Genomic DNA, 211,724 nt, shown 5'->3' with positions numbered 1-211,724 from the left:
TTGATAGCTTCCTGGCAGAGGGGTGATGAGCTGGCACCTCCTTGCTTGTTTACATATTACATTACAGATGTGTTGTCTGGGAGGATCTGCACTATTGGATTTTATAGAACAGCTAGGGAAGCCATATAAGGTAACCGTATGACTCTGATTTCCAGGATGTTTATGCAAAGTCCCATGTCCCTTATATCTGAAGATGGTCAGGTGGGCTCCCCAACCTATTCCTGATGCGTCCGCAATCAAAGTCATCGTTCGGGAAGGGGAAGAATGGTAACCACCGTCTCATGTTATTGGGGTTTAGCCACCAAATGTTGACTGTTGTCTGAAACTTGGAGCCCAAGCACAATGGAAAGGGGCAAGGCAGCTTCCGAAGGTCATGGTAGGCTCAAACATGGCTCTGGTGTGGCTCCTAACATTCCCATCAAACCAGCTGCCGCTAGGAGGATGCTAGGTGTACGACGGAGGAGGATGGATGCCTCCTGAAGCAACAGGGTCTCTTTCTAAGTGGGCAATCAGCTCTTACCACTTGTTAGCTCTGCAGGTAGAAAGGTGTTCTCTGCCTCTGTTGAGGCTAGTACTTGTAAGGGCTTATGTCAGAAAAGGAATTTATTCAAATACAATGAATCATCTCAGATAATACAAGTGTTACTGTGTGTGCGCATATCTAATATTAGCAACACTGCATTTAACCTTTCACCCAAGAATCTCAAGGCATGTTGCAAACATAAATTAATATAGATATTGATATATTTTCTTCATAATGCCAAAGCGTTTTCTAGTGCACAGAGTCCAGCCGCTTTAATGGGGAGGCTGCACGTTTCTGAAACAAGGTGCCAAGCTGAGATAGACTCTACATCACAGCTTCCTCTGGATTTGAAAAATGTCCTGAAGCCAAGGCTAAATGGTGTGGGTGTGGCATTAAGGATCGATAAGTTTCCACAAAAAGATGCATGGTATCGGACAGACACACCGGGAAATCCAGACTGAGGAGGCAGCAGGGGAAACACAGGCAGACACACATGGAGAACAAACCAACACACAAGGAGAGGGGATGATCAGATAGAGGCTAACAGGACTAACTCCTGCTCTCTTCACTCACAGAGTCAATTCCATTGATTCTGATTCCAATGGGACTAGCTCTGGGAGTAAGGGGAATAAGATTTGCCCCCCAGTGAGACACAGATACATTGAGATGGCCAAAGAGAGAGTCACATGCAAAGATCAACAGAAAGGAAGAACACTATATAAACAGGAGAAAGAAAAGGGAGAAGGCAGGTGACTGAATTGTAGCACTTTTACACTGGAATCCTGTCTCACTCCTGTGTGGGATGATGATTTCATACCCAGGCAGGGGAGTGCTGCTTTTATCTCCACTAGCAATGCACTACTCCACTGAGGTGGGGAACAGTATTATAAAAGGGGTCCACTTCTGCTCCTTGGCTGGAGAATTCTAATTACAGCCAGGCCGATGCTGCAGGGAAGGACGAGGATGCTCCTGCTTAAACATGAAGTTTTAGGGCAGGTCAGGTAGGAAGGCCAGACACAAGAAAGGGGACGATCTTTCCACAGGAGGCCATGTTCTGTCAATTTGACCAAATCCTTGGCAGGGATAAACAGGAGAAAAGGCCAACCCAAATCGGAAGATTAAAGTCTCACTATGTAAGCCCTGGATTCCAAATCCTAACCTGTTCAAGCTACTCCTGAAGAGCTCCACTGTTGAGAAGTCATAGGAGGAGGTATGACAAGCAGCTGAGTAGAGGCCTCGTGGTGGAAAAAATGTGACCCCAACTCACACAAAAAAAATCAGAGAGAAAAAAAACCCTAGAACTGAAATAGTTACCGAAAAATAAACAGAAGGGAGCAAATTCATCCCTTTTAACTCTACCAACTTCAATTCAGCTCCACCAGGTAGAAATCTGACACAAGGAGACAGATGAAATTTAAAAAAAGATGGCTTTCTAATGATATTTCTCTGTGTTGGTGTCATGATGGTTGGGTTCAGGAACACTTGGTGCACTCTCTCTCTCTCTCTCTCCTCATTGGCTTCAGAGATAGGAGACTGAGAAACAAAGACTGGCAATGTGCCTTGAGCTATTGGAACTTTTCAGCTCTCTTCCATAGGCAGAATTTCTCCAGCTTCTTTTAGTCTCAACCATTTCTGAGTCTGTGACACCCCCATGCACTCAACTCTCCCTATTCAATATTTTTTGGCGAAATAACAGATGACCTAGGAATGTCCCCCAGGATGGATCTCCAATAGCAAAATGTGAGAAGAGGGCCATCCTGGTCAGGTTTTTTTTCGCCACTTTTGCCAGATTCATACAGAAAAGGAGACTACACTGGATCTGTAGAAACATGAATATTTATTTCTTTAAAAAGAACAGCAACAATGTATTTTTAGACAGAAAATGCTTCACGCTCCCGCTCTTGGGCATCCCTCTTTAGCTCTTCAAATAGAAAAACCATATTGTCCACCATTGACTCCAGAAGGCCATAGACCTAGAACAGAAAACAATACAAAGCCCCTTTTAATGAAAACACGATAACAAATGTTGGTGAAATGGATTGATTTAAGCAAAAGCATCTTGCTTATATACACCCCCGCCCCCAACAAGGTGCTTGTAATGCTCAAAGAAATATCTGGATTTTACATATTTTTATCCCTAACAAGAGCTGTCTGAACTAAAGGAAAGTATGTTTAACATTATCTGACATAGAATTAAGTATGATGATCCCTCAAGAATCTGTAAGCATGCTGAAGAAATTCCAGGTCAGAACTGGGGCATGCAGCTGAAAACATGATGGAATCATTCCAGCTTGGGGATCTGTTGACACAGCAGCCCATGCTAACATTTGCTGACAATTTGTTCATTAGGTTTTCTTAATCTGATAAAATGCTCAGCTGTGCACCTAGCTTCATGCTAAGCTTAAAGGCAAAGAAGAGGAGACAGCACAGAACAAAAGCAACTGAGAAAAGGTGACACAAAACACAGGAGAACGAGAAACATGGGAAGATAAGACCAGACTTACTTCAACATAAAGTTTTTCACGGTATTTCTCAAGTACAATGGGATCTACTTGTTCCTGGCGAGATTCTACTTGGTCTGAATCTATGCCTTCCAGCGGTGTCAATTCTTTCACCTCCCGTGTGAAACTTGGAGTTCTTACTCTTTTCTCATCTTTCCCTTTTGTCTTCCTGCTGTTTGAACGTTCCTGATCGTACACAGAAAGACAGACGAAGGTAGGACCATAGCATCCTTCAAATTGCAGAGCACGCTGCACATCAGAGACAGCAATTCATTCAAAAGAGAGGAAATAAACTCTTCCACAGGAAGATGGAGGTTTACAAGCCCAATATACACACCCTTGTTATCTGTCACATACTCTCTCAGAAACCAGTTAATCACTTTCCATCTTCTAGATTTCCACCACATACCTCTCTATCTTTTCCTGTTGACTTTGTTGCTCCTTTTTTGTCCTCTTTTTCCTTCCCCCCAGCTGTCTTCTTCTCTTCTTTCTGCAAGGCTTTCCGGTCCTCCTTTCCCCCTTTTACAATCTGCTTCAGATCCACTGCAAACAAAAAATTCCAGTGATCCCAGAGCATTCTTTCAAGATCCAGTACAGAGCTGCAACTCCAATGCCTCTGTGCATTATAAATACATTATGTTACAATGTATTTTCCTCTTTCTATAATATATGGAGATATACCTATCTCCTACAGCTGAAAGGGACCCTGAAAGGTCATCAAGTCCAGCCCCCTGCCTTCACTAGCAGGACCAATTTTGCCCCAGATCCCTAAGTGGCCCCCTCAAGGACTGAAGTCACAAGCCTGGGTTTAGCAGGCCAATGCTCAAACCACTGAGCTATCCCTCCCTCCCTATCTATCTGATGTTTATGGAAGCATACTGCAAATTAGCATTCGTACAATACACTGACTTCTCAGGTATAGTCTTATTTAAGGACGGACATAAAAAGCAATAAATATGCAGTAGGGCTAGCATGTAAAGGAACAATAATGGTAATGTTTTTATTAGTATGGGTGAGAAAAAGGCCTAAATCCTAATAGAAATACAAATACTAATGCTAAGCCAACAGGTTTCTGTTCCTTTAAGAAACCACACTACAAATCAGGGTGAGTACTATACTCTGGACTACTTTTTCTGATACATTGCCTCACAAAGGGCTCAGTGGGGGAAGTGCTCAAGCCATCATTTCAGTTGAAGCTCAGTAAATTACCTGAAATTAAATGGAACTGAAATCCACTTAAAAGGCCCAGGAAAACCTGCTTAAATGGCTGGTGTGCTCCGACTCTAAATTTACCTATTTCTTCTGGAACAATTTCTACGGAAGTGTCCTTCTCAGGCATGCCGAGCAGGGATCTCAGCATTAGGGAGCGGCTCACCAGACCATCAACTGCTTCACGCCACAGCTGGAAACTGAGAAACAAAACCGTCAGTATTTGCCATGGCCAGAAGTTGTCCAGGAGAGGATTCTTATGCACATTGCCAGGACAAGGCAGGGTTTTTGCTTCTCCCAGCATCTCGTTCTACCCTGTGCCCATGAACAAAAACACCTTAACCAGTAAGAGCTATTGCTGCTTCCAACTAACTCAATGTGCTAACATCCAAAGTCTGACAATTGTGCATAGATGGCTTCAGGAGAACTTATTTTATGAAGTTATACCCCCATGGCTCTCAATAGTTTGGGAAACAGAGGTCAGCTGGATCCATAAATATTGTAAAATAAGGTTTCTTCCTCTTCAACATGAGTCAATGTGGATCAGACTCCCATCTGCATCTTGGAGTTCCTGTGTCCTTCTGATTTACAGGTGAACAGAAACTTTCAGTGTGTTTACAGCCCTAAAGTAAGAGTAAATGACAGAATATGGGATACAACAACCTTTTCAAGTACAATGTTAGAGAAAACTGCCTGCCAGGTGAGGCCCTCATAAAGGTAACACAGAATATTCTGCCAGATAACAATCTCGGAGAATGAAAAGATCTCAAGTATTCTCCAAAGCAGCAAGAGATCAATATTCTGACTTATCTCCAGAGTAAAATGGGATCTACGACTTGGACAGCTGCTATCCCTAAGCTGTAGAAAACCTTGCATATAGAGGACTGATAGAACTCATATTGCTGGACACACTTGCCCGCTCTCTGCTGGAGTTTGCCAGTGCTACTAAGCAAAGGTATTTGCAGGAAAGGGCTTTTCTCTGCAATGGTAACATACCATGTTTGGTACAGGAGGTCTGACTGAGTTGGCCTCTGTTCCACACAAAGTGCCAATGCTGCCTTATTGAGCTGGGTCAGGGCTGCTTCTCGTTTTTCCTCCTCAGGGATTAACTGCAAAGCCTGATGGGATAGAAACCCTAGTGAGCAACTCCTCAGCTTCAGAGCTAGAATGAGGACCCTGGGGATCCAAAACGGCAGGGAATGGGGAATAAAGCTATACAAGCAACAGACAGGTTTCCAACAGTGCGCTGCAGCAAAACTTGCACTGATAAGCTAGGCCAGTCTGGACTCTTAAGTCCAAACTAACATTGCAGTGAGGGAGAGAATTGGAAAATATCTTGTCTGCACCCTGTTGTGAGCACTAGGCCCCCAAATCCTCTGATGGATAAAGAGAACTTTTCAAGCACAAGGATCTGTAAGGAAAACAGAGGGGGCTGGACCATGATCCCACCCCTCACATTCTAAATTCTGGGATGAACAAGCGTTTCTCCGCCATACTAAAAGCTTTAGCTTTCCAACAGCTAAATACTACTAAACACAGTTACCCAATTCTTTTTCCTTCATTACACAGGAGCCGCAAAGTCTCCCTCAGGAATCTCTTCACAAGAGCACCCAGGACATGGTCAGCAGGGCTGAAGGATGATTCATTCCCTGCTAGGCTTTCGCTGACACACTCAGTGACTCACCTCATTGCAGTGATTTATTCAAGCTTCTGATACACACACAACTTCATTCGTTTGGGAGCTGGAACATACCAGACTATTCCCAAGCAAGCAAATCTCAAAATGGTTACATCTCCATTCCTTGCCAACCCATCACAATTTGAACAAGGACAGAGGGGTAGAACCTGTTTAAAATCCTCAAAGGAAAGGTTCCACTCTGGCTGGCTCACTTCCTCCTCCTCCACATTAATCATCTGGCTTAGGATCGCTTCCACAATACTCTTCTGGCGTGGAATCTCCCCGGGAATGCTCTTCTGAAATGCAATGTCCATAGCACTCTTCCGGCACCAAATTTCCTGTACAGTGCTCTTCTGGCCGGAGACTGACTGCACTACGCTCTTCTGGCGTGAAATCTCCTCTTCCTCTGAAGTTGAGGGAAAATTCATGTGTTGCCTCCACAATTCATGGAGCTCCTTCACCACTTGGTGCTGATAGTGCAACTGTGATAACAGAAAAGGAAAAGATAAATAGAGAGGTGAGACAAGTCTTACTTTGCAACTATCTAGAACACCATCTAGCAATTAAACCGACAAGCTAGACTATTCTATCTTCCTGCTTAGAAACCCTGGGATGCACCACATAGGCCACGGCATCATAATTCCCAAGTACTTATGCTCAGTTCAGTGTAGAATATCAAGTGGCAAGCTGTACCTCTGGATTCTTTCTGTGGAATAACTCTTCCTCTGTGATGTAAGCATCCACCGGAGATGGGACTCGCTCCGGTGTCCGAATTCGATCAAGCAGCTCCTTCAGATTCTCCTTCACTATGACAGCAACTTCTCGTGCAGCCAGCTCACTCTGGGGCACCACAGTAACCAAAAGAGATTTGATTCCTTGATCCACATATACACACACACACACTACTATAGGCATACATTAACATATATGCTCAGTCGCATGGACACATAAATCCACAGATGTATTTACATCCAATACGGTGGTCATTAAAATGATCACACAAACATCTATATTTTACAGATGTTGGTATAATTTTAAAATTATTATTTAATTTGACTTTACTTAGTAGGTCATTAAAACTCCAGACATACCAGTAACTAAAACTTAAAGGAAAAAGGGTAGAAGGATTTTTTTTTAAAGGGACAAAGTAACTATTTTAGGACAGACATCATTCGATTTTATACAAGAGGAATGAAAATAGATTGAGGTGATGTGGAGTGCTGATGCCACTTCATTTGGAAAACCTGTATAATTACCTAATTAACTAAAACTAGAAAAGACAAACAAAAAACAAAACACCTTTGAGTGCTATATAAGTAACTGATAATCTTACCCTTAGTCCCAATTTTATGGCAATAAGAACATTGCAGCACCCACATCATACTATATTCTATATTTACACATTGAGTCTGAAGCTTATAGTCACACAGCTAACCACTTGGTTACCTCCAATTCATCTCTGAGGCCAGCCAACTTATCCTCATACACAGCAATACCCCACAGGGATACCTGCAGGACAGCCCCTCCTAATAACATGGGGTGAGTACCAAACTCCCAGGACTCACTGAAGATTCCTGCCTTCCCCGACTTGAAAAAGAAGGAAAAGTTTCTAGTTTCTCCAGGCAGAATGACACCTAAGAATTACAGAGAGAGCACATCAGTTACCTGAGTACAAGAGTTCTCTTGTCCCGTTGAATCCTCTTCCAAATACTTCACAAATCTGCTTATTTTCTGGTGTCAATGTCTGTTTTTCAGCCAGATATCACAGCTAATATCGCCATCCATCTTCCAGGTTTACTCCCATCCATCAGATGGCTGAATGGATTTTTTTCTCTTCACCCTTCCAATCCCTAATTTTACCTTGATCTCAACACTCTCAGTACACATTCTGCCCCAATTTTTCAATAGAAAATCAGGTGGTTTTAGATATTCTACCCATACAAATTCTGGCTAGGACTCATCCTCTTTCCTCCAACCACCCTTGAAAGGGATCTTTCTCATACATCTCCTCTGGCATTAGTCTGCTCTGGGAACCCCAAGTAGCTTCTTAAGGAGAATCACCACATGTGTTTGCTTTAGCAGTGGCCTGACTCAGGTAACCCCCTGAACATGTCCACCTCACATGTTTGCTTTGGCATGGGTATTAAGCCTATACGGTAATCTTTAAGAGATCCAATTCTCACCTGGTCTGGTGTTAAAGTAAAAATACTGCATCCCTTTCTCCTTAGTTTCTTCAAAGGTAACCGACTGGGCTTGCCTCCGCCAATCATACCATATGGCAGCTGTGCCATCATTGCTTACTGTCAGGCAGGATTCAGCTTTCTCACCCGCCAAAACTTCAAAGGTGACCCGGGCAGCAATGCCAATTTCATCCTGTGGGGGAGAAAGAAAGAAAGAAAAAGGTAACCACAGGATTTGCCTTCCCATGACCAAATGAAGTGATACTACAGCTGGCTGTTTAAACTATTAGATCCAGCTTGACAGAAAGTGCTACAAGGCACCCACCAAGTTGCCACCCTCAGGAGGTGGACTGAGGCTGAACAGAAACACAAACAAAACTCCCTGTCTCTGTTTCTAGATCCCTCCAAAACAAGTACAAGTTTAGCAACCACTCTATGATGTCCAGAATAACCCTGCTGGTTACACTCAATATATAGCTATGACTTGGGAAAGAAAAAAAACTTAGCTTTATCATATTTCAAAACAATTGCAATTTTACCCTATGAGAAGTGGTGCTGTTGATCCAACGAGCTGGCTGTCCACAAAACTGCAAAGATGGACCCAATACTGGTTCTGGAACCACATCTGGATAATCTTCTAAGGGATCACTGCTGAACAAAGCAATGGCCAATATTGTCTTGGGACTGTTCAAGCAAGTTATTATCAAGCACTGAGGAACAGAGTGGTTGTTTAGAACACACGCATTAACCAAGAAACAGAGGATTCATTTCTGATTAACCATTTCATCTTTAGGGTTCAACTGAAGCCAACAGACTGAAAACTCATCAAATCACAGAGTCCTCTGATTACAGACAGTGCCATTGGACTGCAGCTTCGAGGGTCCAAACTTGAAGGAACTCCAAACATAGACTGATATTGTCACCACCAAGAATGGGCAGGATGGAACTCATGCTTGATGAAATGGACAAAGACATCTGTCTAAGGAAGGCTGGGGACAGATTACTAAATGAAGAGGCAGTACCCACCAAAGAATGGACCAAAGGTAATGCCCACCGTGGGCAGAAAAAGATATCTGAGGAAGATGGAAGACTGAACACACCTGAAGGAGATGCACAGTCTGGAATAACTAGGGGCAGATTCTCCACCCTGCCTAACCTAGGGCACAGTGAGTGGAAAGGGGGTGGGCCACAAGAAGTTGGTTTCAGCTCCTTGATCCTCAGCCATGAGGGCCCAGTGCTAGTTCAGAGTCACACAGGAGCACCTCTAACTTTGCCAATGGAGAACTGACCATAGCAGTGCTTCACTCCACCATACCTCCACCTTTTTCCACCTATGCTGCACCCTGGAGCACTCTCAACATGGCCCCTTATGTAGGGATGAGGAGGGCAGTTGGTATTGGAGGCAGTGGAGCTACCTCCATCAGGTTTCCACCAATGGAGAATTCCCCCTGCACAGGGGGAGTTCTCTACTAGCTATTTCTGGCTTTCTTAAGGCCACTTCCCTATCCTCTGTGGAGAACCTGGCCCATTCTGGATAAGGACAAGTGAGAAATCCTCATGGACTGTTGGTCAGTATCCACAATTCCTTATCACTATCATCAAGCATAACTTACAGGCTCACTCTCTCTTCAGTGGTGCCTTCCTTATTTTCCTTGCACAGCGGGAAATACTGTGCTGAGACAGAAGTGAAAGGTTGCCCTTTACCAATCACTTCCAGGCCATCTAGGTCCTTGACAAAAGGTAATAGACATAAAAAAAGAAAAAGGACATCTGTTAGTTTTTCTCCTTACACAGAAGTCAGACATAGTCAAGATAGGCTATAGTATATCCTTTGATAAGGAAGGAGAGAAGCACAGTATGCTGCCTTAAAAAACAGTGCCTTGTGCTTAGGAGAGAGTCCACTGGTCTTACAGGGTGATTAAAATCCAGCTCCTCTAGGACGGATTTTAGCTCCTGTCGTCGATACGTCAGGAAGAGACTCTTATCCCAGGTGAGACGGAAAGGGGACTCCTTTGCGGATCTGGAACCTGTGGAATTAATCACATGTGAGTTCAGTGTTTACACACCACACACCTATTGGTTTCACTTTCTCCCTGACAGTTGATCTTGCAACAGTCCAAATATCCCCATCTGTATCTCTGAGAAACACAGTTCCATCAGTGTGAACTTAATCTTAGGAGTGCCCTGGCAGTGTCACCTAGGGCTACAGCAGTGCAGCCTTCAACTTGGCAGGTCCCTCCATGTGATGACTAGATGCCCGACAGTGTAAGCTGCTTCACATCAATGCCCTTCCACTGCCAGAAGGGATCCTAGCAATACGAGCCTCCTCACAGCAATTTAAAACTACTGGATAGTTAATCTTTGCTGTTCCACACGCCTCCCCATTAATGTTGTGCCTCCACCCATTTCCTCACCCATCTCCATCCTGACACTCTGAGGTTTCCCTACATGACTGATAGGCTCTGGGTAGCCTCGCTCCCTCTGGGTCAATGTCATCATCAGACCAGTGAGTTCATCTCCGATGCACTCAGGCTGGCTCCAGAACTCACTTCCTACATGGTAACCCTAGGGAGGAAAAAGAAGGTCACCACCATGCAATGATAACCTGTCTCTCTGTCTCACAGGAACTAAGCAGAAGGCATCACACATTGTTTATAAGAAGATTTAACCAATTATGACCTGTCCTCAATCCAAATGGACACTCTGACTGAATGAAAGATCAAATGATATTAACACAATATATTCCCATTGATGTGAATCCTTTTTTAGTGCTGTAAATACACAGCAAATGACTCCCTTGTTTTAGCCAAGGAACATTTCCCTTCAGAGCACCTTCCAAATGGGAACCTCTGCCATCTAGCCCTGATGCCATTAGATCTTTGTTGTCTGGTAATAGTAATTTCTGGCACACGACCATGCCATCTCCCTAGCCTGTGCTGGTCCTTAGTAGGAGGCTCACTGCATGGCAGTGCCCCATGCACTAAAGCTCTTTAACAAGGAGCCCACAAGAGCAGCATCAGTTAGATCTAACCAATACTTGTTATATCACCACCATTTTTAAATCAAATGATGTTTCTCTTTGAAATAACTGAAAGCTCCGTAATTCATTTTGGACCTGCAGTGGATGTGGTAGATGCCTAAAGATGGCTCCCCAATGCCAGTCCCAACAGTATTATTCATGACACTAACATCCTAGCCCAAATGACCCCCTTCCACAAGACCAGAATAATCAGGACTCTGAAGAAGTGGGGCTCTCACCTTCCCATAGTGCAGAGCAGGGAGGCTCCGGTCGATAAGATACCGTTCTTCCTGGACTCGTCTGTAATCCTCTGAGAGATTCATCAGCAGTTCATTTTCTGGTTTCCGAAGAAACTCTAAAACCAAGCAAAACAGAATCACCTCTTTTACCAACCAGAATCTCCAGAAAATCAGCCTCACTCCTTCCAGCTACCTCCCTCTCCAGCACGGTAACTCTCTTCCAGTCTCCTTCCCCCACCCCCACCCAAAAAAATCTGCCTCACTGCTACTTCCAGCCACAGCCGTACAAGCCACCAAGGCCATCCTCACAGCCTGAATGTGCTGAACCACCTGACCAAGCACAACTGGAGTCTGGGGAGCCCTGAAAATGTGTGGATAATTGCACAGCAATACAATTTCCCAAATCAGCCAGGCCTTGGTTTGCCTGAGGCAGTAATAACTTACTGTGATGGTGTTTGGTTCACACAGTCTTACATGGTGTTCCACACAATTAAGTTGTCCCAGCTTTACTTACTACTCAGAACTCTCTGCTGCTTCTTCCTGAGTGCCGCATTATGATGCCAGTTCTGGAGGGCCCTGTGCTGTGATGGTGGGGCCCAGAGAGACTTTCTCCTCTTCCCTTCCCCTTGTTTCTCTGTGTACTTCTCTAAAGCTGCCACTGTACCATCCGGATGTGAGTCTGCAATCAGCTGAGCTAACTGAACAGAAATTAAAATGTTTCAGAGTGGTAGCCGTGTTAGTCTGTATCAGCAAAAAGAACGAGGAGTATTTGTGGCACCTTAGAGACTAACAAATTTATTTGGGCATAAGCTTTCGTGGGCTAAAACCCACTTCATCAGATGCATGGAGTGAAAAATACAGTAGGAAGATATATATACACAGAGAACATGAAAAAATGGGTGTTGCCATACCAACTCTAACAAGACTAATCAATTAAGGTGGGCTATTATTATTAAATTAAAATGTTAGATTAGCCTATCCATCCATGCATAGGCACCACAAAAACAAATGGGGCAAAGGGGTAAAGAAAAGAACGTTCTGGATTGGCACTGTCTCTATGCAACCACTTCTGGATCAACAGAGTTTCTGGCATTCACAGCATCACTCGCAGACTGTTTAAGACTATACTACATTGAGTAGTCAGACATAAGGAAAGGCACTGTCTCATCACCTCGCTTCTGCTTGTACTACTCAGTAATGGTGCTCTCAGCAAAACTGCTGATGGAACTGGAACCTGGAACTGTCCAATTTCTCTTACTATGGGACTCTTCTCCAGACACGACTTAATAGGCCTGGCATTGCAGCTACTCTGCAAGCAATTTCCTCCCATATGAGCAAACCATGTCTCAGGCCAGAGAATTTTCGGAAGCATTTTCAATTAAACCTACTGCACTCATCACTAGAACTGTGTGAATTAGATTTTTCGGTTCACTAGCCAAACAAAAAAAAACACATTTTGGACTGACCCAAAACTATTTTCCCCCCAGTTTCCATGCTGGTGGTTCCCCCAATAACCCCATGGCAGTACTCACCTGGGATGCAGGAAACCCAGATTCCAATCCCTCCTCTGGACTAGGGACCTGAACCAAGGAGTTCCCACTCCTAGGTGAGTGCCCTAACCACTAGGCTACAGAATCTTACTTCTCTCTCTTTGAGACCCAATGAATATTTCAATATTTCATGAAAAGTAGGAAGCTTCAACAGAAAAGACTTAGGCTTCCCCAGAATACCCAATAGCTTGGTGGTTAGAGCACTCACCTGGGAGGGCAGACACCTGAGTTCAAGTTTCTGCACCAAAGGAGGAATTTGAACCTGAGTCTTCCACATCCATACTGAGTGCCCCAACCAGTGGACTATTGGGCATAAGGGGGGCACCATTACCACCTCCTCCTCAGTTTTGTGAATGCCACACAAATCCCCTTGTGAATCTAGCCAGAAAGAAATTTGGGGTTGAAAATGACAAGTTTGCAAATAGCTTTGGCTCAACTGGAAGTCCGTTTTTCAGTGAATAAACTATTCTTGCAAAAAATTCATCCAACTCTACTCACACTCTACTTCTAGGACAGCATTTGATGGCAGCCATTTCACAACTTTATAAACCAACCTCAGCATTTCCTCTAGCTAAGGCTTCTCTCTTAAATTCCTGGAGACTTCCTAAGATACTGTGGGGGAGAATCTGTTCACAGTTATCAACAAATGGTCCTTCTGGCCCTGCAATAAAGCAAGACAGACTATGAGATCACAGAGCACCCCTCATCAAACACAGAGGACAGAAACAGTAACAGACTACAAGAATTTCAGGTTCATTTCTGGACTCTGAAAGGTCTAGCCACAGGTAGTTCTAGCAAAACCAAGAGTAACAGGTAAGAGCTGAAGTTTAACCCTACCAGAATAACTCAGTGGTCTCTTGGATGCATCAGTATCAGCAGGATATGCTACCAGGAGCTGTGCCTTCTTCCCAGCCTCTTGGGGTTTGTGTCTTCGAATGAGGAACTTCCTGGTAATAGGAATTTTCTCCCCTTCTTGGGGAAGGCGTGGAGTATGGAGCTACAGAAACAGAATACAAAGTCCCAATGAGGTTAGGTACAGCACTGCTTCATCTCCACCCTTCTGATCTTGCTGGGGAGGGCCTGGAAGTAAAGAACTCACCAAGGTCTGTCTCCACACTTCTGGTCCTCCTCAGGAAGGTGTGGTGTATGGAGCTACAGTTATCAGATTAAGTAACATCCTGACTACTTTGACTCTGCTGCTGTGATGGGGCAGGGGAATGATCTCTGAATGGCCTCCCCCAAGAATTTTCTGCACCACAGCTTAGTGGCGGGTGCTACCTCTTAAGTAGTTTAGTTTGGGTTTTATAAAGGTGCTATATTTTTTTCAAAACCATAGAAATCTTAAAAGAAACAAAAAAGTTGGAAGTGTGATTCTGAACGCACCAGATGGTTCATCCTGACATTTAAGATCTTAGTATAAAATTAATCTTCCACTTTCAGCAGCTTTTTTACAAAGACTAGCTAAAAATTCTGATGATTTGACAGGCCATCAGAAGTAGGACAGCGACAAGTGGAACAAGAGCAAAGCTCCTATAGTTTGTTTTGATGAGACCCACCGAAACCCCCATTCAGGATAAACGGAAAGTTTCAGTCAAGGCAGCTACTCCCTGTGACAAGGGACGCAAGATTTTATACCCACCTTCTCTAGATCTTCCACTTTGATTGCCAGAGCCTGGATTTCATCTCCTTGCAGAACAGAGCTGACAGGCTCGGGCTCCTCTTGAATTGGCGGGGAGGGTTGCTCAAATGTCTTCACTCTCTTCTTATCTGAAACACAAGTGAAGTAAAAACACTTTGTCTTCCTCTCCCAGGCAGGACCGGCGCAACTCATTAGGCGACCTAGGCAGTCGCCTAGAGCGCTACAATTTGGGGGGCGGCGACCGCGGCGGTATTTCGGGGGCGGGACCTTCCGCCACCTCTGTCGGGGGCGGTATTTCGGGGGCGAGACCTTCTGCCGTCTCTGTCAGGGGTGGCATTTCGGGGCGGGACCTTCTGCCGCCTAGGACAGCAGAAAAGTTGGCGGCGCTCCTGCTCCCAGGGAAACCTCTTCTTTCTTTTGGACAACTGAGAAAGCCTTAAAGGCAGTACTAGTCTTCAAGGTGTATGGAAAACTAGAACAAGGTATCGTCCGTGCTCAGCACATCATGGTATCCACATGATTTGAACATGGACAGTGGGTTTCATCTGCCCCATTCCCTTCACCCTGGTCTAGACACAATGCTATACATTTTCAAGTAGTACATTTCCAGCAGGCAACAACCCAGAATGGAAACAAAGAACTTTTACAAAAGTTTCCTATTTCAAATGTAAATGGAAATAGAGAACTTTAACACAGTTACACACTCAACTGCATGATAGTCCTTAAACAAAAACTCTATCATGTGTGCAAAAATATCAGATTTGTAAATTCAGGGAGACATTTTTGCTGCTCATAAATGCATATTGATCATCACGGCTTTGATAATTTGATCTGCTTATGTCCTGAGTTGTGGCATTCTCCTCATTACCTTGTGATGTTATGATGTTATATCTTCCTTGTCTCTCCTTTTGGTCTTAGATTGTAAATTTTTCAGGGTAAGCACTATCTTTTTGTTAGGTGCTTGACAGCACCTAAAACAATAGACCCTGGTTGGGGCCCCTCAGTGTTACCACTATTCAATAAGAAATAATCCTAGCTTTAAAAGGCTTTCCCCACCTTTCACTCAAAGCAACAAAAGTTTCTCCAACCAGAAAGAAAATCAGTAGTAAGAGTCAGTCCATTTTTTTTTTATTTTTGAGACAGGTATGTTAACATAATTAGGAATATGCAGTGTTATATTTCAATCCCTTTCAAGCGTTAAAAAGAATATCAGGGTGAAACCTCCTTCTAATTTTATGTAATACGTATTTTGAAAACCTATGAGATCACTGCACTTCTCAGAAGCAGATTTAGCAGTCTTCTCACTGACTATAATTGGTATTTGGAAATCATTCTCCCTAGGACTCCAATATTTATCTGGGTAAGTGGATTAGATATGGATATAATGTGCGTCTGTGATAAATCACTTGCATGTATACTGAGGGTAGGGCTAGCCAAGCCATCCAGACCTGCCCAGTTATTTCTGCAATCTCATTGGAGGCATATATGTTCCTTTTCTGTCACCTGCTGAAAATATTAAAGCACGTCTTACCACGCACCCAGTTAGATATACTGGAGCTGCTGCTACCTCTCCAACATAGGTGCAGCTTTTGGAAAACTTAACCTGCTGGGTCCTGCCTCCCTCTAAAAAAACACCACCTGGTAAAAGTCTAGATAAGGGCAGGCGGAGATGAGATTTTCTCTTCTAAAGTTAACGCACAGTAGGTAGCTGGTAACAGTATCAGAACCACTGACTATCCCTGTTCAGCGTGTGGCCCTCACAGTGCTGTTAAAGCAAGGTCAGTTTCACTTGGATACTCCCAGCCCTTTGGCCCATCAGGTCCAAGGCAGGATTGTCAAGGCAATGCAAGGTCCACTCAGACACTCTATCACCATTTCATGCATGGCTGGCGGTGGTGACAGCGGGCAATGGGAACATTGCCAGGGCTCCCAGATCGTCCCAGTGGATCTCTGGCTACACTACCTGGGCGATGCCAGGATGTGCAACCTCCCAATGTGTTAGGGACCCCGAGGTGGTGCCAGAGCTGTGCCTCAGTGACTGCCTGGCAGTGATACCAATGCCTCTTAGCTGTATGACAGCACAGCAGAGCTCTGGAGCTGGTGCCAGTGCTGTGCCCTGTCAGGGCCTTCCCCCGTCACTGTGCCTAGGCGGGTGGGGTCCCTGCAGAGGTGCCTGGACTGTGTCTCTGTGCCTGGGGGATGTCCCCGGGCCCTCCACTGTGCCCAGAGGGGGGGGAATCTCTGTGCCTGGGGGAGTCCACAGACCCCCACACTGTGCCCGGAGGAGGGGGTCTCTGTGTTTGGGGGAGTCCCCGGGCCCCCACACTGTGCCCGGAGGGGGGGGTCTCTGTGTTTGGGGGAGTCCCCGGGCCCCCACACTGTGCCCGGAGGGGGGGTGTCTCTGTGTTTGGGGGAGTCCCCGGGCCCCCACACTGTGCCCGGAGGGGGGGTCTCTGTGCTTGGGGGGACTCCCCGGGCCCCCACACTGTGCCCGGAGGGGGGTCTCTGTGCTTGGGGGGAGTCCCCAGACCTCCACACTGTGCCCGGAGGGGGGGTCTCTGTGCTTGGGGGGACTCCCCGGGCCCCCACACTGTGCCCGGAGGGGGGGGTCTCTGTGCTTGGGGGGACTCCACGGGCCCCCACACTGTGCCCGGAGGGGGGGTCCCTGCAGCAGTGCCGGGGGGGGCGGTGCTGCCGGTCCCAGCGCCCCGCCCCTACCCTGGGGGGTTTTGGTCCGGGCGTCCTTCTTGCTCGACTTGTTCATGGTCTCGGACACGGCGATGAGCGAGGGGACCCTGCGGCCGCCCCGAGGCTCCTTCTTCAAGCTCTGAGGCGGCGCCGCTGCCGGCGTCTGCATCCCTGACGGCCCGAGCAGGCAACAGGCTTGGGCCGGTCCCCCTGGCAACCTCCAGCACCGCCCCCTCCACCACAGCCATAGCGCCTGCGCACACTCCTCGGGAGACAAGCTCCGCCTCCCGTCCTCTATGATCCGGGGAAGCGCAGGGGAGTGACGGCTCCCTGGAATCGTCACCGCACGCTGGGCTGCGTTTGTGCGCATGCGCGATCCATTCTGGTGGGAGCGCGCGCATGCCTTGGAAAGCAGGTTCGCCCTGCGCATGCGCAGTCTCAGTCTCAGACGTGCTTGCAGCTGGCCAAGCCCTGTGTTGCCCATAGGTCACAAGGGCAATGAGGATGCTGGGGGAAAAGGGGACGTTGCTCCGAGGACTGGGGCAATTAAAGAGGCAGCGTGGCACTGTGAGGGGTAATGCCCGTGCTTTGCCCCTATGTCCTTCAGCAGCCACCAGCGGTGCCTGCATCTTCCTCCTCCCCTGCCCTCTTGCTGGGCTCGGGGGCTTGCCCATCCACGCCTCCTCTGGGGCTGCTCTCCTGATCCTCCCGCTGGCACCTCCAGCCCACTGGGCCTTTGTGCAGCGTTGTGATACCTTCCCTCCAGGGCAAATGCCTCTCAGCAAGGCGGCTTCCCCGCCCTACACCAGGCTGAACCTCCCCTCACAGGGGGTTATTAGCGTGATGGAAAAGCAGCACAAAACGGAGACAGGTCTAAACCAGCCCCAGTCACTGGGGAGATCGGGCCCACAACCCTGGTGCCTGTCAATCTTTGCATCCCCTTTGACTCTGCAGTAGCTTCCCAGCCCCTAGACAGTCCATTCAAGGTTTCTTCTGGGGCACAAAGGAATGTTCCGGTCTTGGCAGTCCATCCACGTGTGTGCGCTCCAAAAGCATTTTGCTCGCTCCCATTTCAAAAGGAACTTCCCTCTCCTCTCGCCTTAGTTGCCCTTCAAACAGGAAGGCAGTGTCTGGTCACAGGAACTCCCAGCACAGAATGCTATGTCCCCGCTTGGCAAGCTCTATGTGGAGGCCTTCTCTGCAGACACTTTCTTACCAGGGTTACCCACGTCCTTTCTTATAGCAGCAACGTGATGCAGCCGCCACTCTTCAGGTCAATAGCATTCCCTCTCTCCACACCTCAGCTATCGGAACCGTGACTACTACTCTGGCCTTAGGCCTACTATCACACATCTGAGGACAAGCTAATAAACTAGAGAAAAAACATGCAACACATCTGATTTCTACGGGAGGGAGGGACAAAAAAATGTCCAGGGAGGGGGCAGTCCACCTCATGTCCCGCCTTAGCTATGGGGCTGGATCCCAACATGCAATGCTTTTTGCTTTCCTCAAGATGGTGCAGTGCATGCTGGGACTTATCCTTTCTGTGGGCTGCCCTCCCAAAGCCTACCGCTTCCCCCCACATTAAAGATGGGGCATTGTATTCTGGGACCTGTCATCTCCCTGGTTTTAAAGTGCTGCTTGGCTCATAAGTGATCATTGCATGCTGAGATCTTCCAGAACTGTGGGATGCATAGCACCCTCCATAATAAAGTGCCACCTGGCTCACATTGAAGCATTGCGTGCTTGGTTCTGTGATTTCCCTGGGCCTGACCCTATATTTAAAGATGAGGGCTACCAGAAGAGCAGATTGCAGAATTCCTGTGAGTGGATTTGATTCACCTCTTCTTCATAGCAGCACAGTTCTTGACCATACAAAAGGATGTCGCTCTTTTGTGCTCATTTTCATCCGTTTTAGGCCATGCTTTAGCTCCAAATTTACCTCTTCTCAACCCAAGACAACAAGGCGCTATTAGTGCTTTATGTTAAGAGATAAGAAATACTGATTTTTCAAACCAAGGTGATATCAAACTTTACACCAATTAAATGAATGGCACATTGTTTCTTTTTCTGCTTCCTCCACCGCTATTTATTGCTGGGCCTTTTTAATATTTCCATCTTCTTCATCATACATTTTAAAGGCCTATGTCACAGATTCGGCTTTTGAGAGCTTTGTATTATACCTTACTTCCAGCACCATTTGGTGACCAAAAATATAATTGCTTTAGTTTGTCTCATCGCAGTGTCTTGCAATGTGGTGCTTTCCAATATTGATTTAAGATAAAGCAAGACGATTACAGCAAATTCTTGGCAGGTATTGATCATGTGTCCTGGGGTTCTCTGACTAATTAGTTTGGCAATGAGCATCCCATCAATAGGCATAATTTCTGACAAATTAAAGGAGAATACAAAGCCCAATCCTGTAAGCTGTTGAACACTATAGTCTCCCCAATTCCCATTGAAGTCAACAACATAAGGTGCTTAGCAACCCACGTGAGCCAGGCCTTAGTTCATAAAACCTTTCCTGTTGAAAAACCTGTCTTCGCCACGGCAGATTTTGACACTGTCACCCCCTGTTAATTTCATTTGAGAGGATGTGAGTAATAAAGAGGCGTTCCTAGACTGAATGCCTTCAGGATATTGGCAAAAAGAACGAGGAGTACTTGTGGCACCTTAGAGACTAACAAATTAATTTGGGCATAAGCTTTCGTGGGCTAAAACCCACTTCATTGGATGCATGCAGTGGAAAATACAGTTGGAAGATATATATACACAGAGATCATGAAAAAAGGGTGTTGCCATACCAATTCTAATGAGAGTAATCAACTAAGGTGGGCTATTATCAGCAGGAGAAAAAAAACTTTTGTTGTGATAATCAGGACGGCCCATTTCAAACAGTTGACAAGAAGGTGTGAGTAACAGTAGGGGAAAAATTATCATGGGGAAATAATTTTTACTTTGTGTAATGACCCATCCACTCCCAGTCTTTATTCAAGCCTAATTTAATGGTGTCCAGTTTGCAAATTAATTCCAGTTCTGCAGTTTCTTGCTGGAGTTTGTTTTTGAAGTTTTTTTGTTGGAGAATTGCGACTTTTAGGTCTGTAATTGAGTGACCAGGGATGTTGAAGTGTTCTCCGACTGGTTTTTGAATGTTATAATTCTTGATGTCTGATTTGTGTCCATTTATTCTGTTCCGTAGAGACTGTCCGGTTTGGCCAATGTACATGGCAGAGGGGCATTGCTGGCACATGATGGCATATATCTATACAGATGTGCAGGTGAACGAGACTCTGATGGTGTGGCTGATGTGATTAGGTCCTATGATGGTGTCCCTTGAATAGATATTTGGACAGAGTTGGCAACGGGCTTTATTGCAAGGACAGGTTCCTGGATTAGTGTTTTTGTTGTGTGGTTGCTGGTGAGTATTTGCTTCAGGTTGGGGGGCTGTCTGTAAGCGAGGACTGGCCTGTCTCCCAAGATCTGTGAGAGTGAGGGATCATCCTTCAGGATAGGTTGTAGATCCTTGATGATGCGCTGGAGAGGTTTTAGTTGGGGGCTGAAGGTGACGGCCAGTGGCGTTCTGTTACTTTCTTTGTTGGGCCTGTCCTGGAGTAGGTGACGGGAGTAGGATATTTGGATCTTCTGCTTCTCCTCAAAGAAATCCCAATTCTAATGCAAATGGACACACTGTCTGGCTACTTGGCTGATGAGCAGGAACAGAAGACCAAATACTCAATATTCTCAAAATGGTGGGTACAAAACCCCACCTCATGACAACAGCTCAAGAACATGGTTGGAGGAAGTCTCCCCTTCTGAATATTTATTTGCAATTTATTGCATGAAACAGAGCTGCTGGTGTGGATTACTCCACCATCTACAAAGCAGGGAATGCTGCCAGAGCTACTAGGTCATGGCCAAAGCAAGTTACAACAGGAAGCTTGCTGCTCATTCCAAAGATATTTGTTTTCTGCCCAAGGCACCTAAACTGCCCAAAGAGGGGCTACGTTGGCAGCTTGCTAGAAGCCCAAGGGCCCACCAATGAAGCAGATGGCATCGACCCTTCTTTATAATGTAGCGGTGCAACCGAGAGTGATTAAAGGTCCCAGCATGCACTACGTGCTTGTCAGACAGAAGGTTCCTCTCACCTGCACTGCTCAGCATCATCATGATAGACAGTTATTGTATAAGATTCTCCAGGCAAGTACATTCATCTGGCTCAAGGGCCCATCCCTGTTTTGCTCATGGCACAGCCATCTGATCAGACAGGGCATCCGGATGTGGAGCAAACACCTGGAGGAAAAGAGCCGGCCGAGGCTTAGGCTCAATTTCCAGTGATGAGCACTGTGTGGTTGTGATCGACCTTATATGACTGATCTTCTTGGTCAAGTGAAGCTGTCGTCAACTAAGAATGATGGGACAAATGTGGCCTGTATGCCTTCCAATAGGTACCGATGCTAATTTCTGCTCTGTTCAAAATTTCCTAAGGTAACAGCTGTAGTGCACCAGTTACAGCCCTTGAATGAAGCTAGGAATGTCTTCAGGGGATTCATGCCTCTCAGTGCCATCACTACCACACACTTGTATGTGCAAATTGAGGCCTTGCATCTCCCTACACCCAGAGCTTCCTCATGTCAAAGGCACAGAGCACTGCAAAACTATTTCTTTGTAGCCCAGGCTGAGGGAGAGTCCATGTTCCTGCTTCAAAAATGTCCAGTAACAAATCTTCAGCAACTAACCCAAATGGAAATTTCCCGGATTAGGCTAAAAAGGGAAAGGGAAGATTTATATTAGGAAAACAGAAGCAAGTCCCCCTATATTTACCTTAGAAACCTTGTACTGGCTCAGGCTAGAAAAGCTCAAGACACCTGGGTTTATGTAGCATTTGAAGGCCTTGGGTGACATGAGTTCGGGTGGCCTTATCTTAGTCCCAGATATGCACTGTGGGTTGGGAAACCACTTCCTCTGACACTCTCTCCCTCAAAAAGAGTTGGGGCTGACAGACTCGGGTTTTTTACTCTTTCTAGCAAAGCACCCACCCTTTAATTCCGGCATACGTCACCCTCTACTGTCACCTTGGTTGTTCCCAGAACCACAGAGAGCACATACTGAAGGACAAATTCAAGGATTGCTCTTATCAGCACTGATGGAAGCTTGCCAGCCCCGAGCACATTCCTTACCACTTCACAGAGCAGCGCATAGGTAACTGGCCCGTTTGCCTAAAGCAAAGACCAAATGGCATCCAGCAGGCTGATAATGAGGGGAACGTGTCAGAGACTGTTAGCATGAGTCATTGCTTCTTAGGCTCAGTGAGACTGACTCAGGGAAGGCTTACGCATGTATTTCACCTGGGTGACAAACTCCTCCTTACTTCAGGAAGCAACAGTGGGGATTTATTCTAATCAGTGGAAGTGGGTGAAATTACTAGTTCAACCTGTTAGGCCACTAATTGACAATCAAGGTGTCAATGAGGAATAATTGGGCCCTTGCACCTCATCATCTCACTGCATTCCTTTCAGGTGTCTTATTTCCCCTTCCTTAGTGAGACTGTGCTAATGCTATGTGCTTCCACTGCACCTGTCAGTTGGGGATCTCAAAGCACTTTGGGTATTAGCCCCATTGTACAGCTGGTAAAACTGAGGCACACCATGGTTAAGTGTCTTACTCAAGGTCAAGCAATGCATCAGTGACAGCACCTGCAACAGAACCCAGCTCTCTTGGTTTCCAGTTTCCTTCTCTGTCAAGCAGATGACGCCACCTCCCATAACAACAACTGTAATGATCTGAAACATGTTTGACTGATTGTGAATTATATTAAAAGACTTTAAAAATAATGTGCCCTCATGTCAACTTCTTCTTCTTCTGTGCCATCTCCATTACTGGAGGTTTGCAACAATGGTAGTCCGTTCTGTATGGTCCTCTTCTAACCTCTTTGTGGATGAGCAGTCCTTTTAATCCACCCAGGATATCATCTCACCACCCAAAATCTTCTTTTTCTGCCTCATGTTCTGCCATCAACTTTCCCTTCCAGTGCCCATAAACATGCACTGCCACTTGAACCTCTTAAAATATGCTCTGCAAATCAAATCTTCCTTTTAATAAGATCTCTAACTAGCATTTGTGGAGTTCCAGTCATCTCCAAATACTTTTTCATTGGTTACAGTCTATCTGTGATAGTTTCAGAATTCCATAACCATAATGTGAAGGATTGTAGTTTCTTTATTATCAACTGTTTGAATGTCCATATTTCACAGCTGTAATTTAACATAGACCAAATGTAAGTTTTTAAGAGCTGGAATTTAGTCTTCATATTTATGTCCCTTCTCATCAAATGTTTATTCTTCTGCAGTTCTGCTCTCACTTACTGTGGTGTAAATCAGGAATAACTCCAAATCAATGGTATATACTGGAATGAGTGTAGGGTGACCAGATGTCCCGATTTTATAGGGACAGTCCCGATTTATGGGTCTTTTTCTTCTATAGGCTCCTACTACCCCCCACCCCGTCCTGATTTTTCACACTTGCTGTCTGGTCACCCTAGATGAGTGAGAACAGCATCACTCAATGCATGCTTTTGTTTTTCATCTGCCAAAAAAGAGCTCTCTTGCCCTTTTCAATCCTGACCTACAACCCACTGACATCGATGAGTCTTTCTATTGTCTTCTTCGGGCTTTGGATCAGGCCCTGAATGTGGATGTAGAATAGTTATTGGTAACAGGAATTTTCTGTGTCCATAGTATAGTAGATCTGAATGTGAATATATTGAAATTGGCTATGATGGATTTCACAAAAACAATAATAGCAATCCATACAGTGTGGTTTCCTCAAAGGGACACGGTTCAAATATTGGTGTACTGATTTTAGTACTCCTTTGCATATACACCTCTACTCCGATATAACGCGACCCGATATAACACAAATTCGGATATAATGCGGTAAAGCAGTGCTCCGGGGGGGCGGGGCTGCTCACTCCGGTGGATCAAAGCAAGTTCGATATAACGCGGTTTCACCTATAACGCGGTTAGATTTTTTGGCTCCCGAGGACAGCGTTATATCGGGGTAGAGGTGTGGTTTCTTCTCAAAGGCTCAACATTTCTTTCCCTACCAATTTTGGACGCATCTGGATTCATTTACGCCCATTAAAGTCAAGAGGATGGTGGAGGTGTAACTTAATGCACAATATTTGTCCAGTTGCATCCGGCAAACTTTGTTCCCATTTCTCCCACCCATACTCCTAATGGAGGGGAGGGGAGCTTGCCTGATTTTGGTAATGTCCTTATTTGTTCATTAGCATAATCAATTACATCAACAGCCTTGGAAATCACCAGGAAGAACACTATTTTCTCTGGATCCCACCGCCATCGTAGGGCTAAATGTTAACTAAATGTTAACTAGCCAACTGATTGTTCTTTTAAAAAACCCTTTTTGCCTCCTACAGAATCCATTCAGAGGTGCCATACACCAGCTGATCAGCAAATGTGAAAAATGGCATTGGTTTTCCAAATCCGTCAAAGCGAGGCCATCTGACAAGACCAATAGGCCATGCAGATTTCTTATGGGGGAGAAAGTTTAATTTTGCCTAACTCACATGTGCAGGAGACGCCTCAGCAAAAGCCACAGATGGCAGCAAGTGGAATTTCCTATTAATTACACCGGACCCTCACTAGAACGCGGGAGTTGGGATCCATTCACGGTACCACGTTAACACAGGGACCCCGTTAAAATGAATTGCAATTAAAGTAAATTTGGGATCCATGGCCGCGACCGCGTTATATGCAAATTCACGCTATACAGACGCGCGTTCTAGCGAGGGTCCGGTGTATTTCACTTCCTATCTCCCACCCTTTATCTGTCACATCTATTTAGCTTATAAGTTCTTTGAGGCAGGGTCCATTTCTTACTCTGTGTCTAGACAGCATCTAGCATAATGGGGCTCTGATGCCACGCATGCCTCTAAGCACTTGTGTAATAAAAACAAAGAAATAATAATAAATTCCTTATTTCTGCAGTATCACTCAGAATTTTACTTTCTCGGCTATGTCTACACGACGCACCTTTTAGCAACACAGCTGTGCTGCTACAGCCGTGCCACTAAAAGGTGCGCAGTGTAGCTGCTGTTTGTCGGCGGGAGAGAGCTCTCCCGCCAACAAAAAACTTCCACCCCCCCAATGGGCGGCCGTAGCTTTGTCGGCAGAGAGCAATCCTGTCGACAAAGCGTTGTTCAAACCGGCGCTTTTCGTCGGTAAAACTTTTGATGTTTGGCAGTGGTGGGAGGGGAGGGTGTTGTTTCACACCCCTGAACGACAAAAGTTTTACCGACGAAAGTCCAGTGTAGCCAAAGCCTTAGTCACTCTGAGCTAAGAATAGCAGTGGAAGATGGGAAAAGGCAAAACAAAAACATCTGAAACATAGACCTAGAATTTGCAATGCAAAATAATTACAGCTGTTCTGGCACATGGCTTACTCATAATCCCTGACACAGGACAGGCCCTCAGCTTGTATGGATACAGAGAGATTTTCCCCATCGATTATAACAACGAAGGAGTCAGGCAACCTCTGGACTTAAATTTCTTTAGAATCTTTAATAACACCTATAAAAAATCTAAATACAGTTCATGCAACCACATATCTAGGGCAGAGCCCCAGGATTCAATCTGGTTTTGGAATCGCTGAATACACAACATAAACTTTTGTTGACACTGTAGCATTCTTGTCTTTGAGCCAGAAGGTCATTCAAAATGTTCCACGGCCACACAAGGACTTCTCCTTCCAAAGGCTGACTATAGCCCTACACTGCAGAATGAAAGGGGCGGTAAATTCAAGCTGTATAAGCTTTCTATTAGAAGTTAAAACTACGATCCCTTCTACCCATCTCTGGTGGCCCTGAACGATCACATTTAACCTGAGCCTCTCAGCTTTCACATCCTCTCTATCGGAAGCAGGTTCTATGCTCCGGGATTACGTATGAACTATTGCTCATTGCAGAACGGCTGGTGCTTCTGTCCACAGAGTTGCTGCCCAAGCAGTATGGCATTGATTCCATTATAAAGCACTCAGAGAACCCTTGTTTGGTCTTGATTCTTGTCTGCAAGGAAATCTGCTTTTCTGCTGACCTCTTCATCTTCCAGGAGTTCATGACAAATTGCAAATTAAAATGATTATTCTCTGTTTGAACAACCGCCGCCATGTTTTGAAAACGGTATGAGTAATCTATCACGGGATCCAAATATTGATCTTACAGCTAAACGGCAATTACCAGACTAAGTCAGAGCCAAACTATTGCAGGCTGGTTTATTCAAAACAAAACTTCTTCCTCATGAATGCAGCAATCACAACACCCGATTAGATCAGCAAGTGTGCCCGAGCTCTTCACTCTGCATTCGACAGAGACCAGAGGAACGTCCAATGGCGGCACAGCTCTCCACCAAAGCTAGGCATAATATAATGGGCCTGAATCTGATCCAAGATATGTGGCACTCACCTCTGGGTCTCCTCCGCACGGGGAAGGCAAGGATCACAATGAAGCATAAGTTTCTGTGCAGTAATATCTGCATTTGTTTTGGTTTAAAAGGGAAGTGATGTCTGGGCTGGACACTGTCCTGTAGCCTGGACTATAGAGCACTGGACTAAGACTCGGCAGACTCAGGTTCTACTCTTGGCTCTGCCACTGACCTGCTGGGTGACCTCTGTTTCCCCTCCCACTTTTTGTCTGTCTGGTCTGATTAGACTGTAAGCTCTTCAGGGCAGGCACTGTCTCTTATTATGTGTATGTACAGCACCTGGCACAATGGGGCCTTGATCCTGAGGGGGGCCTTTAGGTGCTACTGTCATATGAACTGCCGTCTAAAGACAAGTCTCTAAACCTTCGTTCCATTCAGCAGTGAGGCCAAGGGGTGAAAGGGCCACTGAAGACAAACTCTCCTCTTAGCACGAAGTCAGGGCTATGGTGTGTTAGCGGGATGGGGTAGGAGAGCCTTGGCCTGCCAGTGCCTATGCTGTAACTGTCAGTGGGCAAAAAGCACTTCATTCCCCAGCGCTGTCACGGCAGCACTGAATTCCCTCCAGAAGTAAATTGATACCCCAGGCGCTAATGCACCTGGTAGAAAATGGAGCTCAATAATGTATTATTCTTGGCTGCATAATCTGCACCTTCCCAGCTCTCTGGCATTGGGGGATGTGTATCTCTGTGATATCCCCTCTGCTTGTGGCTCCGGTCTCCAGGACAGTAAGGGAAAGACGGAGTTAGACTTGGGGTGTCCTGCTTCTGTACTGAGTGGCGGCTGCTGAGACCAGCAAGCTACTCTACAGAGTCCAAAGGAAAGGCAAAGAGAATAACCAACAGCCTTTGCAAGGTAGCCCTTAGCTCACCTGTCCATCTTACTAAAGAGCTACAGAGCCAGGCCAGGGGGACAGGGAGCAAGGCGCACCCACATGCTTTATTAGTGGGCACGAGACGGAGGGATTCCGAAAACTCGGCCAGAATGAGAGGTAGCTCTAGCCGGTCCTGGTCGCCCGCGCTGACCGTGGGGAGTTCAGTCCAGCGCCTCGGGCAGGAAATGATCTGCTCGCCCTTCCACGGGGTTTGACATTGCAGTATTTTTGCTTCACTCATCTCCATCTGCTGCACGGAGATAGTATCGCATGCTGGCTGCAGAGAAGAGACTGACTTTCCTCACTGAAGTAGTTTAAGTCACTGAATCCCACACTATTATGTATCTTTCCAGTCAATCTAAAACGAAAATGCTTTTACCCTATTTTCTGCAGCAGCCACTGAGCAAATATTGTGCACATAAAAAAAAAGACCAGCTTCCTCTCTGCTATAAGCAGATGCAAATTCCACCGATGTACTCCAAGCCTGGATCCGGCCCTCATCCTGGATTTTGCAAACTGAGAGCTCCAAACTGATTCCAGCCAAGAGCCAAGTTGTTCCTTTGGAGACTTAGGATCGGCCTCCCCTTCTGAAATGCTTTCCAGATTGGATGCAAGATCTGTCCATTTTCAGGTCTGCCCTGTCCATCCAGGACTGCTGGAGTTTGCTGGGAAAGGCTGCTGCTTCCTGGTTGACAGCTGTCTAGCTTCAGGTCCCAGGGGCTGTTCTGTCTGCCCAGGACTGCTGGAGCTGGTTGAGAAGGGTCAGCAGGAGAGAGTCCAGCAGCGCCAAACCTTTCCAAGAACACCTGAGCCCCCTGGAAAAAAAGCAGGACATGGATCACCCCGCCCCTTAGAGAACAGGGCCCTTCCCACAGCCACAGTCCGTCCCTTACCTATTGTCCAAAAGCAGCAAGCCCTGATCCTCTAGCTCTTTCACTTCCTCTGAACTTCCAAACATGTCCCACAGGCTCAGGCTGGTGGCAAACTGCTCCCAGTGCTGGTAGGGAAGCGAGGGAGAGACTCATCGTAAATACTGACTTGACAGAGTTTATTGGGGCTTTGATCTTTTATTTTGTGGGTTCGTTTCACCTGCCTAATAACAAATTCCACACAAAGCTCTAGAGGGAAGGGTGTGAGCCTCTCGGAGAGGACTAGCCTTTCTCAGGGCTGCCTGCCTTTCTGCTCCTGCAAAAATGGCTCTCACATGGCTTTGCACCCTTCATTTAGATGGTTCAGTCCCTGATGCTGCAGTGATGGGGGCCGTGTGAAAGCTACGATCACACAGAGAGAAATCAGGTGCTCAGCTGCGTAAATGACAAGATTTGCATCTCCAGGCGAGGGTGCTCGAAGTACAGGAGCAGTTTCTATGGGTGGAAATTAAAAAAGGAGTCTGGACAGCAGCCCCTTTAAATCTCTGGCTGTGGCATGCAGTCCAAGGAGCCGTTCGCATGGCCCTGTGGGTAATACACCTGCCTCTACTGGATCAGGGCTGACTGGTCAGTAGAAACTGAACTCCTCTCTCACCCCTCGACGTCAGGGCTAAAGGGTGGGAGAACCTGTCTGCCAAGTCCCACGCACGGGGACTCAGGCTCCTAGCCAGGGCAGATGCTGCACTCCCTGGTGGTAGGGATGCAGTATTGAATGCACTGCCCTTTTGGGAGGGATGTTAAACAGAGATACCGTCTGTCTGTCTTTGCTGGGAGTTCAAGAGCTCAGGATATTTCATGACAAAGACTAGAGAAAGGGACAACTCATGAGTCCTGGCCAGTGAACAGTTTCTATCATCCAACCGTGCGAGAGCAGCTGCTAAACACACGACGGTTCACAGTCACGGCACTATTATTGTAAACTGCATTTCCAGTCGACCCTCAGACTTACGAACCCCTCCGGAATGGAGGTTGTTCATAGCTCGGAAATGTTCATAACTGAACAAAATGTTCTGGTTGTTCTTTCAAAAGTTTACAACTGAACATTGACTTAATACAGCTTTGACACTTTACTATCCGGAAGAAAAATGCTGCTTTCCCTTATTTTGTTAGTAGTTTATGTTTAACCACAGTGCTGTACTGTTTTTTGTCCCTGCTGCTGCCTGGTTGCATACTTCCGGTTCCAAATGCGGTGTGTGGTTGACCGGTCAGTTCGTAACTGGTGTTCGTAACTCTGAGGTTCTACTGGACTTTGTATACTGGGCCCAGCAGTGTGTGATCCAAGCATGAGATTGCAATATCAAAGGTGCCACATACAATCAAATCCTGTCCTACCGCATGTGACTGGGACCGGGACCTGTATCCTGACTGTAAAGGTTTGTGGAATTACTGAATTCACCATTTGGACTTGATGACCTTGGGCCAAACTTTCAAAGGCATTTAGGCACTTAGTGGGATTTTCAAAAGCTACCAGGTGCATAACTCCCTTTGATTTCAAATGCCTATCTGCATCTGTAGGCACCTAAATACCTTTAAACATCTGCCCCTTGGGGCCTTCAGCCGACAGCAGCAGTACTGGGCCAGGGGGGTGACACCTTGGCAATTCAGACTAAGGGAATCCCTGGGAGAGTTCCAGAGCTGCTCAGAATCCCAACGGAGAACAGACCACTCCTTGCTGAGCCAGTCCACACGCAGCACTTGACCAGAGCTCTCCTTGGAAATGGTTCCTCTTGGTGGCCCTGTCTGCTGCCAGCTGCGAACGCCATGCTCTGAGAGTTCAAACCCCCCCAGGGCAGGCTGCTACAACCGAGAGCCAGCTCTCACCTGGTGTGTGATTCCAATGTCCGTGCGGAGCCCGAGGACCAACACCTCCTCCAACCTACAACACAAAGAGCGATGCTGGAGGGCTGCGGGGTCTCTATAGGGCTCCAGAAGGCATCCTGCATCTGGGGCTGAAGGTGCAAGGAAGGCAAAGGGGAGCACCTGAGTGCAGGTGGGAAACGGCTGTCCACATTGTTCTCCTTCAAGGGAGACTGCAGCTCTGCTGACAAAGCTCCCACCATCTTTCATACTTTAGCCAGCAGGAGAACGGCAGGATCGGGCTCCCGCTCGGTTAGAATCTTAGAGTTTAAGGCCAGAAGGGAGCACCAGATCATTTAGCCTGACCTCCTGCATGTCACAGGCCACCACCAGCACCCAGCAGCCGCACACTAAACCCAACAACCAAAACTAGCCCAATGTCTCACAGTCCACAGGAGACCCAATATGTGCCACAGGCAGAGAACGGGCAGGACCGAGGTGCATCAATGCTTGAGGCCCCGCAAAGGCAGGGAAGTGATGGTGAGATATACCCAGACAGTCCCGGCAAGTGACCCGCACCCAGGTTATTGTATCTCAGTAGCTTGCAGGAAAGGCCACATGCACCAAGATACTGAGGAGGAGGCGTCAGACACCACCTGGGGTGAGCTGACTGTTGGCCCTGCCCCAATACTCACACCTCCAGCTGGCTCAGCACAGTCCGCTTCCGGGTCCCGTGTCCGCAGGCCAGCACCTCCTTCATCCAGCTGTCCGGCTCCAGGGTCTGTATCCTGGCTTCCCGGAGGCTCTCGCCATGTGCTCGCGGCACAAACCTCCCATGAGCTCCTAGAATAAAGACAGGCATTTCTGCAGCATCCCTTCCCCGCTGGAGTTCATCACCCCCAGAGCAGCACTGCCCCTTGGGTCAGAGCCATGGGGCTGCTGGGGGGCGTAACGTGGTGCCTGCAAGGGTCAGTCACCACCCAGGGCCCTGCAACAGAACCCTGGGAGGATGAGCTTCCTCACAGCAGCTCCTTGTAGAGGTCAACTGGACCCCAGCAGAGAGGCTGCTTTGTAGCCCTGTACACAGGCCCATCTGGTGAGATCCCATGTGCCTCTCACTTTCCCAGGGAACTCACCTGGCCCGATCCCTATGTACTGGCTGCCTTGCCAATAGGACAGGTTGTGGGTACTGAGCGCCCCCTGCAGGAGAAAACAACACACAGTAAGCCAGGAAAAGGAATCGAATCTCTTTGGACCCATTCCTGCAAGATGCTCAAGGCTTCCGGCAAGGTGACTCCCTATTGGTCTCAACGGGACTCGCAGGTGCTCAGCACCTAGCAGGATCAGGCCCATCATATGAGGTTCTGGGTTTATCTTCCTCACAGCGTGCAGAGCAAGCAGGGCTTCCTCTTTCAGTGCTTGGCTTCCCATCTCTCTCCTGGGCTGAGAAGACAGTCCAGTTTCCTTGCCCACCCCGGCTCCCTGCTGAGAGGGAATCTCAGCACACATTGCTAGCAGAGGGCATGCTCAACACTCGTCCCCACTCCCGACATCCAGAGAGAGTTCCCCCGGGCCCACGTCTGCTCCCCCACATCTCACCCCGGCACATGTCCCCTGCTTGGGGAGCTCAGATCCTCTCACCAGTTGAATTCTGAATTATTTGGGTTTTTTCTCCCCCCCCCCTTAGATCCGGGACACACCGGACAGGCCAAGGGGAGGGACTCACATTCCTGGCAAAATTGGAGACCTCGTACTGCCGGAATCCCACGTCCCGCAGCATCTCCCGGGCAGATTCATACATCTCCGCCACCACCTCCTGCTTGGGCATGGGCAGAGAGCCCTGCTGGACCTGCTTGAAGAGGGAGGTGCCCCTCTCCAGCGTCAGCTGGTACAGAGACACATGGTCATCACACAGCTGAAGCAGCTCTTCTAACCCCCCGGCCCACGAGGAAACACTCTGGCCGGGGAGGCCAAAGATGAGGTCAACGGACGTGCGGCCGGGAAACAGCTTCTTTGCCTCTTCCAAGGTCCCCAGAGCCTCAGCAGCTGTGTGGTTCCTCCCAAGGAGCCTCAGCTCCGCATTGTCCAGGGACTGCAAAGAACAAGAATGACCATCGGCGAGGTGCTTTAGGCTGCCTGGTATAGAGAGGATTGGGGGTGGGAGCACAGGGAAGCCCCAGAGAGGGATGAGAAGGGCACGTGAGGAGACAGCGAGAGGGAGAAAGAGAGTGAAGGAGGGAGCGAGATAGAGCAGGAGCCTGTGGGAGAAGGTAGAGAGTGTCCCTGAGAGAGAAGCATGGGGGGCAGGAGGGGAAACGTGCCTGAGGGATAAGGAGGAAATCTCCTGCTCTCTCACCTGAATGCCGATGGAGAGGCGATTGACGCCCGACGCCCGGAATCCCGCCAGCCGCGAGGCACCTGCCGAGGTGGGATTGGCTTCCAGAGTGATCTCAGCGTCCGCCGCCAAGTGGGCGCAGCGGGAGACGGTCTCCAGGACAGTAGCGATGGTGAACGGGCTGGCCAGGCTCGGGGTGCCCCCGCCGAAGAACACCGAGCTGATCCTGCCGAGCAGAGGGGAGAGAGGCCCGGAGTCTCACAGGGTGAATGGGCTGCTGGGCAGGCGACCTCCAGACTCACTGCAGTGGAGGAATCCTCCTCCCACGCCCCAGGGGACACCTGCTTTCAGGCAGGACGTCCCCACCCTCGTACCTCAATGGACCCCTAGTGCAATGCCCCAGCTTCAGCTCCTGCCACAGCAGGAAAGGGGAACAGTGTCAAAGAAGCCACGCCCAGCCCCCCAGCAGCTCCACGTCGGGTTCAAAGCTAGGGGCCAGCGCAGCCTTTGTGGAATATACCAGGGCAGATTTCACAACCTTTTCACATGCCTTTCCCTGGTTGCTGTTAGGGCTCTGGTGTAAAGCCACAAGGAACCACACTACCTCCCCTTCCCCCAACCGCCACTCTCCCCTTTCTTGCCACAGGACCCACCTCTGGACCCGGCTGAGACGGATCAGGGTCTGGGCTTCCCGAGTGAGACAGCTCCTCATGGACTCCTCGTCTAGGCCCCGGGGGATGTACTTGTTGAAGTTGCAGTAGCTGCAGCGTTTCTGGCAGTACGGCCACTAAGAGACACGGGGAGCAGGATTCATAGACTCTAAGGCCAGAAGGGACCACTGTGATCATCTAGTCCAGTGGTCCCCAACGCGGTGTCCGTGGGTGCCATGGTGCCCGCCAGGGCATTTATGTGTGCCCGCCTACTGACAAGGGAGCGCTTCTGCTGGACAACCCGCCGCCGAGGAGCGCAGCCGCCGGACAACCAGCCGCCAAAATGCCGCCGAGAAGCGGCAACGCCGAGAAGCATCGCCACTGAAATGCCGCCGAGAAGCAGCGGCATTTTGGCGGCGACGCTTCTCGGTGACGCTGCTTCTCGGCGGCATTTCGGCAGCTGGTCGTCCAGCGCCCGCCACACTCTTCTGGGAACATGAATATGCTATTGCAACAGAAAGGTTGGGGACCACTGATCTAGTCTGACCGCCTGCATGACACTGGTCACTCACAAGGCTCCTTGAATTCATTCATTGTGAGGGGCTATCCCTCGCCCCTGCCCTGTGCCTCAGCTCCCGTCCACACACATCCCGCCACGCACATGGGGATAGGAGCCCCCCCGGCCCTACGGGGCACCAGCCAGAGGCGCACACACGGGCACACGCTGCACGGGCACGGCATGCACCCGAGCGAGCGCACACGTGTGCCAGGGGCACGGGCACGCGCACTCACACGCGATAGAGCGCGCGCACGTGGCCCGCCCCCCGCGGGCTCGGGCATCCCCGGCCCGCACTCACATGCACGTAGAGGGCCGCCTGGACCGGCTCCGCGCGGGGCGGCCGCTGCGCCCGATGCTTCCAGTTCCGCGCCGCTCGGACGCAGCGCAGGGCCGCGGCCAGCCGGGCCCGAGGGCGCCGCCAGCCCGGCGCCGCCATGAGCCGCCCCGCCCGCCAGAGGGAGGGACCGGCCGGCTCCGCGGCTGCCCCCAAGCGGGTGTAGCCGGGCGGGAACCGCCCAGTACCGTACTCAGGCCGCTCTACCCCCGCACAACCCGAACCAGCCCCCCCCTTGTCCCCCCTGCTCCTATCTTCCCGTTCCCCACTCAGTTCCTACCAACCCAGCCCCATCTCAGCCCTAACCAGCTCCCCGTCCCACTGTTCCTACCACCGCTCCCCCACCAGTCCCCCCTGTTCCTACGCCACAGCTCCCCCACTAGCCCCATCTTCGTCCCCCTCCAACCCGAACCAGCCACCCCTTCGTCCCCCCTGCTCCTATCTTCCCGTTCCCCACTCAGTTCCTACCACCCCATCCCCATCTCAGCCCTAACCAGCCCCCCGCCCCCTGTTCCTACCACCGCTCCCCCACCAGCCCCCTGTTCCTACGCCACAGCTCCCCCACTAGCCCCATCTTCGTCCCCCTCCAACCCGAATCAGCCCCCCCTTGTCCCCCCTGCTCCTATCTTCTCGTTCCCCACTCAGTTCCTACCAACCCATCCCCATCTCAGCCCTAACCAGCCCCCCGCCCCCTGTTCCTACCACCGCTCCCCCACCAGCTCCCTTGGTCCCCCTGTTATTATCCCACCGCTCCCCCACCAGTCCCCCCTGTTCCTACCCCACAGCTCCCCCCACCCCCTGTTCCTATGCCACAGTTCCCCACCAGCCCCATCTTTGTCCCCCTCCAACCTGAACCAGCCACCCCTTCGTCCCCCCTGCTCCTACCACCCCATCCCCATCTCAGCCCTAACCAGCCCCCCCGTCCCCCTGTTCCTACCACCACTCCCCCACCAGCCCCCTTGGTCCCCCTGTTATTATCCCACCGCTCCCCCACCAGTCTCCCCTGGTCCTACCCCACAACTCCCCCACCAGCCCCATCTTTGTCCCCCTCCAACCCGAACCAGCCACCCCTTTGTTCCCCCTACTCCTACCTCCCCATTCCCCACCACCCCATCCCGATCTCAGCCCTAACCAGCCCCCCTTGGTCCCCCTGTGCCTACCCCACCGCTCCCTCACCAGTCCCCCTGTTCCTACCCCACAGCTCCCCCACCAGCCCCCCCTTGGTCCCCCTGTTCCTACCCTACAGCTCCTCCCAGCCCCTCCACCCCCCCTTCCTATGCCACAACTCCCCCACCAGCCCCATCTTCATCCCCCTCCAACCCAAACCAGCCACCCCTTTGTCCCCCCTGCTCCTACCTCCCCATTCCCCACTCTTCCTACCACCCCATCCCCATCTCAGACCTAACCAACCCCCCTCCTTGGTCCCCCTGTTCCTACCCCATCACTCCCCCGCCAGCCCCCCCTTGGATCCCCTGTTCCTTAGTCTCCTGTTCCTAACCCACAGCTCCCCCCCGCCACCACTTCCTCCCCCTATTCCTGCCCCCCCAGCCACCCCTTCCTCCCACCGTTCTTACCCCACATCTCCCCCATTCCTGACCAATCCTTTCACCCCATTCCCAGCCCCACTCCAGTCTTAACCTCAGCCACACACACCCTCCCCTGTTCCTACCCCCACTCTTGTAGCCTTCCCCATTCACACACAGCGAAAATGGACAAATAACTGAAAGAGGCTTTTTACAGTGTGAAGGCTGAGGCAGGTTGGGGAGCAGGAGAGCTGGGTGCTGGGCTGAGCTTTAGAAGGGGGCTTTGGGACAGAATTAAGTCCCAATCTCTGAAACAACCCTGCTGGAGGTGTCTGTTCCCACGCGCTCTGTGTGTAGCACAGACTCTGTTGAACGGCAGCACAAAGGCAGCAGGCTCATAGCTAGTATTGCATGGTGCCCATAATTCTGTGTGTGACATTGGTCAGGGTGTGGTAAAGTTCCTGATTGAAAACACACAGCTCAGTCTAGAGAAGGCAACTGCATTTTGTCCCAGGCACGTGGGATGGACTTTCCACTCTCCTGTTTTTCAGGCAACTCTCACTTCCCCAACATTCAGTACTAAAACCCAAGCCGTTTCCTTAACAATAAGTGTTTCCAGGTATAATTAAATGACTGGAACATTCCCAAGAGGATATTGTGTCTCATTAATTTATACCCTCTAGGCCTGGACTTTCTAGTCAGGAAACCATCAAAGAATATGGTACTTATAAAGTATGTACGCAGGCCCTTATCCTGGTAGCTTAATTACCAGGGCAACTTTCCCTCTTGGCAGCAGCGAGTCAGTGAGTGCATTTTTCAAGCTCTGTTGGGAGGCCTGGCTGGTCACGTCCTTTTTATTAACTCCTCAGGTGGTATTCCTCTGGTATGCACAGTGTGTTTAATTAGTAATATCTACCTCTTAGTCCGTGCCTTTCAACCACAGATTTCAAAGTATTCCCCCAAGTTACAGATGGAGAAACTGAGGCACGGGGGGGGGGGGGCGGGGAATGACTTGGCTGAGGTCAAAGCTTGTCTCCCTCACCCACAGAAGCTGGTCCAATAAAAGATATTGCCTCACCCACCTTGTCTCGCTACTATCCTGGGACCAACATGGCTACACCACCACTGTACAGCTCTTATACAGTGCTTTTCATTGGTAGAGCTCAAAGCACGTTACAAAGGAGGTCAGTACCATTGTCCGTATGGGAAAACTGAGGCATGGGCAGGTGATGTGACTTGCCCAAGGTTACCCCAGTGGACCAGTGGCAGAGCCAGGAACAGACTCTACGTCTCGTACGTCCCAGTCAGTTGCTATGCATTAGGCCACACTGCCTCCCCACATAGCCCTGCTAAGCCCATGGAGCGTGTTATATCTGCTCTCCAAAGCTCACCTTAGCTTCCAGCTGCAGTTCGAGGAGGGGACGTTGAGCTCCATATAGCTCACCATGGTTTGGGGCCTGTCTGGTTCCTCACAGACTCTTTGCCATGGCTGGGATCTGCTGGGCTGCTTTTGCCAACAGCACCAGGAGTGACAGAGCCTGATTTTCTTGACCTTCGGAGCAAAGCTCAACTGTTTACTCAGAATGTTGCCTGTTGCGGGGGACTGCCTAGGAGAACTAAGGCAGCGCTGTGGGGACCGGTGTTTGTGTAGACAGGGTACCGAGCTTTTCATCATGGGCGCACTTTGATAAATCTATAAATAACGGTAAAAGGCCAATCCTACCAGGCCCGCTAGTAATTCCCACAGCCAAACAGCAGGTGGCACATTTGTAGCAACCGGCTAAACTAATGACATGTAATTATGCACTAGTGAAGAGGGAGAGATGGGCCTGCCTTGCTGAGCTCTTAATTCCCACCTCTAGGGGGTTTTCTCAGCGCTCTTTTGGGCTCACACGTCTCCTGCTTGGCCTTGGGCCAAAGGTGAAGTTGGAAAGTCTCACCTGCCAGGAAAGTGCATTAATAGCTGCCAGGTGTGCACAGCAAAGTGAAGGCAGCAGCTGCTTCTTTTGGTACCCGGAAGAACAAGGAGCTGGAGCGTCCATTGTGAGGCGCTGCGGGGAGGCAGCACCTGCTGCGTTGTCCTGGGTTTCATTTGCCAGTGAAGTCTCTTCTGCTTTCAAGTGAATTTAGCACTGGAGCCGCTCCAGCTTGTCAGCATTAAGAACAAGGTACATTTGTACCAGATCTTTCAGCTCAGTGGATCCCAGCTCCAGCTTGTCATCAGTAAGAACAGATTTAAAAGTTTTATTAAAGTTGTTTAAAATTAAATACACACAAGTTAAGAGGGAAGGTCCTGTACATCTGGGGTCAGGCTCGAGTTATGAGGGGTTACAGGTATCGGTTACAAGGTTCACGAGATACATACATATCACATAACCAGCACAGACTGAGATTGGAGTGAGGGAGTTTTTAAAGCGTCAGTGGATAAGCGGGCTCGGGTACGCTACCCATGGAATGTATTAAGAGTCCAAGTCAGTATCGGTGTAGCAAATAAGTCCATGGGTGGGGTGCGTCAGGGAAGGAAGTGGGTTATTTCCCTGATCAGTGGTCTCGGTCACTCGAGGTGGTACTGGCGGTGTCCCGTGATGTGTGCCATGTAGATGTCTCTGGACCACCTGATGGTGTCGGACACCATGAGCTGTCTCATGAAGGTACATTTATAGCGGGTCTTTCAGCTCGATGGATCCCAGCTCCAGCTTGTCAGCAGTAAGAACAAGGTACATTTATACCAGGTCTTTCAGCTCGGTGGATTCCAAAGTGCTTTGCAAGCGTCTGAACCACTCCACCCACCATTGAAAACCTGCTCTCCACGGGCAGCTGCATTAACAGAGCACTAAATGAAGAATAGGGGAGCCAGCTAAAATAGCAGAGGGAGTTGGCTCGGGCAGAAGGAAAGACCCCAAACCTGGACACTGGAGCTAATTCCCTTTCTCTTACTTAAAGTGCCATGTGATCTTTAATGCCCACGGTCTCTACGACTACAGCTGCTAGTAGCTCCCTTTTACATCTCATTTGAAAGATGGCACCAGCTGCAGCATACCACTGCCGCAGCCCATGCTGGGAATCCGGTTTAGCGTTGTCTGAGAGAGACCAGCGCCACCAGCCCAGTTGCCAACGCCAGTTCCTGCAGCAGCCTGGTCTTACTAATCGTGTTTATTGCACTAGTGCCTACGGGCCGGCTAAGCTATTGTGCTAGGCACTCTACAGGGTACTAGCCAGTCCCTGCCCCAGTGAGCTCGCAATCAAAGAGACCAGACAGACACGGAGGGAGAGGTATCGCATCCAAGCGGAGTGACCAATGGGATGGCAGTAAACATTGTGGTTTTTGTTTGTTTGTTTTTGGTGGGGTTAGTTGGGAGGGAACGAGCTACATGGAAAGAAAAGGGAAGGGTGAGGGGAGCGAGGGCAGGGGTGGAGAAGGGTCGAGGGGTAGCGGTGGAATAAAGCAGAGGGGAAGAGATTGATTGGAGCAATCGGCAGAGAAAGTCCAGTCGAAAGGTCTCTGGATGTCGGAAGGTCCCTCCCTGCTCTGCCTGGTTCTGCAGCTGCTCCTAGTGGGGCTGGGGCCTGGATGGCTCCTTTCTGCAGTTTTTCCAAGGCCAAGTGGGGTGGGAGGTATCACATGGGTCCTAATGCCCCCAGAGTACATGGGTGAGTCTCCCCTGCAGAGTCCCAGGGATGCTGGGGTGAAGAGTGGCCCCATCTGGGCCTTATTTGATGCCCTGTTCCCAGTGCAGCAGGTCCCTACTCTGGCTGGTTCTGGCTCCTACCATCCCTCTCATCCCAGAGCTGACCAGAACCAAACACACTTTGCTGATGCAAGTTGATGAAAGCAAGGCTGCGGCCCTCTCTCCCCTGAATTCATGCACATAGCACAGGCAATAGCAGTGAAGGCTTCCCCTAGTTACTCTGCCAAGGTCCACACCCTTCTTGTGGGAGAAGATAAGTCACTCAATGCCCATTCAGTCCTAGCCCTCTTTGCTAGCGCAGCCAACAAAGGTAGCAAACGTACTAGCGATTTTAGTGACGTGGCCACTTCTCCCATTGGATCGCACCTGGGCCCACCTGGTCACAGTGTAGGACAACAGACAGATGTCGTCTAGTAATGAATTTTGGTCATGGCTGATCTTGGTTGCACGCCCAGGAGTGACAGCAAGTCATCTAGCTAGTGCAATCATACAGAAAAGCCCTGTGTGTTGGAATAGTAGGTGGAACGCTGCTGGAGCACCAGGGCTTGTTCCTGAACCTTTAGGAAACTTACCTGGCTTTGGGTTTGTTGCTCCTGCTCTTCCCAGCTCGCTCCATACCTAGAGCAGCAGCACAGCCTTTGCTATGGCTGAGAGTCCCCCAATGCCACTGCCTTCTGTCCACCCTATCCTCCCACTTCTAACGGCTACAGCCCCAAGCTGTGTGTGATCACATCGCTGAGCCCGTCCCCGAGAGCGGCTGTGTGCTCATCTATGCCTCAAGACCGATCAGGATGTTGTGCAACACTGGGCCAGGGCCGGAAGGCAGGGCTTTCCCCACCTCCGCCCCAGCAGAGGCCTTTTCCGGCCCTGGTTTCTAGAGACACACAAAGGATGAAATTCCAGTCTTTCAGTAGATGGGATTCTGTGCTGTGTCCTGCCCAGTGCCTGAGGGTCACAGGATTAGGAGGAACGTGTCTTGGTGAAGAGGAGTGTGATGCTGGAAGGTGTCAATGGCAGCCATCAAGCTAGTCTTTGATTTATAAACATCACAGACATGGTTAAAGCCAATGGGGGCATCAACCAGCTAGCTCAGGCTCAATGGAATGAGCAATTAAGTCCTGGCTGGGGTGAGAGAGTGGGAGACACTTGAAGCTCCTGCAAGACAATTGTCTGCACCACGAAGCTTGAGTGGGGCTAAGAGTGTCCTGAGAGATGTCCCTGGGACTGGGTGCAAAGGCAGGAGCACGGGTGTTAGAGGAGAAACCCAGCAGAAAGGAAGAGGAAGGCATGAGAGAGCCCCAAGGGACAGAGCTCCTTGGGCACAGGACTGGCTGGCGGGAGGGGCGGACTTAGAAACTGAGAGCAAGAAAACTGCCGGCTGCTGTTTGTTCCCACTGTGCTCAGGCAAACGGGGCTCTGGGCACCTTCTTGGGACATGACCAAGATTGGATCAGAGAAATACTGGCTTTGTGTTAATATAATCCATGTCTCCTGATGGAAACCAGCCGGCAAGGCTTGGATACGGGCTAAGCACGTGGGCCGAAGTGGCAAGAGCAGATCCTGTTTGCTGGAGGAGAAGGGAGTAGGATGGGCAGACACAGGGCCGGCTCCAGGCACCAGTGAAGGAAGCAGGTGCCTGGGGCGGCCAGTAGAAAGGGGCGGCACGCCGTCCGTTATTGGGGCGGCACGTCCGGGTCTGCAGCGGCAATTCGGCGGTGGGTCCTTCACTCCCTCTCTTCCACTTCGGCGGCAGCTCAATCGCGTTTTTCTTTTTTCTTTTCCTTCACCGCTTGGGGCGGCAAAAAAGCTGGAGCCAGCCCTGGGCAGACACACACAACACCCCACCCCTCACACTCTGTCTCTAAAGGAGTCACGCACAGGAGCTCCTGCCCTCTGCACACCCTCAGCTCGTGTGTGCCTTCAGCTCCAATGGCAGAGCTGGGGCAGGGGTTAAGAGACATGAATTCAGGCCGTGCCATCTTGGGCACATGTGCATTCTTAAGCACTGCCTAGCACTTGGGGTTGGTGCTCTCACCACCAGCAGGATCGGTGCCCTGCATTGCCCAGCCTCCTCGGGGGCTCCGGGCAGCATCTCTGGAGACACATAGGGCTGGTGTGTGCGGCACCGGAGGTGGCTCTTGGCAGTGGAGGCAGCTGCAGCTTTCGTTCGCTGAGGCACTCCCCTGGGCAGCTGGTCAAGGCACAGGGAGCCTGGGACTTTGCAGGTGGGCGATGAGTTCCCGACCCACCTTCCCCGGGGCGGGCTCTGGCTGGAGGCCCATGGCACTTAGGGACAGAGAGACGGGTTTGTCAGAGCAGCCGCCAGCAAGAGTTGTTAGCCACATGGAGAGGCCACCAAAAAATGTGTTGTGAGAACCCCTGCCTCAGCTCCTGTTGTGCCATGCCTACCCCAGCCCTTCTTTTGGCCAGGGCTGGCCTCCCTACGGTCAGTTAACAGGGCATCACCTCTTCCTCTGTCTCCTTTCCCTCGCCCCCACTTCCACCATCACCCACTGATAACGCCTCCATCTAGGGTGACCAGACATCCCGATATTATCGGGACAGTCCCGATTTTAGGGGACTTGTCCCGCGTCCCGACCTTACGTTGGTCGGGACGTCTGGTCACCCTATATGAGGGGGACCGCGGCAAGCCGGCGCCACCGGCGCCACTCACCTTTTCTCCCCCTGGGCCCTGGGGCAGCGCGCAGCTGAGCTCTCGGCGCGGAGGCGCCAGCCCACGGGGCCCCCGCCCGGCCGGCAGGAGCCTGCAGAACACAGCCCTGCCCCTGCCCCGGCAAACAGAGCGGCAGCGAGGAGGTCTCGCTCTGCTGTGTGCTGCAGCGGGGTGGGGCTTGTAGACTCCGCAGAGAGCCCCCCCCCACCCCTGCCCCCCTCTACCCGACCCGACCCGACCCTAGGAAGGAGCCAGAGGGACTGGGAGGGACCTGCCTGCTTGATGCTTCCTGGGAGCCGCTCCAGGTAAGCACTGCTGGGCTCACCTGGCCCCCTGGCAGGTCCCTCTGGGGGGGCTCCCCTCAGCCCCACTGCCCTCAGCTCCCACCCTGACCCTGTTCCCTCTGCCTCCCCCACAGTCCCCCCTGTGTCCCCCACCCTCAATCCACTGCCCTCAGCCCCCACCCCGACCCTGTTCCCGCAGCCTCCCCCGCAGTCCCCCCTGTACCCCCACCCTCAATCCACTGCCCTCAGCCCCCACCACGACCCTGTTCCCTCAGCCTCCCCCACAGTCCCCCCTGTACCCCCACCCTCAATCCACTGCCCTCAGCCCCCCTGAACCTGTTCCCTCTGCCTCCCCCACAGTCCCTCCCCTCCCCCGATCATCTCACCCAACCCACTGCCCTCAGGTCCCACCCTGACCCTGTTCCCTCAGCCTCCCTCGCAGTCCCCCCTGTGCCCCCCACCCTCAATCCACTGCCCTCAGCCCCCCTGACCCTGTTCCCTCTGCCTCCCCCTCAGTGTCCCTCCTGTGCCCCCCACCCTCAATCCACTGCCCTCAGCCCCTCTGACCCTGTTCCCTCTGCCTCCCCCACAGCTCCCCCCCCCCCCCCCCCAATCATCTCACCCTGCATGGATGTGGAAATCTGTCCCGGATTCCAGGCTGTCGTTAGCCCCTGGGGCAAAAGATCAGCAGAGGTTTCCAAAGGGAAGTTTGCAGCCTTTGCTCAGACCCAAACATTTTCACTTAAATAAATAAATAAATAAATACCCAAACCCATCCTGACACCCATCTGCTCTGTCCAGATTTGCTGTTATCCCTGTTGAGGCCAAAGTGGTTTGAAAAATTAAAAATCCTTGACACCATTGTGTTGCTTCCCCCTGTGTTGCTCATTAATCTGATGGACCTGCCGATAATGAATAAAGATGAATGCCCTGGGAGCAATGTGTCAAGCAGACAGTTTGTCAAGTAGGAAAGTAAATGCTGAAGCCCCCACAAAATGCAGAGGCTTTTCTTAACCTGAGAACTAAAAAAGAGCCAGATACCCTGCATGGGTTTGAAAGTGATAAGAGCCTAGCGACTGACCAGAGCAGCACCAGGTTTGAAGTGACGAGGAGGGTCTGTGTCATGAAATCTGCATTTCCACTGAGGACTCTTCCATCACCAGGGTAGCGCTGGTGCAGGTCTGCCATCCTGCACAGCAATGCTGAGAGGTGCCAGTGTAGACCTGACCCACTGCCCTCAGCCCCCACCCTGACCCTGTTCCCTCAGCCTCCCCCGCAGTCCCCCCTGTACCTCCCACCCTGAACCCACTGCCCTCAGTCCCTGCCCCTGTTCCAACAGCCTCCCCCACACTCCCCCTGCTCCCCCCAACCCACTGCCCTCAGCCTTGCCCTACCCCAAATCTCTTCTTCAGCCTCTCCCGTCATCCCACCCCCATCGCTCCCCCTGCTGTCCCACCCCCTCAACTTCCCCCCATTCCCGTACTGCTCCCCTCTGTCTCATCCCCTCCAGACCCTGTCCCTCTCCCCAACCCCCCGATCCTCCCCAGCCCAGACCCATTGTCTCCCCCGCCCCGCCCCACTCTACCCAGCTCTCTCTACCCTGTCCCATTCATGCTCCCCTCAACCCCTACCCTACTCCCCCCATCCCAGTCCTGTCCCATCCCCCTCAGCCCCCCGGGCTCCCCCAGTCCCAATCCTGTCCCCCTGAGTTCCTCCACCCTACTTCCCCTGGTCCATCCCCCCACGCCCACTGACTTCCTCGACCTCCCTCCCCCCAATCTCACTGCCTGGACCCACCCCCGTCCCACTCAGGACATACAGGAAAAAGAAGCAATGGGCTTAAATTGTAGCAAGGGAGATTTAGGTTAGACATTAGGAAAAACTTCCTAACTGCAAAGGTAGTTAAGCACTGGACAAATTACCTAGAGAGGTTATGGAATAGCAGTCGTTGGAGTTTTTTAAGAGGTTAGACAAACACCTGTCAAGGATGGTCTAGTGTTGTTATTACTCAGTCCTGCCTCAGTGCAGGGGTTTGACTAGATGACCTGTTGATGTCCCTTCCAGTCCTACATTTCTGTGATTCACACTGAATTGCCTTGTGCCACTGTCTAGTAATAGTGGCACACAGTTCTCGGACATGCAGGTTTATAAAATTGTAGTTAATATACAGTTTAGAGCACAGCAGTTTTAAAGCTCTGCATGTTCAGACCAACTGAGCTGAAAATTGTGATCTACAGTATTCAAAACTATTAAGATGTGGGCTGAAATAAAATTAGCATGAATTGCTCAACAATATCAATGGAATCAGCATTGCGCTGCTATATATTGTAAAACATTACAGTGAAATCTTGCAAGTATTACATAGCACGCCGCCTTGCCCAAGTGGTAACTAAGCAGAACATCTTCCTGTTTCAACATTCTTAACTTGTATCCCAGAGCTCCTAGAAGTTGTTTTTTTTTCTGAACACTGAATACTGCTAAGTTATGAGTTTTAACAAGGTTTTTTTCTTTTAAACCACAGCACTGAATGTTATTCTAAAATTGTTTTCCAAATATTCTTAAACTCCCAGTTTATCCCCCGCTGATGTTCATTGTGAAAAGTATTGCAGGTCTAATCATAATATTTGGCACTTTTGTAATTCACTGTCCAACATGTGTTTTGTGCCCTCCTCTGGTGGATTTTTAGAGGATAACTGTATAGGTACCAGCTAAGGGAGTTATATCTTGAACTCAAGTAGTAGAAGCTCATGCTTTTAAGACTGGATGGCTCGGGTTCAATCTTTGGTGACTAGCTATGATGGAGGTTGCTACACTTATAATCCCTTTAATCAGAGGTTCTGAATATGCTTTGTTGTAGGCAGAGCTAGCCTATAGTTAAGCAACCGAAAATTTAGAATGGGAAGTGTTGAAATGTTGGGAAGCCTTATAATTTTGCCAGTCTGGAACGAACATCCCATCTGAGGGATGGGGGCGGGGAGAGAAGAGAGTGAGACAGGACCAGGAAACTGGGACAAGGAATCGAGAGTGGTAGTGGGGGGCAGTTGAAATCAAATGAGGAGCTGGGGCTGGTTAGACAGCAATAGGATAGACATAGACTGGAGGGGATGGGGAAGAAGGGTCTTTGACTACTAGAGACCACTCTGTTCAGGAGCCTGGAATAGACCCAGGATTCCTGAGTTTCACAGTTCCTCTTCTGTCAGCAGATATCTGTGAAACCCAGTGGAGTGTCTCATCCCCCTATAAAGCTGATCTATCACATATAGGATGACAACCTACTGCCTCTGCCATCACTTACTCCATTAACTCAAGTGGCAGAAGTCTGTGCAGTGGATCTAAAGGTTCATTGGTAGGGTTGGAGCCATGCCAGTTTCATGATGATTCCACATGACAGAATTTCTGGGGCAGTTCAGTTTTGATTTTTACAAAAAAACCTGGGGAAATGCATACAGAAACAGGGTGACCAGATGCCTAAATAGGGGAATCTCAAGCAGGAGTAGAGAGGTTATTTTATCTCTGTATTTGGCACTGGTGCAACCACTGCTGGAATCCTGTGTCCAGTTCTGGTGTGCACAATTTAAGAAGGATATTGATAAATTGGAGTGTGTTCAGAGAAGAGTCACAAGACTGATTAAAGGATTATAAAACATGCCTTATAGTGATCGACTCAAGGACCTCAATCTATTTAGCTTAACAAAAAGAAGGTTAAGAAGTGACTTGGTTATAGACTGTAAGTATCTACATGGGGAACAAATAGTTAATAATGGGCACTGCAGTCTACCAGAGAAAGGTAGAGCATGAGCCAACAGTTGGAAGTTGCAGCTAGACAAATTCAGACTGGATATAAGGCATACCTTTTCAATGGTGAGAATAATTAACGATTAACAATATACTTAGGGTCACGGTGTTTTTCTAAAAGCTTTTTCTAAAAGCTATCCTCTAGGCATTATTTTGGGAAAGTTCTATGTCTGTGCTACACAGGCAGTGAGACCAGGTGATCACCGGATCCCTTCTGGCTTTAGGTACATCAATTCACATGCAAAATTCTCATTGAATTCAATAGGTGTCCTTGCCCTGTGGCTTGTGGTGCGGGCTGCAGCAGGGGCCGTACAACCCCTCTTGCAGCTTCCTAGGGCCCCCTCTTGCAGGGCCCCCTGTCATGGCTCTGTGCACCTGTGTCTGTCATTGTCGTCCTCTCCCCTCCCCCCGCCCCGCTTGTCCAATGTGTCCTGATATTTCACTCTTGCAATCTGGTCACCCTACCTCCATCAGGCAGTGGAGTATCCCACTGGTGCCCATCCATGGGGTGCTGCTAATCCCGTTAGCTCACCTCCCACCCTTCACCAGCCACCGAGGTAGCCCTAGTGTGACCAGATGTCCCAAATCCGATATTGGGGGCTGTGTGTTACAGACGCAACTATACCCCCTCCCATGAAAAAAAGGGTCCAGAATTTTCACACTTGCTATCTGGTGACTCCAGGTAGCCCCAGCCCCTGACCCCTGCTCCCCTAGTCACTGAGTATCTCTGCTTCTGCCCTCAGTTGCACCCAGGACATTTCACCCTGACTCAAGGGAGCCTGGTGTGAGGAAGTTTCCCAGCCCCCAAGGCAGCTGTGTCATATCCTTTCCTCAGCACCAGCTCAAGGAGTTGTGCGGTTGTTTTTAGGGCTTGTTCTCTTCATAGCTCTGGAGAAATTAATTATTGCTGCGGAAGAGGGGAAAAAACACTTGAAAAAGAGAAGTTGCAGCAGGATCAGCTCCGGATGCCTTCCAGCCTCTCTGTGATGTGACACGTCCGTCTTTGACTCAGCCTGAAACTGCTGAGGCCAGCTTGGAATTTCCTCCTGCGGGGATAGCTCTATAAAAAGAAAAGATGCACCAAACAGCTGGAGAGGGCGAGAGAGAGGAGACAGCAGCACTTCAGCCTGAGAGCTTTGTTGCTTCCCGCCAGGTGAGTGTATGCTGAGAACTGGGCTCTGACCCCCGGCGGGAGAGGGAGACGGTGCAGGGAGGACAGGAACCAGTGCACTCTCCTGGCGTTTGGTAGTCTCGGTGTGCTCACACAGGGGGGAAGCTGCTGGATGGGGAGGGGATCTGGAGATGGGTAACGGCACACACAGCCTTCCGCTCTAGGCCCTGGGTTCAGATCCAGCTCAGAGGATTAGTGACAAAACGCTACTCCCGTATGGTGGCTGGCGGGAGGCCTATGTGGAAGGAGCGAGTGGGCTCTGTCCGGTGTCCACTTCAAAGGAAACAGCTTCACAACTGGCAATGACGGCTGCTGTTGAATTGCTGATGGCGTGAGGATCTGGGTCCCGAACCCAGGCGGCTGCTGCATCCGCCCCACTGCTCAATAGCTCTGCTAGTGACTGGAGAACTGGGAGGCCTAAGGCCTTATGCTCCACTAACGATCCCCCCATCCCCAGAAGCTGAGTGGAGGATTGGGTCGGGTGCGCTAGTTATGCCAGAAAGAGACAGAGCAAGTTGTCTGCAACTGGGAGAATTCCTAGCTGGCTGCTCCATCAGCCCCTGCCTACGGTGCCTGACTCCTGAGCTCTGCCTTCCCAACTTGTCCCTGGTTCTCTGCCACGCTCCTGGTTCTTGCCTTCCCGGTCCCTGGACTCTGAATAGCCGAGCCCACCTCTGACCTTTGCCTTGCCTCCCGCCTCTGGCTCCTGCTCTGACTGTCCCAGTCGTGGTCAAGGGCCAGGGACTAGGACCTAGAGGTGGGCAGAGAGCGGCCCATTGGGAAGATGCTATGGGAGGGCAGGCATTGCTGCTGCCCACTCTGTAGCTGGTCTGTAGGTAAAGAGAACTTCCATGTCTGGGTCTACCAGGCTGGCACTACAGCCACATAAACCCTGAGGTCCCCTTGCTGGAATACCTGAGCACAGCTCACATGGCTCCATCTCGTGGGAGAAGAACAGTGTGCCAGTGAGGGGGGGGTTGCTAGATGTTGGCTTCAGATAGAACTCACGCAAACTGGCACCATGTTACTGAGGCTCCTGGCAATGCCGCTCTGCTGCATAGATATGAAGGCCTGTTTGAGATGTCCCAGGCTACGGGGAGAGAAGTGTGTGTGGGGTGGGTAGCAGGTTTTACAGGTAGCTGGTTTGCCGATTGTAATCAATTATTGATGTATTTATTGCAGGGTAACACAATGGTTCCTCGTATTCCTTCTTATCAATGCCTGGACGATCTTTCCTACCGTTTTGTTCCATCAATCACCAGGGGGTGCACTAGCCTAGTGAGTATACAGCGCGCTTCCATCAAACACGAGAACTGTGCCAAATGCACTGCGATGAAAGGGGTACTGGGGAGCATTCCTCTCATGAGCTACCTCCTTCCCCACCACCGCGTTCACACTGTGAGAAGTGTGATTTCCTTTGATTGTTTGCACTGTTGGTGTCATCGTGTTGGGCCCGGGATATTCAAGAGACAAGGTGGGTGAGGGAATATCTTTTACTGGACCAACTTCTCAACAGTTGGCCTCTTTCACCAACAGCAATTGGTCCAGTGAAAGATTAAATTAGCTCACCTCCCTTCTCTCTGTTTCCTTTGATGGCAGGACTGTAGATCTGCCCTATCTTTGCTAGGATGTTATTGATTCTGAGTCATTACCATCCTGGGTTATACTCAGCCCCCTCTGTGTAACACACACCCAGGGCAATGAATTCTGTGCGCCTACCACGGGAACGGTCTGACTTAGGAACTAGGAATAAAGGAGAAGTGCATCTCCGCAACCAACACCACTGTCAGAGGTTCAGTGGGGGAGACTATTCAAAGCGCCTTGCCCCACAGGTGAAGGGAGTGCATGCTGCACGTCAGCGCTCCCTGCTGGCCAAGGAATGCAGCAACAAGAGCAGGCTGGAAATGGCACATGTTCCACCTCCAGTTAAATGGGTGGAAACCAGGGCCGGCTCCAGGCACCAGCCGACCAAGCACGTGCTTGGGGCGGCACCTTATAAGGGGCGGCCAATGTTGGGGTGGTGGGGGGCGCTCGCGGTGTTTTTGTTTTTGTTCGCGGGGGGGGCGCTCGAGGTTTTTTTTGTTTTGTTTTGGTGGTGCGGCGCTGGGGAGGGCGGGGGCTTCGGCAGCGCGGCGCAGCGCTGGGGGGGGGGGCGGGGGTTTGGACGGCCTGGCTCGGCGCGGGGCTCCGGGGGTTTGGGCAGCCCGGTGCGGCGCGGTGCTCCGGGGGTTTGGGCGGCCCAGCGAGGTGCTCCGAGGGTTTGGGCGGCCCGGCGAGGCGCTTGGGTGGGGGCAGGGGTTTCGGCGGCCCGGCGCAGCACTGGGGAGGGTGGGGGGGTCGGTGACACGGCACTCGGGGGGGGGGAGGGTGTTAGGGCAGGGCGGTGCTCTTCTTTTTTGCCTGGGGCGGCAAAAAAGTTAGAGCTGTCCCTGGTGGAAACACCCACCAATAAATAGTGTTTATTTATTGGTGGGTGTCTCCACCCATCTCTCACCCATATACATATCACACACTCACATGCACCGCTAGACCCACAGCACTGCCAGTCCAAAGCTTCTGGGTTTGAAACAAAGTGTCATATTTGTTTTCTTTCAGATGAAAAGCAGGAACCTCAGATATTTCATTCTGGGGATCTGCTTCCATGGGTAGAGCCCACTTTACAGCTGTGAGACTTAAGACCCCTGGGAAACAAATGAAGGATCCACTGACCCATCTCCCTTCTCCTGCTCTCGCTGCTCCTCCCTGCGTGTGTGTCTCTGACATTGGACTGGGGAGAAAGAAGAGGTTAGACTATCCTTGCCCCCTAGCAGAGTGCTTGGGCATTGGGTAGGCCAGTTCCAACAGGCATTAGCTTTGCCCCATCCATCCCTGCAGTCGGAGCAAGAGACTGCACCTTACAACCAGCAGCGACTCCGGACTTCTACACATTCCGTAAGAAACGGGAACTGCGAGGGGCTGGCCCAGAGGCTCCCTCCTGTGACCGAATCCAGCAGTTCTGCAGTGGAAAAGCGAGCGGAAATGCCTCAACTTTAACAGCAAAGAGAACTCGGGGTCCTTTCTGGAGCATGGTTTTCTCCACTCTACGATTCAGTGTGCTCCAGGTCCTGGGAGGAGTTCAAGGATGGCCCTAGCAGAGCTCTTTAGAAAGTGTTATGAATCCATACGGCTCTGCCACAGCACACGCCCAGCAAGCAGCAGGGAGAAGGGAAGGCCAGTGGTGCAGGATCATCGTCATCGGTCGTCTATCTGATCTCCAGCTGGAGTGGGACATTGTGCACGGAGCGGAAGAAGAGCTTCGGCCCGCTGCCCCTCTGCTCAGTGTTTCATGGTTGGGAGGCGCCAAATAACTCCCGTAAAACCACCGTCCCGGGCACGCTCTGTCTCGTGCTTCCGACGGGATGGATCTTTTGGCATTTCTGTACAGTGTCTAATGAGCTTCTTTTCCAGGCAGAAATAAACGGTTGTGAGATCGAATTGAGTTTCATGTCACTTCAAAACACCCAGGGGAGGGCTGGGAACAGAAACAGTCCTCTGACTCCATCCCTTCCATTCAGCTGCAGGGAACGGGGCCCTAATCCTCCAACGTAGGTCAGCTCCTAACCCACACTGAGTTCAATGGAGGTTAGGAGTCTAAATACCTGGGAGGCTCGGGCCCCGTTTGCTGTTCACGAGGACATCCCCTGAGCGCCGAGGAAGGGCAGAAGGAGGCAGAACTTGGCTGGCTCTTCCTAAAGCCCTTTCTCCTGATTCAGATCCTCACTCTTTGGACAGCAGCAGGTCCAGGGCAGCATCATATCACCCAGGAAATCTAGTCTCACCTTCCTTCCGAGTGACGCAGCTACCCTGGGTTTTTTTTTTTGCCAGGGAATTGAAGCATAGGTGGCCTACAACAGCCTCAGGCCCTTATGGGGCAGAACCTTTTAAATATTTAAACATGAATCATTTGTATTTCTCTAGCCTCGCCCACCGCGGGATCTCAAAGCACTTTGCAGCCCCCTGGAAGGTAGGGAAGACTCATCATGAGACATACACAGATTAGAGAGTCCTGCAGAGGCCATATCAAAGGAGTGGCTGTCAGGAGTAGAACCTAGTTGTCTGGATGCCCCCTCCTTTGGTCTCCATCCTTCCTCCCCCCACTGTTCTGATTCTTTATGAAAAACTCTCAGTTAGAAAAAGAAGGGTTTTCTTTGTTTTAATTGACAGCATCACCAGGCTGACTTCAGGTAGCCAGCCGTATAACGGGGTGGTGGGGGCAGGGAACCAGCTCCCAGCTGCTGTTCTTGGCTTGGTGTGGATGCAGAGACACCAGACTGGCCGAGGTGGATCCATTCGTGCTTCTCTTCGATCCTCCACCTTTGTGTTCAGAACAGAAGTTGCTTCTCCATCTGCTCTCTCAACTTGTATTTCTGAATCTGGAGTTGGAGCATGGAGGAGAGAGAGTCAGAGGAGAGACAGCCAGGGGAAGCTAGTCCCCAGCGCCCCAGCACCCTGGTCCATGGGCTGTCCCTTACCTTCCCTGAGACGGTGAGTGGATATTTCTTCATGAACACTATGTACCGAGGGATCTTGAAGTGAGAGATCTGAAACGAGAGAGCCAACAGCTACAGCCTGAAAGTAACAGCAGACAGGGCATCGTCTATCACCCCTGGTTACAAAGGGCAGCGTTATGGCAGTCACTGCTCATGTCAGGAATACATGGGACCGGTTTCAGGCCCGATCCCCAGTGGGTGTAGAGGACTTCACTGACTTCCATGGAACTGAGGCGATTTACGCCAACTGGGGATCAGGCCCTTAATATGCGGAGTTACTGAGAAAAGCAAAGCAAACGTGGGCACGGCCTGGGAATGGATGGGGAGATCCTACCTTCCCTTTGCAGAAGGCTTTAATTTCCTCCGCCGTGCACTCCTGCCCGGCCTTCACTCTGATGCAGGCACAGATCTCTTCTCCCATTCGCGGGTCCTTCACGCCAATCACCTGGTTTGGAGGGAGGGAGGAACACATCAGTTCTAGGAAGTGCTCTTCTCCCAAGAGTCATCTGGTCCCTTCCCTTCCCTAATGGATGCTCCTTATCCCTCCCTCGGGTCCGTGCTCTGTCCCCACCCTCGGCTCTCACTTTGTTTTCCTGGCTGAGGCACTGTGCTCCAGTCATTAGAAAAGTGGACTCAGAGCAAGGCCTTCTGGGTTCTATTCCCAGGCCTGGCAACCTTCTCTGTACCTCCATTTCCCCATGTGTAAATGGGTTCCCTGCCTCAGAGGGACAGCTGTGAGGCTTAATTAATTGGAGTGCTTTGAGATCCTCAGATAAAAGGGGTCACAGAAGGGCAAAGCTTATTAGCTCTGTTCCCTACCCCCGTACACACTCCCCAACAAAACCCTATCATGGCTAAGGTTACAGGCCCACTCCGTACCGAGCTAGGAAGGTCAGATCATTCCACATAGGAGCTGGATTTCCCCTAAGTGATTCCCCTCGAGTTTGGTTGCACAATTTCCCTGTCTCCCCTCCCACCATTCACCATCCCAAGCCAACATCCTGAAATTCCAGACACACAGAGATTGTGCCGACTCCCAAGGCAGTGACCCAAAGCCCCGGAAAGTGCAGCCCTTCCGTATTGGGGTTACTGCACTGAGATGCTGGAGCAAACGCAGCAGTAATTAAAGAACTGGATTATTTATGGGTTAAACAACAACCGGTCGTGCAGCGAGCACACCCAGGTGTGGTTTGTCATGAGAACTGGATGATGTTCCCAGCAGTTTGGGAGCAGCTGGCCAGAGCTGCATCCTACTTCTTACTGGCTAGACAATGGAACCCTCCGTGCAACTCCTCCCCGCAGTGACTCAGCACAGGAAGTGAGTCCATTCTGATTTCTAGGTTCATAATTTGTGGTTAATGATAACGTGCCCTTCTGTAAGGCCTTCCCTCGGCGGATTTTACAGCACTTTCCAGATGGCTGTGAGCTTAGAATGTGAGGAAAGGAAGAGTTACTCTCCTGCTTGGCAGACAGGGAATTGGAGCGCAGGGATTTTGCCCAAGCTTCCAATGAGGAGGTGACAAAGACAGGAACCAAACTCAGGAGCTCTACTCTCACTCTTGGATTTTAAGCACAAAGTCATCCTCCCCCTGTATTCGAGATCGCCAGCTAGGTGAAAAGTTGAGCATGGATGAAAGCAAACAGGCTCCTGACAAATGTCCTGGATGGCAGCATGCCCGTTACCCCCACCCCACCATGCTCACCTGCACCTCCTCAATCTTGGGGTGGGTGTGTAGAAACTGCTCGAGTTCTGCTGGGTAAATGTTCTCCCCTCCACGGATAATCATGTCCTTGCAACGACCTACAATTTTGCAGTAGCCGTGCTTGTCCAGGACAGCAATGTCCCTGAAACAACACCCGAGTCAACTCCATAGCCCTCGGTCCAGATCTCCCAGCTGGCTGGAGAATGGCTCATCCATCCAATCAGACCAGAGGGAGTCTTCCCACTGGCATGTTCAGAGCCTACAGCTCTTAATCCTGACCAGCAGGAGGTTAGACTTTCCAACCATCCAGTTCGTAGAGGATGCACCAAGAGGAGATTCTCATGCAGGGATCAAAGGGTTCCCAATAACTCTTACTTCCAGGAACCTGCATCAGAACTCAGTCTAAACTGGAATTCCTTTCATTCCCCTCCCTTTCTCTACGTTCCCCACCCCCATCCGCACCTGGTTATTTCATGGGGACCGTGCAAAGATCCATCTAGTGCAGGGTCCTGTCTCCAGTAGTGGTTTGTACTAAACGCTATGGGCCAAATTCTGCCCAGGTGTAAACTGGTCTGACTCCACTGAAGTTCATGGATTTGGCCATGCTGCCACTAGGGCGGATTCTGGCCTGTTACTAGAAGTTCTTGCTTCCCACTCAGACACATCCATTCTCAGCCAATGCCATATACCTGCGCCCTCCCTCCAGAACAGAGGTAAAAGGGGAAAGAGCGGATTCTATATAGTTCCCAAACTCACCCAGTCTTGTACCATCTGTCATCAGTGATCACTTCGTTGGTTCTGGCGGGGTCTTCCCAGTAGCCCAGCATGACGCAGTAGCCTCGAATCTGGAGTTCCCCGGGGCTGTTCAGAGCGGCAATCTCCCCGGTTTCAGGATCCTCAATCTTTGCCTGCGACACAAGAGAGCCAGGCTCTTCAGGCACAGTGCAAGCCCCATGCTGGCTGCAGCTCAAGGAGTGAGGAAGGGCAACAGCAGCGGTGCTCTGCTGGGGACTGTAAAGCTAGGGTAGGTGGGGAAGATAAAGTTCACCTCTGTGTGGGGGAAGATGCACCCCACCGTCTCAGTTCTCTGGGAGATGTTGTCCTGTGGGAATCCCATGAAGGTGACAGGGCTGTTCTCTGTGGTCCCATAGGCAACCTGCAAACACACAGGTGGGGGGGATATGCATCAGGGACTCTGCTGGGAAACAGAAACAACCAAGTTCTACTGCGAAGGTGGAGGAAACTAGCAGTCAGTACAGGGGAAGACATTGGGGATGCAGGAGTTCTTCACAAGTCATGGGTCACCAGGCGAATGCTCCCATCTTCAGGTGTACGTCAGGGTAGCTCCAGATATTACTACCACCGAAGACAGTACTGAAAAGCTCCCCCCAAGGGACAAGAGGACAAAGAACAATGAGACTGGACCCACCTGCCATGGTCCTGCTTCTGCTCCCCCACAGCAACCCTACCAATGTTCAAAACCTCCCTATCTCCCAAGACCTGCTGGAATGACAGTGACTCTCACAACTCACTTGCCTTTCATGCAGGATCACAGATGCTGCCTCCCCACCCTCTGGTCTCACATGGTCTTTCCTGCCTCTGCTACTTCTCACAAAGCCCTGTTCTGTGTGCTCCCTGCTATCCCTGTCTGACCTGAGACTCCTGTCCCCAAGCTTCTCTCTCTGGTTGTGTCCCCATGACCATCCACTCTCGCTGTGCAGGATTCACCTTGAATCTGCCATGCAAAATAGTACACTTTGGACACCACTCCCTGGCACCTGGGAAGAGTTTGCCCTGAAAGAGTCCCAGGCCAGGCCCCTGTTGGTGACAACCACACTCTCAATCTGTGAGCACAAAGGTTTACTTCAATCCTTTTTGCATGGACATCAGCATCCCTGGCCCCCTAATCAAGGCATCAGGAGACAGCCTGGAACTCTCAGTGCAGCTGCATTTGCAAACATAAAGCATCCCAGTGGGGCAGACCCACCGTGCTATGACAAGGGCCCCTGGAAAGCTAACTTAGCTGTGGGTTCTGACACCCTTGTTGATCCCTTTCCTTCCATCAAGGAAAATTCCAGCTTTATTGTTCATCTCAACAGTTTGTACATTTGCAAGGTCAGAAGCTCCTATCACCAGGAATAAACTGTGAAAGGTACATCTGTGAAGCTTTGAATAACATTTGGCATTTCAGATCTTGTGGGTGGCTCTTGTGTCTCCGGCTACAGAGACCCCCTTAAATTATAGCATTGAGATGCGACAATGAGCTCCATATTGGAGCTTTACTGATTTCCTTTGGTGCTGTGCTCCTCTAATGGTGGGTGGGCTACATATAGCAATTGATAAGCCTGCTACAGCCTTTGTGAACAGACCCAGTCCTGGCAGTGGCGTTCGATCCAGCGGTCCCAGATTTGATAGCCGCTGTTGACACCCCTCCCAAGGGCACGGTGTAGCTTCTGCACTGCATGGGTCTCCACACAGCACTCGCTCACCTTCCAGGCCACCATTTGCACAAGGAATTTGAGATGCCTTGTTTTGGGGCGGTCCAACTGGAGATGCCTTAAATGGGCCTGTGTTTTGGAGGGTAAGCGCTCAGCCCTTTCTGAAAATCAAGAGTTTTTAAGGTGACTCAGGTTGGGCACCCGACCACTAGTCGTTTTTGAACACTGGGTGCAGAGGTCAGTGTAACATCTGGGATGGATTCTCCAGGGGAAGCCTCTTCTTTAGGTGCAATGTGGAGGGGATTGTCTCCCGGACATTGCAGTGGCCATCCTGCTGAAAAGTGCAGCCCAGAAACACAATGGGAGCGACTGTGAACATCCCCTTTCCTGCCAGACCTAACCATGGTTTAACAGCCAGGAGGAAACCTGCAATGCTGAATGGTTAACAAGGACTTCTCTCCCACCCACTAGATGAGAGAGCTCTTTGGCTGGACCTGTGCCCCATTTTACTAATAAGACATAAAACCAAGGTCTTCAACGCTTATTGAAAGCCCCACTGCACTCTCTGGTAAGGGCTGGGGTATTAGTCCAAGAGTTCCGGCCAAATTCTGGGACACTACTTTCTGCCTCCCTAACCCCCCTGCAATTTCAATTGGATACAACAGAGCACCTGGCCCCAGTGCCAGGTGTCACCAGGAGTGGAGTGCTGCCCCATTCCCTTCTACGTGTCTGGGAACCCGCTCTGTGTTCGAGCTCAGAGGCGTGCACGCTCCAAGCGCTCGGCTCGCCAGGCTCTAGCCCAGGGGTTCTCAAAGTGGGGGGTCGGGACCCCTCGGGGGTCACAAGGTTATTACATGGGGGGCTGCGAGCTGTCAGCCTCCACCCCAACCCTGCTTTGCCTCCAGCATTTATAATGGTGTTAAATATAGTTAAAAGTGTTTTTAATGTATAAGGGGGGGTTGGACTCAGAGCCTTGCTACGTGAAAGGGGTCACAAGTACAAAAGTTTGAGAACCACTGCTCTAGCCTACAGGCTTCAGAGCCTGCCTGAATGTCCACACGACTGATTTTAGCACTGTTGCGTGAGCCCCCAAGCCCCGGAGTCTGTAGACTCACTGCTGTGGGTTACTGCTCACTGCGGGGGTGCTGCCCGTGAGTCAGAGAGGTCGCTTTATTACCGCTGCTAGAAACCCAAGGTGTAAATCCCCTGGTCACAGTGCTTAAAGCTACCAAAGATAAACCAGCAGTTCTCAACTCAGCCCCTCGGGGCAATCAAGTGCCAGGGTACTAGGAGTCTCGGAGACCCCGCACACTGTCCCTCCGCCTTTAGGCTGCTGCCCTCTAACCTCCTGCTGTGGCTGCTGGCCAGGTACAGAGGTGTTTCTGTCCAGCTCTCAGCCTTCCCATCCCACCTGCCCGGCTGCCTGAGGCCAGGCCTTGTCCCCACAGCCAGCTACCAGGCTGGTGTTCAGGGCCTGCTGCTTCTGTTCTCACCCAGCTTCCAGCTTCCCCAGAACTTGGTCCCCTCTGACCCCAGGTAGCTCTTTCCTTGCCTGTACTCTGGGGATTATGGAGCCTTCTGCTGCAGACCAAGTAGGGAATAACACAGTGCCTGTTAATGAGCCAGCAGGTTCATTGCAATATCCTTTACTTTCTTTCCCAAACTGTTGTGGCGTGGGTGCTGTATGCAGTCAAACAGCTGCTGTGTTCCACCCCAGAGGTGGCTGCATGTCATTGGTGGAAAAAAATGATACTTGTATAAAAGACATATGTCAATTTAGGTTTGAAGACGTCCTTGGGGATTTATAGATTTTTCAATGCTAGAAGAGACTCCTAGGATAATCTAGTCTGACCTCCTGCATAACCCAGGCCAGAGAACCTCACCCAGTAATGTCTGCATCAAGCCCATAACTTCTGTTTGAGCTAGAGCATCTCTAATCTTGACTGAAAGTCTTCAAGCGATAGAGAAGTCACCTTGTCCCTGGGATTCTCTGCCTTGAAGGGAGCTATAGCGAATACAATAATATAGCTGATCGTAAACCCTGGTAGGGCTGCACGGGACCCTGAATCACTCACAGAAGTCACAGAATATCAGGTTGGAAGGGACCTCAGGAGGTCATCTAGTCCAACCCCCTGCTCAAAGCAGGACCAATCCCCAACGGCCCCCTCAAGGATTGAACTCGCATCAGCCTTCAGCAACCTGATCACCCCCTGGATTAGCTCAGAAATGCTAAGTGTCATTTTAAAATGACAGCTTCTCTGTGAATTCTGAGTCTTTGCCTAAACTGGGAATGAAAACTACTGTATCTTAGCAGAACGGTGTTTTGTTTTAAACAGGGTTTTCAAACATTTCCAGCTAACACTGTATAAATATTGGCCAGTGTGGATCAGGCAACACTGTTTAAAAAATAATAAACCCTGCTCCAGTCTCAGCAGTGAACATTTGAGAGGCAGAGTGGTCCAGTGCATAGAACTGGGAGTCAGGATGCCTGGGTTCTTTTCCCGGCTGGGCAACATTGGGCACATCAAGTCACCTATTTGTGCCTCAGTTTGCCCATCTGTACAATGGGGATAAAAACACTCACTCCCTTTTGCCATCAAATGATGCTGATAGGTTGCAAGTACAGGGCCTGATTCATCATTGTGTTACTCAAAATGGAGTTCCATTGGGGTAGGACTGGAGTAGAGATCAGGGCCCTAGAGCACCAGGGGGGTCCTCAGATAACAGTACTCTGTAATTGCAACCTATTATTCTATTGGTTGGGGGCAAGTGGAGGGACAAAACCATTGTGCTCCCCCAGCTGGCTCTGCAGCAGTTACACAATAGTGCTGGGGCTGCATGATGATATCGGGACACCAACAGAACGCCAAAGACATGCTCGTTTCAGTTCCCTTAGCAACACAGGGAGAAACCACCACCTTGGCCCCAGAGAGAAGGGAGGAATTGGCTGAGAAAAGTAGTGATTTTCAGGCGGCAAAGAGGGTGTAACAAACAACAGAAAGTCAAACAACAAACCAAAGGAAGTGCTGAGGGCTCTCATGCTGGCTCTGCCAGTCCAGCCCCCCGTGACCCAGAGGATGGATTTCATTATCCTAAATCAATGCCGGATGTTTTGTCTAGCTCTGAAGATCTCAACTGAAGTCGATTCCAGACCCTCCCTTGGCAGCTAGCTCCAAACGGTCCTTAACTCATCATCCTTCTTGTCTCATTCAAATGTTCACTGGGGAGATGGAACCTAGCTCTGCTGGCCTTGGCACTGGGCATAGCCGAGTTCTGCGGAGTTGCCCCTCCATCCCAAATTTTAAATCCAGGTTGATTTTACTGCCCCACAACGACTTCGGGATATGTTCCAACTTGCATTTCACTGTGATGTCGTTAGCTGCCAGAGCGACCCTGGCATCTCTATGCCGCAACATCAGGGAGCAAACAAGTTTGCCTTGTAGGACAATTCTCCAAAGGTGTCCATATTCCCGGAGATCCCACCCATCCAGATAGTCACAAGACAGTCCCAGTCTGAGCCGGCGCAAAGAATCCCCCAAATAGCCAATGCAACGTCCTCACTGTGGCATAACCGCGTTGCCCCAGAGCAGCCATTTCAAAACCAGCAACCAAACCAGCCTGGCAGACTCAACATAGGCGATTGCTGCTTTCCTGCATTGCTGAAAATCAACCTCCTGTTATTTTACAGTCAGGACAAACTGCTCCTGGTGGTTTGGAGTTCAAGCTGTTTCTCTTCTTTCCAGGCCAATTAGCATTCTTGAGGCTCGTAAGAATTTCTCCAGCCTGGCAAGAGTTTCAGAAAGTCCCGCTCACTGGCCAGCAATGAGGCATATGACAGTTACTTGGTATTTTATCCACACCTTGAAAAATGCCTTCACTATGCAACTAACCCATTGACCTGCCAGGGGGAGAGGACAACCCGGGGTGGGGGGAATACAACGCACAGTGAGGGAGAGAAAGCACAGAGAGACTGAGGGGGACAGAAAAGCCCAAGAGAACCCCCTTGGCTTGGAAGGTATCTGAAGGCTGCCTGTATAACCTAAAGGCCACCCACCATTCGGATCCATCTCTCCTTCCCGCTTCTGCACAGCTCAGCGAAGAGGGCTGGGGGCGGGGAAGAGGAGACTTTGGTCCAGGACACCCAGTTAGATCCCTGCTCTCGAGAGCTTTAACCCCACTCCCATTCCTGGGGGCTTGTGGGTCACATTCAGGAATGGAAAGGGGAGGATTTTGGCCATCAGAGGCTAGAGGAGGTTGAGGGTTGTGGCAAGGGGACAATGGGGCACTCAGGGTGGGGAGAGCAGCACGGGAGAAGATATTCTATTCAGAAGTGGGAGACCCCCCCACAACATCTCTGAGGTCCAGGCTGACTAGCACGCAGGTGCATGGTGGGGTGAAGGATGGAGCGAGAGCTGGGTGGGGGGCTTCAGTGGGCCAGGCAGGGAGCATCAGGGAGCTGTGGAGAAGAGAAGCCAGGGATCAGAGAGGAAGGCAGCTGGGCGGGTGGAAGATGCCAGCAGGAAGCTGAGCTGGCAGAGTGTGGGTGGATGGGATGTGGGAAGGATGCTGCTTTGCCTACAGCCACCAGAAAGGAGCAGTCTCGTGGTGGCTGGCCACTAAGTGCAGGGCGGGGAGCTCTCTGATAGGGAGCAGGCATTTGAGGGTGCCCGACACAGGCCCAGAGCCCTAGGCACTGCAGTGAGGGGTGCCCGACACAGGCCCAGAGCCCTAGGCACTGCAGTGAGGGGTGCCCGACGCAGGCCCAGAGCCCTAGGCACTGCAGTGAGGAATGCCCGACGCAGGCCCCGATCCCTAGGCACTGCAGTGAGGGGTGCCCAACACAAGCCCTAGGCACTGCAGTGAGGGGTGCCCGGCTTTGGGTTCTAGATACGGTCGTGGCGGGCGCCCACAAATACCCCAGACAAACACCCTGCTGGATTCTGAACCTGTGAGTGCTGAAGGCCCCTGGAGCCGAAGCTCAATCATCACTAAGGGCGAGGTTCTTCCCCAGGCTGGCGGAGGGCTCCGCAGCACCGGGGTCACTAAGCAGAATTCTGGCTGATGGAGCCAGAACTGCCCCAAGGAGCTCCCAGACAGCACACTCTGTACTGCTCTGCCGCAGGTGCACCATACGCCCTGCTCCATCGCTTGCCCATTCTCCTGGCCTTTGCAGAGGGGAGGGGAAGCCATAGCCCTGCTCTCTCTCGCCACTGTGCAGGGGTGTAAAGTGGGGGAGGAACCCCCTGTGCATCAACACAGAGGCTGGCAAGAATCTGGCCCTATGCTATTCCCTCCAGCTAAGACAGAGGGCCTTGCCTCACATCCCTCTTACACCAGAGTAATCCTACTGGGGTCAGCAGTTATTCCTGATTTACACCAGCGTGAACGCAGACTCAGAGCCGAACTCACACAGGGGACACTGGCTTATGGGACAATGAGCTCTTTTAGTGTGGGATGTTTCAAGTGCATCAAGTTCTACGCAGGAAGACACGCTAATAAAAATAAAGCATGGGCGGGGAGGGGACACAACTGTCTCCTTGAGCTAAAACAAGACACCAGAACAGCCCTGCCCTGAGACACCAGAGAAAAACCTTAAATCTATATTTACCCTGTTTTTAAAAGCTGTGTATTTACTGGCTTAGCCCACAAAGGCCTCTGCGGAGAAGCAGAGGAGAGTCAGACATTCGTCAATTACTAGGCACCGGATTCACGCTCTTTGTAGAACAGCAAATGTTTGCAGAACTGTTAAGCAATTAAGCAAGAGGGGAGTGCGGGTTCTGAGTTGTCCCAGCAGTGCCAGTCCTGGGGGATCTCCGAGGGCCAGGGGCGAACAGGGACCCCAGCAAAAGGAACACTAAACACTAGACCCGTTGTCACCACCACACCGCATGCCACCCATGAGACACTGGCATGCACCAGGCAAGCTGTGAACTTCTAGGGCTCATTGCCCGTTTGCTGCTCAGTCCTTACTCATCCCTGGTCAAGGGCTGTGAAATTCAATGAGTAAATCCCAGCTCCTGCCTGCCGGGCTGCAAGACACTCAAATACAAACAGCTGGGAGCCCATGGGCCCCTCCCAGCAGCTGGGCGCGGTGCCAGCTTGTGCAGGACGCCAACCTGCTCCCAGGCTCCCGCAGGAATCTGCTCACTGAAGCAGGGGAGTCAAAAACATTAGCAGAAAGAATTTTCCTTTTATTAAACTTTTATATGCATTGGAGTGGAACGTGAGACCAGACTCCGTTCCCCTGACGGCAGTGGCCAGGCCCTGTCCCGCAGTAGGTGTGTTCCGACTGGAAGGCGCACGGCATAGATTTAACCTCTGCTGGGCCAAATGGGCTGTATGAGGTGTGCCCAGCACCGCGAGACCCTCTCTGGGGAGGAAATAAACCCTGCCAGCCAGTCCCCTTGCATCTGCATTACTGCCTGGCCCATTGCATTCAGGGCCCCACTGTGCTAGGCCAGTGCCAAGCCTCGAGTGCGACCCCCCTTATACATTTAAAACACTTTTTTATATATTTAACACCATTATAAATGCTGGAGGCAAAGCGGGGTTTGGGGTGACGGCTGACAGCTCGCGACCCCCTGAGGGGTCCTGACCCCCAGTTTGAGAACCCCTGTGCTAGGTGCTGTACACATACAGAAGGAGAGGCAGTCCTTGCCTCAAAGTGCGTCCAATCTAAAGAGACAAGATGGACACTGGGTATGTCTACACTGCAATGAGAAGTGGGTGTTCTTAACTCGGGTTAAAACAGCCGCGAAGACACAGTGACTCGGCCCTGAACTCAGGTTAGCAGCTCGAGTTCAAACCCACAGAGCTACTAACCTGAGTTAGACGACGAGCTGCCAGGTCTTCGCTGCTATTTTAACCCAAGTTAACTAACCTGAGTTAAGAACACGCCTTGGTTTGCAGTGCACACACCCACGGGGTGGGAGAAAGGACGGACTAGCCCAATGGTACAGATGGGGAACTGAGGCACAGGAAGAATGAATGTCTTGCCCGAGGTCACACAGGGAGTCTGTGGCAGAGCCAGGAACCAAACCCGGGTCTCCTGAGACCCAGTCCAGTGCCTGAACCCCATAATTATTTATTTCCATCGATGCATTCCACCCCTGCTCTGGGCGCCTCTCACGAGACATTAAAAAAATATAAAGCACATAAATAGCCTACTGGATTTGCAGCTATCCCCATCCCATCCAAAGTACCCCATCCCCCCCCAACACTGTCATCACCCCCTCCCAGAAGACAGTGGAAACAGATGGCGCTTTGCAGTGTCCCCTAGACTGGGCAACAGAGATTCAGGTTCACTGGGACAGGGATGTGAGCACATTCCAAAGCAGGGGCCCCACATGAAGAACACCCCCCTCCCCCCGCGGCTCAAAAGCAGCACCTCAAACTCCCCTGGAAGTGAGTGCAGGAGGGGTGTGGCGGGGGTTGGGGCGCAGGGAGGGGTGAAAGAGCAGGGAGCACAGCTACTGCAGTTGTGCTCGTGATAAGCTAGAGCCTCTCAGTAAGCAGGGGGCTGCACTCCGTGCTCGTGGCTGACGGTGCAGCTCCATGCACTGCGGGAATCTAATCTCGCCGCGACCACGGCCTGGATGATGGTAGCAGAGCGAGCGTCCAAAGAACAGCTGCAATCTCTTGGCCAGATGGAGATGGAAAAACGCTATTCTGGCAACTGCTGCTACCTGGTCATCTAACAGCAGCTGGAGGTCTGATCAGACTCCAGCTGGCGAACCTGAGATGCGCACTCTTTGCCCAAGGGGCATATATACGCGCTTGGCTCTAGCGTCTCAGCCCGTGCTCTTTCACTCTCCTAGTTAACTAATTCCTTGCCTAGTGGTGTCAGACAGATGTCTGGCCAATGGGTACCCATTGGCCTTCATCCGGGGACAAAGGTTCCCATCAGCACATGCAGCGAATTTTGGAATTTCTTCCTGTTCCTTCACACCATCGTATAGGGCTGGGTCAGAGTCACGCAACACGTGCATCATTTCAACTGGGGTTTGCGATGGGGCTATTGACGCTTTGGATGACTATCCTCGTGAACAGTCATACTCACTGGCAGGAAAAGCTCGAAAGCAGCCAGTCCATCCCAATACGCCGAGCTGGCACCGCTCTGAGCCTACTGCCTCATTCTATAAACCCTCAGCTTTCATCTGAAAACATCTCTAGCTGTTGTGGGTGTGAAGAGACCCTCCAAAATGTTAGGGATGCAGGGACACGGCGGCAGGGAGCCTGGAGCAACAGTTCCGAAAGGTGTGAGCTGCCCCATTCATCTCAGGGAGGGGTTAACCCAGAGGTCCAGTGATGATCATTTAAGTGTCACCACTGTTAACTATTTTATTGCTGGTGTGAGAAAGGAGAGGGAGAGTGACAGCTGCATGATTTCACTGTGGGCAACGCCTCATTTTGGTGCAGATAGCACCATTTGGGAGGTAGCATCCCTTTATTTCTTCCCAGCTAGGGAGCAACCAGGCTCCAGGAGCCTAGCCGAACCCAGGGGATATGCTCAAACCCCACTGAGGGGGAGTCATACTCAGTGAGCCCACTGGAGCCCACAGAGCTGCTGGAGCCAGAACATTTCAAAGAAACAAGCCTGAGTGGTCTAACAAAGCCACCCAAAAGCGGAGGGGGGGGTTAGAGAGCAGCGTGGGGGCAGCGTTTGCATCATCATGGTGGGCAAGGGGGCAAGGTTTGCATCTTTGCATCATCACGCATGGTCTCCCCCAAAAAATGCACGGGAAAAATAGCAGCCCCAGAGCTAAGCAGAAAAACCACAGGCCACAAGTGGGTAAAACACCCCACCCCATCTTTAAAGGGTAAACCCAAGACTCCCTTACTTTGAACCACTTGGCAACCCACAGATGACACATATGGGAGGAGCTTATTTTATGGGTGGAGTTTGGAAGAATATCACAATCTTTATTCTCAGTCTGACCCCTGCTGGCAGGCATGTCCATGGAAACCAAACTGTTAGTTAATATTGTTTATGGGGAAGTGGGGGAAAGTGAATGTTGAAAGGTATAATGCCAACTATTTACACAGGAAACCTAACTCTGAGAGCTACGTTTATCCAACCAAGGAACAGAGATATACCATGTGACCTAGGTGTCCAAACAAAACAGCTGCATTTCAAATACTGACAATGAACTGTTCACACACAAGATACAGCTCAGGTATTATTTACAGAAATTCTTCAGTAAATAACTTGGAGTAAGTCTGAGAAAGCCACAATCTGTTCACAGGTTTCAGAGTAGCAGCTGTGTTAGTCTGTATCCGCAAAAAGAACAGGAGTACTTGTGGCACCTTAGAGACTAACAAATTTATTAGAGCATAAGCTTCCTTGTAAGTATTCTCACACTTCTTATCAAACTGTCTGTACTGGGCTATCTTGATTATCACTTCAAAAGTTTTTTTTCTCTTACTTAATTGGCCTCTCAGAGTTGGTAAGACAACTCCCACCTGTTCATGCTCTCTGTATGTGTGTATATATATCTTCTCAATATTTATTCCACTCTATATGCATCTGAAGAAGTGGGCTGTAGCCCACGAAAGCTTATGCTCTAATAAATTTGTTAGTCTCTAAGGTGCCACAAGTAATCTGTTCACAGATAGAGAAATATGAAATTTTTGGAATTGCTTTACTAATCATTCCCGTGCTGTATGAGGGTTCTCACAGCACGATGGAGCTCCCAGCCTGCACTGGGCCAGCTCAGTGGAAAGCCCGGGAAAGAATTTCTGGGGTGCCACTTCTTTAGTTGCTCCAGAGTCCTGATCAGCAATCTCAGAGAGACATTAAATCCGGTGGACAAGGTGGGTGAGGTAATATCTTTTATTGGACCAACATCTGTTGCCTCACCCATCTTGTCTCGCTAATATCCTGGGACCACCCTGGCTACAACAACACTGCATTAAACTAGGTGTCAGAGTGGTCAATGCACTCGCCTTTCAGTTCTGGAGACCCTGGTTCCAGTTCTTATTAGGCCGCAAACAAACATGTTTTGTGGCATCCATTTCACAGATGTTTGACCACAGAACAGCTAGCTCGAAAACCCAGGGTTCCTCTATTGTTCCATCTCAGGAGGCAAGTCAGTGAGAACTCCTCACGTACCGAGGATGGAGAAGAGGATCCAGACTTTGAATGGCAGCATGTCAGGACTGAGGAATACTGGAAGAGCTGCATGGCAAGGTTTGAACCAGATTGTCTATATTACATCTCCATTCAGCCAATGTTAGCTGTCTCTAAGGTTCAAGAAAAACAAAGTTCACCCCCAAAATGAAAACATAAAGTAAACAGCCTCATTAAAATGTACATCTGCAAAACAGCGGCTTGAATGCTGTCAGCCAGTTTGCATAACACCCTCTGGAGCATGCTCAGGAGGGATGGCTAATTCCACATCTCAACAATGGAAAAACCCAGAGATCCCTGTGAATAAGCCAGTCTCTGTGTCCTAAGTCAGCCCTTGGATTTCCTCCCTTTCTTGAGACTGTCTCGCCTCCATAAACACTCCGTCGGGGCTTTGTAGCCAGCTTCAGAGGTGGAAGCCTCAACAAGCTCCCAGTTATGTGCTCGGCTCTCAGTTGTTTGCTACAGCCAGGAACTGGCTAGAAACCAGCTCAAAATGTTCCATTTACCACCTCCACACCACAATTCCTCCCCTGATCTCTCCCTCTCACACTCAGAAAGGGAGAGAAACCTAGAGATCCTACCTTCCTCCCTTAATTCCCCGCCAAGGAGACAAGGGGCACCCTCCGGATCTTTAATTCACCTCCTTGTTGCTATTCTTTGTAACCCCTTAACCTGACCAAAGCACCCAGCCCCACTTCCTGTGATGCCATTAGCCTGATGGGACATGAGCCCCTTCACCAAAGTCCGAGCCATCATGTCTTCCTCTCTCTCCCATCCTCTGTCTCAGAAGCCCCTGGTGCTACCTGAAAACCACACCGCACCTTAGCCACTGATCCCCAGGGTATCACATCAGCGGGGTCACAACCTCATTATTCTATTCTGGCTACAGTTCTCCCTACCAGGGCATCAGCCAGTCTCTGCCCCCACTACATCATGGAGGTCTCAACCGTTGCCCCATCACCAAACGGCAGGGTGTGGTAGTGCCCCAGCCACTGTCCCCCGCAGCTCACTCAGACAGAGTCTTTCCCCATTACGATATCACCATGGGACTAGCTCCCCTTCAGTCCCAGGCTGGTCAGACTGCGACTAGCTCAGGAGGAACTAGGCTTCTCCCCACCTCATCTTTCTCTGACCATGACCCATTCTGAAGTCCTCATCCATTATTAGCATTACAGTAGCACCCACAATACACTCAGTGCTGTCCACACACTGAACCTACCCCCAACTGCTCCCAATCTCACTCAATCCTCGCCCAGGAAATAAGTGGGAGATGGACAGAATAAGGATGCCAGGGTTTGTCCCTATATAACAACAGGGAAAGGTGCTGCCCTGTCTTTAAAGCCTCTGAAAATAGTTCAAGATTCCACCCACGTTAAAATGTCACCAATAAACACTTGGAAAACATCAGTACAGGAGAGGTGGGCCCTGTACCAGTTCGCCTGGCACTGAAGGGGGACAGGTTCTGTGTTCCTGTCGATGGCATTGTGCACTCCTATCCCTGGACTTGGTTCTCCACCTCTGAGTCACCAAGGGTTTTATCGGGGAGCGAAGAGATCCCCCCAAAAGGCAGATGCGCGCACTGTTTTCTCTGCCCATCTACTTCCCTGTCCCGTGGGGAAAACTGCTCCAGCCTGCTGTCTGCAGCAGAGCAGTGGAGGTTTGAAGAAGCCCAAAGGGGTTAAAGTCACACTGAGCTCTCAAAGTCAGTCGCTTCCAAGTCAGAGTCTGGCTGCTGCCTGCGGTTTGTGGGAAGGGATTTCGTTTTTTAATAACAGCATTATAAATAGGGCTGTGTTCAGTTTGCTGCAGACTCTCACTCGCTCGTCTCCCTCCTCCTCCTGCCACTGCTGCTGCTCTTCCCTCCCACACGGATCCCAGTGCTGGCCATGGACCGGTCAGCCTTCTTCCTCAGCCTCCTCAGCTTGCTGGTGTGCCTCCTCCCCATCCTCCAGGCATGCCCCTCGAACTGCCACTGCCACGGGGGAGAGCTCCAGCACGTCATCTGCGACAACGTCGGGCTGAGGAAGATCCCCAAGGTGTCCGAGCAAACACGGCTCCTCAACCTGCAGAGGAACAACTTCCCCGTCCTGCCGACCAACGCCTTCAGGGAGATGAAAGGGCTTGTGTCCCTCCACCTCCAGCATTCCCAGATCAAGGAGATCTCCAGCGGCGCCTTCCGGGGGCTGAAGCAGCTCGTCTACCTTTACCTGTCCAATAACGATATCAGCGTCATCAAGATGGGCGCCTTCGACGACCTGTCGGAGCTCACTTACCTATACATGGACCACAACAAGATCTCGGACCTGCCCAAGGGGCTCCTCTCCCCGCTCATTAACCTCTTCATCCTGCAGCTGGGCAGCAACAAGATCCGAGAGCTGAGATCGGGGGCCTTCAGCGGTGCTAAGGACCTGCGCTGGCTCTACCTCTCTGACAACTCCCTCTCCTCTGTCCAGCCCGGGGCCCTGGACGACGTGGAAAACCTCGCTGTCTTCCATTTGGATAAGAACCAGCTAAGCACTTACCCAGTGGCTGCCATGAGCAAGCTGAGGGTAGTGGAGGACCTGAAGCTTTCTCACAACCCCATGAAGGTTATTCCTGACTATGCCTTCCAGTCCTTTGGGCGCTACATGGAGACACTCAGTCTGGACAACATGGGCCTGGAAAAGGTAGGCTCCTCTCCACCCTCCCTCCCCTTTCAAATCGAAACGTAGGGCCTGGTTCTCTTCTCACTTACAGTGCTGTCACGCTTCTGTCCTGATCCGCGCGGGTGTGAGGGAAAAGGAGAATCAGGGTCACAGTTTCGGCAGAAGGGCGAAGGGTTCACTAGCAATAAAAAAAGGCACCTGAATCTTTGAACATCCAGGTGATGAATTAAAACGAGAGGACCCCCTCCTCTTGTGCTATGGGACGCGAAGCTCTCCTGGGCTCATGCGCCCATCGGAAGGGTGGTGGGGTCCAGCTCCAGCAGTTGGTTGCTCCGCTCCAATGGGAAATGTATTCTGGGGCTCTAAAATAAATGAGTGAAGAGCTCCCAGCCTTGGGAGGTGGGGTGGGGGAAAGGAGAGGCAAGGGGCTGCTCCGGGCGCAAACGGGCAGGGCACAGCGGATTGGTAGAACTTAACTGCCCTGTCTCCTGAGCTGCAGCCTGGATACCTGCTGTCAGTTCGAAGTGTGTGTGGGGGGGAGATTCCTCCACAGGCATTATGAAAAGCAGCAGTTTCTTCCTAGTGCAGTGCAGACAGGGACCCAGCGCACACATGTCCATCTTCTACCCCCCCCTTTTTTTTTTTTTAACTTCCAACTTTACACTCTATAAAGAAAGGTTTGTCTATTGATGAGCTCTCAAGAGAAACTCTTGCAGCCTTTTACAAAGAAGCCCTGTTTCTACCCAGAGAGCAGGAGGGACATTCAAGTAACCCAGCAAAATACCCCTCTTCTTCTCATGGAAAAAGTCAGGCCCACGGGTAGGAGCATCACGCTGGGGAGCTACTTGCAACAGGACCCCTGGAATACCAGGCAGGGGTGCGAGTAAAGGAACACACCCAGCACAGGAAGGACAGCACCTCAAAGCAGCAGTGTCCCACAGTGCTTTGTTGGGATGCAACGGGATGATGAAAGAGCAGCTCACAGCATCCCAGGATGCCATGCCAAGAAGCACAGGGATGGAGCATATCCAGGGAAATAGGATAGCACCTCACAGCAAGGTAGTACCCCATCATGTGGTGCAGAGGGATGGAGAACATCCCAGTGAAAACGATGAGTGCCTTGTAGCAACACAGAGCCAGCATCATACTGTGCTGGGGGTGTGCAGAGCATCTGCGTTCAGAAGGACACAACCCAACAGCAGCAGAGAGCTGTCAAATGGTGGTGGGAGTTAGAGCACATCCACGTTTCAAAGGCAATACAGCATCCCAGAATGCCAGGCTAGGAAGCTGGAATTTATCCAGGTTGAGAATGACAGTATCGATAGCAGCACAGCGTCCCTTCGGCAATATCTCAGCTCGAGATTACAGTCCCCATAAGGATTGGTGAATTCAAGCTCATTCACCTGGAAATTATCTGCTGACACATCTATGGAAGGACTCCATAGATGACGAGCATGTCATCCTTCAGTGATGCTGCCATGTCACTACTGGGGGCATCAACTCAGATTCTATCTGGTCTCGTGGTGCCTCAATCAAAAGATACAGGTTACATGTCATACTAGATGGGGAGACACCAGAGACAAGATGAGATTTAACTAGTCCAAGATGTTGGGATGCTCTACAGATGCAAGTGCTCTTTATACCATCAAGGATTAGCTGAACAAACTGGAAGTCTATGAATTCAGTCTAGCTATGCAGTGACCTTGTTAATCTGGAGAACAGTATTTTGGGCATAAGAATGGAATTTGACAACAAACAGATGTGGAGTCAGTTCTTTCATGTGTTTGATCAATAGGTTGCTAGCTAGAGATGAAGGGTTTAGTCACTGCTGACTTACGTGCGTGCGTTGCCTGAAGTCCGTAGAGTTATGTTCATTCTCACCAGTGGTGAACTTGCTCAATGGATCGATGGTAGTTCTTTGTTATGTATATTATCTCGTGCTGCACTGCTGTTTTAATATGGTTGTCTCGGTATAATTCTGCACACTGACTGTCCGTCATCTTTCATACTTTTTGACATCATTTTAACAACATTCCAATATAAAAAACTACCTCTGAGATCATCTCACATCTCCTGTAGCTTCTTTCAGATTGGAGGGATCCAACCACATGTTACTGGTAGACAAGCTACACAGAGGAACCGTTTCATCCACCAATGCAGTCCCTTCTGGGGTAGAACACAGCAGCTCTTCAACAGTGCACACGCCACTTCCTTTGTATGCAAAAGTGGAAAAGTATACCAGATCCAACCTAAACTGCAGGAGTTTAGCTAGGCAGAGCAGAATTATACAAATTAGCCAAGACACGAGGGTTAACACTCTTAGCTTTGCAAAAAAGTGCTCTGGACTCTTTAATGACCTACTAGTGGTCAGTTATAGACAGGAACTTTATTTGAGGTCTCATATGAAATATGGCACTTCCTGCAGCCAAGTGCCTTTATAACAAAGTCTGGACCATTTGATTAGTACAACCGAGAGAGGCGTGCCACCAGATGATCATTCCTATTTCTCTATGAACACGGTCCGCCATGGTTGCTCCAGGGTTTTCATTTTTTTCACTCTAAAGGTATGTCTACACTGCAGTCAGAGGAGCGACTGCACCCATGTGTAGACACACCCGAGCTAGCTTTGATCTAGCTAACTTGAATAACAGTAGCAGGGAAGCCGTAGCAACACATGCTGTAGGAGCCCACCTGGGACCCTGGGTAATGATTTGAGCAGCTAGCCCACGCTGCTATGGCTTGATTGCTATTGGTTTTTGAGCTAGCTAGATCAAAGCTAGCTTGGGTATGTCTACACGGGCCTAGACGCACCCAAACTAGTTTTTGCCTCATACTTGCCAGAAGCCTTGTATCCATGTGATCCATATGTATGTATGTGAGTCTCCCTAGACACAACGGCCATCTGATGGCAGTATTTAAAGTATACAATACTTTATTCTCACAGGGCACTGCCAAAATAAATAATATCTTGGTTGCAGCCAGACACACCCCCAAAAACCATTCTCAGCTCCTCTTCTCTGATAGGGTTGGATTCTTCTGTGTGGTTTCACAATTCTATAGCCATTAGCCACTCAGATGTGCGAAACTGTTCCAGATGAGAATCCCTGTCACTGTTGCAATTAACATCACCATTGTCACACCAGAAAAGAAGGAGATCTTAAACAATTTTGCAACTCTAGTATTGGAAAGTCCTCTCTCACGCAAGGAAACAAAGAGACCGGACTCTTCTCCGAAGCTTTAACCAAAGATATTACGATAGCCATTTCTAACAGGGCTCAGGACCATATTAGCTACGTGCCACACAAAAAATGAAGAATAAACATCTTGCATCTACATAATAACCTTCATCTTGGAGGACCCCAAAGTGCTTGAAGCTCGGGGATAAAGCACAGCAGCTGTTTAACAGCACACAAACAATTGGAACAGGAAGTGAAATAGAATGTCGTATTAGATTGAAACCGCAGGGGGAATTTAGGTGGTCAGAACAAAATTACCCAAACTGGAATTTGGCCAGGACACTGGCGTCAAACACCCCTGCTGCACAAAGCACCAGAAGTGGTCAGGACCTTGGTTTCACATCTCATCAGAGAGACAGCACGGGCAGCAGCATAGCAGAACCCGCTGGGATTTATTCAGTGCTGAACCATAGGGGACTGTTCCCTGCTGACTTCCCAACACTACTTGCTGCAGGACTTGGAGGTCTCGTATACAAGCACTAATCCAACCCGACACTGCTTGGCTTGTGAGATCTCACAGGTTTGCAGCCCGAGATGGCATAGCTGCAGGAGCTGGGACTCACGCTGAGGGGACGTGTCTGGGGAGTGATCAGTGAGACATGAAAATACAGCTGGGTATTTGATACAGGGCTTTCTGGTGGACCCATGGAGATAACAAATCTGTTTTCTCCCCTCCTCAGGGTTCTGAAAAGAACCGGAAAGTGGGAAGAAAATAGGTTTGTTGTTGCTAAGAGAAGCATCCATGCAGTCAACAGTTTCCTCTGTAACTAATGGGATCCAGGGAAGTTTGCGCGGATGGGTTTGCATTTTACACAAATCCTTCCAAACTAAGTAGGATTGGGGTGGGGAGAAGGGGAGACGGCTAACAGGAGGTGCACAATTGCCAGTTTTATCTCTCCAGCATTTTATTCTCAGGTGCGTGAAGGGGGCTATATTTTAAAGCCTGCCCATAGGCCATGAACACACAGACTTGCAAACAACCCATCAGGGAGGGGAGGGAGAGAGAGAGAGGTGAGGAGACCAAAGCACTGGACGCTTGCCCTGCTGCATCTACAGTGCTCTGAAGCCAAGTGTAACTTTCCACTCAGAGTCCACAGGGCTCTGCCAAAGCCTACAGGCCCTTCAGACTCCACAAACACTCCCTTCAGCAACAGTTCCATGAGCGGGAACGCAACAGGCCCTGGAAAGGTTTGTACCCAGGAAATGTCTCGGCTCATTTAGAGAGGAGGAGCATGCTTTAGAAACAAATGGTACTGGCCAGACCTCAGCTTTTCTTTGGGCTATATGGAGGCGCCTGGGGAAGGCAAGGAGCAAATGGGGAGGGGCTAGGGCTTTAACCACCCTGAGGTGGGAGGAACTAAAATTGATCACTCAAGAAGGAAAACACCTTCCATGCTTCTGCCTCCTGAATCCCTCCAGGGGGCCATGGAGGAGATTCCTTGCTCCTTACCCTCTCCCACTCTCTCCAGCCCCACTGCTGTCACTAAGAGCCATGAACACAGGCGGCCTGGAAAAGAAGGGAACGGAGAACATCCCACACTTGCCCGAGACACAGCAATCAGCATCTCCCCTTGTGCTTTAGTTTTCAGATAAAGCATTTGCTGGAGTGACCACACTGAAGACTGTTCACATCGAGAACAACAGACTTAACCAGCTACCTGGGAACTTCCCGTTCAGCAGCCTGGAGAACCTCACCCTATCCAACAACCCTTGGCTCTGCTCCTGTCAGCTAGCAGCTCTGCGCAAGTAAGAGACACTCACTTCTGCCTCTCTCCTACCCAATCTGGTGCCCACTGACCAGGCACAGGGGAAGGTCCCCGTTAGTTGTGCCAGGGGGCCTCACTGACCAGGCACAGGGGAAGGTCCCTGTTAGTTGTGCCAGGGGGCCCCACTGACCAGGCACAGGGGAAGGTCCCAGTTAGTTGTGCATGGTAAAGAGGAAGAGGCGACCAATAACCTGACACTTGGTCAGTAATGCAGTTTCCGGTCTCCCCTGGCAACTCTGCCCAGGTGAGCAGTCATCTGTCCTCTTCTGAAGTTTAGGGGTTTTCTGTTTGCCCTTCCCCAGGTGGTTGGAGTCCAGCCGCTCCCGCCCAGATGCGGTTTGTGCCTCACCATCTCAGTACCGAGGGCAGCAGATAAGAGACACCGCCGCGCTCCGCAGCTGCAAATTCCCCACCAGGAGGCCCAGGAAAGGAAACCGCCATTAAACAGGTAAGAAACTTTTCACAACCACACCCTGTTGTTCTTCGTTCTCCTTCCGTCTCACACAGACTGAAGCCAAGTCCTGGCCCCGCTGAAGTCAACGGGAGTTTTACCATGGACTTCACTGAGACTAAGGATGGCTTCCAAAACAGTTAATCCATTTACCTGCCCTGACCTAAATGTATAGGTCATAAAGCCAGATGGGATCATTTTAATCATCTAGTCTGACCTGCTGTATAACAGGCCAGAGAACTCTCCTGGGCTAATTCCTGATGGAACTAGAGAAAATCTTTTAGAAAAACGTCCAACCTTGATTTAAAACATTTCCAGTGATGGAGAATCTCCCACAACTATGTTCCAATGATTAATTACCAACATTGTTAACAAATTGGGCCTCATTTCTAGTCTGAATTTGACAAGCTTCAACTTCCAGCCATAGGATCTTGTTGTATCTTTCAGAGTAGCAGCTGTGTTAGTCTGTATCCTCAAAAAGAACAGGAGTACTTGTGGCACCTTAGAGACTAACGAATTTATTTGAGCACGAAAGCTTATGCTCAAATAAATTCGTTAGTCTCCAAGGTGCCACAAGTACTCCTGTTCTTGTTGTATCTTTGTGAGCTAGATTGAAGAGCCCTTTACTGCCAAAGTTTTGTCCCCCATGTAGGTACTTACAGACAGATCAAGTCACCCCTTAATCTTCCCTCTGGTAAGATAAATAGAATACATGCCTTAGTCTATCGCTACAGTAGAATCTTAGAGTTACGAACACCTCAGGAATGGAGATTGTTCATAACCACTGGAGTTGCATAGTGTAGGTCGACTTACCGCGGTAGTGTAGACATAGCCACAGACTTACTATAACCTCCTTCCTCCCATTCCATATTCCTTTTATACATACAAAGATCACTGTAGCTCTTTCGGCTACAGCATCACACTGGCTTTTGGCTACAGCATCACATGTTCAGCTGATTATCCACCATAACCCCCAAGTTCTTTTCAGAGACACTGCTCCCCAGGATAGAGTCCCCCATCCTGTAAGTGTGGCCTACATTCTTTGTTCCTAGATGTATGACCTTATGTTTGGCCATGATAAAACACGTATTGTTTGCTTGCACCCCGCTTACCAATCAATGCAGAGTGCTCTGTATCAGTGACCTGTCCTTCATTATTTACCACTCCCCCAATCTGTGTGCAATCATCCGCAAACATAAAATTATTGCTGATGACGTTTTCTTCCAGCTCATTGATAAAAACGTTAGCATAGGGCCAAGAACTGATCCCTGCAGAATCCCACTACAAACACACCCTCTTGAAAATTATTTCCCCATTTATACTTACATTTTGAGATCTATTATTTGGCCAGTTTTTAATCTATTGTGTGCCATATTAATTTTGTATCCTTCTAGGGTTTTTTTAATCAAATTTCATGCGGTACACCAATTCACATGCCTTACAAAAGTTTTAAGTCTATTACATCAATACCATGACTTCTATCAACCAAACTTGTGATCTCAAAAAAGGTATCAAGTTAGTTTGATGGGATCTATTTTCCATAAATCCATAATTCCATTGATTGGCATTAATTACCCTCCTTTAATTCTTTATTGATCAAGTCCCATACTGCCATTCCATTACTTTGCTTTGGATTGATGTCAAACTGACGGGCCTAGAATTACCCAGGTCATCCCGTTTACCCTTTTTAAATATTGGCACAACTTTAGTTTTCTTCCAATCCTCTGGAACTTCCCCTGTGTTCCAAGACTTACTGTTAATCAACATACATGGTCTAGAGAGCACCACAACCAGCTGTCTGAGAACTCTTGGATGAAAGTTATCTGGACCAGCTGATTCCAAAATGTCTAGTTTTAGTAGCTGCTTTTTAACATTCTCCCAAATTACTGTTGGAATGGAAATTGTTTCATCATCTATATCATCTAGCTTTCCCCCAAATGTGGAACGAATATTTGTTGAACACTTCTGTCTTTTCTGCATTATCACCGACAATTTATCATTTCCATTTAGTAACAGGCCAATCTCTCTGCTAGGATTCTTTTGCTCCTAATATACTTAAATTCCTTAACTCTGCTGGTCATAGAGTTTGCCTTCCATCCTTTTGCTTGCCTTATCAATTTTCTACAATTCCTATCTTTTAATTTATATTCATAACTATCAACTTCAGTTTTCTTCCATTTGGCTTGGGTGTACAGAATTATTTTATAGCTGCTTTCATTTCCCCTCTAAGCCAGGCTAGTTTTTTAACCAGTGTAGACTTCTTTATTGAATGTGGCTTTTGGGGTATCTTGTAAAATGGTCTCAAACAATTCCTAATCATCATTCACATTTTTCTGTTCAAATTCTCTCTCTCAGCTGATTTGGCTCATAATTGTTTTATGAAACTGGTCCTTTTGAAGAACCAAGTATACGGGTTTGGACTTTATTCTATGTGCATATAACAAATCATAATCATTTGTGCCTAAGCTACCATTAATTTTTAGTTACATGATCAAGTCCTCTTCGTCTGTCAAGACGAGGTCGAATATAGAACTCACCCCGGTTGGATGCAACCCTTTTTGAGGCAGAAAATTGTCAACTGTAATATTTAGAAATTCTGAGGACATTTTAGTTCTGTCAGATCTCCAACAGGTCATCAGATTGAGGATCCCCTCGATAATGCAGTTTCCCCACCATATACAATACAGATAAGTGCTTAAGGAGCCTTTGTTTTTTTCATCCATGGATAAAGAGATGGCGAAAACAAAGTTGTACGCCCTGAGTGCCAGAGGAGATACCAGCTCTTCTACCCCTTCCCAGAGTGATGCTATTTCTCCTGGATGGCTGGCAGATGTTATTGATTACAGATGGAAATACCAGCCGTTCCAGGCAGGGCTGGTAGACTTCCGCACTGGACGTGGAAACTTTACTTTTCTAAACCACAGTGCTTAATTTAGTGTATGTAGGAGACTCTCCCTTCTCGGGCAGAAAGAAGAGAAAGCCAAACCCCCATTCCACAGCCCTCCTCTAGGAGGGAGGCATAACAAAACAATGACAACGATGATAATACTTTGCCTTGAGATCCTCACATGGACGGTGCTCTAGAAAAGCGATTTCCAAACATCAGTGAACTGATTCTCACAACTCATGAGTCGGAGAATTTATCCCTGTTGTACAGATGTGAAAACTAAATACCTTCAAACTAGGCACGTAGATCCATTCTAAGGCACCTAAGTAAGTGACCTGATCTTTACAAGTGTCAAATACCTTCAGCTTCCCCTGCTTGCACTGAGAGTTGTGGGTGCTCAGCACCTCTGAGAGGCAAGTCACTTATTGAGATGCCCATATATGCTGATTTAGGTGTAATCTCTATGAATGACTTGTGCCTTTTAGGTGCCCAACTTGAAACATTTTAAGGGGGTCTGATTTTCAGAGGGAAGGTGCTCTGAGAATCAGGCGTCTTTGCGGTGTCTCAGCCCGGGCACCCAAAATCACTTGTTGCTTTTGAAAATCTAGGCCTCAGGTGTCTGTGTTCAGGCAGCCAAGTTTAAAATGTTAGGTAAGTTACTTAAGAGTCGCACAGCAAAATAGTGGAAGAGTCAAGATTACAGAACCCATCAGCCTGGTGTCCAGTGGAAACTGGGGTTTTTTGGCACCTCTGAAAAGGAGATCAGGTGTCTCCTGACTCACAGTTGTGTATGCCATTCATGAGACCATGAAAAAGCCTCAAGTCCCTGGTTCTGCTTGAAAAACCTTTAAACGTAGATTTCTTTTCTCCCTCCCCAACCCTAACAGGCCCTGGTATGGCTTGTCCAGGTGACTGGCCGCTTCAACCAATCAGAAAACTACTGACTCCATCCAAGTCCACCCGTAAGCTTCTACCATCTGTCAAGAGACATTTCTGATGTATCTGATCACCTCCAGCCTCCTCACAATCCTCGCCTATCTGCTGACTGCAGGATGGAATCCAACTTTTCAATCTTTTCCAACGTCTATGTATTTTAAAAGAGGCATTTTTTTTAAACTAAACTATGCATGACAATGCTAAGACAAGCTAACCTAGATCCTGCCAGTAAAACACAGTCATCTTCCCAGAGGCAATCTAAATGTTCCCTGGTGTTTGTTTCCATCCTTCTCCTTCCAGTGGGATGCAAGTGAATAGAAAGCCATAAGGGTTCCTCCCTCCCCCAGCTCCCGATTGCTCCAGCAGGAAAGCCATCCCATCTCAACTCACGCAGACAGAAACCTCCTCCTACCTGAGGAGGTGATCCCTGCAGGTCAGGGCAGAGGACCACAGGTGAAGCAAAGTCCAGGGTTCAGTGGACCTGGAGAGTGAGTTTCCCTTACAGTCCGGCAGGGAGTGATCTCTCTAGGTCAGGCTGAGGTCTGCTAGTGTTGGGGAACCTCAACACTGAAATAGCTTGGAGATTGGATTATCTTCTCACCTCGCAGGAAGGTGGTCTCACAAAGTACCTACACATGCAGGGGAGAGGTTTGCACCATATCGCCTATATCTGGGGAGCGATCTTGCTCTCCAGTCCTCCTCCTCCTCCTCTCCCCGCCCCTAACCCAGAAAGCCTAGTGGGAGAACAAGATGACTGTGGTTTATCGTCATGGATTTTACAATACCACAATTTCAACTTAACTGCATTTTTTTATCTAAAGATTTATATAAATATATATAAATATATATATATTTATTCCTCTGTAACTGAGTGTAAATGACTCTTAGGAGGATGAAAACTCCTCTTACTCTTATATAGAAAACAAATTGTATATTTTCTTATGTACATCTTCTGTATAAAGCTCTCGCTGCAAAGATGAATTCAGCAGGTTTCCAAGTTTCTGCCTGAGGCCTGGTGACTCATGCTGCAAACTGGGTGTGAGTCCAGCTACACAGCTCAATCCAGACCCTAGCCCCCCCTTATCCTGCTTGCAGGTTCAGAACAAAGTTGTTTTGAAGAAAAGGGTTTTATTATTAGCCCTACCACTGTGCAGGAAGAGGTGACTCACACGTTCCAAGTATTGCCCACCTTGTAATAATGGTGGGGAACATCTTGGGAAGGCCAAATATAGGGCTGCTGTAAAGTAAATGGCTGCCACCCCATTGAAGTTCATGGAGTTAGGCCCCAGCTGAGTTTGTCCCCTGGTGTTTTAAACTCAGCCCTAACAGCTTCACACAAGAAGCAAAGCCGCAGAGCTCCCTTGAGACATGGCCCCATTCCAGAGCAGTTGTCCCACACTCCCTTCGTGCTGCTCCGTTCCAGAGCATACAGCAGGGCCTACAAAACTCTTGGTGCCGGCACGTTCTGAAGCTGCCAGCAATAAGAGCAGAAATCTGACGCCTAGTCCCATGTGGTTAACCCACCACATCGGTGTGTTTCCTTGGCCTTCACAGGCAGCTTGTTACTTCCTTTAAAGCAAAACAAGCAGGCTGTGCACACTCGCTCACCTTCAAGTACTCCCAGATCTGTTTTTCAAAAAGATAACGAGGGTGGGATCTGGGGCCGACTACACAGAAAGAGACAGTGCTCCACTATGCTAAACATACTGCAAAATGCATCAGCTAAAGCCCACGGGACCCACTGAATGACAGATGGGACCAGGCTGGACGCACAGGAATGAGGGTACACATGCATGCTTAGTGAAAGCGCCCCAGCCCCAGCTTACCTGCTGCCTCCCTGTTTCAGGCTTCCTGCGAACTTTTGATTCGCGGGAAGCAGGGGAGGGGGAGGAGCAGGGGGCGGAGCGTTCAGGGGAGGGGGCAGAGTTGGGGTGGGGACTTTGGGGAAGGGGCGGGGGCAGGGCCGCGGCCCCGTGGAGTGTCCTCCTTTTTTTAAATTAAATGATTGTAACCCTAGGCACTGTGTGTGTGTGAGAATACATAAGAAGGGCTGCAGTGCGCATGGTGCTGGATCTGACCCTCCACACGCTGAGGTGCAGGGCGTGTGCGCGAATCATGCAGGAGATTGAACATGTGAGCGCCATCCGTGCTGGTGAAGGGAATGAGCTGATTCAGCAGCAAAACACAACACCGTTCTGAGTCAGCCAGGTGTCTTCCTCAGTGTTTATACTTGAGGATTCAGAGACAGCACGTGCAATACGGGAAAGAGAATTGGTTGCTGCAACCAGAAAATAAACAGAGACATGTCCCAGCCTGGGGTACGACCCAATGTGGCCACGCTGGGTGCAATGCTCTCCCTTCTCACCGTAGCTGTCCTTGTAGTTTCCTGTGTCCCTCCCAAGATGGGTTGGGCCTCTGATCCCCAGCCCCGTTACTCTACCCTGTACCTCCTTGGAAGACCGGAAGGCATGAGGCCTCTGCATCCCATCACACATGGACACATTCATTCAGGGAACCTCCAGTTCCGTCGCTCTGTACACATGCTCAGGTTCCCGGTTCCCAATGGACGGTGGGGGAGGGGGACAACCCAGGCAGCCCAGGCCCAAGCATGGAAAGCGACTCACCACAATATCCCGCATATTCATCTTGGTCATAATCTTCTTCATGATCTCAGGGGGCACAGGGGACCCTGCAATGACTCCTGGAAGAGAGAAGGCAAGAGGACTACGTTGGAGACTCTCCTTCCCCATGAAATCCCACCGAAAGGGGTCGGTACAGTTAGATCTAACGGCTGACAAAACCTTTGGGAGGCACTAGGTCCTGTCTACATGCTTTACCATTTCCCTAGCTATGGGTACTAATTATTCCCAAAGCAGAGACCCAACCTGGCAACAAGAGCTGTGCATTTCCCGGCCTGGGTTGGGGGGTTGGCCTCGTTTACTAGTTAGGAGAGTTAATTCTACAGCGCAGATTCACTCCAGGCTGAAGCCCGGCAAAAAGATTCATTCAGCTCAGGAACAAACACACCATGGCAGGGTGAGCTTCCCCATGCAACCCCAGCCCTGTCAACATGCCTCTGTCCTGACCTGGAGGGACCACCTCCATGTGGGAGAGGGAAGGTCAACAGAACCTATTTCAATGGTGGGACAGCGAAGGGTAGAACACACCCTTCAGGATCAGACTGACATTGCACAAACTGAGACATTACAATGGCAATTTTCAGTGTAATCAACAGACTTGACAGGGTCAGGCCCCTTCCTCAGATAACAGGGAGTTTCAGATGCGCTACCCAGGTACTTCTAATTCACTCCATGCTAACGCCGCCCACAAACTCTACACCACTCCTTGCTTCAGCTGTTGCTATAGGACATTTCTATTATTGATGCTTTGGGAGGGAAAGGAAAATTCCAATACAAATGAGCTGCACATCAGCTACCTAAAAACACAGGTTGCAATTCTAAACAAGCAGGGAATTTTACATGTAGGAAATTCACACTCCCATTGCAGCATTGCCCATTGCACCCCGGGGAACGTGTACAAAGTACAGTACACCAGATGGCTGCTGCCACATGTTGGTGGATGGAGGTATGGAAGTCCAGCAAGTACAATCCTTCCAGCATACCCCATCCCCTCTCTGCTTCCATAAGACAACAGCTGGATAACTTCCCCCTAAATCTTCAAGTCATCAGGCCATTGCTCTGAAGAGAGGAGAAGGGTGCTAGAAACATGGAAATCACGAGCAGAAGATCGTCAAGTAGGAAAGCACACCATCAAATTAACAGGTCGACGGAAAGAGCTTGCAACACGAATGTTTCTTCCTCACTAGTGATTTGCTTGCACAGCCTAGCCCATGAGCATCTGCCTGTCCAGCTGGCTTCCTCGAGGAGACCCAGGGGAGGCCAGTTACCGTGGGTCCTGCTGTACTTACCTCCCCGGAGAGACGAGAGGTCATAGCTGTCGAAGTCGGGCTGGGAGAGCATGTCTATGAACATGGTCGGAGTGCCGTGTAAAAGGGAGCATCTTGAAGGGACGGGAGAGAAAAAGCCAAGCAGCAGAATCAGAGCCTGTGGCAGTAAAGCCTATGTACCCCGCTCCCCACTGTGCCTGGGTCAGGCCTTTGGGCCTGCCGGGCAGGCCTGGGAATAATGGATTTATCATGCAGCAGCAGCACCTTTGCTTTACAGACTACACCCAGACAGCACCTTGGAAATGCAGCCAGCGCTGGGGTGGAGGGAGAAGGCGGCTGGTTATGTATAGACACACACCAGTCACTAACCCAAACAAGGAGAGGCCATGCCTTCCAGCCAAGAATCAGCAGTGACCAGGGCAACTTGGGATGGGCAGTGGGGCATTTCACAAGTTCCTGGGCACGACAGGGCCAGGACTCCGGCAAACAAGAGACTATGCCTCTGCCACAGTGGGGAGGCCAGGGGCAGGAGCTGCCTGCCAGCAGAGCTGAACTAAGTGACCCCTCCAGGTGACATTCAAGGGCCCGTGAGCCTCACTTCTCTTGAGCCACGGCTTCCAGCGCAGCTTTCCCCTCGAAGCTCAAGGACGAGAAGATAGCGGGGGAGCCATGCACAGCCATCACCATACTGCCTCCAACGGAGCCCAGGCAGTGGTAGAGGGGTACGGGGAGGGCAGTCCGGGATTCCTAGGATCAAGCCAGCAATGAGGAGATAGCCCTTCTGGTCTATCTGAACCATTCTAATGCCTGGAGTACATGGGCCTACCCAGGGTTCTCCCTGAACCACTTACACCTCTAGGGTATGAATATGAGATATGGGGGCTGGATAGCAGGGGGAAGGAACTGCCTGAATTGTCATTGTGCCTCAAACCCAGCCTTGTGGGAGTGCCCTCTGCTGGCACCACGGCAGCACAACATTGCTTCATACCCTGTCCTTAGGGCTCCTCATAACAGCACTCTCAGCTCCCCTCACCCACAACTTGGGGGGTCTTTCGCTGCGTCTTGCTGGGGAGTCATCCGCCTTCTCCACATGCTCAGTCCCACTACGGCTGGAGCACAGCCCATCCCCCGCCGACTGAGGAGACTCACCTGCTGATCAATTCCCAGCCTCAGCCCAATCAGGTTTGCATTATTCACAATGTTTCTATGAGAGAGGGTGGCCCCTTTGGGGCTTCCAGTCGTGCCCTAAAAGACAGAGAGCGTTTCGAGATCCTCTGGTACGACCGTCCTTTCAGAGGGGCAGGTGCACAGATTCTCTGTGGTGATCCCTCCCCTCCCCACCCCGCAGATTTCTGCTCTGCTCTTGTCCTCTAGTCTCCCTCCAGACACGGCAGCCTCTGATCCGACAGCCCCACAAATGATATGACACAGACCAACTGCTGCTGGGATCAGAGCTCCATGGCACACAGGCCCCCACATCTCATCCCTGCTGTCAGCTCCTGGGAAGGGGCAAGCCATGGAAGTGGTGGAGAAAAGGGGAAAATCCTAGATGACCTCCTAAATCCTATTCTGAAAGGGCCAGGGAAGATGGGACAGTATCCACCCCAAGTGACCAGGTGTCAAAGGGAGTAGCCTGCTTAGCACTGGCCACAGGGGTCGCCGGATCTGGTGTCCGGTGCAAGGCAGAGCAGCGTGCGGTACCTACAGAAGTGAACTGGATGTTGATGGGCTCGTTGCAGGACAGAGTCTGTTGGACCTCTCGTAACTGCTTCATATGGCTGCTGTCCCCAGCCTGCATCACCTCGCTCATCTGGAACGCACCAGGCAGCTTGGAGTCTAACGTGATTACAACTGCTAGGTCTGGCAGCCTGAGACAAAGAAAAATACTGTCAGCAACAGCAGAGTCAGGAGGACAGACTGCCTTGGTGCTTGTGTGCTGCTAGGGGTTAACGCCTGGGATGAGCCCAAGGGGATAATGCCATACTAGACTCTTCTTCCTTTCTCCTCTTTGGAACGCAGGTTACATGGGAGGAGCTGTGTGTAACACAGGGCACTCAGCTCCAGCCCAGGTCGGTCTAAGCGAGATCTCCTCTGTTTGCTGGGGAAGGATAATGGCTGATTCCTAACTGGAACAGGGTGCGGGTCCCAGTTGTTATCAGCCAGTGATCTGCGGTCTATTTGGTGCTCAGATAACAGGGTGATGGGTGCCACAGCGTATAAAAGCCTACACAGAGATATTTGCTTTGGACCTCTTTTCCCCTGGGATCATCCACCAGGTTCAGTAGTAGGTTTGTCACCCTGCAAGCGTGAGGGCCCAGTGCAGGGCACAGCCCTGGGGGACCACAAGAGGATCTCTGGTGTTTCTCACTCACCTCTTGCTCTTTATTCCCCCTGGACTGGATTTCTCTAGCTCAGGACAAGTTTGCTTCAGGATCTCATAGTATCTCTGGGATTTAAACTGAGTGGGGAACACCAGGGCCTTACAGCCAACCTGTGTGGGGAGAGAGAGGGAAGTCAGGCTGGGGTGACACCCGCTGCCCAGGGAGTAATGAACAGTCCCTGGAAACCTGACAGCAGGGCACTTGCATTCTCTGCTGATGGAAAACCACCACACACACCCCGAGAAACCAAAAGGCAGGAGTTAAACCCTAACACTACTTATTCGGCTATGAGTATGTGTTACAACGGCCCCTGTCTAGACTGAGCTTTCAAACCATGTTAGCCCCGTCCTAGAAGGAACCTCCTGTAAGACAGCTTCGAAGCTGGGGCTGGGGACAACTCCTCACCACACCTGGAGACATTTAAAGACTCCAACCCTCCTTGTGCCTTGCTGCCCCCATGAGCAACCCCGTTTCCCAGCAGAATGGTGCCCCCGAGATCCCAGGCTCACACCCACCTGCAGCGTTGGGTTTAATGTTCAGCATTCTAACACCTCTCTGCCCAGAGCAGACATCCCTGGTGTAGGCAGGTGCAACTCCACAGACTTCAGCAGGGTTGCAACTGTTTACACCAGGCCTGAATTTGGCCCAGAGCACATAAATTGAATGTTCCATTTCAGATACCATTTCTGACTCTGATGCTGGCAAGAACAGCCTTCCTGAAGGCGACACTGCCACTGAGGGAGCCAGCGTCAGATTGAAAGCCAGTTTACATCCTGTTTTAGTATTGGGTTGACAGAGCTTAGAAATGGTACTGTTTACCCACCCGGGACCTGATTCCCCTCTCACTTCCACGGCTTTTACTCTCCTGTAGCTGCACTGACGGCAGCGGTGCTACTCTTGATTGACACAGATGTACATGCGAGAGGCGGCTCAAACCTGTACAGCCACATTGTCAAAGCAGGGAGCAGCGGATGTGCCCAGGAGAATGCAGCTGCACTGCTGTCGCACACCGATTTGCATGTGCAGCTGTGGGTTTCTGTTGCTTCCTGGGCCCTTCGCATTTTGCTGAAACTCTGCCGTTCCTTTTCCGATTAGCACGAAAACAGGACAAATGCTACCTGTCGCCCCAACCCCAACCTCACCACATCAAGAGGAGGCCAAGACATGCCAGTTTTAACCAAGACGTTATTTGCAAGGACTCTGTGATTTGCAATGGGAGAGAGCAACAATTGCTTTCACTTTCAGAAAGGTCACGTCAAATCCACCGGAGACCTCATCTGTACAAGGAAGTTTGGGGCTTTGTATGTCTACACAGCAAAGCAAAACCCAGGGCTGGCCCACGCTAGCTGACTCAGGCTGTTTCATTGTGGTGTAGACTGCCTGAGCTCTGGGAGCCCCCCTCTCCACAGGGTCCTAGAGCCTGGGCTCCAGCCTAGTCCTGGAAGTCTACAAAGCAATGAAACATCCCCACAGCCTGAGCAGGCCAGCCATGGGTGTCTAGTTGCTGTGTAGACATAGCTTTTAACTCCAGGGACACCATGATCAGGGTCCATTTATCAGGGCAAGACAGTTCAAGCCACAATACTAATCTGAAAACTCCAAAGCACCTTGTCTGTAAAGGTAGCTACGTGAGGAGAGGAGATGCTGCAGGAGGGTCCCTCTTAACAGACATGGCAATGGTTAGTAGTAGATCTTTCTGTAAAGGACCTGCACTGGGAAGGCCATGATCAGTTTGTATTTACAAAGCTCTGGAAACCTGGTGCAGGGAAATGATCGAAGGGAGGAGCAGGTTGGAAAATGGCTATTTATTATTGTGTGCTGGAAGGAATTATTCTGCAGTGGCAGAAAAAGGATGAGGCTGTTGGTGGGTTCTGTGGTGAATCTAGTTTGATAGTCCAAGCCCATGAGGGAAGGGTTTTTGTTTTGCAGACTTCCATTAACAAACAATAGCAATCTAAGGAGAGACAAGGCGCTGGCAGGAGATGAGGACAGGCAGATAGCCTTCATGTCAAAGCTACAATCCCATAAATACCAGGAAACCCTTTCTCCTGCCACAGATACAAGCGACTCCCACTGAAATCAAGAGGGCATGTTCTGCTCCTGGCCACCCCTTTGTAAATCCAGACAGATTCCACTGACCTTAATGGAGTCGTTCTGAATTTACACCAGTGTAAATGAAAGCAGAATCTGACCCAAAGAGACCAAGAAAAAAACCACAATCAAGTCCTCGAGGAGGAAAGGGAAGCTACTGTTGTCCCTACAGAGCTAATCAGAATGGAAAGCACAAAGCAAGTCAGGAGTGGCGCAGACACATGATACAAACAAAAGCTGCAGTGGCGCTATGAAAACCCTCCGGTGCCAACATTCAGAGTTGACACAGGCCCCAGAATCCAAGCTCTAGAGATGACCACCTTTCATTTCTCCCTAAAGGCAGCCATCTGTTCCCACCCCTCTGCTCAGGGTGGGCACTAAGGAAACTTCGGGGCAGGAACAGACAGCCGTTTGCTAGGGAAAGTTCTGTCTGACTCTGAAAAGGGGAAGCCACATTGGTGAGTTTAAACACACCAGATTTAACAGGATGACAACTTGGGCAATCAAACTGCAGCGCAGGGGCTGACCGTCCAGGGACTGAGGTGGGAGAAAGATCGCCCAGTGCTGCTGTAAATTCTCCATTTCAATCTCCTGATGGCATAGGGAGTGAGCTGGGAAAATCCAGACTGGCATTTTGGTTCCGCCTCCTATTGTACTTGGGTTATAGATTCCCAAACTGAACAAGTTAAAACAGGAGCACAAGTGGCCCCTTAATCCAGGAAGGATTAATTTTATTCATAAAAGATTCAATAACTTTAATCCCTCATTATTGGGGATTAGAAACCAGACCTTCCCTGCATGCTATCACACAGAGCTGAGGCAGGGTCCCGTGCAGCTCTGGAACCAAGGCCGGCATGTGGGGCTTGAAACACAGCAGCATGTGTCGTGTGGGAACAGAACATGAAAAAAATAGGATATCTCCATTAATATTATTATCTCCTAGAACTGGAAGGGACCTTGAAAGGTCATAGAGTCCAGCCCCCTGCCTTCACTAGCAGGACCAAGTACTGATTTTGCTCCAGCTCCCTAAGTGGCCCCCTCAAGGATTGAACTCACAACGGACACATATGTAAGAGCCAAGCCAGACTGAGCAGAGCACTGGAAAATACATGGTTGGGGGCAAACCTGCAGTGATGGAGGAGGCTGGCACCTCCAGAGGATTTTCCCCTCTCTGGTTTCAAGGGGTTAAATCCTGGCCCCACTGCAGTCAATGGGAGTTCTGCCATTGACTTCAATGGAGCCAGGATTTCACCCTATGATTCTATCATACCTAACCACTGCCACCGTACACACAGAACTAATGGCCCAGCAAGGCTCAAACAAGGGAAATTATTAACTGCTCCTGCAGTTATTGACAGGGGCCTACTGACGGGGGCAGAGTCAGTGGGATCAGCAGCTGCTCTGTGGTTTTGCACTGGCAGCAGCCCAAGAGCGCAGACTGGTGGTGTTAGCTCCTGAATTAGAACTGGCTTTCGGAGGACTGCTGCCCGGTCAGCCTGAAGTCACCCCAGCACACAGCTTCTGAATGATCTGTAGCTCCCAATGCTCTGCTGTCCAAGGTGAGTAGAACCGATCCTATGCTGGACCCTCGGCACCTGAGTGGTTTCCTCAGCACCTAGTCTAGAACTGACAGCTGGAGACAGAGGAGAGGGGACGCAGGAGTCTCTTTATGATAATGGAGGAGATTTACTTCTAGGCATTCACACTCCATAGGGCCAATTGCTGTACTGTGGGCCCCCTGCATACGTGGCCACGTGGCCCCCACCAGCCCTGTTCACACAGGCTGCCCCAGAAAGCCGTTTTTCTGCTGCCTGCATTTCCCAAGTGCCCTCCGTGATCAGAAGTTCTTTTGCCGGTGCAGTTCCCATGGTTACCCTCTGCCTTTAACATCTCCATGTTTCAAAGTGTTTGTGGGCAGAATCAAATGGCGTTACCCGTAAGTGGCCTACAGTACCTTCTTGATCACAAACTCCAGCTCCTGGGCCTGATATGCAGGGTTCACAGACACCTAGAATGGGGAAGAGACAGGAGAATTAATCAAGGCTCTGAAAAAGCCTCAAAGACCCCATCTTCTAACTATTTACTCGAAGAAAAAGGTGCTTTGGAAGAAAAAAAAACCTCAATGAAAACACACTTGCAGCTTCTTCCTTGTATAGGACAACCAGGATTAGGATAACAACCTAAATTTCATGTTAACCCGGGAAACCCATTTTTACATATAGGGCCTGGAAGTAAAATGACTTGCACAAGGTCAAATGACAAGTCAATAGCAAAACTGGAAATAAAATCCAGGCCCCCTGATTCCTAGCCCGTGCTCAGCCCACTACACCATAGTAATTCACATTTCTAGGGACAATCAGAATCCTTTCTGGGTAACACGAAGAGTGAAAACTTCACTATCGCACATAGCACACCATAGAAGAGTTTTGGCCACCAACGCTGAGCTGAGCCACCAAATTTAGACTTTTGGTAGCCCACTAAGCTAAACCCATCTATTTCCCCTTTCTAACTTTATATCTGTTGAGTGACACCACAGCGGGTGATGCTGTACAAAACTTCCAGGAAGACACACTGCAGGCCTTGCCCCAAGGACCTTATGATGTAAACAAGACAAAGCCCTAATGGTACTATCAGGTGATGGCTGAATCTCAAGGGAGCAGACAGCTTAGTATATATATTTTTAAATGGTCACTTTCTGCAAAGGATTTTCATCCAGAGGCACCATGGAAAGTATTAAGGAGGACTTTAAGGGTTGGTTCTTTGGGGGCACAATATATAAAAATATGTAGCCCCCCTATACATTCCCTCATGCCATCAATAGTTGTAAATTATGTCCCAGGGAAGGCTGGTCTCCCACTGCCCTCTCATCAGCTTGGCGTTTTGCTCTCTGGGTAACGGAGGGTCAGACTAATGATGACTGCACGGACCTTGCATGACATCTGCTCCCACTCTTCACTTCAGTTCCCTTACCCAGCACATTATTCAACTTCTTCAAGATCTCCAGGCTTCCCCTTTGTCTCCTCCTCGCCCTAAAAAACCCAGGCGCCCAGACAGACAAGTCTCCTTACCAGGATGATTCCTGCCTGGGCTGTTGCAAATTGCATTAGAACCCACTCATACTTGTTGGGGCCCCACATGCCCAGCCGGTCTCCCTTCTTCAGGCCAATAGCCAGAAGTCCAGCTGCTGCCTGGTCCACCTGCAAAACACATACGACGCCAGATAGGGAGACAGGTCACCTCGCAGGGCACATCAAGGCAATTCAGTCTCTCACGTGCTAACTTGAAGGCAGCTGAGCTTCATTTTAGCCCCCAGTTAAGGATACGGAAATCAAGCGTTATGCAGCACTACTGCACAGCCCGACAGCTTATTGCTTGGCGCTGTTCGTTCTATAAACAGCAGTGCCTAGCGGACTTACAAAGAACAGATCCCCCCCACTTATCCAGTGACTGATGGCAGGAGAGGCGCAAACTCAGACCGTGCGTACAAAGGCAGCTGGGATTCTGGTATATCAGGCATGTATAGGCAACGTCATTCCTGTGCAGTCAAGGCCTATGCACCCTTTAACTCCTACATAGGCCCTCAAAATAGGACTTATATGGTGCTGCTGGATCCATGTACAGGGTGAATTTTAATCATACGGGCCTTATTGCTTACTTCTCAAATCATTTGGATGAAGAACGCAATTTAATGAGAAGTCTGAGCCGTCTCATTTTTGAACCCTATCCACATGAGTCAAAACCTAGGCATTATATTAAGATCCTCTTTTATCTTGCATAATGGCAAATGCATTTCAGGTGGGGTTGGACATACACAGTCCAACGTCCTCAGTAACTTTTCATTAACTTTCTGACATTCTCTCCTTCTAGTGTTTCCAGATTAACTAGATTTCAGTCCATATAACTGCTTATAAAATCTCTTTGTAGGTTTAAGAAATGAGTATTTTCCAGGCAAGTCAGAAAATATTTTAAAAATTAGCGAGTTCTGCAAATAGAGTTTATTCTTGTAAATTAACAAAACTCTAGCAAATCTACAAAAAGCAATACGTGAACACCTTAGATTATCAAGGCCATCCATCACAGCTAGGATCATAGGGCAAATCTAGTGGAAATTCCCTTTCCCTCCCATTTACAGATGGAATATTGTATGCAAATTCAGAATGCCAATTCATACTTATTATTATAAACAGGGCCAAGTCCTGCAGTCTTTACTCAGGCAAAACTCTGACTGATTTTAATGAGAGTTTTACTTGCGGAATGACTAGGCAGCTACAGGTGCTTAGTACCTCTGAAAATCAAGTTACACTGATGCCAATGGGATTTGGATTAGACTTCAGGACTTGCCCCAAGATAAATCAGATAGAGAGAGAACCACTTCCTAAGTGCAGTAATGCAAGCTAGGACGTGCATTTACTGCATTACGCATGAGTACTTCCTCTGCGCACTACCCTGTCCCTTTGCTCTCAGGCCTTACAGAGCAGCCCATGAAGACAGGGCAAGTATGCACCCACCCACCTTATCACACAACATCAGATGATAAATCAGCATGCAGCTTTGCTATGTATTCAGAGCCAGGATCAGAATCCAAACCAAACAAGCCCAACCTCTGTTTTCAATCCAGGGACGAAATCACTTTTTTCCATTTCTCCAATCGATTGATCAAGCCACCCACTCATACTGTGATTCAGCTGCATTGCAAATTCTCAAGGGTGGGGAGCTAAAGGACTGGACTCTGTACCCGGCAAGTCAGCCACTCACTTCTTGTACGAATTGGGCAAACGTTTTCCGAACCCCATCTCGACAGAACACTAGGGCCTCGCGGTCTGGAAACCGATGGGCTGTCTCCTCCAGGCACTGACCCACAGTTTTGGTGAGCAGTGGAATAGCGGTGGCCCCTTGGATGTAGCTGTTGGTTGCGATCTGTGTGACGGGGGCCACATTTATGTGCAGGGCACTGTAAAAGAAAAGACGAGGATCAGCAACAGCTGGGAGACAGACAGTCACCAGTAAGCAGGGCCGGCTCCAGGCACCAGCCGAGCAAGCTGGTGCTTGGGCGGCAGCTTGTAGGAGGCGGCATTCCGCCCAATCCTAGGGCGGCTTGGCGGTTTTTGTTGTTGTTCCGCTCTGGCCGCCCTGTAGGGGGCAGCGGCGCGGAGGATGGGAGCGCCCTGAAGCAAGCCCGGCAGAGCAGCCCGCGTCCTTCCCTCCCAGCCAACGCTGGGGGCACGATGGGAGGGGCCACGTGGCAGCACCCCGCTGAAGCCCTGGCCGCCCCCCCTTCTCTCTCTCCCCCCGCTCCCTCCGCTAGCCGGGGCACATCTGCAGGGCAGGGAGTCCCCCTGCACCCTGACTCCGGCCGCGCCGCAGGTTTTTTTTTTTGTTTGCTTTGCTGTTCTGGCCGCCGCAGTTTTTGTCTTTTTTTCGCTTCGGGCGGCCAGAAAGCCAGAGCCGGCCCTGCCAGTAAGGTCTCCCTTGTGATACTCAACTCACGCAGCACTCCCTAGGCTACTGTCCTTCCTTCTTTTTGCATCTAAAGAAGTGAGGTTTTTTACCCACAAAAGCTTATGCCCAAATAAACCTGTTAGTCTTTAAGGTGCCACCGGACTCCTCGTTGTTTCTGGGGATACAGACTAACATGGCTACCCCCTGATACTTTCCTTCTTTTGGGGCCATCTTATACTCACATTGGCTTCACTGCACTATAATGTAGATACAAAGGATTACAGGTCATGGGACTCTCAATCCCAACAAGACAGAGGGCTAGTCACTAGAGTATTTTTGGAGATATGTAGCCCACACACCTGCTAGGTGTGGTGTTCTGTCCTATCTAGTGGCACCGAGACCACTTAGAGAGAGATTAATGAGTCTGTTCTACAGCCTTAGCTAACTGCCAGTTGGCTTTTAGCTCATGCAGTAAAGACTCATGCACTGAGCTCCAGAGGCCTGAGGATCGATCCCACCGACGACTGGGGTCTGTTGGTGTTACATATAGTACAACAGGGCTACTAGAGCGCTGGACCACAACCATCTATCTATGGTACTTATATAGCCCTCATTAACATAGTATCTGAGATCCTCACACTCTAATGTGTTTGTCCTCCCAACCTCTTTGTGAGGTAGGGAAGTGCTGTGTGTGACAGACATGGCAAATTATTGAATTAAGTGTATGTATCGTTGTGGGTCAGGGATTGTATGTACTTCCCTGGGGGAGGGGCACCATAGCCGCTCCAGGAACTAAGAACAGTGTGTGCAGTGGGAGGTGATTAGGCAAATTCACTCAGATTGTAACACCTGCAAGAGGTCCCACCACCCGGAGAGGTTCACATATACTGATTCAAACCGGATTCTCTAGAGACCACCGGACAACGAAAGGATTCTTGGAACAATAAGCTACGTTTAAACTGACTCCAGGCCTGCTTCTGGATCCAGCAAACAGACAGCATCTTCTGTCCAATCCTTTCTGGGACAGGTTGGAAGGACTTGACCTATTCCTGGGGGCACTTGTTCTGAGCTAACAGCTGTTATGAACTTGTGACCACAGGAAAAAAACCCTGGTGGGGTCTGAAAGACTGGTCACCTGCCAGAACCCTTGTTGGGGTTGGGGTGATCTCTTCTCAGCTTATCAGAACGTGTGCGGGTTCTTTCATTGTTTGTAATGTTTTCTATGTGCTGTTTTCACCTTAACAATCGATGCACTTGCTTAGAAAGGGCTGCGTGGTAACTTATACAGTGGGCAATGATGCTGTTTATAGCCTCCGAGGAGAAGGCAAAGCAGACCTGCTGAGGCAGTCTGACTTGCTGGGGAATTCACAGGGTAGGCAGGGGACTGTGCAGCCTGGAAAAACCCTGGTCTGGAGGGAGAGAGGCGTGTGTCTCCGCCTGAGAGGTGATGGCACAGAGCCAGAAGCCTGAGCATGAGTGCCCTAGGTGGACCATAGAGGGGGAATACAGGTGCAGTGGCCCTGTTTTGTGACACTATTCCCATTTTACAGATGGGAAACTGAGGCCCAGGGAGGCTAAGTGACTTGCCCAAGATCACACAAGCAGTCTGTGGCATAGCAAAGATCTGAACTCAAGTTCCAGGTGGGCATCCTAACCATTGGACCATCCTTTTCCATGTGTCCTCTCAGCCATCCCTGCCAGTCTGGTACCAGCAGAAAAAAACCCTTGCATTGTATTTGGCTAGAAAGACATTACAAGTCTTGTATGGCAGGTTCATCTTGTGCTTTCAGATCCCTGGAATGCGAGCATCAGAGAGCCGCGTGCTGACCTTCCCACGCGTTACTCTGGGCAGGAGGGAGGAATGAGGACACTAACCTCTCGTGTGAATATTTCTACCAGGCTTCAGATCACTCCCTTATGCATTTGCCACATAGGGCCTGATTTTCAGAGCTGCTGAGCCTCTCTTCACCCCCTAACTTTATCTGGGATAGTGGGTGTTCAGCATCTCAGCCTCATTTACCAGAGTGCAGACAAGTATCTTTGCTCTCCAGTCTACCTGAAAGAATGAAGTACCTGAGTGAGCAGAAGGAAAGAGAAGGTAGAGAGGCTGCTAACTGTGTGTGCAAGAAGGGGGGGGGGGCGGGGAGAGAGAGAGAAAGCATCAGAACAGAGTTACATTTTCAATCTTTCCTGGCAAACAAGGAAACCTTTAAAACAAGCAGTCTGAGAGGTTAAATTCCCCAGACATTTGAAACCAAGACACCAGCATAAGTTGGCAAGCTGACGCAACCTCAGCATGGGGGGGAGGGATAGCTCAGTGGTTTGAGCATTGGCCTGCTAAACCCAGGGTTGTGAGTTCAATCCTTGAGGGGGCCACTTAGGGAACTGGGGCAAAATCAGTACTTGGCCCTGCTAGTGAAGGCAGGGGGCTGGACTCGATGACCTTTCAAGGTCCCTTCCAGTTCTAAGAGATGGGATATCTCCATTAATTTAATTTATAACTCAGGCACAAGCAGTTTTCCTCAAGAGATAACACACCAACTCGTCAGCTAATGCACAGGGGAGTAATTCCATTCCAGCGAACAGAGCTGTACTGATTTACACCAGCTGAGGGTCTGACAATGTTCATAGCCTGAATTAACCCAAGTTAACCTAGGCTAAAGAGTCACAGAAAACTCCTCCTCCTAGTCAGGATATACAAGCTCCACTGCCTGTCTCTCAAGCAGCTAAGTTTTAGTCCTTCCTCTGAGCACCTGTGGAAGAGGAGGGCACGTTCGCCCGGGAGAAGGCAGTGTCCCTGCAATCTGTCACAGTCAATGCAGAACAAGAGTTTTGAAAGCCAGCTGTGCACTGTATGTACACAAGGAATGCGGGTGCCCAGGTGGGCCAGCAGGAGCTTGGAACCGGTCTCTGGATAGTTTTTGAGGCAATAAAGATACTTTCCACCCTCCAGAGACAGAGGGGAGAGGGATGGGTCAGAGTTACAGGGGAAAGATTCTTCTCCCCATCCCCTTACAAGTAAACATCACGGTAGATGGTGTCCTCTCTAGCCTACCAAAAAAGTACCTGGATATTACAGCAATTGGTGCTATAAAAGTGTCTAAGATGGACACATACCCTATCCTCAAGTTCCTCCTTGCTTGCTAGGTCCCTGTTACAGCAAACGTCCCTCTAGTAAAAACCCCTGGACCAGTTTCCCACAGAGCCAATCAATGCAGCTCCTTCAGCCCAAAGCAAAAGCGGGTTTTATGTTGCCTCCATTTCTGACTGCCCATCTTTACAGAGCCTGATTTTCAGAGGTGAGGGATATCTAATCTGCCATCTGAGGTGTGACCACGGCACGCAGGGACATATGCAAGCTAGCTCTGACTTCACTAGCTCAAACCAAGCATCTAGTTCTTGCTGCTGCTATTAATACATACCCAGGGTCCCAGGCAAGCGTGTGCAGCCCCTGCTCCCACAGCTTCACTGCTACTGTTATTGGAGCTAGCTAGCCTGGGTACATCCATCAGTGTGCATGCACAACTCCAGCTGAACCGACGGGAGCTGGGAGCACTCAGCACCACTGAAAATCAGCTCCTTGGTGTCTCAAGTACAAAGACAGAAGCATCCAAAAATTAAGAGGCCACTCTTGAAAAATGTAGCAATAGGCCTAGGAGGGACCTCCCGGCAGCGAGCCTCCCTTACTTAACCCATCCCAGCTCTAGAGGATGATCCACTTCCAGCCAAAATGTGCCTAGCTCTGCTTGCTTAGAGCTTGAAATCCAAAGGGTGGTTTCCCCCAGGGCAGGACGCTGTGCTAGTCCTAACCCATTGGCCCAGCCCTAATGTTCTTTGCGCTGCAGATATTTCGTTTGATACGCAACCTCTCTTGAAACACCGCTGTGCGCTTTGGACAGCTAATGGCCTCTGCCTTCTCCTGTGCGAAGCAGAGAGAAGATGAATCACTACTGAGTTGCCTGGGAAATGAAAAGGTGGAAATTGCCCTGAAGTTCTGGAACAAAAACCAAGAGTTTGTAGGAAAATCCCTCATGTTGGATTAAATATAAGGAGTAAAAGCAGATAAAAGAGAGACAAAGAGGGTTAAAATAAAGCCAGATAAAGACATAGCATCTGTCTCTCAAGGGGATTCAAAGGACAGAAGGTTTTAATTAGGCAGATTAAAAACTTTGTGGGGGAAGATCAAACAAAGTGAGGCCACAATAAAGTGGCAATCTCACATTATGATCTGTGTATATAACACCACAGATGCGGACAAGCTCAGGGAGAAGAGTTCAGGCCCTAAAGGGCGTCTAGTCTTGGAGCCAGTAACAAGGAAGAGCAGGAGTTGCTGATCTTCTCAGCAGAAAGATCAGGAGGGAAGGCAGAGACAAAGCAGCTGGCTGTAAAGGCAGAGAGGAATGCTGCTGCAAGCGTATGGGGTAGCATGAAATTGAAAGCAGGGGAACAGGAGGGCGTGGAAGAGGAATATAGGATGGGAGGCCCAGTTGTAGGAGGAAACAAGAACCTAAGCAGTAGCAGGCCGCAGAGAGCACTAAAGGGGAGAATGAGGAGTTGAACTTGATACCGAAGAAGAGAGGAAATGGTTCTTGGAGAGGGGGAGGGCAACAGGGCCAAAGCAGTGAAACAAGAAGTTCTTGCGATTATTTTCACCCTTCCGGTGTAGTACACACCACTGACGATCAGAACACCTTATCTGATCAAAGGGTTACAACGCCACCGTCAAGCTGTAACCCTGACAGGTCCTTTGAGCCAACTCCGCAGCCCTTCTTCCCAAGCCACCACTGACCAGCACACAACCACCGCAGTTCTTCTGGGCTGGCCAGCCCAGCTGCACAGGGCTTGTGATCTTCACTTGGCCACCCCAGGTAGCCTGATTGCTCCGTTCCTCCTTTCCCATCTCCTGCTTTGCCTCCCACGCCACCTACCCAATCCTGGCCCACCCTGTTCCTGAATGAAAGAAAAATCAGGAGAGAAGGGGTTAATAAATAGCCATTGGGTTCATCAGCTTATGGGACTGCGGGGCGCATGTACAGATTCCTTGTAAAACGTAAGGAGACTAATGTCTTTAATGAGACGACTTCTTCTAGAGGAAAATAGATCAGACAGAGCTCAGATTTCCATCATTCGAATCGTGGGGCATTGCAAAAGCAATATTCTGCCCAGTATTTGTCTTTGACTGGCACAGACGTATTCTCCTGCCTCTGGAAAAAAAGAAAAACACGTCCCCCCAGCCCATTTCTATCCTAAAACATAGAGGGGCAAGTTCTGGCTTCTGATATGCTCATATTACTCAGTACAGCTGACTTTTACGCCCGGGCCATAATGAGGGGAGCATGGCAGGTGTGAGGGAGTGTGAGAGAGAAGGGAGCAAATGGGAGTAGATAAAGACAGGCCAACGTTAGTATTAACTTTTATTGTTTGGAAACTGCGAGGCAGGGCATGTAAATAAACTCGGAGTGAGAGAAAAACAAAGTGAGCTGCAGGAGAGAGGCGGTTTTATAGGGAGCTTTTATTTCCTAGCAAAATTCTCCCTCAGCCAAGGAAACCAGGGTGCCCCTCTTCAGATAAACAGGAGAAACTGCTACAATATTTCATGGCTAGACCACTGCTTCAACTAAAGAGCAGGTCAGTGGCTGCTCAAAAGTCTTTATCCCCGGACCCCCGCTCTGCAGCCTCAAGTAAATAGTCCAGCTGCTAGGAGCAGAGTGGTCTTAGCATTAGCACTATTATTACGCACTGAATGGATTGAACTCCATCCATCTAGGCACTTGTATGGCCCACACTCACTTTAGCAGAGGTCCCTCCAGGCCAGGCTGGAGGAACACGGGGAGGCAGTGTAGAGAAGCTTGCACTGAGGTGTTCAGTTGATACAGGACTTTAGTCTCAAAAACCAAACCTTAGTCCCACCCCTGTGGTAAAGGGCAAAGTGATCATGGGCTTTAGTGGGAGCAGAACTTGATCCTAACGGGTAACGGCTTCCTTTTCTTCTTGACCTCAGCTGTTCTGGGAGTGCCAGCTTCTTGCCTAAGCACGGCATTCACTAGCAGAGATTTAGATGGAAAGGAGAGACTGGCGTGATCAGGCAGCCACTGCTTAACAGGTTATACAAGAGTCCCCTGCTGAGCGCCCGCAACTCCGTTGAAGACACTGGGAGTTGAGGCTCAGCACCTCACAGGATCAGGGCTGAAGAGTGCATGTTGCCAAAACCCACCCCCTTCTGTCTGGTTACACTGAGGCCGCTGCATGACCAATTTACAACCTGCTGATTTGGCTGCTTGGAGAAATAAGCAAGAATGGTTCAGTATGGCCTGCTAACTTGACTACTGTTAGCAACAAGCGACCGTGGTTTAGGCACTTTACTGGTTTGCCAAAATCTCCCCGAACAGTTTAAAGACTGAGTATGGGACTGGAGACTAGCAACTCCTGAGACCTAATCCTGGCTCTGATACCAAGTTACTGTGTGGCCCTGAACTAGACAGTCTAGTTTTTCCATCTCGGAAATTGGGACAGTACTTAGTCACCTACCTCATCGGCATGTTTGGGGATGGACTGGTTGACATTTGAAGAAGTAAAAACACTATACATGTATTGAATAGGAAGGACAACCTCGGGGCTGAAGATTGACAGCCAGAAAGTCAGGGTTCTGTTCCCAGCATTGCCCCGACCCACAAATTGCTTTGTGATCTCAGAAGTGTCGTTTTTCACATCTGTAAAATGGGAACGATACTACTTGCCTACCTCTTAGGGGGCTGTATGGATCACAAAGAGCTTAGGACATGCTTTGAGATTATAGGATGGAAGGAACCAACTTGCAAAGCATTGATTATCACTAATGCCACACTGAAATTACACACTCAGTCTCTACACCCTCTGGCCAATGGTGAGTGCACCACGCAGCCTGAAAGAACATTTCCACAGGGAAGAGGTGAAAAGAAAGGCACCAGTTTTGGCAGGAAGTGCTCCGATCACCTTCCCCCGGCCTTTGTCAGGGCAGGACATAGGAGTTGACAGACCGCAGTGTGACGGGTTGGATCACAGAAACCTCCTTGGGAGCTGCCACCTGATGTGCAAAGACTACTCCCGCTTCTGTTTTCCCTGCCAGCTCAGGACTCCAGCACCCTGTCTTGCTGAGCCAGACACTTCCGTCTGGCTCCAGACAGACCCAGGGTCTGAATCACTTGTCCCAAAGCTGCAAGTTTACCTGAAAACAGCTCCCAGAAGTGTGCTTGTCTTTAGCACTCAGATGCCCAACTCTAAACCCAGATAAATCCGTTTTACCCGGTATAAAGCTTATGCAGGGCAAACTCATAAATTGTTCGCCCTCTATAACACTGATAGAGAGATATGCACAGTTGTTTGCTCCCTCAGGTATTAATACATACTCTGAGTAAATTACCAAATAAAAAGTGATTTTATTAAATACAGACAGTAGGATTTAAGTGGTTCAAAGTAGTAACAGTCAGAACAAAGTAAGTCACAAAGCAAAATAAAATAAAATGCGCAAATCTATGTCTAATCAAACTAAATACAGATAATCTCACCCTCAGAGATGTTTCAGTAAGTTTTTCTCAGACTGGACACCTTCCAGGCCTGGGCACAATTCTTTCCCCTGGTACAGCTCTTGTTGCAGCTCAGGTGATAGCTAGGGGATTCTTCATGATGCCTCCTCTCTCCTTTGTGTTCTCTTCCACCCCTTTATATATCTTTTGCATAAGGAGGGAACCCTTTGTCCCTCTGGCTTTCCACCCCCCCCCCCCCCCCCCCCACTGGAAAAGCACCAGGTTAAAGATGGATTCCAGTTCAGGTGACATGATCACATGTCACTGCAAGACTTCATTACTCACTTGCCAGCACACACATATACAGGAAAACTCACAGGTAAATACAGCCATCTGCAGTCATCAAGATTCCAAACCATCCTTAATGGCCCACACTTTACATAATTACAATAGGCCCTCAGAGTTATGTTTTATATTTCTAGTTTTAGATACAAGAGTGGTACATTTCTACAAATAGGATGATCACGCTCAGTAGATTATGAGCTTTGTAATGATACCTTACAAGAAATCTTTTGCATGAAGCCTATCCCAGTTACATTATATTCACTTATATTTTTATAAAACCATATAGACTGCACAACGTCACACGCAGGTCTGATCCACTACGGCCGTTCCCCGTCGGATGTGTGGAGCAAAGGAATCTGAGAGCCAGGAGAGCAGAGTGGGCTGCCAAATGAAAGCACTCTCCCCGAGAGCACATACATTGCCTTAGCAACAGATTCTGGTGCCAAAACAGTCTCTGGTGTCTGATAAGGAGACAACCACAACAGTGGGGCCTGCAAAGAGGAGGACCTTGCTGCGGGTCAGAACGGACTCTGCTGTCAGCACAGAGCACAGATGTATCAGAGACTTAGGGATGTTTGTTCGATGTCTGCACCAAGTAAAGCAAAGGCCCCACCTCCCGCCTCCTCCTGCAGGAGCAGGGCAGCTAAATCCGAAAGTTCTCCTCCCTGGTGGGGACAGGCGGAAAGTCTGGCACATCCACAGGCACTCTCTGAGATGACGAGGAGCTGCATGTATTTATCTCTGCACAGCCTCAGCCACCTCTCTACACTTGTTGATTCAAGACAAGTAGCTTTCTCTCTCAACCTCTAATATTTTCCCCTATAGAAATTAGCACAGAAAGGGAACAGGACTTGGTGCAGTGTGCATGGGCCCTGGGGAAGCAATGCATTTACATCACCCTCTGCTCCCCTCCCCCCACATGTGAAGCACACGAGAGGGCTCTGGCTATCCAACCACAAAGGTCATTATTCCCCTGTCTGGCATCCTCCCCTCTGTCTGTCTGGGTAGCTCCTGAAGGCCAAACGCACAATGGGGAAAGCTCATGGACTCCTCCCCAACCCAGTTGCCACCTGCTCTGGGAAGACTCCTTCCGCCCTCACCATAGCAGCTCATGACTAAGGCGTTAATGTACCTAAATTACAATTTTTGGCAGGGTGGGGATGGGAAGGAAAATTCGCCCCATTCTGCTGTTTCCTCATATCTTCCCCACTCTTAAAGACAGACATTTTAGACATACCCATCTTGAGTTTTACTCCCCAGAAACTAGTTTTGAACTAGGGGATTTTTAAACCAAGAATGGATATTCTTCTTAAAGATATTCTCCAGTTCAAATAGGAATTAATTTAGGGCACTCCTATGGCCTGTGTTATACAAGTGATCAGACTCCGGGATCCTAGAGGTCCCTTCTGGCTTTATAATCTATGCATCTAGGACTTGGAAGTTTCCTGAGCTTTAATGGAGCCTTCGCATTCTGAATTCTGGTAGAATTTTGGCTTAAAGTTTCCACTGCCCCCTCCCTTCCCCACAACAAGTCTGCTCTGAAGAGTTTCAGTAAAACACCCAGAACCTTGAACCCAAACCCACCCTTATCATTACAGTCCTGGGTTGGCTTCCAGACCACAAGGGGGCCTATCTCCCCATGCAGAGGCAGTTGTAATTTCGTGAGAACAGTTTGTCAGGTTTCGTTGCCATTGAATGCACTCCCAACCCCAGCCCGGTCTCTGAGCCACAGCCGAACACCTCCCTCCTGGCCCATCTCTTGTTATAAAAGAACAGGTAGAAATTATACAGTGAAAAAGAAAATGGGTATTTCCTCCCATTTGCTGCTGGGATGAACCTTAATTTCAACTGCACTGCTGGGAATTCACCTGAGTTCATGAAAAAGCCACTCCCTTCCTGTAGGGCAGGTGGGATTTGAAAGCTCCATGACCGTAGCTACCTGCCCTTTCCCACCACCTGTCCCAGAGCCAGCTTTAAGACCAAGCAAGACAAAGAACCATTTCCAGCTCCATAATACAGTAGCTTCATCTTCCAGCCAACTGCACAGGATTAACTCACCACCCAATGCTCCCTCCACTTTTGACCCATAAAGCTTGGGGATCCACACACTGTAAGGTCACTTCTGTCTAGGTCCCATGCTGCACCCCACGGGGGCTCCTATTGAACAGCAGGGAGCAGCGACAGAGTCAAGCAAAATCAACTGCTGGGATCAGTAACACAGAACGAGCTGGAGGAGCCATTTGAGAGAGGTTTTCACATGATCGTCATCAAGAATACGCAATGGGGAAGGAAGATTGGATCTGGGGCAGGAGACTGCACTGAGATGCCCTTGCTCCCTGTGAATCCCCCTGCACCCAAAGTCACAGTCTCCAGCCAGTGCTTAAAGGGATCTGAAAAAAGTGTAGGGGTGGGGAGGAGGGTCTAGTATAATCTGAGGGTAGCAGGTTTTGTAAAGCAGAACATAAAGTGGGCCCCTCACAGACCCAACTCAATTAAAAAAAAAAAAGCCAGGTTGGAGCAGTGTTTCTCAGGGTGCCGGTCCCTGAGCTTTTCCTGACACAGCTTAGGAAGGCAGCAAGCCGGTCCCTGGTATCAAAAAGGTTGAGAACCATTGAGTTAGAGGGATGAGGGCTGAAATACAGAGCAGGAGAACTTGGGCAGCAAATTAGCTGTTTGCACCCCTCCCCTGGCATCTGCCCCCTCTTCCTACTACCCCAATTGGCGCATGCCCCCCACCTACCTCCAAACTGCCCTTCTCCAGGCAACCTGCCCAACTGCATCACCCCCCTGCACCTGCCCACTGCCCTTCCCAAACCGCCCGCCTTGCAGGGCATCTTCTTCACTGCTCTCCGTGCCCAAGCTGCCCGGCTCCCTGCCACTGCTCAGAACACCCCCAACTGCCCCCCTCCTGTCCCCCATGAGCCCCCCTCGGGCACATGCCTCCCCCACTCCCCTGGCAGCTCCACTCCCTCCATCCCTGGGCGTCTGCCCCCCGGCTTTACCTGACCCGCTGAGCGCCCCGGAGCCCAGGGCGCTTCCCAAGCGCAGCCAGCACCTCCCGAGCCCCCAGCTTCAGCCAGGCTGCGCTAGCCATGGCGGGGTAGGGGGCGCTGCGCCCCAGAGCCCAGCCCCACGCCAGCCACCGGCGGGCACGGGCACCGCTGCAGCCCGAGAGTGAGTTTGGGGAGGGAGGACGAGAGGAGGCGAGTAACGCTCCGAGTGCGGAACAGCCAACAGCTTCGCCCGGCGAGGGGCGGAGCAGGCGCCAGGGTGCGCGCAGGAAAGATTCTGTGTTAGAGGAACTTCTGCGGGCGGGGTCCCTCCCCCTGCGAGCTCCCAACCCCCCCAGCGAGCTCCAACACAGCCCCTGCCACTTCTGCAGGCGGGGTCCCCCCCTCCGCGAGCTCCCAACCCCCCCAGTGAGCTCCAACACAGCCCCTGCCACTTCTGCAGGCGGGGTCCCCCCCCCCGCGAGCTCCCAACCCCCCCCAGCGAGCTCCAACACAGCCCCTGCCACTTCTGCAGGCGGGGACCCCCCCTCCGCGAGCTCCCAAACCCCCCAGCGAGCTCCAACACAGCCCCTGCCACTTCTGCAGGCGGGGTCCCTCCCTCCGCGAGCTCCCAACCCCCCCAGCGAGCTCCAACACAGCCCCTGCCACTTCTGCGGGCGGGGACCCCCCCTCCGCGAGCTCCCAAACCCCCCAGCGAGCTCCAACACAGCCCCTGCCACTTCTGCAGGCGGGGTCCCCCCCCCCTCCGCGAGCTCCCAACCCCCCCAGCGAGCTCCAACAGAGCCCTGCACTGCCCCTGCCACTTCTGCAGGCGGGGTCCCCCACTTCCCGTATCTCCCCTGAAGCCCCATGCTCCCTGCCTGCATTAACTGCCGCCGGTCCTAGTGCCCCCCCACCACTTGCCAGGACAGGCTGCCCTTCCCCCTCAGACCCTTTCATTTTCTGATGGGACCCTCCACCAGTACAGCCGCCCCCCCTGCCCACAGTCACCGCTCTTGCCCCACGCTGGGCAAGCGGCAGCTCCATCCCCCACCCCCAGTGAGGCTACAGCAGCAGGGGAGGAGGCCCACATGTGATGGCAGCCCCCGCATGGCACCCACCACAGGGGAGGTGAGGGGGATTCCTGGACCTGAGAGGGGCCCTAGGAGCATGTGCAGTGACAGTGGGGGGGGGGGGGGGTGAGTGTGCTGCCAGGCAGGAGAAGGGGGTCCCTACCCCAGAGCTCGCTGCTGCTGGCAGGGAGAGGGCTAGGGGGAGTCCTCCTCTTTGGCTCCAGTCCCAGGGCAACCTGCCTGCACCCCAAACTCATCCCCATCCCTGCCCCACCCCACCCCAGAGCCCTCATCCCCCCGCACCCCAACCCTCTGTCCTAGCCCTGAGCCTCTCCAACACCCCAAACCCCTCATTTCCAACCCCAGCCAGAGCCCTCATCCCCATGCACCATAACCCTCTGCCTCAGCCCTGAGTCCCCTCCCACACCCCAAACCCCTCATCCCCAGCCACACCCCAAATCCATCCCCAGTCTCACCCCACAGCCCTCTCCCCTGCACCCCCTCATCCCCAAACTCCCTCCCAGAACCTGCACCCCCTCCCTCTGCACTCCTGCCCATCCCCAAACTCCCTCCCAGAGCCTGCACCCCTGTCCCCTGCCCAGGGCCTGCACCCCAGACCTCCTCCCGCACCCAAACTCCCTCCCAGAGCCTTGGGCAGGTGGGGGGTGGAGTTGGGGAGGGGGCAGAGTTTGGGCAGGGGCAGGTTCTGGGCACCACCAAAATTTCTACAAACCTGCCGGTAAGAGCTGGTGCCCCATACCGGGGTGGACCGGCTTCCTGAGGCAGCAATTTAAAGGGCTGGAGCCCAGAGCCCTTTAAATTGCCACCAGAGCCCTGCTGCCAGAGCCCTGGGGTAGCGGCGGCGGGGCTCGGGTGGCGATTTAAAGGGCCCAGGGCTCCTGCCGCTGCTACCGCCCCGGGCCCTTTAAATCGCCACTGGAGCCTCACTGCCACTACCCCAGGGCTCCGGGGACAATTTAAAGGGCCCGGGGCCCTTTAAATAGCCCCTGGAGCCTGCCAGAGGCCTTGGGTAGTGGCGGCAGGGCTCTGGTGGCTATTGAAAGGGTTCGGGGCTTTCCGCTGCCGCTAGCACCCCGGGCCCTTTAAATAGCCACCAGAGACCTGCCGCCGCTACCCCAGGGCTCCAGCAGCAGGGCTCCGGAGACTATTTAAAGAGCCCTGGAGGGTAGTGGCAGCCGGAGCCCCGGTCCCTGCTGCTGGAGCCCCGGGGCTCTGTCGACAATTTAAAGGGCCCGGGGCTCCGCTGCGGGAGCAGCAGCTAGACCCCAGGGCCCTTTAAATCACTCCCAAACCCCAGGGCTCTGCAGCTGGGAGCTCAGGGGGTAATTTAAAGGGCTTGGGGCTCCCACTTGCTGCTACCACAGCCCTAGTCCTGGGCCCTTTGGGGATTTAAAGGTCACGCCTCTTCCGGTGGAGGCCATGCCCCTCAGGACTCCGGAGTACCGGCAAGTCCTTTAAGTTACTTTCACCCCTGGTCCCTCCCCAGCGAGCTCCCACACGGCCCCAAACCGCCCCAGCGAGCTCCAATACAGCTCTACACTGCCCCTGCCACTTCTGCAGGCAGGGTCCCTCCCCAGCCAGCTCCCACACAGTCCCAAACTACCCCTTCCACTTCTGCAGGCAGGGTGCCTCCCCAGCCAGCTCCCACACGGCACCAAACTGCCCCTTCCACTTCTGCAGGCAGGGTGCCTCCCCAGTGAGCTCCCACATGGCCCTAAACGTCCCCTGCCAGCTCTGCAGGCAGGGTTCCAACTTCCTCCCCAGCGAGCTCCCACATTGCCCCAGCCACTTCTGCAGGCAAGGTCCCTCCCCAGCGAGCTCCCACACCAGGCTTGAAAGGCAGTTAGTGGCGAGCCACCCACATAACCCCTGGCACCTCCACTCTCCAGTTCACAGCACACTATCTCTTCCCAGCACAGGCATACGACCAACAACCACCACTCCCAGGGGGAAGACAGGGGAAAGACTCTTTAAGAGGCAGTGTCCACAGAGAAGATGAACTCCAAACCTTCTAGATGCAAAGAAGGGGGAAGGGAGAGGCAGGTTGGTGGGAGGCGGGAGAAAAAGAAAATCTGTTACGTAAGGGGAATAATTGGGCCAGGAAAATGGACAAATGAGCCTGTGTAAAAACAGATGGAAGAACATAAGAAGCGTTGTTCTATCCGTTCTGCGTAGGTTGGAAACCCTTTGGGACAAGAACCTGTCTTGGTTTATGTCCTGAAAAGCAGCCAGCACACACGGAGGTGCGGCATGTCAGGTCAAGCAAGGCAGCAGCCTGCTTGGGTGTCTACAGTAGCTTCAGCAGCTCACACACCTCTCACAACTTCACTTGATCAACTCCACTCCCTCCCACTAGCTTGAGCCTTACCAACTGTCCGACCAGCCACCTGCACTTCCATACAGATCCCACCACCCTTGTTCCAATTGAAGGGGGTGGTGGATGTCTCTGCCTCAGATGGACACGCTCTCTCTCTCTCACTTCTCAGGATGCTGCTCAGTCATCCCGCCAGAAATGGCATGTTACTGATTTGCCTTTAGAATGGGCTAGAGACTGCACCGGGAGAGGTAATTGGGGGAGGAGGGGAGAGGAATGTCTTGGGGGAACATTTACCCCTCCGGAACCTACTGCAACGTCTCCATCCCTTCCTCCCCATGTACAGTGACACACCTTGGATGATCTCGACATACTCTGAGTATTGCTTGGAAGCAACACATGGACACTTGCAGCTGCTTCATCTCAGTTTGTGAGCTGAGTGGCGCTCCTGCCTCCCAGCTTTGTTCCTGTTGTGAGAAAACATCATTCTTCCATTTAAACAAACAACAGATTTCCCAGCCCTGCTGGGACATGGAGTATTGCACAAGCTAAGCGGGAAATGTTTGCGTGAGTTGGAGCCCCTGGTTAAAACACACACACACACACACACACACACACACACACACACACACACACACACACTCACTCACTCACTCACTCACTCACTCACTCACTCACTCACTCACTCTCACTCTCTCTCTCTCAATTAATTGAAGGGGGAAGAATACAGAGACTGAGAATTTTGAAGCTCATTACCTGTCCTGCTACTGTGTCCTGTTCCCAAACCGGCCCTCTTCCCTGGATTCTACCCCACCATGCACAACCTGGTATCTGTGCCTTTGTTATCTGCGTCCCTTACTTGTTCCCCAAGCTGCCCCACTTGCATCCACCCCCTCCAACCCAAAACCTATTCTCCAAACTTCCTCTCCCCTAACATCTGCCTCCTGCCATCTAACCTTAAATTGCCTGCCCCCAACTTGGCCTCTGTTTCCCGGAATCACCCTGCCCCCTTATATAACTTGTCAAATGCCCTTCAGCTCTGTTCACTTTACAAGTACAGCTCCCACCTCCCAAACCGCTAGCTTCAACATGACATAATGATCATGCATCCCCCTGCCCCCAGGTGAACCTGTGCCTCAGAGCCCAGCTACCCACATTGCTTCACCGGGTGGGAAGAGCAGACAGGAGCTCACAGCTATTCCAGAAACACTGAATTACGATCACTGCACCTAAGGGACCAAGGCCGATCCAGACACCCAGCCCCAGAACACAGAGGCACCTAGCTCTATGCAGCACCCAGACACAGGGAGAAAGCAACCCTGAGCCGATTACAGCAGCACTGAACCTTAGGGACAAAGGGGGCTGGAGAAATTACTCTGATTGTAAAATGACAACTGCTGTCACTGGATACTGAAATGCTAGTGCCAACCAGCACCACTGGACATAAGACTTGCCAAAGCCCAGGCAGCATTAAGCCATGTCTAGGATAGGTTTTACAACAGTTTTTTTGAGGGGGTGGATGAGGTTCATATGCAACAGCCTGTTTGGCATTACTGCCCCTTTCTGATTCAGTCACTCAGGCTCGCTCAGACTGAGAGGCTGCTCCTGCCTTCACTTTCCTCTAGCAAACTCCGTGAGCTGCTGGCACAGATCCCTTGAACTGTAGACCTGAGTTCCACTTTATGTAATTGGAGATGCTGGAAGCAGAGACATGGCAAACCATAAATACACCCTTTGATAAGGTAGGACAGAGCTACGTGAGGGCAAGTGGCAGAGACGCTGTCTATACCAGCCTGCCTACATTTCTGATAGCCTCGGCACACTTAGCAATAGTAGTGAACATGTAGCACTTATATAAATATTTCATCCTGGTGCCAGTGCTAGGAACTGAACATTTTACATCTTTAAAGTACCGTACAAACAGTAACTAAATAATGTTACCAGTGGGCACTGGACTGTGACTCGGGAGACCTGGGTTCTATTTCTGGCTCAATCACTGATCTCAGGCAAGTCATTTCACCTCACTGTGCTTCCGTTTCCTGCCCACCCTTTGTCCACCTTGTGCAGGCAGAATGCAAGCTCTTCAGGAGGGGGACTGTGCCTTATGATGCGTCTGTACAGTGCCTAGCACAATGGGGCCCCAATCTCAGCCTTGAGGCGAGCCTATCACCAGCTACATCCTCCTTCCTTGCAGCACAGTGTGAGTAAAGGCTGGAAAATTAAAATGCAGAAACCAGGTTTTACAACAGCGGCTGATGATTTTGGGTGTTCAACTAGCGGCAGCTTAACCAGGCCTGATTTTCAGAGGGTGAGTGCCCAGCACTTTCTGATATTCAGGCTCTTTGAGAGTGTCTCAAGTTGGGCATCCAAGAATGGAAGCACCCTAAGGCACAGTGGTCTGATTCTATTCTCACACTCATGGAATGCCACCGACATCAGGGGAGTTACTCCTGATTGACACCATTGTAAAAGAGCAGAGAATTCGGCCCATAGTGTAGTTTCATGTAGCAAATCCTGCCTCCGCTCTCCTCACTGATATTCCTTCCATCCGCCTGCTCTTAGACTGTAGTCCTGCCCTGCTTGTCTCTCTTGTTTCGGTGCCAATCCAGCAAACACTAACTCATGTGTTACTTCACTCATGTGAGTTAAAATCAATACATAAAGAGAGAAGTAAATTTATGCATGTGCATAAGTGTTTGTGGGATCGGAGCCTTTGACTGTAAAGTCACCTTGATTGATTGGTCCTTCAGCTTTCGTATAGATTGCACTGATCACAACACGTCTTCCATTCTTCTCGTGTCTTGGTCTTCCTTCTCCATGTGCGGCCATGTCTTTTCACGATAAAAACTTCCCATCTCTTTGGAAGGCAGCCGAGTGGCCATTTCAGTTCCCGTGGGTACCACTCGGCGACAGCTGCAGTCCATCGATTGTCAGTGAGCCTCGCTATATTTACTGTAAGGTATTCAGGGCAAAAATAATGTATTTTTATCTGAGTTGATAACGCACCACGTCAATTGTCAGTGCTATATATGGCAGCATCCCAAACGCACCATGTGCTTGTGCTTTACAACCACAGAGGAAAACACAGGCTCTGACCCCAAGAGCTTACAATAAGTGTAGTAAGATAATTAATAATAACAAATTTGGTGTCAGTCTAACCTCCCCACATTCAGATCATCAGCCTACAGGGGTGAATCCCAGTTACACATTAATCCAGGTAATATGCAGAAATCTTTGTGACTGACCCCTCTGGTGAAATGAGGGCACACGGTCAAGGCTGTCAAAACAGCGACAGTATGAATGAGTGAAATCTTGCCTAGGGTTGAGTAAGATTTTAACTGTCTCCAACTAACTGTTCATTCCAAACAGGGCAACTTGGCAGATCTGCTGTGCAACTGTGACCTGTGCTCTCGTTTCCTGCTGATAAGAGCCAAGTGCTCCTGGCCTGGTTTAAACCCAGAACCCAAAGTCCATGGACACTTCCCTGGATGCCAAAGATTATTGGCAATCTGCAGCAAAGCAAATGTGACAAGCCCTTTCCTTACAGATACAGAACCTGCTCCTGATCTCACTAAAGTCAAGGAGAGGTCTGTCACCGGAAGCAGGATTGGACCCACAATGTGGCCCATGGTGAGGTCAAACTCACAGATTCCATACTGTACTGTGCACTGCAGGTTTGGCTCTCAGTCATCCTAGGTCCAGGGCAATGCTACCGCCAGAGATGCAGGATCCTTGGAACTTGCAGCTGCTTCTAAAATATTATGGGAGATTAGATACGGTTTTATTTCCCTTTAGGAGATTTATGCTAAATCACTTTGTTAACTGGCCCAGGCTAAATCTATCCTACGTGCTGGAGTTTGGGCAGGGAGGTCAAGCGATTCTGTCCTTTGTTTTGCCTTGAGAGCCACAGGGAATCATTGGCTTCATCAGGGGATAAATGGTTGGGTAATCTGAACAGCTGTTTATCCACCATCCTGCCTGATTACCTCCTCTGGTCCTCTCCTGCCCCCAGTACCCTATTGTGTAGGGACATGGAGAATCCCTGAAAAATTGGACCTCACTGTTCCCAAGGAGCTCATAAGAACATAAGGACGGCTATACTGGGTCAGACCAAAGGTCCATCTAGCCCAGTATCCTGTCCTCCGACAGTGGCCAACGCCAGGTGCCCCTGAGGGAATGAACAGAACAGATAATCATCAAGTGATCCATCCCCTGTCACCCATTCCCAGCTTCTGGGAGAAGCATACCCCCTATATGGGCTCTAATTCTGGCCCACACTTGTGAGGCAGAATTAAATTGTAAAAAAAAAAAAAAGGAGGGGGGGAACCAATTTGTTATTTGAGCGGATTAATGTCCCTTGCGTTGCTCTTAAATCGCCCCCTCCCCCACAACTCACCTGTACCCAGGTTCTATTTCTACTAGTATATTTTGAAGCAGTCAAGCCATATAGAAATCCCTATTTCCTTTTTAGTGATTTTGACTAAATCATTTATAGTTCAATCATTTAAATTCGATTGTTACTTTGCCTGCAGTGGCCAGCACAAATTGATCACTGACAGACACATTCACTGGGAAAGGCCCATTTTCTTCAGAATGAATGACTGTAAAGGCTTCTCAGGAAAAAAAGCAGATAGTAGCACGAGCCGTCATCACCTGACCTCCCCTTTGTATAATTTGTTTTATTGCTAAGGTTTTCACCAGGTGTGACCGCCCAGAATAATACTGCCATAACCAGGTTTATTATTAAACCAAGCATTCTCTTCTTTAACACGTAACATTCTTTTTAACTGTTCCACAACCCCCAGCTGTCGAATTCCCTTCAAACTTTGCAGTGTTTATTTGTGCAAAAGCTTCTAACGTCTTACTTTTATTTAAAAAAAACCACATACTTCTTTCCCAAAGTGATATTTTTAGACAAATTGTTTTGGCAGCTTTAAGCTTTTTAAACATGTATTTATTTTTACACTTATTTAACTTAGTACACTTGGCCTGCAAAGCTGTACTCATTAAATACAGTCCTTGAAGGACAGCTCCTTTTTATTTTAGACTTATGCAAATAGGTAACAGACACTGTTTTCTCCCTGACCTTTTAGGATTTTATTTCCACTTAGTTTTTCTTCTTTTCAACTTTCCTTTGCTCTTTATGCTTTTTACATTCATTCCTTAAGGTGGCATAGTTTGTTTGTGAAGTTTTAGCCACCAGAAACAATTCTTGTGAAAATGCTGCCTTCATCTGGATTTTCTTTGCCTTGGGGAAATAAACTAGATACTATTTTTCCACGGCTGGCAATGGGTCCTATTTTTTTATTAATTGTAGTGGCATTTAACGGACCTTTGCTGTGCTTAGCCAATACTTTATTTATGGCATTCAATGGACCTCTACTATCTTCTGCCAAACATTCTTTTTTCCCTCCGAGTGGAATTCCTTTTTACCCAATCCCAGTCTACCCCAATACTTCCCATAGGGTCCTCCTTTAGATTTAACCTATCTCTTCAGCTAACTTTGTTATATTTACAGGTTTCAGAGTAGCAGCCGTGTTAGTCTGTATCCGCAAAAAGAATAGGAGTACTTGTGGCACCTTAGAGACTAACAAATTTATTAGAGCATAAGCTTTCGTGGACTACAGCCCACTTCTTCGGATGCATCTGAAGAAGTAGGCTGTAGTCCACGAAAGGTTATGCTCTAATAAATTTGTTAGTCTCTAAGGTGCCACAAGTACTCCTGTTCTTTTTGTTATATTTAAACCCTTAAATCCTTCCAGTGCCATTTCTCTTAATGCTTGGTTGTGACCCTCACCTAAGGGGTTTCTACGTTATCTGCTCTAGATCCAAGTCACAGTGCTGATATGTTGGGGTAGCCTCTGAGACCGTATCCACTTAGGAGTATGTTGGGGTAGCTTTTGAGACCTTATCCACTTGGTTCCCAAGAACTCAACTCACCTTTGAACTCATTACTTTGTTGGCATACAGTCAAACTACACTTGAGTTGATCAGGCTTAAGCATATGGGGTGGGTACAGGGCATACCACCCATCAAAATTACACTGCAAACCTCTTCCTTTATGTATACTGCATTACACATTGTGGAATTTGCTTAGGCACTTCATAGGAACCAATCCCAGTACAGTATGTGCCGTCCACGCGCTCTCCATGTATGACTTTCTCTTTATCTTACATTTACATTCCTGACTTATCTTATCCATTGCTATCTTGTCCACTGTAAGTGGCTCCTTGAGCATTCCCCCTTATCGGAGCTAGCACAGACATTCTGTTTACAGCCTGCCAATCCATTTACCTCCTTAATCTGTCACCCAAGAAGTGAGGCTTCACCTTACTCATGTCAAGCCAGGCCTACAACAATCAGGGTCCTGGCAGTCCCAGGGGAGAACAGCAGGTTTAAACCCTGCAAAATAAGCAGTTAACCCAACTGATTGCACACTGTGTTATTTTACTGTAAGAGAACGTCAAGTAAGATCATTTATGAAAGCTTGTAATGCACGGAACGGAATAGCCAAGGTCAGATGTATACAGGTTATGAAGGTGTGTGTGTCTGTACATATAGAAAATTGTAAGTGTGTTGTGACTTCAGCCTCAACTCACCAGGCAGGGAAGGGCTACCTCACCAGCCAGATGAGACTGGCTTCAAGCACCTAGGCTTGTCCATCCCAGGAAAAAATGATGAGGAACATCAATGCAAGTGGGAGCAGCTTGAAACTGAAAACTGAACTGGTGTTCAGAAACCAAGAAAGGAACGGGTTTCCCCCACTTTTAATATCTAGAGAGACTAAAGAAAAACCCCACAAACCCTTTTAAAGTGGAAGGGCTTTGAACTGGAGACCATCCAGAACTTGGGGGACAACCTTGAGGCAGGAGGCTGTCTGTGAACACTGTAGCTAAGGGGTACACTGGGAAATTGTTTTAAGATGGTAGGTAATTTCTTAAAAAGGGATTTGATGTAATATGAGAGTGTAAAGCCTGAGGTTGCATCTTTATGTACCATTTCATCTCTGAATCTCTGCTTTTTCTAGTAAATAAACATTGTTTATTTTTATACCAAGCCGGTCTCTGGGGTGCAAACTGTGTGGAGTGTGTATGCCAAGGTGAGCTAGTACCTGGGGGCTGGTTTCACACCTTCGGGGGTTGACGTACTAGAGGGGAACAGTCCGAATGTCTGGTCACTAAGAACTTGGGGAGACCTGTGACTGGAAGGGCTATTGGTGTCGCCCTCCAAAGAGTAACTAGGTTGGTGAAAACCAGGGTGAGACCTTATGCCTGTGGTGCTTGAGAACTTAGTCATAATCCAGTGAATTATACTTGTTCCAAATGGACTAGCAAATGAATACGGTATGATTTGTTGATTTAAGGATATAACCTTTGCATAGTTTGACATGTGATGTTGACAGTCTGTGTTAATGGTTTATAAAGTATTACGTTTTTGAATCTCAATGTCTACTGTCATTAAATAATTGTCTGACCCCTCCCCCATCATTTCCTGCTATTGTGAACATTTAAAATCACTAAAAATCTAAAAAATGGCTTAAAAATAAACATGGCTATCAGCCATCAAAATTATTTAAAAAAAAATATCAAATTCTGCCAAGTCTAAGAATAAGCAATGAAATGACTGGGTGTAAGTCTACGAAGAACTGTCAACATGTGAATGGAGCGACCTTGGAAATACAATGTAAGACCAAAGACTGGACCATTAACTTGGCAGGACATGTTAAAACAGCATGATTGGAACTGGAGACAAAGGTGCTGGGGGACTGCAATGAGATCCTCCTCTGTGTGGGTTGGGGGGGCAATCCAGGACATTTAGATAAGGCAGAGAGGTGGTGCTACCAGCATGCAGTCTAGTTCCCAGGCCGGGGCAAAGCAGGGACCACCTAATTGAATACACAGAAGCTGACAAATTAGGGGAGAAACATGTGTTGGGTTTGCTCTTCTCTTCTAACGTAGTGTCCCAGTCTTCCAATTGACTAATAAATGATGTCATTTTGAAAAGGCTGTCCTGTATCTCTGGAAACATCCGTTGGTTGCTGGGCTCCTAGGAGGGTAAGTCTCCAACAGAGATGCAAGCTCATTTGGACCTGCTAAAGGAGCCATGCTGAGAAACAGAGGTGCTGAAGCCAGAGACACAGTCTTGGAATAGCAGAGCTCCGGGGCTTGCCCTTGTAAAAGGTAGAGGCCCAGGGCCTAGCACTAAGAAGGACACACTCCCAGAGAGACTGTACGAAGGTCAGAGGTATAGCATGCCCCGTTGATACGTGACAACTGGGGTTAGCAGTAGAATACTAACTGCAACAGTAGTGCTTTCCAAAAAACACCTAAAAAGAGCTGTTAGAGGGACAGCAGGGGGAAAGTAGTTTACATTCTTTGGGGTAGAGAGAAGGAAAGGACAGACAAGGAAGACGAGATATTATCAACTCCCTAAGAAACAGATTATACAGCTGTGCAGAGAGAGAGTTAAACTTTAAGAAGTTAACCAAAGCACAAGTGGTTCCTGGCCAATGGGACCTGTGGGGGCAGTGCCTGTGTAACCCACAGGCCTCCTGGGCATGGTGCTCTGTCCCATCTAATGGCATTGAGATCACGTAGAGATTAATGGGTCTGCTCTACAGCCTTAGCTAAGAGCCACATGGCTTTTAGTTCATGCAGCAGAGACTCATGCATTTAGCGCCGAAGTTCCCAGGTTCAATCCTGCCCACTGACAATCAGGGTCTGTCGATGTTACACCTGTGGGTGAGAGCAGCGTGCAGCGCCACCTGCCATGCCTCTGACTGGGAGCCAGACCTGCTGGCTGCTTCCGGGGTGCAGTGCGGTGCCAGGACAGGCAGGCAGCCTGCCTCAGCCCCCCGCTGACTGGGAGCTGCCAGAGGGAAGCCTGTGCCCCAAACCCGGAGCCCCCTCCTACACCCCAAACCCCTCATTCCTGGCCCCACCCCAAAGCCTGCTCCCCTAGGTAGAGCCCGCACCCCAACCCCCTGCCCCAGCCTGGAGCCCCCTCCTGCACCATGACCCCCCCATTTCTGGTCCCACTCTGGAGCCCGCACCCCCAGTTAGAGCCCTCACCCCCTCCCGCACCCCAACCCCTTGCCCCAGCCCAGTGAAAGTGAGTGAGGGTGAAGGAGAGCGAGCCACTGAGGGAGGGGGAATGTAGTGAACGGGGGGCAGGGCCTCAGGGAAGGGATGGGAAAGGGGGTGGGGCCTCAGGGAAGGGGCAGGGCTAGGGTGTTTGGTTTTGTGTGATTAGAAAGTTGGCAACCCTGCTTGATCCAGATCCTGACAAGGTTGTGGGATGACTGCCCAGTTCACCAACATCTGTTGGGGGAGACGGAGGCCTGCATGTCCCAGAGGTGCCAGGAGAATCCGAGGGGGACAACTGCAATGAAGGGTTCTCTCACTACAGGTGGCAACTCCTTGTGGCTGCTGTGGGGAATCAGCTCTTGTCCAGTCTGGCACTCTCTTCAGTCAGTTACTCAAGCTGTGACCCCTCGCTCTCATGTCACGACTGAGGGTGTTCTCTCTTCGTGACTCAGCCCTCTAGCCAGGTGACTATAGAGTCCTTCCCCTGCAGAGTAATAAAGTATCTCTGGACCAGCTGTCCGGTGAGCATCGCCAACACTCCTGTGCCACTTCCCAGTGGCCAGTTGGGGAACCCAGGCCCACCCTCTACACTGGGTTCCAGCCCAGAGATCCTATAACAAGCAGACAAGATCCGCACAGTCCTACCCCTTGCTACTATTTCCCTAGGCTTCTTCCTTCCTAGCTTTCTCAAGCTTCCTTTCGCCACAACTCCTCTGGGGTTGACCCTTCTTCCAGGGCTAGGACCCCAGGACTTATTCTCCCACATTGGTTTTCTCCTCCCCTCCTCCATGCTCCTCCCAGACAGCAACTGCAGATTCTGTCCCTGCAGCCTCTTTCTGCTGCAAACTTCCTGTCTTTATACTCCTGGCCATCTGGGCTTCTTATTCAGTTAGACATGACTCTTCCTACAGATGCAGCCAGGTAACCTAACTGGCCCCTCAAACCCACATTAACCCCTTCACAGCCTGTGGGGTACACACCACATTACAGAGATCAGGAAACTGAGGCACAAGCAGCCCCGTGGCAAGATAAGCAGGGAGAGACCACAGAATACCAATTCCACAGGGAGCATAGATGCTAAATAATTGCCCCAGTTTAAGGAGACATAGCACTCCCTTGGATCCATGATACCTCAGTTACATCAGAGCCAAGGCTAGCCCCTGGGTTTATTTTAGCACCCAAGCTTGTCATGTAAACAGAGATCAACACATGTGTGCAGAGGGATTTAGCATCCAGTATTTCGTGGGCTCTCTGATTCACATGGGGAGCTCCCCAGAATAACGGGGCTTGACGTAACCTGAAGAAAATGGATCTAATAAATTTAGTAGCTGGAGGATGAAGTTGTTGCTTTGGGGGAAGGACCAATTTCAGGGGGAATAAACACCTGGATTTGAGTGAGCATCTGAGGAAGATTAAAAGTGTCTCAAAAGTGATGTGTGGCAGAGATCACAATGGTGGCAACTGGAAAACTCTTAAAACTCTCTGTATGGGAGAAATCCCAAAGACTGAAACAGAAACTTGAGCAGAGTGTCAGATACGTTAAAGCACTGTAGCTCTGGTACAGGTTTAATAACGGGGCTTCCGAGCCCCTATCAGACACAGCTACTAAGGGGAAACAGTGTCACCCTCAACTGTGTTAAACAAAGCAGTGCTAGCAAGGGCCTTCTCCTCCTTGCCCCCTGCTCCCACCTTCACCCCTCCCACCTGCCACCTCTTCCCCCTGCTCCCACCTTCATCCCTCCCCTCTCCACCTCTCCCCGCTTGCCCCCTGCTCCCACCTTCACCCTTCCCCATTACCTCTTCCCCCTGCTCCCACCTTCACCCTTCCCTGCTCTCCCCCTGCTCCCACCTTCACCCCTCCCCTCTCCACCTCTCCCTGCTCTCCCACTGCTCCCACCTTCAACCCTCCCCTCTCCACCTCTCCCTGCTCCCACCTTCACCCCTCCCCTTTCTCCCCCTGCCCCCTGATCCCACCTTCACTCCTCCCCTCTCCACCTCTTCCCACTCGCCCCCTGCTCCCACCTTCACCCTTCCCCGTTACCTCTTCCCCCTGCTCCCACCTTCACCCCTCCCCACCCCCCCTGCTCCCAACTTCACCCCTCCCCACCTCGCCCGCTGTTCCCACTTTCAGCCACTCCCCCACCCTCGCTCACTCGCTCAGCTGAGAGCCGCTGGCCCTGCAGAGGGCGCCGCTCTGTCCCTCCTCCTCCGGCCTGAGCGTGGGGCCCTCTTGGCCAGCGGGCCGGCTCGTTGGCGCTGGTGGGCTGAGACGGGGACGTGGATGCGGAAGTGGCTGGCAGCAGAGGAGTGGGGCGGTACGGTGAGTGCGGGGCCCGAGGGGAGGGGTCGCTCCGCCGCCTCTGGGCGGGGGCGGCCGGGGGTATTGGGGAGGGGGGGTCCCTGTGCGGGGGGCGGCCGGGGGGTATTGGGATGGGGGGGTCCATGTGCGGGGGCGGCCGGGGGGTATTGGGATGGGGGGAATCCGTGGGGGGGGGGGCGGCCGGGGGGTCTTGGGATGGGGGATCCATGTGGGGGGGCGGTCGAGGGTATTGGGATGGGGGGGGTCCCTGTGCGGGGGTGGCAGGGGAGCATTGGGGAGGCCTTTCAGTCTACGGCTCCCTCTTGGCCCCCTGGGGGGAAGCCCTGGCTGGGCTGGGGCACCCCCACAGGGGATGGGGTTGATGGGAACTGGGTTCATCTTCTCTCTATGCAGTGTCTGTAAAGCCCCCCGCCTTGAGGCGCCTGGGGATGCGCCCTGCTCCTGCCTTTGTGCTCCCCGCCCCCTTTACCAGAAGCAAGGGAATAAAAGCAGCAAAGTGGCAGCAGGATGTGCTGGGACGGAGGGTCAGGGAGCCGGGCCAATGCACTGTTCAGTATTGCTTCCTCCCCCTCTAGCCAGTCACCCCCTCCACTCGGGATCATGTTACCCCTCTTGTATGGCTCCCCTTCAAACAGAGAGCTCTCTTCACAAACACCCTGGGGATAGCCCACTCCCATCCCCCCAAAACCTCAACCCTCGGACAGTGGGACAAACAGAAACTTCACAATGTTCTCACTGTGCCTAGAGGCCCTGCTGCCATGAACACCTCCCTAGGCTGGCATTGGAGGAGGCTGGATTATTTCTGAGAAAATAAAATTCTTGCTCAGTCAGAAAAGCCTTGAAGGTGCACGCTGTGACCTACACTAAGGATCTCTATCAGGCGTCTCACGTGGAGGTTGCCAGTCCATATCCAGCTTGAACTAGTAAAGAGGAACGACCAATAGTTTTCCCATGTGGTGGGCTGTTCAGTAGCCTGTGCTAAATGAGTTGGTGGGCTGTCAGTCCAGTTCCCAGTAGGCAGGTTGCAAAAGCCACATCCTCAGTTAGCCTGAACTGGTAAACACTGGCACCTGGACCAGCAAGATCTGAATGGCCCAGGGGGACCAAAATATCCCTGGCCTCTAAAGGAGGTCCTTAAAGGTTACAGTTGAGGCATACATGCAGGGAATGACAGCTGTCATTACTCCTGCTGTACTTGTTAGGTAGATACAGAGTAAAAGAAAATCTGGAGGCTTGTTAAAATGTATTGGTGCCCCCCCATCTCCATTCCTTGTCTTTTTCCCGTTCCAAGAATGAGCCACTTGAGACTCTGAATTTCTCTCTCAATAGGATCATGGCAAAAGCTGGAGGAAAAGGAGTAAACCTGAAAGACAAACTTGATGGCAATGAATTGGACTTGAGCCTGAGTGACCTGAATGAGGTACCAGTCAAAGAACTGGTCAGTATCAGTCTTTCCTGGGGGGATGTAAGGTATTGCAGGGGAGCCTCTGAGATTACCCCTGGTCTTTGTGAATGTACTAATCCTGGGGGTGGGGAGGCGGGGTGATTCCTGGGAATGTCTTGGGCCCTGTGTAAGTTTTGTGGTTTTTATCAGCTTGAGGTGTTGCCCGTTGTGTGTTTGGAAGGCACACACACTGTTTCTCCTGAAGAGAAGGATACACAACCTTGAACTCTTCCTGTCGTCCTGACTTTTGGTGGTTGAAGTGACCTGAAGAAGAGAAGGTTCCCGACTGATTTAACAAATCTGGTGGATTGTGGGTTAAATTGATGCTTTGGGTGAAGAACCTGTTTCAGGGGGAGCAGTGTTCATAAGCCCCTGAATTTGAGTGAGATGTAAGCGTCTCAAAGGTAACTCGAATGGTAACAACTGGGGAGTTCTTAACTCCATGTATGGGAGAAATCCCAAAGACTGAAACAGAAACGTAAACAGCAGGGTATCAACTGCATTAAAGTACTGTAGCTTTGAAATAGGTTTAATTTGATTCCTTGGCTCTTTTTCAGGCTGCCCTTCCAAAGGCTACCATATTGGATTTGTCCTGTAACAACCTCACTTCCCTACCGGTAAGATGAGAGAGAAGCTTTGTGGAGGAGGGAGGGGTCTGTTTGGAAATACCTTTGGAAAGGTACAATCCTCCTGCATGGGAGGACCAGGCGGGAGTGTGGTAACTAACAGTTCTCTTAGCTTCTTGGGAGGATGAGTGACACTGCCACCATTACAGAGGGGTCAGTGTAGGTGATTGACTTTTACTGAGGTTGGCTGGCATAGCATATTAGCTGGGCTTTCTTGTAGAAAATGAGTGTACTCAGTGAAGATTATAGCAGTTTCCATTCCAAAGTGCTCTACCAGCTGGATACCAAAAGCACCACTGTATGTCTTATTTTCATTGTAATTATATTGCTATGAGTAGCGCTGTTTAGGAGAGTATCCACTGTTCCCTACTTCACCGTTCGAGAGTAGAGGGGGAAGAGAGTAACTTTCCTTCATCACACAAGCAGCTTTGTAATGAATCCAAGTCCATGTAGATCTTCCTCAGCTCCCTGCAGTGTGCAGCATACGCTAGCTGATATATCTGTTATTCCTTAGTAAAGATGATTGACAAGCTTGTAAACTTCTTCACTCCTGTTTGGGTTCCAGTCGGACTTCTGCAGTTTGACCCACCTGGTGAAACTTGATCTGAGTAAAAATCAGCTTCAGCAACTCCCCTCAGACTTTGGTCGCCTGGTTAACTTGCAGCACCTGGATCTCCTGAACAACCGATTAGCCATGCTACCAGTCAGTTTTGCACAGCTCAAGGTAAACCCCCTCTGCTAGGCAGTTTACGTAAGGCCTTGGAGTGTAGCCCAGAGTCTCATGATTCTTCTGAAGTTGATTTCTCTAGTAAAATGTCAGTCTCTCTGCCAGCAGACCACTATGAGCTCCAAAATGTAACTGGGATCTGCAGCACTGCCCTTGACAAAACTGCCACAGTTTTGTTGCAATTAAACTCCTGCCTGAAATCTGCACTTGTCTCCCATATCTCTTTCATTCACCTGACAACTAAATAGCTCTTTGTTTCTGCTTTGAACTCTCTAGAATAAAACACAGTCTTGTTATTGCTCTTTCTTTAACATTGTACTGATGTGTGCCTACTCTAGCCTGGTCCCATTTGTGTTTCCTTCCTGCAGAATCTGAAGTGGTTGGATCTGAAGGACAACCCCTTGGATCCTAGCCTGGCCAAGGTGGCAGGCGACTGCCTGGATGAGAAGCAATGTAAACAGGCCGCTATCAGAGTAAGGAAATTGCTCTGTATTTTATTCTTGTTTTCCTACATGGCTTCCATGGCCGTTCTTTCTCCTCTTCTTGCTTGGAGGCTCTCAACATGGCAATTTTTAAGGTATCGGTCAGGAGGGAGAGGCTAATCCCATTCAAAGCCAATCCTGCAGTGATTTCACTAGTGCCCTGACCGGGGATCTAGGAAGTGAGCTAAGCTGGGTGCTCAGCCCGAGGTGAACATTTAAGAGTGAACATTTAAATGTTGATCACTAGGAAAAAGACGGTACTGAGAAAAATAATCCATACCCAGCTTTGAGCTTCTGAAGAAGTGCCGGCAATCTGTAGGCTTGTGTGAAGAGTTACTGCTGGGAGCCACGGAGCAGGGCTAGAGCAGGTTGGAGCCTATGCTGCTGCAATTCTCTGCTACTCCTGAGGCAGGGATCACATCCCCTTTTTCAGCCTTAGAAAAACCATGTGATCATGGAGCAGTGGATACACCTAGTACCAGCGCACAGGCTGCAAGGAGGATTTCTTTATTTAATGGAGAGATTTTGCCTGAAGCAGCAGCTTTGAGACGAACGCTGAGACAGCGCTCCAAACACTCAGCAAAGTCATGGAAGTCTCAGTGGAGCTGCACCAAATTGCACCAGCTGAAGATCTAGCCCAATGCAGATTTTATTAGACATTCCTTTATCAGACATGTATGTAGCCTGGTAGATGACATCAGCGGGGTGGGGTTCATCTCTTGTGTAGAAAAGTCAGATCAGTGTCTATTGTCACAGCTTTCTTCATCATTAACGCGTCTGTTACCTCACTTTCATGGTCAAAGCCCTGTGCACTGTGAGGCAAGTTGGACCTAAGCAAGGGCTCCTGGAGTCTGTGGCAGCCTCACTTAAATTAAGTGGTGGTTTGTATTATTCATTTTCATGTTTAAGTCATATAATCAGTATGGTGTCTCCTCTTGTTAAAATAAACTAAAATATTAGCTTGTCCCAGCACTGAATGACAGGGTTTTTTTTTTTTTTTTGGTACTGCCGATGCACACCTTCAATGTGGAGGTTGTGGGGTAAACCTGGAGGTTGTGGCATCGCTGTAAGAGCCACTTGGGACTCACTTGTATTCTGCTACATAGAATTAGAAGTCAATCCCAGAGGAATGCATTCCTTCTCCCACTTATGGCTGCATTCGGATAATGCAATGAATCTGCTGCATAGATCTCATGCTGTTGTCTTGGATCTTGAAGGTGCTGCAGCATATGAAAGCTATCCAGTCTGAGCAGGATCGAGAGAGGCAACGAAGGCTACAAGCAGAGCGAGGTAGGCACATGACACCTCCCACCCACATACCGCTCTAGACTCTTTTCTGGGTCCATTGATTACATTTCCAAACCAGCTGATTCTGCCCTTCCAGGGCAGCTAACACAGACTGTTCCAAATATCTTGGCAGCGAGGAGCTACAAAATATTTGTTTTGAATTGGAGGTGGAGGAAGAGATCCCTCAATAGCCAACTGCTTAACCCTGTGAAAGGGGAGAGAGGTCTGGTCCACTCTAGAGGAGAGGCATGGGCCTCTGGAGGATCAGATGGGTAACCGCAAAAAGGCCTGATGGGTTGTGGGTTCCTGATACGTCTTGGGAGGCCACTAAAACCTAGAGGCTAATTTTACTTCAGTGTATCTTGGAAAATGATTTCCATGCTGATGCACCGTACTGGAGAACTGCCTCTCTTCTTAAAGGGGATCATTTTCCATAAGCACCTTCTTTTTCTTCCCCTCTTGAAAAGGTAGTGTGGCTTGAGTGCTGGAGCAAGAGAATGGGAGTCTTACTGTTGTTCACTGTGAACATGTCACATAGGTCTTGCCTACACTGACAAAGTTCAGAGCTTTAATTCACCACAAGTAGAAGTGCTAGTGTAGCGAAGGTTCAGATGTTTTACCTCAACAGTACTAAAAAGGCATGAGGCCTTTCCACAAAGTGCTTGCACGAATGCTGTTACCATTGATGAATTATGGGTCCAAACTCTGAATGTAAATGAACCCTTAAAGGAACATTAACAAACTGAAAAATCACATTTGCCTGAAAACTCTAATACTGAAGATTACTATAGTTCAAAAGTTAGTGACAAACATTTATTTCAATATACTTTGTGCATTTGACAATGCTCAGTGCAGGGTCAGTTTCTCGTTTGTGAAACAGACCCTTATATGAATGGGGGCAGAAGAACCCTTAGTTTTTTAATTCTTTTTAAAAAATTACTACTACTCTGGGAATACTATATAAAGAGCCCTCCATCAAACTAGAATTTCTTTAAAATGAATCACGTTAATAAAATTTAAGTTGACAGTGTCCCTTTAACCTTTGTGCTTCCATTTTATGCATCTGTAACATGGGGACAGTGCTTCATATGTGGTATTGTGGGGCTCAGTTAATGCTTGTAAAGTGCTGAGATCTCTGGATGAGAGATGCTATTGACCAAGTGTAAGGAATGAGGAGTGTGTAGATTTTTTTACTGACTCACATAAGACTGCTTCCAGGAGAGACTAGATCTGAAGGAGGAAGACGGGGAGTGCATCCAACTTCTGAACAATAAAATGAGGCAGTTATTTCATTGCTTTACCTTCCCAGTGGGGAAGAGCAGTCATGCAGCAAGGGGGAAGGTGGAGGGCTGTTATTACAGAAGGAAAAAATGTTTGTGTTGGTCCTCAGAAATGGAGAAGAAGCGTGAAGCAGAGCAGAGAGCAAGGGAGGCTCAGGAGAGGGAACTGCGGAGGCGAGAGAAGGCAGAAGAGAAGGAACGCAGGAGACGGGAGTATGATGCACTAAGAGCGGCAAGGCAAGAGATGGAAACACAAACAAAAAAAGAAAGCAGTGAGATCCCAAGTAAGTCAATTGTAGATTCAATTGAGAAATATCCACCAAGGAGCAGGTGTATTCTATAGAGTAGTGTAACTGTTCTCATCTATATTTTGGCACAGCGTAGGAGAAATAGGTGGAAGAGAATGAGCAAGAACCTTACCATTGAAGTGTATCTACCTCCAGATCCACCATGCTTTTAATAGTGCCAGATTATGTAGCAAGATGTTAGGAAGTAATCCCTCGTGTTGAATATGGTCAAGGGGTGGGGGAATCAGACCACAGTGGTAGAGCTAGTTCAGAATCTTGCAACATATGAATAACTCTGGAAGAACAAGCAGAACTTCAACATATTTGCAATTGATGGAGCTCTTGATTACTTATCTGCATGATTCAAAGTTCTGCAATTGCTGCTAAGGAATATTTCCTCTGCCTCATAAAATTGAACGTATCTTAAAAATACCTGCAACAAAGGCTTAACATGAGGTTAATGCAAGTCGTCATCTTCATAGCTGTTTGCTCATCTGGATGTGGGCATTATGGTTGTTTTCTGAGAGATCAAAAACATCTGCTTCTTGAAAAGAAGTATGTACTGTTTCATCCTTTGTGGATGGGGCCTGTGCATATGTTTAGAACGGAGGAAAGCTAGGGAAATCTGAAATGGTGTAGTAATTGTTTTCTTGTTATGAGAGAGCTAAACATGTGGCATAGCATTTTACCATAAGGGATTCAGATCTGCATGTTATAGGGATACAGATTTCTCTTGATAAGTGACTTGGTCTTCCCATTCTCTTTCCCGCAATTTATATCATTACAGAGCTTTCATCAGTTTCTCATCCATCTCAGCTGCCCCGGCACAGGCGCTCCTGGTTCCAGGCATTGTTGAAGCTGCTGCTCTTGATATTTCTGTGTGCCCTTAGTACTGTGGCTGTTTGTCGGGTGACGGAGCTGCAGCGCCAGTCTCTGTGCATCAGCGTGAACGCTCTCTATGAGGATGTGGTAACTGCTCTGAAAAGCCACAAAATTGTGCAAAATGTATTACATCAGAACTCGCAGCAATGATGCTGCTACCTGGACATGTGCATTGTCAGCATCTCTTGCCACCATCGACACAGCCAGAATTCCTATGGAATTGTGTTCTGGTGAAACTGCCTTTAATCAGTCAGCACTGGATTTGCTGGTCCATTCAGAACAGAGCAGAACTACTGCTTAGATCATTTTTGTTGTGCTTGTGTCTCAGCTGGTCTGCAACTCCTGTTGTTTGCTAACATTAAATTAGAACATGTTAAGACTCTCTCCCTCACTCATGGAGCAGGAGGTTGCCAGTCAACAGAGGAGTGAGGAAAGCCATAACCCACATGGGTAACTATGGCCCTGTAAGGAGGTGGAGTATATCCATCTTCTTGCTGACACTTGCAGGAAGGTTCATGCAAACCTTTGGTAAAATCAGTGGTGGTGTGGCTGTATGGTATAGAAATATACATAAGCCCATTCCAGGACCCATTCGAAGTATGTAGGATGGCTGTGTATTGATACATCAGGGTGGTGGAGTGATGAAATGCTGTTGAAATAAGAATTGTCAGCTTTGTCAATATAACAGTTTTCGCAGCAGTTTGGTGTCTGATTCTGAGCTGGATATTTACATTGTTTACATACATTTGTACAGTGCCTCAGTTTTGATTAGGAGCTTGTATGCTAACATATTTTACTATTACACCATAGTGGGACCACTAACCTGAGCAAGCTAGTGTCAAAACAGCTATTCCGAGGAAAGACTTGGCAGCCATGCAGACTGGTTTTCCCTGAGTGAGAGCTGGAGTAGGCTCCAGAAGGATTGTTGAAAGATGACAGCGGTGCTACAGCTAGCCATCAAAATAGAATCTTTCACCTCCAATCTATGTTAGGGACAGTATTAGTTAATGGGTGACACTAGGATACAGTATCATTAAGACACCTGGGCAGAACCCATCATATAGTAGAGGCCATTCTCCATAAAGTGTCTCAAACTGGCCAGTTTCACGTTAGCATCCTCTTGTTTCCGTAGGTCACCTTGTCTGCTAGGGCCTTAGCAGTATAAGATCTTGTACTGCCTTTGTGTTTAAAGTGTAACAGCCTACAAATTCTGGTGTTCTGTGCCCGTGATTCAGCACAGCTGTTCTGTTGCTGTACAGCAGTGTGCAGGATTACTGTACTCACACATTCCCAACAGTTCAGCACAGAAAGGAAGATAAGCCTTCACCTATGCTGTTTAATCGAACTGGACACAAGGTAATGGTACTTCTCCCTGGCTCCATTGTAACAGAGTGGTGAGGGGGTTTCAGCTAAAAGGAAGATACGCTGCAGGGTGTTCCAGTGGCACGCTACTTAACCCACCGAGGCAAGTTGAGACATGGAGTACCTGACAGTTGTACCATACACTACCACCATAATGCTGACCCAAGTGCTTGCTTTTTATCTGAATAGTATGTTATTCTGAGGTGCTGCAAATACTGTTTATGAACCATCAGTACCCCCCTTATAGGCACAGGTTGTTGCTAGTAGAGGAGTGTGTTCTACCTGACAACTGTTCTAGTGAAGTTTGCCTCATGGGAGAAAGACCTGTAGCAGTCAGCAGATGCACTGGAAATAATATTAAAATTTATCACAGCCTAACAGTAGGACTATCCCAAAGGCCTTAACAGCACTGCAAAAAATCACTTACTAGCTGTAGTGATGATCTCAGGATGGATGTATTGGAGAAAAATGGATATTTTCTCCTCTCTAGTACAATAAGTTATATACAGTGCATAGCATTTGACTTTACTTAGTACTCATTTCAATAATTGCTTTGAGTACTGAAAGACCTCAGCTGCCCTCACAGATGCATTTGAGTACTGATGGCTTTAGGGGAAGTAAAGTGCACATATCGAAAGGCAGATGCTCCCTAGCTTAAAGCATCTCTTGCTACAAATAAAGCCCATTAGAGCTCCACTCATTCGCTAATCCATAAATCACACTTCACGCCCCCATAGCTCAAGCTGCAGCTGGAGCCTTTGAGTCAGTGCAGTTCTAAACTTTGTACCTGAGTGGGGTACAAAACATCTTTCATGGGGGGGGATTTTTTCTTTCTATACCAAAGATAAAATTCTCCCATTCTAATAGCACAACCTTGTAGTCTGTTTCCAAGCAAGTGTTATTAGACAGCTATGAATGAGCCAATGTCTCTCCAGTACTAGTGGTCGGTTTTGTTTTTTAACTCACTGGTGTGGGAAAGGACAAATCGTAGCAGCTGATTTCCTTAAAGGGTGATACTGGAAATAGCTTGGCTCATGTAAAGGAGAGCTGGCCCTATACAGCAGTCCTAATAGGTCCTAGAGCAAACCATCTACTTGGAAGAGTAGAGAAGATTTATTCCCAGGACAGAAAATGCAATTTATCACAGGCAGAAAGACACTCTCACAGCACCTTGGCCAAGGAAAACATTTCAGTGCTTTCTGAAAACAGCACCTGTAGAGCATTTCAGGCATCCTCCATTGCAGGCTTCAGAAACAGGAGATGTTAAGTCTTTACAAGCAAGACCCAATACACTTTTCCTCCTAGAAGGGAGATGAATACGTTTAACCAGGCAACCAGTAAAATCCATGTTCTCTTGGGCTAGCCAGTGACATCCAGAGAGAGATCAGGATGGCGAGAGGTCATCTGCAGGTAAATCCGTTTGGAGAGTTCTGGTCCAATCCGCCGTGACGTGGCCGTTACACCATTGCCACGGCGCACAGGTATGTCAGCGAGCATGTTCTGTTGCTCCCGCTCTGAAAGGCATCTACGATAGGCCTAAAAACAGGACAAAGGAATGGTGATTTCATCCATGGTCACATTCCTTTGTGGACAAAGGAGAGAGGGAAGGGTTCCTTCACTGCTCCAGCCTTTCATGTTTTACACTCCTTTTATCAGTTCTCCCACCAGACCTCACGTGGTAGCCAAGAGGCAGCACCCACTGTCAGCAGGAATTCAATACGGACAGACTATGTGCACTGTTAGGACTGTGCCCGGAACACAACTGCAACACAAAGAAATGTGCAGCCTGGATACATCTAGAACAGCCAGTGCTGCTTTACTTATGCAGGACTGGAGATTCATTTTCCCTCTCTGCACGGGGAACACTTATTCAAGCAAGGGAGGGGATGAACTTTAGTAAGACAGAGATCTCCTCTCAATAGCTTCATTCTGCTCTGAACGCCAGTCTGTGACTTTCTGCCGGAGTCAGTGGATGCAGAGAAGTCATGTCTTCCATCACTTGCATTTAAAGCCTTCGACTCAAACTGTATCAGTCACCACTGTTGAGGAGTTTCAACAAATCCTGTGAGCGGCCTGTCTACACCGGGAGTTAATCCAGAATAGTTACTCTTGATTAACTCAAGTGTAGATGCTCTTATTCCAAATTAGTTTTATCCACTTTAGAAGTGGATTAAGCCAAACTAAGTCTTGAATCAAAGCATTCACACATTCAATTCATCAGGAATAATCAGTCTGCTTTAAATTCACACCCTGCTTTATTCCAGATTAATATTCAGACGCAGACGTGCCTCACATCTGAAACATTCAGGCTCAAGGTACCTCCTGTCAGAAGCACAAGGGAAGGTTCCTTATGAACTACCACTAATTATTTCAAATATTTGTGGGGGAAGGGGGGAGTGAACAGGAAAAGAGCCTATCAGGCAGTCCCAGTTTTTCCATAGATTACTCTGGTGTCCTATAAAAATAGCTCTCCTTGTTGTCAACATCTCCCTCACATGCAATCTAATGCTTAAAGCAGAGGAATGAGGAGACTGGAGTTTTATTCCTGGCTCTGTCACTAACTCATTGGAGTGCTGGGGCTGGGTTACAATCTGTGCCTCACTTTTCTCTTCTGTAAAGTGGGGATAAGGGCCACCTTTGGAAGTGTTTTGAGAGCCACCAATGAAAGGCGCTATGGAAATACAAAGTGTTTGCCACAATTACCCCATGCACTGCCATGAGGGGACTGGATGTTTCAAACAAAGTATTCTAAGCTGACATGGGATCAATATCTCAGAATTAATCTCTATGAAGTTATTTAACACAAGTAACATTCTTCCCCTCATTGCATTAGTAGCTGTGTGTGCACAATTGTATCAATAAACGTCGGGCACCCTTACCTGATCCAGAAGCAGAGGAGAAGGGTATGCAGCCACAATGGCGCTGGCCATCTCCAGACTGACCCGGTTGAACTGTTGGATCTGCCTCTTCCAAACCTGCGAGAGTCCCTTCCCTGAGCGGTCCACCTTCACCCCCCTACACCATTCACTCTCCAGGTAGAAGGAGAAGCCGGTCTTCTCTCGCTCTTTCCTGCAGAGGGCACAGAAGGGAAGGAGAACAAGACAATCACAAAACTTATCTTTTGTTTCTCTCTCCAGTTATCTGTTGAGAGATGCAATGGCTACAGAGCAGGGAAGCCTCACATCCAGCACAGAATTAGAGAGATCAATAATAGCAAGATAGATGTGCAAAATCTGACTTACCTTCCCTACAAGTGTTAGCAAGATCCTTTTATAGGGGTGGAAAATAACCAGAGCGTGGCACATTAGAAGCAGGGCTGGCTATAACAAAGGGCACAGAGGCAGCTATGCTGGCTTTGTGCTACCAAGGGATTCCTCTTAGCAAGAGCAGCCTCAGGCCCCCTTTTGGCAGCACAAAAGGAACTGGGTATAGGCAGAAACTGGCCCAAATAATCTCTGCTTTTTATTTTTGATACCAATGGCCCAGCGCTATGAGCAACCCTGCAACAAACCAATGCACGTGCAATCTGGGGAAACAGAATTCAAGCTGTCAAACAGATATTATAAGCAGCATATAAAAACATTTTAAAGGTTTGTGTGTTTTCATGGATGTTATTGTGAGACAGAGAGTGAAGCTGCTGTGATGGGTGTGCTAGTATGGGGTTCAACTTTACACTGCTGGGGAATGACCTGTGAGAACAATTACAACAGTGTGTCTTATTATGATCATCTGCTAAATGGGGATTCTGCCTCAGTGACATCTCTCAAATCACAAATATTTTCAGGGTGAAACATAAAAGCTGGTGCTGTAGCGATTGAATCCAGCTAGAGGGCAGAGCTCTCCTTATTTACATCCCCTTTCCCCTCCAAACACAGATTGAAAAGAAGATCTTTGCTTGACACCCTCTCTCAAGTCAGACTCCAACACTGACTAGGAGAAACAAGCTCTAGGGGTTGTAGCCCAATGCACCACCTGTTTCAATGCAAGAGGCACTAACACCGTCTGCTCTAAGGCACCCCATCAATGGCTGCTCAGCACGGCCTGGTCTTTGAGGATGTGTCCTCACTGTGAAAAAAGTGTATTCTTAACTCAGGTTAAAGTAGCAACGAAGACACTGCAACTCAGCTTTCAACTCAGGTTCAACCCCAGGCTGCCCTATAAGCTTTAACTCATGCTGCTTACCCAAGTTAAAGCAGAGTCATTGTGTCTTCACTGCTATTTTAACCTGAGTTAGCTAACTTGAGTTAAGAACACACCGTCTCTTTTGCAGTGAAGAACGTACTACACTGTGTAGCACTGAAGTAAGGCTGTATGATCACTGTTCCCCTCCAAAACTCATGAAAATGAGGCCTCTCGTGAGGATATCTCCAAAAGCAAGTTGGCTTATAAAATAAACCCCATACGCTCACTCACTTGAATGGTGCTTCAGCTACAGCTTTGGTGAACATACTGGCAAAGTCTCCAAGTTCCTTCCAACTCTCGAGGATTCTAACCTGGACTCCTGTGTGAAGCTGCAGATCCACCAATGCCTGTAGACATGATAGGGCCCAAGCGTGAGTGAGCTGACTCATCCCCCAGCACACACCAGCCTCAAGTCCAATCCCTCCCCTTTTTGCTTAGGTCAGACATTTAGGGGATGTTTTGGGAGGGGACACGAACCCAAGAAGCCTCCAAAAACAGCCACACTCGATCAAGAAACCAAACAACACATACAAGATTGTGGAGTAACAAGGGGCCTTCATAGGACTTAGCATCAGAGGTGGCAAGGTGTTTTTGGGACGCTGCCCCAGTCCCTTATTGCAGCCTGCTGTAGAACAAGAAGGCTGCCTCAAGTCAGCTGGCTCCCCAACATTGGAATGGCTAGTTTGAAGCATTAAAAGATACAGTTTGGGATGTTCTAGCCATTGCCTCTTGAGTTGCTCTATAGAAAAAATGTGCTGCATGCCAATTTAATGCAATTTCAGTTGTAGCAGATTAACATCTCCATAAAGAGGCCCGTTTTGCACCATTTACCCCATCCAGTGTTCATTGCCACCTACTGCACACACTCTGGTTAGGGTTATCCACTGGGTTGTGAAGAATGATGGGTGTTACATCAGAGATCTACATAAAGGGAATGACATCTGAAATTGACATGGAGGAGACACCCTGGTCTCCAGGGAAGTGGGATACATGTGCAGCATTAGGGTCCTCTAGCAGCTAATCACAGATGAAAATCTCCACCTCATTCAGGCTGCCTCCCTAGCAGCAAGGAGAGTGCGAGAGAATGCGCTTAGACACACAACACGGCCAAAAGAGAGAGACAAAACCAAGTACCTGATTCTCGCTAACATCAGAATCCTTGGGCCTATCCTGTTTCTATTAGATATGTTCAGGTCAGTTCCTCTTTGCCTATGGTAGAGAGCTGAGGCTGAAAGGCTCTCCCCACAAACTCAGGTATTAAAGAGGGTTGAATTCCCCTCACCACAGAGTGGGTCTTCTCAAGTAAAATGCTAAATCATCGAGAAAGCCAGGAAAGCAGAATAATGCTCCAAGTTTACCCACTTCTTCCACTTCCACCCTGGACAGCTCTGGGCCAGAATCCCCCTTTCCCTTCCGTTTTTTCCGTTTCCCTTGTCCTTCTACTTGGCTTCCATTCAGCACTGCCTGCCGCAGCTTCTTCCGGGACTGAACTTTGTGAGATCTGAGAAGAGAAAGAATAGCCCAGGAGTCCACATCTGCTCCAGTGTGAGCAGAAGGCACTGTAGGAATGGTGCAGGAGTGCAGGCTGCTCGGGAGCTCACCGTTACCAGCTGTCCCCAGGTGGAGACGCTGTATGAAACAGTGAAGGAACTCTGCTGCTGTTTTTCATGTTTCAGCCTTCGCCAGTAGGAAATACAAGTAATGATGCAGAACACTTATGGCATTCTAGCTGTGGCTACTGCCAGCACTTATTCTGCAAGAAACAGCATAGAAATCTCTGAAGGGAGAATTCTAACCTGAAATATTTCTCTAGTTCGACTACAGCCAGTGCTAGAGTTTTCCCAGGAGCTCTCTCCATGACACAAGCTACGAAGCTCCGTAAAGTCTCTTTCGGTCCTTCTGTGCCACCCTGGACTTCCTGCAAAGAGAGCCAGGAAATACCATTTAAACCCCCTTTGAACCATACAGTTCAGGACAACACTAGCAAAGAGCAACCTCAGGCCCCAATCCTGCAGCTGAAACTGTGCAGATGTAAGGGTTTGCACAGACAGATCCACTTGCAGAACTGGAGTCTCAGGTTTCAGTGCTGCAGTTAAGTCAAACCCCTCAACATGCAAATAAATTTCTGCACTCCCAAGGCCTCCTTCCAATACAGCAGCAATGGGGCGGGGCGGGGAGGGAGAGCGGGAGGTTCCATCTCGCCAGTTCAGAAGGCTTGACAACATTGGGACATTCGTATTGTTTTAAAACAGGAAAATTGTTATTCGCCCTAAGCCTCCAAACAAACCTCCATAAAAAGAGAAATGGGTAACCCAACTGTTTGAGCAAGGCACGTTCGGACAGCACATAGAAGCCACAAGCAACCTCACCTGCCTGTAGCTGTAGATCATGGATACAAAATCCTCCAGGCGAAGCAGAACCAGAATATTGGGTTCTTCTATCCAGCTGCCTTCTTCAACCTGCCCAGAGTTGAACACATACTGAATTCAGGATATTTGTGAAAGCGATCCTATTCTGATCCTAGCTTCGTGTATACCAGGGTTTTAGCCACAGATGAAACATTTCAGTCTGAGAGCTTGTTAATGACCCATCTCCCTTACATTGATGCTCCTGCTCATTGCTCACCAAAAGGAGGCAGAAGGGCAGAGTTACTCAGACTGCTGATGAGTTTTATAGTGCACATGTGGCATCAGTTTATTAGTAATCGGAGAGCGAGAGTGTGCAAAAGGCTGGGAACAGCAAGAGACCAGTGAAACGCGACACCAAAGTGAAGAACATTAAGAGAGCTCAGCAGAAAGAAGGGTCTGAGGACATGGACGATTCATTGTGTTTATATAGCGTTAATAGATAGTATCAATCTGCTTTACAGAGAGTCACTAGTAGAAAAGATTCAACAAGGGGAAGTGGCACAGTGGCCTGGAGTGAGGGGAGCAAGTTCCAGATCAAAGTGAACAACAGCTACCCTTCTGGGGAGGGATGAGAACAAGAGAGAGGAGTGAGTGATTGGGGCAGTAGATGGGCACAAGGTCAGAAGTACTGTGGAGAGAATATCTATTGATAAGTCTGAATATCAGCAAAGGAATCTGAAATTGGATTCAAAGATGGCTAAGAAGTCAGCAAAGGTAGCATGGAGGATGGGGATGTAACGGTTCCACTTCTGGGAGGAAAAGCAGTCTGGCCAGAGCATAGCTAAGATTTAAGAAGACCATAAAAGGGGGATTTAGAATAGTCCAGAATGGGAATAAAGGTGCAGTTAAGCATTTCAGAGGAGTAAGGCCAAGACCAGGACTGGCACTATCTCAAGGGAGAGGCAAAACAGAAAGAGTTCAGATCAAGGAGAACATTCCAAGATTTCTGCCCTGGCAACCAAGGCTTATGGTCCAGGTTTATTCCATGTCTCTGAAATCACTAAAGGAGTTTTAACTCAGGAGAAAGACTAATTTCTGAAACATTCAGCAGCAGGGTCAACCAGGAGCTGACAGAACCATAGCAAGCAGTTAGTGTCAAATCAGGTGTAGAAAAGGGTGTTATCTCACTAGAAATAATGCCAAAGGTTAAACGGGGGAGGGGGCATCACAGAAATAAGAAACAAAGACAGGTACATCTGGGAGCAGAATTCTGTGGCACTCCAAACAGAGAAAACAAAGGGGAAATCTAAATCTTCCTTCAGAAATGATAAAGGTGGCTCACAGGAAGCTTGAGAAGAAAGTAGCCAGAGTTACTGGGACTGGAAAAGAGATGAGATGGGAAAGGTAAGTCTTGGAGTTTTTAGTTACATAGTATGGAGAAGAGCTAGTGAGAACAAGTGGGAAATGAAGTTTTGCATGCCAGGGAAAGACAAAAAAGTCAGTCTCATTTTAAGATTCTCTGGGTAGCTCACAGACAGACACAAGGCTACCACCAGTAACTGCAGATCACCAGGCAACACAACCCCAGGTGCTAAGCACAGAGGAAGAAAAAGGTGTAAACTTCAGACATTGTGGTCCCCTACCTGAGATGACCCAGCCCTCCTCCTCCTCCAGGTGATGCTACAGGGAACAGCCTGACTCTCAATCACACAGCCACAGTTCATGGACTGCAAAGCACTGAGGACTTGCCCACCTCCTTCTACCTGCAAGAGAACTGAGATGGGTGCAAAGGTCAGGGGTCCACAATGAGGGCTGTCACTTAATTCAAGTCTGAAAAAAAAGATCAGGAATGGTACCTGGATCCAGCACCACTGTTATGTGCTTCAGGCACTCTTCTGGTCGCTGGGCCTTCAGCATGTTGGCAAGTGCCTTTTTCCTCTCTCGGTCCTGCTCCCGCTGCCCCTTCTGCACTTCCCGCTCTCTCCTCCTCTGCAACGCAGCCTGGCGAGCCCTCTCTCTCTCCTCCTGGCTGTGTTTTGACTTCTTCTGAGGAGGGGACATTTCTGAACTTGCCTCTGCCACCAGAGACCTGCTACTCTGGGCTGGAGAGACTGACAGACAAACTGGAGGCTGGTGCAAAGGTACCCTCTTGGAATCCTCTGTGGCATCATCTTGGTCACTAGCTGAAATTTCCCAGGATGAGACAGGGGTTCTTGTCTGGGTGTCAGAAGCCTTTGGCAGCAACTGTTCTCTGCAGTCAGTAACCACTTGTTCATAGTTCTGACGGATCACAGTACCCCTAGCTTTACACACTGCATCACAGCTACTCAGTTGCTGGTTCTCAGAAAGCAAAATACTAATTTTAGAGGACTTGCTGTTCACCAATTTCCCCCTTAGTCTTTCAGACAAGGGTATTATCTCCTCTTCCTCCTCATTCTCACTGCTCAGCCTTGCAATCGCATCCTTACAAGCGCTGACTCGGTCAGAATCCTGGTTACCAGGGAACTTTTCCAACCCTGGGGAAGGAGGAGAGGATTCCTCAGAGTCAGAGCTGCAGATCACCACAACCCTCTCCTTTGAAGGAGGCTGGCAGCGGCTGCTGCTTTTTACCGCAGGAGGCTGTTGTTTTAGAAAAGTGAACTTTGGCAGGTGCTCAACGTCGCTCTCATCCGACTCCAGGGACATCGTGGTCAGTCAGTCCCTTCCAACGGGCAGCATCTGGGAACGGGAAGCAGAGCAATGAGGAGCCGGCTCCAGACAGTCCCCATGCTGTGGGTGGGGATCCTGAAGGGGCTGGGTAACTTAATGACCTGTAACAACCTAAGTCTGCAGCCAGCGCCCCAGAGAGGTGACTAGATCTCGTGCTTCAAGACCCAGAGAAATAAGCCAATTTGCAGCCTCAGGGGCCTCCCGGCGAGCACGAGCCGCCAGGGCGGGTTCCCCGCGAGCGCAGGATACCCCCGAGGCGGCCGCGCGCGGGGGCTGGGGGCGCGCACAGCCTTGTCCGCGGAGAGGCGATGGCCGAGGCCGCCGTGGGGCGGACGGGGCCTGGGGAGGAGCCACCCGCCCGCTGAGGCGCCCTGGGAGGGTCCGTGCCGCCGTCTCCCCCTGCGCACAGACCCCGCCCCCCCAGGCCACGGAGAGAACCCAGGCGTCCGAGTCTGGCCGCGACGGACCTTACTCTGACCCCGCCCTCCTACCGCCCCCACATTGAAACCTGCCGCCTCCGCCTCCTCTCAGTCCTGACCGGAAATCCTGCGCCGGAGCCGGAAGTGGCCCCAACCGGAAGCGGAAGTGGTGGTGCTGGAAGATGGCGGCGCTGGGGCGACTGGCGGGTTTGGGGGTGAACAGGCTGCGTGAGTGTGCGGGGGGGGAGCGGGTCCGCACGCGGGGGGGGGTCTGGGGGCGATTAGCGGATGGGGCAGGGCTCCGCCCTGGGAAGCGGAGAGTCCGTCAAGGGGAGGCAGTGGGACGCTATCCGGGGAAGGGCAGTGGTGGGACCCGGGGGCTGGGTGGGCCTCGCCCACCCTGAACTAAGTGCAGCCCGGGCGGGGGTAGGAAATCGCCCTTTCCCGCAGTGCGGCCTCCCGGTAACTAGCCTATGGGCTGTTAGTACCGGTAGGGGCGGGGGGGGCTGTTGTGGCGCCATCTGGTTGTGTCTCAGCTGTGTAGTGGTTACAGCCTAATGGGGGGGGAGCTGCCTAGGCTTCCGAGGTGATGTTGGAGCCAATGAAAGTCTAGAACATGCCAGAAAGGGTGGCACAAAGAGGTAGTTGTGGACTGGTTACCTGCTGTGATCGAGCTACAAGGTTGTATGTGTGTCCATAGGTGCCAGATACCTTTTAAACGCACTTTGAGCTCAATGGATAAAAAGCACTTTAGAAGCGCTAAGTATTATTAACCGCCATTGCCCCCCTTCTTCCCTCCCGCCTTAGCTACCCCTTTTTGCCCATTGGTCACCCTGTCTAGAGTTCTGTATCATGCCTGATCCATAGCGGAGTATCTGAAGTTAGAGTAGTTTGATGTGCTAATAGGACTAATAGAAGTATATAGTTCTGCCAGGTCTGGGACATTAAAATCTATATGTCATGCACATCTGCCCATGCCAGTTCTTATAGGTTGGGCCAGTTCTGCTGTCAGTGACACCATTGTAATTATTAAAGTCACTGAAGTTACTCTGGTTCTTACATCTGTCCACCTGAGAGTAGAGCTGGCCCAACGTATATAAAATCTGACATGGGAGTAGGCAGGCATATATTACATATGCCTGGTTGCATATTGACTTAGTGGAGTTACTCTGGTTTTACACTTCTTGGCCTGTTCAACAGTATGTAGTAGGGAATCCTTCTACACCAGGTCAGGTTTATCTTTTTACTGTTAACTGATGAATTGGAATGGGTTCAGGTGGGCCCTTTAACATAGCAGCCTTTGTGCCCAAAAAGGAAAATCCGAGTTCTCATTTAAAAAAAACAAACAAAAAAAGTCTGTTGTTCCTTTCCCTTCCTGCCATCCAGCAGATGCCCACTTCCTAATCTCCATTTCTCTTTGAAACTGGTGGTGGGCTGGGAGGTCAGATGGGTGCTCAAACTTAAAGTCCTCTCCTAATAAAAAAACAGAGCTGTGGACAGGGCATTCTCCAGGAGAGGCTCAGAACTTCTCAATTCTGTCACCAGTTCATAGTGCGACTTTGAGTAAATCCCTTGAGTTTTGTGCCTTAGTTTACCCATCTATAAAATATAAATACTTTCCTACTACATTTGATGTTATATAGTTTTAACTGACATTTGTAAAGTGCTTTGATGTCCTTACATGAGATATATACCAGTGCACAGTATGATATAAAATAATTACATTGAAGATCAAACAAAGGTAGTTAGTTTCTTAGATAAGGATTAAATTTAATCCCAAGGCAGAGCTCTATAAATCCCATTACTTCCTTTCCCCACTCCGCTGCTATTTCTCTTAAGTCATGGCCCCTGTCTTTTACTTAATGTATTCTAAACATATATAATAAATTGTTCTTTTTAAAGACATCCACCCCCCCCCCAAATCTTTGTGACTTGCAAAGTATCCGTTATAATTTAATTAAGATAAAATTCATGTACTGCTTTTCTTTAAATAAGGAAATGAGACACTTGTGGTAACCACTGTTTAGTAAAACACTACTTAGACCTCTGAATAGAAGGATTTAGAGTAAAGTGAAAGTGGCTGCTGAGTGCATGAAAAAGAACTAATTATATGGAAGACACTTCTTATGAAGTTGAATTCACAAAAGGGTCAGACTTCCTTGATTTTAAACATTTGAATGTATTTACTGACAATGGATTTTGTGTATTTGGTTTTTAATGGAAGAACTTTGCGATGTGAAAAGGCGACATGTTCCAAGAAGGAGAAAGACGAATCACTTACTGTAACTTATTTTTTAAACCCAGGTCTTGGCTACTAGGCCATGTGCTTAAATTCATTCCTATTCAGGACAGCAATTAAATATGTGCTTCTATATTGTCCTGTATCGGGGCCTTGATAATGAAACTTTGCATTTTTATAGACACTTATCTGGGGTTGTTAAAGCTTTTTACAGACACTAAACCTCACAATTTGAGATTAAGTATTAATACCCATTTCACAGATGGGGAAACTGAGACATACAATATTTGTGACTTGACTCAATTTCACTGAGTGAGTTAGTGGAAGATAAACTCCAAGTGTCCTGAATTCCAGCTGTGCTCGTATCATTTGGCTACACTGACTGTTTTCTGTAACTGTTTCTGTAGCTCAGGATTTAAAGTTCATGGCCACAACTAATAGCAGAATGTTTGCATTTAGATGCACTGCTTAGAGTTCTGCTACTCCATTTAGGTAGCGGGATGCTTTCTGAAGTGCGACTTGGTTGTGTGCAGGAGAGACGCAATGGGTTAAACATGAATTCTCTTTATAATACATTTATTCTAAGGGCTTTTTTCTGCCTTTGGCTTTAACATTTGTTTTGAAATGACACTACTGAGCTTTGAATCCCTTTTGGCCCTGATTTAAAAGACAATGTAAATATTTGCCCATTTTGAATTAATTGCTGTAGATAATATTTTTTTTATTGTTCCTCCTTTGAATACAGTTTTGGCAGCTCCGCAGGTGACTGCGGTTGCAGTGCGATGCGCATCCAAGAAGAGTGGAGGCAGCTCAAAAAATCTCGGTGGCCGCAGCCCCGGGAAACGCTATGGCTATAAGAAAACAGAGGGTAGGTGGGTCAGTCTGTCCTGCTGCTTTATACACTCTGGATTGTGCCCTCCCCAAGTTGCCTGGTTCTCAGGGACTGTTACATGTGAAACTGCTATGTGTTTCAGAGTTCAGATGAGAGGGGCTGTTTGTGACTCTTTGCACCTGAAGGTTTAACCACCATTGGCTACAACCACACTGCATACGGAACCACTATTGTGAGAGTAGCCAGCAGAAGGCTTGAGTGACACAAGCTCCCTTCCAGATCTGCCTACGTGCAGCAAACTGAAGTTACCAATAAGAACCTGTATTGGTTCTAACTTAACTTGTCTCTGGGGAATCTGGGAGGAGGAACACCCCAGGGGGCACCTGATAAGTTAAATGCCCTTTCCCCTCACACTGCTCAGAAGCTGGGCATTTCAAGTATTGATAAAGAGGAGAATTATGCAGCTTAGTAGAAGCCAAAGTACAGATGCCTGTCACTGAGTGCCTAACAATTAGGGTGGGTTTGCTGATGGAAAAAACTGATGTAAAAGGCAATAAAAAACAAAAAAAAAAATGCCTGCAGCAAACAGAAAATGCCTTGTGCCCTCGAACTAATCTTTTCAAAGGCTAAAACTGCTTTTTGTCATTGCATATCAACTGCCCTGTATTCCCTGGTAGGAGCATTCTTACTTTAAATGTTTTTAGAGTTTGGGATAATTCCTCTTTAGGAAACATCCCAACCAATGCTGGCTTTGTGAGCCCTTGAGCAGTTCTCATTCTGCCAGCACTCAGACTATAGAGATGCTTATTCTTTTGTAATCTGAATCCATATCTCTCTGTTGCAGGCGCTTTTGTTCATGCAGGCAACACATTAGCCACCCAACGGATAATACGCTGGCATCCAGGGGCTCATGTGAGTTACTTTTTCATCTATTATAGCTCTCCACAGCAAAGTCCAGAATCCAGCCTTAGCTCTATCAAGGCTCTTCTCTGTTTCCTCAATTGCATTCCATAAAATCCTGAAATCATTGTTTCATTACCAAACGCTTTTTACAGTTCATTCAAAACCGGGTCAGTGCATGAGCCAGATTTAGTAAACAACTGGAGAATTTTGACTATTACTATTGAAAGTTTTGCACGTGAAGTTAAGGGAATTGGTTCTCATGCTTCAGGATTAGAATAATCTCTCCTCCCCACCTCCACAGCGTACAGAATTGTCTGCAGTTCCCTGAGTGTGTTGTGTGTATTGCCTTCCTTTGACACATCAGGTACTGGCCATGGCTGAAGCCAGGACATCAGACTAGTGGCTTGGTCCACTTTGTTAAATGATACATAGTGACCTAAACACCTCCTTCCCTTTCTAACAATATACTGTTCATCTCTTCCAGGTGGGGATGGGTTGTAACAAGACTCTCTTTGCTCTGGAGGATGGGATTGTGCGATTCACCAAGGAGGTCTATGTGCCACCACCCCGCAGCCCAGAGAGCAGGGAAGTGATCTGTCGTCTACCAAAAGGGGTGGTGCTTTACAAAACCTTCATCAACGTTATCCCCACCAAAGAAGTGGGGAGCTTCAAGCTAGTCACCATGCTCTGAGGCTCTGCTGCCCCACGCAGTAATGACTGGTGGGGTGGGACTGATCACCGTGACAAACCTGGCACTCAATCAAAAAGATGCCTGGAGGACTCCTCTAGATCTGAAATGACTTGTTGGCAACTCCAGTTTCCTGCTCCTAGAACTCATTGGGTGTAAATTTGAGAGTTACAAGGTAATCCGGACCGTCCTGAAGTTTCTTTGGAGAAATACATATCAAATAGATGTTCTGGGGTTCTCTAACAGTGTGAGGATGTTTAAATGTAAAACAAAAAGGGCTCAGTAAAGCTGCCTTTCCCTTCTGGACAGCTGTGCTCCAATCCAGCTAGATATACTGCAATTTCTGCACAGGAATTCTCCAGTTCTAGGTACAGCCATTTTGATTCTCAGCATTCCTTGGAACGGCTCCTGTCCTAACTGCACCTGATGTACACTGGGAATTCTGAAATGGGGGAGGGGGGAAAGAGGGAGTGTCAGTCCAAGAGTGGGAACCTGAACTCTAATCCCAACTTTGGCACCAACTCCCTCTGTAGCATTGGGCCTCAACTTCTGCCTCAGTTTCCGCATTGGTAAAACCGGGATAATGATGATCACATCTTCAAACATGAACTCTCATAACCTGTGTGTGAAGTAGGAAAGCAGCTATTCTCATGGGGAAACCGAGGCACAAGATTGCTGAAGGCTGCGGCATCAGGATCGTTACTCAGGAGTTACTGAGTCAGCACACACCAAGAGGCATCATCATTAGACTAACTATAATCATTGTTTCTAATAGGCGGGAGCTAACTGGGGTGGGGATCAGAGGCTGAGTTTGCAGCATATTGGTAACAGTTATAAACCTTCATGCAGGGAGTTACTGCAGTTTATTAGCATGAACAAGTACCAGAAGGAGCTGTCTCCACTGTTTGTGCTTATCCTCTGAGGGGAAAGTCCAGGGAGACATAACCAATCAGCTCTGCTCACATGGTGAGCTCTGGTTGTACTGTGGAGCCTGCATCTTTGCCAGAAGTTTTGTTGTAAAACTCCTCTCTGCTTAGGTAGAAGAGGGAACTCCAGGAGCTCCCTGTCCAAAAGACAGCTTCAGAGAATGAGAAGAAAATGTTCTTCTGAATTAATCCTGCAATAGCTTTAGAATTATGTCCAGTCCTGCCATGATGAGCATATTCAAAAATAAAACCCTACAGTCAATAGAAATATTTTCATGACTTTCTAAAGTTTCATTCCAAAGCAATTTGTCTGGATTTTGAGTCCCTCCAGTGTTTGTAACGCTCATATTACAGTATTGTGCAGGGCAGAGGAGCCAGTGAAAAAATAAGGCCAGATGACTTCTACAATGTTTGGTTTTAATAGTAGAAGGTGTTAAACTTCTGTTCCTATCATTTCTAGCGTAGTGTGCCTTTAAAAAAAACCTTATCCTTGCCTCCTGCCTCTTTAGATTAGTAAACTTCAAATCATTTTTTTTAGGGAGTCAGTTTCACTTTCTGGTTCTCAGTCACTGACACTATACTGTTGTGTTTAGGTTCCACATACTGCAGAAGAGAATTTTCCCTTCCCCTCTTGTAAAAACACACTCTCTCTCTCTCACACAGACGATATTAAGAAATGAAAGCCTGATTAGGTTTTGTCTTTTTCAAACTCAAACCCCAACAGATTAATGCCATGTCCCCTTGACTTAGAGGAGGTGATGTGCTCACACTTTCAAAGCTAATTTGACTAAGTTTGGAACTCCCAATTGGGCAAAGAAGTCAGAGCATCATATTCATCAGCTGAAGCGTGAAAGAGGCATAATCCAAACAACAAAACTTCAGTCTTGTCAGACTGCAGACATCTTGTGATCTGACTGGCCCTGTTTTATCCACAACATTGTAAACAACATTTTAAAAGTTCATCCTGAAATACAAAAAAGTAGTTGAAAATCTGAGTTGCAGTTACATCAGCACTGGGGAAATTAGATGATCTGATCTCCAGAATTCAAATAGCCATTTGTTTATGAAGGGGAACTGAGTGTCTTAGGGTGTTATCAGCATGGTTCTACCCTTGCACCTTTCAGGGTGAAGTCCCCTGAAGTTACATTAGCTTTCCCAGTTGCACGGTTTGGCACACAGCTCATGCTGTTCTGAAATGGGGCTGTTCTCTGCCTTTGTTTACAGCATTGTGGAGCAACTTGCTGTACAATCCCAAGAGTCCTAGCCCTTGGTGAACCTTTATCTTGTCGGAACTTATAAGCCTTCCTCCACGTAGCATTTTTAAATCCCCGAGGAATGTGGAGCACGGAGCTATGATTTGATGATAGCTCTAGAACAAATACATTCATTGTCACTTGCGGGTCAGGATTCCCACTGGTACCTGATAAGGTAAATGTTTTTACAACATAAGAAGTAGATAAGATAAAGCATTTGAGGACGAGATTCCTAGCTTCCGAGGTTTAATACTTGGAGTGTGGGGCAGTAGCTGCTGCAGCCTCACAGAGGCTTACGTTACAGTGAAACAGCCCCATGCCTTTGCTCCAGAGTCCTTGGCTGAGTGGACCATCACCTTTGCTCTGCCCCCTCACATACAACAGAAATGGCTGAGGATTATTCCATGGTCTTTGGTTAAGATAAGGTTACTGGAGTGAAAATAGTGGAGCAGAAATCCCCTCAGGTTTATTCCACTGTTTCTGGGAGAGAGATGGCTGTTAAATCGATCCTGGTCTTCACTCCACCTTCGTTCTTGGAGGGGAGTGAGTTGATGGAAATCAACACTGCTTTGCCTGTGATTGGCACAAGGGGTTCTCAGCTGTTTGTGTGACTGGCCGAAGGCATGAAGTTCCATTCCGCCCTGCCGGCATGGAGAGACCTCACAGGACCTGCTGTCCTTGCCACAGAAGGAAGGAGAGGTGTTCCAGGGTTGATTCCCATTCTACACAGCTGTGTTCCTTTGAGTTTGGTAGCTGACTGAGGCCTGGAATGCGTCCAGCAATCCATGCCCATCTGGTAACTCTGACCCTGCTCCAGTCCCTGAGACAGCTGGAGGATGCCTTAGGGCTTGCTCATAGGGAGGTGGCATCTATCAGAGAGGAGAGGGGAATCCATTATACTGAGCAGAAACACAGTGGTGAAGATTAACCCATGTTATAGAACAGCTTTATGTGAGTCCTTTCACACCATTGCCACAGCTCTAAAATTAAATACTCTGGGCCATCCATTAAACGCTTCTTAGAACAGCAGCACTTTCCACATTGCCAACTAGATAAGTGTGCAGGAGGAGATTATAGGTCCACTGCAGTTTCTAAAGAGCGGCGGTGGAAATCCAATGCAGCTATTACAACCCATCCCACCCACTCCTATGGCCCGTCTCCTCATCCCCAGCTATGGCATTTGCTGGTAAGTTCAGGGATCTGTCAGCGTTTCCATTAAAAACCTTTTCTCAGGAAATCTTCCCTGTGAAACGATTAATTTCCTGTTAGAATAAGATTAGCCATTACATATTCCCCTCCCCCACCTATAAATCTTCACTTCTGCACAGAAATCAGTCTGCGGCGAGGTGCGTGGTACAGAGCTAGGAGCCAGAACTCCCGCGTTCTAAACCTGGCTCTACCACCAGCGCCCTCTGAGGCAAGGCCCTTACCTTCTCGTGCCTCACAAGGCGCTAGGGGTTTAGTAAGTGCATGTAACGCACTCTGCGCATGCAAACTGCCCTTGGAAGGCAGGGCTAAGTGTTGTTATGTCAACTGCACGGATTCTATTTTGGAGACAGGCTTAACGGCTCAACCTTTAAAGGAAGGAAGTCAGTAGAGGAATCCCACTGCATTGAAAGAGTCACAGGATTTCCATTCTGCCCCAAGCAACCCTGGGTGTGGCAAGACCGAGAGGCTGCCATTTGGTACAGCAGACTTTTCCCGCCTGGGGTGCTGCCCCAGGACTGACCTCACCTGGATGTGGACGCTTCAGACAGAACACTGCTTTTCACTAGTCTACTGAGCGGGAGGCTTAAGGGTTGGATGGTGAGCACCAGGCAAAGCCTCACAATCCACTAACTTATGAACAAGCCCAGGCAGGGGAAAAAGACATTCAACAGTAGCAGCAGCGAGGAGGGCTGCCAGCATAAGGAATGGGGGGAAAAAAGGACTTGGAATCCCGAATCACATTCCAATCTTCAAACCGATGGGTCAGACCAGCAGCTCTGTCCCCTCTCCTCGCGCTCTGCAGATGCCCTGGGGAGGGATCAAGCATTAACCTGCAGAAATGTAACCACAGGGAATTTCCTGGAACCCGGGTGTGCCTTTCCCAGAGAGAAAGGGAACTGCAGAGACAGAGAACAGAGTCCTCTGCTACTGCAGTGCGGAGTGCTGGCCTAGAGGCAAACAGGATGAGACCACTGCTGTGCTTCTAGACAGGATTTTGGCAGCTGAAGCAGCCTTCCACTCACCTCCTGGGAGGGGTCCACCCACAGTCCAAACCTCTCGGCAATCAGCTGATGGATCTCCCGCTGCCGATCCTTCTTCCGCACGCTCTCGTAGCTTGGCAAGCGCAGCTGCTCCCAGGGAGGGAGCTGATAGCTGCTGGGGGGTCCAACGCAGAATAGTTCATCTCCCTAGAAATACCCAAGCCGCCCAGCATGGAAAAACGTCATACGACTGTCAGCGGCAGTCAGCGCACCTAGTCTGCTGGGAACTCCATGGCCCAACACTCCTCAGCCCAGGAATTCTGTTCAGGATGCCAACTCTCAGAGTACCCCCCCAGAGACAGGTGTCTGTAGAGCCCTGTGTCTAATGCACCTACACCAGCACCCCATGATGATGGTGCCCTAGAGTTCTCACTGCAACCCCAGGCTTGCAGCACCCACACCAAGGAGATTCTGTCCAGAGCTTCATGCCCAAATCATTTCTGCTATAGGACCATTCTCTCTGGCATCCTGCACCCACATCTAAGGGGATTTGATCCACTACACCCAGGAATTGCCCCACACCCAAATACCCTCCCCAGGATTCCCCCGGCCTCCATACCCAAAGCATCTCCCACTACGTGACATGATCTCTTTGCAGCCCTGTTGTAATTACTGGGCCTATGAATTTACCTTAATTGTAAATTCAAGTGTAAGAAGTTAGTAAAGTGCATAAAATGCCACCATAACCCATAAGAGTTGCTGGGAAAAGGTGCAAAAGGGAAACAGGCTGAATTAGTACAAACAAAAAGGCCTACAAGGACTGTGTTAAGATCACGTCTGGCACACAAGAAGAGTGTGGGACTGGAAATCAATGAGCCAAAATTAGTGTGTTGGAAATTAGGCCTAATTGCTGAACCAAATAATGAGAGGATGGACTATTCTGCCCATCACTCCCTTTTGGGGTCCTTAAAAAGACAAAGCCTTTGGGAGGGAAATCAGAAGCTGCTGGCTGGAAGATGGGTGGACAGGAAGAGAGCTTTACTATCACGCTGCAACCTCCATCTTCTCCTGGGACCGTTGGGCCTGCCTTGTCCTGACCCTGAGAACCGTCCTGATGTGAGAGGGACCCAGATGACTGCCTTTTCTAGCTTTGTTGGGTTTTTCCTCCTCGCTCTGGTGTGTTTATATCTTGTTTTGTCTTTCAGGAAAATGGGATCAGACTTTAACAGCTCCAGTTATGATCATCTTTCATACCACCTCAAAGGCTGTCATAAATAGGAGGGGGTCCTTCCAAAACCTGTCTGTGGCTAGTAGGAAAGGGAACAAGGGGCGTTGTTAAAATGGAAGCCTCACTTAGTTCCTTACATTGCAAATGTTGTCAATGTTTTTCCTTTTCTGTATTTCAATAAAGGGTTAAAAAGATTTGTAATGGTGTGTTTGCCGTGGTACTAAGCAGATGGAGGTCTCTGTATACCAAACCCTGAACGCTGTTTAAAACTTTAATGTTGGGCAGCGACAGGGTCGCTTGACTTGGGCAGCGACAGGGTCGCAGGACGTTAAGACCCTTGACTCGCTGGGCCCATTTATTCCATCAAAATTAATACAACAGCCCTCTCCCCAAAGCACTCTTACCCACCCCATCAGGGAAGAAGCCGTACTCTCAGTACCCTCACCTGCACCCCAGGATTCTCGGCAGGGCTTTCCAATTGCTGTGCTCCCGATTGGGGTCCCACCAGCCGCTGGTTACTGCTGAAGTATGGAGGAGGACAATCCTATATGGCATGAGGGGAAGGGAAAGGAAGAGAAATGAATACAAGGTAAGAGCCCATCTCTGGCATTTGCTGTGCGTGCCGGGAGTTAGGGAGGCGCGTGGTGTGTGCTGAATGCAGTCAGCAGATTGCCAACAGGAAATAACATGTCCATCTCTACTATAATACCGAGACTTATGGCGTGTGGCTTCGGAGGGTGTTGAAGTTGCCATCAGTAGCAGTTGGAAACAGCCCTGCTTGGCCGCATTCCACGCTCCCAGCAAGAAATAATGCAGCTTTGTAAACAGTCCTGAGCTCTCCGCTCTGGGTCTTCCATTCTGTTTGGCTTTCCTGCCCAGTTACCCTCCACCCCATCCCTAGCTCCGTGCATGGTGTTGCTCCCTGTGTCCACCGTTCACAAGTGTGTTCTCTTTGGCAGCATTCGCACATCTGGTCAGGCCAGCAGAATTAAGGCTGACAACAGGCTTGTCGTTTCTTATGGACAACTAGATTCCTATTTCTTTTAAGCCTGATGATGTCTACACCATTAAGCCATCATCTCCTGGGTGGAAATATCTGGCCTCCCTGGAACCTCTGGTTCACACCTCAGCAAGGTGGACTCAACCTATTGTCCTTACAAGGGAGAGAGGTTGAGTTCCCTGTGTGGGCCTTTCAGATATGACTTTGAAAGCCTGGAGTCTGTTCTCTATGAATGTTGGAGACCTCAAGGCACTTAACAAAATAATAGCAGTTTGCCCTGGGACCCTTGGACAAAATTTCTCTGCCCGTCACAGCTGCACAATATAATGGGCACTGCTACCCTTGGCTATAACGTAACCTACTAAAATGAAGTGAAAGGTGTTAATCTGTGGTCTTGTCTACATTGGGGAGAAGGGAATGATGGATGGGGGGGGGGAATGAAAAGCTTTTTGCAGTGTGTCTGATAAAGTGTTGTACACAAGCTGTGCCAGTAGTGCGCACATGAAACGCCTGTTGAGTTTTTCAGTTTGCATCGCATATACCCACAGCAGCAGCTTGTTGTGAACTGAGGGTGTTGCATTCAAGATGCAATGGGCTTAAATTGCAGCAAGGAAGGTTTAGGTTGGACATTAGGAAAAGCTTCCTAAACCATCAGGGTAGTGAAGCACCGGAACTAATTGCCTAGGGAGGTTGTTGGATCTCCATCATTGGAGGATTTTAAGAACACCTGCCAGGAATGGTCTAGTTATTACTCAGTCCTGCCTTGAGTGCAGGGGACTAGATTAGATGAACTCTCAAGGTCCCTTCCCGTCTAACACTTCTATGATTCTTGAAGGGAATCCTGTGGTCTTCTGCTTTACTGCACAGCAGTGTGGATCCTGGGATTGTTTTCATGGTGAATTGTGGGAAGCGAGGTGGCTTCAAACTTTTGAAAACTCCCATGTCTTCACCCCCTGTTTCCTTTGCGGGTGGGCTAGCACCATTTTCAGATTCCTGTTGGCCAGCATGGACCCAGCAATGCTCCGCTCGCTGTGGTGACAGCCCCAAGTACATAGAGGCTGCTTGGGCTGTATTTCAGACCTCAAAGCCGGACACATTTGGCTGTGGAGACCGCTCACCGCCGAGTGCATGATGTGGCAGCAGCAGCTCCTCCAGCAGCAGCAGGAGATTCGGCGGCCGAGTAAGTGGGCCAAAGGTGAGGAAGAAGAGGACACTGAGCAATTGGTACCAGAGGAGCAGTTCCTGGGTCAGCCACACACTGGGCAGTGCCGTTTCTGGGCTTGGATCAGAGGAAGAGGGTCACTCTGCAGACCTGGGATGACCAGCAAGAGAATTTCAGGAGGGGAAGGGCTCCCTTTTTTGAGAGATGTGCTGAAATACATGGAGCTACAGCGTACCAACTTGCCGGGCCCCATACCTTGGGTTTTCATTATTTGACTCTGCTGTGGGCGGGGGTGGTGTAGAGGCTATGGCTGAGCAATGCTGCCAGCCACCATTTTGAGATGAGGAACAGGTGTTTCAGGGAGAGTGGGGCAGGAGTTTCCCAGGCCGGACAGCAGAGGGAAGCGGAAAGGAAAACAGGCAGATGGGTACGTGCCCTCCGCAGCGCAGACCTGCGGACAGCAGATGGTCAGGGCTTTAGCACATAACAGAGGCCAAGTGCTTGCATGGAGCAGCCGCCATCTTGGGAATATAGAGGGGGGCTAGGGGGGGGGAGCGGAGAGCAGGAGCAGAAAGGAGAAGAGGGGCAGGGGCTGGAGACTCGGAATGGTTCCTAACTCACATCTGTGTAACACGGCTGCAGCCATGGGGCCCCCGGAACAGACGCTAGCTCAGTTAACACAGTAACACCACCACGTTGGACAGGCAGGAACTTACACCCCAAAGTTTCCTCCACTCCAGAGGCTCTTCCCTCTTTGGTCCCGGCCTGAGTTCCCGGCTGGGACTCAGCCGGAGTCCTGCCCTGCAGCAATACGGCCTGGCTTTCAGTCACAGTCCTGAGTCCTAACCAGATCCTGGCTCTCGGGCATCATCCGGCTCATTCTCCAATGAGCCCTGCTGCTTGGCCTTAGGGCAGGGGGTGAGAGAGCTGCGAGCAGGAGCCACAAACTGTCTGTCTGGGTTGGGGGTTGTATAAAATTGGGTAAAATCCTGTCTAGATCTTCACAAAATGGACAGATCACATGGCCCCTGCCCAGTGTTTTCCTTGCATCCCTCGTTTTAATGTAGACCCTTCTGAGCTGCTTGCTCTTGCCCCAGCACTGGCAGGCATCTTGGTCATGACCCCTCGTGGACATCTGCTTGGCAACCTTCACAAACAGCTTGTCATGATGGTGACCGGCCCCAAGAGCTTCCTGCCCTGAGGCGTCTCCCCAGGGGGCAATGAAATCCAGGGTCTCAGCAGGCCTCCAAGCAGCAACATGGGCATGTGGTGGGGTTTGTGGAGTAGAATCGCTGTAGTCACAAGAGCGCTGATGCACTCGAATCTAGGAGCAAATGGGCACAATCTAGCCCTGTGCCAACTTTTAAACAAGGGAGGGGTCATCCTGGGAACTTGACACCAGGGCAGGGGAGGGCACACAGGTAAACAGACAGGTCAGTAATGGTCGACGGCAAAGCAGCACAGGATAGCTTGAAGAACGCCAACAGCGATGCGCAGCCGTTGTGTGCACACGACCCACAGACCGAACTAATTCAATTTGCAGCAAACTTTGTCCATTTGCAAGAGGACTCCAGAGTTTGTGGTAAGTGTGGAGTTAATGCGCTGTGGTGCATTGCAGTGTGCGTATGCTAGTGTTTTAGAAGCAGGTTAACTCAACTTGAACCGGTACAAGCCCTGTGTCTAGTACGTTAGTGTGAAATGGAGTTTTCAATCAAGTTAAGCTAGTTTGACTGAGCTACCCGGGGTGGGGAGTGGAGGGGAAGCACCTTTCTCCTAGCATAGATAAAACCAGTACGAGAAGTAAGTCATTTGCTTGTCCGCACAGGAAAAGTTATTTCAAAATAAGATACAGTGTGAATTTAAAGTGCAGTTGTTACTCTGGAATAGTTCCAGGTGTAGACACACTTACTCCAGAACAAGAGTTCCTTTTCCTTAATCCACTTTGGAAATGGATTAAACAAAACATGAACGAGGCACTCTTATTCTGGCATAAGTGTCCACACATGTGGTACTATTCCATAATAGCAACTGCACTTTAAATTCACACCCTACCTTACTCTGACATAACTTTCAAGTGTAGACAAACCCTTACTGTGGACTAAGAACATTGGCATAGGAAGCCATTCTGCAATAGCTACTCTGGTCAATTTCCCCAATAAGACGTTGGTGTCAGGGCCAGACTTAGAGTTCTGGGCAGTTTACTGTTCCCAGATATGTGCTCCAACTATACCCATCTCTTCCAGCAAAGAATAACTCCCCACACAATGTCCAGGTGAAGCGAGGAGGCAGACTGTAATTGCCCTCACTGGAATTTGGCCAAGGCCAATCACTCACATTCTTGTGAAAAGTGTCATGTGATCTTTACCAATTACAAGTGGTTGGGGTTTTATGTTTCATCCACTCTTTGTTTCTCTTCCTGTTGGAATCAGCGTATTTATGGCTCTCTCTCCAACGTAAGCCATTGCGCGGATCCCATTGTCTCTTAATGACTTCGGAGAAAATCCGATCGTTTACTAGTCAGCATGTTTGTTTCTCCTAATTGCCAGCCCTGCAAGATCAGCCCTGGATCTGCAAAGCAAACCAAAGATTTACTTTTGCTCTTTATTGCTTATAAAGACTATCTCACCTGGTCAACACATACTTTTTGTACACTTTGACTATGTTGGTATAGGGTACAATTTTTTAAAAACTGAAATAGTTAAACTGGTACAACCCCTAGTTGGTTGCACTTATAAAGGTGCATTACGCCCATATAGCTTATTCTCCTTTCCCATAAGGCAATAAGCTATACTGATATGAAAGTACCTTTCTACCAATGTAACTGTGTCCACACTAGGGGAAGGGGGATGGACGGTATTGCTTTAACCGGAGTGGTAGAGTTAAAGTGGTACCACTTGTGTGTGTGGACAAGGCCCCAGACATTTCCCTGCTTGTGTGTTTACATGCAAATATCAGCACCACACTTCTGCTGTCTCTGCAGGAGTAGGGTTACCATACGTCCTCTTTTTCCCGGACATGTCCGGCTTTTCGGCACTCAAACCCCCGTCCGGGGGGAATTGCCAAAAAGCCGAACATGTCCGGGAAAATGCTGGCCAGGCACTTCCCCTCCCTCGGCGGCTCTGCTCCTTCCCTGACTCTTCGGCTCTGTTTAAGAGCCGAGCTGCCCGAGCGCTACCGGCTTCGGGCAGCCCCCATGCCTCCGGACCCTGCGCCGCCAGAGCCCGGGAGGGGAAGTGCCCGGCTGGGGGCGCAGGGTCTGGAGGCAAGGGGGCTGCCCGAAGCCCAAGCGCTACCGGCTTCACGGTTTGCCGGGCAGCCTCCAGACCCTGTGCCCCCGGCCGGGCGCTTCCCCTCCCGGGCTCCAGCTGCGCTGGGGAAGCGCCAGCCGGGGGCGCAGGGTCTGGGGGCTGCCCGGCAAACCATGAAGCCGGTAGCGCTCAGGCAGCCCTTTCCGCGTGGCTGGGAGTGGGAGGGAGGAGGGGGCGGAGTTAGGGCGGGAAAGGGGCGGAGTTGGGGCTGGGCTGGGGGTGGGAAAATGGGCGGGGCCATGGCCCGTGGAGGGTCCTCTTTTTTTATTTGTTAGATATGGTAACCCTATGCAGGAGGACCCTGACAAAACGCAAGGAGAGCTGAAGAGATACAAGCCTTGTCTTCACTACAAAAAAAGAGTGTGTGGAGGGGGGGTGTCATTAACCGGATGTAGAATCCTAATGCACAGAAGGCAGCCTGCAGTTTTCACATGAGTTAGAAGAGCAAGATAAGCCCTAATCACCAACTTGATCTGGTAACTGAAGTGCAGCTTTGGGTTTTTACCTTGAGATAAGGACACACCTTTCTTGTAGTGAAGACAAGGCCATATACAGACTAAAGGAATCCACGTCCCCTCTTAGTAGATGGGTAAGAAGAGGTGCAGCCTCATATCTGGGGGTCCTCCAAAGGTCCTCTAAGGTCCTCTTGCAAAAGATGTGACATTTCAAATGTAAACCACAAACAGCCCCACCCTTTCATCCTTAACTACCACAAAGGAGCCAGACGCAGGAGGGCCTTTTGCCTTTGTGGTTCACGTCCGGCTCTTTCTGGTTTGCATATCACCACTCTGCAGTCCCAACAGAAGAGGGAAGTAGAATTTAATTCTCTTGATTACGCACAAGCCAGAATAGTCTCCAGCTCACTCTCCCAAAGCCAAACTACAGGTCACCGGATCCCTATCCCCGCAGACACAGGGCTGTTCCTGCAATACACAATTCCCAAACAGAGGGTTTCTCACCACTTCCATTGGGAAACTATTACCCAGCCTAATCCATCGCAATGGTCACAAACCCAAGCAGCCAGGACTCTGAATCGCCACAAAGAGCAGATCTGTGGGGCGAGATGGTGCCACGGTCACTTTTCTCACCACAACTGCACTGGCATCTGCTTGACGTGCATGAGGACAGCTGCTCACTACCTGTGGGGAGGAACCCATTCTGCTGGGGTCTCCCCTGCAGGGGAACGTGGAGACTCCACAAAGAACAGCTGTGACAGGTGTGTGTGCTGAAGCCTGCTGCCTATTCACATCTCACTGACAACAGGAGGCCAACCTCCAGGAGCAGGAGGAAAGACGTTTGCTGGGAGCTTCCGGCTGTTCCCCTAAATACGTGAACGTGGAGCGCGCCCCCTCGGAACAACAGAGAGGAAAGGGGTGAAGTGATCCAGCTGGGGTCTCCTGGCCCCCTCTTGCTGTGCCGGGAAAGTCGGCAAAGCAGCCCTTGTTTCCAGTATGATCTTCTAGTGGGAGTTCAGCCTGTGATGGCACTTACTTCAGATTCTGACATTTGCCTTTCATTGTCTGAAGAAGTTTCTCTCTCTCAGTCTAGTCTCCCCCCCCGCCCCCGAGCTGATATCCCTTTGGAGCTAGGACAGGGGAAAATTCCAATTACTTCTTGGCACATGGTACCCATGTATGTATCTGCATCCTACCCTGTATGTATCGGCCTCGTACCCTTCCAAACTGCCCCTCCTCTGGAGTCCCAAGCCCTGCCAAGTCCTTCACAGGCAGGAATCAATCCCGTAGAGGTAGGGAGATGGGTTGGATGATCTAACTTCCATGACCTAAAGCTGTCCCCTGAAGCCAGGGATACGGTTGACATGAGCAATGGGGTTCCGGCTCCGGCTGGCTCCCTCAGCACAAGCTGTGGAGCGCATAGAGCAAGTTGCTGACATACCCGTGGCAGAGAGTGGCCCTGTCTTCCAGATCCACTGTGCTTCACAGTAGCGTGTCCTGCTGTGGCCCTTTCCCTGTGAAGAGGAGGAGTGCAGCAAAACCTGGCTCTGAACACGAAAGACGTAGGGGAGGGAACTCTCTGTTACTCTGTGAAATTCAACCACTGCAGATGTCAATTACTCAGAGCATTCTCTGATACTCATCTCCTACCTCCATGATGTGCCCCCGATTGGCTGCTTTTGATCACTAACTGTACAGTCAGGCAGGTTTGGGGGCAAAGGCCTCTAGTTGGGCTTTGTTTGGAGAGAGAATGAACGATCAGCAGAGAGGCTGGGGGTCCTACGCTATCATTCAGCAAGAGAGGACTATGAACTGGGCCAAGCCACCGTCCGGCATTGCACTGCAAAAAACGAGGCCGTTCCACGCTGGCTGGAAGACCAAGCCACACCAGGGTACTCTAGCCAGGTTTCCAAATTGCAGCTCGACTCCAAACCAGCACATCACGGAGATTAAAGCGATCTGCCCATATTCAAGCAAGGATTAGGGCCCAGAGTATTAGATGGACAGCCAGACAGGTGGGCAGGATACTTACATATTGGCTGGGACTCTGAAAGAAACGGCAGGAGCAGAGGAACTGGCAGCACAGGGGGTCCCGGTGGTACAAGAGCAGTAGCAGCACCAAGATCGCCACTACGAACACAGATGAAGAAACTGCTGCCAAGATAAAAGAGAACAAGCAAGTTCACCACCCAGCCTGGAACGCCCAGCAGGTCACAACCAACCTGGATGCTCCTTAAACCTCCCCCTTTCGTTCTCTATCTGGCGCTCCAGGGAGGGAACCAGGTGGCCGACATATAACCATCTGCCAGCCAATTTCCCAAGAGCAGCTGCCTCATTCCTTTCCAAGGACATTTAAAACTCCACTGGGCAGTGGTATCTCTGTCTGCAAACATCCCTTCTGTGCAGCTGGGGCGTACAGCAGTTAGTTCTGTACTGAAACTGACTCCGTGCCCACTTACCCTTCATTTGGGCAGAATGGAATCAGCCCTAATACGAATCAGGACAAGCCAGTAAACCATTGCCTTTCAGCTGAGGCTCTCACACCACTTCAGCTACTGATGAAAAGCACGGTATAAGAGCTAGGTATTATCATCATTAACTCTCATTCATTCTCCCAGCTCTTGAGAGGTGGGTCTTATTTATAGTCTGTGGAACGGGATAAGCAAGTTACTCAAAGTCAAGAAGTGCATCAGCAGAAGAGAGCCAGGAGTAGAAGCCGGGAGCGTGGACCCACAGTCCCCTGCTCTATTAGAACACATTCCTGCTCTAGCTTTCACACAAGTGCTCTCTTGCTCTCCCCTACTTCCAGGCCTGCAACCTGGAGAGGGCTGGAAGGTGAAATCTCGTGTTAATTACACAGGGGCAAAGGGGTTGAGGTCACAAGACAGGCTGACTAGCACAGCACATTAGTAGAGAACTGACACACTGGCCAGGTTCAGCGCTCAGGGTTCTGCATCTCCCTGGCTAGATCACTGACACGTAAAGCACAGCACAAGAAGGAGCATTTCCTACAGTCCTCAAGAAAGGTAAACACCTAGAGCAGGACTCCTGGAGTTCTATTCCCAGCCCTGACACGGACAGGCTGCGTGGCCTCAAGTGAGTCACTTAGTCCCCTCCCCCATGCCAGCCTCACATTTCCTCTTCTGTGGATGCAGAGGGTAATATTTCCCTACGCCGGAAGGGTGCTGTGAAATTTACCATAATACAGTTGTGTTTGTATAGCTCTTGTGAGATCATCTGGCGAAAGGTGCCCTAGAAGGGCTTAGTATTGCTATTAAGTATTGCTATTAAGCAGTGTTTGCCAATGTAGTAGCAAAAACATGGGATTCAGGACTCGGGTCTTGGCAGGTACGTTAAAGAGGGATTTATTTCCACATACGATGTTTAGAAAGTGTAGCATCGCATCCAGTCTGTCTAGGGGATCTCCAACAGATTTCATTTGTGAAACATTTCAGGTGAGGCCCCCCTGACTCAGAGATCACACTCCCCCGTGGACAAAAGGATCCAATCTTCCTCCCTGATGGAGTCTTTATGGAACATGCCAGCTGGCAGGAGGGAATTATTTCCCGCTCCACCATATGGAGTCAATACAGGTTGACAGAACGGGCTGCCTGCCTTTTTTTTTATGGGCTGGAATAGTGTGTCTCCATTTAATGGGTCACCTGGAAACCAGGCTCTTCAATGCTAGTTGTTCTGAACAGTATGTGATGGACACATGATAAAACCCAGGTAAGCAGATGGTCATTTCAAGGCAGACCAATTAATGCAAGATCAGCTGCTCCAAGTTGGCATAGGGAAAGGCAAGTTCTCTCCCCCTAACTGCGGCCTCTCAAAAAGTCTATCAGGGAAAGGGGGAAAAAATCCAAATGTTCCCAATAGAAAAGCACCTGGTGGAGCTCGCCCCTCACCCTCTCACTCCATGCACAACACTGGATTTTCAGAGGTGCTGTGCACTTGTAGTTCTAATGAAGTCAATGGGAGTGAGGGGTGCTGGTCCCTCTGAAAATCCGGCTATGTACGGGGTGGGGGGGTGCTCTCCCTCTCCCCCCAGCCCAAGTACCTTTCACAGCAACTCAAGAAAGTAGCATTCCTAACCCTGATTGCACAGACATGGCACAACAAGGTAAATGCAGCACTTGGGAGAAATGAGCCCTCCCCCCCTCCCAGTGCTGAAGAGATGACAATGGAGCCTGGAAAGCCCCGGAAGAGGGAAACAAAAGGGACTTTTACTCGGGGGAAGGGGGCACGTTTGAGAGTTTTGCTGTCCTCCGCAAGGGCCTGCAGTAAAAACAGCTTCTCACTTCCCACCCCAGTGAAGGGAACACAAAGAGACAGACCGGGTACTCACTTGCAGCTATGATGATGGCCACTACATTGCCGTCCATGGAAGTGCTGGCAGTGGGAGGAGGTGTTAGCACATCGCTGGGCTGGGTCATCTCTGGCATTGCCCGATGTGATCTCTCCTTCTGCTTCCTGGCTCCTCACACAAGCCAGACGTGGTTACATGTAGAAGCTCCAACCAGGCTTTGGAACAACAAACCCCTCTGGCCTTGGCTCAGCCACCTCCTAATTAGCCTCACTCACGTGGCTGAATCCAGTCTCTCAAAGCAAGCTGGTCTGGCTTTATTTTCTCCACAACAATCAACCCTGTCAACTGTTGCTGTCTTCCGCCATTCAGTCCATTCTGTTCTCATCTGTCCACTTGAGTCCTGTTTTCCTCTTCCTCTGATAAGCAGACCTGGGTCTGTGGTGGGCCCTAATTACATGTCTCCTTGATAAGGTGACTGGGTTCTGCTCTCTCCTTTCCTAGACCCCTGAACGTGGTTCGGCTGAGTTCTGGTGCCTTCTTCCCTTGGTAGCTTGACCAGTCTCTGGTGGATTCCAGTTGCTTTTTCCTTCTGTATTTTGACCTGTTTCTAATGGCTTCTGGAGTCTCCTCTTCTTGGTGCACTGGTTCTGATCTCTCCTTCCCTGGATGCACTGGCCGAGGTCTGCTGGGTTCTGGTCTCCCCTTTCCCTTGAGAAAGTTATTTGCTGTCAGCAGGGTTTAAACTGGGCCTCATCTCCTTTCTCCAAATAATGTTATACGGCCCGGTTCGGCTCGAAACCGGGAGTCCGTCCTTGGGGAAGCCCTTCAAAGGTTCAATAACTTCTGGGCCGGGCCGATTTGTTCCGGCACCTCAACTTGGACCGTGCAGCGCATCTCTCTCCCACAGGACCGAACTTCAGGCGTTGGGTCAGTCTCGGGATAGTCCGACTCACCGGCAGCTGATATCTCACGGACTGGACCCGACCGAACCAGCCTCCTGGGCTCCGGGCCAGGCTCGACCAGGTACCGCCAGGCTCACGCGTAGATCTTTGCACCTTCCACCTCCTACCCCCCCCCCCATCTCTCTTCTCATTGGCTGCTGAATCATCCCTCTGGGCTTTCATTGGTTCAAAGTGAAAATTGCTACAATCTCCCAGTGGAACGTTGTGTCGGCGGTTGCCATGGAGACGCAGCACGTGGGGAAGAAGAGAGAAGCTGTTCCACGCCTCCAGCTCCCCATTATCAATGGATTTTATTGTGCATCTTGGTGCAGCGATCAGCCTGTAGGTTACAGCTGCACTGATCTCCCCTTAGGTGTAATGCAGCCGCAGCTAGCAGCACCTCTTCAGCCCATGCAGGGCTTCGAGAGGAAGATTCTGCTGCAACTATACTGGAAACATCTAAATATATTATCCTCCTTGCCTCATATACTTTGGCTCCCCTTTCTATAATGGCCTTCCCCAGTGTAAGCTCTGTTTAAATAACGGAGGGGAAAATACAACAAAAACATGGCTCACTGAAACCCACGACAAAACCCTCCTACATCGAGAGATGGTTTAAAAATACCCGTCTCTCTCGCTCAAGCTGAATAAGACCCGTCAGATGAGCCCTTAATTTATACCCGTGTTAGAAAGGGAAGGAGGAAGTCTCCCCACGACTCTTAAGAGCTGTTTTTCGGTATGTTAATCCACCCCACCCGCCCCCAGAAATCCTCATTGCCCTTGGAACGGAGGCTGAGCCTTTAAAGTGATTTTAGGGTTTGCAATGATGCAAGGCGCTCCCTCTGCTGGAGCTACGCCGTATGGGTAAGAGAACAGACAGAAATGGTCACTGCTTAATGTTGGAGCACAAGTGCTGTACAAACGTTAAGTAACGCGATCAGACCACGTGTACAGGTCATTGTTTCTGCAAATGGTCTTACATGCAGGATAAGACTGTCTACTATGTATATTATCATCAACCTCAAGCATTTAAAAATTGTGAGTCAAGCCCCACAAATCGTGAGGGTTGTTTTCTGTGTTTGTTTTTTAAATAGTGGGGCTTCTGCTTCAGGATTCATGTTCTCCAGCTTTTCTCCACCAACCCCAGGGCTAGAAAACTTAGCTCTCTTTTTTAAAAGTGAGAGGTTCACGAAATTGCATGACTTAAGAAAAAGCCACCAGCTGCTACAAGTTGCCACCACTGTAAACTCAGCCCCTTCGTTGGACATAAGAACCAGATTCTTTCCAAATGTCTGCAACAGAGTTTGAGTTTCCCTCTTGCCCCTAGCAAGGGACCCCTCTCGCTTAGTCGGTGATGCTGGGAAAATGTCATAAGGATGGTGCCCGAGCTGTATCTACTCTATACCAGCACATTTCACAAAAACTAAATACCCTTATTATTTTCCTTGAGCTCACAGCAGCGTCTTGATGGTTGTAAGATGCTCCTGGGGAAGAGGAAAGAAAGGGAAGTAACAATGTTCTATTCCCCGTTCTCAGTGAGTATTATTTCATATTTCTATTGCAGTAGCACATAGAGACCCCAGCATGGAAAGAGGCTCCATTGTACTAGGTCCTTTACAAACACGTACAAAACCCAGATCCCCCCACTGAAGCTCTTCCAGCCTAAAGCCAACAAGCAAAACACAAAGCGTGGGAGAAAGAAAGATACAATCAAAGTGATGCATTTGCAGTACAAAAACAAATTAAATGCCCATGTCCCCATCTGCCCCTATCACTAGCTGGTTTCTTAGAGGTGTCATGACAGCGCTGAGTGTGGAGGGCTTTAGAGAGGTAGGACCTGGCAGATCAGTTCAGGAAGAGCCTTCCACACATAAGTGGCAGCATGGAAGAAGACTTCGAGTCCAGCACACAGGGAACAGGAGTAGGCCTCAGGAGACCTGGGATCTATTCCTGGCTTGCCACTGACCTGCTGTGTGACCTTGGGCAAATCACTTCACCTCCCTGTGCTTCTGCTTCTCCTCTCACCCTGTGTCTGCCTAGTTAGACTGTAAGATCTTCAGGGCAGGGTCTGCTTATACAAACCCACACTAAAGTACTTGGCACACTGGGGCTCTGATCTCAGTTAAGGCCACTTGGTGCTGCTGTAACACAAATAATAAAAACAAAGTCACAGCACTGGCAGAGAAAATCCACCCCAGGCGGCTTTTAAATCCACCCAAGAAACTTCCTTCACATCTTAGCCAGAGTGAACGTGGGCAGCACATTTAAAGGACCACACTCTTGAACTAGTTCCCATTCAAAACCAGGAAGGAACACAAGGATATGCTGGGGCAGAGTAGGTTTGGCTGTAGCTACGCACCGAAGATCAAACAAATACGTGGGAAAAACACAGAAGCAGCTTTTGTTTAATGCATCTGGTGTTATTTACCCATTAAATGGGAATGGTCTCTGTGGTGCTGTTACACAGTCTGGTTCCTGAATGCTTTGAAACCATGGAGCATTTCCTCTATCAGCTCTCCTCAGACTCATTAAAAGACGGTTCTGGCACAGTTCAGGCAGGCAGCCAGCTCTATGCACCCTCGGGTGTAGCAACGCACAGGGTGGCTAAAAGGGGCTATGAATGTATTAATAGGAGTTAGCACTTCCCTTGGACAAGTTCCACCTGCTGACAAACATTCAGGAATCAAGCCTCACTCCACACTTGCAAGTGAAATATTGTCAGGAGCATTATTGCCACTCTACGCTGGGGAAACGGAGTCACTAACATGTGAAATGACCTGTACAAGGTCCCAAGGAGTCCGTGTATGGCGCAGAATAGAACCCAACGCTACCAAGATCCTGCCAAAGATCCTCAACTTTATGAATATGTAGCGCCTGTCACCACCGCATCTTATTATTAGGGAGCAAATGGCGGTGGGGAAACACTGCATGGCATAAAATCTCCACTTCTGCCCCCAGAGGCATTCTGGGCCAGCAATTCTTATCCCACCGCTTCCAAAGCTCCCCACCCCACATGCAGCTTGCCTCTTGGGTTCAAGTCGGGCCTCAAGCAAGAGCCGGACGCAGAAGCAGCAGTTGCCCAGGGAACAAAACCATAATAAAAAAAAAACCAAAAAACCAGAGAGGCAAACAGCACCAGGTGTGTAGCAGGGAGAGTTACAGAACGAGGCTTCCTGAAATGGGTGACTGATGGATGCTGAAACTCCCTAAATAACACTCAGTGAGTTTCCAGTCTTTGAGGAAGGTGTTAATGGAGGCTGCTGTGCAAACCTGTTCCAGACTTTCATTTTCTTCTGTGGCCCCCTACAGCCCCCCTACGGTCAAGAGAGTGAGCAGATGTTTAAAGAAAGGGACTGAAACAGAGGAAGTGAGTGTCAGTCCCTCAAGGGCTTCCCCAGGACAGGCAGGATGGATGGGGCCAGCTGATCTGTCTCTGGATCGCATCTCCATAGGAACCCCGGCGGCATTTCCAGGCTGCGCGGGAAGAACTGACGCACAGTGCCATAGAGATACAGCTATATTTGTGGTGGTGTTGCATATTTAAGACAACTTTACATAATGCTTCTGACACAAAGCTTTCGGCGTTACCTCTTTGGAACAGGGGCCAAGCCCTGCATAGTTTCTCCCACTTATTTCCAACCATCAGGTTTACTTGTGAACACAGAACACGTTCCAGGCCGAGTCCCTTCCCAGCCCTAGTGCTACTGCCTCACGTGCCCAGCTAAAAGTGAGGGGACGGAGGCGGTGGGGCATAGGCACACGTGTCATCTATCCTCACTGGGATCATCTGCCAGAGAGGTATGGAGGTCTCTGACCGCTGTGGGTCTGGCGAGGCCCATTTGGCTAGAGAAGGAACTTATCTTACAACATGTTCCCTTCAGCACCTTCCCCCTACTTGAACCAGAGACAGGGAGATGATCAAGTTAAAACCAGAGATGAACCCAGATCAGCCCCTCTGATCCAGAACCGCCTGTGAGCTCTTGCCCTAGAATGGGTCACATTGACACCCCCCAGCAGAACATTCCTGAATGCTGGGTAAGTTCGTATCTGGGTCAGCACTTCGAAAAATGGGCTCATTCCCACTGAACAGCGTCCAGCTCCCCAGCTCCTTTGCAGGAGTCCTGACTCAAGAGTCAGTCTGTGCATTCCCTCTGCAGTATAATATGGCACACAGAGGCTCACCCCTAGGGCAGAGAATTCATCTTACCCCAGCTCCCGTCACCACGGCGAATTCAAGCGGGGGCTCAGCGTTTGGGACCCACTCGCTGAGATCAGCCCAGGGTTAGGAGCCAAACAAAAGGGGGTCTTGAAAGTGGTGTGAACGTTGTGGGGGGGAGGATCCTACGAGCCCCACCCCCCCAGGCCTTGGAGGATGTTGTCACGTAGGTAGCTTATGAGGCCCCCATCCCCATAGTGTCTGGGCAGCTTCTGAAGACTGGGCTCTAGCCTCCATGGAAGAGGGGGAAGTAGCGCTCTGCTTTAGTCAGGCTCGAACGGGACGGAGGGGGTTGGGCAAAGCTGGCCTAAGCCTTGGCTCTTCGCGGTGGAAGCCATGGCAGGTATGTGGAGAGGCTGTGAGGTTTCTGCCAACCCAGGGGAGGGAAATTCACACTGAGCCCAGTGAGTGGGCTAACTGGATACAGCACTGAACACCCGTCTGGGGCAGGGCAGACACTTTATAGGGGTGGGAGGGTTAATTCATCCACCCAAGCAGCCCCTGCTGGGCCTCCCTCTAAGCCAGTGGAGTCAATGGGGACCTCTCAGACTTCAGTCACTAGAGGAGTGACCTGGGTGAGCCCGGGGGCTTCGCTTCCCCCTTCCCAAGCTCCAGCCATCACACGAGAAACACCAGCAGGTGTGAATGTTTGGCACAGTTGGCAGCCCCGCTCCAGGAAGCCTTGGCACTCGGCTGCTACAGAGAACCTGCCTGACGAAGCACCCCCTGGCGAGCAGGAGGGGAACCGACCTCACCCAGGGACAGCAAGGTTTGATTCCCAGCAGCCACCACAAGGAAATGAAATACTCAACCCCCTCCACCCTCCACCCTACCCCCGAGCCACCAAGAGAACAAAGTACATTACAGCGAAGGGGAGAGGAGTCACAGATTCCCTGGCCAACGAGGGCCTGTGTCTCTATTGCACTTTGCTTCATATATATTTATCTATATATTTATAAAAATACAAACTAAGAGGATAGGGTGGAGGGGGATGAGATGCAGGCATCAAGCCAGCAGCAGCTTCTCCAAGGACACGGGCAGGACAGCCCCTGCCTCTGGTGCTCCCCATAGACCCTTGTCCCCAGAGTCCTCTGCCAGCAATCGCTCAGGAATGTGGAAGATCAGCAGCGTGAGTCCTGATCCCACAGAGATTCAGCCACGGACTGGGAGGGGCAGGGCAGGGGGTGTGCCGGGGTAACCCAGAACTGGCAGATCAGCCGGGTTCCCTCCCCCCCCCAACACCTGAGTCACACCTGCACGGATTCAATAAATACGCCGCTCCTCCCATCTGCCAGCACCCTCCTTGTGCCCTGGTGACGGGCGCTTCCGCATGCTCTCTCCAGCCACTCAGTGCCCATTCCTGGGAGAGGTGGGTGGGACTCCTGTTCCAGCACCTCCCCCCAAAATGAAACAGGAAAGTTTTTCCGCCGCCTGAAGGTTCCTCTCTCTCTTCCCCGAGTGAATAAGGTGCCATTTCACGGGATGACAGACAAGAGAATCCCCCCTGGGGGCACGTGCGCTTCCCCCCCTCACGTTCGCCGTGGGGGACGCTCCCTTGTTCCGTTTTCTCTGCCCCAGGTTGCCCCTGCTACCTCAGTCGCCCGTCAGGTTTGATGGCCCCCAGTTCTGCTTTGGGGTCTGGGGAAAGCGAACTCCAGGAGGTTTTGCTGCACGTGTCCAGGGAGGAGCAGCTGGAGGGGCTGCTCACGCAGAGATCCGCCACCGACCAGAAGCTGCCGATGCTGCTGTCCGTCCAGTCCTCCAGGGCCTTGCCCATCAGCTGCGCGTTCCGCAGGGCCTCCTTCTCCACCTCATCCGAGCGCGGCAGGTTCAAAATCCCACCCAGCCCCTGGAAGTTTTGTTCCATATACTCATTGCGGGGGGGACCCCCATGTAACCAGCTGCTGTCATCTGGGCAAAACACAGAGGGAGAGGTGATTGAGAGACAGGCGGACACAGTCCCCAAACCTCCCACCATGCCCCTTGGACACGGTGGAGAGGCGCTCACCAGACGGTCCCTTAACATACCACACCCAACTGGAGGAGAGACCACCCCCGCCGGACACACACAAGGAGAGATCACAGGTGGGTGGGGGAAGAATAGGGAGATAGGATAGGCCAGGATGCTCAGAACAAGATGGAGCATGGCATGCTGGGACCTGTAGTGTCCATGGGCTGATGCCCCACATTAACAGTGACAGGAAGCCACAGGTCACATGGCAGAGTTCTCTGGCCTGCATTTGCAGCTGGACATTTCCTCAACAACTGGCTGGGCCGTGGTTGTGTGGAGAGCTGGTCAGGACGGGGGAAGCAGGGGGAGGTTTGCCCCCCACGTAAACCAAAAATTTCCCAGGTAAGAACATTTCACAAAAACGACATTTTCGGTTGGGATGGACAATTTCCCGGGCAGCCCTAGCTGCACATCTAAAGCTAGCTCATGCCAACGTGGATTCTCAGGGCCAAACCTGGCCTAAATGGATGCAGCTCTACTGACGTCAGGGGGGTCTCTCCCATTTGCAGCAGCCGAGAGTATGGCTCGAGATTTCCCCAGTGACAGGTGGCGAAGGCTCTGTCAGAAGGTCGTGGGCTCAGATCACGTCTATACAGCGAGTTACTGTACGGCAAGCCAGGGTGTGACTCTACACCACGCCAGTTTGCCGCGCAGTAACATCCCAGGTGGGCAGTGCAGTGACAGGTCCAGAGTACCCTGCAGCACCCCGACCCGCCCTCCGGGGCTTTCACTGCACTGTAGCAGCATCCACATGGGACGTTCGTGTGTGGCAAGCTGGCGTGCTGTAGATTTACACCGTGGCTTGCCGTGCAGTGACTCGCCGTGTAGACCAAGCCCTAAGATCAGCCCACCAATGGCTGCTTGGTGGCCTGTGTGGAACAGGTTTGGTGGTTTTCAGTGGTCAAGGAAAAGCCACTAGGTACAACTGATCCTATTTTGTTGCCAGTCTCAGCAGAGTCCAAGGGTCCCACAGGCCACGGAGACTGAGTCTCCCTCCCTGCTGAAGACGGAGCAGCCTGAGGAAATCTGGGCTGGGCTGGACTGACTAGGCGTAGGTGGTGTCCAGCAGGAGGCAGCCACTCCCCTTACCTTTCCCAACAGGTTGGTTGTGGTTGAAGGTCTGTGGCACCACCAGGAACTGGTTCTCTCCGAGGGGCTCCCAGAACTGGAGGAGGCGGACGGTCCAGACCCCGGGGCGCAGGGGCCGGTTGAGAGGGGGCTTGTACTGCGTGAACTCCGCTTCCGCGTCCACGGTGATGTCGTAGGATGTGGCGATGACGTAGGTGGGGTCGATCCAAACCACGGTGGCGGTGAGGTTAGGCCCCCGGGACCATCTCTGCATGGCCACTGGTTCGTCGAAAGGCCCAATCAGGCCCCCGAAATTCCGGAATATCCTCTCCTTGGGATCCCACTCTGTGCCCACCTGCAAGGGGAGAAAGGGAGAGTGAAGTCAGGATGGGGCGGTACCAGGCCACAGTCAGCCAACGCGTGAGGAGGCACCGGCCACCTCTGTTCTTACATCACACTCCAGAGGACATGTTCCATCGGCCTAGCAGGAGAAGGCAACACAGTCTCTCCCCGGCCAGCCTGGACTGGGCCAGATGCCGGAAGGAGCTCGAATATTCAGAGAAAGAAGCCAAACTCCTAGCAGTTGCAGCTTATTAAATAGGGTGTTTTGCCTCAGCCACCCCACCCCAGGGCATTTCCCTTGCTGGAGAGCATGACCATGGGACAGCACTGCCAATGGGTTTCAGGTGCCACGTCCCATTCTCCTGCGCCCTCCCTTCTGCTCTGGTAGAGCCCCCAACAGGAAACCCACACCTACCCCTGCACCGTGCTGTCCCATCCACGCTCCCTGCCTGCCTTAGAGAAGCTGTGGCCATAGACAGAGAGGGGAGCGCATAACTGTCCTACCTCCAGGTTCTGTAGTCGGTTAGTTTGTCCTCCGTGACCTGCCAGCTTCAGGGCCCCTCGCGGCATCATCCACATCTCCAGAGACTCCACCTGCCCCGTCCCAGAGTTCTGCACCTCCTGCATCACCAAGTAACCCTGGAAACGGTCGTCGTAGAAATACAGATGCACGCTGGATGGGAAGCCATGGGGCTCAAATCTACAGAGAAGAGACCATTGGCATGCTCACAATCCCACAGTGCTGAGGCGGCCCTACTGCTCAGAACCCAGACCCGGGATCTCTGGGTCTCCTACCTGCAGAATTTCTCTGCCTTCTGCATCTGGGATGAGGTCACTTTCTGCAGCCCTAGCCTGGAGAAGGATGTGTACACAGTCAGGATGAGATCACTGAGCCCGCTCAGCCCATCCACACGGTCGTAGACGTTCTCCCAATAGGCCTTGAGGGCTGGCGTGTTGGGCGGGTAGTTACCATAGAGGTGAGAATCCAAGATCTCCAGAACTTCCTGGTTCACCGTCGACTCAAACTTCCTGGCAAAGAACGTGGGTCTGGAGAGTTGCTGAAAAGAGACAGGCGTTCCCGACACCATTGGCAATGACTAGAGCAGCAGAGAAATTGACTAGAGCAGCAAATGCAGCGTCTATTTCTACTGCGCAAGCCAAGAGAAAGGCAAAGGGCCAATGGCCTCAATCATGAATTAGATTGATTACAGTGGGAAGAATTGTCATCAGTGAAAACGCTGCTCATAAGGCAGATCAGTTTGTTTTCCAGAAATATTGCAACTTGAGGGTATCTCCCGGAGAAGCCTGTCACTGACAGGCCTCATTTCCATCACTTAGGAGTCCACAGGTGAACTCCCCTCGGAGCCCTAATGGGGCTCTGCCTGGGGGCACAATTCTGCGTGCATGGCTCAGATGGCCGGATCAGGACCTTCAATAGCACAGAGCCAATTAGCAGAGCCAATTAACTGCATTTGGGACGACTGCGTGCATGGCTTCAGAAGATCTCTGACTTGCCTTGGTCAGCCTCACGTTTGCAAAGGAGACAGATCAGCACCACACTGAATACAATTTCTCCTAAGAGCAATTAAGGTTTTAAAAGAGTTTTTTTTTTTGCTCAACCAAAGCCTGTGAGGGAAGGAAAGATGAGCTGCTGTCTGAGCATGAGATCTGTTGGAGAGCAGAGGGGAGGAAAGGGAAGGAGATCTGGGACTGGGAAGGGAACTACTTGTAGGACTAAAGAAAGAGGGTGTGTTGGGGAGAGAAAGGAGAGAAGCAGACGGGAGGGACAGTGTCATTTTCACCTGTAGCCGCAGGAAGTCCTGGGGTTTGAAGTCATTTGGGGAGCACCCACACCAGTCGACTATGTGTTTATATTGGCACTTACAGCCCAGCTTGCGGTTCCAGTTTGTCACCCGCAGGTTGTTGTCGACGAGAGTCTCGCAGGCATGGCTGTTCTCCAGGATGGTGTGGAAAAAGGACTGTGCACAGACAGAGAAAAGGGCAAAAACCACCAGAGATGCAGCAAGCCCGGATGATGGAGATCACTGCTAGTTTCCCCCCCCGCATGCACCTCCAGCCCACCCCATTGTGCCTCCTCCCAGCAGGAGGAGACTTCAGGCATCAGCTGTTTACACAGAGCTTTGCGGGTTTAAAAGCCCCTAATATTTCCTGTCTGCAAACCCCTGGGATTCCTAGCTGGCTCCCTCCCATAACGGATCCGGGGGGCGGGCGGTTCCACACTCACTCTACATACATTCCCAGCACGCTCCCCGGAACCAGACCATCACGCCCCTCCAGCGGCTCGTATCCGGGGGTCTCGTAGCACGCAAGGTGGCTAGTTTAAAAAAGGGACTGGAAAAAACAAAGGCACTTTCTTATTCAGCACGTCTGCTTGCTGTGGGTCCGACTCTCCCCTGCCCCACATGCCGTGCAGCCACGGGTAGCCGTGCAAAGGGGAGGGAAGTGCTACCAAGGCAGAAGGGCAGCACTTCACACGCTCTTTGCACAGGTCTCGACGGCTGCACAGGTGCGGGACCTGGGGAATCGGACCCTGTATGGTGCTTCACTGACGCACACAAGCCTTGGCTCCCACTCGCCCTGCGGAGCCAGCGACGCTCCAGAAGAACCAGCGGAGCTGAATTCCTGAAACCTCAAGAATTTAGTCCTGGGGCTGGTGGAACAGGGAAAGGCAGAGCTGGGGCCCAGGCTTTGCGCGTGGTGCAGGCAGGCAGGAAAACCAAAACACAAAGCAGCTGCAGCTCTGGGGGTAGCTTGTTGCTTCTGAGACGTTAGGAGAGAGAAACGTGAAACCTCCCGAAGGCAGCTACACGGTCTCTGGTCTGGCCGGGGCGGCTCCGCATTCAAGCTTCTGTGCGGAAAGGCATCGAGCTCCTCAGCGCCAGGAGAGCCGCTGAGCAGGGGCTGGAGGCACCTAACACAGGTAACCGAGATGGGTCGGCTGTGGAGTCTGCCCTGCCTGCCGCCAGTAACAGCCAGAGGGCTGGGGACCTATGTCACGTCCGCCAGGGCCCAGCACACCGGGGGGGAGCTTAGCAATGGGGGAATGCAGGAGATTTCCAGCTGTACTTGGCTGGGTCTCTTCAACTTCCACCCCCCGTGCCCACCACACACCCTGCTCCACGCCCCTCTTCCAGACACAGACAGACAGAGTTTTGTCCACACTCGAATGATCTTCCAATGGCAGGATGTTAATGGGAAGCAATTAAAGGGCTTTATCCTGCTGCCATCAAAGCCGCTGGGAGCTTTGACGTCAATGAGAACAGGATCAGGCCCCAAGGCAGGATAATGTCCCCAAGAGGAGGAACATGATTCAAAACGGGAGAGACTCCTGTGAAGCCAGCTCTGAGCCCCCCGCCCCGGGGAACCTCCCCGCCCACCCACCTCGGCTGGCAGAAGCGTGTAGGTGTAGAACTGCTGCAGCTGGGACACCAGCTGGTCCTCCGTGTAGACCACGTACTCCACAAAGCTCCGCGTCAGCGCGAACCAGTCCGAGCCGCCGTCCACCACGATGCCCTCCGGGATCTGCCGCTCGCCCAGCCGCCACATGTGGGAGTCGCACTCGTGGAAGAGGCGGTCCAGGCCCTGCTTCTTAATGAACCTGCGTAGGGACGGGGCGGGATCAACAGCGTGTGGTCTCTAGAGGAACACACATTCCCGACTGCCGAGAGGTCACCTCGCTAACAGGAGCGGGGGCACTTCCCAGTGTGCGGTGACAAGGTCAAGGGCAGCTCCTCGGCTGGCCTGACTCAGGGGAGCTCCATTACAGCCAACGCGGATTGACACGGTGGCTGACCCGGCTCATTGTTTGTGTCGCTGTTACAGGGACGTATGGAGGCAGGACTTGTTCTTTCAGCTGCTTGGTATAATTGCCCTAGTGCCCGCTTCTTCTCAGAGCTCACCCCCCTGCTGATCTCTATCCCGACCCCGGTGCCAAGCGCCGCTCTGCCCCCACACCCGGGTTACCTGGCGTTATCTCGGCCGTGAGACTTCAGGAAGTTCTTATCTCGGTATTTGGTCAGGAACATCACCAGTTCCTCATTGGTCCTGTAGGGAGCAGGGATACGAACAAGAGTGCGTTAGCAGCGCTGGAGCGGGAGCCGTAGCTGCCAGGACTAAAGGCTTACGTGGTGAGGCTGCAATTTGCAGAGCCACAAAGCTGGCTGACGGGCACAGATGCAAAACCTTATCGCAGGGCTGGCGAGGTGCAAATCCGCCTGCTCCGCTGCCTGGCGCCTAATGAGAGCGAGCAGGGGTGGGGGTGTTTCACTCACAGGGCGAGGGACAGAGCAGGATAAACTGATTCACACTCGAGACTCCCAGCAAAGGTACCGCCCTCCCAGCCAGACCCTCTGCTCTCCTGCAGAGATGGGACCAGGCCTGGGGCTGGAGCAAAGCTGAACTGCCCCATTCCCCCGTCGCACGCTGCCCCCCTCCCACACCCCACACGGCTTCTCATTCACCAGCTGGCGGGGTCTGTGCAGACAGGGCTCCCCAATCCCCTTCTCGGGCACGTGGGTTCCATTTCCACCCCTCGTTGCCCCTTAGCTCTCTCCTCCTTTCCCCCTCCACCCCCATGCAGCAGTGGGGATCTCCAGTGTCTTCCGGGGGCGGGGGAGACCAGAGAGGGTGCTGAGATCCCAGCTCCTGCTCCATGGTGCTACGTCAGCAAGCAGCTCCTTCCCTCCTGGCTCTCTCCCCCCGAGCCCAGGAAGCCTCCCTTCCCCCTGCTGACCTGGTCGGGTAGTCAGTGGCGCTCAGGTTGATGAAATAGTCCCAGGGCCAGTCCGTGATCTCCAGCAGGTCCTTCATGCTGCGCAGGTACATCTTCAGCAAGCTGGCGCCGCCCCAGATGGTGACCATGCGCCAGGGCGTGACCCGGATGTTGGGGTAGTGCTGGGCCAGCTCCAGGGCCTCGCGGTGCAGGTAGTTGGAGCGCTGCAAGGGCGGAGGCTGCAGCTCAGGAACTGGGCTTTCTAGAGCACTGGCACCCAGCAATGCTGGGACACTGCACTGTACCGCCTAGCGATGCGGGGCCTGATTCGCGGAGGTGCTGAGCGCCTAAAGCTCCCGCTGACTTCCCCCAGAGCTGCTCAGAGCGTCTGAGAATCCGAGCACCTCACCAAAACGGGTATTACTGCCCCATTGTACAGATGGGGAAACCGAGGCACACCGAGGCTAAGTGACTTGCCCGAGGTCTCACAGCAAACCAGCAGCAGAAGCGGGAATAGAACTCAGGAATCCTGACTCCTGCTCTAACCATTAGACCAATTTTGCCTGCTTGGTACTTCAGTCTCTTCTGGCTGGTACCATGGGCCCCCCAGCCTGCCTTCATGACGAGTCTCTGTGCTGGACCCTGCTGGGCCATTGAGCCCTGCCTCCTACTCCCCTGGGCACGTTCTAATCGGCAACTCCAAACCTCAGCCCCACGATCAGAAGCAGGACCAGGGCTTGGAGAAGTCTCGTGGTGGAGCTTGGACTTAGGGCACAGACAACTGACTGGGAGGCTAGGACAGGTCTGACAGCCCACTGGGGTCGCCCAGAAAGGATGGGAACAATGGGCAAGTCAGCCCCTCCATGCTCTCTCCATGCAGCAATAACCCCCCCTGCAGCCCCAGGAGTTCTTGCCTCCCATCTCAGTGCTAAGAGCTGAGCCGCTCGGCTCATTTGTGGTTTATGAGGGATGGGAGGGTGGGGGAGGTGTTTCACCTCTGGCCCAGTGTTTTGCATGTTGATTGGACTTTGCCAGGGCTGGGGAGAGGAACCAGAGGGAGAAAATGCTCATTTCCTCTCCCGGATGGGGGAGGGGGAGAGTCCCTCAGTCAGCTCCTTCTCCATGGAGCTCCATGAGCAGCGTGGGACTGGGGGATGGGGCAGTTCAGCTTTGCTCCAGCCCCAGGCCTGGTCCCATCTCTGCAGGAGAGCAGAGAGATTTGGGGAGGGGAGCCTGTCGCAGGCTCACTGGGGAGGGCGGGGTGGAATGTTCCCTGTAGGAGCAGAAACCTCCAAGCTGACAGGGGAGTTTGGTGAGGACAGGTAGCCAGATCTGTGGGAGGGGAGCAGAGCATGGAGGGTCAGCTGTGAGAGAGGCAGGGAACAGATCACTGCCTTCCCAAGGCAGGTAGGAGGGACAGGGAAATGGATCCCAGCACCCCAGGGCAGATGGGGGGAAAACACAGGGGGATGGGGGAGAAATGGATCCAGCCCCCTGGCACAGATGGGGGGGGGGAAACACAGGGGGAGGAATGGATCCAGCCCCCAGTGCAAATGGGGGGAGAGGAATAGATTCCAGTGTCCGGGGCAGACGGGATAGGACAGATCAAGGAACATTTCCCATGAATTCATTTCCCAGGGGAGCTATCGTAGTCCCATGGGGTGTTAGGAGCGGAGGCGGGGCCTGCATGGCACTCTCTCTGTTCAGACCTGCTCTGTGCTAGGAGTCTGAGAGCCCCCGTCCCAGGTGACACGCTTCATTCCGATCTTCATTCGTGTCACGGGTTGTTCTTACGCTGCTGTTTTGCTGAGCTGGTTCCTCCAGCCAGCCAGGGGCCTGCCATGGATCTGCCCACAAGAGTCTGCTTTACAAGCAACAGAGGGTCCTGTGGCACCTTTAAGACTAACAGAAGTATTGGGAGCATAAGCTTTCATGGGTAAGAACCTCACTTCTTGCACTTGCATCTGAAGAAGTGAGGTTCTTACCCACAAAAGCTTATGCTCCCAATACTTCTGTTAGTCTTAAAGGTGCCACAGGACCCTCTGTTACTTTTTAGAGATTCAGACTAACACGGCTACCCCTCTGATGCTTTACAAGTGTTCAGGAGCAAGAGAACATGGCCAGGCCTCCCTCTCCTGTAAGGTCCAGGGCACCGTGCCCTGCAGACAAGACCCTCGGGCCCCTTCCTTCCTCCCGTCCCCACTCAGCACAAATGCCTTCTGTGCCCACCCCAGGGCCCCGTCCTCTCCACCCCCTCCTGCCCCAATGTTCCCCTACAGCTACGGTTCTTTGCCCTGCCACCCATGTGCCACCCTCACTCACCCCTGCCGTGGTGCCCGCTCACCCACGGATGCCTCCGCAGCACGAGTGCTCCTGGGGGCGCCTTGTGTGACCCCTGCTAATTCAATGGGGTTCTTTGTCCTCCTCTATTGGCTAGACTATGTACAAAGGCTTAGCCAAGTCTGTTCTGCCCCCTAGCTAGTGGGCCTGATCCTTAACTCCAGCAGTAGAGGCGGATGCTTTCAGAGCCCAAGGTTCAGTCCCTGCAGACAATCCAAGCAGGGGTGTCGTTACAATTGCCTCCTACCAACCTCTGGCACATCCTCCACCGCCTGCCAGCTACTACACCCGAGCGCCTCCACCCCACACTGCAGTGTGACCTTCTGCGAACCACCCCTCCTTCCCCCCCACCTCCTACCTTGTCGACGTGGATGTAGAAGAAGTGCTGCTGGTGGTACACAGCCTTGATGAGCCGCTTCAGCTGGCGGATGGCCCTCCCATGAACAACCAGCATGTACGCAATCCGCACCGGCTTGCTCATGGAGGCCTGGTGCGTCTTGCTCTCGTCCCACTGGATCACGGGGCTGACTTTCCCTGGGGGGGACAGAGAGCAGATGCTCACTGAGCCAACAGCTGGGCTCGGCTCACCCACTCGCTCGGGGAGGGAAGCGGCCATCGCTCAAGACCCCTCTGCCAGCTGTTCTCTTACAGCAGAGTACACAGTCCCCGTACTGCCCAGCTCCGCTGTTAGCGTCTTCCCAACCTAGGGCTGCACGTTCACCTTGCCACGGGCCCCAGGGACACACCTGATCTGCCAGGAGAGCAGACTGCAATCACCCCCATCTCCACTGGGCTGCAAGCACTCTCGGTGCTAACATCCAATGTGGCCAGGATGCTGAGTAAGTACAACACGGCCTGCTGGGATGTGTAATCTCCACGGGACAATCTTCTCCATTAACAGGGGGGTGGAGGGGCACAAGGCAGAAACACGGTGGGCTGCATTTGTGATTTTCCTTTGTAGAGAGTGAACCCACCCAGACAAAGTAGCCTCGTTTAGGAGGGAGATTCTTAGGCGACTAGGCTGGCGTGGCTTTGATTGGATTACATGTGCAGGTATTAGTCACAGGTCAGGGGGTGTGGAGACAGGGTAAGGGGGCAGGACATTTGCCCCACCCCAGATTAGGGTTGGACGACAGGCTGCGGCCCACTAACAGGGCATCTTTCCGATGCCAAGGGATTACCTTTGGGGGCTCTGCTGATGCTTAATGGCAATCTTGAAGAGACTCACCTGACAGCTGGCAGTGCCGGGGCACAGAGCGGGGCATCAAATTCCCTGCCTGGTGCAGACACACCACGTTGGCGATCTCCTGCTGGCACTGCTTGGTGCTGGCTCTCGCGAGCGCCGAGAGGGCGTCTTTGCCCGTGATCTCACACTTGGGGGTGAAGCTGTTCTCGGTGGGCTGGGGAGCCCCCTCCACGCTGCCCGTGTCGCCGTGCTGGAAGACGGCCAGCTGGGCATCCCCACGCAGCTCTGTCCGGTTCCTCCTGCTCGAGTCGTCCCGGGCCGCGGGGAGCCTTCGCCCAGGTTTGTGTTTTGCGGTGACGGCTCTCACCACCTTGGCCACCAGCACTCCAGGGCTTTCCGGGCGGCCCTTCCACCGCCCATGCTTCCGGCTCGCGCTCCCCCGGCGACCAGCTGAGCTGTCCGAATCTTTGGAGCCTTCGCTGTTTTCGGGCAGCCTGGCCTTTTTTTGCCGTCCCTATTCCAAGTTTGATCGGACACAAAACAGAGGGAAAATGTTAACTTGGGTATCACCACATCTCTTGCAACAGCTTCCTTATTGTTAGCAGCAGCTCATCCGGCTACAGAACCTTCCACCCCAGCATATGCTGCAGACACATGCTTATCTCACCCCCCTGCAAGGGGGGGGGGGGAAATACCCGTCCAGCCCCACTAACACACAGGGAAACTGAGGCACTGCTACACTGACTTCTGCCATCAGCCCCACACAGCTGAGGGACATTTGTGTTGTTGGGGGGTGAGAGACAATCTTGACCTTGAGATAAAGGTCTAGTACAGCCAAGTCCAAAAAGGATAAGCGACTGGCCTGAGGTCACAAAGCAAGTCAGTGCAGAACAGGGAACAGAACTCCAGAGCCCCAACACCCAATCTCCTGCTCTCGTTGTTATAATTATGAGGGAACACGAGGGTATGTCTGAGTCTACTCAGATTCACATTTGAACCTGAATCCCCCTACTGTCCACATACAAATCAGTTTGACTCAGATCAGCAAGTCCTCAGGACCTGGTCCTAGGACCCACCCAGGGGAGTGGCACTGAGACCTGGGTCCAAGCCCTGTCATTTTGCAGCATGGACGCAGCTCCAACTGCACGCCCGAGTCAGAACGTCTGTGTAGTGCTGCGTGGACGCTTTAGCAAGGCTGTAAGGCCCGGGGTCCCACAACTGGAAGCCCAGGTGTACAACACCGTGTGGATGCTCAAGCGTGGGCTTGGAAGCACCAGCGTAACAGGGGCGGGTACCATAGAGCTGGTTTACAGGCTGTGTAGACATACCCCCTAGAGGACCCCATCGTGCAAGGTGCTGCACACACTCTCAGGGCAGGCCCACAACACAAACGTGCATTGGCACCGCTGCAGCACTTCTGGTGGAGACGCTCTAAGCTGACGAGAGATTGCTCTCCTGTCGGCTTAGTAACTCCACCACAGCTGTGTCGTCGGGAGCAGCTCTCCTGCCAACATGGGCGGTTAAGGTCGGTATAACTACGTCGCTCAGGGGTGTGGATTTTTCACACCCCTGAGCAACGCAGTTATACCGAAGTAAGTGTGTCGTGTAGACCTGGCCCCAGCAAGAGATGGTCCCGGTTCTCAAGAGCTTACAATCCAGCTAACCAAAGAAAGTATTATCCTCCCCACTGCACAGGCAGGGAATGGAGGCTCGGCCAAATCACACAGGGAGCCTGTGGCAGAATGGGGAACACAACCCAGATCTCAGGTCCCAGTCGAGTGCAAAACCACAAGCCCACCCTTCCCCTCTGAGCACTACCACCACCACAGCTTTGCACATAAATAGCAATTGCATTTTCCGTGTGCTGTACAGACATTAACCATCCCCCACAATCCCGTCAGAAGGGAGACGGGACTAGGGAAGGCAGGCGTTCAGGAACTGCTGTGGTGGACACACTATAAATACATCGTGGTCTCAGAGCTGGCGTGCAGAGCTCAGAGCCAGCAGGCATGGATTTTGTTCCTAACTAACACTGCCATGACTTCCAGGGGAGCCTCAGACAAGTCAACTCTTACTGTGCCTCAGTTTCCTCATCTCTTACATGAAATTAGATGAAGGTTTCTAACCATCAGAAGAGTGAAGTTCTGGAACAGCCTGCCCAGCGGAGCAGAAGGGCAAAAAGCCGACCTTGTTTCAAGACTGAGATGGATACGTTTATGGAGGGGATGGTATCACAAGACTGTTTACAATGGCACATGGCCCATCTGTGACTGCTAGCTCCAGCAGCCGGAGATGGGACACTGGATGGGGAGGGCTCTGAGCTACTATAGAGAATTCTTTCCCAGGTGTCTGAATGGTGGCTTTCGCCTACATGCTCAGAGTTTAACTGATCGCCATGGAAATCTTCCCCCAGGGCGAAAATCTCTCAGGGTCTCTGCCATTCTCTGCAGCATGGGGCACGGTCACTTGCTGGTTTGAACTGGAGTAAATGGTGGATTCTCTGTAACTTGAAGTCTTTAAATCATGATTTGGGGACTTTAGTAACTTCGCAAGAGGTTAGGGGTCTATTACAGGAGTGGGTGGGTGAGGTTGTGGCTTGTGATGTGCAGGTCACACTAGATGATCATGATGGTCCCTTCTGACCTTAAAGTCCGAGTCTCCATGCGGATAATACTAATGTGCAGCGTGGCCTTGGAGATGTCCAGGTACAAAGCCCTGGCAAAGGGTTATTTTACCAATGGGCTAGAGGGCCAATTACTTGATCTCTGTGTCTAAGGTCACACAGCGTGTCCATGCTGGATTAGAACCCATGTGCTTTAACCTCAGTTCCTCGGTTGTAAGCTGGGATCTCCAGCTGCTTTGAAAATCCCCAGAGCAAACTCTCCCAAGGAGCCAAGCTGATGAGTGAAGGGCGATGTTAATTACGCAGAGTTATTTCTGCCACGCTGGCTGATTAGCAGACACGATTTAGCCTTGGGGAGAGGAGGGTCTCGCTCCTGGAGGCAGTGAAGTTTGATGGGAAGACCAGGGGATAAGGCGTCAGGGCTGGGAAGCCAGAACCACGCCAGCCTCTCTGCTTTACAGGATTAGCCGCTGTCAGAGACAGGCCACCAGAGTAGACAGCCCACTGGGCTGATCTTCAGGGCCATTCCCAGGTGAATGCTAAAGCAGCAGGATCCTGCAGGAGCCGTCAGGTCTCAAGAGGCCGTACAGCACTTGAAGGCCTGGGGCCAGGCGTGGGGCAAGGTAAAGGGATGTCGGTGCAGGATGCGGACGGGGGAAACGCGTCTGTTAGCAACACTTCCTGTGCCAGGGACATGATGGACTGCCGGTGTCACGGCGGGAGAGAGAGAGAGCAAGTGAAGCAGTGACCTCCTAAGGCTCCACCATCGAGCTCTGCTGTGCCAGGGGAGTCACAACTGGACACACTTTCCTTGGCTCCCGTAGGCCGGTGAGCTTTGCTGAAGCCTTTTGGCTGGAACACGCTGAATCTGCAGTGCCTGGACAATGCTTCAGCTCCACCCACAGCGGCAGCTGCCTCAGCATTTGACAAGTATTGATTACAACTCAGAGTAAGGTCATGAGCTCAGGCCTGGCCGATAAGGGCACGGACAGGCAGCCTGAAGTGCTGCTGCAGCTACCCCAGTTCCGCCGGTCCCGGTGTGACCCCACAAGGCCCTGCTTTGTATTTGAAAATTACCCCAATGCTGCATCTCCCACCCACAGAGCTAGGTGCTACAGGACAGGTGCTTCAGGAGACCCAGAATGCAGTGGGGCAGCTACAGTCATAGGGCGTGTTGCACGCTGATATGCGGGAAGAGCATTGCCAAGCCAATGCATTGGTTCATCACCAGGGTGAGAGATCGAACAAATTACTTCATGCAAGCAGTGTCCTTCAACAGCTTCCTTACTCGGCATAGTCCGCTAGGAAGGGCCAGCCCAAGGCAGATCAGGGGGCACAAAGATGGGGACTTGGAAACCCAAGCAGCTTCCAAGACCTGGCTGTGCAAACGTCAGTTCCTATGTCAGCAGAAGTAAAGCCCCACGGTCTCACTTGTATCAACAAACCACTTTGTTTCACTAACCAGCTCTGTGAGCGAGACTGCTCCCCAGCCACGCAGGGATCACACGGCTAGTGAAAGATCAGAGGCGCTGACCAACTGGTCAGTTCTAACATGCATCTGTCAGCAGTGCTCTTTCAGCAAGATGAGCGCGACAAGGTTTAAAACTTCCCCATCTCCCACTCCAAGCATGCATGGTGGAGAGCCCAGAACGGGCAGAGATAACAGTTCATTAGTCACCACGCAGGACCATCTGTTCGGAGAGTTAAAAACCTGTTTTCTCTGCACAAGAGTCACAGGAGCGGAGAGTCCGGGAGGTGACTGACAAGTGAAGAGCAAATGTGGTCCACATTCTAGAGCTGGCGCTCAGGCAGGATTGCTTCCCAGAGGCCAGAGAAAGCGTTGGCACCCAGCAAGCAGGGAAGGAGACGCACCTGGAACCGGCTGGGATGAGGGTAAGGCAGAGGAATGTGTGCAAGGCAGGTTTCAGAACTTCTTGCCCAGACTGGCTCGAATTTTCCTTTTCCCCTTCAAGGCACCAGGAGCAAAGTCATTCTGTTTACTCTGAGATCTGAACTCCCAGCAGCATCTGTGGAAACATCTCTGTTCCCAGGCAGACTCCCTTCACTCTCCCACACCCGGGCCCTGAGTATCACCTTCCGACTGATTATGTCCTTCAGGACGGAGCTGTTTTTCATACCATGCACACCGGAGCTCCAGTGACACAGCCGGGAGGGGAGATGTTGCTGAGGCCTTGGCTACACTGGGGCTGTACAGCACTGCAACTTGCTGCGCTCAGGGGTGTGAAAACACCCCCCTCCCCTCCCCCCAAGCGCAGCGAGTGCAGCGCTGTAAAGCACCAGTGTAGTCAGCGCTCGCAATGCTGCACGCTCGCTCGCAGCGCTGCACGCTCGCTCGCAGCGCTGCACGCTATTCCCCTCGGAGAGGTGGAGCTCTCGCAGCGCTGGCCGCGTGACTACACTCGTGCTTCACAGCGCTGCCGCGGCAGCACTGTGAATTCTTAAGTGTAGCCAAGGCCTGAGCCTATTTCTTCCTCTCCTCCACCTGTGCTGTCAGCACAGAGCTCATGAAATGCCACCACATAGTTACAGTCGGATTCATCCCTCCCAGGCCCACGGCTGACAGAGTGTGTCCCGCCCACGGCTGACAGAGTGTGTCCCGCTCTCCTTCCCAATAGCAGGAATAAGAAGAAATGCCCCTCTCCTTCCTTGAGGGGCCAGTTAATGAACCCAACAGTCCCTAAATACCACACCATACTGAAACGATCCTTCCACGCCAGCCAGGAAGTGAAAAGGAGATTACTCCAGTCATGTCACTCAACTGTATTTAAAACTTCTGCAGAACTTTTGCACAGTTCCCAGAATGAGCTCCTTGTCTATGGCCCCCCTCCCCCCATCTCCACCAGGCACACAATTCCTGTACCCTGCCAGGAGGTCATTTCCCTATGATCTCCCCCATCTTCTGGATCTAGACTGTCTTCTCATCAACACACCCGCGAGCGCTTGGTGCTGTAGTACATCATGACACGCCAGACCAGCATGACGAAAGGCTGACAAAGGGACAATCTCTCAGGCATGGTTCTAGCACATCCCTTGCCAAGGTATCTACATAACACCTACAAAATCCAGAGTGGCATGGAAACTGCCCACAAGGGACTCCCCTCCCCTCCCCTCCCCTCCCCTCCCCTCCTCCAGAGCGACAAAAAGATACTGCAGTGGCGAAATGACTAAGGAAATAAATATCTTGTTTCAACTAGGTACTTCAAAGGATTGATTTTTCCTTGTCCCATTCTCTTCTGATCATCTTCTGTTCCTGGGGGAACAGGAAAAGGGATAATCACTCTGTTCCCCTGTGTCTGTCTAGCCTATTTGCATTATAAGATCTTTGGGGCTGGGATTGTCTCTTACTGTGTGTGTACGTACAGCACCTGGCACAACGGGGCCCTGATCTCAGTTGAGGCCTCTAGACACTACTGGAATATAACAAGATAATTACAGCTCTTCAGAAGTCCTTATATCAGTAGCACAACAGACTTCTGCCCCTCCTGCTTCTGAGCCTGCCTGCTTTGAAATACGTACCCCCCCCGGAGCCAAGCTAATATTGGATGAGGATTGGAGATACATCAGAGAAGGAGACATTTACTAGCTGGGCACACCTGCTCTGATAACTCCCCAGATTCCAGAACCTGCACAAGACCCACGTTCCTCATCTGTTCCACAGCTTGCGGGTTCTGGAGGCTGAACAATTTGCATATGGTCAGAGCAGGGGAGCAATTCAATTCTGCTCCGCATTTCTTCAGGTCATTCACAAATATGTCATGAGAACGGATGACAGCTGCTGACGCAGAAATATTCCTAGAAAAGGTTTTTTGCATTCTGAGACTGAGAGGAAAATGGTCAGCTTGGAAAACCATTTGTAAACACATCTCCTCCCCTGGATTACGAACATCATTATGGTTTAAAGCAACGTTTGCTTTCAAATTTAATTTACTTTTCACCACTGATGCCAACTGTTTGTTTTTATTTTATTTGGTGTGTTCCCTTCAGTTTGGGCAACGAAAACAGGACGGGTCCATTTTGCTTTCTAAACCTCCTGTGATGTTGTTGCATTTGGGTTGCAGCCACTACGGGGAAAGAATTAAACACAAAGGCAGGAGGGAGGGGTTTTTTTTTCCCACTACAGAACTAAAATCCTACACTGACATTTTTCAAAGCTATCAAGGGCATCTGAAAACCCAATTCCCATTAATGTATGCAGCTCTGAGCCCCTAAATCTTATGCCTAAAACGGGCTCAGCTGTGTCTCTTTAAAAGCAAGCTCTTTGGAGAAGATCGGTGTGATTGTTGTAGGTGCACTGACAGAGAAGGACATTTTAGAGGGAGTTTTTTCCTGATCTCACCGTGCTGGGTGTGAGACAAACACCTTGTTTAGTCAGAGCCTAGATCCGTTTGGATTGAGGATTATCAAGCCAAAAGGGAAGATTAAATAAATGAATCAGACATAATGGACCTTTCCCAAATCACATTTCCTCCTCCGCATTTACAAGGATAGTCTGTGGCTTACCCAAGCCTTCCACACATTCAAGCCTGAACTCTCCTAAAGGGGCCACGCTGCCGTCGACCTGTATGCACACAGTCCCCTGTTAACTGTACGGGAAATGTGTATGTGTCTCCAAGGGCAGACTGTGACTTTAAGAGTGATACTTCAGCTGCATCTGCACTGCAATTTGGAGGAATCCCAAGTAAATATAATAATCCAGAGAGCTGCGTGATGCCCATAGAAGGATACATACTTGAGTGGGTTAGATACTCAGTGGAGCTTTCCAGGGAATGGGAACAGAGTACAGGGCTTTTCATCTCTAAACCTCTTGTTTGTAAGTAGCCCAGGCTGTTCAGTGGCCCATGTGAAAGGAGTTGGTCTTGGCCTAGTTCCTAGCAGATACCCACATCACGACAGTCATCTCTGCAATCCCTTGTGGCTAGGCCCTGCATAGAAGCCAAGGACTGCATGTGCTGTCTTTTCACTGTACAGTTGTTCCTACCCCGGGTTGAGAAATGCAGGCAAGGGGGCCTGGAGGAAGCTGTTACTGCTGCTTTCAGTGCTGTACAGTACCTGCTCTGTGCATAGAGCCCCTCAGTGCCCACAGCTGTCAACCCAGCACCTTCCATGAGCGCTGCAATTTCAGGGTGGGCAACAATGACAAAACCTTATTCTGGGTCTGATTGGAAAAGGTGAGCGAGACAGTAAATGCTGCTGTCATCTAGCCAGAGTGGGAACAAAGCCCTGGGAAGGGGGCTGCTGGCTCCCTGGGTGATGTGGGGCCTTCATACTAGGGGGCTGTTCTTTATCAGTTGCTTTGGACGTAGACAGGAACTGAACACCGAGAGATTATGCTGTAGCTCTTGGCTGACAGTGCATCCCTGGGATCAGCAACAAGAGCGGCCGCCCTCTTGTTCTCCCCAGCAGAAGCTAGCGGACAGCCACGGCCTTGGCTCATTTGGGCAAGTGACTTTGAGGTTAGGGCTATTTCTCTCCCTGGGCAAACGCTTTATGGGAATGCCTTGGCCGGGCTGCTCACCTTCCCTTTTCCCTACACAGCCACCCACACCTGCACCCGTCAGCGAGCCGTAAAGACGGCCGTACTGGAAAGCCAGCGATCTTGTTTGCGTATTGAGTCTCTGGCTGAGGCCTCCCCCATGTTCTGTATTTAGCGTCTCCTTGTTATCTGTGTGACACCTTCTCTGAAAAACAGAACAAAAAGCGCTGGGAAGAAAGGAGAGAGGAAACAGACATCAAGGGAAGCTTCCTGCCAGAACCACCACTGCTATAAGCAACTGCTTTGAGAGCAGCTAGATGGCACAGTGGGTAAACTCGGACTCATTTTGGGAGACATTGGTTCACATTCGGGCTTAGGCTGCAAACAGTCCGAGACTTGCGGCTGCAATAAACAGAAGCAGAACAGTCCTTGTCGCCTTCTGCAGAAGCCCCAGCTGAATGCAATGACCCCTGAGGGAAAGGACAAGGCTGACTTGAGTGACTAAAAGCTCCAGATGCTCCATGGCATTTGAAGGACTAGTGTCTGCCTTCGAGTCTCCAAAGCAAACTACAACTGGCAGATGTGGGCAGGGCCAGCAAAACTGGGACAGAACATGCATTAGTGACTGGGAGAATGACAAGGTTCTAATTGATTAAACAACTAGAAGGACCCATACTCTCCAAGCCCTTCAGGTCTGCAAAACTGGCTGGTAATCTGAGGAGCACGGGATCTCCTGGAAGATTTCTGTTGCTTCCAGCTTTGCCAGAAATACCCTGGTATTCTGGCTCCTCCAGCGCCAGCCACGGTCAGGAAGTGCAGAGGTGTGTGAAAACAAAAAGCTATTTTGTAAGAAAAGTGAACTGAACTTCCCCGGAACCTGCTTCAGGTTTTGAGCAAAGGTTCAGGTTCAGGCTTTTGCTTCCTCTGAACTAGATCACCTGTCCCCTAATGTCCATAACACCAGACCAATGAGCCAACCACACCTCACATTTCCAGACAAGATGACCTGGGGCATCAGCAAAACCTGCCAATTTCCCAGTCTGAATTTTGGAAAGAATGTTCAGGAATCCGGCTTCTGGAAGGAATGGAGACTAAACAGTTCTTTCTGGAGGAAGGCACAGGATAGACAGACACAGGCTGTATTAACACTAGGGAGTTCTCAGAGTGCTTTATAAACATCAGCTAGTTGAGGAGAGAGAAAGGGGCAGAGCCAAATCTGCAGCTCAGGAATTCCTCGCTCCCAATTCTGTGCCAATCTCTCCACCGCCCCGCCTCGCAAGGCTTCCAGTGTCTTAGTATCATAGGAGATTCTTCTTTCACTAACATTTATTCCATAGCTTCAATTAAGTCTTTCTGGGCCATAAGGCTCCAGAAGCCACTTGGTTTTTTGGCACATGGAGACAATAATGCATGGTAGGTGCAGCACATGAAGGGGTCTCACTTCTTGTCCACTCATCCATCAAATCAACCGGCATCACTCACAACAGGGCACACATGGCTGGAAGTTAGACTGCTGGGAGTGTGACAATTGTAAGCCCTGCCTACCGTCCAAAAACACTTTGCTCCATGCATCTCCCATGTACCATTCCAGATCCAGCAACTATTTCTGCATCTCTGCCCAGTGCCCAAGGACAGCTGACCACGTCTTTGCTAGTCCCATGAAAAACTGTGGAATCCCGGAATACGTCCCCTCCACAAAGCACCAGAAAAGGCACAAAATCCATTCCCTAAAGAAAAGGTGGAATCCTAGTGCCCCCCCAGATAACTCAACTTTTTAATTTCTGCTAACCCCGGAATGCTGTTTGCTGTAATACAACAGCAGTATACAGCCATGTTCCCCAGCTCACACCCTTCACCCTGGGGGCACTATACAGTTCTTCAGCCTGTCCTCCCTCAAATCTCCCCCATCCCAGATTTTACCACTAAATCACAGCAGATGGGTCCTCCCCACAGTGAATTTAGTATTTGTAAAAGGTGTTGGATGGACAGACAACTTCTAATCAGCTGTAAAATAGGAACACAACAGACAGCAAGTACAAGTACAAGCACTTTCTCACGTTGACCCAGATATGCTTCAGCCTTAGATCTAAAGGGGGAAGAGGCTGGTTAAGTCTCTGTGACCCATAGAGTTCTAGGCCTCTCAAATGAGACGACCCGTGAGTTGTCAGGCAAACCCTTGTCTGTGAGAAACTACCCTGAGACCATCAACTCAATCACAGGTGTCTGACAGAAATGGGATTTAGTCACAACTGGCCTGATCTGCGTTTGACCAGATATAACAGGCAGAGATACACTCCATACGCTTGTAATAAATAGACCCATCTGAATGAGTGACCCAGAGGTCAAAACCTTCATGTGAAGGATGAGACAATCTGGTCCAGAGAACTGGCTTCTATTCCCCGCCAGCTCAGCACGTGACCTTGGGCAAACCACTTCACCTGTCCTTGCCTCAGTGTCCCCATATGTAAAAAGGGGAGGAGGAAGCTTACTTGGCTTCATAAAGCACTTTGAACATCTCAGATGAAAGGCAACATATAACTGCAAGGTATTATGATGCCATCATGATGCATACTAATATTCCTCCCCAGATGAGCCTCTCAGAACAAGATTCACGGTGAACGTCCCCTTTGCTTGGAAAATGTAAGATTCCAACTAATGGTATATTAACAACCCTGGTCTTACATCAGAACTCTGAGTTCTGACAGTCGCACTACATCTGATCCTCTATATCATAATATATGGTAATATTTCTCTGGATCAGACCTGAGTCTTAACTTACTGTAATGTCCCCCAGATCCTATTGCACCCTAACACCCCCCTCCATGCCAGACTCCCAGTACTACCCACCCCAAGCCAGGTCCCCACCCACTTATCCTCATTCACTAGACCACCCCTCCCCCCATATCACACCATCAGATCCTAATACACAGCAGCAGCACCCCATCTAACCCCCCCCCGACCTAATGCACTAAAGCAAGTTTCCATATTAGTCACCCCAGATCCTAATGCATGGTCACCCCCCCTCATCAGAGCTCCCAGACCCTGATGCACCGTGCTACAAAGTATTAGGATACGGGGGGTACTAGCCATTTCCAGCTCAGACACCCCCATATTCTAATGCACTGGAACGTCTAACCCATCTAGACCATCGGCACCGTAACACCCAACCTCCCGCAGCCTGATACAACCACCTCATGCCAGACAACCCTAGATCCTATGAACTGCAGCCCCCCACTCACCCACCCAGACCCTAGCGGGCTCTCTTCCCCCAGCAGATAACGTAGGTCCCAATGCACCATCTCCCCCACATCAGCCACCCCTGTGCCCAATGCACGGTCACCCCCCACCCCCTGGCCCTGATGCACAGCAACACCCGGCCCCGAATGCACCCCCCACCCCATATCTGCCCCGACCCCCGCTCCTCCAGGCTTCGCCCCCATCCCCTGCCCGAGCCGAGCCCCCCCGTTACCTCGCCGTGGTCGTCCTCCTCCAGGCTGCTGAAGCTCCACACCACCAGGCCCTGGATGAGCAGGATGGCCAGCGCGGTGGCGATCGCCAGCTTGTAGCGGCGGGCCAGCTTCTGCACCCGGGCGCTCGCCACCATCTTCCTTCCGAGCGGCGGGGGACGGGAGCGAGCCAGCCCGCGAGCCAGCCAGCCCTGCAGACGGCGGACGCGAGCACGCAGCGCGGCGGCGGGCGCGAGCACGCTGGGGGACTTGGGGAAAGGGATGCGGGGGGGATGCATGTGATTCCGCCCCCCCTTCCCAAGGCCTCAAAGGGGCTGGCGAGTCCTGCCCGCGATCAGGCACTGCCGGGGGGGAGGAGCAGCGGAGTCACTCGCTGTCCTAGGAGACAGGGCGAGTCAGGGGCTAGCCCAGGCGGGACTCTCCCGGCCCGCCCCGGGAGGGCCCCCGCAGCCTAGCTGGAGCCCTGGCGAGTAACACTCCCCCGGGGGGGCTGCAGCCACGTGGCGGTGCCATGGTTCAATCACAGGGGGAAACAACCCCCAGAGCCCCAGGGCGCTGCAGCCCGGCCGTCACCCGCCTGCCCCTTGCTGGGCTTCGGCGCCGCCGTGTGTCTTAGCCCCATGGGGGCTGGGGGTGGTTTCCATCATATCCAGGGTTTGCAGTTTGGGTCGATGGGTCTCAGCACCCGCCCTATATACACTGTTCCTGCGCCCCTGCTTAGCCCTCCTTTGAGACACGTTTATTGCTTATTGGATAGAGGTGCATTTCATTGCACCCGCAAAATAGGATCGGCGTGTGATGCTTTCTGGGTTTGCTCTTCCTCCCTGGCCTGCTTTTAGTAGCGTCTGCGGGCTATGGCTTGTGTGGAAAGGTCACCGACCTGCATCCCCTCTACCTCCCTCCACTGGTTCTAGTGGCATCTACAGAATAGGGTTTACAGCCAAAGGTCTGTAGGATGTAAATTCAGCTCCCTTATGCCCCCTCTATGTGGCTTGTATTAGCTGTGTACACATGTGATTACAGACTGCTGCATGTGATTGTAGGGACTAACTCACCAGCATGGCACATGCTACACACGGTAACAAACTCTGGCTGCTGTTTCCACAGTCCCGGCAGTGCTTTTGGTTTGAGTATGGTGGCTCCTTAGGGTGGCACCATATTTGTAGTAGTACAAGTCCCTACGTACCATGTGTCCTATGACTTAACAAAAATGTCAGAACACAGCTTCCCCCGCCCCATCTCACATGCAAGTGCTTCTCTGATCTCTTTCCCATCCCTGCTTCCTCTTTCTCTCTGTTAATATATCTTAACTGTAACATCATAACTGACCTTGACTGGACACAAACTGGAGGTAGAAGGTTCCATACCACAGCCCCCCCCCTCAACTACCAAGCCAGCCACTCACTTTTCCTTCATGTGTTTTGTGATGAGACTGGTCCAGGTAATGGCCAAGATTGGCTGGTGATTATGTAACATGGGGAGAGAAACCGGAGCAGCAGCATCTCCCCCATGAAGCAGAGGGAGCTCCTTTATAGGAGCAATGGGTTTGGAGGGGGATGGAGCTGCTGTATATGGTATCATTCCCCTCCCTGCCATCCAGGGCAGTACCTGTGCACTTCTTCACCCATTGCTGACATTGGCAGCCCTTACTTCCTTGCAAACCTACTCTATGCCTTCTACCCCCTCTGATATGTGTGCATATCTCTCCTGGGTGAGGGGCAATGTGAATTTGGCTCCTAAGGGAGCTATGCTGCCAGGGGAGGAGGCAAATAAGAACTAACATAGAGGGATGGGTCCTCTGCATGGATTTTCCAACCCCAGATTGGTGGCCTGAGAGTTATGGGATTTTTCTGCAGATCTTGGGATACCTGTGGGGCTGGAGGGCCACTCTGTCCCTCCAAAGTAATAATGACCAACAACAGTGTTGACTGCAGGGTAGATCAGAGGTCTGGGAGTCAAATTCCTGGTTCCATTGCAAATTCTGCTCCTTGCTGGAACAATCTGTCAGACACTCCTAAAGCGAACATTTCCAGTATGGTAGATCTCTCATGAGCTTTTACTTAGCAGGGCATGGATTGGTCCTCAACCGCTCTGAGGCCAAATGCTGCAAGAGGCTTTGTCAAAGTTGTTCCTTAACAGGAAAAATAAAGTACAGGAGTAATGAAGACTGTGTCAGAGGAGGTGTTGATGAACAGCAGGTAAGGGAATAATTGGAAAAATTGACTATCTACCAATCAGCACATCTGTCTAAGAAGCATACCGAGCCCTTTAGGGAATTAGCTAATGAACCGACTGAACTTTAGTTCAGCAAGATGTCCAGCTAGTGGCAATTAATTTTGAAAAGTCACAAAACCCTATCACAACCTTTTGCAGAAAAATGTGCAAATGGCCAAAACCCACAGAAATATTCATGAGAAGCAGCTTGTACAACACAGAACAAACCACAGAGTTTAGATCCAATGGGCTGGATTCTTCTCTCAGTCCCATCACCTTTACCCCAGCGTTACTTCACTGACTTCAGTGGCATTAACTCCCCGTTGACGGTGATGTAGACGCAAGCAGGCTTTGGCTCACAGCGTCTGAGTCCACAGCAGGATGGCTTCAAGACAAAAGGGGCAGACATGACGTCAGGGAAGAGGCAGAGCACTACACCCTCCACAGGAGAAGAAGCCCAGAGCATAAAATGATGCAGTCTTCACATCTCTAAGGAACCCAATACACCACTTGCTAAAGTGTGTAACAGCCCTCCTACAGCCATTGACCCTGTTTGCACTGTGCATTAGAGAAGCACGGAGTGTAGGGATCAGAAGTGAATGGAGCATCGACTTGGGACTGGATTCTTGCAATAATCCCCTTTGCATACCAGCACCCTCTGCTTGCTGCTTATTTAGTTCTGCTTGGTCTGGCCTTATTTGCACATTGCAGCCTAGATGCTATGGTGATAAGCATATTAGATAGCAAGACATTCAAGCATCTCCACCATGGTTTCTGACATTGGCATTCACTTTCCTCTGCTGTCTGCTCAAAATACAAGAGCACTTGGCCCATAAACAACTTACTGGGTGGGTACAAGATCACTGGGGGGGAAATATACATGCACACTGGCTACTGAGAAAATGATAGATTTGGAGCTGGCTATACGTGATGAATCCTGCATCTGATTTGGGTGCTTGTTGTTTACTGTATGCATTGTGTTAATTCCCCTGTCAGGTTTTCCAGGAAATGGCTCCAGGAAGCGAGATGGTGCCTGATATTCACAGCTCTTGGCAAACAATGAAGAGATTCACGTTGGTCCCCTACACGGCCTGCCAGATAAACTTTCCCCAGGAGAGTTCAACCCTTGTGAGGCAGGGGGAAGAGGATGAAAAGCCTCACAAGGGTTTAAAGATACAGACCCTCTCTTGAGAAGGGCAGGCAATTAATGGGGAAACTGAGTCAGGCCATTGGGGAGCAGCCCGCCCCCCAGACTTTAAAGGCCAGAGGTAAAATAAGCCTACCTAAACCTTTAGGTAAGAGATGCAGATAGACTTATTGTTTTTAAAAGCCCTTTTCTCGTGTTATGCTGTGCTGCCACTGTTAAGATTAAACCCTACGTTGTGTTAAGAAGGCTGGTTTGGGTCACAGCTCCCAAAGGGGAAGAACCACAGGTAGCCAAACCCATTCGGACCTGCTGAGCAATCACAGTCCCTACACGGGGCTGGGCCCAGTCTGAATGTGAGAATCACAGGATTCTGCCCCAGAAAGGCAGACTCAGGGCCCAAGACCTAGCAGGGCCCACTCAGAAGGGATAGGGCCCAACAACAGAAGCCAAGAGCTGTTGGAAAGCTAGTCCCAGTTGCGGGAGCGGAGCGCTGACAAGTCTGGCCCACATTAAACAAGAACCAAACCCTCCCTGGGGTTTCAGGTTTACTTACCAGATTTTCCTTTTCTATTATACCCAGTGTTACATAAAGCAGCAAAATCTCTCCTCACAAGCCCTTTGTACAATTTAACAGTCTGTAAACAGCAAAGAAGGATATGCTGCACCAGTGCACAGCTCATGTTCCCAACACTCCCTCATCTCCATTCTGATGAGCAGACACCTGTTGCTTTGTTTCTGAAAAGAGCCCCCAGCACCTTAAAGGTTTTGATTCTCAGCTGCAGTTGATTTATTCAGGTGCACATGGACAGCTTGGATTTAACCCCCCTATCTTTCCACCATCAGTGGGTGGGTCTCTTTTCCCCATGAGAATTGCTGGGGTGGATCATTGCTCTAGGGGACTGCTTTCATTATGCTGACAGACCTGTCCTCCTGCTTACAAATACTTGCTGATTTATGGTTATGCTTCTCTGGTATCCTGCAGCAGCAGGCTGTCTCAGACAAGCCCAGACAAGCTTGGTTTGAGAATAATTATGTCGAACAAAAACCAGTCTCAAAGGTGTTATGGGAGGGTTGTTAAGACCCTAGAAGCCAGGCAGGGAGGGGGGGAAAGGGAAACTGCCCACCCGTGGTGGGAGGAAGAGTGCCATTAAGAGAACCCCTTTGGAAGGAGCTATTTCCAGGGGAGAAGGGGAGGTAGAGGATGGTAAAGCACAGGTCAGACTGAGCTCCTCTGGGAGAGGTGATGTAACGTGTAACCAGTCACCTCAGGAGCCCAGCTGGGTTGCTGGGCAAACAAAGAACTCTCTTCCCTGGGACTGGGCGAGAGGTTGGATGAATGCAGAGAGACATCCAGGGGGTTTGCGATGCAGCCTGGGACGTGAGGCTCACGACCCCAGCTGGGAGCTCCAAAGAGGAGACGCTCTTATCTAAGGTGTTCAGGTTTCTTAAGCAATATTCTGTAGCACAGGTTGGGGGCAGTCTTAAGGGTGTTTCCACTGCCCACGCCTGGGCCTATTGGAGTCACTTGTAGCTTCCCCCACCCCTGACTTCCATGGGAACTGGATTGGAGCCCATGTTAGGCCTGTTCTTGTTTATCCAACTTCACCGTGTGCTTTCCTCTGTACTGTGCCAATACTCTGCTTTGCTTCAGAGCCGAAGTGTAGGCTGGGGACTCACCGCCCGCAATTAGCCCCTTGGAGAGACACAGACTGGGCTCTGACCTGGGGGAAGCTGAGTCAGGAGAGGGCCAATGAGTATCCTGATTAGGGCAAGGGAGGCTGCCGGTTCCTACTGTGACGGGGTGCAGTGATGGGGCTGGTGAAAGCATGCATGAGAAGCTGGCTTTGTTACAGACGGGGGCCTGATCCGCTGCTGCCCCGCCCCAATGCAGTAATTTGCACCAGCGCAAAGCAAGTGCAAAGTGGGTAGAAAAGGCTACAAATCCTCCTTGTAAAGCTCCCTGATTTCTGTTAGAGTTCAAGCAACAGATAATCTCCCCATGCCACAAGTTAAACTGCTGCCTCTGAATATGTAGGCAGCAGCAGGGGGCAGCAGAGATTCCTCTGCCTGCAGAACCAAGCTGTCTGGGGGCCCTGATTTGCCTGTGAATCAGCCTTTTCCAGCACTCTGATTTGCACTCAGATCAATAGGTTTGTCCCCACTGATGCCTACCACATTCCCTGACGTTTTGGAATCGATCAGCTTTGGCATTCCAAAGTGGTTGCAATACAAACAGAGAAATGCTGTTAGAACTTGCTTGTCATGGCCCATTATTCCCCTTTTACACACAGAGAAACTGAGTCGCAGAGAGGTGCAGCGACTTGCCCAAGAGGTTAGAATTCAGGGGCTTACAGTCCCATGTGTAACTCCTAGAGAGTGATGCCTCTAAGTTTCTATATTCTATATTTCTATAGCTACCATTGTATTAGACCGCCGTCATACTGGCAAATGACAATGGGAGCTGGGAGAACACATCCCATATAATGAGTATCAAAATCCTAGTGGTACCATGCCTGCCTCCTCTTGCTTTGACTGCTCCTTGACCCCTAGTTATTTAGGATCTGTGCTCTCTCTCTCTCTCTCTCTCTCATAGCTGCTATTACTTGCCTACATCTTTTGCCTGCATGGTGCCTGGAAGCGACCCTGCTGGATGAGATTAAGGAGGTGGAGGAATGTGATGATGTCATCGTCACCACTTCTTATGACATCATCCTAAGGCCATCTCTAGGGAATCTTGCCCGGAAGTGAATCCCCAGTAGCATTATGGGGTCCCATCACTGCATCTCTGTCCATCAGTTGCCTCTCCCGCAGCATAAGCCTGTGGCTGACTAGATCAATGGCAGGGATTTCTCTGGAGCTGCTTTGAGGCGCCCAGGGAGGATTAGAAATGGGGGGTAAAAAGATGCCCTTAAAGAGGCTTCAAGGTGCCGGTAGCTTAGGAATGCTGTCCTGGAGCCCCATGACTGAGCAAGAAGAGACAACAGGTGAATTACACTGTTGGGGAAAGAGCATGGATGAGACCCAGGGTTGTTCTGTGAAGAGGTGCTGGATTTCCCCTGTATAGATACTAAACAAAGATGAGGAGTAAATTCCCAGGGCTGGGCTCTGCCAGGGATGGAGAGAACCAGTGTGATCTTTCACGCGCTAGTCTTAGCACAAGTGTATTTGCTACTTCATGTAATGTGTACCTTTGTCACTTACTATGGGGATTAGCTACATTAGGCTGGAGCAGGTGAGGACTTGAGGACCAGGAAGTCATGTGATCAATCTTGATGGTGGGTGGGGGTGGGAAGAGCCCAACGTCCAGTCGCTATCCTGGTAATTTAATATTTTTCCTTTTCTCAGCTGACAAGAAGGAGCTGGAGTTCAGGGTATCAAAGCCCTCCTGCCACCAGGTATGGTCCTTGTTGCTGCTCTTGGTGCCCACTCAGATCTCATGGTTGCAGAGAAGGGAATTGGCCTCAGTCGTGGGTCTCTTCCTAAAGTTCCTTCCCTACCCATGGGAAGAGTTCTCAGGCTTCCCTCCTGGTGCGGGCTGGAGCAAAATACTGGAGAAAAGAATAGTGTGCCAGTGAGTCTTGTTTTCTCCCATGCAGTGGTAACACCATGGACACATACTTGTTCGATTAGAGGGACTGACGGGACTCCTGAGTTCCATTCCTGCCCTTGGCATTGACTTGCTGAGTGACTGTGAGCATGTTATTTAGCTGTTCTGTGCCTCAGTTTACCTGTACCTAAAACCTGGTGGTATTTCTAAAGCATCACAAGTGTCCAGTGCGTCACAGATGGAGAAAAGAGACATTTTTACCCTGAGAAGCTCACAATCTGGGTAGAGTTAACACAGCAAGGGAGGACAAACAGATGGAGCGTGCGGGGCGAGGCAAGTGAGAAGGACAGACTATGACGGTAAAAGATCACGAGGCAGGCTTTGGTATCTGTCTAGTGATTTACACTCGGCTCTTCACCATGGGAACGGAGCACCTGTTACGTTTACATCCGAGTAGTGTCTTTTAAAATATATATCCATGGTTGGTGTATAGGATTTGTAGATACACTAAGGCAAATCCTCGGCAGGTGGGAAGAGGTGTAGTCCCACTGGAAGTCAATGAAACTCAGCCCTCTGCATATCTATGTAAGCTTATAATTTTAAGGGGGCAAACTCTGGCCAGCAGGCAGGAGTGGCTGACCCCACGTTTGAGATCAGTGTGGAAAAGCTGACTCAGAAAGCGAGTCCTGATGAGGGATTTAAAGGAGGAGAATGAAGCTGAGAGGTCCAGAGGATCCCCAGATGGCATTCCGGGCAGGGGGCACCATGAAAATGAGCACAACATATTCCCTCCCGAGGGTATTGGGAGAGTTAGAGTTAGTTATTGTCTGTAAATTGCTCTTAGAGCCTCAGGCGGAAGGAGTTAATAAAAGCACTAAGTATTAAAAGCCCCAGTCCACAGTCACAGATGCAGAAATATTGCACCAGCCTGTGAAATACGTTTCAGACAAATGGGGCTGTTTGCTTTGTTCCTATGGCTCAACTGGGCATTTTCGTGCAACTCGTCATCCTGGTGCTGAGATTGATTGGGGGTTTATTAAACAACATTCTCTCCTACTGCAGACGCCTTGTGAAATTCTCCCACTTCCCCCATCCGTGTGGAGGACAAGTCCCCTCAAGCATGGCTTTAACCAGCCTTCCATAGTGGAGCAGCCCGGGTTGGCTAGCCTGAGGCAGCGATCTGCCTACCAGATTATGGCCGAAAGGAAGAAGTCAATGATGGCGAAGAAAAAGTAAGAGACACAATGGCAGGTTTTAACTTTCCAGCAGAGCTCAGTCTATCTGCCCTGTGCTCTGGACCCATTCCAGCCTGAGCAGTTACATTCTGCCTGTCTAACTTCCCCTTGCGGTTCCAGTGTTCTTCACATTCTACCATGTGGTCACGCAAGCTGAGAAGAGTTAGGCTGGGTCTGTACTTAGAGAGGAGACCCCTAGGGCAGGGTTTCTCAATGCCCAGTCCAAGGCCAGTCCCTGAGCTCTCCCTCACCCAGCTTAGGAAGGCAGCAGGCCAGTCCCTGGTATCAAAAAGGTTGAGAAACAGTGCTCTAGGGAACTGCTGTGAACCACAGGATATGATGTTAGTGACTTAGGGCGTATCTACACTGCAGTGTGTGCCTACGTCCTGACTGGCAGGGGTGTGTTAGCCAAGCCTGCCTCCCAAAATCCACGTTGCTGACTGAGCCACACACCCTCCAAACCCCATATACCCATGCCCTACACTGGTGCTACAGTGACACAAGTTTGCCACTAGCATTCCTGGGGCCGTATCCCAGGGTTCTTAGTGCCTCACCAGCTGGAGCCATTCTGGGGACTGGTTTGTGGTGTGCTGTGGGAGAACTTGGTGGTAGCATTCTTCCTTTGGAGTCAATACTCAACCCCTGCTCCAGCCTGGTGTTAAAGGGATCCAGAGGGCTGCTGCTGGATCTGGTGTGAAGCCAACATCCCTGTGGGGGTTAAAGATCCCAAGGCTCTTCTAGCAATGGAACAGATGTTAACGGGACACTTGTCCGGTCAAATGTGCCCCCTAATTTAGGCCATGTCTACACTCGAGAGCTTACAGAGGCACAGCTGTACCGATGTAGCTGTGCCGCTGTAAGAGCTCTCATGTAGCCGCTCTATGCCGACGGGAGAGAGCTCTCCCATCAACGTAATTAAACCACCCTCAACGAGCAGCAGTAGCTATGTCGGCGGGAGACGCTCTCCCATTCTACAGACAGGAGGGGGGAATAAGACTTCATTTTTTTGTCTCAGCTATTTACCTTTGGGCAGGGACTCTTTCATCATTATATGAATGTACAGCACCTAGCACAACGGAGGCTTGATCTTAGCCTCCAATCACTGCTCTAATACAATTAATCCCATCCAAATATCATGGACTTGTCAGATGGGATGTAATTAGGAGCTCTGCACCCGCACCCAAGACAGGTATGGATTTCTGCTGCATGGATCCTCCAGATACCATGACTCCATAAGCCAGGTGTGAAACACAACAGGTGTTACATGTGCTTGAAATTCAGCAGAGAAATAACCTGTGATTTCTCCTCTTCTCTGTGGCCAGGCCCGATTTCCTCCTCTCAAAGTTGCTAAAGTCCATCCACCGTTTATACCCAGTGAAGATTAAATGGAAGGACACAGATCCTGGGATCAAGATGCTGCAGCTGGAAAGGATAAAGGTCAGGAGCTAAAAATCATGGTTTAAAAAAGGGGTGCCAGCCAAGTCTCCCTATTCCAGGCCCGTGTCTGAGCCACCAGACCTTCCTTCCTCTCCTTACCAGTCCCCACTGGTACTTGGTGGTGCGAATGACCATGTTGCACCCGGGGTACAGAGACTCCACAAAGAAGGGATGAGATGTTTTGCAACATGTAGCTAGCATTTGCAGGAGGGCTATGAATCCATCAACACCTGAGAGCTCTCTTGCCTTTGTGTGCCCACAGGAGCTCACGGAGAGCTTGGCTTCTTCTGTGGAACAAGAGCAAATCTACGCTGCTCAGGTGACGTACAGGACTTTGTTCATCACTGTCTAGGATGTAACTAACCTCAGTCGTGTTTCATAAACCGCTCCAGCTGAGTCTGATAGAAGCCATGGCTGGAGCAAGTCACAAGCCTCCAGGCAGTGGGGGCGGAGGGGGAATCATAGACGTGTAGGACTGGAAGATACCTCAAGAGATCTTCTAGGCCAATCCCCTGAACTCATGGCAGGACTAAGTATTATCTAGACCATCCCTGACAGGTGTTTGTTCAACCTGCTCTTAAAAATCACCAATGACGGAGATTCCACAACCTCCCTAGGCAATTTGTTCCAGTGCTTAACTACCCTGACAGGAAATTTTTCCTAATGTTCAACCTAAACCTCCCTTGCTGCAATTTAAGCCCATTGCTTCTTGTCGTATCCTCAGAGGCTAACGAGAACAATTTACCTCCCTCCTCCTTGTAACAACCTTTTATGTACTTGAAAACTGTTTTCATGTCCCCCCTCAGTTGTCTCTTCTCTGGACTAAACAAAACCAATTTTTTCAATCTTCCCTCATAGGCCATGTTTTCTAGACCTTTAATCATTGTTGTTGCTCTTCTCCGGACTTTCTCTGATTTGTCCACATCTTTCCTGAAATGTGGTGCCCAGAACTGGACACAATACTCCAGCTGCGGCCTTATCAGCGCGGAGCAGAGCCCTGGAACTCCCAGGATTCTTTCTTTGTGCCGTTAATATAGATCCGGTTGCATTGTAATGAAGTTAGCCAGTGCAGGTAGCCCTGAGACAGGGAGAATCCCTCTGGTGGCCCTACAAGTAGCACGTAAGATCATTCACCCAGTAGGAGCTGGCAATTGCTAGGTTCCCCCCAGCTAGCAGGAGAAATCCCAGGCACAAAGACAGGCTGGAGGACTCAAATTGAACAATGTGTCAATTGTCAATTCATAGAAGGCAGCCCTTCATAAGCATTAAATAACCTCTCTTACCCCCCGCAAAGCCAGGAAGTATCGTTATCCCCACTAACAATAGTATTTCCATACTCAGAATCCCCCCTACACTCGTCTTATTGTGGCTTAGCTGCAGTAACTCCCAGCAGTTACCTGGGGAAAGTCCACGCTGCAATAAAACACCCGCCGCGCCGCACCCTCAGAGCCCAGGTCCGTCGGCTGGGACTCGCAGAGCTCGGGCTGGAGCCAGGCTTTGAGACACCCCCCCACCTTGTGAGGTCTCAGAGCCCGGGCTCCAGCCTGAGCCCAAATGTCTACATTGCAATTTTTAGCCATGCAACCTGGGCCCTGTGAGCTGCAGTCAGCAGACCTGGGCCAGCCGCAGCCACGCTGTGGGTCTTTTATTGCCGTGTAGACGTACCCTTAGAAGCATTCTCCAAGGTCCTGGTAACTGATGAATGTTACCCCACTCCCAAGGCTTCTTTCTAGGCCGCCCACGATGACTGCCAGGAGACCCCTGACTCCCCATCCCCTGGGGCTCTTGAGAGACCTGCACTGCTGTCTGCTGTGTGCTCATCTCAAGGCCGCCGTCGTACTGTCCGTCCTCTCTGATTTTACACTGGGCTGGGCTGAGTGTCGCTGGGAGTTGGGTCAGACGTCTCTAAGGATTGCGCCCATCTGAAGATTTATGTCTCTGCTGTTTGTCTCTTTAGGCCCTGGGCTGCCTTAGGATCACTGATGAGTTTGTGCTGTCTGCACTTCGCAACACTGTAGGTATAACCCATAGGGACCTTCATTCTCTTCAGAATGTGTTTTTAATAATGAGTTTAATAATGAGCTTTAGTGCCTCCCGCTGTTGCTGCATTACCAAGAAGTGGGCCTGACCTTTTCCTCCTCCTGAGAGCAGACTCATGGCTAAAGTGCCATTCCCATGCGCTCTGCTGCTCGCTCCGTAATGGGGATCTGGGTTGGAGGAGCGGACTTGTGGCACTGCAAAGTCACGGAATTGACGCGGCTGGGGTGGGAAGGGGAGGCACGCTGCGCAGGAGATGATCAGAAAGTCAGGGCCGAGGGGAGGAAGGTGGCTCAGCCAGCATCACTTATTCAACAGCATCCCTGAGCTGGCGCTGGATCTCCCAGGCTGGTGCGCGTGCAGCACTCTGGTGACTAGATTAGTCCAGGGTTCGGGACGCGGGAGAGTGATTTATCAGGGAAAGGGAGACAGCAGACCCAAGGGCACGGAGACTAGATTTATTGGGGTGGGGAGAGATTCAGTTGTTGGGATATTGATGCCCAAATGAATATAGAAAACTTGTGTAAAAGGTTAGAACTGCAGGGGTAGGAAGTGTGGTGCTAAGTGGCTTTTGTCCGGCCTGCTAAGGGGATCTGTTTTTTCTAGCTCCAGGTATGCAGGAGTCAGCCTGTACGATATGAAGTAACTAGGACCCTGGTTTTATTTGGTGAGTGATTCTTCTAGTCGCTTTTCCATGTCAATGCAGCAGCTCCCAGCTCTCTGACCAATGGATCAGGGAAGGTGATCAGACGCTGCGGTATTGGCCTGTTGGCACCTACTGGGCGTAAATCCCTCTACAGCGAGAGGAAGATCTGCCTGCTCTTTCATTCCCTCTGACAGCATCAGTCTTCACAGTCTCAGGCTTTCCAGTGTAATACTCAATGGCTGTAATACATACATGTAACCATGCAAAGGAACGCAGCCCTATTAACTTGCTGTGCATGCTAATGAAGCTGCGTGTGTGATGTCGGTGAAGTGTCTTGCGGAGCGCAGCAACATCATTAGACAGTACAGGGCCAATGCACCCGGCCAAAAAACATAGGTAACTTAAAATGAAGGTTGTTACAGTAAGTAATATGTCAGGAATCATTATCACCAAGAAATGTTCGCTTAAATCCAATCAGCAACACTTACCTATTGCAAAGGTCTGCAATTCCAAGATTAAAACAAACGACATTAAGATGGAGTTAAGGCTGAGAGTATGTGTCAGTAAATTAAAGATATAAAATATTATAGGAATGTAATGGGTACTTACTGTGCAACCAAGCACTACAAACGCAGGAAATTCAGTCGTGGTTACACGTAAAAGAAATGCACCGTTAAGGCACCCAACCTTAACTCTGCCCTGGAGTGTTACCATATGTTTGAGCTATGTTTTATTATGGTCCCTAAAGCCCATGTAGTTCATACATGCACTGACATGTGAACATTCTAATTCTACACCGACCCCGAAAATGTAGCCACTAAAAACACAGTCCAGTACTCCAGCGTCTGAGTTCCAGGGAGAAACTTTTTAACAAAGACGTGTTTCCATACACACGGCACTAATATCTCTATAGCAACGACAGCTGCTGGCACCAAGCTCCAGAACAATACCCTTCAAGGTCTGTTGCACACACACCTCTTCTAACTGCGGAATGGTAACATTTTAATTATCAGATTAAGTAGACATCACATAAAGAACAGTCTGGTACCTAATCCTGCTGTGTAACTAATATATCTTCCTGTTACTGCGTTGAGAATACAGAAGGTGGAAATCAGCCTCTCTCCGGTGGAGCTGATTCAGACCAACTGCGGCTCCATCCCTGTATCCCTAGAACAACACATAACACTTGTATTATTGATCCTTCTCACCCAGCCTTTCCTATGTTATACCACTGTTTTAGACAACACTTCTGAACAGCCCTTTTCACTAGGGAAAACGAGTGTGAACTGTTATTGGAATGAGATCTACAACTGCCGTGTAAACGTTTCTGTTAGGAAGTTACAGGGCTGAAGAAACATGAGATATTCATGCAATTTTGCAGAGACTAATTTTCATCTAGTTGTAACTTGAATATCATCTCATTAAATTACTTGGCCTTCATGGACAAAGTTTTACTCCGCCCTATCTCCGATCATCCACGTTTTTCAGCCAACAGTGCCTTCCCTCTCTGAGTTTGGAGAAGTGGGGGTAAAAATTGGGTTTATAATTGAACTCTGATTTCACCCTTCACTCTGGAGAGACGAGTCTCTTTGTAACACGTGGGGTAGAATGGTGCAGTTGCCTAAACACAAGGGCAAGAGCCAGGAACCCTTTTTAATCCTATCATTGACTCCTTGTATGATTTTGTGCAAATCATTCCTGGACTCATTTTTCCAATCTGTAAAATGGGCATAACATTTCCCTCCCAGAGGTGTTGTGCCTGTTAATTAGTTATTGTCCATACAGTGCTTTGAAGATAACAACAACTATGTAAGTATTAAGTGGTATTTATTAAGCATAGGGGTATATACATGTGAATTTGGGACAAGGGTGTGTGTTTTGTTTTTGTGGATCTGCCACAAAATTCTCAAGAGGCAAAGGGAAGCTGGTTGTGACTAGCCATCAGCTAAGAACATAATATGTCTTACACTTTCTCTCTACATATTCTCCATCCCGTTAGCCCTTATCTCTGAGACCAGGGAAGAGAGGTTTAGGTACCTCAGGAACATTTCTTAGGCTAAATAAATTACATGATATGCATGTAGAATCCTGGCTATTGTATCAGTCTGTGGCTCCCAGAGGTCTGTTCCAGGAGACATGAATAGGCAGGTGTAGTGATGGGGTGTGTGAATGCCGTGGTACCTGTTAGGGGGAGTGAGGAGAGCTGTGGACTAGGGTTTGGGAGGTCTGCAGTACAAAGGGTCATGGGGCAGGATCCATAGAGTTTCTGCTAGTAACGGGGAAGCCGGAGAGCAGGAGGTCAGCGGGTGAGGGAAGAGCCGCTGGAGTGGGTTAGGAGAACTTCTGCAGGGGGTTGGGAGGGGAGGCTGCAGATGCTCTTATTCGCTCCGGAATGTGAGTCCTGTCTGTCTGTGTTACAGCCCCTGGTGCTGTTGCACAGGGCGGGGTCCCTGCCCTCACACCCTCCTACGGCTGGAGCATTTGTAGCCCTGTGGGACAGAATGGGAGGATTTCTCCATTACGGTGTTACAGAGAGAAAGGCGGTGCTGACTGCAGAGACGCATGTCAGAGCAGGGCCCGGGAAGTGAGCTGATGCATCCTGACCACAGGATGGCTCTGTGGGATCAGATCTGGCTCGGAGACTATAACCTGGGAGCCAGTGGGGGGGCTCAGAGCAGGGCTGCTCCCTTCCTGCCCTTAGAGAGCCAGGACAGGACAAGAGATGCTGCTTTTAACTCCTTGCTTGCCAGGAGCAGGGAGAGGAATATGTGTGTGTAGAAACTGGCCAGGTGGTGATGGGGCACGGGAGATGGGTGGAGGGACCCAGGGAAGGATAGAATGGATAGGGAAAGGAAGGCGGGCTGCAGGGAGAACACAGAAGGGGCGGCGGGAGTCTGTATGTGTGGAAGAAATGTGCAGGATGGTGGCTCTTCTCCTCGAGGGAGTCATGCGGGGGACTCATCTGACGAGAGTTCCCCCCGACGCAGACAGGGAATTGTGAAAGTGGCCAGCCTTGAGGAAGGCCTGTTCCCTCTGTCTGGTGGCTGCTGTTTAATTACAGAGAAAGGCCTGAGCCACCACGTTCGGATCCGGTCTGAAGGCGCTCTGCCGCTGGGCCCATCTCTGTAGAAAAGTGATACAAGGGAATGGGGTCCATGCTGCCAGGCAGGCTTGGACTGAGGATGAGAGAGGCCTGCATCCACCAAAATCTGGCAGGTTCCCTGGTCTACCTCTAGCCTTCAAGCCTAAGCCCCTCTCCACAGACAATGCCCCCCCCCCCCCGCCCATGCTGGAGAGGCACTTGTCTTTTTCCTGCTCCTGGGTCCTTTTAATATTCCTCCACAAGGAGCCATCCAGAGCCTACTGCGTCAGATGGCTCATGGGCAGCAATCAGCGGTGTGCCATCCCGCTGTTCTGCTGAGTTTACCCCCGGCACCCAATTCCCAGCGAGCTGCCAGCCGTCTGGGCTCTGGCGTTCAGAGTTGGTCATTGCCTTCTGCTTTTGTGCTGGGTTGGAGCAGGTTGCCTGGATGCTGCCGTGGTGAAGGAACTGATCGGACACCTGAAGAAGGGAAGCCCGACTCAGAGAAAGGATCTCCTCGCTGCTCTGGCGGTGGCTTTGCACGCGTGGGCTGCGGGGCCCGAATCCAAGGTCACGGCTCCTGCTGAAACTGGACCAAAGGGCTCAGGCTCTGCCTTTTCCAGGTGCCAGTACCGCCAGCCCCAGTATGAGATGAAACACAGTCAACAGCACCGCTCTTCCTTTCTGTCCCAGCGGAGTGTGGTGGGTGCCCAGTCCAGGCTCATCGGGACCCTGGAGCAGCTGGCAGCCTCACAGGACGGCACAGATGACTCGGTCCTCTTGGCAGCCACCTGCTTGGTGTATCTGGATGCATCCAATCCCGCTGCCCAGGCGGCGCTGCTGAGGTGCCTGACCCAGGAGAACATGAAGAAGAAAATGCAGGTGCGGATCCTGCCTGACCACAGATGACTCTGTCCTCCACCCTCTTCTCAGTCCACTCCAGGACCACCCATGAACCTTTCCCAGATGCTTTGCCCATTGGTTTCCATTACCTGGGGAAGATGAAAACAGAGGCAGGGTTGTCCCAGACTGTTCCCTCACCCACGACCTGGTTTAGGATGGTGATCCAGAGACACCACTGCCTTGAAGTCTCTTAGTCTGTCTAGACAGGCACATCTGCTCAGCTGCGCCCCTCTCTGCATTCTCTGCAGATGTGCAGCCGCTCCTCTCCCAACGGGTCTCCCTTTGCCAATGGTTGCCCCGGCTTCGGATGGGAGAATCAGTTACAGTGCAGAGTACAAAACTTGGGGGGGGGGGTGTTAGTTATTGATACACGGGTTTAGACATGGGGCCCAAATTCTTCCTTGGAGTCTGTGACCCTTCTCTCCCGATCCCCTGCAGGCTTTGCTCATGCTAGTGAAGCACGTGAATGTAGTCAGCGCCGATATCATCCAGGCCCTTATAGATCAGCTTCGCCATTCTCCAGTGTACAAGGTAAGGAGGCAAAGCTACCACCATCCGTATTCTGTGGGAGTGCGGACAGGAATGCCAACCCTCTGCCAGTCCTTTCCACTCCACCCATTTCCATGGCCCTGTATTCAGGAGCCCCACTGCCGGCCTCCAGGTGTCCATAGGAGCCTGGTTACTCTGGCCATGTGTCAAGTGGCCAGCAGGTATTCCCCGTGTCTATGTATCTTTATCCACGTGCCCTAAGGGTCATGCCTAAACTCTGGTTGCCGTTGTCCTGGTGCCTAATTGCCCAGTGGAGCATCCACATCTCCTAGTCTTTGGTAGTCGGAGAGACTCTTGGGTTCTCGTTTAGTGGGACACCTGGAGTGGGTCTCAGTTCTTCCTAGGATGGCACCACCTCAGCCTCCCCTTCTGGGCTAAAGGCACAGCAATGCTCTCTCCGGCTGGTGGCACTGCCAGCAAGGCCACTTGCTTCCTGCAGCCTAGAGAGACGTGGAGTGACCTCACTTGTAACACAGAGCCCCTCTCGCTCCTCCCTCCTCCCCAACACGCGCACACAGACACTAGCTGCTTGTGTCGCACCGAGGGCCTACGAGCGGCCGACCCAGCGCACTCTCTTCGTGCTGCTTCCCCACAGCATCGCGCCGATGCCGCCAATTTGCTGAGCACCATTGGGCTGGAGCCGATCCGACGGGAAGGCTTGGAAGAGGAGGTGTTCCAGCTGTTGGTGGAAAAGCTGCACCAGGAGCCGTTTCTGGTGAGGCTCGGGGCATGGAGGATTTAATTGCAATGAAACGAAATAGCGGATTCCCTTTCCAAGAGAGCGCATCAGGGCCATGAATCCACCCCCTGGCCTTCCCTGCTCCAAAAAAAAGGGATATTAATGGAGCTTTTACCCCAACTACCACCCTCTCTGATGGGCCATCAGTACGGAAGATGTGCTAGTGAATTCACTTCCATTTAAACATGGGCCCAAGACACACTCAGGATCCAAAATCCAGCAGTATTTGAATCTGGGGTTTAGCCAGAGACCAGCCAAGAGTTTTGGATCCAGATCACCCGAACCCAAAGCCAGGTTTTGGTTCAGGCTAATCTTAGTCTTGATCTTATTGTTCTTCACTCTGGATTTATGTGGGGTCAACAAAACACTGAGAAGATGTTGGAGCTGAGGCTGACCGATAAAGACCCCCCCATGCACGCACACCCCACAGCCTCATCCTCACTATGCCGCCGGCTCTGAAATGTTCCCCCCGCAGCCTGCGCTGCATCTCTTTCCCGACCCGCATCTCTCTCCCGTTCGCAGGTAGTGAGACAGACTGTGGCAATGACTGCGGCAGCTCTGCAGATGAAGGGGCGAATCTGGGATATTGTGGAGAAGTAAGTGGCCCGGAGAAGAGCCAGAGACCCAGTTCTCTACTGCTTCTGTCCCACCATGCGCGCTGAACAAACCCCAAAGGCCGCTGGCGTGGTCTGGGTTTGATTCCAAGATATTTTCCCAGGGCCTACATCTTTAGGAACCTGCCTGCTGGGCTAATTTTCACTGGCTCGTTCACTTCTCTCCTGGTTCCCATGGTTCCAAGGCTTAGCCTTTCCTCCAGGCCAGATGGCGGCTAGTGGTGACTGGACTTCAAGGCAGAAGCCCAGGGAAGGCACAGACATGGTCGCTTGGGTGGGACAGCCTTGGCCCTCTACCCAGGATCTTCCTCTTTCCCCAGTGGGTGTGCGGTGAAATTTAGCCACACCCAGAGTTACAGCACAAAAGCCCTCAGGTTTGGGGCTGGGGAAATCCCTGAATCACGGTGGGTATCACCAAACTGGGGGAAGTTTCACTTTGGATGATCTGAGACCACATTAAAGACACATCCCTCCCAAGCATCTCCTCCCAAAGGGCTTAATGTACAGAGCAGCTACCTCCTCACCTGCTCCTAATTACCTGGCTAACAACAGTGGGAGGAAAGGCTACAGCTTCGGCAGAAGGGGGGTGGCTGCCAGAGAGACCGGGGGCTACTCCAAAGCAAGGAGCCACCTAACACCCAGACCCAGGAACCCCACAGAAAGTGGGCTGAGATTGCTGGAGACAGCTAAGTGGATTTCTTCCCCTCCATGCACAAGGCTGGGAAAAGGATCAGACTTTCTCAGGCCTTTAACTCTCTGCTATAATCTAAAGAGTAGCCAGCATAGGCTGGAAAACCAGGGTTTTAAAGGCCCACAGTGGTCCCTTATGTAGAGAGGATGGGACCTGCATCCCCTCACAGTGGAGGCAGAAGACAAAAGCGTAGTGGGAGTGCCTCCCTTTAAACCCTGCGGGAGGGGAGAAATAGCCTCATTTCTCTCCGGTAATGCTGTGTGCATCGTGGCAGGCAGCTGAAGGAGAAGAGCGAGGTGAACCGAAGACAGGCTGTGGTTTCCTTGGTAAGTCACGTTCTGTCCTGAACCACTAGATGTGTGAGACATGCACTACGCTAGAGGCAGCGTGTGGGTGATGGAGTGGGCTGTGCGATCTCTCTCTGGGCTGGATCCCCACCTGCCATGTGTTTCCAGCTCCAATCTGTTCTCTACTTGCTGTCCAGTCTGTTCTGCCTCTCTCTGCCTTTCTCTTAGGTTCCTCAGACTAGGGCTCCACCCTCCCTACGTGACTTCCTTTAACTTGGGAGCTATGTATTGTGACAAAGTTCCTCCTCTACCTTGGTGGGTCCTGCACTTATTGGCAGATTTTCTTGCCTCAGAGATTCACCATGTGGGTTGGGGAACAGCCCAGAGACCTTCCCCTCTGGAAGAATCCACAGTCCAGGTCAATTGGGAGGTTTGGGGGGAACCCGGGCTGGCCCTCTACTACGGGTTCCAGCCCAGGGTCCTGTGGACTGCAGCTGTCTATAGTGCCTCCTGTAACAGCTGCGTGACAGCTACAACTCCCTGGGCTACTTCCCCATGGCTTCCTCCAAACACCTTCCTTATTCTCACCACAGGAGCTTCCTCCTGGTGTCTGATAACGCTTGTGCTCCTCAGTCCTCCAGCAGCACACCCTCACTCTCAGTTCCTTGTGCCTCTTGCTCCCAGCTCCTCACACTCACACCACAAACTGAAGTGAGCTCCTTTTTAAAACCCAGGTGCCCTGATTAGCCTGCCTTAATTGATTCTAGCAGCTTCTTCTTAATTGGCCCCAGGTGTCCTAATTAGCCTGCCTGAACTGGTTCTAGCAGGTTCCTGATTCCTCTAGTGCAGCCCCTGCTCTGGTCACTCAGGGAACAGAAAACGACTCATCCAGTGACCAGTATATTTGCCCTCTACCAGACTCCTGTACCCCACTGGTCTGGGTCTGTCACAGTATTAATCTCTTGGTACATCGCTGCCTCCTTCTCTTGGCCTGCAGCCTGTCTGCTTTCAGAGCAGCTCGGCCAGACCACAGCGAGGCTGAATGACTCCAGAAATGGCCAGTTGGGTTGTGGAGCTTCCTGAGGGTACAAAATACAGCCTAGGCGACTGGCTAGTGAAAGCTGTTACCATCCAATGGCCGGTTGGCTGGCTGTTCATTTGTCCACATCTTAGACTGCTTCCAGAACTGTCCCCCACATTGACAAAGTCCAAATATTGCCTGGATGTGGAGACAGGCTGACCCCCTCAGCCCTGGAGGTGATTCCTGGTCAGGACTGAGGTGCATTGGTGGAGCGACGTGGGGGATCTTGCACAGATACAGCCCTGGCTGTAGTTGTTTTGGGAACAAACAGAAGACTTTGGTCCCCAGAGCTGGCCATCTCACGCCAGCATTACAGTCACCCATTAAAATATCCCTGGTGTAATGTTACTGTGCACTATAGGCTTGTGCCAGTTATAACCACAGGGTGGTGCCTAATCAGCTTTGGAAACAAATCATCATGTTGTTAGATTCTTTTTTCAAACCGCTCTGGATTTTGATCTTTCAAAATGCTCCGTGACACTCTGCTTCCACGTCTCCTGTCACTAGGGGGTCCTTGGTCTTCGCAAGAAGCAGGTGTTCTTTACCCTGCTGGAAATGCTGGAGGTGGACAGCAGTCTGGCTGTTCGCATTCAGGTTAGTGATGTTCTCCAGCGACGTGTGTGGTTCTTGGTGTCCAGGAGCAAAGGCCTCACCTGGGTGCGTGTCACTTCTCACGGCAGGTCATTAGGACGTTTTGCACCCTGGGAATGAACAACACGCATGTGCTGAAAACCCTGGTGCTCAAGGAACAGACGGATGGGGCTCTAGCCAGGTACCGTGCAGATTGAGGGATCAGAGGTAATGACCAAGGTGGGTTGAGATTTTGGGGGGTGAGGTGCCTGAGGGGTTGATTTGCTGGAGTTCTGCAGCAACGCTTCTCCGGGTCACCTCTGCCTGTTTTGGGGTGGCTAGGCAGGTCTGTGAAGCACCAGGATTGATGAGAATAAACTCAGCTGGATTGAGCTAGGTAAGAAATGGGCAAGGCATATGCCAACCCAGAGGAAGTTCATGATGCTTCAAGGAACACATGAAGGACATGAAAAGAGTGGCCCAAAGGCAGGGTACACATCTCCGCAGTGTGGGTAGAGGGCTAATCAAGGTCCAAGGGAGGGACCTCCTTTCCATCCCAATCTCTCATCGTTCTGTTTTCTCTCTGGTTTTAGAGAATGTGTGAAAGCTTTGAAGATCCTCCAGAAGCTCCCCGGTGCTAGACGAGGCTTGGAGCATCAGATCTCTCAGCTCTCCTGAGGCCCCTCTGTCTGGGAGTGGCCTGCCGCTGAGTGAGCTCAGAGGAAGTAGCTAACGTGGAGAGAACGCAGGGGATTTAAAACACCGGCTCTGTAGCCGGGGGTTCTTCTGTTTTGCATCTCGTCTCCTAAGAGTGCTGGGAGATTGGAATATTCAGGGGTGTGTGTGTAATAATATATTTTGTGTGTGCGTTCATTTGTAGAGTGTGTTTCTCTGTTCCTAGAGGCAGGGGGCCGTCTTCTTTGTACCATGGTCAGCAGCTAGGGTCTCTCACTTGGCAGGACATAGTTAGGACTAGAGTCTGCTACCCACACCCATGCTAGATAGTCCCTTGCTACTCTGATTGATTTCAATGGGATCATGCACTGAATGAGGAGCTACTCAAAGGGAGTGACTGCGGGGAATAGAATCAGCCCTTCATTTATCAATCTGCATGTGAACGGGACCCTCACATCCTGTGGTGAGGAGCTCTGTCTGAGAACCTCTATGGACCCATCCATCCGCCAGCCTGGAAGCACATGTACAAATGCACCGCCTCCTGGGCTGGTGCCACCATTGGCCTGGCCCCAGTGCTGCTGGCCTGGTGGTGCTGGAAAGGCCCTGTTCCTACAGCCTGGGGGTGCTGCCTACAGGGACATGGCAGTGGTGGTACCAACCCGGTGCCTCTGCCTAGCAGCACTGCTGCCCCTGCTCTCCCAGGGGCTGAGGAGAGTAGCTTCCCAGAGTCTGCAGCAGCTCCCCTTCCAGGAGACGTGAGGGCAGCTGATGAGCGTAAAGCTTCTGTGCACCTTTTTGAGGGCTACATGTTTCTGGGGCAGACTGTTGAAAAATGGGGCTGTCTTCAGAAAATCAGGACAGCTGGTCACCTTACAATTCAGAGATGACATCCAGGCGAGGATCGTATTGCCTGAGTCTATAGTGCGAGGGGTGGGGGGAGCCCTGAACACGGGGCATCTGCAGCATAAGAGAGAAGCTGTTCTGAGAGAGACCTCCCAGGGCTGCATATTAATGTCCAAAGAACCAGTCCAAGTGCTTTGCAAAGTATTCACTGCAGGGCTAAAGGTGATCGCATCCCTCACTGCAATGGAGTGTCCCACCAGGAAGAAACCTCCATCTATACCCTCAGTAAGTGTTAGACTCCTCCAGCCCTGAGTGGGTGATATTAAATTAGCTGCAGCCCTGAACTCTTCACTGCAGCTGTTGCGTTTTCTTCTTACGCAACTGTGGGGCTGGATTTCCTTGTAGCTGCTGCCAGGGTTCACGGAACTAGGAAGGATGTGCGTTTGGTCAGTGACAGCAGGAGGTTCTATAACCATATACTCTGGGCTGCCGTCAGTTGCGTTGTCCTCAACCGCCTGAGACAAAGAGGAGTTGAGTTCAGTACAAAGAGATAGACACACTACAGAGCTCACCTTAATCAGACTATAAGCGCTGCTGTTGGGAGGGATGCTGGGCTGGAAACGAGGGATCCTCATGGGACCTATCCACCTGATACGGGCAGTTAAAACCTGCAAGAGATTTTAAAGGCAAGGAATTTCCTCATATCATAGTATAATAAAGACACGTGTTTGGAGGGCAGCTGGTCTTGGGTCATAAGGGGTTGATTCGCAGCAAAGGGCAAGTGCATCGGTTCTTACACACCTAGCTTAAATAAATATGGATCTGCCCATAGGACTCAGGTATTTCTATCCATCCCCCTGCATGGCCACATTCTGAGTGGATTGGCCTTCTGAGTGAAGATACAGCCGTGTAGCAGTTCTCAGCAGGTTGGGCCTAGAATCTCACCATCCTCAAAGAACCCCTAAATCCCTGCCCCCTGTGGGTCTGATTGATGGTTAAATCCTCCAGGCAGCACACACGTGAAAATGCAGGCACGATTTTGCACTTAAATTGTGCTTGCCGTACTACGCTTGCTTCCACAAAGCGTCCAACTGTTGCTCATGCATGTACCTAATTTGTGTGCACAATTGCTGTATTGTTCAGGCAAACTCCACAGGAAGATTTGGAAAGTCCAGTCCATTGTGATTCATAGGTGGATAAAAATGCCAATGAGATGGGGGGAAACTGACATAAGAGCCTGTGATGGGGTGTAAAACCCCCACACTGGGCAATAAGGGATTAAGGGATTATTTTGGACTCAGTCAGCCCTGCCCTGCCACACCTGTAGCAAATGTTCCATCTGCTGGAGGAATTAAAAGACAGCGAATTATTTGGGTGGCAAAACTAGAGGTAAGCAGATCTACAGCTCACAGCTCCAGCAGGGCAAAGCCTAAAAGGCTCTGGCATAGCTGCCCATAGGGGTCCTCCCTCAGGAAAGGGAGGACCCACCCCAGAGACAACCCAAGAGGGAAGTATCCTGTGGACCTTGGACATTGGTAACCCCCTCTTACTTATTTTGGTTTGGATTTCCCCACGAGGGGAAAGCCTGGAACTAAACTGACTCCAGGAGGAGAAGAGGCTCCAGGGGGACAGCCTTAATTTTTGGTTGCTAGACTGCTGGTAACCTGGGCCCTGGGTTGGAGCCCAGTGGAGTGGGAGGGGCCTGGGCTCCCCTCCCCACAATGCCCTTGGCAGTCAGGGGTTGCAGTCATGACTACTAGGCCATGCTCCCCAACCAGACCCCCAGGTGAGAGCTGTTACAGGGCCACTATATAAGCACACTTCAGTATAAGCTTGACATCATCTAACAATTCCCCTGTGCTGGGATGACCTTCCAATAGTGAGATCAGCTGACTTTGGGGCAGTTTTGCTCTGACAGAGGAGGACAAAGATCCCATACCGTTGGGGAGACTCTTGCCCATTGATCTTAATAGAGTCTCCCTGAATTTACACTGGGGTGAGTGGAGCATTGAGCCTACAGTGTTTAGTCCCTAGTGCATGCTTCTTACAATAGAAAGGTACGTTCCCTGTGGACTGGTAATAGCAATAAGCCTCAGTGGGGGCTACATCAGCGAGTTACTGGCAGCTGATAGTATGAAACCAGTTACACGCCCAACATGTGTGCAGAAGTAGCCTCCACGTGCACCCTGTTGTGGCTTGCTGTTCTGTTTTACACATACTGTTGCCAAGGAACCTAAGTAACCAAATTATTTCCCGTGTGAATCTGAGCGTCTCCATTCTGCAATTTCTCTTGTTGGAAATGGGCCAGTGGGGTGCTCTGATGCAATTCAGTAAAGTTATGGGGAAATGTTCCCTGTTGAATTCTCCAGCATCTCTCACATGATGTGAGGTCCTGCGAGCTGCTGGGCTGAGAGCCCCTGGGACATGGTTTGTTTACAAGCGCAGATATCTGGCGCGCTTCCTAGCGACTGGAGAGCTGACCTAGACCTCACCATGGTTTGGTGACCAGGTTCTGTGTTGCCAAGGATCCAGCGTTGTGTATCCTGGTGGGTGCATGGTGCAAGTCTGGGAGTGCTCATTACCATCCCTGACATAGATCTGACACATTCTGCCTCCAGTCTCCACAGAGCAGAATCCTTTTCTATCTCACTGTCACTCTTTAGATGGCTGTAGTTGCTGCAAGAACATGAGAAGCAAATGAACCTGGAACTGGGTGAACAATTCCTACTGAATCATTTGTTTAGTTACTTTAGCCTTTCTTCCATGACTAGATCGGTGGGTTTTTTAAAAAATTGCTCATCAAATATTTTCTAATAATAATTTTGGTGGATAACTCTTGGTCTGTAGCTTATGCATGAGCAATTTGTTGCAACGATTCAAAATTTTAGCTATTTTGATTGGACAGGTGGGTCAGCTTGTACATTTCTACTCCTTGGCTGGACGAGTATGGCCTTTGCCGTGTTTTCTGAGGTGAGTGGTCATGATTGCAAATTCAAAATGTGCTTTCTGTGACTATTCTGCAACATTTGCTTAAAGTTCACTCTTTAGTCAAAGATTCCTGGTAGTAAACTTGATCCCTGGAATATTTGCAGAAAGCAAATGCTAAAGAGACATGAATATAGAATCATAGAAGATTAGGGTTGGAAGAGATTTCAGGAGGGCATCTAGTCCAACCCCCTGCTCAAAGTGGGACCAACCCCAACTAAATCATCCCAGCCAGGGCTTTGTCAAACCAGGCCTTAAAATCATCTAAGGATGGAGATTTCACCACCTCCCTAGGTAACCCATTCCATTGCTTCACCTGGTTGAAGCAAAATAATTTAAAAGTTTGAATGAGTATCTGCAGAACGTTGGTTACATTATTTGCCCAGTTCTACCTGTGACATTGCACCTTCCTAGGACAGAATTTAAGATGGGACAGTAACAGGACCTACTATGATCTTCCTTACCAACTTGGTAGGTTGATGTTCTTGTCCCCCTGCATAGATTCTCCTGCAAGAGCTGGATGAGACCGAAAATAGATCAGAACAAAGTTACAGCAACAGGTAAGGAGGCAATTGCTGATTTAACAGCTACCCAGATCTAAATTGTAGGACTCATCTGTAACTCTAGATACCAACCCAAACCCCATCTATTAATCTGGTAAGTGACAATTTTCCCTTGCCTCCCAGACACAGCCCTTTAAGGAGAAGAACAAGATTAGTTTAAACATACTGAAGATGTAGCCTTCTGAATGGAACCTGACTTGGAACAGCAGCTAAATCCAACCACCTGGCACAACAGCCTAAGTCAAAATGACCCTTCATTGTCAGCAAAATCGCCCATAGGAAATGTACTGCCTGATTGCACAGGAGTGGTCCAATGCACCACAGCTTACAGTTGCTGTGCTGGAATATTTGGGGAAATTACTGCACAGTACTCTAGAGCAGGGGTCTCAAAGTCCCGGCCCACGGGCCATCTGCAGCCTGAGAACCTCCCCACTGTGGCCCACAGAGGAGAGACGCATGCAGACACGCTGCCAGCAATGTCTGCTGCAGGCGCTGACCCTCGCAGCTCCCATTGGCTGGGGGAGAGGGACAGAGATACCATCACTAGTTGCTGGGCAGAATCAGCCATGGAGGCAGCATCACTTTTTTCCACAATGAATATAAACAAGTCAAAATACCGAACTCAACTATCTGACGCACGCCTTGCTGCAATCCTGAAGGTTTCAACTGCTCAGTCACTGAGGCCAAACATCAGCAAACTGACAGAACTGAATGAGCAGCTTTATTTCCTGCCTAAACCATAAGGAGCAGTTCAGCTGATACATGGCCCACCAGAGCTGCAGGTACAAATTTTCAGTCTCCAGGAGCAGTGCACTGGGGCTCCTGCAGGTGTATTGGAAGCCTCAAGGACCATTCTTGGAATCCCTCTTCCATTCTCAGCAGCCGCTCTCCGATAACACACACGTGTGGGTGTGTGAGGGGCCTGAGGAGGAACAACGCTGGCTGTTTCTGCTGGTGCATATGGAGCGTATTGCTGCCTTACCTGGGAAAAGCATCCAACCCAGAATTTGGAAAATCCTCATTGTTCTGCCTCTTGTCGCAGGCTGGCGGGACGTCAACTCCAGGTGAGTCTCTCTCCAAGAAAATCTTTATTTGTATTACTAGGAAGAACTGGGCCCCTCTTTCTTCAGTAGGAGTTTGCAATGAAACTCTGTGGCTGCCTAACCACTTACTTCGTTGTAAGGGTTCTCAGTGTCTCAGCTGCCTCTCTTCTCTTGGGAAAGGCTGGGAGGGCAGTAACTCTGAGTGAGGGCTTATCTACACTACAAAATTAAGTCAACTTGAGCTAAGTTGATATACAGCCACTGCAGTAACTAAAGCGGTGGTTCATGTCCACACGTGCTCCTTCTGTTGGTGCAAGCACATAGTCACCAGGAGCACTTCCACTGACTGAAGTGGGGCATTGTGGG

The 211,724-nt window shown here is 50.3% G+C and overlaps 10 protein-coding genes and 1 long non-coding RNA gene across 20 annotated transcripts; 5 read left to right on the top strand and 6 right to left on the bottom strand.

The window, feature by feature from the left end:
- Positions 1-2,343: 2,343 nt before the first annotated feature.
- Positions 2,344-17,544, bottom strand: MYCBPAP (MYCBP associated protein). 3 transcript variants are annotated; one of them, XM_042841078.2, is made up of 19 exons: positions 17,257-17,544; positions 14,539-14,666; positions 13,737-13,896; positions 13,454-13,560; positions 11,864-12,047; positions 11,350-11,465; positions 10,506-10,656; positions 10,003-10,118; positions 9,705-9,820; positions 8,631-8,742; positions 8,095-8,284; positions 7,358-7,545; positions 6,605-6,751; positions 6,079-6,393; positions 5,230-5,351; positions 4,318-4,433; positions 3,434-3,567; positions 3,028-3,210; positions 2,344-2,496 (listed from the first exon to the last, which is right to left on the bottom strand). In XM_042841078.2, the coding sequence occupies exons 1-19, from the start codon at positions 17,393-17,395 to the stop codon at positions 2,395-2,397; spliced, it is 2,826 nt and encodes a 941-aa protein (XP_042697012.2). In that variant the 5' UTR covers positions 17,396-17,544; the 3' UTR covers positions 2,344-2,394. The 3 variants fall into 3 exon arrangements, 2 of the variants coding, with proteins under 2 accessions (XP_042697012.2, XP_008162162.2); XM_008163940.4 differs by having other exon boundaries at positions 8,631-8,739; positions 17,257-17,525; XR_010591881.1 differs by lacking the exon at positions 2,344-2,496 and having other exon boundaries at positions 3,184-3,210; positions 5,918-6,393; positions 17,257-17,526.
- Positions 17,545-25,780: 8,236 nt separating this feature from the next.
- On the bottom strand, positions 25,781-34,353 carry RSAD1 (radical S-adenosyl methionine domain containing 1). 2 transcript variants are annotated; one of them, XM_005297632.3, is made up of 9 exons: positions 34,163-34,353; positions 33,309-33,442; positions 32,677-32,881; positions 32,047-32,412; positions 31,457-31,520; positions 31,016-31,163; positions 30,345-30,399; positions 28,488-28,591; positions 25,781-28,409 (listed from the first exon to the last, which is right to left on the bottom strand). In XM_005297632.3, the coding sequence occupies exons 1-9, from the start codon at positions 34,298-34,300 to the stop codon at positions 28,301-28,303; spliced, it is 1,323 nt and encodes a 440-aa protein (XP_005297689.1). In that variant the 5' UTR covers positions 34,301-34,353; the 3' UTR covers positions 25,781-28,300. The 2 variants fall into 2 exon arrangements, with proteins under 2 accessions (XP_005297689.1, XP_042697013.1); XM_042841079.2 differs by having other exon boundaries at positions 33,309-33,474; positions 34,163-34,303.
- A 12,823-nt stretch (positions 34,354-47,176) lies between these two features.
- On the top strand, positions 47,177-50,808 carry LOC103305806 (uncharacterized). Its single transcript, XR_002888160.3, has 3 exons — positions 47,177-47,316; positions 48,517-48,612; positions 49,930-50,808. It is a non-coding gene; the product is annotated as an uncharacterized LOC103305806 (long non-coding RNA).
- A 702-nt stretch (positions 50,809-51,510) lies between these two features.
- Positions 51,511-102,981, bottom strand: ACSF2 (acyl-CoA synthetase family member 2). 3 transcript variants are annotated; one of them, XM_008163938.4, is made up of 16 exons: positions 102,722-102,981; positions 91,189-91,384; positions 89,502-89,630; positions 88,388-88,441; positions 84,334-84,452; positions 83,667-83,829; positions 83,111-83,206; positions 82,560-82,708; positions 81,983-82,074; positions 80,679-80,755; positions 54,615-54,722; positions 54,323-54,474; positions 53,567-53,708; positions 52,198-52,308; positions 51,846-51,914; positions 51,511-51,746 (listed from the first exon to the last, which is right to left on the bottom strand). In XM_008163938.4, the coding sequence occupies exons 1-16, from the start codon at positions 102,811-102,813 to the stop codon at positions 51,696-51,698; spliced, it is 1,800 nt and encodes a 599-aa protein (XP_008162160.2). In that variant the 5' UTR covers positions 102,814-102,981; the 3' UTR covers positions 51,511-51,695. The 3 variants fall into 3 exon arrangements, with proteins under 3 accessions (XP_008162160.2, XP_065419578.1, XP_023957438.2); XM_065563506.1 differs by lacking the exon at positions 102,722-102,981 and adding an exon at positions 99,417-100,046; XM_024101670.3 differs by lacking the exon at positions 83,111-83,206 and having other exon boundaries at positions 102,722-102,949.
- CHAD (chondroadherin) lies at positions 62,816-78,142 on the top strand. The gene is made up of 5 exons (XM_065563507.1): positions 62,816-65,249; positions 65,616-68,799; positions 73,597-73,760; positions 74,083-74,228; positions 78,006-78,142. The coding sequence occupies exons 2-4, from the start codon at positions 68,020-68,022 to the stop codon at positions 74,222-74,224; spliced, it is 1,086 nt and encodes a 361-aa protein (XP_065419579.1). The 5' UTR covers positions 62,816-65,249; positions 65,616-68,019; the 3' UTR covers positions 74,225-74,228; positions 78,006-78,142.
- A 14,373-nt stretch (positions 102,982-117,354) lies between the features above and the next one.
- LRRC59 (leucine rich repeat containing 59) lies at positions 117,355-125,237 on the top strand. 2 transcript variants are annotated; one of them, XM_005297429.5, is made up of 8 exons: positions 117,355-117,523; positions 118,853-118,961; positions 119,525-119,584; positions 120,159-120,317; positions 120,689-120,793; positions 122,020-122,092; positions 123,480-123,653; positions 124,444-125,237. In XM_005297429.5, the coding sequence occupies exons 2-8, from the start codon at positions 118,857-118,859 to the stop codon at positions 124,686-124,688; spliced, it is 921 nt and encodes a 306-aa protein (XP_005297486.1). In that variant the 5' UTR covers positions 117,355-117,523; positions 118,853-118,856; the 3' UTR covers positions 124,689-125,237. The 2 variants fall into 2 exon arrangements, with proteins under 2 accessions (XP_005297486.1, XP_005297487.1); XM_005297430.5 differs by lacking the exon at positions 117,355-117,523 and adding an exon at positions 117,917-118,446.
- Positions 125,238-126,991: 1,754 nt separating this feature from the next.
- EME1 (essential meiotic structure-specific endonuclease 1) lies at positions 126,992-135,185 on the bottom strand. Of its 3 annotated transcripts, XM_065563491.1 has the most exons (9): positions 135,049-135,185; positions 134,287-135,015; positions 134,074-134,204; positions 132,452-132,541; positions 131,879-132,000; positions 131,445-131,583; positions 130,314-130,429; positions 128,780-128,969; positions 126,992-127,436 (listed from the first exon to the last, which is right to left on the bottom strand). In XM_065563491.1, exons 1-9 carry the CDS (start codon positions 135,113-135,115, stop codon positions 127,260-127,262), a joined length of 1,761 nt encoding a protein of 586 aa, XP_065419563.1. In that variant the 5' UTR covers positions 135,116-135,185; the 3' UTR covers positions 126,992-127,259. The 3 variants fall into 3 exon arrangements, with proteins under 3 accessions (XP_065419563.1, XP_023957423.2, XP_042697019.2); XM_024101655.3 differs by having other exon boundaries at positions 134,287-135,115; XM_042841085.2 differs by lacking the exon at positions 126,992-127,436 and having other exon boundaries at positions 128,829-128,969; positions 131,365-131,583; positions 134,287-135,115.
- Positions 135,186-135,407: 222 nt separating this feature from the next.
- On the top strand, positions 135,408-141,414 carry MRPL27 (mitochondrial ribosomal protein L27). Its single transcript, XM_008163931.4, has 4 exons — positions 135,408-135,786; positions 138,543-138,665; positions 139,474-139,541; positions 140,017-141,414. Exons 1-4 carry the CDS (start codon positions 135,741-135,743, stop codon positions 140,221-140,223), a joined length of 444 nt encoding a protein of 147 aa, XP_008162153.2. The 5' UTR covers positions 135,408-135,740; the 3' UTR covers positions 140,224-141,414.
- A 361-nt stretch (positions 141,415-141,775) lies between these two features.
- On the bottom strand, positions 141,776-159,884 carry LOC101947769 (uncharacterized). 2 transcript variants are annotated; one of them, XM_008163933.4, is made up of 5 exons: positions 156,090-159,884; positions 153,774-153,895; positions 146,262-146,360; positions 144,631-144,795; positions 141,776-143,268 (listed from the first exon to the last, which is right to left on the bottom strand). In XM_008163933.4, exons 1-5 carry the CDS (start codon positions 156,184-156,186, stop codon positions 143,122-143,124), a joined length of 630 nt encoding a protein of 209 aa, XP_008162155.2. In that variant the 5' UTR covers positions 156,187-159,884; the 3' UTR covers positions 141,776-143,121. The 2 variants fall into 2 exon arrangements, with proteins under 2 accessions (XP_008162155.2, XP_008162156.2); XM_008163934.4 differs by having other exon boundaries at positions 142,028-143,268; positions 153,774-153,892; positions 156,090-156,328.
- A 611-nt stretch (positions 159,885-160,495) lies between these two features.
- XYLT2 (xylosyltransferase 2) lies at positions 160,496-184,725 on the bottom strand. Its single transcript, XM_008163930.4, has 11 exons — positions 184,473-184,725; positions 172,929-173,400; positions 172,059-172,234; positions 169,382-169,584; positions 168,613-168,693; positions 168,031-168,247; positions 166,431-166,607; positions 165,424-165,686; positions 165,133-165,328; positions 164,308-164,641; positions 160,496-163,118 (listed from the first exon to the last, which is right to left on the bottom strand). The coding sequence occupies exons 1-11, from the start codon at positions 184,605-184,607 to the stop codon at positions 162,796-162,798; spliced, it is 2,577 nt and encodes an 858-aa protein (XP_008162152.2). The 5' UTR covers positions 184,608-184,725; the 3' UTR covers positions 160,496-162,795.
- Positions 184,726-192,297: 7,572 nt separating this feature from the next.
- Positions 192,298-206,105, top strand: HEATR9 (HEAT repeat containing 9). The gene is made up of 12 exons (XM_065562993.1): positions 192,298-192,610; positions 193,936-194,050; positions 194,313-194,369; positions 196,008-196,068; positions 200,156-200,697; positions 201,157-201,249; positions 201,863-201,982; positions 202,529-202,602; positions 203,586-203,637; positions 205,187-205,273; positions 205,360-205,451; positions 205,843-206,105. Exons 1-12 carry the CDS (start codon positions 192,573-192,575, stop codon positions 205,925-205,927), a joined length of 1,416 nt encoding a protein of 471 aa, XP_065419065.1. The 5' UTR covers positions 192,298-192,572; the 3' UTR covers positions 205,928-206,105.
- The last annotated feature ends 5,619 nt before the right edge of the window (positions 206,106-211,724 follow it).

This window comes from Chrysemys picta, chromosome 12 (assembly GCF_011386835.1).
Source record: "Chrysemys picta bellii isolate R12L10 chromosome 12, ASM1138683v2, whole genome shotgun sequence".
NCBI lineage: Eukaryota > Metazoa > Chordata > Testudines > Emydidae > Chrysemys > Chrysemys picta.
Note: the sequence above shows the minus strand (reverse complement) of the source record. Positions and strands in the feature narration are given on the sequence as shown.

Excerpts from the sequence above, each read along its gene's own strand:
- MYCBPAP (XM_042841078.2), bottom strand. The coding sequence starts at position 17,395 with ATGCAGACGCCGGCAGCGGCGCCGCCTCAGAGCTTGAAGAAGGAGCCT. Across the intron at positions 12,048-13,453 it reads TAGCTAGAGGAAATGCTGAG|TTAGCTCAGCTGATTGCAGA; the intron begins GTTGGTTTATAA and ends ATTTCTGTTCAG. Across the intron at positions 8,743-9,704 it reads ACTGAAGAGAGAGTGAGCCT|CAGTGATCCCTTAGAAGATT; the intron begins GTAAGTTATGCT and ends TGCTTTGTTCAG.
- RSAD1 (XM_005297632.3), bottom strand. The coding sequence starts at position 34,300 with ATGGCGGCGCCGGGCTGGCGGCGCCCTCGGGCCCGGCTGGCCGCGGCC. Across the intron at positions 32,413-32,676 it reads GCCTCTCCATCGGCATTCAG|TCCCTGGACAATGCGGAGCT; the intron begins GTGAGAGAGCAG and ends TGTTCTTTGCAG. Across the intron at positions 31,521-32,046 it reads TCTCCAATTTTGCCAGGAAT|GGGGCGCTCAGTACCCACAA; the intron begins GTGAGTCCCTCC and ends TTTCTCCTGCAG.
- CHAD (XM_065563507.1), top strand. The coding sequence starts at position 68,020 with ATGGACCGGTCAGCCTTCTTCCTCAGCCTCCTCAGCTTGCTGGTGTGC. Across the intron at positions 68,800-73,596 it reads ACAACATGGGCCTGGAAAAG|TTTTCAGATAAAGCATTTGC; the intron begins GTAGGCTCCTCT and ends CTTGTGCTTTAG. Across the intron at positions 73,761-74,082 it reads CAGCTAGCAGCTCTGCGCAA|GTGGTTGGAGTCCAGCCGCT; the intron begins GTAAGAGACACT and ends GCCCTTCCCCAG.
- ACSF2 (XM_008163938.4), bottom strand. The coding sequence starts at position 102,813 with ATGGCTAGCGCAGCCTGGCTGAAGCTGGGGGCTCGGGAGGTGCTGGCT. Across the intron at positions 88,442-89,501 it reads CCCAGGCAGGAATCATCCTG|GTGTCTGTGAACCCTGCATA; the intron begins GTAAGGAGACTT and ends TCCCCATTCTAG. Across the intron at positions 80,756-81,982 it reads CCTCTCGTCTCTCCGGGGAG|GAGTCATTGCAGGGTCCCCT; the intron begins GTAAGTACAGCA and ends TCTCTCTTCCAG.
- LRRC59 (XM_005297429.5), top strand. The coding sequence starts at position 118,857 with ATGGCAAAAGCTGGAGGAAAAGGAGTAAACCTGAAAGACAAACTTGAT. Across the intron at positions 119,585-120,158 it reads ACAACCTCACTTCCCTACCG|TCGGACTTCTGCAGTTTGAC; the intron begins GTAAGATGAGAG and ends TTTGGGTTCCAG. Across the intron at positions 120,318-120,688 it reads TCAGTTTTGCACAGCTCAAG|AATCTGAAGTGGTTGGATCT; the intron begins GTAAACCCCCTC and ends TCCTTCCTGCAG.
- EME1 (XM_024101655.3), bottom strand. The coding sequence starts at position 135,115 with ATGTCCCTGGAGTCGGATGAGAGCGACGTTGAGCACCTGCCAAAGTTC. Across the intron at positions 134,205-134,286 it reads AACAGTGGTGCTGGATCCAG|TTCTCTTGCAGGTAGAAGGA; the intron begins GTACCATTCCTG and ends CACCCATCTCAG. Across the intron at positions 132,001-132,451 it reads TGATCTACAGCTACAGGCAG|GAAGTCCAGGGTGGCACAGA; the intron begins GTGAGGTTGCTT and ends CTCTCTTTGCAG.
- MRPL27 (XM_008163931.4), top strand. The coding sequence starts at position 135,741 with ATGGCGGCGCTGGGGCGACTGGCGGGTTTGGGGGTGAACAGGCTGC. Across the intron at positions 135,787-138,542 it reads TTTGGGGGTGAACAGGCTGC|TTTTGGCAGCTCCGCAGGTG; the intron begins GTGAGTGTGCGG and ends CTTTGAATACAG. Across the intron at positions 139,542-140,016 it reads GCTGGCATCCAGGGGCTCAT|GTGGGGATGGGTTGTAACAA; the intron begins GTGAGTTACTTT and ends CATCTCTTCCAG.
- LOC101947769 (XM_008163933.4), bottom strand. The coding sequence starts at position 156,186 with ATGCCAGAGATGACCCAGCCCAGCGATGTGCTAACACCTCCTCCCACT. Across the intron at positions 144,796-146,261 it reads CCGAGAATCCTGGGGTGCAG|GGAGATGAACTATTCTGCGT; the intron begins GTGAGGGTACTG and ends GGGTATTTCTAG. Across the intron at positions 143,269-144,630 it reads GGGTGGACCCCTCCCAGGAG|ATGCCACCTCCCTATGAGCA; the intron begins GTGAGTGGAAGG and ends CCTCTCTGATAG.
- XYLT2 (XM_008163930.4), bottom strand. The coding sequence starts at position 184,607 with ATGGTGGCGAGCGCCCGGGTGCAGAAGCTGGCCCGCCGCTACAAGCTG. Across the intron at positions 172,235-172,928 it reads CCGGCACTGCCAGCTGTCAG|GGAAAGTCAGCCCCGTGATC; the intron begins GTGAGTCTCTTC and ends TGTCCCCCCCAG. Across the intron at positions 165,687-166,430 it reads AGGACTTCCTGCGGCTACAG|CAACTCTCCAGACCCACGTT; the intron begins GTGAAAATGACA and ends GTCTCTTTTCAG.
- HEATR9 (XM_065562993.1), top strand. The coding sequence starts at position 192,573 with ATGGCCGAAAGGAAGAAGTCAATGATGGCGAAGAAAAA. Across the intron at positions 192,611-193,935 it reads TCAATGATGGCGAAGAAAAA|GCCCGATTTCCTCCTCTCAA; the intron begins GTAAGAGACACA and ends CTCTGTGGCCAG. Across the intron at positions 201,983-202,528 it reads TGCACCAGGAGCCGTTTCTG|GTAGTGAGACAGACTGTGGC; the intron begins GTGAGGCTCGGG and ends TCCCGTTCGCAG.